Source organism: Procambarus clarkii, chromosome 44 (genome assembly GCF_040958095.1).
Source record: "Procambarus clarkii isolate CNS0578487 chromosome 44, FALCON_Pclarkii_2.0, whole genome shotgun sequence".
In the NCBI taxonomy this organism is placed as follows: domain Eukaryota; kingdom Metazoa; phylum Arthropoda; class Malacostraca; order Decapoda; family Cambaridae; genus Procambarus; species Procambarus clarkii.
The window spans coordinates 8,754,524-9,029,523 of NC_091193.1; the positions used below are offsets into that span (position 1 = coordinate 8,754,524).

Consider the following 275,000-nt stretch of genomic DNA (forward strand, 5'->3'; position numbering starts at 1 on the left):
CATGTAACAGTCTGGTTGACCAGACCACCAACCAGGTCTGGTCAAGAGACCAGGCCGTGGGGACATTAATCCTCAGAACCATCACAAGGTATACACAAGGTAATCCCATATGCTTCATGTGTGAAAGTTGGGTAAAACTAGCCCCAAGCATCTGGCCTCCAATTCTCAACACATTCTCTCTCTTAAAGATATAGAATATTTGGAACACTTAAAAGAGTGAGCTGGCTACTTTAAAATGTGTAGCCCCAATATACTCACTTCTAGTTCCTCATAGGCTTACATTCAATATAATCACAATCTTTAGGTAAGTTTTTTGGTTTACATATAATGTAGTTAAATTAGTTTAATCATAAACCCAATTGTACATATTATTAAAAAAAAGAAAAGTGGCGCTCAACATGGAAGTTCATTATACCAAAAAGGAGGCCTTGTTAGAATTAGAAATCTACTCTTTTAAAAAAAAAAAGTGCACTGTCTGTACTTAAGCTGTTTAATCTTAGAAAGGTGCATGCTGACCGGCAGAAATAAATCTGTGCAGATGCCCAAAGCAAGATAGTGGCTCAAGGACCTATTAGTCATAACACAAGAACTTTTTAAATATGACAAGGACATCGATGCTTACCATGGCCTTAAAGATGGGCTTGAGAGGATCTTCTGTAAACACAATCATTCTAAGAGGGGTGTGAGATAGTGATGCTGCAGATTTAAGCATAATGCGAGTCTCATTTAAACGGTCCCCACAACACACAACAGCAAGGACCATTCTGAAAACAATAAATTTAAGTAATACAATATTTGTTTCCTTCTATCCATTATCTAAATTCCCTTCCCACATGACCATCTATATAAAAAGCCATCCAAGACTTTTCAATACACTTTAATTAGCAGAGGAATTTCCAACAGAATACTACAAATTGCCCTCAAAAACTCTGTCTCCCCCTTCAAATCATCATTGATTAGCCAGGCTGTGGGGGTGGATTGCAAACTAAGTACCAAGAGTGAAGCTGACCAAATTATCAACCAGGAGGCCTTATCAGATTTAATCCCCTTTGTTTACCCAGCAGTGAATGGGTACCTGATTGTTCAAAGATTTGGAGGGTTGTATTCCAGGGAAAATTAGGATTAAGAACCTGCCCGAAACACTGTGCATGCACAGTGTTTACACGATTTTACAAAAATACAAGAACTCTTGTGTATATAAATAAATAACAAAAAAATATAATTATTGGAACCAATTAAAATGGTTAATCTGCATTCTCTTAAGAGTGCAGGCGGGAGAGACATAATATATAATTTACACATGGAAAATATTAGAGGGGCTGGTTCCAAATCTGCACAAAGAAATAACATCACACAAGGCCAGAAGGCATGACAGCATGTGCAGAATTCCCACGTTGAAAAGCAGAGGTGAAATAGGTACAGTACTCTGAAAGTACCTATTGTTATATACAGATACCCGAGTGTGTAATTACCTAAGTGAAGTTACAGGATGAGAGCTACGCTCGTGGTGTCCCGTCTTCCCTTGTCTTATACATGTGTATATAACAATAGGCAGTAACACTTATATACAGGTACATATATAACAATTTATGTAAGATACTTACATGAACTGCAGCCATATAATAAATATAAAGAGGGTCACATTAGTAGTTGGGTTCGTTCTCGGCTCATAATCGAGAATTCCGAGTTCGAATCCCAGGTGGGACAGAAATGGTTGGGTTCATTTCCTATCACCTAATGCCCCTGTCTACCTAACAGTGAAAAGGTACCAAGAAGTTCATCAGCTTGTTGTGGGGGTTCCATCCTGGGAAGGATCAGTAATTTGACCCTGGGGGAGGATCTACAGTGCCTAACATGCACTGTATGTATAAACTGGCTGCCTGTCCCCGACAATGAATTATACGAGCTTACCAAAAACTGACAGTGACACATGCTATGTGCATTGAGAGTGTGGGCTTTAGAATGAGTTGCGTTTACAACGGGGTACATAGTTTTTACAAAGCCCTAATTGTATTGACCAGACCATCAACAAGGAGGCCTGGTCAGAGACCGGACTGGCTTTGTAGCCCTTACCACGATTGTCACTAACCAGGGTCGACAATTTAAGTCACACTCATAGCGGGAACTCTTGCGGTTCCTTGGTATCCCAAACAACCAAACTACAGCCTACCATCCTTAGGCTAATGGTACGTTTGAACGGTTTCGCCGCCAACTAAAGGTGGCTCCAAGGACCCAACTTCATATATCGACAACTTTCCTTTGGTACTCCTCGGCACTCATTAGGCAACTAAAGAGGGCAGTGGGTTTTCAGTGGCTAACATTGTCTATGGTTCTGATCTCTGCCTTACTGGGATGATCACTCCAACACCATACGTTGAGCTGATGAACATGTTGGCTTCATGTAGCAGCTTCGGAGGGTGATGTTGCAGATTTGCCCTACGCTGCCCCATCACCCATCTACACATCCTACCTACATACCCCAGGATGTTCTCTTTGCTAGCCATGTGTTTCTGAGGGTTGATACAGTATGTTGGCCGCTACAGCAGTCATACAAGAGACCTTTCTGGCTGCTGTTGAGAACTCCGAAAACCATTACTATCGATTGCCGGAGTGCTGAAGTGGTGGTCTCGATCGATCAGGTGGAAGCAGCACATTACGACACCGTGCTAGCAATGGCGACCCCAACTGCTGCTGTGGAGGTGATCTGGTACCCACACCAATAAAATGAATCCCAACCATCTTATTTTGAGGTTATCTTGAGATGATTTCGGGGCTTAGCATCCCCGCGACCCGGTCCTCGACCAGGCCTCCTTTTTGTTACACATCCCTAGGAAGCAGCCGGTAGCAGCTGTCAAACTCCCAGGTACCTATTTACTGCTAGGTAACAGGGTGAAAGAAACTCTGCCCATTTGTTGACCAGACCACACACTAGAAAGTGAAGGGACGAAAACGTTTCGGTCCGTCCTGGACCATTCTCAAGTCGATTGTGTCAAGGACGGACCAAAACGTCGTCGTCCTTTCACTTTCTAGTGTTTGGTCTGGTCAACATACTTCAGCCACGTTATTGTGACTCATCGCTTGCATCTGCCCATTTGTTTCCGCCTCCACCAGGAATCAAACCCGAAACCTCAGGACCAAGAATCCAAAGCACTGTCCACTCAGCTGTCAGGTCCCTGACAGCTGAGCATCAGCGAATTCTCTTCCTGAAGATGTACCTACTGATTTCTTTCATCTACTGGTACCATCTCCAGATCCGAGCCTTCCAGTGCCTGATGATGGCATGAATGACAGCGACATCAATATGGAGGGTCACTACTAGCATGGGATGCACCATGCACCATCCTGTCCAATTCCTGGACTTTCTGGTACCTCATCATTTGGAGGGGGGGGGAGGGAGTACTACAGTGACTTCAGTACCCCCTACAGCACAGCAGTGTTCAGGGAAAATGGCAGAAGAGAGGCAACCGACCAGCAGTGGAACAACACGCAGACAAACACGAGATCAGATGCTCTCTCGCACCCTCCTTGGGTTTGTACAACTTTAGAATATACATGAGTGGATGAGAGACGTGCATTTGCTTAACCCTTGTCTGGTGGATATTAGGTCACTAAAACAACAATTCTCAAAATAAACAGGTAAATAGACAGTGCATTTAAATCAACACTTGATTGAATCAATCGCTTTAAAATATGCACTAAAATTTTACCCGTTTGAATCGTTATATTATGGTTTTTAATACTGACCAATATTCAATATATGAAACTAACAAATTGTGAAACAGAAAAACTGTGATCCATCCTGTGTTTTATTTATTTATTTATATATATACAAGAAGGTACATTGGGTTTGTGAGAATACATTGGATAGTACAGTATTTACATTCTTGTAAAGCCACTAGTACGCGCAGCGTTTCGGGCAGAAACGCTGTGTATGATGTATCCTGTATTCATGACTTGTTTTAATCACTTATACACCAGAGTTGTAAACTTACTTGGTTGTCCTGCTTCTTTTAGACGACTCTGAATGTTTCTTCACATTATAATGTTGAATCGTGGATGCAGGTGCAAGAGTTTTTATGTTTCTTATTTTATTTTTATCTTCGCGTATCGAGGTTATCTTGCTATTATAAACGTTGCTATAAACCTCAGGGCTCCTGAAGGAGTCTAGGCAAGAAGGAGTAACAGGCACTAACATACCGACATTAAATTCACTTGTCTTGACATCTGACCGAAGAGCTTCTCTCACAGAGTTTGAACTTCTGAAGTGGAGTATTCTTGTGACGTCCCCGGTCACCCCCAGCATTATTAAAAGGCAAGTCACTGCTCCAATTAAAACCAATAATCGGTATGTACATTTCATTTTGAGAGGCGTGAACCCCGGAGGCAATAGTTGACGACTTCACATGGCTGCACCTGACACTTTCTCCATCACCCTGGCGTCCTCCTCCTCTCCACCCACAACAAACTCATCGTACCGCCATCACCTCCTCTCATTATCATCTCATTGTACACACTTATAATATCAAAGTTTTGGCAATATTATGCAGTTATATTTAGTATTTTCGTATAAATAAAATAAAAACTAAAAAAATCACTGATTATTTCCTTCATAAAGTTATTTAATTTTACGTCAGGCAGCTCGTAAGTGGCTTCTGTTTGTTTACAAGTATTTTGAGGCTCCAAAACTAGCAGTTTGGATTGTTTATATAATATTTATTTACTTCCGATTTCACTAAACAAAGTGTTATGGTTAGCATATTGTAAAGCAGAGAAAAACTAATGTAAATTTATGGTTAGAATTTAAATAGATTTGCAAGAGTTTCAGGAAATAATTTAATTAGTTTGGAAAACGAGTTTCCACTATTTTCCGCGGTCCTCTCAATGTGCAGCTCCAGTAAGTTTGCGAAGACTGTGTTATTATTGTTCAAATTCAGTAGTTTGTTATTTATAAGGTAAGAATAGTTGAGATCGAGCTTTTTTATCATTTATTTCCCCATTTTTATTGAAAGTCTTTAGTCTGGTAGTGTAAAATTCCAGCATTATTGTTTGGATGGTAGTACAGTACAGTATATGTTACCGCTGTAGCAGGACAAGTCGCCCCACTGCCAGCTTGAAATAAGGGGTGAGGAGATTCATGGTTCAGCCTCTAAGCTGGGTAGAGGTCTGACTTCCGCTCTGCCTTGGGGTCACTATCTGACAACCGAACGTTTTGCTTAACAGGCACATTTTGCCAAAATGGTATCCCACCCTTTTGGACTAGAGCTGTAAGGCAGGGTAGTATACTTGGTCCACTCCTCTTACTCATATACATTAGTGATCTTCCAAATGTCACTCAGCACTTGAAGCCAATTCTATCTGCTAATGACATACCCTTCATTTTTCTCCCATGTTAACCCACTTACTCCAAACGACACGGTGAATACTGAACCAGATAATGTCCATTTGTGGTTGACTGCTAACAAACTTACCCTTAACATTGACACAGTGTTTGACATTTTGTTTGGTAACAAGTCTAACCTTGCTACAAAACTCCCAGAGATCCAGACACATGTTATTACATATCTCACTGGCAGCTATCCTAAATCTGTACTCCTTTTACCAGTCAGCTCGACAGATATAATATCCATAATTCACTCCCTTAAAACCAAAGCTGGGAACATTAGTGAAATACTGTACCAACTATGGTGTATAAGAGTGCTGCCCCTGCTCTTGCATAGCTCTGCAATTCAACAAATCTCTAATGTCATACTCTTCCTGATATCCTTAGAAAAGCAAGAGTAACTCCAGTTAATAAAGGAGGGGATATAGCTGGCATAAACAATTACAGACCAATATAAAATCTACCGATACTAAAAAATATTTGACAAAATTATTTACAAACAACTATACCACTACCTTGTAAAATCCAACATATTAAGTCCCTGCCAGTTTGGCTTCCATTCCCAAAAGTGTACCACTGATGCTATTATTAGTCTGCTTGATATAATCTATACAGCCCTTGACAAAAAAAAAAAAAAAAAAAAAAAAGAGTTCCATTTTGGCCTCGTCATTGACCTGAGAAAGGCCTTTGATATAGTTAACCATAATGACCTCTTAAAAATGAAGAAACGATGATGTTTTAATCTGTCATGAACCATTAACAAGTTGTGTAACAGTTACATGAAACTATGTGGACCATTCTATATATTTTGAAATAATGAACAATTAGATAGTAGAATTTGGTACCGTTTACTTTATAGTCCATAAAAAATCAAGCTAAAACCAAATTTAAATACTCCTAGGCCTAGTATAGAGCATGTGTAGTATTTTAGACTTCAGATAGCATGTATTATGCCTAGGATAGTTAGATTAGATTAGGTTTTATTAGCAACATAAATACAAAACCTTTTCTGGTTTTGTTACTATAAGTTACTATACTATAAGTCTACAAGTACATCGTTATTATAAATACTATCTAAAGAGGAGGATAGGCTGGCTTTTAGGCCCAGAGGTCATGGTCAAACATGATTTGAAAATGTATTTCCAGATTTCTGGATATACAGTATGTTGATTATCACAGAGAAACCAAATTTTGCATGGCTACCACTCCAGGATTTCACAGTGAAAGGTTGATTATACTGTATTTCTAGGTTGTAATTTTTTCAGATAACTAATTGTGAATGCATATTATTTTCCTATTTTGAAATTGATTTGTAGATTTTGACATTATAGATGATTAAAGTATATTATACTGTATTATAATCTGTATACTGGACTGCATTTTTGTTTATGGATTTCTTAACTGTTGTATATACTGTAATTCTTTATGTTAAATTAGTTTAAGGTAAAACATTTCAAATTAGAGCCCTTATGGTTTTAAAATATTGGTTTGAAAGCATGCATAATGCAGACTTCCTATTACAGAGAATCTTGGCCTGAAATAAGCAACCAGAATGCGAGCTGGGTGTGTTATCTGTGGGGACCTCTTCGTTTCTACAGATGATATCAGTGCTACTCCATGTGGTCACACATTCCACTCTCTCTGCCTCATCCAGTGGATTGAAAGGTGTGAATAAGCTTATATGATCTTTTCAGTCCAGTCTTGTATTTACATTTTAAAACTATCGTGTATTGTTTGTGTAGGAATACTGAAAAGATAAATCCTTCTAAATTCCAATACTGCACTGCAAATATAATTTACTGTAGAGTTGTATGTACTGTATTTTAGAAGCACAGTTGCATGTTTTCTTATATTACAACATATTTTTACATTTTATGTTAACATTTATATTATGCAGATTAAACTTTGCCTATTTGAATTTATGCAATTTAAGGCCTGACGGTACAGTGTGTCTGCATGATATAGCCCTCTCCTGGGCTGAAATGTTGGTAAAAATTAATTTTGTACTGTACAGTAATTATAATTGGACTGTGCTGTGTGTATTATTTAATGTAAAGTTTAAGTGTGTAGATTGCATAATGGTAATTTACATTTTATCTATGAGCATTTATATATTGTATCAGTCCTTCAAATACAGTAGCTGTGTTGTTAAATGTGTATTGTAATAAGCTACTGTATATGTAATATATAATATACACACAAGTGCTGTATAATGTAATGTCTGAACTGACTTTATTTTTTATACTCCACAAGGTCCAAATCTTGTCCTCAGTGTCGAAGTAAAGCTACAGAAAAGAGCCTGGTGAAACTTTATTTTGATACTGGTGGGACAGATACATCACAGGTGGACCCTGACACTTTGCAGAATCATATTGATGGCCTTAAGGTAAACTTAGATGTTTTTGACCTTCCTAGCTTTTAAAGAGACAAAGATAGAGATACCAGAGCATATATCAGATGAAAGTGTAATTTTGTAATAGTGAACTAAGCAGTCTCAAATTTCTGTATCATACACTAAGGTTAGTTTTAAATAATTTGGGGGTGGTTCATTTCAATGCTGTTTTTTATATTTGCTTTGGTTTCACTCAAGGTTACAACAAACTAATATACTGTATTATTATTTATAGTTTCAGGTTAGACTTAAAGACCAGGAAATAAAGAATTTGAAAGACAGCAATTCAACACTAACAAAGCAAACCAAAGGCCTCAGGTAAATCTTCCTATCAAAGAGCATAATTTTACCTGTCTTTAATTTACAGAACATTGGTAAAATCTTGTCACCTGTTGGACAATAATCCATAAATTTTTTTGCTATCCATTGACTATAGAATAAATTCTCTTAATACTATTATGGTGATATCTTCTCTTTTTCAGTTTGTAATAATAGACAAAATAAAAATTTTTATTTTTTAGAGAGGAATGTAAGAAAGTTGAAAGCCAGGTGCAGGTCAAAGAGACAACCATTATGGCTCTGAAGACCCAGCTACAGTTCATGGACCGAATCACTAAAGAGGCACAGAAAGCTAAGGATGAGACCAAGAGTTTACGAGAACATCTTAAAGTTCTTCAGAAGTAATTATGCATAGTTTGCTGATTATTATTACCCTTATTTTACTGGTGTTTTATGAACTTTCATTCTCTTGCTCCCCAAATTAAGTTTTACTAGTAATAGTACTTTACTAGTACAGTACCTTTATAACCTTGCATGGACAGCTTGTAAAGATCCTCATGGTGCCAATGCAGTATATTATCTTGACTGATTATGCATTTTTCTGTCCATTTAAATTAAAATGGCAGACGTTCTTTTAGGTAGCAACTGAAGTATCTGCTCAGAAAATGTTTTTCATATTACTCAAATCATGGTTGTTTACATTATATTGCAGTTTGTAACGTAACCTCTGTTATTCACATCATGACCCCACGTCTTTCATGTTTTGGCATTCAATACCTGATAGTCTAGGTCCTTGTATCCCAGTTCTTTATCTTCATATCTTTTCCAAGTGATGCATATTCATATTGGCCAAGTGCATTCTTCTGATAATTATTTGTCACTCGGGAGCTCTAATTTAGATTATTTCAGTAATCTAGATGCCACATTTTTAGTTGAATTAATTTGTATATCATTTTGTCATGCAGTGTGGAGAGTATAGTGTCAGGAACCAGCAAAGATGTGGAAGCCGCATTTTTAGTTGAATTAATTTGTATATCATTTTGTCATGCAGCGTGGAGAGTATAGTGTCAGGAACCAGCGAAGATGTGGAAGACATGCTAATGTCCTACACAGGCAACCCTGACAGCATGAGATCTTTGGCCACCTTTTGCTCCATACTCAAAAAGTGTGTATTTCTTGTCCCGTTCTTTACATGAAACATTCGTATGATATTGCTCTTATCTGAAGGCACACAAACAAGTCTTCCAGTACCTTTTCTGATTAATCTAAATTTTGTAACTAAAGGCTTAAGTATTTTCACATTCAAATTTAATTGGTATTTCATACCAGTTAGTCAGGGTAGCAAATATTGTACTTAACTAGTTTACTCCTTAAATGAAAAATATAATTTTCTTTAAGAGAGCTGAACAAGACTGTAGATGATAAGAAAAGACTAAGGGATGAGGCATCATCACTACGAAGTAAGGCAAAAGAAGCGAGACAAAATTACAATGCTGCTGTAACAGAACTCGTAAGTTATATATAGTTTTTTTATATTTTAGCATGCTCATAATTATTTGCAGATGTTAAATGTATATCACTGGCAGTACCTTTTATCATCTAAATGTTCTGATTCAGCCCTTCCTCCTGTTTAGGTAATACTTATAGTAACGATGAGGACCATCGTACATATGTTGACATAAAAGGTAATTAGAAAGTAGAAATCAGTACTATTGTATTTGGACAAACAGAAAAAGTTTGGTACAGATGCTGCAAAGAAAACTTGACTTAACCTAACCTAACCTTCCTAGGCCTAATACATGCTATCTGAGGCATAATATAGTACATATATGTGCTATACTAGACCTAGGAATATTAAAGTTTAGGTTTTGGCTTTTTTTTTGGGGGGGGACTATAAAGTGAATAATAAAGTAGCAAATTCTACTATCTAATTGTCAATTATATCTATGTATGTAACTGTGTCCACATACTGTAGTTACAAAAAGTATTATCTAAACACGAGGATGGGTTGTCTGATTGGTACTTGTTTAAAACTGTTGCATAACTGTAATCAGTGTATAGACTAATCAACAGAAACATGTATACAGTACTGTATATGCATGTACTGTATACTAAGCATCACTATCCATTAACCTTAGCTCTTAAAATGTGCCAGGTTATGTTGATACATTGTCCTGCACAACAAAAAATTATTGATTATTCATGACAACCAACATGAATTGGTTATTGATGCTTGGGTGCTTCGGCCGGGAGTGCATCAAGTATAGTGTCCTGTGGCAGCTCTTCCATCATGCCACTGCTTCTGTTTCTGAGGACTCGTTGTGGGTTGATCTAGTTTCCTTGGTTCCCTGTTCCATTGGTTGTGTTTCTCAGGTTGTCCATAGTGTGTTATTAAGTCTAGCCAGCCTGTGGTCTACCCTTGTGCTCATGATGTCCATAAGTATGCCGCTCTCTTGGCTGTTTTTGCCAATATGTTGTGGGCCGATATTCGGGCACGGGTGTTTTGGAGGTCGAACAGGTTCCTGACAGCCAGGTATCTTGTTAATGTTCCTGGTCCTCAGCGGCCTTGTGTTGCCTTGGGCCCTGTGTCACAGCCAATGGTCTCATCCTCAAATTTATTCCTTCTGTGCTGCCTCCTCCCTGGTAAGTCCCCTTTCTTGTTCTTCTCCGTGTGTAGTTAGCCAACGGGGTTTCCTCCAGAACCAGCGGTAAATGTAATGAAAGACTAATTTCTGTGCGAGCCCTGGTAGTTCTATGACACCCTTTCTTCCTCAGGGAGTTGGGGGTGTTTCTATTATCATAGAACTGAGGGTGGAGCAGCCAGCTGACCTGGGCTGTCTCCCTCCTCCTCCTCCTCCCCAAATGATGGGAGGCGAACTAGCTTGCACAAGTTTCAAGAGTTTTCTATCGTTTGTTTACATTGTTGGGGGGAGTTCTTTTGGGGGTTTAGAGGCTGCAGTTTGGTTTCTAGCCAGCCGTGTCTGTTTTTGTATTGCTGACTTTCTGGGTGCCTTCCCCAGTACGTGGCAGACATGAATAAATGCATATAAATTTTATCTCAAGTGTCACTGATCCCTGCACCTCTAGAGGGGGACCAGGTTCTGGCTTGTGGTCCCCGTTAGCCCTAAAATAACTCCAGAAATTGGCATTTCATTAAACTTGACACTGGTTTTTTTCACATGGCTTGATGTGAAACATACTGCAGCTTCATGGTAAAGGTGGCAGTAGAAACTAATTAATTCATATAATTTGTAATAACTTGTTTTTAAGGGAATTATGTGCATGTTTTTTACATATATATTATTTGTTATTTCCTCTTGTACAAGTTCTCTTGTTACAGAGTGTGTTGCAACTAGCAAACAAAAACCTTCAAGATGATGTTAAATCTTTAGAAAGAGAAAATGTCAGCTTGAAAAAGAAAATAAATGCTCTAGAACAAGCAATATCTTCACCATCAGGTAACAGTTAATTGAATCTAGTCATCATAATTATTTTTTATGTTTTCCCTTGTTCTGAAGTTCAATGACATACAGATTATTTCAACATATTAATATTGATTTAATTCTTTAATTAATCATCTTTAATACCAAATGTTTTTTGTATATTTTAGCTAATTTTCTTTTATTATTATTATTTAAGCAATTATATTGGCTGCTTTCTCTGGTAACATTTGATGTGTCCATAGTTCATGGTAATGCAAATTTAGGCAGGACAACAGTTCACACCAGCAGTACAGGGGATATTTTAAGCTATCCTTCTTGAGAGGTTATCTTGAGATGCTTTTTAAGGGTATCTATTATGTTTAGTATGTCACCTATGCACTTATTTAATAAGTCAATATTGACTTTACGAATTTGCGAGAACGGGTTGAATGGTAATGCGAGTGGCTGAGAATCCCTTGATCGAGGGTTCAAGTCACCCCAAAGCTCCAGTTGATTTTCTCATTGTTCTTATTCTTATGTCTTAATAAATTTAGTAGACCAGTTGGCTCAGGTACCCTTGGTAGCTCTATGGTGAGGGAAATGAGAGATGTGTAATTTCTTCATGTTATGGTTCACTTATTTTTGGTTACTCTCACATTAAATGAGTAGCAACACTTGATTCACTGCTATGTTTTCTCCACCCACACATTACCTGTTCACTAAATACACTGTTCCATTTGTCTTTTTCTTTGTCTCTGTGTGTTCTTCTGTCTGCTTCCATTTCTGTCTTTTTGCCTTCTTCACCTGAATATGGTTGCTAAGCCCCAAGTCTCATTTTTTCAGTCTTGTTTCTTGATGCAAGCAAGAAATTGCATCATTTGTGTTGTTGCCATACCAATATGTGAATTGCCTTTTAAGTGTTTCAGATGTTGACAATATCTGGGGAAGATTCTACTGTACCTTATCAAGAAAGGAAAATTGCCAGGACAGACAACTTAGCAAAGATATAGACAGATCTCTAATAAAATTATTCTCTTCTTTTAGGTGACGTGAAGAACAGTGCCATACATCGTCTGATAGCTGAAAGCCCTGCACCGGCAGAGTACAAGCGCCCTCATAGCTCTAGCTGCGATGGTGATGAGGATGATGTTCTTGTTACTCCTGAGGTAACTACAGTATTCATTATGTAGGCTTAATGTTCAAAGTTAGGGTTGACATTGCCAGATTAAACAAGTGAGCATGTCTTGCCTGTGTTATATAATAAAAGTTTGTACAGTTTATAGAAATGGTCACTAAATGAAAACCCTGTTATTACTAAAACACATTGAATAAATGCATGTTATATAAGGGTTGACTATACAATAACAAAATAGATGCATCCAGAAGTGTGCATGAACAAATGTAGATTGTCACCCTTCCTCAGCTATGATGCTTCTGTTAGATGTAGCCTTATGGAGCATCCAGATGTCTTCCACAGAAGGGAGATGTTCATATTCACTCAAAGCCTGAATTTGTTCTTTCAGTACAGTATTGTATTTTAGGTAAATGAACAAGCATTGTTGGAACTCTATGATTTTTTAAGTATATATAAAGCGAGCGTTTTGGCCTAGGTTCATATCCTGGCCAGGAAGGATTTACTGGGGGCCGATCCTTAACTGTAGCCTCTATTCACAAAGTAGTGAATGGGTACCTGGTTGCTAAACCATTTGGCGGGTTGTATTCTGGGGAAAATTAGGATTAAGGACCTGCTTGAAACCACTATGCGTGTTAGTGGCTTTACAAGAATGTAAGAACTCTTGTATATATAAATAAATAAAGGTAACGTGGAAATTTATACATGACATTTACAGATTGTACGTAAAGTGGCGCGTTCAGAAACTGCAGCCGAGTCAAATGATGAAGCAGCCATTCAATCTTCACAATCAAGTCTATCTGATTCATCACAGTTTAATTTAAAGGTAACAATGATTCATTTGTCGTATTTGTACATTTTTAACATAATTAAGTAGACGATAAAAAAATATATTCCCTATATAAACTACAATTAAGTACTGTAATTGGAATGCAATTTTGAACACAAGTTAAATGTTGCTGAAAATACATGCCCATGAGAGTTTTGCAGTAACTTTTTAGGGTGTGAATGAATTGTTGTATGCAGATGACATGCATTGCAGTAGTTATACAACAAAGGTGTGTACATTACCAGAAGCCTTAGTAGGCCTAAAAAAAACAGCGTTGAATGTAATGAAACACCATTTTCTGAGTGAGACTCGAAGGCTTTCCAGAGCTATCCAGGATATGTATAACTTTCTGCCATCAGTCAATGTGCATGGAGTTCTTGCCTACCAGGGACCACGAGCCAGAACCTGGCCACCCCCCCTCAGAGAGGCGCAAGGAACAATTGCCTATAGACACCCCCCATGTGGTTGGGAGCATTCTATGTCTGCCATCGACCGGATCTGACACTCAAAAAGGTAGGCGTCCCAAAACAAACCCCTATTCTGGTGAAACTATTGCTATCGAAAGCCGAAAGCTGGACAGAACTTCCCAAACGAAAATTAGCAAACAAGCATGACGTCATCACGTCACCGCGCCGCTATTTGCAACCCCCCCCCCCCTCCCTCTCCCCAGAAGGGGAAGTCCCAGACCCTCCGTGTCGGTGATCCAACTTGCAGCTCTTTGGCTGGATGTCAAAATACGTGAAAAACACCGCCGACCGGAGGGAGGGAAGGATGCCGAGGAGCCTCCAGGTCTCACCCAGAAAATGGTGTTTCATTACATTCAACGCTGGTTTTCTGGAGGGAGCCCCATCAGCTCCCTGGAGCTGATGGGGCTCCCTCACCAAAGATAAGGAAAAGAGGGAAAGACCCGAGAGATGAACTCCACGCGCCCTAACACAAAAACAAGACAACAGGCTACACCAAAGGACCCTGCAGATGACCTGGGAGACCTGAACCCAGGCATAGTAAGGAAGGAAGGGAACCCGGGCAAACCATAATGTGCCCACGGCCACAGAGGCCAAAATGCACAGAGAACAGTGAAGAGCCGCAACTGAACACAATACATGATGCACCCCCCGGCCTGACCAACCAAGCAACCGCACATGGACCCCTCCAGAAAACATCAGATCCAAACATCACCAGAAAGGAAGGAGACTGCAGCAAACAAACAAACCAACTACTAGGCCCAAACAAGCAGAAAAAACTCGTGCACCGGAGGAGAGCCGGAAACTCCCCGACCTGATCCCCAGAGGTCAACGCCAACAGGAAAATGAGACCTGAAAAAACAAACCAGAACCAAAGGGGCCATGAAAAACTGAGAAGAAAAAATATAGAGCACCCGGGCCAATGACCAGCATGTCACCGGAAGCGCATGAGCAGGCCGGAGGTGAAACAATGCACGAGACAGCTAGCGGAACTGAGCAGAAGGAACAGCAACACTGAACGCAAGCTGGAGCGGCCCCGCCAGCGCCGCCTGATACGAGGCGACAGTATTCAGCACTAGACAATGGTAATGGAACAACCCCGAAGGGAAGGACAAGACAACCCTATCAGAGACTACAGTACACCGACACAGTAATAGGAAAACTGGAAGGACCGCCAGAAACTACATACTGCCGCTGAGACGAAGCATGCAGGAGGGAGACCAAACAGGGGCCAGAGGCACATGACTTCTCCAGAATCACATCAACCAAGAACTGCCGGTTGGATCGCCGGCACGGAGGGTCTGGAGCTCCCCTCCCCCTCAGGAGGGGGGGGGTTGCACAGATGGCGGCGCAGCGACATAATTACGTCATGATTGTTTGCTAATTTTCGTTTGGGGAGTTCTGTCCACTCGTTGGGCTTTCAGTAGCAATAGTTTCACCAGAATAGGGGTTTGTTTTGGGATGCCTACCTTTCTGGGTCAGACCTGGTCGATGGTAGACATAGAATGCTCCCAACCACATGGGGGTTTCTATAGGCCATTGCTCCTCGCGCCTCTCTGAGGGGGCCAGGTTCTGGCTCGTGGTCCCCGGTAAGCAAGAACTCCATGCACATTGACTGATGTCAGAAAGTTATACATATTCATTCAGCCTGGATAGCTCTGGGAGCTCCCCCCAGAAAAGAGCAGTGGCTAGAGTTGTGGAACGAAAATGCAAATACAAGCAAATTTTAGGCTTCATAGAAATGGACAGTTTTACAGTTCCAGAATTTGTTAACTTATATAGAGAGTTTTTAAACTGTAAATGTGTTTAGATACCTGTAATTTAAGCTTGAAAAGAATGGGAGTGGTAAAGCAAATGTTTAATTTAGAAATGGCCAAATAAAAAGAATTAACAAAAAATATCAGAAAGTCCTACAAAATGAACATGTGGAGATTGCATGAAGGAGCACTTGAACCCAGTAATCTTATATAAACATGCAACGTCTTATCTCTGTGGGATTGTGTGTGTCAAATACAGCATTAAATCTTAATTATTTTGTTATTTGTAGAGCAGATGTAGCTCCTCCCAGAGGCCAGGCAATAGCATGCCATAATTGTGGGGAACTTGAGGTTCTCCAGTGCAGAGGAGGGCAGATGAGGTGACTTATGGAGCCTCTCTTCTGGCTGAAGGAGAAGAGACAGACAAAGGTCACTATAGCTTAAGGCTACTCATTTGTACACCTGAAGATGAGGAGAGGACGACTTGCTTGTGATTTATCACAATCGACTTGATAATGGTCCAGGACGGACCGAAACGTCGTAGTCTCCTCATCTTCTGGTGTGTGGTTCAGTTTTAATATCTTCATCCACGTTATTGTGACTCGTCGTCTGCATACTCATTTATTGTATGCCATATCTGCCCACCTTCCTCTAGGACTTGTCACTTCTCCTACCCTCGGATTCTCTCAAATACACCCTTTCCAAGTCTATCATTACCCGTTCTTCGAACGTGATCAAACTATCTCAACACACTCTTTTTAATCTTGTGGTTTGCCTTCTCTTGCATTTCATTTTCCATGATACCTTCACAGGTCAACATGGATTTAGAGCAGGAAGATCATGTCTTTTGCTGCTACTCGACCACTTTGACAAAATCACTGATGCCTTAGAAGAAACACAGAATGCAGATGTGGTATACACAGACTTTGGAAAGGCATTTGATAAATGTGACCATGGCATGATAGCCCACAAAATGAGGTCAGTAGGGTGGTGATATTAAATTTTCTGTCAAACTGAACACAAAGAGTAACAATCAGCCAAATTAAAGAGTCCAAGCACAGTTAAAAGATCTGTATCTCAGGGCACAGTCCTGGCACCACTGCTTTTCCTTATTCTCATATCAGATATAGACAAAAATACAAGTCACAGCTTCGTGTGACTCGTGCCCTTTTTCCTTTGTGCCTTCCAAGGCTTGTATTTCTTCGGTTGTCCAGTGTTCATCGAAGTTAGCCAACTTGCAATCTATCCTTGGGCCTATGATGTTCATAAATACTGTATGTTGCTTTAGCTGCTGTTTTTCCCCCAACATGTCATAGGCTGATCTTTGAGATCGGGTTTTGGCAGCTTGGTATTTGGTTAATATTCTTGGTTTCAGTTGGTCTTTTGTACTGGACCAGGTTTCCTGTCCCACTATCTTTTCGATCTAGTACTTGCTGTCTCCTCTCCTCTATGGTAAGTCCCTTGTTTGCCTTTTTCTATGTGGTTAGCTGCAGGAAGGCACCCAGGTGCTCCTCCCCAAAAAAATAGCATTGAATGTAATGAAATGTCTCTTTCTAGTAGAACTCCATCGGCTGCCCTGGCTAGAGCTCCATTGGCTCTCTATCAGGTTCATCGATTCCTTGTCCATTGCTCTGTAGTGAGCTAGGGCCTGGACTCCAGGCCCTCACTCGCTCTTGCCATTAGGTCTTAATAGGTTGATGCTCTTTAGTGATTCACTTGTTTTTGCCTGAATATTTTGCAGAGTCATTTGACCATTTTGGTGTTTCATTTTCTTTGAATCTTGTAGTTCCTGGTCAAATAAAGCTTCTCAAAATTTTCTGGTTGCTTTTTTTTTTGTGGGAGGTGACAATAATAGCCCCACCCCCCAACTCCCTTTGTTTCTGAAAGGGGCCAAGTTCTCCAGTAGATCAAACAGAACTCCCTGCAACTGATATGACCTAGTAATGGGGAGCCATCTCAGTGAGATAGCTTCAAGGGGCCACTGAGGCTCCACCAGAAAGAGGCATTTCATTACATTGTGCTTTTTTTTTTTTTTTGTCCTCGACAAAAGTAATAGTATAAAGTACAAACTTTTGGGGATTCAACAGTACCTTATTGTATGTTTGATCAAATAAGTAATACGAGTACAGTTATATTAGGAGAATTGGTTGATTTACTTAGTGGGGGTAATGTCGTTATAGTGCCAGAGATAATTTTATGAATCAGTCAGTCAGTCTGGGCAAAAATGTGTGTGTGTGGTTATTCCCTTGAGAGTTGCCACAGCAAGATTGACAACGGGAAGACTGTTCTGAAAGGAAATCTTATCTTATCTTTAAAAATATCAATTGATGTCACTTTCTCAAATATTTGTTGATATAGAGTCAAACAGTTAGACAAGTGCAAACAATTATTTCAGATCCATCTTTATACAATGTATGTACAGTATTGTATTCACTTTTATCTTCATATTTTCCAGGTGAATCTATTTCCTGGGCGACGTCCACTTGTTAAGATATGTCAACCAACAAATAGCCAGCACCACAATATCTTTGCAAAAAATAAACCTTCACTTAAAGATCTTGGTAAGTAAATTAGCAATTTTGTTAAGACGATACCTTTTTATTGTCTTTCTCGAATTGGATTCCACATCATGCAGTCATACTGGTTTAACGCTTTCTCCTCATAATTACCAGACCTCACCTCCACATCATATCTCGAAAAGGCCTACAGTATTTGCACTGACTTCAGTCTTACAACATCTGTGTATCCAGTATTCAAAAGGGAATACGTGTGCACGATGATGCAATATTTAATAAGCATATTTGCACCCTAAGCTTTTAGCTACAGCCTATTTTTAGTAATTTTAAGATTTTTCTACAACTTTTTGGCCTAGTATACTTTAAGAAAACTACAGCACTGCAAAATTGGTGTGTAGATACTCTATTGTAATTGGGTCATGTACTGAATAGATTTTTCATATTTTTAACCCTGATTGCAGCATTTATAGGAAACAATTATATAACCACTGATCCACCACTATGACCTCCAGGTTTTCAACTACAGGTTTTCAGTTATCAACCGACCTGCCTTTGCTATTTATGGTGAAAGTGATAATACAATGTAGCAGATTTATGTAGTTAAGTTGAAGTAAAACAAAATTGGCAGTACAGTACAGTAACAAGTGAGACAAACAATGCTAGGATTGATGCTTATGTAGAATGTAAATGATTTCCAGTAGAAAATGAACATTAGTGAGTCGTGTTCATATAGTTGGGGAAGGGGGGGGGGTTTAAGATTTTCCCAAGCTTTTTAGCACGTGAAGTCAGTTATAACTGAATATGCAGAGTACCACCATTCATTACCACATTTGAGTAGATCATGCAATACTATTATTGAATTAATTGATAAGGGAAGTATGATAATGCAATGAAATTTTTTTTTTACTTTCTAGGCATGAGTCCAAAGACAAGCAGTGGTCCACATGTAGGGCTGAATCAGATGGGCTACGATGGTCTGGGAGGTCACCACAAGGTGGACGAGTTTCCCAAGCCAAAGCAAGTTTTTCTTAAGAAGAAGACAGGAATTAAAGTAGTAAACAAAGGTGGCTCAGGCAGTATGGTTCAAAGCACTACCCTCAAAGACTTCTTTCAAAATACATTTGATGATTAAAGTTTAACATATACTGTATATATACATATGTGTTTCTGCATTTGAAATATGTAATAGCTTTTGCAGTTGTCTTGAATGCTAACATTAAATAGAGCTAATGTCATACAATGTATGTTATGCCCTTAGAAGGATGTCGACCTATATTCTGTAAAAAGATTGATGTAAGAAGTGATATATTACTCTGCTATTCCTGATGTGTGTTGTCCCAGTATGTGTTCTCATTACTTAATGTATGGTGATTAATGTGTGAAAATAAATAGTCTCCTTGTAAATAGTGACTCTAAGTTGCCTGTCGATTATTTCTTATTTGGTTTTGAATAAGTGAGATCTTCACTTCTGTACTGTTTGTTTGTTTCATACACTAATTACATGAACACAATTTTTGTTCCTGGGTAGTAAGTAATTACTTAAGTGTAGCTACAGGATGAGAGCTATACTTATGGTGTCCCGTCTTTTCAGTGTCTTGTTTCAAAGTGTCACGTGAGGCTTTGAAACTACTGACAATTTTTGTGTCCACTGCCTCCACACTGAACTTGTGAGAAAGATCCACCATTCTTTGTCTGCAAAAGAGAGGTTTCTTTTCTTGGCACCTTTGTTTCCTTATTGGAGTTCAATCAATGACCTCATGTTCTTGAAGTTGCAGATTTCAAGAATCCCTGTGTCAATTTTGTCAATTCCAATTACAATCTTGAACGTAGTGAGCATATCGCTTCATTACCTTCTATCTTCTAGCTTTGACATATTTAACACCTCAAGCCTCACCTCAGCTCTTGTTTTTCAGTTCCAAAAGCAATTTTGTAGCATGTCTTTGCACTTTTTCCAGTTTATTGATGTGCTTCTTGAGATATAGGTATCATACAACTTTTGTATATCCCAATTTTGGTCTCACAAGGGTTGTGAATAGTTTCTTTAATATACCACCATCATTTGTATTTTTTTTTGTATCATTTGTAGAATTTGTATTTAAAGGCAATTCTAAAGTTGTTAAAAAGCATAGCATATGTGCCTTGCACAATATTCCTTATGTGGTGCGCTGATGACAGATCTAGGGGGTGGTTTTAGATAGTAGATTCTCTGTCAGAGTTCTTTAACGCCTTTTCACAATTTGTAGGTTGTGTGTGGTCTATTTTCTCCTATTTCACATTCCATAACATGGCATTTATTTATGTTGAATTCCATTTGTTGAGTGTTGCTCCATATACAATATTTTTCTGGGGGGGGGGGGGGGGTTTGGAGCCACCTTTTGCCTCCCTGAAGTTAGTATCTGACAGTGTACCATACTACTAGGTGATATCAGTCACTTAGTTCTATTGGCTTACCAGGAAGCATGAGCCAGAACCTGGCCCCCCCCCCCTCACAGGTGTGCTGGGAGCGGTGACACATATGATAGACACTAGTAAATTACTAACATTTTTATCACCACTGAAGATGGCACCCAGAAAGTTAGTGAAATAAAACAAACTAGAGCTGGCTTCAAAGGAGACTGCATCCTCGATAACCACCCAACAAACTCCCAAAACTATGTAAACAAATGATAGAAAATTCATTAGCACCTTCTCACTCACCCCACCTTTCACACTGGTTTGGTGTCCAAGATTACTTAATGTTGGACTACCACTGTGTGAAGTTAGACTAGGACAAGTGTGCAAGCCGCTCGCAGAGGTTATCAACAATGTAAACTGCTTAGAGCAACAACACAAGATTTTGAGATCTTGTCAAATATAGGTGTGTCTTATCTCTACCTGCTGATGCAAGGACACCAGAGATCGGTAGCATAAAAATTTGTATCATGTGGTGCTAGTATAGTTAGAGGATACAGTACTTTTGTGGGATTGATTCTGCAGTTTGCAATGAGGGAGAAAGGATTTCCTAAACATCACGTGCTTAACATACAAATTTATTCACTAAATTAGTACACAAAATGAAAATGTATATACACATGGAAATGGGATAATTCTACTTTTAAGAGGTGTCATAGGCAAATCTATGCACAGTACCATCTTTTGGCGAGATACCCAGATGACATAACGCAACTTAGCCTTAACACTGGGAATTATGACCACCTCAAGCAATAACAGCTGCATAACACCACTGCTGTTTGCAAAAGAACAATTTGGAGTTCAAAGTGATGTTCTGACCAGACTAGAACTGATGCCCTAAACTATTCCATCTAAAAAGATGGAATAGTTTAGGGCACCAGGATGGGAGATGATACTTCAGGATGTTAAAAAAATGGATAATCTTACAACAGATGGGAAGGCGAGTAACTGTAAAGAGTATCAAGGAGCAGGGATGTCTGCGAGTATCTGAGAGATGGACAAGCTGTGGCTCAAATTCATGATTATTTTTGACTGAGACACTCTACCATAATCTACACAGTAATCTAAAAAAAATTATCACTACAAGTTGAAAATTCTGATCATGGGCATAATATTTTTGATTTAATTAAAAAAAATATTGTAAATGAGTGAAGTAAAATGTATAATATGTACACATATACAGCACATGAATTGGACAACTCATATAAATGTGGGTCATCAGGTTTGTCCACAGTATAAAGCTACAAACTTTGACGTCATTACTGTACAATATTGTCCAAAAAAATTAACGTTTGATATAATTTGCTCTCCCATGAGCAATTTGATAAAGGAAGGGAACTGACCAAGTTAACAAACCTGTCATAACAACAAGCAAAATAAATTATATTTTTATCATCTTCACTTCACAGCTATTTAACATGCCCCCAGGCCAGGCAGTTCAAATGTTAACACAGTGATAATGCCACAGTTGATCAAAAACATATCTTCTGTTTTTAAAATAAGTAACACTGTTGAAATGTCTCAACATGCATATTAGGGCAATTACCCTGTATAGCAGAGATTTATGACTATTTTTACAGAAAAGAGCCACATTAGCAGTCATACCTGGGAATGTATGCATGTGATAATACCTAAATACTATATATAAAAAAAGCATCACAATTGATCAAGTGTTTGTATGCCACTTGGTATGTAAGGCAGAAACAGAAGAACTATTGAACAATTCAAGTCACTCATATCCTCAATAAATTTGGTTCTGGGTATTAAGGCCAATCAACTTCTGAATGATTATTAAGGCACCACAATAGCTTACTAACCCACTAGTAATTATACTTTAGCCCTGAACTTAGTTCAGGACCAAAGTAAAATCAGTACATACACCAAAAACTGCCCAAGGTACATTTGTTTCACCAACACTGGAATACACACCGCTGGTATGGAATCTGCACCTAGTGAAGCATAAAGCCAAAATTGAAAAAGTATAAGGCTTACAACAAGTTTGGTACCAGAGCTAAGAGGGCTAAGCTATGAACATAGGCTAATAGAACTAGATCTCACAACCCTAAAGGATAGATGGAATCAGTGGAGATATGATCACAACTTACAAGATACTGGGGGGAATAGATAAGATAAGGATAGCTTCTTCAGATTGAGAGAAAGCAGGACAAGAGAACACAGGTGGAAACTGGAAGCGCAGATGAGCTGAGGAACGTAAGAAAGCACTCGTACCCTATACGGGTAGTTAACAAATGGAATACTCTAACAGAGGAAGTTGTGGAAGCCACCTCCATCCACAACTTTAAAGACCGATTCGACAAAAAATTTGAGAGTCACAGTAGTTAGGCTGAAACATGATAGGTACAACAAGGCTAGTAGGCAGAGCATAAAGAGCTAGACCTCACTCCCCCATAGACACTAATAGGTAAGTACCTCTCGGTGAACATACCCCCTTTATGCTCAATAGAGTAGACGAACAGCTAAGTAACTTACAAGAGAATCTAGAATGCTGTCAACCAAAAAAAAAAGTACTAATGAATGGAGATATTGACAGAAATAATTGCAGGTGGTAGAAGTCAAATTAATATGCATTTTGAGAAATTCAAACAGATTTAGAAAGACATATTTAAAGTATATATATAGATAGTGATATATCTTAATCTAAATAGATTTACATGTAATAAATAACATTTATTGCAGTGAAGCATACAATCAAGGTTGGAGTCACACACCCGCACCTAATACATAACATAATTGCATCCGATGTTAATTGAATTAACCAAAATAACATGGATATACTTATGGGTAGGCGTATAATGTCGTGCCTCATCCATAGACTGGGGCGCTGTGATCAGGGTAGTAGGCCTGGCCCTCATAAGACACCTGGCAATGTAGAACACCATATTATGAAGTAACAGAAACTGAGTAATCTGGTGGTGACTGTAGCTAAACACTGTACTTGAAGTGTCCTTGAGAATGGTCCTATAAAAGACCACAACTAAACACTACTCACACAGTTCCAGAGAATGGTCCTTTAGAGACCGTAACTGAACACCGTACTCACAGTGTTTCAGAGAATGGTCCTATATAATACAATTTTGCAAACTTTTGTAATTATATCAAGGTAATCATGACATTTTAGATAATGTTATTTACGTTTCCAGATTGGCTCATAGAGATGTAAGATAGGAATAATATTAGACCTACTCCTTTTATCAATTTTAAATACATGTGGCATCAGTAATATACATGGTGAGGCAGTGTATAACCTGGTAGACTCTGAAACATATACATTATGCAATGGGTACTTACCTGGGCCTGATGGCTGCTGAAGTAATCTTCTGGACCTTAGTCTGTTGTAAACTGTACCTGATTGTATGATCAATTACTGCTACAGTAACTGATCTATTATCCACCAGGCAATAAATTTACCATTCTGGCTGTACTACAGATAATGTAATAGATGAATTACTAAAACATGTCAGTTATCCATACAGTGTAGTTAACCGTACATTCTAGAGGCGGCACTCACCCCAGCCACTAATGAAAGCTGACCCAGTATTGCTTCAGTAGGACACAGATATTCAGGTACATTATTACTGGATAGATCAAAGAAAATAATTCTGCCATTGCTGAGCTAAAATTCTGCCTGGCATTCACCCAGAGCTAGGTAGATGACTATAAAAAAAAAGGTTGCCAACTCCTTAACAATGTATTAGAGAATATCAAGCCTCCAAAAGCAAACACCAAACTAAAAGCTCACTTGAAGAGACCAATAATCTTCTACTTGGTAACACAACACACGAGCTGACGGTATGGAAAAACTCCAGGGGAATATTTTGAGCAAACCCAGCTCAAGGTAGAGAAGTTTTTATGGAAAAATAAGTTACCAAAATCAACAATTGAAAAGGTTCACGGTGTTGGGTAGCCAGCAACCGGCACAATCTGGTCTACTTGAATGATGATCTTTGTCCTGGATCTTCTGAACGCCACCAAACTCTCCTCCCAAAATTGAAAGCTATGAATGTCGGCAAGATTGCACACTTCATCAACATATGTTTAGTCATCAAGGGACTGAACTTGAAGTCACTTTTGGTCATCTTTCTGTCAAAATATAACACATGCATGCAGTGCCCTACAAAAAATGAGGAAATCTTTCAAGTTGACCCTTGAAGTTAGTATGCTATACCCACTCAAGTTTGTGCTGTAATTCCAGGTGTGTTGAAATATCATCCAGCTATGTGGTGAAATACCATCCAGCTGTGTGCTGGAATACGAGAGTTTAGCAGGCAGTGCTAATTCTCTCTCTACCCTAAATACACTTAAAAGATTTTTTGTACTGTTCCTAATACAGTAATTAATATTAATTATAAAAAATACAAATATTCTCACTTTACCCACAATGTACATAAAGATTTACTGTTCCTGAGCCCACCTTAACCAAAAGAACATATAATTACAAAATCAAATATTGCATTGTGGGTTGGTAAGGGTCATGTTTGTCAATGATTTCTTTCAGGACTCTTTCCTGTGTTGTGAGCATTGAAAAAATAGTTCCTGTAGTGAAATAGTTACATAGGTGAAACAAGTTGTGTGATGTTGACGTGCTCATCAAAGGTAGCATGATGATACACCTTCTCTATGATGACCTCTTCCATATATTTATTAGTGTATCTGTTGTTAAGGTGGACCTTCTTCACTTTACCGAGTTCCTTGTTAACGAGCTTCTAACTCTAACTGTGTGGAAAGAGCGTGGGTGACGTAGGCATTAAGACACAATTCTATGTAAGTTTTCTTAGCGTAGAGTGAAGTGTAGAAGACCCCATTCATTTGCAAGACTGTTATATCTAAGAAAGGTACTTTGCCTTTATTGTCCAATCTCACAAGTAAATCTAAATTCAGCTATTTGCTGGAAAGCGTCCTTCTACAGTACCAAGTGTTCTCTGTCAGTTACCTACAAGAAGAGGTCATCGCTATAGCTACAATAGATGTCAGGTTAAAGGTCCATATCAACCAGGACTTTCTCCTTATCAATGCTCATATAAAAAATTGCAAATATGACACCTAGGATAATGATATTATCTAATTATCTAATTGGTTGTACTCAAGTCATCAGGGATCAGAAAAGGTTCTTCTTTAGCACATGCTTCTAACAACTGCTTGCAACACTAAACGGCTCTTCCATGGTAGATGCCTGTGAATCTCTCAACAGCTTAACTAACTACTGTATTTTGAAACATTAAAGCTGAATGCATAGTAGCAAGTCGCTGAATCAACCTATATGAGGGTGAAGGTATCTACGTTATGATAAGATGAAGCTTATTGATCGTAACATTTTCACAAGTATAACCAGGTCTTACTTTCCATTAATTTTTGGCAGGTGGAATCCATTCAGCATTATCAGTATAAACCAATTTGATTACCTTGGTTTTCAATTTGTAGTAGAATCCTTCATCTTTTGGAACTTGGCATGATTAGGGAGGATAATGTTCAGATTCTCAATACTGTATATTCACATATTTTAATTATTTACATTGGAGACTTATCAACTTCTGAAGATTATGTTCTTAGTGTCATGAAGGACCTTACCTTCAATTGTTGTAAAGTGTTTCCTCCCTATACCATAAACTTTGTCTGTAGTGCATTCTCAGTGGTGACTTTCCTCTGTCTCAAGGCTGAATATGTCATCCAGCAGGATCTCTTAACTCCACCTTTCAGACCATCTAACTTGGTCAGGACATAACTTGGCAGTTAATGCCAAAATTAAGGAGAGAGATTTGGCCCTCACTGATATCGATTCCTGCAAGACTCGCCAAATAATGTCAGTTTCTTTGTAATCTTCGTCTCTGTGTTTGACGACGTCTGTCTACAATTTGGTCGAAGCATAGGTCAGAGGTTGATCTGTAGGCTGGCGTCAAAGGTAAGACAGTGTTCATCTGTTGGCTTGTACAGTATCAAGCTGTAGCTGGATTTTGTAAATACTGATTTCATTTTCAGCTTTGTAGATCTGATATCATAAAAGATCTTGGCAACACTATGTAGAAGGCCTGGTTTTTGCTCCTGGGCTATATTCAGTATCATATATCTGCAAGCTGACTGCTTCCAAAATATGTGCAAAATTGCTTCATTTAAAAGCAGGGGTCCAATTAGTACACTAACATACAATTCCACAAATCTGATGAGCCAAAGGCTCTCAACAGTTTTCCACTAAACATAATGTGAATTACTAACAGATTTATAATTTTGTTAATCACTTACCAAACCATCAACCAGAAGACCTGGTAGGAGACCTGGCCCTGAGAGCATTGTCATATTGTCCCCCGGGAGCACCACAAGGTAAATACTGTATGACTCGGCGTATGCCCCTCAGGAATCCGGTATGGACCCATCTTGCCTACTCATGGATAATAGATCAGTAACTGTATATGATATAATGGTTTTTACCTTTCTAGGCACAGTAGGCACTGTAGGAGTGGCAGTGATGACCTGCAGTGACCTGGTCCAGGAAGCTGTGTGCACTGATCTAAGCTAGCCAGCTGTTGCTATCATGGAAGTCAAGAGTGTGTCATATCTATATTAGTGTAGAAAGATGGAACCAGCACTAACCTCAGCTTGATAGCCATTGTAGTGGTCTGCAGTGTAGGTCACTACCTGCTTGCGACCATCGGGGAGGCGCACATAGTACTTTCCCTTTACCACATTTCCGTCAGAATTCTCAGAGTGGCCGAAGTCGCTGCCCGTCGCATGATCAGCCACACCATAACCAAAGTCATAAGGTATGGGAGCCTGTTGGCATAACGTGGATCAAGTAAAGGTAAATGTGAAGGTGATGATGGAATATTTAATGATGGAGAAGACATGATTTGATTGGAGGCGAGGTGGAGTGAGAGAATGAAGGGGTTGAGAGATCCAAAAGAAAGAGGTACAGCTGTACCTCTGTGAGTACAACTGAAGGAAGCTGAGAAAGGGTAGAGGAAGCCCAATGTTGCTGGATGGGGATGAGCTGTGATATGGAAAATCACTGAGTGTGTAGAAGGACTGATGGTACAGCCCATCCTCGTAATGTTTCCCAACGTCAAGAAAATGGTAAATTTAAAGTCTTGTCTCCTAACCTACCAGAGGACCCAAAACATAAAATGGGAAAGTACTTCACTTTCGTGAGCCACTTCCATTTTCTAGTACAACAGTTTTTTACCTCATGTAATGCATGAGTGAAATGCGACGTTCTTTGCAGAAGGACAGGTTGCTGGCGAGCCATGATGGCCGACTATGATGGAGAGAAGGCAGAAAAGCTGCGACATGAAGTAAACATGAACAAAGAGAAGACGAGCACAACTAGGGACACTTCACACACAAGGGGAGAGAGCAGGTAGACAATTACTTTATGTAAATGAATAAATAAACAGGAAATACAAGATATACTGAATTTACATTAGACAAATAGTGAGTTGAAATAGAACTAGAATATTTTGGTAATTAATTTCAAAGAAAAAATGTATAAATTTAAGAGAAAAGTATACTAATAAAATAATGTTCCAGGTAATACATTACAGCAAAGAATAGTATCATGAAAGAAAGAAAGATGATACAAAATGGGAATAAAAAACTTAGAATTACAGTGTAGAGATAAAAAATAATGGAGAGCTGAGAAAAATTTTAAAATAAATATTTTATACTGAGGCTAGCTACACTGAGGAGCAATAAGACTGAGACTAGCTACACTGAGCAACAATAAGACTGAGGCTAGCTACACTGAGCACCAATAAGACTGAGGCTAACTACACTGAGCAGCAACTCACGTAATGTTCCTTGGAGTAAGCAGCACCGGCCCCGTAGCCCCCACCAACCTCGGCCACACCTGCCACCACCACCGCCAGCGTCGCCAACACCACCACCTGCAGGAGTACATCTTGTCACACTAACTTTGTGGCATCCTATTTATTTATGTTTTTATTTATTTATGCAAGAGTTCTTACATTCTTGTATAGCCACTAGCACGCATAGCGTTTCGGGCAAGTCCTTAATCCTAATTTTCACACTCACACACACATCCCCGGGAAGCAGCTCGTAGTAGCTGTATAACTTTCAGGTATCTATTTGCTGCTAGGTGAACAGGGATATCAGGGTGAAAAGAAACTCTGCCCATTTGTTTCCGCCTCCCCCGGGAATCGAACCCGGACCCTCAGGACTATGAACACCAACCGCTGTCCACTCACTGGTCCTCCAGCATTACTGTTACAACAATACCGCTAACTGCTCGTCCCTTCTCTTCCTTGTTCTAGTGCTATCACAACTGTGTAAGTCTCTGTTTAGATCGCATGTGTTATGTAATTAAGTTACGTCTTTCTGGAGTGGGCTTCTCAGCTAATGTTTTTTTTTCAGTCTAGCAGTCATAAGCCCAACCACTTGGGCTGGACGGTAGAGCGACGGTCTCGCTTCATGCAGGTCGGCGTTCAATCCCCGACCGTCCAAGTGGTTGAGCACCATTCCTTCCTCCCCGTCCCATCCTAAATCCTACTGATCCCTTCCCAGTGCTATATAGCCTTAATGGCTTGGTGCTTTAAGGGCGTTAGCTAAAAACTTTAATAACTATTTCCCTGAAATTGAGGATCCTAGTAGAGGTGATCTGAATTAATAATCCCTTCCTGGAATATATCAAATCATGCGCACTTGATCCTCAAAAGGCTATTTATATTGTCTTGAGTGGAATTTGAGTCGTCTGAATTGATTTCCCATACCATTTCTGTATCGTCTGCAAATTTGCAAATATTACTGCTCAATCCTGAATTTTAATCGTTAATATATATGATAAACAACAGAGTTCTGGGGCACTCCGCTTGCATCAGTTTACCACTCTGGTTTAAGTCCGATTATAATAACTCTTTGGTTCCTCTGATATAACCAAGCCCTAATCGAACTAAGATAGCAAGCCCAATACTGTGAGTATTTATCTGTAATCAGAATTTCTTGAGGTACAGTTTCAAATGCTTTGCTAAAGTGTGCACAGTTTCACAGTCCTTTTCAACTGTCTCAAATATGTTGGAATACAATGGAAAGCAAATTTATCCATTTGAGGGACTTTCGTAAAATCATTTTGTGAATGCTGCATTAATCTTTGTGTTTTCAAGATGTAAAGGAATCGGTTTTGCGATTATAGATAAAAGCAATTTTCTCACTTCATTAAGCTAATTGACCGATAATTCAATAAAAGTACCCATTCCCCCTTCTTAAAGTCTGGTACAATATTTGCAACTTCACGATTTCAGCACTTTGCTTGACTGTAAGTAATTAGTTTATGTAATTATCATAATTATCAGTTATGTAATTATCATAATTATTATGAAGGTCAAGGGGTCACTTAACTAATCCTTAGTCAAGGAGTTACGATGACTACATAAGCCTTTCTATATATTTGTTAGCTATAAATCAACGTAGGTACAAGTAGGGGCCGGCCGTGGTCTGCCGAGTACAGTGACGGGAAACTTGTACTCTCGGGCTGTGCAGCCAGATACGTGCGTCTCATAAAATGTCATCCACACTTCCGTGGATATAAACTTGGATATAGCTTCGGCCTCACACCCGTGGGGTCCACGGTTCGAGTCTCCCAGAGCCCAGGTGAACGGAACGTGCATCTCCTTACCTTGAGAGACATGACTTCAGCGGACGCGTGCTGACGACGCCACAGATGAAAGATGAGTGACACTCTCAGGCTTCTGAGTGTCTGTTTTATACCTGGTGGGACCTAGAGGTCATGCTCAGGGGGCTGTCCAGCCAGCCAGTCAGCTGGTCCAGGGTCGTTGCGGCCGTAGGGTGTTACGAAAATAATTATTTAAAAAGGTAGGGAGAGAATGAGAACAGCGGAGTGAATCCATATATAAACTAACTTGAAGGGGGTATTCTGGCTGTCTGTCTTCTACTCACACACACATTCTCATTCTCTCTCTCATTCTCTCTCTCTCTCTCTCTCTCTCTCTCTCTCTCTCTCTCTCTCTCTCTCTCTCTCTCTCTCTCTCTCTCTCTCTCTCTCTTTTCCGTCTGTATGTCTGTATTTCCAGATCACACATAAAATATCTTTAGATCACGTGCAAATGTCTTAAGATCAGGTGTAGATATCTGCTGGCTTGTAAGCAATCGCTCTAAGCATAATAATTGAGTGTATCACATTCAGTGACGCTCTAATCCATCTTCCCTTAAGCAGTCAGGCGAGCGTTGGTTCAGCCCTACACCAGACCACACTTCTGGTAAACAGCTGTACTGAGATAAGAATTGGTTCTCACCAACTGAGAACCAATGAAGAATACCGTTTCACCATTCTTCTTTCCGTGAGTGACAATATTTGGACTCCCAGAGTGACAATACTTGGACTCCCAGAGTGACAATATTTGGCCTCCCAGAGTGACGATACTTGGCCTCCCAGAGTGACGATACTTGGCCTCTCAGAGTGACGATACTTGGCCTCCCACAGTGACGATACTTGGCCTCTCAGAGTGACGATACTTGGACTCCCAGAGTGACGATACTTGGACTCCCAGAGTGACGATACTTGGCCTCCCAGAGTGACGATACTTGGACTCCCAGAGTGACGATACTTGGCCTCCCAGAGTGATGATACTTGGCCTCCCACAGTGACGATACTTGGCCTCCCAGTGACGATACTTGGCCTTCCACAGTGACGATACTTGGACTCCCAGAGTGATGATACTTAGCCTCCCAGAGTGACGATACTTGGCCTCCCAGAGTGACGATACTTAGCCTCCCAGAGTGACAATACTTGGCCTCCCAGAGTGACAATACTTGGCCTCCCAGAGTGACAATACTTGGCCTCCCACAGTGACGATATTTGGCCTCCCAGAGTGACGATACTTGGCCTCCCAGAGTGACAATACTTGGCCTCCCACAGTGACGATATTTGGCCTCCCAGAGTGACGATACTTGGCCTCCCACAGTGACGATATTTGGCCTCCCAGAGTGACGATACTTGGCCTCCCAGAGTGACGATACTTGGACTCTCAGAGTAACGGAGACCAAGTGAAACAAACAAAAAACAACGGTTTCCAGCTCAACAAGACACAGTGTAGGACTGAACACAGGAGATGCTTCTTCACCCACAGGGTTGTAAACCCATGGAACCGCCTACCCGCCGAAGACACAAATGCCCAAAACTTGTTAAAAATCCAACTGGAAAAAAATCCTCAGGGCAAATGTGAGGGACCTTTGACAAGCCTCCGGCTTCCTGTCCTCATCGAGGCCATAGAATGTTAGTGGCCCTCAGGTAACTCACCAATATCTGCACTGTTACCACCACTATCTCTACAGTTGTCATAAGTACGAATACCTTTACCATCATTATCTGCATTACCAAATCACCATCTGCACCATTACCATAACTACCGACACTATTATCATCACTCTCAACATCATTAATATCACACTCAAGACCATTATCGATGAGTGACCATTACTCTGTCATCACCACCGCTATCAATACCATTACCATCACTACCAAACTATTCCCATCTATATCAAAAAGAAGATAATTACCATCATCACTATCATCAAGACAGTCATCATCACCATCAATACCAGCACTATCACCACTACGGAGCGCTTAGGAGTTTTCTTGATAAAACACCACACTTACCACTATCATCGCACTATGAGCGTCAGCGTTATCAACACTATCAACACATCAATTTATATTCACAAAGAAGTCACACAAACGGTATATATATATAAATATATATATATATATATATATATATATATATATATATATATATATATATATATATATATATATATATATATATATACACACAAAATTGACTCGAACCAGCGACCAATAAGGGGAAGTACGCGGCCGAGACCATCCTGTACGAGTAGCCTCAGTCATCAGATTCACTGTTTTCAACAATTTACAGTCAACATTTTGATTACCCGTTAAAATTCGGTCTCTGAGATCACTGTAATAATACTGTCACTATTATGACTTTCACTATCAACACCTTCACCATAAAAGCTACTGTCACCACTGATACTTTCACTATCAACACCACCATCGCTCTCACCACCACCACCAGTAACACTAGTCATTTCCCCCCTTCCCCTCTTACCCCCTTCACGCATCATTCCCGTGTCGTCAGGGCCGCGGACACCAACAAGCAAGGTGATCACTCCACCACGTCGTTCATACGGCAGTTGCCCTCACAGATTGTTATTGGTGTGAGTGCGTGCGTGTACCTGCATATTTGTGTGTGTGCATGCGTATTTGTTCGTGTACATGTGTATTTGTGCGTGTACATGCGTATTTGTGTGTACATGTGTATGTCTGTGTACATGGATATATGTGCGTGTACAATGGGATCGAGGACGGGGGGAGGGGGGAAAGGATGGGGACGAGAGGAGAGGGGGGCTCCCGAGAACCTCCGGGTACCCCCAAATATTACATTTTGTGAAATGGAAGAGGGGCGGAGGGGAGGGGTGATAGGGAAGGTATGGGAGGACGAGAAGATGGGGTAAGGCTGGGGAGAGGGAATGGTCCGAAGGGAGGCAAGACTTACGGGCTATTCTTGCCCGTGCCACCTCTTGGGTGCCTTAATCTTCATCACTAAGTCAATAATCATCCACAGTCAGTTCCAACCCCCGTTCCTGTACCAGGTAAGTCCACTACGGGCTCACCATAGTGCTACTCGGAACTTTTGGTTCCCAGTAGCTGAATCTAGAACAACAACAACAACAACAACAAATAATCATCAGTCTAAACTGGACGAGTGGTTCAGTACAGACGCTTGAGAGATACAGCACATCTTCAACACCGACTGGCCGTCACACCATTGCTCGCCAAGCTTCACCTGCAAACTTCTGTAAACTACATTCGTCCAAATCTATATATATTTTATTAGTATCTGTGTTTATTGTCAAAACAATTGACGTAACAATAAAAACGTTACACGCCAAAGTCCTTTAATCATTCAAAATCCCTGAGTGATACATGCAGCTTTTTCTTTCCATAAAGCGAATGTCATTAGCTGTTTAAACACATGTGATGTGTTTCATGGTTCTGGCAACGGTAACTTTTCCGTAGTGAGTCTATTGCTACAATTACCTTCACGCCTCGCCGGGCAGGGTGACACATTTCACATAGTCTATCTCCAAATTTATTACACGTTCACGTTCCGTTTTCTAATTTTGATTACTGTCCTTTAAAAGAGGGAATGACCTAAGATAAAATATCCTGCAGGAGTTTTTGTTTCCATTTTGTGAAAGTATTTAGTATTATTCCATATTTTAACTGAACTGACGAGTAGAGAATGTGAGTCTACTGTCCACAGAATCTGAGCAACTTCGAGGTAATCTTAGTGACACAAACGGCTGACTGTGGAAGTGCGCTGGTGGAAGAACAACCTGGTGTGCATAAAAGTATTTATGTGTACGTCTGACACCATACTACTTGTGTAAAGGAGGAAATGTATATGTTTATCTCTCAGAATGTTTGGTAATATGTTTATTGTTTGTGATGTGTGTCTGTGTATGTATTAACACGATGTACTGAACGGGGTGAGAATAGCTTGAGCTACCTCATCCCTTTGTGTGTATTTTACCTCAATAAACTTATTTCAATTTCAACCTGGTGAGAGCTTATCAAGGATGCGACCATCAGTTAAGTTGTTGAGTTAGAAAAGCAAGCTCAATTTTCATATGAATTAGGAGACAATTAGAATCAAAGTTATTCCATTAAAATTTACATTATTTTCAATTGGGAATCTATGTCTATAAGAAAGAATATCTGTTTATCCAAGGTCAGACACTTCAGGTTAGCCTCACCAAACATTCACACGTGAGGCATGTGAGGTATGGGAGTGTCATAGGCCAGTCAGGGTCCGCTCTAATTCCCCACTTTAACAAATTATCGGCATTTAATCCAACACCCAAGTGCGATTTTAGTACCAAAGACTGACGAAGATCATCCTGGGTGAGGCCGGAGTCACCAGTCATTAGCGTCTCTAACATTTGATGTTCAACATTGTTTATTCACTTAAATTAATTAATATTCACTGCCGTAATATTTTGCTATGATAATTTGTAATTATCTTTTCATAAAATACCGAGGGAAAGACAATGCCATTGTGAACTCGCAAATATGTGATCAGATTGGTAAGCGTCAGCTCTTGGGACCCGCCTTTCAGCCACGTATTACAAGCCTTTTGCTAATCATATACACACATGGCTAGTGCTACTACTTCATTTGTGGATGAATTAACAGTGTTATCTCTGTTGCTACTGTTGAATTTGTTCCATCCATTGAATACCGAAAATATTTCATTCCCTTGATCACTCTGAGAGTCGAATCCCAGATCTGCATGCCAGCAGGTGGACGCTCTTCTGCCCTGGACCATCAAGTCCTCATTAGGAGATGGGACATGGCAGACCATTGCCACATAATCTGCTTTTCTACTTCCCCCGGTCATTATTAAGGTACACCTGCAGTGGTAAACACACGGAGCACCTTACCAGAGAATTGTTGACAGTAAAACCGAATGTGTTTAAAAATAGGCTGTACAACTATTTGTCTTCAATTTTACGACTCAAATTAATTGTTCCGTCAAAAACCTTCAGTTAAACAAATAAGCTCGTAATTTAGCCATAATAGTCTGTTACTGTTTGTTTTTAAATATACTCTTGTATGTGTCATCTTCTGACAAACTGCTTTTGCTGATGCCTGTTTGTGGCAACGTCCTGTGCGTTCAACATATGTATTCATGACTACCTCATCGAACTCTGGATGTATCGAGTGGCTCGGTGATGTAACGTCCTCCAGCCCCGGAGGCTGTGCTTGGTCCGGGAAGGTTTTACCTCAACACGAAGACATGAAGCAGCTTTACACAGCATAACGTGTCTGCGTCCTGTATTGTGCGTGACACTTACCTCCTGCGCAGCCTTCGTACGCTGTTACGCCAGCGTGTGCTGCTGGGAGCCCCCTGGACGCTCTTACAGAATTCACGCAGGTTTCCGTCTGACATGTTACTTAGTATGTTCTCTGACCTTAGGAACAAAAGGTAAGTCATGAACAAGGCCAGCTGCCATATGTCATAAGCTCAATAGTATGGTTGGAACATAGAGTTGCCTGCGTGTGGTCAAACAGCACACCATACGCTGTTCTCTCTGAGTCAGAGGACCAAAATGCAGCACCATTTATTTATACGGACTCTATTGACATCCTCGGGTGGTCTCTTGTATATTGGTGAGAGAAACAACGATGAACGTTGCATTAAACTCTTTTGATATTGCTGTTAAGAATCATTTGGTTAATGTTTCTCGCGTTCTCCATTTCTTCACGTACTTCATATGCCCTTGTTTTACCGATGTTTTTATCATATGTCCTTATTTTACTGACCTGTGCTTGTCATACGTTAAATATTAAAACAATGTATAAATATTTCATTCGAAATGATCTACTACTAGGAATTTTAACCAAATATTTCCAGGTTGCTAACTGTAAGTAGTAGATGTGAGTGTAACCGATCCACTGCTGCCCAGTGGATGGCGGTGCGGTGTACTGGGTAAACATATCCATTATGAAGCCAACTCACCACATATATAAGTTGTTTAGCTTAGACTATACTTTATGGTCGGTCTCGAACCCATTGTTGATATAGCAATATACATTAAATGTTGTAACTAGCTTAACAAGACTAATTTGCTTAGCTAAGCGCATTTTATGTTCCTGTAATCTTTTCCAATACCGCCCACAGGATAAATGTGGGACTACAAAATAAATTAATTGAATTAAACTTATGACATGTGCTTCTCATAAGACCTTGTTTTAGTAACATGTGCTTGTACTGACGACAGTCTGACATGTGGATGACGAAACGAAGAGCTTGCTTGTAGACCTTACAACCTTCCAATAGTTCCGTGTGTGAATATGAACAGGCAATTTCTGTGACGGAAGTTATCTTGTACTTCTGTTACATAAGATCCGTAACATTATATATTTGATAAAACCTCACACTTATGTACTTGTGACAGTGTCAGACCACGGAGGAAGAATTGAAACAGGAATTTCCTTAAGTACTTTCGTATATGTTCTTGTGTATTTTATATAAAGAAAATTCTTTCAAGTCCTTCGCACTCTCCCGATTGCTTTATCAAGGTCTGAGAGCATGTGGTGAGGACGAGACTTACATCTCAACGGCTGATCAAGCCGAAAGACATAATATCTGATTTTTGAGAATATACCAACAATTTTAGAGATTTTTTAGCTATGTGCTGAATATGAGTACTGAAATTAAATATCTTTTCTATGTATTTGCCAAAGAGCTTTCAATCACGTTTACCATCAATGTTTACATTTCCTATCTAACAGTGTATTTGGTTCAACAATATATTTCAAAATAAAATGCAGAAGTTTAAAATTGAGTGTGAGGTCCGTGAGCGGACTTATCTAACTCGTTATTTATAGCATTAGAATGTGTGGATTGAGGGTTAGAAAATTAAATTAAATCGTGTATATAGAATACAATTTGTGAATAGTCTTGGCATTAATATGTGGGCCACTTCCCCCGGAACAGTGAACAGGACTGAGTCACATCTTGTACCTAGGTTTTGACCTGTAGAGGAGCGCATGAGGCCTCTCTCATGCTCGTGACCTGTAGAGGGCCGCATGTGGCCTCTCTAATGTTCGTGACCTGTAGAGGGGCGTGTGTGGCCTCTCTCATGCTCGTGACCTGTAGAGGGGCGCATGTGGCCTCTCTCATGCTCGTGACCTGTAGAGGGGCGGGTGTGGCCTCTCTTAGCCGCGGGGACACTAAAAAAAGCCCCGAAATCATCTCAAGATAACCTCAAGATAAGAAGAAGATGCTCGTGACCTGTAGAGGGGCGCATGTGGCCCTTCTCATGCTCGTGACCTGTAGAGGGGCGGGTGTGGCCTTTCTCATGCTCGTGACCTGCAGAAGGGCGCATGTGGCCCTTCTCATGCTCGTGACCTGTAGAGGGGCGGGTGTGGCCTCTCTCATGCTCGTGACCTGCAGAGGGGCGCATGTGGCCCTTCTCATGCTCGTGACCTGTAGAGGGGCGGGTGTGGCCTCTCTCATGCTCGTGACCTGTAGAAGGGCGCGTGTGGCCCTTCTCATGCTCGTGACCTGTAGAGGGGCGGGTGTGGCCTCTCTCATGCTCGTGACCTGTAGAAGGGCGCGTGTGGCCTCTCTCATGCTCGTGACCTGTAGAGGGGCGGGTGTGGCCTCTCTCATGCTCGTGACCTGCAGAGGGGCGCATGTGGCCCTTCTCATGCTCGTGACCTGTAGAAGGGCGCGTGTGGCCTCTCTCATGCTCGTGACCTGCAGAGGGGCGCATGTGGCCCTTCTCATGCTCGTGACCTGTAGAGGGGCGGGTGTGGCCTCTCTCATGCTCGTGACCTGTAGAAGGGCGCGTGTGGCCTCTCTCATGCTCGTGACCTGTAGAGGAGCACATTTGCGTGATGATAATAAACGAATAAGAAGAGCCTTCCGAAATTCTCCGTCATGGGGAAATACGAAGTGATCCTTGACACCGGTCGTCTTAGTGGAGGCAACTCAGCAGTGTTCCACGGCTCCCGCGGGGTGCAAGACGCATTACTCAACGGCAGGCAAGTTCCCGCCAGCGATGTGGGTCATGATCGCTGGCGCCCTGCTGATGGGTCAACGTCACCGCCGGCGTCGTCTCCCTCATCACCGCTATCATCATCGCTTTGGCTTCCCCAGTCATCACCACTCTCGTCACCGCTCTGACTGGTGGAATATGTACCACTCTTGTGTTGCTGATTAGTGTGGAATACTGATTGGTAATTGCAAGTAATAATTATATTATTTATTATTCATGGCACTGTTGGCCAATTGTAATTAAAGTAACACAGTGTTTTGATGCATCATCTGTAGTGTTGGCAGCCGTGACCGCCTGAGGTGGACATAGACCTCTGGTTCAGAGGCTCCTGGAGGTTGATATAAGGCAGAGGTGATGCTCCCAGTTGAGTAATTTATCTTTGTAGGCTTCTACACTTATTTGGTAAATCTTGATATTATAATTGAAATGATTGTAAATGAAGTTTCAGTAGTGTGCTACAGTTCCTAGTGAATTTTTCCTGTACCAGTGATCATTACGTATTTTTGTACTGTTGGCTTATCCCTTGGGTACTCCTGGGTACTCCAGTGGGTTGGGAAGCCTCGTACTCAAGTACGAGGCTTAGGTAACTCAAGTATAAGGTTTAGGTAACTCAAGTACGAGGCTTAGGTAACTCAAGTATAAGGTTTAGGTAACTCAAGTTTAAGGTTTAGGTAACTCAAGTATGAGGTTTAGGTAACTCAAGTATAAGGTTTAGGTAACTCAAGTTTAAGGTTTAGGTAACTCAAGTATAAGGTTTAGGTAACTCAAGTATAAGGTTTAGGTAACTCAAGTTTAAGGTTTAGGTAACTCAAGTATAAGGTTTAGGTAACTCAAGTATAAGGTTTAGGTAACTCAAGTATAAGGTTTAGGTAACTCAAGTATAAGGTTTAGGTAACTCAAGTATAAGGTTTAGGTAACTCAAGTTTAAGGTTTAGGTAACTCAAGTATAAGGTTTAGGTAACTCAAGTTTAAGGTTTAGGTAACTCAAGTATAAGGTTTAGGTAACTCAAGTATGAGGCTTAGGTAACTCAAGTATAAGGTTTAGGTAACTCAAGTTTAAGGTTTAGGTAACTCAAGTATAAGGTTTAGGTAACTCAAGTATGAGGTTTAGGTAACTCAAGTATGAGGCTTAGGTAACTCAAGTATAAGGTTTAGGTAACTCAAGTATGAGGCTTAGGTAACTCAAGTATGAGGTTTAGGTAACTCAAGTATGAGGCTTAGGTAACTCAAGTATAAGGTTTAGGTAACTCAAGTATGAGGCTTAGGTAACTCAAGTATGAGGTTTAGGTAACTCAAGTATAAGGTTTAGGTAACTCAAGTATAAGGTTTAGGTAACTCAAGTTTAAGGTTTAGGTAACTCAAGTATAAGGTTTAGGTAACTCAAGTATGAGGCTTCATGCTAACTCAATATTTTTTCCGACAATAATACAAGATAAATGTTTCACTCCAGGCAATATTGTCCCGGTTCGGTGTTTTTCTCTCACACATCTCTGTATTTCTCGGGATTTTTCTTTTGTGTTAAAAGCGACAACACAAGACCTCGACAAGTGATGCTGGTTCAAGCTGCACCTGATCCCACACATATACAGTACACATATTGGGTGTTTTGTGTAGTAGTCAAATGTAGTCAAATGTTTTATGTGTAGTCAAACACATAATTTTCTCAAATATAAATAACTATATATTAGAGCTTTGGGTATAACGAGGCCTAAAGTAGGTTAGGTGGTTCGGGTTTGTTATTATTTTTATTATTTAGAGGTCGTGGTTGAGGAATTTAGAGATACACGTTGAAAATAGGAAGTAAGTGAAGCAATGTTTGAGGATAGTTCGAACGTAACAAGTTAAGTAAGGTTCTTTTCATTCATAAACAAGGGGCGGCTGTTAAGTTAAGGAGCTGTTGGGTCAATGCTTGAGGACTGTGTTGTAAAGACTGTCCGTCCTCAGAAACACTGGCCAAATGCTCGTTAATTCAGTCCAATCCGTGTTCAGGCTCGACTCCTCCACGCAACGGCCCATCCCAAAGAAGCATTCATAAAATTATTAACATTTTGTTTGCTTTTTTTGGCATGTAAGTTGGTATACCACGTTTGCTTTTTTGGAATGGCCTAATGAAGGATGTCACCTTCGATCTACTTGTATTGGTATGACCTCCATGAAGCTTTCCAGAAGACTGACCTGACATCTATAAGCTGGTGGCCCGAGAAACTATGTGCAAAGTATACATAACACTCACTAGGAACACGCTAGTAGATAATGCAACACTCCCAGCATCCACCACGGACCAGAGAAAACTGCAAATACCGGAAGCTACACTCATATAATCAAACAGACCCACCCTAATTATTCAGAGTAACGACTTCGAGACCTTGCTTACCCTCAGACCCAGACCTCAGCCCCATACAGCACCGGATAACATCACTACCGACTCCTCCCCGCCCACCGCCTTACCCAGTGTATGATGGACATCCATCCATATTATTCCCCTATTTCTTCACCTATGTGTGATTACTTCACCTTACCCTCCCACAACTTCACCTCTTTCACATGTGTACTTAAGACAACTTTGCACTTTGTATATCTCGCAGGCTCCAAGCAGTCATAGAACAACAAACGGAAACCATCTCAAGTTTCCGTTTGAGATGGAACTGATCTGTAAGTCAAGTCATCTGTGAGTCAACAACGACTCACATCTTCACAGTTGGCTCAGTTGATCAAAAAAGAGGTTCTGCTGGGGCAGCAGTTTACACCAACAACCATGAAGCTTACTGGAGCATGAATAGTGGGTGCTCAACATTGCAAACAGAATTATATGCCCTGAAGGAGGCCATAAACTATACAATTGAGAATAATTTACATGATGTCATCATTCATACCGACTCTAAATCTTCGCTCCAGGCATTGTTATCCAGCCAGCACAGAGATAATATACAACTCATCACAGAAATCCAACATATAGGAAAAGATGCCCATAATCTAAGGCTGTCAATCATCCTAAATTGGATACCAAGTCACATTAGCATAGATGGTAATGAAAAGGTAGACTCACCAGCAAAAACTGCCACTGTTCTACCTGTTTTACAGGTTCAAATACCTCAGAGTTTTTCACAGATTAAGGAGCAAATCAAGAAGAAAATACTCCCAACTATCAGAAGTCGCCACAGAGCCAAAGTAGCGGAAGGAAGATCCACTGCGATATGGTACGAACAAGCCACTGGTTACTCCTCTTTCAAGCCTGGCAAAAAGATATCCAGAGATATTGCAGTAGCCATACACAGACTCAGACTTGGTTAAAAGTGCTGCTGGGAGATAATAAACCCAATCGTTAATGAGTGTCACATCTGTGGAACAGAAGCAGAGGCGCCGCTGTTGCACTACTTACTGGAATGTGAAGCTACTGAAGCCCTGCGCATCAAACTCAACATTAATCCAACGACAGCAGCTGCATTAGATGCACATTCCACAGCCAATACAATTAGAAAAGCCGTTAAAGAATGGGACTCACTAGTGAACATTCTGGACCTGCATCCGCCACCAATGTTATTAAAACAAGACTAAAACCAGTGCACTAAAATAGAAGCAAAAAAGAAACAGGGAAAAAGGAGGAATCCCCACCTCCATTTAAAACTTTAACCCAAATATCAGAGTAACAAAGTTATCGCGAATAACCGAACTCAATTACGGGGTCACCATAGCCCGTGCTACATGGACATTTCGTTCTGAGTAGCTAAATCTAAAACAACAACAACTTTGTATATTCATTCATTACCTGAAGATGTTCCAGAGTGGATCAAAACGCTGTGTAAACGCTGTGAATATGTTTAGCATATTCGAAGATTTCAGTAAGGGTCCCCCCCCCCCCCACACCAGGTGCTGTCTGGAGGGACTGGAGTTTGTTACTGTTCTAATTGTTGATTTATGTTGAGTAATTAGGGGGTTAAAGATAATTTTGGCTACTAGAACCCCAGGCACTGATACCATAGGTTAGATATAGTTACATAAGAGAATTATAAAGCTGCCGTTAAGTGCTCAACACCTATATATATATAGTTGCCTGTAAGTGCTCAAGTGAATTTTGCTCCAATAATCGGGCATTGCAGATGACTTTTTGAATGCCAAATATAAAGTTATTATTAGTGCGTGTTGAGACGTGAAAGGTAAATGTATTAGTTATTCAGTTCCATAAGATAGAACAATATATATACACAAGCTGCCCGTCATTAAAATTATATTTTTATTTTCGATTTACAGAAAACTTTTATAACTGTTTCCCCAAAAAATTAGTTTTCTTTGAAGCACGTTATGGCGTGACTGTATATTCGAGGGCTGACTATTATAGAACTCAACGATATCTTTCTGTTTTATGGTACACAAGCACCACTCCATACTTCATCTTACTTTAATTTCTATCCCATTTTGTACTCCCACTTCATACTCCCTCACACTCCATATTCCCTCACACTCCATACTCCCTCACACTCCATACTCCCTCACACTCCATACTCCCTCATACTCCATACTCCCTCACACTCCATACTCCCTCACACTCCATACTCCCTCACACTCCATACTCCCTCATACTCCATACTCCCTCACACTCCATACTCCCTCACACTCCATACTCCCTCACACTCCATACTCCCTCACACTCCATACTCCCTCACACTCCATACTCCCCTCACACTCCATACTCCCCTCACACTCCATACTCCCCTCACACTCCATACTCCCTCACACTCCATACTCCCTCACACTCCATACTCCCTCACACTCCATACTCCCTCACACTCCATACTCCCTCACACTCCATACTCCCTCACACTCCATACTCCCTCACACTCCATACTCCCCTCACACTCCATACTCCCCTCACACTCCATACTCCCTCACACTCCATACTCCATCACACTCCATACTCCCCTCACACTCCATACTCCCCTCACACTCCATACTCCCCTCACACTCCATACTCCCTCACACTCCATACTCCCTCACACTCCATACTCCCTCACACTCCATACTCCCTCACACTCCATACTCCCTCACACTCCATACTCCCTCACACTCCATACTCCCTCACACTCCATACTCCCTCACACTCCATACTCCCTCACACTCCATACGACCTTCATATTCCAGACGTCCTCACTCACTTAAGGTTGCACACATTTCAAAAGAATGTGTGAATATGTACTCTCATACTCCAAACGTTCCTCATGCTTCATACGACCCTCACACTTCATACGACCCTCACACTTCAGACGACCCTCACACTTCAGACGATCCTCACACTTCAGACGACCCTCACACTTCAGACGATCCTCACACTTCAGACGACCCTCACACTTCAGACGATCCTCACACTTCAGACGACCCTCACTCTTCAGACGACCCTCACACTTCAGACGACCCTCACACTTCAGACGACCCTCACACTTCAGACGACCCTCACACTTCAGACGACCCTCACTCTTCAGACGACCCTCACACTTCAGACGATCCTCACACTTCAGACGACCCTCACACTTCAGACGACCCTCACTCTTCAGACGACCCTCACACTTCAGACGATCCTCACACTTCAGACGACCCTCACACTACCTTGGAGCCATACCTTGTCAAGCACAAGACGAAGATGGAAAAAGTTCAGATATGCCACTAGGATAGTCCCAGAACTAAGAGGCATGAGTTACGAGGAAAGGCTGCGGTAAATGCACCTCACATCGCTGGAGGACAGGAGAGCTCTTACAAAATTACTACTTACAAAATTCTCAGAGGAATTGACGGTAGATAAAGATAAACTGCTTAACACGGGTGGTACACGAACAACGGGACACGGGTGGAAGCTGAGTACCCAAATGAGCCACAGGGACATTAGAAACAACTTTTTTAGTGTCAGAGTTGTTAACAGATTGAATGCATTTGCATAAGGCAGTGATGTGGTGGAGGCTGACTCCATACACGGTTTCAAATGTAGATATGACAGAGCCCAATAGGCTAAAAAATCTGTACACCAATTATAAATAAATAAATAATAAATAAATAAATAAATGTTTATTCAGGTAAAGTACATACATATAAGAGGTTTTACAAAAATTGATGGATTTATAGATAGAGCTAGTACATACAATGCCTAAAGCCACTATTACGCAAAGCGTTTCGGGCAGGAAAAACTCTAAAGACTAAATCTTAATACTGATTAACTTAAAACTAATTGACAGTAGAGAGGCAGGACCAAAGAGCCAGAGCTCAACCCCCGCAAGCACAACTAGGTGAGTAGTTCACACGACCCTCAGAGTACATCCGCTAAACTCCTGACAACTGAACATCAGAGACAAGTGCGCATGCGCTAAGAGGAAGCTTCCCGGGGGTGCGTCTGGGAGCGGCGCACCTGTGAAGGCCAGGTCAGGGGGCGTCTCCCCCCCTGCTCCTACATTACCCAGCTGGCCTTGACGGCCGCCCCTTCACCCACCCTCACCGCCACACACAAATTAATCCCCGGGGATCGATTTGTCTGTGTTTGTCAACATGTGTCAGGTTGTGTGTGTCTGGCGGCCAGCTCGCGTGTCCGTCTCTGTCACAGGCCAGAGCGCATGTGCTACTGTGTTTTGTTTCGTCTTGCTACAGTGAGCACTTAACATTCTTTTCCTTTAGTTACAGTTTGTGCTGTATTGTTTTGTACCGTCCTGCCCAGGACGTGTCTGAACCAAACTGTCTGAACTCAGGGTTTGTTCCGTACATTGTGTTCCGTACATTGTGTTCCGTACATTGTGTTCCGTACATTGTGTTCCGTACATTGTGTTCCGTACATTGTGTTCCGTACATTGTGTTCCGTACATTGTGTTCCGTACATTGTGTTCCGTACATTGTGTTCCGTACATTGTGTTCCGTACATTGTGTTCCGTACATTGTGTTCCGTACATTGTGTTCCGTACATTGTGTTCCGTACATTGTGTTCCGTACATTGTGTTCCGTACATTGTGTTCCGTACATTGTGTTCCGTACATTGTGTTCCGTACATAGTGTTCCGTACATTGTGTTCCGTACATTGTTCCGTACATTGTGTTCCGTACATTGTGTTCCGTACATTGTGTTCCGTACATTGTGTTCCGTACATTGTGTTCCGTACATTGTGTTCCGTACATAGTGTTCCGTACATTGTGTTCCGTACATTGTGTTCCGTACATTGTGTTCCGTACATAGTGTTCCGTACATTGTGTTCCGTACATTGTTCCGTACATTGTGTTCCGTACATTGTGTTCCGTACATTGTGTTCCGTACATAGTGTTCCGTACATTGTGTTCCGTACATTGTGTTCCGTACATTGTGTTCCGTACATTGTGTTCCGTACATTGTGTTCCGTACATTGTGTTCCGTACATAGTGTTCCGTACATTGTGTTCCGTACATAGTGTTCCGTACATTGTGTTCCGTACATTGTGTTCCGTACATTGTGTTCCGTACATTGTTCCGTACATTGTGTTCCGTACATTGTGTTCCGTACATTGTGTTCCGTACATAGTGTTCCGTACATTGTGTTCCGTACATTGTGTTCCGTACATTGTGTTCCGTACATTGTTCCGTACATTGTTCCGTACATTGTTCCGTACATTGTGTACTGTACATTGTGTACCGTACATTGTGTTCCGTACATTGTGTTCCGTACATTGTGTTCCGTACATTGTGTTCCGTACATTGTGTTCCGTACATTGTGTACTGTATATTTTGTACCGTACATTGTATGACTGGTATTTTATTTGTTATTTATTTATTTATTTATTTTTTATTTATTTATATATAAATTTATATATAGACTGTTTTAGTCTAGCTTTTGTTGTTATTAATCTAAATGTTTCTCTTAGTTAAAATAACAATTTGTTTTATTTTTGTTAACTACTATGTTTCATTTCCAACCATTGCATTGCATTCAGCTCCAACCATTGTATTGTTCTTCAACAAGTCACATGAACGCTAAACCTTTCCGGATATTCTAAAAAAGCAAGAGTAACCCCTGTCCATAAATGTGGTGATGTTAACAATTTCACACCTATATCAATTCTGCCAACCTTGTCAAAAATATTTGAAAAGCTAATCTACTTGCAGGTTTACTCTCATCTAGCCAAACACAATATACTTAGCACTTGCCACTATGGCTTCTGACCCAAAAAAGCACTAACGATGCACTTATTAGTATGATTAACTTGATACATGCAGCTTTTGATAAAAATGGGTTCCCTGTTGGGTTATTTGTTGCCCTACGTAAGGCTTTTGACACTGTCATTTACCAAAACCTTCTTCTTAAATTACATCATTATGGAGTCAGAGGTCACTTCCTCCAATACCTTCAATCTTACCTTACTGACAGGCTCCAGTAGGTTTCTGTGAATAATTCCATTTCTCCCACCCTACCCATCAACATTGGTGTTCCACAGGACAGCATACTTGGCCCTCTCCTCTTTCTCATCTATATTAATGACCTTCCAAATGCCTCTCAACACCTCAAACCAATTTTATTTGCTGATGACATAACCTTCATTTTCTCCAGTCCTGACCCTCTTGCTCTGAATGTTACAGTGAATACTGAACTAAATAAAGTCCATCTGTGGCTAACTGCTAACAACCTCACCCTCAACATTGACAAAACCTTCTATATTTTGTTTGGTAATAAATCCTCAGATCAAATTAATCTAAGAATAAACAATATCCAAATTAGTAACAAAGTTGCTGTCAAATTCCTTGGTGTTCTCATCGATAACAAGCTGAATTTCCAGGGACACATTCTAAATATAGCAAAAAAGTTTCTAAAACTGTTGGCATTCTTTCTAAGATCAGATATTATGTACCTCGCCCTGCCCTGGTGACACTCTATTACTCTCTCATCTATCCTTATCTAAATTATGGCATTTGTGCTTGGGGGTTCATTACCCAAAATCATTTACGTCCTCTAATTACTCAACACAAAGCTGCTATTAGAACAATATCAAACTCTGACCCCAGACATCACTCGGTACCCATAAATCTTTGAATATGTTAGATATTAAGTCACTGCACATCCTCTCAAGTATATTCTATATATTTAAAACTGAACTGTAATGCCAATCGTGACCTTCAACGCTTCCTAGAAGGTTGTAACAGAACCCATGGGCATCACACTAGAAACAAATACCTATTTGATATTCCAAGGGTGCACCTTAATCAAACTAGAAATGCTCTACAAATCAAGGGACCCAGAATGTGGAATGACCTTCTGAATCTTGCCAAAGTCTGTACTTCTCTCAACTAGTTTAAGAGAAAAACCAAGTACTATCTAATAAACTCAATGTAACCTACCTTACCCCCTAAATGTCAACCCATGTCTTGCTATTTTCAAACAATACTGTTTGTTGACTAACTTGTTTAATTGCTAATTTCTACCATGTCCCCCGCCTCTTTCAATAGAATTTATACTTAAAGTTTTAAGTATTAAGGTTCAGTCTAAGTGGTTTTCCTCACACCTTGTCCGAAACGCTGTGCGTACTAGTGGCTTTAGGTATTGTATGTACTACCTCTATCTATAAGTCCACCATTATGTTTGTAACTCACCTTCTATGTGAGTTACATAGAAGGTTGTGGTTACTTTTACCTGAATAAACATTTGAATTTGAATTTGAGTGTGCTGTGTACTATGCATTGTGTACTGTGTAATGTGTACTGTGTGTAATGTATCGTGAACGGTTAACGTGTAGTTTACCACGTGCAGTGTACTATACACTTTACCACGTGCAGTGTACTATACACTTTACCACGTGCAGTGTACTATACACTTTACCACGTGCAGTGTACTATACACTTTACCACGTGCAGTGTACTATACACTTTACCACATGCAGTGTACTATACACTTTACCACGTGCAGTGTACTATACACTTTACCACGTGCAGTGTACTAGACACTTTACCACGTGCAGTGTGCTATACACTTTACCACGTGCAGTGTGCTATACACTTTACCACGTGCAGTGAATCGTTAGTTGTTTCGTGTGATTATTATTGACTATTATAATTAATGTACAAATAAATCACATTCACGTGATGTATCAATGAGAAAATCCGTCGGATTCGTGAGGAGGATTCGAACCTGTGTTCAGCTCCATGCGAACCCAGAGCATAAGTTTGAATCCTCTCCACGGCTCCCACTAATAATTTCTCATTATAATTAAATATTATTCGGTTCCGTTAATGCACTCTTGATTTAAATTAATTTATATGAATTTTTATCCCTAGTTCGTTGTCACATAATTTGTAACATAAACACAGGGAACAGTGATAGGTTAGGTTAGGTTAGGTTATGTTAAAAATTATAACCTAACCTAAACACAGGGAACACTGTTACGTTAGGTTAGGTTAGGGTAGGTTAGGTTAGGTTAGGGTAGGTTAGGTTAGGTTAGGGTAGGTTATGTTAAAAATTATAACCTAACCTAAACACAGGGAACACTGTTACGTTAGGTTTGGTTAGAGTAGGTTAGGTTAGGTTAGGGTAGGTTAGGTTAGGTTAGGGTAGGTTAGGTTAGGTTAGGTTAGGTTAGGGTAGGTTAGGTTAGGTTAGGTTAGGTTAGGTTATAATTTGTAACACAAACACAGGGAAGAGTGTTACTGTTTCAACAGTGATGTGTGGGTGAGGGGACGCAGGCGGCTCGTCTAGGGACATGTCACCAGGGAGGTGTCACAGGTATTACGCTTCCCTTCGTCCACAGTGTTCACCAGGGGCGAGGAACAGGTCGTGGGCCAACTGTTGTGTTAGGACAGTGATCATAAGTTGTTCTTAATGTTTAAGATTCGCCACTCGGAAAAAAGTTCCAAGTAGCACAGGCTATGGTGAGCCCGTAAACTGCCTAAGCTGCTCCGTGTCTCGCCAGCACAACTGTGACAACGCTTGCTAGTCTCATCGCATATAAGACGTTTTGCAAACGGTTCGTTAACGGTTCGCCTATATGACGTTACCTATCCTAGCCCAAACCAACCTAACTCATCCTAACATGATCTTATACATCCTAACAATATATATACGACTTTAACAAAGTGAACACGAGCTTTGCAGAACCATCTTATATACGATTTGACTATACCATAACTGGGTATAGTCAATATACCCAGTTATGTACCCAGTTATGGATGGGCATTTGACGGCGTGCCCGTGGGGAGAGACTCGTCTGGGCACTGGCAACTTACCCTCAAGTGTCCGGTCAGTAAGCTGTGGTAGAGGTGGACAATATTCACTACGGTGATGATTGACTAATAATCCATAAATATAAAGTACTCTAATCGGTTAAAATTGATAAATGCGTCGTGGGGGTTGGCGGTAGCATTAACGAGCCTGACCTGAGGACCAGTTGGGCAAGTGAGGCAGGGTAGTCCAGGTGAGGCAGGGGGGTCCAGGTGAAGCAGGGGGTCCAGGTAAGGCAGGGGGGGGGGTCCAGGTGAGGCAGGGGGGGTCCAGGTGAGGCAGGGTGGTAGGGCCAAGTTTAGCATAACACAGAAGAGGAAAGTATTAGGGAAGGTTGTTGGTGACGTTGAGGAGGAGTGTAGGTGAGGGGCGAGCAAGTGAGGGGGGAGGAACAGGTGGCCAGTTACCTAGGTAGGAGCGGTGTTGGGCGCCTACCGTTAGTGGAGAGCTTGCCAGGTCCAGCTGCTGGCAGGGTAGTCACGCCTCACCTCCCCCCCCCCCAGCTCCCCCTATCTCTTCCCCAGAGACACACACTCCACAGCTCTAATTAACAGGCGGTGGTGTGGAAGATATAGTGACGGTGAAACAGGCACCGTAACAATGGGAGTGTTCACCGGTAAACAACACAAGACCCAATCACAGTTGAGATAGAAACAACATAGCAGCTATTGCTATCAGAAAGAGCTGCCTCAACTAATAATTGGAATGGATCTGAACCCACTGCAAGATAGACTGGGAGAGCAGCGCACGTGGGCGCAGGTGCGCGTAAACCTGTGTCCCAGTAGACTGAGGGATGGTAGTGAACCTGACATATGTGCAGGAATTTTCACTCTGAATGATTTAAATCTGAAGAAAGTAATCTTGGACAATCCCTCGAGGATGGGCGGTCACTACGTTCTGGAAATGGAGCATCCGGTGGAAATATAATTAGCTGTTTTTAGAATTGTTGTAGAGGAAGATGGCTCGCGTACCAAATGAAAAAGTATGAGGAAATGAGATCATTTCAGTCAGGTATACCACGGAGAGAAGACTCCACTACATAGTGATGGACTTCGTCGCCCATAAATGCTGGGAAGATGAGGCAGGTTTGTCCTTGTCTGAAGAGAAGAGTGGAAGATAAGAGACTGAGCAACAGTTTAGCTGAGGGTGTGAGGAAGGCATTCTCAGACATGAAGGTGTAAAGAAACTACAGGGACAAATGAACCTCTAAGAACTGGTGAGGAACAGAGGACCAGGATATAGAAGAGGAGCGAAGAAATAACTTGAAAACGACATCAGATAAAACAAAGATACAAACGACGCTGCTCCACGGCCAATATCTGGAGAAAAACAGCAGTAAAGGAACAGGAGATGAAAGCGATGAAGAGGACGTTTTACTCGATATGATAAATGATGTGTAAGAGGAACTCGACAGGGTATACCAGGAGGTCTTCACAACAGAGCAAGGGGCGAGTACCCAAGTTAACAATGACGTCAAATCAAGCATTACTGGAGGCCATTCAGTTCAACAAAGATGAGATGAAGAACCCGCCGGCTGGAGCTGGATACCACAAGGCGGTGGGACCAGACAAGACCTCAACACGGATACTAAGGCAACTAAAGTCCGTACTGACCTTTTAATATATGACAAGCTACTGGAAACAGAAGACTTGCCAGAAAGTTAGAAGAAAGTCCATATAATATCAATACACAAAATGCATGTCTTGCAGGGGACGGAGAAGGCAAACCATAAGAAGAGGGTGTAAAGAGAAGCGAGGAGCAGGGCGCTTGTAAAGCAACACCACAATGGGTTCCCGGACGGCAAACTTTGCTGAAATATCGATAGAATTTTATGACCGGGCGGATTAATTCAAACAAGACATTGCAGTCCCCGTGGCGTAGTGGTTAAGCACTCGCCCGGCGCTTCGCGAGCGCCTGGGTTCGTATCCTGCCCGGGGAGGATTGACTGGGTGCCAAGCCTTAACTGTAACCTCTGTTCACCCAGCAGTGAATGTGTATCTGGTTGTTAAACAGTTAAGGCCTTAAACAGTTAAAGTTAAACAGTAAAGTTTAAAATATCTGTTTATGACCGTAGAGTTTATTTTCAATAAGCCTGGAGCGAGTACTTTTATTCTGAATTGTTTTCTATAACAATTTCTTAAACTTCTAGGATTATATGATTTCTGAAATAATTTTGGTCTTAAATGGGATGTGAAACAGCAGTAAGTGAATCTCTGATTTTTTCCCCCTGGAAGCCCTGACAGTGTACCGACGAATACAATTTTCAAAAAATTTTCCCTGGAGGCTTAGCGAGGAATGCCCCCCCCCCCCCAAAAAAATCAATTTCCTGCTATGGTGTCAACCCTATATATATATATATATATATATATATATATATATATATATATATATATATATATATATATATATCTTGTTGGGCTCACTACATATATTTGAGCTGTTACTAAGCATACAACGTAACATTACTCAAGTCCAACGCCAAACAGCTTCTCCGACAATCCCAACATTCAACAATCTCCCTGAAGTCCAATTTTTAACCTCTTCCATAAGTCCATCGTCCAACAACCTTTCCCACACCACCCGTTACTCTCCCACCACCAGCCAAGTGCCCGGCCGTACCCCGTCCACCCCAACATGCACCTGGCCCGCTGCCCATTTCAAGCCTCCTAAGGGGATGAGGCTGGTGTCGGGTGTGGAGGCGAGGGTGGAGTGTGGAGGCGAGGGTGGGGGTGTGGAGGCGAGGGTGGAGTGTAGAGGCGAGGGTGGGGGTGTGGAGGCGAGGGTGGGGTGTGGAGGCGAGGGTGGGGGTGTGGAGGCGAGGGTGGAGTGTGGAGGCGAGGGTGGAGTGTGGAGGCGAGGGTGTTCGTGGGGTGTGGCAGCGTAGATGGGAGCGTGGGTGAGGTGTGGAGGCGTTGGTGTTGGCGAGTGTGGAGTGTGAATACGTGGGTGTGGACGTGGATGGTGTGGGGTGTGGAGGCGTGAGTGGGGTGTAGAGGTGTGGATCTGCGTGTAGAGACGAGGGGGGGAGGGGTGTAGGGGGTTATGAGGGCCGAGAGTGTATGTGGTGTTACGGTATCGCCGACTACAGCACCAGCTTGGCTACTTGTCACCCACACAAGCTGTCTACAGCATATGCTTGTCTACTTCTGTAACACAAGCTGGTTACAGCACCAACTTTTATGTTTTTTCTCCCACTCAAGCTGATTGCATCATTATCTTGTCGTCTTCTCTTTCGGTCAAGTTGGCTATAGCATAAGCTTACCTCTCGCTCACGCTGGCCACAGCATAAGTCTGCCTGCTTCTCTCTCACTAAAGCTGGCTGCAATATATGCCTGTCTACTTCTATCACTTAACCTGACTTCATCATCAACATGCCTTCTTCTCTCACACTCAAGCTGGCAATAGCATCAGCTTGCCAACTTCTCTCTCGCTTAAACTGACTGGCCACGCAAAACACTTTCCTTGATATATTAAACTGTTTTTCCAATATATTTTTAGTTCATTAATTTATATTTTGTTAATTTGTTTACAGTTATGGCCACTCTTATTTCCTTTAATACTTGCACATTTCGTGAGACACATATATTAATTACTATTTTTTTACATATTATAGTGACGTCAGATATGTGAATAGTTCTGCTGACAGATCTTACCTTTGTTCAGGTCTATGGGTGGTTTTAAACTCACAGAAGTACTTGTAACCGAGGCTAAGAAATATTATGATATTTATTGGATAACCAATTAATATGTGGTTCATTCTCCATAGTACTTTGTAAAACACTTTCGAGATTTATGACAAGAGCTTCGTTTTTGTTAATGCTTTAGCCTGCAGTTCTGCTTGCTTAAGTGCCCTGAGTTCCGCTGGATTCCCAGCATGTCTGTGGACTCCTGTACCATGTAACCCTTAAATACGACTCTTTTTGTATGTTCAGAAGCTGCTGTTGGAAGCCGTCCCTTGCTGAGGCATGACTGATGCTTTGGTGGTTGTGTTGGCATCCTAACCTGCATGGTTTCTTCTTCCTCGGTATCTTGGGACGTTGTCCACATAGCCTCCCTGGTTTACTGCATCTCTGTGCTGACTGTCGGAGTCTCTCATATTAACTATGGTTTCTTGCAAGATAGTGAAGAAGCCGCGTGAAATAGCGCTGAGAGAGAGTATGTCACCAGAGGTGTCTCTGGATCTCCGGGATCAACGAGCCAGATATTTGTTGCGTAATGCTCTCTGACTTGCAACACTACTTGATGGAACGCTCTACATATGTCACCGGCGAGAGCATAACGATTCACGAGGAATTTTACCAGCATCTCTGCTATTGTTTGTGTAAGTGAGGGTCCAGTCACGAGACAGTCATCAAGGCTCAGACGTTGAGGACCTGCGTGTGTGCGTCGCAGTTAAACACTTATGTGGTCGTGTCCTTCACTACTGCGTTATGGGGTGAACAGTGACCGTGGCTTGACTTATGTTCACTCTCTACTCCTATAAACTTACTACTTAACTCTTGCTGAAGTATTCCGTGAAACAACTCTAGCTTGCCACAATGTAATTTGCACAATTTTAAATTTATTTCGTTGCGAGTCGTGTTATAGTTACTAGGAGTTTGTCGGTGATAAACATTCTATTCAATTTCTAATGTGAGGTTTAGTCAACATTCCAGGGAAGTTTGAGCCAGTAATAATAGTCACAATGATCCACCGTGGCCACACCCCGCTGCCACCGGACCGTCTCTGGCAATAAATTAAAATTCAGTTCTTTAGACACAATAAACTTCACCTCGGATTTAAGAGACTTATATACGTTATAACAGATTCTATATTTATTCAGATCTACTCAGCCAGATCTACGTCCAGCTTGGGCTGGACGGTAGAACGACGGTGTCGCTTCATGCAGGTCGGCGTTCAATCCCCGACCGTCCAAGTGGTTGGGCACCATTCATTCCCCCCGTCCCATCCCAAATCCTTATCCTGACCCCTTTCCAATGCAATAGTCGTAATGGCTTGGCGCTTTCTCCCTGATAATTCACTCCCCTTCCCCTCAGTTCGATCTGAGTTGTCCGTACAATAGTTGTAGACCCCCGTAGTCTACTGCACAGTGAGGGACTACGCCACTAACAACAATAACAACACTGCCAACACTGACGTCACTAACAACACTGATGTCACTAACAACAATAGCAATACTGACGTCACTAACAACACTGACGCCACTAACAACACTGACGTCACTAACAACAATAGCAACACTGACGTCACTAACAATACTGACGCCACTAACAACACTGACGTCACTAACAACAATAGCAACACTGACGTCACTAACAACACTGACGCCACTAACAACACTGACGCCACTAACAACAATAGCAACACTGACGTCACTAACAACACTGACGTCACTAACAACACTGACGTCACTAACAACACTGACGCCACTAACAACAATAACAACACTGACGCCTGGTTAATGGGGTTCTGGGAGTTCTTCTACTTCCCAAACTCCCCTACTCTACTGACTTGTGAGAGTTTGGTCCACTAGGCTGTTGCTTGCAGCTGCCCGCAGGCCCACATACCCACCACAGTCCGGTTGGTCCGGCACTCCTTGGAGGAAACAATCTAGTTTCCTCTTGAAGATGTCCACGGTCGTTCCGGCAATATTTCTTATACTCGCTAGGTGGACGTTGAACAACCGTGGACCTCTGATGTTTATACAGTGTTCTCTGATTGTGCCTATGGCACCTCTGCTCTTCATTGGTTCTATGCTGCATTTTCTTCCATGTCGTTCACTCCAGTACGTTGTTATTTTACTGTGTAGATTTGGTACTTGGCCCTCCAGTATTTTCCAGGTGTATATTATTTGGTATCTCTCTCGTCTCCTTTCTAGTGAGTACATTTGGAGAGCTTTGAGACGATCCCAATAATTTAGGTGTTTTATCTCGTCTATGCGTGCCGTATATGTTCTCTGTATTCCCTCTATTTCAGCAATCTTTCCTGCTCTGAAGGGGGAAGTGAGTACTGAGCAGTACTCAAGACGGGACAACACAAGTGACTTGAAGAGTACAACCATTGTGATGGGATTTCTGGATTTGAAAGTTCTCGTAATCCATCCTATCATTTTTCTGGCTGATGCAATATTTGCTTGGTTATGCTCCTTAAACGTTAGATCGTCGGACATCATTATTCCCAAATCCTTGACATGCTTTTTTCCTACTATGGGCAGATTCAATTGCATTTTGTATCCTATATTATGTTTCAGATCCTCATTTTTGCCATATCTGAGTACCTGGAATTTATCACTGCTAAAATCATGTTATTTTCTGCTGCCACGTCAAAAACTTTGTCAATATCTGTTTGAAAAACTACAATGTCTTCAGCAGAGGTAATTTTCATGCTGATTTTTGTATCATCTGCAAAGGATGACACGAAACTGTGACTTGTATTTTTGTTTATATCTGATATGAGAATAAGGAAAAGCAGTGGTGCAAGGACTGTATCTTGAGGTACAGAGCTTTTAACTGCTCGGACTCGATTTTATTTGATTGACTGTTACTCTTTGTGTTCTGTTCGACAGGAAATGGAGTATCCAGCGTCCCACTTCAGCAGTTATACCCATTGACCTCATTTTGTGTGCTACGCCACTAAGAACAATAACAACACTGAGGCCACTAACAACACTGAGGCCACTAACAACATTGAGGCCACTAACAACACTGAGGCCACTAACAACACTGAGGCCACTAACAACATTGAGGCCACTAACAACACTGAGGCCACTAACAACATTGAGGCCACTAACAACACTGAGGCCACTAACAACACTGAGGCCACTAACAACACTGAGGCCACTAACAACACTGAGGCCACTAACAACACTGAGGCCACTAACAACACTGAGGCCTCTAACAACACTGACGCCATTAACAACACTGAGGCCCCTAACAACAATAACAACACTGAGGCCACTAACAACACTGAGGCCACTAACAACAATAAAGGACACTTGAAATGTTCCACAAAACGACGCGTCACATGTATCACAGATGATACACATATGTTGACAGATGTGTTGAAGATACTGGAGGGTCAAGTGTCCAACACTTCTCACAGTTGTGTAGTGCCACGAGTGCCATTACCAGCCATCAGCCTCTGTCTGTCGAGTGCCAGATATAACTATAGGAATGATTACTCTATAAGGGCGGCAAGTTGGACCAGAGAAATAATATATTGTTTGGAGGAGTTAATATAGTATGTGAGATGGGGACCAGTAGCTTAACCCAGCGGCTTGTCACTTGGTGGCGGGTCTGGAGGCAGAGTTTAGCATGTCCGGGTTTGGTACAAGGGAGCGTTGGCCGCCATAATGACTGGATTATACTAGAAGATTATGATCAAGCTATTAAAATGCTTCTTCACAGACGTTCCACGACACAAATTAGTACTCATACACTTGCACGTATTTTTATCCAAATAATAAACAAGCCCCATTAAACACGCTCTACAACTAGAGTTATCATGTGATTTATCAACCAATTAATGTTCCAGTAATGAACTACATGATGTGCAGGACTCCCGCGCTCCCTTTGGCAGTGCCGCCGCTACCTGGCGGTCCGCTGGCTGGGCGGGGTCACTCAGGCAGAGTGCCGGCTGCCTCAGTCTTGTCTTGAGTGTGGTGGCGAACGGTCGTGCGACTCTTATTCTCTGGCCGGCAATGGCGTGTGTTTCCCGGGGTTTACTGAGGACCTGCCTCGCGGAGGTCAAGCTTCTGGCGCCTCTTATTGTGTTATTGTTACTTGTCGCGTGTGCTGCCACAGTCCTGGCCAGCAGCGGGAACAATGGCACCCTTCAGAAATGTAAGTAATGCTGTGTTCGCTATATTGCAGTGATGCTGCTCCTGTTTCTTGTGGTTCTTTGAGAAGTTTACGGTGAAAAAGGCGGTATTTTTTTGTCTTTTCTATTTGACAACTTTATTTTGTTATTATTTTATAACAGCAATTAAATATTGTCTTATTTATTTTTATAATTATCGATGTTTGTTTTGTGAAATAAACTCACTCACACATACACACCTGTACACCTGTTTGACAGATGAGAGGCGGGACCAAAGAGCCGAAGCTCAACCCCCGCAAGCACAACTAGGTGAGTACACAGCCAGTAAAGACTTGAATAACCTACTGTGTGTGGAGGCAGTGCTGGAGGACCACCGGTGTCTCCAGCACTCGTAACTACCTTGTTAGCCTGAGCCTCGTAACCACCTCTGCCTCCTTGTTAACAACAATTCACAAAAATAATATTACCCGGCAGCGAGGTAGTTACACATCTCATTAAGACTACAGGACCAATTTACCTCCTGATCACCATGATAATGAAACAATGTCAATCAGTAAATTAATTATAAATCAGCACAAACGAGCTATTACCTGTAAACAGGTGATCTACGCGGTAAACAAAACTATTCAACACTCGTCAAGTGAAAATATTGGCAACTGGAAGCTTTTTTCTCGTCGTATGTGATTACTGTGAGGGGGGGGGGGGACGAGGGATGCTCGTCCTGGTGGGCAGATGAGGAGATGAATGATCGCAGCCTCCTCCCCCAGGGTGTCAAGATGACGCCGGCACCCTCCTGGATGCTCGCTTCCTCTCCTGGGGTCGTAACCTGCCCAGTGCTGCCATTATCACTACTAGTTCTATCATCTACGTCGTCCATTATCATACCTTTTTATCAATTATTATCATTATTATTATTTATATAATTAAAATACTGATTATTGTTGTCATAAGTAAGGACTGCGCACACCGACAGCTCAACTTATGGATGTTTAGAATAATTCAACATTATTCAATATTTTTCTTTGTACATTACATAGGTCAGTTTCTTGGTTGATGGAAGCCAGAACTAAACTTTTGTGTAGAGTTACCTGTAGCAGTGTGGGTCTACCCTTCCCCTTGTAGTAGTGTGGGTCTACCCTTCCCTTGTAGCAGTGTGGGTCTTCCCTTCCCTTGTAGCAGTGTGGGTCTACCCTTCCCTTGTAGCAGTGTGGGTCTACCCTCCCCTTGTAGCAGTGTGGGTCTACCCTTCCCTTGTAGCAGTGTGGGTCTACCCTTCCCTTGTAGCAGTGTGGGTCTTCCCTTCCCTTGTAGCAGTGTGGGTCTACCCTTCCCTTGTAGCAGTGTGGGTCTTCCCTTCCCTTGTAGCAGTGTGGGTCTACCCTTCCCTTGTAGCAGTGTGGGTCTACCCTTCCCTTGTAGCAGTGTGGGTCTACCCTTCCCTTGTAGCAGTGTGGGTCTACCCTTCCCTTGTAGCAGTGTGGGTCTACCCTTCCCTTGTAGCAGTGTGGGTCTACCCTTCCCTTGTAGCAGTGTGGGTCTACCCTTCCCTTGTAGCAGTGTGGGTCTACCCTTCTCTTGTAGCAGTGTGGGTCTACCCTTCCCTTGTAGCAGTGTGGGTCTTCCCTTCCCTTGTAGCAGTGTGGGTCTTCCCTTCTCTTGCAGCAGTGTGAGAGCAGTTTGTGCAAGGGAAGCGCCTTCTTTATTAACCCTTGTTACAACGGCAGTGAACGCAAGTGATTGGGCAGAGTTGCCTGGACTACAATAAAGTGTAGTGTGAGCAGCTTCATCTCTGATGGAGTGTAAGTAATTATCACAAGTAACCCGTCAGGGTGCACGGGGGGCGCGGGCGCATGAATGTAATGTATTCCTGGCAAGATATCCGGTGGTGTCTTGCCTGGTACCTGGCTGGGTGAGCTATGGCTGGAGGCATCAGTAGTGAGCACTCCGTGAAGGATCTTCCCGGTCAGTTGTAACCTGCTATACAACACTGTAACGGGTTATACAACACATACACGGCCATATAGACTGACACACTGTATGAACTGTGTGTAGAAACTGACTGCCAGTCCTCCTTCACTGTGAATTATTATTAATTAAACACCCGGCCAGATACTGACGAAAAGACGACCTAGACTTCTGACAAACACACAGCCAGCTACACTGACAAACACTCAGCCAGCTACACTGACAAACACACAGCCAGCTACACTGACAAACACACAGCCAGCTACACTGACAAACACACAGCCAGATACACTGACAAACACACGGGCAGCTACACTGACAAAGGGACCCGGATACTCCCGCCGGCCGGTTCAAGACACTGAGGGCGGCCACAATGCAGTTCGCTCCCCATATCTGCCGTGTAAACCGGAGGGTAGTCACTTTTCTCTTATCACAACCGGCCATGTGCCACTGTCTGGCGGTCCATCACTATATATTGGTACTTTCTGGCGGTCCATCACTATATATTGGTACTTTCTGGCGGTCCATCACTATATATTGGTACTTTCTGGCGGTCCATCACTACATGTTGGTATTTTCTGGCGGTCCATCACTTCATATTGGTACTTTCTGGAGGTCCATCACTACATATTGGTACTTCTGGCGGTCCATCACTACATATTGGTACTCTCTGGAGGTCCATCACTACATATTGGTACTTCTGGCGGTCCATCACTACATATTGGTACTCTCTGATGGTCCATCACTACATATTGGTACTTTCCATCAAATAGTTACAATAGGTTTACCTCCATGTGTGGCGGATGGGCTGGCTGGGTCAAAGGACAGTTCCTAAGCCCAGCATTCTGAGCCATAAATAGTTTCAGGCAAAAGCTGTGTTATCACTTTTTGTTATTAATATTTGTACATAAAATTATGTATGAAGGGTTCTTTAATCACTTGTTATTGCTGTCGTTATTCTGCTAAAGTGGGCTTCGGGCGTCGTATTCGGGGTTATGTTCACTCCCAGGTATTTCTCTTTTTCTGACTGAAGAATCTGTCTTCCCTTCCGCTGTCCCTTCCCCTCCCAGCTGTCAGGGGGGCGCCTGACAGCTGGGTGGACAGCGCTTCGGATTCGTAGTCCCGAGGTTCCGGGTTCGATCCCCGGTGAAGGCGGAGACAAATGGGCAGAATGTTTCTTTCACCCTGATGCCCATGTTACCTAGCAGTAAATAGGTACCTGGGAGTAAGACAGGTGCTACGGGCTGCTTCCTGGGGGTGTGTAACAAAAAGGAGGTCTGGTCGAGGACCGGGCCGCGGGGACGCTAAGCCCCGAAATTATCTCAAGATAACCTCAAAATAACTTTCATCCTATACTGCTGTGCTGGTCTTCGCTCTCCGGTTACAGTCCTCATATCTTTGCAGTTGGCTGGGTTAAATTCTAGCAGCCATTTTTCAGACCACTTCTGGAGAGTGTCCAAATCCGCTTGCACTGCATCACAATCTAACCCTGAGCTGACGCTTCTCATTAGTTTTGCATCATCTGCAAACCTTGTTATGAAGGAACCAATTTCCTGTCATATATTAGTAACAGGATGGGCCCAAAAACCGACCCTTATGGTACTCCACTTGTAACCTCTCTCTCCACTCTCACTGTGACTTTTTGTTTCCTTCCTGACAGTTACTCTCTGACCCATCTTAGGATTCTTCCAGATACGCCAGTCTGCTTTATTATTTTGAGTAGGAGTCTTTCACGCTGGACCGTATTGAATACTTTCTGACAATTCAATTTCTTCAATTTCTTTCTTTATTATGCACCCCATACCCATCCCGTGGGCGGTGGTGAAAGGGTTACAGAGGCACATAATGGGTTCAGGAACTGAACACCAGAGTTCGTTTAGCTAAGCCAGTGGCAAGCTTTTGAAGCTAGTTACACAATTGTTAACAGTCAAGGAATATGCAGTCTGTCGACCTTTCTCTATCTTGTTACATTTCTGCCATCTTGTTATGGAACTTCAGCAAGTTTGTCAACCTGGATTTTCCTTTACAAATTCCGTGCCTCGAGTCTCCAAGGCACGGAACAGATAAACTTTGCCTCAAAGTCTCGAGGAAAAGTTTATATGTTCTAAATGCTCTACTAACCTGCTTCGGATCAGTCTCTGGTAACTTGCAGGTAATACTTGTGTGTGTGTGTGTGTGTGTGTGTGTGTGTGTGTGTGTGTGTGTGTGTGTGTGTGTGTGTGTGTGTGTGTGTGTGTGTACTCGCCTAGTTGTGCTTGCGGGGGTTGAACTCTGGCTCTTTGGTCCCGCCTCTCAACCGTCAATCAACTGATGTAAAGGTTTCTGAGCCTACTGAGCTCTATATCTACATTTGAAACTGTGTATGGAGTCAGCCTCCACCACATCACGGTACCCATGTGTGCGTGCGTGCGTGAGTGGTGAATTGAGCGTGAACACGCACTCCCACCTTTCCCTAATGATGGATTGTATGCGTCGCCTTCCTTTCATCTCGCTCACCTCCCAATCACTCCCTAATCCCGCCTCACGCCCACCCTTCACCCCTGCCCCTCTCCCCCACCCCTCTCCCCCACCCCCACCCCCACCCCCGCCTCACCCCCACCACACCCCTCACTCCTCACCCTTTATATTGTAGAATGTCCCATATTGACTGACTTTCGCCCTCCTGGGCTAAGGTATGCTGAACTGTGTAATTACTATATGAGTACTGGAACACTTGATGATATATTGGACTTGTATCCAAGATTAACCATGTAATGTATCAATTATGCAATGTATGTATGTGATGTAACTATATAACCTGAGCTTGTAAAAGCACCTTAATCACCTTCAGTGATTAAGTGCTTAATTGCACACTAGTTTCTCTATCAGCTATCTCACCCTGTCAGAGTAAAAGAGACAAATGTATGTGAATGCATGTGTGTGTGTATATATGTATGTATATATGTATATGTACGTATATGTGTGTCGGTGTATGTATATGTATGTGTATAAAGTATATATGGAAGCTGATCAGAATTACAATTCACCTTTGTAAATGCGCATTAATGACACTATGTAAAAGACACATCGAACACTTTATGTAGGGCAGACGTAAATCTGTGTATCTATGTATTTACGTATGTAAGTTAGCTTAGCATTTTAAAAGCACCGACTCACCTTCTGTGGTTGAGTGTTCAATAAACCCTTGAACTATATGTTTAACACATCTCTAACCCTGTCCATGGAGGACAGAAGAAAATGTATATATGCTGGTTAGCATTGTAAATGTGTGGCCACGTCTGTGGTAGAAAATAATAAATAAAAAAAAATCCTCACCCCTTCCTATCCCCCTTACCCCTCTCCCCTACCCCTCCCCCTCACCCCTTACCCCCTCTCTCACCCCCTCACCCCATTATCAACCCTCCCCCCCTCACCCCACCCCTCACGCCCGCCCTTCCCCTCCACCACCGCCCCAGACTAGTCCCTGCACAGAGAGGCATGAGTTGTGAAGAAATACTAAAGAAGCTAAACGTTACATCACTGGAAAAGAGAGAGAGTAAGCAGGAGAGAGGAGAGACATGATTACCACATACAGGATACTCAAACACTTGGGCGAGGGACAGATTGATTGAAACTTGCGGGACATGGTCAGGGTACCACAAGGGGGAAATTATAAGTACCAGAATGAGTAAAGTAGTGAAGGCAGCTATCATACACGACCTGTGGAAATATGACCGAACACAAAGGGCTCTGGAAACTGAGCGCCAGTCGGGGCCATGAGCCGAAGCTCAACCCCGGAAGCCGTGAATGCGTACAGTTAAGCGAGTGCATACACTGACGAAGCTCCACACGTGCACCCACACACAGGAGAGCTGGACCTCACGTCACTGCAGAGAGAGACGTGACCAGTGTGCCGGTAACTCACACGATGGACTCACATCACACAACAAGTACCAGGGGACGCACCGTACTCATGTGAGTCACGGGGACCCATGTGAGTCATGGGGACCCATGTGAGTCATGGGGACCCATGTGAGTCATGGGACCCATGTGAGCCACGGGACCCATGTGAGCCACGGGACCCATGTGAGCCACGGGACCCATGTGAGCCACGGGACCCATGTGAGTCATGGGACCCATGTGATTCATGGGGACCCATGCGAGTCTCAGGACCCATGTGAGTCACGGGACCCATGTGAGTGACACCTAACCCAACATAACCTAGGCCTGCCTATACACCAAGTTCTAATATAAAATATTAATTTATATTTGAGAAAAAGACTATTTGTAATCTACAGTTCGTAAAGTGGATGAACGAGCCTTTGGGATAGGCCACAGCTTGGACGAGTTGAGTCAGAGGCCAAGTTGCAATTGATAGTAATGTGTAGATCTCAGGGTAACCTGTCAGAGTGAAGCCAAAGTTTCACTCTGACAGGTTTACGAGGACAGGGTGAGGGCTGGACACAGCGAGGAGAGGAAGGCAGCGAGTCACGGGTCAGTGGTCCATCTGGGAATGTTCGGTGATGGTATTTGTGCGTATTGGAAGGTTACATTTGCCGCGTTTTAATTCTAGAGAACCTTTGGAAGCGAGTGAAGGTAAACTCAGTAAGAGTGCATTGCTCGCGCCTAGATTTTTATGTTTTGATTTTAAATTGCCTGGCTCAGTTCATGAGTGCTTGTTTCGTGTCCAGAGTACGTGCCCGAGACTGACATGAGTGCGTGCCCGAAGCTGACACGAGTGCGTGCCCGAGGCTGACACGAGTGCGTGCCCGAGGCTGACACGAGTGCGTGCCCGAGGCTGACACGAGTGCGTGCCCGAGGCTGACACGAGTGCGTGCCCGAGGCTGACACGAGTGCATGCCCGAGGCTGACACGAGTGCGTGCCCGAGGCTGACACGAGTGCGTGCCCGAGGCTGACACGAGTGCGTGCCCGAGGCTGACACGAGTGCATGCCCGAGGCTGACACGAGTGCGTGCCCGAGGCTGACACGAGTGCGTGCACCAACCCATCCAACACACCGAAGCTTGAGAACAACTACAAAATTACTAAGGAATTTGGGGCCCCATTATTCCACCTCCGTCGGAGTCTCTGTCTGAGCGCCGTGTCCCCTCTCAGTGTTCATCATGTTATATGACTGTTCAAGATGTTACGGTGACTGTTCAAGATGTTACGGTGACTGTTCAAGATGTTACGGTGACTGTTCAAGATGTTATTGGTGGTATACCTGTGCTCATCATGGTACAGGTGACATTTCCGTGTGCAGAACATTAGTATATCTCCACATCAGACCAGAAGGCATGGCAGGATGTGCAAAAGACCCCCCGATGAAAAGCAGAGGTGCAATAGGTACGCTGAGAGAGAACTATCAACACCAAGGGGCCTGAGACGTCTCAACCTCAACTGAAGTATGCAGTGGGCGGGTCAAGGGTCACGCCACTCTGACCTCACACATTCAACCAGTAGGTCACGCCGTCACATTATTTATTTGGCTGTATTTTTATTGGAATGGGACTTGTACCCAAGATTAACCATGTAATGTATCAATTATACAATGTATGTATGTGATGTAACTATATAACCTGAGCTTGTAAAAGCACCTTAATCACCTTCAGTGATTAAGTGCTTAATTACACACTAGTTTCTCTATCAGCTATCTCACCCTGTCAGAGTGAAAGAGACAAATGTATGTGAATGCATGTGTGTGTGTGTATATGTATGTATATATGTATATGTACGTATATGTGTGTGTGTGTATGTATATGTATGTGTATAAAGTATATATGGAAGCTGATCAGAATTACATTTCATCTTTGTAAATGCACATTAATGACACTATGTAAAAGACACATCGAACACTTTATGTAGGGCATACGTAAATCTGTGTATCTATGTATTTACGTATGTAGGTTAGCTTAGCATTTTAAAAGCACCGAATCACCTTCTGTGGTTGATCGTTCAATAAACCCTTGAACTATATGTTTAACACTTCTCTAACCCTGTCCATGGAGGACAGAAGAAAATGTATATATGCTGGTTAGCATTGTAAATGTGTGGCCACGTCTGTGGTAGAAAAATAATAATAAAAAAAAGTGTGAACACTCCCTCGGCACATACGGAACATAACTGGCCCAGCTCTTACTGTGTTCAACACAGGACTTGATATAAACACCTCCAATGGATACCTGATCAACCAGACTGTGATTCACTCATCTCCGTATATGCACTCAGAGTATACTAAAGAATAATTTCGGCTTACTTCGTCAGTTCTTGTGCTAACCTTAACCACCCATCCATGAGTTTGCTGGGATCATTTGGTACTAAGAATCGTCTCGTGTAGAGTCTGGCCAGACGGACCTTCACTCGCGGGTCTTGTCAACATGACGGAAGGGCTCAGATGTGTCTGCTTCTCCGTCATGTGTCACAGACACATGACACTTGGGTCTGGGAGCTGAGGGCTCACGGCGGCGGCGACACCAAGAACAGGGAGCTGAGGGCTCACGGCGGCGGCGACACCAAGAACAGGGAGCGCCAGGGCTCAGGGCGGCGGCGACACCAAGAACAGGGAGCTGAGGGCTCACGGCGGGGCCAAGGCGACAACCCAACCCGCAATAATTACTTCCTCCTCTTGAAGTTATTTTGGTTACTTGATGTTCTTGCTCTTAAGAACTCTTGGCAAGAGTGGCTACATAGGATCATGGTAGCGTTGTTGACAAAAGTAGTCTCGAGTAGTTTGTTGCATTCGAATCAAAATACAGCCAAAGAAATAATGTGACGGCGTGACCTACTGTTGAATGTGTGAGGTCAGAGTGGCGTGACCCTTGACCCCGCCCACTGCATACTCCAGTTGAGGTTACCCAGTCATTAGGAGCTCTATAGCTGGTGGTGGGCCAGCTGTAGCTGGTGGTGGGCCAGCTGTAGCTGGTGGTGGGCCAGCTATAGCTGGTGGTGGGCCAGCTGTAGCTGGTGGTGGGCCAGCTATAGCTGGTGGTGGGCCAGCTGTAGCTGGTGGTGGGCCAGCTATAGCTGGTGGTGGGCCAGCTGTAGCTGGTGGTGGGCCAGCTGTAGCTGGTGGTGGGCCAGCTATAGCTGGTGGTGGGCCAGCTGTAGCTGGTGGTGGGCCAGCTATAGCTGGTGGTGGGCCAGCTATAGCTGGTGGTGGGCCAGCTATAGCTGGTGGTGGGCCAGCTATAGCTGGTGGTGGGCCAGCTATAGCTGGTGGTGGGCCAGCTATAGCTGGTGGTGGGCCAGCTATAGCTGGTGGTGACAATAATAACCATTTTCTATATATCTTGGAGACACACGCAATAAGAAAAAGCTCTCACTACAAAGAGGCAACACTTGTATCGTAGTGTTATCCTTGTTATTGACGGCAGACTAGCACAAACAGCGTAGTTGATCTTATGCATAATATTCCCAAGAGGTCGCCATGAGCTGCTAATTTCCACCCCATGTCCTCTCCTCCTTCACCCGTTGATGCTAAACGTGTATTATTTTTGTCCAGCGGGTCTCCGAGAATAATATATGTTGTGATCATGTCTCCTCTCTCTCTCTTCCAGCGTGACGAGGTGTTATTTGGTGTGCCGTTCCTCATAGCTCAGTCCTCACAGTTCAGGGGCCAGATTCACGAAGCAGTTATGCAAGCACTTACGAACCTGTATATCTTTCCTCAATCTTTTGCGGCTTTGTTTACAATTATTAAACAGTTAATGAGCTTCAAAGCACCAGGAGGCTGTTTATAACAATAACAACAGTTGATTGGGAAGTTTTCATGCTTGTAAACTGTTTAATAAATGTAACCAAAGGCGCCAAAGGTTGAGTAAAGATGTACACGTTCGTAAGTACTTGCGTAACTGCTTCGTGAATCTGGCCCCAGTCTTGTATCAAACCGCAGGATTGTCTATGGTTTTAATACACTTACACGTACTCGTCATCTTGCATTTGCTTGGTTTGTAGTCAAGCATCCATTTCTTAGACCTCTCAAGATTACTTTGTACTTTATTCCGGTGGCAGGTGTGGGGACCCCGGTGACACATGTGTGGGTGGGAGGTGTGGGCGCCCCGGTGACACATGTGTGGGTGGGAGGTGTGGGTGGTGGGAAGTGTGGGAGCCCCGGTAACACAAGAGACAGGTAAGGTACCAGGGATCATGACCTCTGTGTTATGTAGGGCAACCCGCTACCTCGCTACACTCGGCACTCTGATCCCCGTAATGATGGGGTGACACGCACACACCTGTGTCGTGTGTGTGTGTGTGTGTGTGTGTATGCTCGCCTAGTTGTGCTTGCGGGGGTTGGGCTCTGGCTCTTTGGTCCCGCCTCTCAACCGTCAATCAACTGGTGTACAGATTCCTGAGCCTACTGGGCTCTATCATATCTACATTTGAAACTGTGTATGGAGTCAGCCTCCACCACATCACTGCCTAATGCATTCTATTTGTTAGCTACTCTGATACTGAAAAAAATATTTCTAATGTTTCTGTGGCTTATTCGGGTACTAAATTTCCACCTGTGTTCCCTTGTTCGTGTCCCACCCGTGCTAAAGGGTTTTCTCTTTTTCCTCCCTGTCAATTCTCCTGAGAATTTTTTAGGTGGTTAACATGGTTTTTCCCCTTACTCTTCTGTTTTCCAGGGATGTGAGGTTCAGCTCCCTTAGCCTTATCTCGTAGCTCATACTTCTCAGCTCTGGGACTAGTCTGGTGGCATACCTCTGAATCTTCTTTTTGTTTTGTATTCCCCTAGTTGTGCTTGTGGGGATTGAGCTCTGCTCTTTCGACCCGCCTCTCGACTGTCAATCAATCAACTGTTACTGCGACAGTTTAACTAGGTATGAACTCCAAGCTGAAGCTGCATACTCCAGGATTGGTCTTACATAAGTGGTATACAAGGTCCTGAACGTTTGTGAGGTACTGAATACCAGTTTCCATGGAGTGTTCACAACCGAGCCTGAGCAGCTATGTTGTAGGAGATAACTCATGATGAGAGACTGTCAGATATAGAGGTGACACCAGAGGAGGTAATGAAACAACTAGCATCACTGGTGAAAATAAAACTGTTGGACCAGGTAATGTATCACCGGAGATGTTAAAAGAGAGAGTGCAGGCCCTCAGTGTACCTCTAGCAAGGATCTTTAATGAGTTACTTACAAAGGGAGAGTTGCCCAGTTGCTGGAAGAAGGCAAATGTGGCACGTGTTTTCAAGAAAGGAGAGAGAGAGAAGCGGCACTTAACTACAGACCAATGTCACTGACAAGTCCCCTGCAAAGTGCCCGTAAGAATAATCAGGTTAAGAACTTACTGACGAACTTACTGGAGTTCTATGATAAAGTAACAAGAATAAGGCAGGACTGAGCAGGTTGGGCAGATTGCATCTTTCTAGACTTCCAAAAAGCCTTTGATACAGTACCTCACAAGAGTACTACACAAACTCGAGAGGGAGGCGGGAGTAAGTGTAAAAGCACTAACATGGGTAAAGAATTACATGAGAGACAACAGTCAGGAGAGTAACAGTGAGGGGCGAGAAGTGGGACTAGCGCAAGGTAACAAGGGAAGTACTTCAAGGCTCGGTGCTGGGACGTACTCTACTCCTCGCTCATGTAAATGGCCTTCTACAGGGGTTGAATCTTATATGTCGAGGTTTCAGACGGTGCGAAACTAAGAGAGGAGTTGTGACAGATATGGAATGTAACATTCTCCAAGATGACTTAAAGAAGCTGCAGAGTTGGTCCGAGAACTCCTTCAAGAACGTAAATAAGGAGGCATATAGTTCGCTGTAGACAGCCTACATGAGACTAGTTTTAGAGTATGCCGCCCCATCGTGGAGCCCCATCTAAAGAAACACATAAGGAAATTAGAAAAGGCTCAGAGGTTTGCAACGAGGCTTGTCCAAGAATTGTGAAGGATGGAATATGAAGAAAGACTAAAGGAACTAAACCTGACGACGCTAGAAAAGAGGAAATACAACAAAGACGTTTAAAATTCCCAGGAAAATTGACAGTGGAAAAAAGAGTAATTTTCACAATGAATACCAATAGAACAAGGGGGCACGAGTGGACGCTTGAGACTCAGATGAGTCTTACAGATGTTAGAAAGTTTTCATTTAGATTAAGAGTAGGGGGAAAAATGAATTAAAAAAGCAGGTTGGAGAAGCAAAGTCCATTCGCAATTTTAAAAGTAGATCTGGTAGGGAAATAGGTCACGAGTCATTGCTTTAGACAACTGGTTGCTAGAGAGGCGGGGTCCAAGAGCTAATGTTCGCTCCTGCAGGCACAAATAATATATATATATATATATATATATATATATATATATATATATATATATATATATATATATATATATATATATATATATATATATATATATATATATATATATATATATATAAACAACACAGGTGCCACAACAACACAGGTGTCACAACAACACAGGTGCCACAACAACACAGGTGTCACAACAACACAGGTGTCACAACAACACAGGTGTCACAACAACACAGGTGTCACAACAACACAGGTGTCACAACAACACAGGTGTCACAACAACACAGGTGTCACAACAACACAGGTGTCACAACAACACAGGTGTCACAACAACACAGGTGTCACAACAACACAGGTGCCACAACAACACAGGTGCCACAACAACACAGGTGCCACAAGACGCAACACCAGGCTACAGCAAGACAGTGGTGGACAGATGCAACAGCTTGCAAGAGTGAAGGTTGCCAGAACCTCCCAAACAGTGTATTATGAAGGTACAGTCCACCGACTTACCTCTCGTCCTGTAACTACCCTTAAGTATAATTACACTTAAGCAATTACACCTGAGTAATTACGCTTAGGTAGGCAATTACACTTAGACAATTACACACAGCCACACATTTTCGCCTGTGTAGAAGTACGAGTTTATGAGCAAATAGAGTTGTGTAACATGGATACCATATAGTATGTTATGAGGTTTACCTTAGGAAGGGGAAGGGTGATTTGTGGGTAATGGAGGGGAAGGGTGATTACTGACCGGAGAGAAGGGAAGGAGGACGTGCCAGGGTGTAACCTAGAGGCAGCAGAACCTTCCTGGACTTGCAGACGTCACCCTAGGCACGGCCACCCTCAAGTACCACCATGATAGTTCTCCCCCACGAGGGTGGAGCAGCCTAGGGTGTTCCTGCCCTCCTCCCCACGAGGGTGGAGCAGCCTAGGGTGTTCCTGCCCTCCTCCTCAAGAGGGTGGAGCAGCCTAGGGTGTTCCTGCCCTCCTCCCCACGAGGGTGGAGCAGCCTAGGGTGTTCCTGCCCTCCTCCCCAAGAGGGTGGAGCAGCCTAGGGTGTTCCTGCCCTCCTCCACAAGAGGGTGGAGCAGCCTAGGGTGTTCCTGCCCTCCTCCCCAAGAGGGTGGAGCAGCCTAGGGTGTTCCTGCCCTCCTCCTCAAGAGGGTGGAGCAGCCTAGGGTGTTCCTGCCCTCCTCCACAAGAGGGTGGAGCAGCCTAGGGTGTTCCTGCCCTCCTCCCCAAGAGGGTGGAGCAGCCTAGGGTGTTCCTGCCCTCCTCCTCAAGAGGGTGGAGCAGCCTAGGGTGTTCCTGCCCTCCTCCTCAAGAGGGTGGAGCAGCCTAGGGTGTTCCTGCCCTCCTCCCCAAGAGGGTGGAGCAGCCTAGGGTGTTCCTGCCCTCCTCCACAAGAGGGTGGAGCAGCCTAGGGTGTTCCTGCCCTCCTCCACAAGAGGGTGGAGCAGCCTAGGGTGTTCCTGCCCTCCTCCTCAAGAGGGTGGAGCAGCCTAGGGTGTTCCTGCCCTCCTCCTCAAGAGGGTGGAGCAGCCTAGGGTGTTCCTGTCCTCCTCCTCAAGAGGGTGGAGCAGCCTAGGGTGTTCCTGCCCTCCTCCACAAGAGGGTGGAGCAGCCTAGGGTGTTCCTGCCCTCCTCCTCAAGAGGGTGGAGCAGCCTAGGGTGTTCCTGCCCTCCTCCTCAAGAGGGTGGAGCAGCCTAGGGTGTTCCTGCCCTCCTCCCCAAGAGGGTGGAGCAGCCTAGGGTGTTCCTGCCCTCCTCCTCAAGAGGGTGGAGCAGCCTAGGGTGTTCCTGCCCTCCTCCACAAGAGGGTGGAGCAGCCTAGGGTGTTCCTGCCCTCCTCCTCAAGAGGGTGGAGCAGCCTAGGGTGTTCCTGCCCTCCGACAACCATGTCCCTACAGAGAGAAATTTCCCCTAGAGACTCGCAGTAAGCCAGATTCCACAGCTTTCCCCTGGATGATAGAAATTCCCCGCTGCAGCAGAAAATGTCCCCTGCAGGCCCGAGTTCCTCCCCGGGGCCCTCGCTCTGTGATGGCTGTTGACCCACTTACCTGTTCCCTCCCCCCTGGTACACTATCGCCCCCACCCCCTTTACTCCCTCCCTGGTACACTATCACCCCCCTCCCCTACACCTTTTGCTCCCTGGTACACTGACCCCCCTTTTTACTCTCTCCCGCCCGGTGTGGACCCCACACCGGGGGTCCACACCGGGGGTCCACACCGGGGGTCCACACCGGAGTCCACACCGGGGGTCCACACCCACACACATGATACGCACACAAGTGTATATAATGTGTGTGCGTGTGCGCGCGCTCGTCTAACTTCAAGGCTAACTACTGACCATCACTAGGATTCTCCCACCAGAAACTATTTAACTCAGAGTCTAATTTACTACTTGGTGAACAGAGGCATGAGGAGAAAGGAAAATGTTTTATTTGTTTCTGCTAAGGTAGGAATTTGAACCTAATAATTACGGCATGCGCTCACTTGCTGGCTGGCACACACACACACACACACACTCGCTGTTGTGAACTTTCAAACTAAAAGTTCTAAGTTTATTTCAATAAGCCGCTTCAACCTCAGTTAAATTCTTTTCCTCAAGGTCTATACAGGTTACTCAGGTTTTCTCAATGCTACACACCAAAAAATGAAAATCTTAAAGGTTCATACTAGTAAGCCGACGAACAAGGTTGTCCTGGTAATCCAAGGCGCTGCTATGGGACGTATCCGGACGACGGACGTCATGGGCTGTGTGCGCAGACACAGAGAGGTCATCCTCCAACACCTAACTATCCACTGGTGTGGCAGGGATAGATTCCTGTCCGCCACCTTCTGCTCGGAAAAAGTACTTTTAAATTTTTATAAAAGTGTGTTTGTCAAGCCCCCAAACTCACCTCATCCGTCTGGGTCATCCAGATAAAGTACCGTAAGGAGACGCACAGTCCGGTGGCAGTTTAGGAGAGCCATCCTTTTGGGAGAGTTTGGGAGAGTCCAGTTTGGGAGAGTCAGGCCATCCTGGGGCACGATAGCGAGTCAACCAGCAGACTAAACTCGTCTCATCAACTCTACTAAATCAATTTCCTCCGCCACGTTAGTGGTCTGGAGAATCACAATATGGCTGGAAACTGTAACCAAATTTTCAGAATATGTAAGAATAGTCCATAAGTTATGGTGAAGGCTTAAATTATTACTCAATCTAATCCCTAGATGGCGCTAAGAAGTTCTAAAGTAGTGTTAAGGAGGACGTAGCGAGCAACCAACGCCTAAATGTTACAAGTAGATAACGACTTTCGTGTAGTTTGCGAAGTCAAACCTTTCGTGACGCGAGAGTGCAGTAATTGAAGACTTCGTGTGAACTTGGTCACAATATTTCAACTTGGAACACTGTCAAGTACAACCGTTGAAGAGAATATATTCAGTTATTCTTGCTCTAAATATGTTCCTGATTAACATACTTAACGCGATATAACTCTGAGAGCGAGTATAACAAGACTATTCAACCTGGAGACAAAAGTGGAGATGGAGGGAAGGAGGGAGGGGTCGAAGAGGGTGGGGGGGGGGAGAAAGAGAGAACGCTTACACACCTAACTGGCAGTCTGTCTGTCTGTCTGTCTGTCTGTCTGTCTGTCTCTCTCTCTCTCTTTCTGTCTCTCTCTCTCTATTTCTCCCTCCTGGTGTACTAGCCTGGTTGGCCATCCTGAAATAATCCATAACCCTTCCAGAGGTTAAATATCCCCCAGCAGAGGCAGGTATGGACAAGGTAGGTGTCCTTACCTGTTGCTCTCATCTTATCTACGTCGCCCTCTACCCCCTTGTCCTTGTTAGTTTGACATGCCAAGTGCATCAAGTGAGTGAGTCACGGCCGTCAGTCACCACGGTGCCTGGGAGGTGGTGAACATGTCTCCTCCAGCGCCCGGGGGAAGGTCGCTACCAGCGTCGCGCGCCGCGCTGGCCGCAGCACGAGCGAGGTGACTGCTTAATAGGGAGTTCGATGTCGAGGTGTGTGTACAAGAAGCCTGTTGTGGGGGGCGGACTTCCGTGTCCGGGGCTGTTGTTGGTGTTGTAACATGCAGGCGGAAGCAAGGTGACGTGTTCAGGTTCATTTTAGATTTTGTCGTGTTTGTGTTCTGGCTCGCTTTCCTTGTCTGTTTGTTGTTTGTCTGTTTGTTTGTTTGTTCCCTCTTTCTTATCAAACGATGTCATACGAATGAAGGACTTCTCCCGTGTACAGTGACATCATCGGTGGCTTCACGCCTGACCAATAGTTGTGGGTATTGGTTCGAATCCTCAAACGTTCGAGGATTCGAATCTGTGTTCAGGTTTGAGTACAGAACCCCGCTGGCTGGTCAGTACTAATAGCAATTGAAAGTGGAGAAGTATTAGTACTGGATATTCTGAGGTGTCACGCTACACAATACTCAGGTGTCACACCTCCGTCACGCTACACAATACTCAGGTGTCACACCGTCACGCTACACAATACTCAGGTGTCACACCCCCGTCACGCTACACACAGCTGTTCACCCATCAGGCAAGGAAAGCTGGGCTCAACAAGCGTGAGCACTGATCAACTGCGCCACTTTTCCTCCCGGAAAGATAATAACGTGAACCAATGGTTTTCACTTCCTGGCGTGTGTCTCCCACTCTGCTCACGCCCCCACTCTGCTCACGCCACCACTCTGCGCAGTCTCCCACTCTGCTCACGCCCCCACTCTGCTCACGCCACCACTCTGCGCAGTCTCCCACTCTGCTCACGCCCCCACTCTGCTCACGCCACCACTCTGCGCAGTCTCCCACTCTGCTCACGCCCCCACTCTGCTCACGCCACCACTCTGCGCAGTCTCCCACTCTGCGCATTCCGCCACCAAGACCTGGCTACTGACCTCAATGGAAATCATTAATTAACCTACAGAAGACAGGTATGGAGTCTGGAGCATATGTTCACCTGGATTAGCCTTCCTTACCCTAAACCTCCCTTTACCTAAACCTTCCTTTACCTTTACTCTCAGTCTTACCTCACACCTTCCCTGAAACCTCTCCCTAATCACTACCTGCCGTTCGAATCCTTGTCGTCTAATGTTAACACTTGGTCTCGGGTTTTCTACTCCAGGAAACTGTATCACTCAGTTGTACATGACCTCTTATCAATTTTTATTATTACCATTATTACAATGCTTAATTATTTCTAGTCATTTTATTATTTAGTCGTTAAGTTTATTATCGGACTGGAATTGCGCTTTTATCATTGTTTAAGTCTCTGCTTTCTTAGTCACTGTGGTTCCCGTTTTTTGTTGTCAATTTCGGCTCTGTGTATATATATATATATATATATATATATATATATATATATATATATATATATATATATATATATATATGTCGTACCTAGTAGCCAGAACGCACTTCTCAGCCTACTATGCAAGGCCCGATTTGCCTAATAAGCCAAGTTTTCATGAATTAATTGTTTTTCAACTACCTAACCTAACTTTTTCGGCTACCTAACCTAACCTAACCTATAAAGATAGGTTAGGTTAGGTTAGGTTAGGTAGGGTTGGTTAGGTTCGGTCATATATCTACGTTAATTTTAACTCCAATAAAAAAAATTGACCTCATATATAATGAAATGGGTATCTTTATCATTTCATAAGAAAAAAATTAGAGAAAATATATTTATTCAGGAAAACTTGGCTTATTAGGCAAATCGGGCTTTGCATAGTAGGCTGAGAAGTGCGTTCTGGCTACTAGGTACGACATATATATATATATATATATATATATATATATATATATATATATATATATATATATATATATATATATATATATATATATATATATATATATATATATATATATATATATATATGTTCACCCATATATATATATATATATATATATATATATATATATATATATATATATGTTATTATGACTTTTATTTGAGTGTATTCGAAAATGTATAATTTTCAATTATACGGCTTGCAAGCCTGGGTTCACAGGGAGAGTTGGGGAGTGGTATTGACAAGTAGTTGTGAGTGGTGGTTCTGTTTAGGTCTCCCGAGGTTCTCTCGTCCTCTATCTGGTTCTCTGAACGGCTGCTTCACAGCGAGTGGTTCTCTCTGCTTGTCTGTCTCATTTACGATTATCTGATTTTGGGAGTGTCTGATTTCCTTGTCTGGCTCCCCACTTTCTTTGTTACTTGCTTAGTTCTTCCCATGTCTGGTTCTTCCCATGTCTGGTTCTTCCCATGTCTGGTTCTTCCTATCTCTGGTTCTTCCCATGTCTGGTTCTTCCCATGTCTGGTTCTTCCCATGTCTGGTTCTTCCCATATCTGGTTCTTCCCATGTCTGGTTCTTCCTATGTTTGGTTCTCCAATTTTCTGATTGTCTTATTGTCTGACTGTACGGCTGTCTGCTCCGTAATGTTCAAGGAGTTATTTCTAGTGTCTCGGATCATATCTGATACACTTGGAAGTTAATATATATTTTACACAGTAAATATTAATGTCAGCTATCACTACCTATGACCAGACAACAGCTGTAAGTGTAGGACACAATGTTAATATATTTGAAATAAAATATATAATATATTTCACTATAACAAAATAGTAATTAGTGAATATAAATTATGGAGAAATGCGGCCGCCAGCTGGGGTCAATAACACAGTATTGGAACCCGCACAGTCATCCGACGTAAACACTTGTGAACACAATCACACGCATGATTGTTGGCATCAACAAACATAATCATGGAAGCAATCATGCACAATCGCGCGCGCGCACACACACACACACACACACACACACACACACACACACACACACACACACACACACACACACACACACACACACACACACACACACACACACACACACAAGAAGGAGGAAAACGACATTGAACGACACGACTATAGAAAACGGGAGGGGCATATACAGAAAGTTATAAGGAAATTTCGAAACACTGAACGCCAATTTCCATGGAGTGTTGACAACCGAGCCTAAGCAGCTCCCATTGTTGGAAGAGATGACTCTAGATGAGAGACTGTCAGATATAATGATAGTAGAGGAGGTAAAGAAGCAACTAGCATCACTGGACGAAACTAAAGCAGTTGGACCAGACAACGTATCCCCGTGGATATTAAAAGAGGCAGCGGAGGCCCTCAGCGTGTCTCTAGCAGGATCTTTAATAAGTCCCTTACAAATGGAGAGTTTCCCAGCTGCCGGAGGAAGGCACATGTATCAATTTTCAAGACAGGAGAGAGAGAGGCGCCACTTAATTACAGACCAATGTCACTGATCTGCATACCCTGCAAAGTACTTGAAAGAATAATCAGGTTAAGACTACTTACACATTTAGAGAGAATTAGGTATGTAAGCAAAAACCAACATGAGAGTTTAATACGAGCAGGTGTAAAGTGATGGAAATGGGATCAGGTGACAGGAGACCAAAGGGACAGTATACAATGAAGGAAACTAGCGGGTTTTCTTCCTATTGGGGAGTGTTGTACATGCTGCTATGGCGGTATGTCCACTCACAAGATGAGTGGCGCTGCCTAATAAACTCGCCCCTCGGGGCAAAATTAAAAAAAAAAAAAATTACCTCCTTGTAACGATTCGAGAAAGAAAGGTGAGAGTGGACGTAACACCAGACCTACCTCCGGAGGCACATATGAATAGGTTAACCTCAGCAGCGTACTCTACGCTAGGAAACCTAAATTACCTCTCAGGAACCTAAATAATTTCCTAAATTTCAGGAACCTAAATAAAGAGGCATTTAGATCGCTGTATACCACCTACGTGAGACCAGTCATAGAGTGTGCCACCCCATCGTAGAGCCCCCAACTATAGATCGCTGTATACCACCTACGTGAGACCAGTCATAGAGTGTGCCACCCCATCGTAGAGCCCCCAACTATAGATCGCTGTATACCACCTACGTGAGACCAGTCATAGAGTGTGCCACCCCATCATAGAGCCCCAACTAAAGAAAACATCAGGAAACTATAAAAGATTCAAAAGTTTGCGACGAGGCTCGTTCCAGAATTGTGAGGGATGGGATATGAAAAGAGACTGAAAAAACTGAACCCGAAGACGCTTCAAAAAAAAATGGGAGAGCGAAGGGAGACATGATAGAGACGTTTAAAATACTTAGAGACATTCAAAGAGTGGAAATAGAAAAAATGTTCACACTGAATACCAATAGAACAAGGGGACATGAGTGGAAGCCTGAGACACAGATGAGTCATAGTGATGTTAGAAAGTTTTCATTTAACATTATAGTGGGAAAATGGAATGAACTTAAAGTAGCGACAAAGTATTCATAATTTGACAAAAGTATACGAGGGTGAGGGTACCCCCCCCCCCCCCCACCTCCCCGAGCAGGTCGGCGTTCAATCCCCGACCGTCCAAGTGGTTGGGTACCATTCCTTCACCCCGTCCCATCCCAAATCCTTATCCTTACCCCTTCCCAGTGCTATAGAGTTGTAATAGCTTGGCGCTTACCCCTGATAGTTCCCTTCCCTCCCCCCCCCCCCCCCGGGGACGCCAAGATGAGGGGAAACTATACCATATTACCGTGAGACCGTCGAGCTGCGCCTGCGTGTCGTGGCCCCGGGTCGTATCCTAACACACACACACACCAGCCGTTCAAAACTTTCTAAATGTCTTAATTTTTCTTCCCTAATAGTATAGTTAAAATTATAGATGCAGTCACACTGAGTCATGAGAGTTAATATCTCGATAATAACTGGCATGACATGTCATTACATCCCTCTCCACCAGAGGGAAAGTTTGGCATGCTTGGAGGGTCTTCTGGATTGTTTTGTGATTGTAAACTGTAACTATACAAGTTTTGATTGTAGCTGCTCAGGAGTGTGGCCCCGTCCTGTGCTGACACCCCCACAAGGCACACAATCTCAACATTAATATCAACATAAGTGTTTCCTTCAGGGCTGCACTCTTCTGTACACGTTTATCTACACGAATATGGTGTGAGACACGACCAGAGAGTGTGAGACATGACCAGGGAGTGAGAGACACGACCAGGGAGTGTGAGACACGACCAGGGAGTGTGAGACATGACCAGGGAGTGTGAGACACGACCAGAGAGTGTGAGACACGACCAGGGAGTGAGAGACATGACCAGGGAGTGTGAGACACGACCAGGGAGTGAGAGACACGACCAGGGAGTGTGAGACACGACCAGAGAGTGTGAGACATGACCAGGGAGTGTGAGACACGACCAGGGAGTGAGAGGCAGGACCAGGGAGTGTGAGACACGACCAGGGAGTGAGAGACACGACCAGGGAGTGTGAGACACGACCAGGGAGTGAGAGACACGACCAGGGAGTGTGAGACACGACCAGGGAGTGAGAGACACGACCAGGGAGTGTGAGACACGACCAGGGAGTGAGAGACACGACCAGGGAGTGAGAGACACGACCAGGGAGTGTGAGACACGACCAGGGAGTGAGAGACACGACCAGGGAGTGTGAGACACGACCAGGGAGTGAGAGACACGACCAGGGAGTGTGAGACACGACCAGGGAGTGAGAGACAGGACCAGGGAGTGAGAGACACGACCAGGGAGTGTGAGACAGGACCAGGGAGTGTGAGACACGACCAGGGAGTGAGAGACATGACCAGGGAGTGAGAGACACGACCAGGGAGTGAGAGACATGACCAGGGAGTGAGAGACAGGACCAGGGAGTGTGAGACACGACCAGGGAGTGTGAGACACGACCAGGGAGTGAGAGACACGACCAGGGAGTGTGAGACACGACCAGGGAGTGAGAGACATGACCAGGGAGTGAGAGACAGGACCAGGGAGTGAGAGACACGACCAGGGAGTGAGAGACATGACCAGGGAGTGAGAGACACGACCAGGGAGTGTGAGACACGACCAGGGAGTGAGAGACACGACCAGGGAGTGTGAGACACGACCAGGGAGTGAGAGGCAGGACCAGGGAGTGTGAGACACGACCAGGGAGTGTGAGACACGACCAGGGAGTGAGAGACACGACCAGGGAGTGTGAGACATGACCAGGGAGTGAGAGACACGACCAGGGAGTGTGAGACACGACCAGGGAGTGTGAGACACGACCAGGGAGTGAGAGACACGACCAGGGAGTGTGAGACATGACCAGGGAGTGAGAGACACGACCAGGGAGTGTGAGACACGACCAGGGAGTGTGAGACATGACCAGGGAGTGTGAGACACGACCAGGGAGTGTGAGACATGACCAGGGAGTGAGAGACACGACCAGGGAGTGAGAGACACGACCAGGGAGTGTGAGACATGACCAGGGAGTGTGAGACACGACCAGGGAGTGTGAGACATGACCAGGGAGTGAGAGACACGACCAGGGAGTGAGAGGCAGGACCAGGGAGTGAGAGGCAGGACCAGGGAGTGAGAGACAGGACCAGGGAGTGAGAGACACGACCAGGGAGTGAGAGACAGGACCAGGGAGTGAGAGACAGGACACGAACATCACCAGTGCCACAGACACGGACGTAGAGTAGTGACAGGTGTGGGTCCCAGCCCCTCCCCCAGGTCTTAGTCCTGAGGAAGACCACACTCATTGACCACCAAACATTGACCTCACCACTCACGAAACCTCTACATCTTCATCTTCCCTCGACCAGATCGGTTTAGTGTCAACTTACAAAACGGTTTATGAATTTCGGAGCTTCGCTACTCGAAGGTAATATTGTTGTGGAAAACTTCACGAGAGAGAGAGAGAGAGAGAGAGAGAGAGAGAGAGAGAGAGAGAGAGAGAGAGAGAGAGAGAGAGAGAGAGAGAGAGAGAGAGAGAGAGAGAGAGAGAGAGAGAGAGAGAGAGAGAGAGAGATCATTCTGTTCCTTATATGATTGTTATCTAATGTTGTTAATGCATAAAGGCTATCCCTACTGATGCATATAACATTCTCAGGAGATACATGAGTTTCTAGGAGCAAGCTTCAGATGAGCTGAGGTAGGATAACAACTCGTGCTTGCAGTTTCACCAGGCACGTCACTTGACAGCTCCTATGAACCCTAGTCTTAGTTTACAAAACAAAACAAGAGAAATAGAGTTAGTAGTTAATATTGCGTGAGACATTACCTGACTGAACAGGCTATCATTGTTGATTGGGCTTAGGAAAACAGTCACACGTGCGCAGCCTGGCGCTCAGGGTGCGCACTGCCTGTAATTTTTGTGATGAAATAACAATGAACATCGTATTTTTCATCAGATGCTTCCTTCCTAAATTATAGTTTTTATATAGTTAATGGGTGAGAGACGCTGGGGGGGGGGAGGGGGAGGAGGTAGTGGTGTGTGATGATCAAGGCTGCTTCATCTCTTCCTCATCTCTCACTACTCCACCTCCCCTTCACTGTCCACCTCTCCCTCACTACTCCACCTCTAAATCACTAAATATATAACTTGTCAAAACTTTAATAAATGACACGTTTCTATACGACTGATAGTAAATCGCACCTCCACTGTAGAACACGCAATAAGTCGCACCCTCCACTGTAGAACACGCAATAAATCGCACCCTCCACTGTAGAACACGCAATAAGTCGCACCCTCCACTGTAGAACACGCAATAAGTCGCACCCTCCACTGTAGAGCACGCAATAAGTCGCACCCTCCACTGTAGAACACGCAATAAATCGCACCCTCCACTGTACAACACGCAATAAGTCGCACCCTCCACTGTACAACACGCAATAAGTCGCACCCTCCACTGTACAACACGCAATAAATCGTACATCCCACTATACGACCCGCAACAATAAATCAGAGAGTGGATGCTATATAATACATATCACTATTACAGTAAATCACACATTAGCTCTCACCAGTCACTGGCTGGTACAGAATAAGAGTCACGTAGTACCTGCTTCTATCTTACAATACGGTACACGATAGATAACTTTATAGAACTGACTACCTGAATAGATCACAATGAGAGATGAGAGAGATCAGAGCAGCAATATGACCATTAAAACGCACTCAACCAATGTGACGAGACGTCATCATCACTTCAATACGTCTCAATGGCTGATAACACCTCTGAGAGGTGTACACAGTGAGTACACACGTTACTAAGAGCGAGAAGTGAGTACACGGCAAACTGCGGGTGTTGCTGCAAGGTGTAATATTACTCGCATGAGTGAGGGACTGTCCCTGGAGCCATTAAGGGGCCGCCCCTGGCTTGGCCAAGTTCAGCTGATTGTGGGAACTTGGCCGCCCTCGCGGCACGACCAGGAAGTAATTTGCGCAGGGGGAAATACCTCGTCCCGCCAAAATTCCTCAGTCTGATAATAATTTATAACATTTAACCAACGATGATTAGTAATAAAAAAATAGAACAGTAATAATACAAACAATAACGACAACAATTGTAATAACGACAATAACACGAGAGTAATAATGGTGGTGCTACTCTAGGTCGGTGGTGGACGACAATGGCGTCTGAGTCAGTGTGTTCTGGCCGCAAGTGTGTAGCCTCAGCTCTCCTGGTGTGGTGTCACGGCATGTTGGACCCTTCCCTGTGTGTAGCCTCAGCTCTCCTGGTGTGGTCGTCACGGCATGCTGGACCCTTCCCTGTGTGTAGCCTCAGCTCTCCTGGTGTGGTCGTCACGGCATGCTGGACCCTTCCTTGTGTGTAGCCTCAGCTCTCCTCTCCACTACACCACTTTATTGCTACAATATTCACCACTACACCCACTGCTACACCCTCCAGTACACCCACTGCTACACCCTCCAGTACACCCACTGCTACACCCTCCAGTACACCCACTGCTACACCCTCCAGTACACCCACTGCTACACCCTCCAGTACACCCACTGCTACACCCACCAGCACACAATGCTCCCGCCCTATTAACCAGGCCTTCACACTTGGGCAACTCCACCCTTAAGTTTGTAAAAAACTTGACTCACTCCAACGTTCACCTGATTATTAGTGTCTGACCAACCCCTTCACCTCCCCCTTCCCCTTCCCCCTTCACCTTCCCCCTTCACCTCCCCTTCCCTCTTCACCTCCCCCTTCCCCTTCACCTCCCCCCTTCCCCTTCACCTCCCGCTTCACCTCCCCTTCCCCCTTCACCTCCCCCCTTCCCCTTCACCTCCCTCTTCACCTCCCCTTCCCCTTCACCTCCCCCTTCCCCTTCACCTCTCCCTTCACCTCCCCCTTCCCCTTCCCCTTCACCTTCCCCACCTCACTGTAGTGAGTCCAGGAGTCCACCCCGAAGCGAGTCTTGGAGTCCCTGTGAATTTAGTTTTCGTGTCCCCTGCAGGGCTGAAGTTAATGACTCTCTCATGCATCTTTCCCTAAAATTATTTATAATTTATAAATGGAGTTACTAGACACTTACCCAAAAGCAGGCTTTGAAAAAAACTTTTAAAGATAGCTTAAAATTGTTAAACCTTCATTAGTTAATAATGGCGCTCTCTTAATGGGAACTATATTAATGTTAATGGATTTAATGACCATTGAAGACTTTTCTCAATAACATTCAGAGTACAAAGTACACTTATGGGCTCGCTGAATACCGGTAGCGAGGGCTGGAAATCTTAGTTACCCGAAAATAAAGTCAAATATAATGACTAGAAAGTTTAGTGTTATTTTATTGAGCGTTTATGAATAATTGCCGAGACAATTTTATGTGAGGGCGGAGAGAGGCAGTCAGGTGTGTGAGAGGGCGTCCCCGCTGTCCTGTGTTGGGTGAAAGTCAGCTGTGTAATGTGTGGCTGCCTTCCCCACTGGTGTCTGTGTGGCTGCCTTCCCCACTGATGTGTGTGTGTGTCTGCCTTCCCCACTGGTGTCTGTGTGGCTGCCTTCCCCACTGGTGTCTGTGTGGCTACCTTCCCCACTGATGTGTGTGTGTGTCTGCCTTCCCCACTGGTGTCTGTGTGGCTGTCTTCCCCACTGGTGTCTGTGTGCCTACCTTCCCCACTGGTGTCTGTGTGTCTGCCCTCCCCACTGGTGTCTGTGTGGCTGCCTTCCCCACTGGTGTCTGTGTGGCTGCCTTCCCCACTGGTGTCTGTGTGGCTGCCTTCCCCACTGGTGTCTGTGTGGCTGCCTTCCCCACTGGTGTTTGTGTGGCTGCCTTCCCCACTGATGTGTCTGTGTGGCTGTCTTCCCCACTGGTGTCTGTGTGGCTGTCTTCCCCACTGGTGTCTGTGTGGCTGCCTTCCCCACTGGTGTCTGTGTGGCTGCCTTCCCCACTGGTGTCTGTGTGGCTGCCTTCCCCACTGGTGTCTGTGTGGCTGCCTTCCCCACTGGTGTCTGTGTGGCTGCCTTCCCCACTGGTGTCTGTGTGTCTGCCTTCCCCACTGGTGTCTGTGTGGCTGCCTTCCCCACTGGTGTCTGTGTGGCTGCCTTCCCCACTGGTGTCTGTGTGGCTGCCTTACCCACTGGTGTCTGTGTGGCTGTCTTCCCCACTGGTGTCTGTGTGGCTGCCTTCCCCACTGGTGTCTGTGTGGCTGCCTTCCCCACTGGTGTCTGTGTGGCTGCCTTCCCCACTGGTGTCTGTGTGGCTGCCTTCCCCACTGGTGTCTGTGTGGCTGCCTTCCCCACTGGTGTCTGTGTGGCTGCCTTCCCCACTGGTGTCTGTGTGGCTGCCTTCCCCACTGGTGTCTGTGTGGCTGCCTTCCCCACTGGTGTCTGTGTGGGCGAGAGAGACGAATCGGGGAGATATGATAACAACATATAAAATTCTTAGCAGAATCAATAATGTTGATAAAGAGGAAATATTTCACTACAATGCAGAGCAGCATAAAATAATATGGGCGTAAATCCGAGGCGAAGATGAAGAACAGGGACGTGAGAAATAACTCACTTAGATAACTTAAATAAATTACTTAGCTTAGCATAAGGTAAGTAACCAAATGCACAATTGGGAGATACTTCAGTTGTAGTACAAGGGTTTAATTTTAATTTGTTTAAAAATTAGGTATGACAGGAAACAGTAGGATTGGGAATCATTGCACCATGGTACAGACTCATGGTAAGACAGGGCTCAGGGACTGAAGCCCGACCCCTGAACATACATTTAGGTGAGTACATACACAACCGTCATCCAAATAAACTGTCTAAACTACACTACCACTCTCATCCACACACACATATCTCTCATCCACACACACCACCGTCTCATCCACACACACACCACCGTCTCATCCACACACACCACCGTCTCATCCACACACACCACCCTCTCATCCACACATGACCAGCGTCACTGACAAGTATTCAGTGTAAAGCGCTGGAGAAAGTCACCAGGTGGAGGAGGGCAGAGCAGCTGGGGAGGACCACAAAAGTGACCAAAGGTCATCATGGCTTTAAAGAGAGAAAGTCGTGCCTGACTAACTTGATCGAGTTCAATGAAAGGGTTAGTAAAATAACACAGGAAAATAAAAAGGCTGAGTAGACTCTATTTTCCTGGATTGTCAAAAAGCATTTGACACTGTTCCTCATGGAAGTCCGTTGTACAAGCTGGAGAGCCAGGCTGGGATAACTGGGGAAACACTGAACTGGGTAAGGGAGTACCTGAAGGACAGAAAACAAAGAGTCACAGTCAGAGAAGAAGTTTTAAACTGCCGGAATGTAACAAGTGGGGGTCCCACAAGGCTCTGTCCTGGGACCACTGCTGTTCCTAATTTATGTGAACAACCTACTAGAGGGAGTGAGTTCATACTTGTCAATATTTGCAGATGATGCAAAGCTGGCAAGGAATGTAAAAACAGAGGAGGACTACAGGAAGCAACAAGAAGACCTTGACAAACTCAAGGTTTATTAACAACGGCACTGGTTAAAAAAAAAAGCTGCTGGAATTCAATTCCAACATGTGTAAGGCAATAAATATGAGGAAAGTGAAAAAGGTAGGCCAGAAGGGATCTACGCCATAAAGGGAAGGGAACTACGGGAATTGGACAGAAAGACTTGGGAGTGGATATAGTTCCAACCCCAAAATGCGAGTCACACACACAAACACGATACCATCAGCAGCATACGGGACGCTGGCAAACATATACAATCGTTTAGAAACCTAAATCATGACTCCTTCAAGGCAGTCTACACATTTGGTAGACAAATATTGAGATATGCAGCACCGGCAAGGAAACCGCACCTTGTGAAGCATGAAGCCTAACTTGAAACAGTACAAATGTTTAAGATACTTTTATGTACTCCGTACAGGAATACACCATCACACCACGCAGGCATACACTATCACACACGCACACACTGCCCAGGCATACACTATCACACACGCACACACTGCCCAGGCATACACTATCACACACACACACACCGCCCAGGCATACACTATCACACACAGACACACACACACACACACACACACACACACACACACACACACACACACACACACACACACACACACACACACACACACACACACACACACACACACACACACATCACGCAGGCATACACTATCACACACACACTCACACTCACACACACACACATACACACAACGCATCTATTCAATATGGGACGCCCTCTGTCTCCTCCAGGGCAACGAGACCACTCATGCATTACTCAAGCAACAACAGTTAAGTGACACAACAGAGGGCGTTGTCGTTGTGGCTGACCAACAGGAAAGTGGCAAGATGCCGTAACAACGTTGCCAGATACAAGATAAGGGTGTGGGAAGGCCATCTGTGCCATACACTCTGGCCAGTCTCCTCCCTGGATGAAATCTCATATAAAAATATTAATATTTGTTCAACTAATTCTGCTCTTGGGTGAAAATGTTAGTTAATGAGCTACAGTGATGAGCTCTGTCCACGTCTTCCGAGTTTGTTGATTATCCGGACCCGACGCTCAGTTCCGTTGTTTGAACTGGAATTAATTCGGTTAAGTGACCAGTTAAGTCGACACTCGTACTGTTCGCGAGGAAAGTTGACTTTATATTGGTGATTCCGGCAGTGATGATTATAAGCAATAATATTGGTAGTTAACGTTGTTTATTGATGAGGGTGATGGTGGCCATGGTGAGAATGATGGTGGTGATGGTGGTGGTGAACACAATACCCACCATACACTCTAGTATGGTCAAATCCACAAGGGCCGTGACGAGGATTCGAATCTACGTCCGGGAGCGTCCCAGACGCTGCCGTAATCGACTGAGCTACGACATGGTTAAAAGAGCCTGGTTTGTGCCTCGGAGAGGCTGTGGGATCCGGTAAGTTCAGTTGAACTTCGGTTTCAACTCTTTTGACCATGTCGTAGCTCAGTCGATTAAGGCAGTGTCTGGGATGCTCCCGGACGCAGGTTCGAATCCTCGTCACGGCCCTTGTGGATTTGTTCATTTGATGCATCACGTTATTGTGATTTCTGTGTGTAACTCTAGTATGGTATTGGGCTTCGAACCCACTATCAAATGCACAAAGAAATCACATCAGCATAATGTATGAATGAGAAAATCAGTAGGAGCCAGGAGGAGGGATTCGAACCTGCACACTGGAGACGCCTAAACACCCGCCTGACACCACTACACCAGGACATAGTAAAAAACAATGCAACGTGGGATTCCAATATATCCTCTGGGGGCTCCTGAGGGTTCCTGCTTTTCTCATTATTATTATTATTATTATTATTATTATTATTATTATTATTATTATACGAGAGTGTGTACTCACCTATTTGTGCTTGCGGGGGTTGAGCTTTGGCTCTCTGGTCCCGCCTCTCAACCGTCAATCAACTGGTATACAGATTCCTGAGCCTACTGGGCTCTATCATATCTACATTTGAAACTGTGTATGGAGTCAGCCTCCACCACATCTCTGTGTGTGTGACACACAAACAATGTGTGTGTTTGTCACTGTGTTTTTACAATACCTTGAGCCTGCAAATAAAGAATAAACAAAGATCTTTAATCATCACATCACAATAAACACAATTCCTCAGTGTTCTAACATTACTGATGACAGAAGGGCTGAGAGAGGGAGAGTCAGGATACGTAAAAAGTTGCAAGAGTTAGTTGGTGATGCAACACAGGTGGTCGAGCCGGGGGGGGGGAGGGGGTTGACCTGTGATGGGAGGGTAGAGGGGCCCGGGGGGGGGGGGGGGTAGGGAGGGCTCTAAAGGTCACACAAGTTGAGGTCAGGGAGAGGAAAGGTGAGGAAAACAGTGAGAGGCGAGTGTGTGTGTATTTTACTATTTACTATTAGTGTCTGCTGGATCGAGCTGTTAGCTCTTGGTCTCCGCCTTTCTAACCACCTGTTGTCTATATGTGCTGATTCCCGACTTATTTTTCTTTATCGTATCTTCTACATATATTTCTCTTACACACACACACACACACACACACACACACACACACACACACACACACACACACACACACACACACACACACACACACACACACACACACACACACACACTCCATTAGGTGAGTACACACACAGGCGGGACCAAAGAGCCAAAGCTCAACCCCCGCAAGCACAAATAGGTGAGTGCACACACACACACACACACACACACACACACACACACACACACACACACACACACACACACACACACACACACACACACACACACACACACACACACACACATCTCTCAGACAGCCCGCAGCAGTTGTTTAACTCCCAAGTACCTGCTTTCTTCTAGGTGAACAGAGGCATCAAGTGAAAGAAACTCTGCTCATTTGTTTCTTCCAAGGCTGGAAATCGAATCCGGACCCTTTGGACTTAGACTCCCAAGCACTGTCCAATCGGACGTGTGTGTACTCACCTAGTTGAGCTTGCAGGGGGTTGAGCTCTGCCTCTTTAGTCCCGCCTCTCGACTGTCAATCAGCTGGTGTACAGGTGGCTGCAACAGACGGTGTAGCAGCCGCCTGGACAGGTGTTGTGCAGTCATGTGTTTACTTACACATGTTCCGCCGCTTCTCCGCCTCCGAGACGGGACGGAGACGTCCAGGACATCACCAAGGTACGCAGTATGGTGACGTCACCCCGGGGTTGCCCTGGTGACGTCACCCTGGGGTTGCCCTGGTGACGTCACCCTGGGGTTGACTTGGTGACGTCACCCTGGGGTTGACCTGGTGACGTCACCCTGGGGTTGACCTGTGACGTCACCCTGTTCCGTTGCCCATCCACTGGGCACAATATCTATGAGTAACGCTAATTCAACGTTGAATTAACGTTAAGGGAAGGTGCATGGGCGTCACAGCAACAGCAATGATGAATACGAAGTGCGACGTCTGTGAGGGGCCCCCTGTGGCTTGGTGCCCCCCCACCCCACCTCAATCATCATCAAGGGGTTGATGATGTCACCGCGACATTCATCGTCTGAGGTTGACGTCGCCGAGGATCTATGGAACAACTACACTAGTCATTAGACCCCCAAATCTGTCCTTTCTCACTCCCCAGTAGGTCACCAGGACCCCGGGCAGGGTCAGCGTCCTCTTGCTCAGTGAAAGGTTGGTGTTGACCTCACCTTTCCTACCTACACGCCGGTGTGGGTGCTGACCCCAGGCTCATCAGCGCTGTGCCGAGAGTGTGTGGGCGTTCATGGGACGTGGGCGTGCGGGTGGTGGGCATTTCGGCGTGGTTGAGGGGATTTGGGTGTGGTGGGTGGTGTGGGAGCTTGTGGACGTCGGGTGTGGGGGTGGGGATGTGTGGGTGTGGACCAGGACGGTGTTGGAGTGGCGATTTGAGGACATGGAGGCGTGATTCATAAGTTGTGTGGATATGAGTGAGTGACTTCAGAGAGAGAGAGAGAGAGAGAGAGAGAGAGAGAGAGAGAGAGAGAGAGAGAGAGAGAGAGAGAGAGAGAGAGAGTGTACTTACCTAATTGTGCTTGCGGAGGTTGAGCTCTGGCTCTTTGGTCCAGCTTCTCAACCGTCGATCAAGAGGTGTACAGGTTCCTGAGCCTACTGGGCTCTATCATATCTACACTTGAAGCTGTGTATGGAGTCAGCCTCCACCACATCACTGCCTAATGCATTCCATTTGTCTACTACTCTGACACTGAAAAAATTCTTTCTAACTTCTCAATGGCTCATTTGGGCACTCAGCTTCCACCTGTGTCCCCTAGTGTGTGTGTGTGTGTGTGTGTGTGTGTGTGTGTGTGTGTGTATTTTATTTGTGCCTCTAGGACTTATTTTTGTGTATTATTTCAACTACAAACATTTTCTCTCCCCCCCCCCTAACCCCACACACACCTCTTCAGGAAGCAGCCCGTAGCAGCCGTCTAACACACTGGAACCATTTTACTGCTATGCAACAAAGGCATCAGTATTTTTTCTACCACAGACGTGGCCAGACACTTACAATGCTAACCAGCATATAAACATTTTCTTCTGTCCTACATGGACAGGGTTAGAGACCTGTTAAACATAATTCGGTGATTTATTGAACAATCAACCACAGAAGGTGATTGTAGTGCTTTTAAAATGCTAAGCTAACCTATAGACATAAGTACACAGATTTACGTCTGTCCAACATAAACAGTGTTCGAGGTGTCTTTTTACATAGTGTCATTAATGTGCGTTTACAAAGGTGAAATGCAATTCTGCCCAGCTTCCACATACCCTGTATACAAATACACACATATTACACATATCCACATATATATATATATATATATATATATATATATATATATATATATATATATATATATATATATATATATATATGTATATATATTATATATATATATATATATATATATATATATATATATATAATATATATATATATATATATATATATATATATATATATATATATATTATAAACCATTCAGGCTTGTTCGCATATATATATATATATATATATATATATATATATATATATATATATATATATATATATATACATATGTATATTTACATACACACACCTATGTCTCTCCTACTTTGACAGGGTAAGATAGCGTCAATAGAAACTAGTGCGATATTAAACAACTACTGAGGTGATTAAGATGCTTTTACAAGCTTAGGTTGTAGGTACATGCTTTGTATAACAGATGTATTACATATTGTAGTATAGGTACAATACATTGTGTAACAGATGTATACATTGTGTAACAGATGTATTACAGTCAATCTAGGGTACAAGTCCAATATATCATCAAGTGTTCCAGTACTCATATAGTAGTTACAGAGTTCAGCATACCTCAGCCCAGGAGGGCGAAAGTCAGTCAGTATTGGACATTCTACAATATAATGTTCAAGAGAGTGCATGTTTTCTCTTTCACAAAGTTGACACATTGTGTACTCGACATTTGGGTTTTGAGAAAGCTGCCAGATACGTCTATATCCCAGGCGTATTCTGGCCACTATAACATCACATTGCCGAGTTCTTGCTCTATTAGTTCCATATATAAATGTGGAAGAAACTCGAACCTGAAAATCGAACCGGGGTCCATGGCCTGTGACTCGTGAACGCTGTCCGCCCGGCCGCGAGGACCTTGGTGTGTTCACTCTTAGCAGTTATTCCTTACCAGATCTTCAACTTGTAAGTCCGCTTTTCAACTCTTGACTGTCTAACGCAGTGACTCACGCGTCCCGTCTGGTTCTTGTCATATCTATTTTTAGAAGTAATAACTTAGGTAAACTATTGGAATTTCCCCAAGTAATTATCTGCAGCTTACTGTCGGTACTTTTAAGAAGCGTTTCCTCACATCACAGTCGTTCATCTGCGGCGCTGCCTTCCCTGTAAGTCCTCAAGTTATCTCACTCACCAGCCTCAGTTCGTAGCCTTTGCAGCTCAGTCTCTTAATTTAGGGGCTTGGTCTTAAGCAGACCTCAGTGTTTTTTCACTCTGTGTCCAGTATGCGGTGGGTGTCCACACTGGTGCTGCATGCTCACGCACTGGTCTGACGTATGTGCAGTATGCGGTGGGTGTCCACACTGATGCTGCATGCACAGGCACTGGTCTGACGTATATGCAGTATGTAACATACTAAGAGTTTCCTTGTCCATAGCCGGGATTCAACTAGCAGTTACGCCTCTACTCACCAACCAGTTTGTCGTCTGTTAATCATCTTAGGCGGCTTTGTTTTTCATATATTACACAGTGTATGAGCTCCGACGCACCATAAGACTCTTTATAACAATAATAACAGTTGACTGGCCAGTTCTGATGCTCGTAAACTGTTCAATAAATGTACACAAAGCCGCCAAATTTTGACAAAGATATGGACCGGTTCGTAACCGGTAACCGGTTCAATGCTTGTTGAATCCTGGTACTGGTGGTCCCTGAAGGTTGCAGGGAGCGGTGTCATGACCTCTGCGAAGATCCTGTTAAGTTCCATCCTTTCGTTATGCAGTCTTTTGTCATGACCTTGCACTTATTAGGGTTGAAGTCCAACGACCACTTGTCTGGGAGCGCGCGCGTGTGTGTGTGTGTAACAGTTTATATACTGTGAGTTCAGCTGCGTGTGTGCGACAAGAATATTTACATACGTGTTTGAAAGGATGTGTGTGCGTGTGTGCGTGTACGTGAGAGAGCGTGTGTGTGTGCGTGTGTGTGTGTGTGTGTGCAGGGTTGGACTGCGTGGTCATGGAAGCGTAACGTATGTGTGAAAGGGAATATCTATGCGTGTGTAGATATTACGGTTGTGTGCGTATACGAATGTATCTGGCGAGTATGTGCGCACACTCGTGCTCTCTCGCATGTGTGTGTGTGTGTGTGTGTGCGCGCGCGCGTGTGTGCGAGCGCGTGCGGCAGAGAAGTACAAGGTGGACAAGTTTTTGTAAGAACCTCACCTGTAGGAACGCCAATATATACAGTCCTCTCGCCATACCACGTTTTTCTCCCTTCCAAGAGACGGGGTCGTGAGTAGTGTGATTTACCAGCAAACACAGTTTAGTGAGTCCTACCCCAGGGGGTCAGAGGGGGCGTCGGACACCTCACAGTGCAGCGGGCTGCTGGCCACTCACCCCTAGAAGAGCATTCAAGTGCTTTTACAATTGCAAATTGACTATTCCGTCCAGTATTTAAGATTTATGGTCTATCTTGCATTAATATGTGGTGTTGTGTAATGACCGTCTTGTGATACTCGTGTATGTAGAGTACAGTATATAGAGATTTTATTTTATTTGTAATTCAAGCAAGATATCTTTGCTGGGAGGCTGTACAATTTCTTCCCACGAGTCTTGAATGGTGAGACTCTTAGAGCTGAGGAACTTAAGATGATGTCAAGCATCACCTGTACCCGGGGGTGTACTGTACTACAGGCAGTACTTGCTGACTGTATCACTGTCAGGGTTACAGCAACAAATACAGACATGCCTGTATTGCCTAGGGAAGTGACGCTGACTTGAGGCGCTGGATAAGAGGTGAGGCGCTGGATTAGAGATAAGGCTAAGGATAAGAGGTGAGGCGCAGGATAAGAGGTGAGACGCTGGATAAGAGATAAGGCTCAGGATAAGAGGTGAAGCGCTGGATAAGAGGTGAGGCGTGGGATAAGAGATAAGGCTCAGGACAAGAGGTGAGGCGCTGGATAAGAGAAATTTGCAGAAGTATTCAGGAAAGCATTTGACAAAGCTGAGCTTTTGTCCATTGTTGTCATAAATAAGAGAGACCACGCTGGCAGTAAGGTGGATTCCAGGGCGGATATTACAGTATTGATCTATACTATACAGGAGTCAGTGTGCTGAACATATGATATAAGCGGAGCCTCACCCAGCGGCCGCTGTATGTAGCGCCTCACCCAGCGGCCGCTGTAAGCGGAGCCTCACAAGATAACAGGTGTCCAAGGTGCCGACTGGTCGTGAGTCGTCTTGAGTGTGTTCTCACGCTTAACTCTTTTTACTGTTTCTTCGTGTCACTTTTAAGCTTCCAGGAAGTGTTCGTCTTGACCATTACATACGCCGGAGTATGTAAAACACGCGCACACACAGCTTACACATCACACACACACACGCACACACACACACACACACACACACACACACACACACACACACACACACACACACACACACACACGCACACACACACACACACACACACACACACACACACACACACACACACACACACACACACACACACACACACACACACACACACACACACATGCATTAGGAAGTGATGTGGTGGAGGCTGACTCCATACACAGTTTCAAATGTAGATATGATAGAGCCCAATAGGCTCAGGAATCTGTACACCAGTTGATTGACGGTTGAGAGGCGGGACCAAAGAGCCAGAGCTCAACCCCCGCAAGCACAATTAGGTGAGTACAATTAGGTGAGTACACACGCGCACGCACACGCAGGCCTGATCTTAAATGATTCCCTGGCGAGGGGTGAGCTGCCCGTCAGCTGGAAGACTGCTAAAGGAATACCAAACAAAAGAGATTGCCAGGCTGGTCTCATCATTAGATGTTGTAATTAAATATCAGTATCAACACAGGCTCAGAGAAGGGAGGTCATACCTGAGAAACATATTGGAATGCCACGATGGCGATTGCTATACAGGAAAGGGAAGACTATCGGCTTGTCATGAAATATTCGGCACTGTCCCACACTAGAGTCTTCCAAGCACACTAAAGAACCAAGTTGGAGTGAGAGAGGCGGGACTTAACTCACGTGTAAGACCTCCTAGCATGCAAAGAGTGACAGTAAATGGATATAAATCCCACTGTAAAATGTCTTAAGTGGAGTCCCGCAAAGACCTTTGTAGGGACCAGTGCAGGAACCTGTGCAGGGACCTGTACAAGGACCTGTACAAGGACCTGTACAGGTCCGTGAGGTTAAATTAAAATTTAAATTGCCGTGAGGTCAGAAAAGTGGTCACTAGACTTCAACACCAGCAAACACAATGTCATGAGAATAAGGAAAGCTGAAATGAGGCCGATGCACTGCAAAGCGAAGTAAATGATTCTGCGTCAAAACTATTTGGTAATGGACGCTACACTCGCAAGATCATCAGAGCCACATATAAAAGTAATCGCATCAAAAGCATGTTACGCTGGAAACCATTATAACAAGGTTTCCTTCAAAATATTGTTTAAAACATATATTTGACCTTCAATACCAGCACGTAGCCCCACCTCAAAACCTCAAAGGTAAACTTGAGAGATCCAAAACTTCGCTATAATGCGAGTCTCAGAGACGAGAGAGCTAAGCTACAAAAATAGATTCAGGAGGGACATAATCCTGACCTACAAAATACTTAATATGTATCGCCATTATAGACAGAAGCTTGATGCTTTGGTTGAGCAATTTTTAAACGAGTGAACATGCTTGATCACTGGACATGCAGACGAGCAACATGTCAGAATGTACTTCTCCAGTTTAAGAGTCAGGGTCGTAGCTCTCCAGTTTTACCTGAAAGTATTGCACGAGTCAGAGGTCATTGCAGCTTACGAGGGTCATGTCATCTTACCGCACTCCAGGGTTTCAATATTCAAGTCAGTGTTGACAGTTGCAACAGTGTTGCATGTAGCGTCTGGTGAGGCGCCCCCTGGCTGGTGTAACATCCCCAGGCAACGAGGCTTTACCTTCAATATTGCAACTTATGCCCAGTGATGAGTGACGGGCACAGTGACGCTGCAACGGCCGCGGTGCAAAGTAACGTAAGCTCTCAACCACTGTGAAGGTTGGTGTGGGGGCGCAGTACCACGCTTCCAACCCCTGCTCCACCCCTCTACACCTGCCAGGAAGGTGTACCTGGCCTCCAGCTCCACCCGTCTACACCTGCCAGGAAGGTGTACCTGGCCTCCAGCTCCACCCGTCTACACCTGCCAGGAAGGTGTACCTGGCCTCCAGCTCCACCCGTCTACACCTGCCAGGAAGGTGTACCTGGCCTCCAGCTCCACCCGTCTACACCTGCCAGGAAGGTGTACCTGGCCTCCAGCTCCACCCGTCTACACCTGCCAGGAAGGTGTACCTGGCCTCCAGCTCCACCCGTCTACACCTGCCAGGAAGGTGTACCTGGCCTCCAGCTCCACCCGTCTACACCTGCCAGGAAGGTGTACCTGGCCTCCAGCTCCACCCGTCTACACTTGCCAGGAAGGTGTACCTGGCCTCCAGCTCCACCCATCTACACCTGCCAGGAAGGTGTACCTGGCCTCCAGCTCCACCCGTCTACACCTGCCAAGAAGGTGTACCTGGCCTCCAGCTCCACCCGTCTACACCTGCCAGGAAGGTGTACCTGGCCTCCAGCTCCACCCGTCTACACCTGCCAGGAAGGTGTACCTGGCCTCCAGCTCCACCCGTCTACACCTGCCAGGAAGGTGTACCTGGCCTCCAGCTCCACCCGTCTACACCTGCCAGGAAGGTGTACCTGGCCTCCAGCTCCACCCGTCTACACCTGCCAGGAAGGTGTACCTGGCCTCCAGCTCCACCCATCTACACCTGCCAGGAAGGTGTACCTGGCCTCCAGCTCCACCCGTCTACACCTGCCAGGAAGGGCAAGTAAACCTGAGGCAAACACCAACGCTGTCATTGTTTGTGTTTGTTTGTTGACCAAACTCGCGTGCCTTGAACTGACATGCGGTGTGTTGACTGTTGTGTGAGTGTTGCTTGACCCCCCTCCCTCCCTCTCCCTCTCCCTCTCCCTCTCCCTCTCCCTCTCCCTCTCCCTCTCCCTCTCCCTCTCTCTCTCTCTCTCTCTCTCTCTCTCTCTCTCTTTCTCTCTCTCTCTCTCTCTCTCTCTCTCTCTCTCTCTCTCTCTCTCTCTCTCTCTCTCTCTCCTTATATATGCACAATTGTATATTATCTGTCATAGTCAGATAAGACCTATGGTTGGTTGTCTGGTAGGCCAAGTGGAGAGACAGGTAGGGAAGCAGCCAAGTTGGGAGACAGGTATAATTACATATATTTGATTCACTAGCAATTTGTCATGAAGAAATTTGGTGTTTGGTTGGCAGGCTGAATGAGTAGCTGGGGGGGGAGAGGCTGGCACGGACCCCCTCCTCCTGTATTACCGAGCATGTCACATAAAGATGTCACTGGTGGGTAACTGCCCTCCGGCCTAGCACGGCTCCCCCGGTGTGCCCGGCCAGCGGGTCCTGGCGGCCAGTAACTCTGCCCCCAGCAGTAACATCCCTTCATCTGCAGGCAATTACCAACCTGAAGAGTTATTGGTTTTCCTCGTTGTGTGTAATTATTACTCTTTAGGATGATTTCTGATAAGAGCTTCTGGGTAAGATAGGAGGAGTCGTGGGGTCCCTGGATGTAAACATAACTTTGTCTGAGAGCATGAAGAAGATACGCACCCTGTAGTAGTGTCCACCAGCTTAGTTATCTTGAGTTGATTTCGGGGCTTTTTTAGTGTCCCCGCGGCCCGGTCCTCGACCAGGCCTCCACCCCCTAGGAAGCAGCCCGTGACAGCTGACTAACTCCCAGGTACCTATTTACTGCTAGGTAAAAGGGGACATAGGGTGAAAGAAACTCTGCCCATCGTTTCTCTTCGCGCCCGGGATCGAACCCGGGACCACAGAATCACGTGTCCAGCGTGCTGTCCGCTCGGCCGGCCGGTTATGATAAAGCTGCTCCTCCACTGTAACACATGATTTGAAGCGTCTTATCTGTTGAGAAATTTGACTGAGGGCCACCATAATTTGTGGCCTCGACGGGGACAAGAAGCCGGTGGATTGTCGAAGGTCCTCTTATTATTCATGATGTTTTTTCCATCTGAATTTTAAACTGATTTGGTACTTTCGGCTTTGGCAAGCGGGTGATTTCCTAGGCTTAATACCCTTTTGAGATCACAACACTGTTGTCTTACACTGTGACTTGGTGGAGTGTTGAGCTGGAAGCTGTTGATCCTTGTGTACGTAACGTTGTTTTTTTTTTAAGAATTAATATCTTCCATTTTGTTCGGTATTTAAAAAGTTTTGATGAGATCAGCCCTATTATGTACGATTTGCTATGTTGTTTGTACTGAAGTCCTTAACAATATACTGTTTTTATTATCACAAGGAAAATTAAATTTTCAGTTTCAATTTGACAAAACGGAAAGTAAAATAGAAATATTGTGTCATTCTCGAGCACCGTAAAACAACGCCGTCTTGACTCGGAAACTCGAGGGTGCCAATTATTGTTTTTGTGCCATATAAACACAGGCATGTCTGGCAGTGAGTATGTTGCTCGCTACTTGCATGTTGACGATACACTGTGCCTGTGTTGGGCTGCTTCACCGAGGTCTCCTTCAAGGCCACGTACAGCTCAGGCTTCGTGAGATGTAGCAAACCTGAATAGGTACCCCATCAACCAGGTAGAACTGAATAGAACTGAATAGTACACGGTACAACTGAATAGAACCCCATCAACCAGGTAGAGTTAACGGGGAGATACAGAGATACAAAGTTATAAACAGAGTACCTTACCTAGCGATGATTTCGGGGTTCATCGTCCCCGCGGCCCGGTCCCCGACCAGGCCTCCTGGTTGCTGGATTGGCTGTTGTCAACCTTTTCCAGTTTTTTTGTCAACAGCCTTTTCAACCAGGCTGTTGAACGCGGTTGCTCGCAGCCTGACGTATGAATCACAACCTGGTTGATCAGGTATATATTAGATAGGAGGTATCTTGAGGCTATCTTGAGATGATTTCGAGGCTTTAGTGTCCCCGCGGCCCGGTCCTCGACCAGGTCTCCACCCCCAGGAAGCAGCCTATGACAGCTGACTAACTCCCAGGTACCTATTTTACTGCTAGGTACGGTTAAAGTGTAAAATACCTATAGTAAGTTATGTGCAATATACGTCTAGTGAATCATGTCAAATAGTATTACGATACAAAAGAAAGGGAACAATCAGCTCGTGAACCAGAACCCACTAATTGTGACAAGCGACACATTCTATGGACACGGACGGGGTGGGTGGTGGGCCCTCGAGATGGGCAACAGATTATAGCCGACCATAACTTTGTATTCGCTGTGTTAAAGTTATATTCTCAACACTAGTGTTACACTCACCCTTATGATGACATTGTGGCACAAGGTGAGGGGTAGCCCTCGCCTCCCTTCACCGCTACACCCTCCGCAAACACTCAGTGGCAACAAGTGTATTGTGATGTTAAGGGAAGGCCAACTTCAGGAATCAGAGAGAGAAAGTGATGTTAGAGTGGCCACCACGTCAGCACAAACACCGGAGGTACACATAAACAAGGTAACATGTGCGCCATATAAGAAGCTGGCAAATATTTGAACCTTACTTAAAAACCTAAATAAGGACTTTTCAAGGCAATTTACGCAGCCTACATTAGACCAATATTGGAACATGCAGCGCCGACCACGTATCCATCTTGTAAAGCACGAAACACAATATATAAAAAAGGTTGTAAAAATGATTCGTACTAGAACTAAGAGGGGTTGCTACGAGGACGTATTAAGAGAGTTAATGATCACAAAATTACAGGAGAGAAGAAACTAAGTGCATATGATCACAACATAAAAAATACTACGGGGGAATAGGCGAAGCGAACAAGGACAGCATCTTTAAACTGTGAGATAATTTGTAGCTACCACAACTCCCTCACGGATCTATCACAACTACCACAACTCCCTCACGGATCTATCACAACTACCACAACTCCCTCACGGATCTATCACAACTACCACAACTCCCTCACGGATCTATCACAACTACCACAACTCCCTCACGGATCTATCACAACTACCACAGGTAGCTACCACAACTCCTTTTAATATCTACCGCAACTCCCTCACGTTGTAACAGCTTAATTGTTCATAGTTATGTATTCTTAATAAATTGGCTTGTATAGACGCGCGTGTGCGTGCTCGCACAACTAGAAAGATATTAAGTTTTTTACTAATTTTATAATTTCTTGATCGAAATACTTTCTTTGGGTGTTCCCCCCCCCCCCCCCCACTCCTTCCCCCAGCTTCACAATTGTGCACTTTCGGTCTGGTCTTGACATGACACTTCAGTACTAGGGGGGGGGAGATTAAAATGTGTTACGTATAACTTGTATGTAGAGTTCCATATTACGGTTACCCAGTTAAAGAATAAATTCTGTGTACAAAATCTTTGTATGTTGAAGGTAGTAGTGAAGATTTATAGGGTCAGCTATGTCATCAGCCGGGAAATTAGTACATAGAAAGAGTGGCTGACTTTAGGGAACTGGCACCACCGTCCTTAGGTCAGGTCGCCAGAGCAAGGCTCTATTTTAGTTAATATTGACTGTGAAAGGGTATTACTCACAAGTTACAGCCCCACTCCTGTGCCAGGTAAGTCCACTACGGGCTCACCATAACCCGTGCTACTTAGAACTTTTTGTTCCCAGTAGCTGAATCTAAAACAACAACGGGTATTACTCAGTTTTGAGAGTATTGTATATCGGGGACTTGCTCCGAGCTGTTCACAAAGAAAGGAGATAGTTCTCCTTTCTTTGAAAGAAAGGAGTAGTTCTTTCTACAGTAACGAGTGTCAGGAGAAAGGGCAGATGAGTTTCATTTTGAAGAGGAACTAGTTTGTGTGTGTTAGGTTGCATGACACACCCAGTCAATAACGGTCATGCGGCTGTAAGAATTACGACTGACCATCTTGGTTATAATTCTGTAACGTATAGAGGAAATTCAAGCATTACTCAGTATTGTAGTCAGTAATCAACCTTGCTCAAGTGTCTATGTAATTACCATCAGCGGGCCCTAAGCCTCTGGCTGGCCCACTAAGTGTTGCTTGTTTTTTTACTTGGGCGGAGTATGAGTACTTACGACTCGTATGGTCGCTTCAGTAAGATTTTGCCATATGTGTTTAACAACTTCTTCTGCTCTGTTCAATCTAAGTTGAAATCTTAATGGGTTTGTAACTGTGCACTGTGTTAGATAATGTTCCAGTGGTCTGTCTGGCATTTCTCCACAGGGCTAGTGACCGCTTGGATTACAACATCCTCCCTTGTTATTTAATTATTTAAGCTGCATTTCAAAGTAAGTTCATCCCTTCTATTGCAAAATTAGGGATACACACTCTGGGTATTCGGGAGGCAAATTGATTGTCCCTTCTATCAGTCAATTAGTGTACTGACGTCGGCGTCAGGACTAGAAGGTGGTGGTGGTGGTCAAGATCTCTTAGTGAGTTGCTTGTAGCTGATAGGCAGAGTTTCCCTGTTTTGTGGTACCTTGGGGATCGAACACCAAGGTTACAGGGCATCACTGGACTGAAGGTTACAGTAAGAATAAACGGTGAACAACAGAACCGTTAAATAACGTCCAGCTAAAACAGAGAAGTGAGGTTTTAGCGTGGTACCCATTGCAACGTATCTACCACAACTCCCTCACGTATCTACCACAGCTCTCTCACGTATCTAGCACAGCTCTCTCACGTATCTACCAGAGCTCTCTCACGTATCTACCACAGCTCTCTCACGTATCTACCGCAGCTTCCTCACGTATCTGCCACAACTACCACATTAGCTACCATAACACTATCTTTGTTACCAATAAAGACATTAACGTTATTTTACTCATTTTATAATGTCTTGCTCGAAATACTTTTTTGGGCTACTTCCGCCCCCCCCCCCCAGCTTCACTTCCTTTAACCCCGGTAATCCCCCCCCTCCCCGCGCCCCAGAGAGTTTCCCCTCATCCCAACTTGCACACCAGCCAACACACTATAAAATGTTAAAATGTTGCCACATTCTCCCCCAGCAACCACTTGGGCTGGACGGTAGAGCAACAGTCTCGCTTCATGCAGGTCGGCGTTCAATCCCCGACCGTCCATTGGTTGGGCACCATCCCCCCCCCCCCCTCCCAAATCCTTATCCTGATCTCTTCCAAGTGCTATATAGTGGTAATGGCTTGGCGCTTGCCCCCTGATAATTTCCTCCTCCTCCCCAGCATCTCTCCAAGGCTGGGAGCCGACGACTGGTCTCATCTCCCTCGCTGGGAACCTCAAAACTCTCGTATTTCTCACCGGCGGAGACATAATAACATCTACCGCCATGAACCACTGTTAACACAATTGCTTTCGAGAGTTTTCACACACGACGACTTAAATTACCGCGCTGTGTGATGGCGGTTCCCGACGCTGTCAACGGTCTGGCTACCCGCGCTCCGCCCGGCAGCCTCGTGCGCTCCGCCCGGCAGCCCCGTGCGCTCCGCCCGGCAGCCTCGTGCGCTCCTCCCGGCAGCCCCATGCGCTCCGCCCGGCAGCCTCGTGCGCTCCGCCCGGCAGCCTCGTGCGCTCCGCCCGGCAGCCTCGTGCGCTCCGCCCGGCAGCCTCGTGTTGTTGTCTCCTGACTGAGGACGTTTACAAGATGTTATGTTAACATTTTCGTTCTCTATGCCTTATCTCAAATAAGTAATAAGATTAAAAGTATAAAATATAATTGTATGTTAATGTTATCGCAAAATAATGCGTGATATGTGGCATAAAGCCTATAAAGCCTACCATTAAAGTGTGTCTGCGGGAACATACTTCGCAGGACCGCAGACCTGACCACCTGCCATGGAGCTCTGCAGGGAGAGAATTCATCAAGCATTTTTACATTCATTTATGACACCTGTGCATCTTTCCTCAATCATAACGGCTTTGTTTATATTTACTAAGCAGATTATGAGCTCTGAAGCATCACGAGGCTATTTATATTACCTGGATGTTAAACGATTTGGCGGGTCGTATTCCGGGGAACATACCTTGAGGTTACCTTGAGGTGCTTCCGGGGCTTAACGTCCCCGCGGCCCGGTCGTCGACCAGGCCTCCTGGTTGCCGGACTGATAAACCAGGCAGTTGGACGCGGCTGCTCGCAGCCTGACGTATGAGTCACAGCCTGGTTGATCAGGTATCCTTTGAAGGTGCTTATCCAGTTCTCTCTTGAAAACTGTGAGGGGTCGGCCAGTTATGCCCCTTACCCGCATAAACATAGGATTAAGGACCGGACTGAAACGCTACACGTGCTAGTGGCTGTACAAGAATGTAAATGTAGAATGTAAACTTGCTTATGAAAACTTTCCAGACACCAAGCAAAACGCCGTAAGAGAGGCTAACGTCGTCTATACCTTCACATGCCCACTTGGGGACTGTCAGCTCCAACGATCTCAGTATATAGGCAAGACAACAACGTCTCTCTCTCTCTCTCTCTCTCTCTCTCTCTCTCTCTAGGCGATTAACAATGAACAAACAACAGGGCTCCATCAAGGAGCATATATTATCCACACACAACCAGATCATCGCCAGAGACATCTTGACAAGCAACACTGAAATAATCGACAGATATAACGACAGCAGGAGACTGGACCTCAGTGAGGCACTTTCTACCCACTTCAAGACCTAGAGCCAACGCAGAGACAGCATCCAATGACCCTACCTAAGGAACATAAATTTAATTCCCAATTAATACCCATGATACATTTATACATTGATACATTTAATACCGAATTAAAAACCTATGTTATGCCATTCATTCACTTGAATGAATGGCATCCACCTCACCCAAAGAGAATATAATCCGATGTTAAACACGGTAACACCTCCAAGTTTTTCACAGATTAAGGAGCAAATCAAGAAGAAAATACTCCCAACTATCAAAAGTCGTCACAGAGCCAAAGTAGCGGAAGGAAGATCCACTGCGATATGGTACGAACAAGCCACTGGGTACTACTCTTTCAAGCCTGGCAAAAAGATATCCAGAGACATTGCAGTAGCCATACACAGACTCAGACTTGGTTACAAGTGCTGTTGGGAGGTAATAAACCCAATAGTTAAAGTTATATCTGTGGAACAGAGGCAGAGGCGCCACTATTGCACTACTTACTGGAATGTGAAGCTACTGAAGCCCTGCGCATCAAACTCAACATTAATCCAACGACAGCAGCTGCATTAGATGCACATTCCACCGCGACAACAATGATAAGAAAAGCCGTTGAGGAATGGGACTCACTAGTGAACATTCTACATCTACATCTGCCACCAAGATAATGTTATTAAAACAAGACTAAAACCAGTGCACTAAAACAGAAGCGAAAAAGAAACAGTTAAAAAGGAGAAAACCCCACCTCCATTTAAAACTTTGACCCAAATATCTCAGTAACAAGGTTATCGCGAATAACCGAACTCAATAACGGGCTCACCATAGCCCGTGCTACATGGACATTTCGTTCTGAGTAGCTAAATCTAAAACAACAACAACAACACAGTAACATTTTACGGGCTATGCATGCCCGCGCCACCTCTTGGGTGGCTTAATCTTCATCAATCAATCACGGTAACATTGTCTTTGAAAATGTATGGTGTACCTTGCAAAATGGATCCCTAGGCGGCAGACTGTAATAAAGTGTGTGAAAATGAACTTTGGAGAGTTAATTTTTCAACTTCCCTCGACAGTGAAGAAAAATATAAGAAATATTGAGAAGATTCGTGTTAGAATAATTAATCTTACCCTTTCGGTCATGAAAGAATGAAACTGGCAACAGTGTGCTTTAAAATCCTTTGCTGTTTACAGCCCGGGAGTTGCCTTTCCATTACGAAGAAGCCAGTTACCCTGTAACAGGCGGTTACAAGGTAACAGGCTGTAAGCCTGTTACCCTGTGACAGGTAAGCCTGTTACCCTGTGACAGCCTGGCCATCCAGGCTTACCCTGTAAGCCTGGATGGCCAGACTTACCCACTCCAGTACTAGTTACTCAAGGGTGAGAGAACTATGCTGTAGAAGACTAGGTACAGGGAAGTGGATCATACTCTTCCCATTAAGCAGGGACACGGGAGGGAAAAAAGGGATCTAAGGGGAGGTGTAGGGGGAAGCTGCCCCCCCCCCCCCCCCTTCCAGGGTGTATAGACTCCTGGGGGTGAGCAAATCCACAAGGGCCGTGACGAGGATTTGAACCTGGGGATGTCTGTCCAACCTATCCTCGACGTCATTGGTGTAAGAGTATTTACACCATTAGTGTACCTTGTGTTTACGTACCGGTGTTGCAGTTGGGACAGCTGGCACCGTCGTGACGTCACCAGCGAGTAGTACAGTGCCGCTGGTGACGTCACGACGGTGTTGCAAGCTCCCTGCACAGTATAACCAAAGATTGTGTTGCAAGCTTCCACCACAGGTCTCATGGTGCATTGTGTTGAGATCACACCACTGAACATGCTCGAGAATGTGACGACATCACCTACCCGGAATGCAAAGAAAAAAAACAATTGGTGGAGGGCTGTAAACAATCCCAGTGTTGCCAGATCTCGCCCCACAAGAATATCACCATGATCACTTGACCTATCATAACAGATCAGGTTAATTATACAGTTGACTTTTTTCTTACCGTGAGAAAGTATGCAGTAGTGTCATCCCACGTACCAGGGCACCCAGTGTGTGTGTGTGTGTGTGTGTGTGTGTGTGTGTGTGTGTGTGTGTGTGTGTGTGTGTGTGTGTGTGTGTGTGTGTGTGTGTGTGTGTGTGTGTGTGTGTGTGTGTGTGTGTGTGTGTGTGTGTATTCACCTAGTTGTGTTTGCGGGGGTTGAGCTTTGCTCTTTCGGCCCGCCTCTCAACTGTCAATCAACTGTTTACTGACTACTTTTTTTCTCCACACCACACACACACACACACCAGGAAGCAGCCCGTGACAGCTGTCTAACTCCCAAGTACCTATTTACTGCTAGGTGAACAGGTGCATCAAGGTGAAATAAACTCTTCCCATTTGTTTCCGCCTCTACTGGGAATCGAACCTGGGCTATTAGGACTACGACCCCTGAGCGCTGTCCACTCAGCCGTGAGGCCCCACGGCCGAGCGTGTGTGTGTGTGTGTGTGTGTGTGAAATATATGTTGTAAATTTCATAGAAGAAAATTATGTCGGGAGTTAGTACATAAGACAACCGACGGTTAGGAAAGGCGGGGTCCGAGAGCTAAGAGCTGGATCCTGGAGACACTACAAGTAGACACTACAAGACTAACCACACCCACTCATGTATATGGCCGACCCATCACAACCACAACAGTGACCCCCCACACCTCTTAACCAACAACTCTACACTCATCATTCCAAACCAATATTAACCCAGATCTTTCCTGAGTCGAAACTTTACCAACTTGAATTCTTTGTTTCGTGCTATATTTGTAAATATATTTGTATAGTATACGTCTCCTCCCACTAACTTAATGCGTCTCGAGAGTTTGTCAGTCAAGTTTTCTTGTTCGCTCTTATTTAAGGAAGGTTACCGTCTCTGAACACCTTCAAGTGAACTTAATACTAGTGAAGTGAGCCGCACGGCCTAGACATGACCGGCCTGGCCCAATATTACGCTACAACACTTAGTGAGGTGAGCTAGCCACTTGGGCTGGACGGTAGAGCGGCGGTCTCGCTTCATGCAGGTCAGTGTTCAATCCCCGACCGTCCAAGTGGTTGGGCACCATTCCTTCCCCTCGTCCCATCCCTAATCCTTATCCTGACCCCCTTCCAAGTGCTATAAAGTCGTAACGGCTTGGCGCTTTCCCCTGATAATTAAAAAATTAGTGGGGTGAGCCGCACGGCCTAGACATGACCGGCCTGACCCAACATTACGCTACAACACAACATGTCATTACTGAAGCTCTCAGATATGAATCCCGGAATGCTGCGTCGTAATTCCTCGTGTCGGCCCTTTCACTAATTCTTCAGATACTCATGTTTGATCCGCCACTTTTTTATCTGTTTACTGCACCTGTTTGTACTGCCTCTCAGGGGGCACTGATTACCTTCTCTGATACTCGCTCTGGCTCTGAGTGTGTGTTGTTATTGACCAGTAAGTGTACCTTCCATTCTCCTGGACTGTGAAGTAAGTGTAATTACACTTATTAAGTAAGTGTAATTTCGCTATGTGCTTGGACGCGGCCTCGTCTGGTTACGTTACCCGTGTTGACGGGTTCTTCAGGTTCTACAGTGTTCACGGGTTCTTCAGGTTCTACAGTGTTCACGGGTTCTTCAGGTTCTACAGTGTTCACGGGTTCTTCACCGACCGCTCAACGCTGGACACGTGACTCGGGGACTAGTAACTCACCATGTGTTGGGAGGCCGCATAGTTAACATTTATTTTCATTATTAAAAATTTCTTGGATTTGTTTGTCTCGCTCCCCGGATGCACCCGGGTACTGCCGGGTACTCCATACAATAATAATAATAATAATAATAATAATAATAATAATAATAATAATAATTAATACACAGACAGTAATTACATTAACGTGACTCCATCTGTGAGAAAATGCGTAGGAACAGTCATGAGGGTTCGAACCTAAGCGGTGGGTGTTCCCAGGCGACTAGACCACCACATGGATAAGGATCGCTACCTGGAGTTCTACTGAACCCACAAGGATTTTCCTGAAGTCGGATATTGAAGCCGGCTTCAGTAGAATTTCCTCCGGCTTCAGTAGAAGCCTCAGGAAATCCTTTTGGGTTCAGTAGAACTCCAGGTTGCAATCCTTATCCATGTGGTGGTCTAGTCGCAAGAATCGTGTGCCTGGAGACACCCACCGCTTAGGTTCGAACCCTCATCACTGCTCCTACGAATTTTCTTATTAATAATAATATTTATTTACAAGAGGTACAATGGGTATATGAGATTACATAAGATTGGTATTTTTACATTTCTGCAAAGCCACTAACACGCATAACGTTCCGGGCAGGTAATATATCTAGCAACAATATAAGTGTTTATTTGGCTTAGAAGCACCATAATATAGAATAACAGAAGAGCCTTGAGTGCTAAATTACCCATGGATATATTAACACTGTCAGTTACAACACAAAATATTAAAAAAGATAGAATTATGTTAGGGTGTGTAGGAGCAATGCAACACTCAGAGGAGCAACTTAACAGCCCCGGCAGTAACGCGCCCCGCCGCCAGGGGCGCAACACTGACTGGCAACTTCACGCTCATACATGTGATACTGGAGGTGCCATACAACGCAACCTATTTATTTATATTAATGTTTTTGTTTCGTCTGCAGGTGAGTGGCCGCTCCGTGGTGACACTGAGACTGTTGTCTGGGTGACTCTGAACGGTAATGTATCTCTTCAGGTTATCGTAGTTATTACTTTACTCTCGTCGTCTCCATCTAATCTGATTGTTTATTCTTTCTTCTCAAATTTTAATGAGTATTTCAGTTTAACTCTTTGTGTATTTCGCTTAGTCCTCAACACCGTAAGCGAACACTGGCTCACAAAATATGTGCATATATGTGTGTGTACTCACATATTTGTGCCTGAAGGATCGAGCTCTAGCTCTTGGACCCCGCATTTGTAGCCGTTGGTTGTCTAATGCAATGACTCCTGGCTTATTTTCCTATCATACCTGTTTTTTTTTAAATTTATTAATGGAGTTTGCCTCTACAACCTGCTCCTTTAGGTCATTCCATTTACTCACTACTTTACGGTAAAGGAAAACTTTCTATCATCTCTATTACACATCTGAGTCTCAAGCTTCCATCCGTGGCCCCTTGTTCTGTTTACATTCATTGTAAACAATTCCTCTGTTTCCACCCTGTGTGTTAGTGTGTGTGTTTGTGTGTGTGTGTGTGTGTGTGTGTTGTACTTGCGGGGGATGAGCTCTGGTTCTTTGATCCCGCCTCTCAACTCTCAATCAATTGGTATACAGGTTCCTGAGCCTATTGGGCTCTATCAAATCTACATTTTAAACTGTGTATGGAGTCTGACTCCACCATATCACTACTTAATGCACTTCATGTGTGTGTATTATATATATATATATATATATATATATATATATATATATATATATATATATGTCGTACCTAGTAGCCAGAACTCACTTCTCAGCCTACTATGCAAGGCCCGATTTGCCTAATAAGCCAAGTTTTCCTGAATTAATATATTTTCTATAATATTTTCCTTATGAAATTATAAAGCTGCCCTTTTCACTATGTATGAGGTCAATTTTTTTTTATTGGAGTTAAAATTAACGTAGATATATGACCGAACCTAAAAAAACCTACCTAACCTAACCTAATCTATCTTTATAGGTAAGGTTAGGTTAGGTAGCCAAAAAAAGCTAGGTTAGGTTAGGTTAGGTAGGTTAGGTAGACGAAAAAACATTAATTCATGAAAACTTGGCTTATTAGGCAAATCGGGCCTTGCATAGTAGGCTGAGAAGTGAGTTCTGGCTACTAGGTACGACATATATATATATATATATATATATATATATGTCGTACCTAGTAGCCAGAACGCACTTCTCAGCCTACTATGCATGACCAAATTTGCCTAATAAGCCAAGTTTTCCTTAATTAATATATTTTCTCTATTTTTTTTCTTATGAAATGATAAAGCTACCCATTTCATAATGTATGAGGTCAATTTTTTTTTATTGGAGTTAAAATTAACGTAGATATATGACCAAACCTAACCAACCCTACCTAACCTAACCTAACCTATCTTTATAAGTTAGGTTAGGTTAGGTAGCCGAAAAAGTTAGGTTAGGTTAGGTTAGGTAGGTTAGGTAGTCGAAAAACAATTAATTCATGAAAACTTGGCCTATTAGGCAAATTTGGCCATGCATAGTAGGCTGACAAGTGCGTTCTGGCTACTAGGTACGACATATATATATATATATATATATATATATATATATATATATGTCGTACCTAGTAGCCAGAACGCACTTCTCAGCCTACTATTCAAGGCCGGATTTGCCTAATAAGCCAAGTTTTCATGAATTAATTGTTTTTCGACAACCTAACCTACCTAACCTAACCTAACCTACCTTTTTCGGCTACCTAACCTAACCTAACCTATAAAGATAGGTTAGGTTAGGTTAGGTAGGGTTGGTTAGGTTCGGTCATATATCTACGTTAATTTTAACTCCAATAAAATAAAATTAACATCATACATAATGAAATGGGTAGCTTTATCATTTCATAAGAAAAAAATTAGAGAAAATATATTAATTCAGGAAAACTTGGCTTATTAGGCAAATCGGGCCTTGCATAGTAGGCTCAGAAGTGCGTTCTGGCTACTAGGTACGACATATATATATATATATATATATATATATATATATATATATATATATATATATATATATATATATATATATATATATATATATATATATATATATGTCGTACCTAGTAGCCAGAACTCACTTTTCAGCCTACAATGCAAGGCCCGATTTGCCTAATAAGCCAAGTTTTCATGAATTAATATATTTTCTCTAAATTTTTTCTTATGAAATGATAAAGCAACCCATTTCATTATGTAAGAGGTCAATTTTTTTTTATTGGAGTTAAAATTAACGTAGACATATGACCGAACCTAACCAACCCTACCTAACCTAACCTAACCTATCTTTATAGGTTAGGTTAGGTTAGGTAGCCGAAAAAGTTAGGTTAGGTTAGGTTAGGTAGGTTAGGTAGTCGAAAAGCAATTAATTCATGAAAACTTGGCTTATTAGGCAAATCGGGCCTTACATAGTAGGCTCAGAAGTGAGTTCTGGCTACTAGGTACGACATATATATATATATATATATATATATATATATATATATATATATATATATATATATATATATATATATATATATATGCCATATAAGTACCTTCAAAACCCACGAGTATCTTAATAATAATAATAATAATAATAATAATAATAACAACAGTGAAGGTGAAGGAAAGACTCATTACATGTATAATTGTAACATTAAATCATTGATTTTCTAATAATTAATTTACATATGGATTGGATCCTTCTTTGACCTCCATTAAAACACTACGGAAATGTAGTAAGTTTCTTCAGTAATAACGAGACATCAGCGAGCATGTTAGCGGAGTGATGGATGAGGCTCCGGGCGGTGGTGGGCTGCTCCGCCCACCACCCACCACAACACACCGGGATAGTACGACATGTGGTGTATGTCTGCCTGCTGCAGGCCGGTCTGCTGGCCGTTATCGCTGCGGGGTTATACTTACCTCGCCGTGATTATGAAGAAACAGATCTAGCTCTTAGGAATCGCTATTACTAGCAGAGTGGGTCAGGTAGTGGGCCTTCACCTAGTCGGCCTAGGGTGATGTACTAAGTATGTAGTGTTTACAGAGTGTAAGGATGACTCCACGACGAGCACGACGTATAGTCACCCTGAGTGACGACACATACTCACGAGCCTCGAGTCCATGTCCAGAGACAGCACTAGTCATCCATCAGCCCTGACAGTTACCTGGCCGTTCACACAGTTCTCAACCCTCCTGGGTCATTGAGGAGACCTCACTAACATCTCATATGGCCCCATTCAATTATGCTTCACTAGGCTTGGTACGTTCTTCCAGATGTTAAATTACCTCTCATTTGATTCGGTTCGTTCAAGTGTGGTGTTAAATTGCCAGTAACTTTACGTGCGCTCATTCAGGTGTTAATATTAAATTGGAGCTCATCTGATTCCAGCCGGTCCGTTCGCTGAGGCCAGGGGGTTCAGTTAAGGTACCTGTTTTGGTCAACTTGATAAGTGCGTTTGTTAACTGTTAAATACGTATCTCGCTCAGCAGCCGTCACCATTATCACACACCACTTGATAATGGTTCACGACGGACCGAAACGTCGTCGCTTCTCCATCTTGTGATGTGTTGTTTGGTCATCATATCTTCAGCCACTCCACCTTTAGTATTCTGGAAAGTTTTATTGGAAATTATTTAGGATTTTGTGTGGTATGTTTTTCATAACTGCAATTGTTGGTCTGTCGTTGGCTTCCTCAGCTTTGTTGACCTGGTACATTTTATAATTTAATAATCTTTGCCTTTTTCCCCCTGCCTCTTTCAATGGCTGTTAAGGAACATTACATCGGGGTCGATGTCTCTATATAAGTTGCTGAGTTGAGTTGCTCCGTGTGAAGTCCAACTTAGTACATTATGCTGCAGTGTTTTAGTGACTGGATGGTCCAGTTAAACTCTTGGGTTGGTTTCACCTTGTGGTTGTCTGTACCTGTGGCGTGTCCAGTGTTCAGGTCGTTAAGCTTGCTGCTGTTCATACGTCGGATGGTTTAGTGACTCGTGGTGAAATGTTCCGACATTATGACAGTGTAAACAACAATCTTGGTGGTCATGGGAAGATTGTGTGCACATCTAATTCTATTTCACTGTACACATTCTTGAAGGGTTTTTCGGTCAACTGTGAAAATCTTTTCTGTAGAAAACATTCGATCCTATCAAGGAATCTCCACGGAGTCCTGAGTTCCTGCGTCACTGGATGTGTGGTTAATTATGTTGCTTCAGTTACTAGGTCGATCTCACTTTCATTGCTATAATCCTCTACTTGTGGATGATGCTCTGGTGCTTGTACTATTTGGTCCTCTACAGGGGTATCATTACTGATGATTGCTTCATTTCTAATATCTCCAGTTGGTTCGTTGCCACCTTCTGCGTTGGTTGCTACTTGTTCCTGTTCGGAGTTGGTGGCACGAGGAGTGTTGATAATGTTGCTCACTGTTAAGGCTTTTATGATGTTAATGGAGGGAGAATTGTCTGGGAAATTCACGCCAGGAAGCCCATTTGCGTTATGTGTTTCTTTAATAGTGGCTCCTAATGATCGAGGGGTTGATACGTTGGTCAGGCGGGCGCACCGCGCACTCTACGACTCAAGAGTTCTGTTTGGTATAGTCCCATTTGTCCTGCACATTTATACTGGCTGGGATTGATGAAGTTTTTGTTTATCCATGTTTAGTCATTGTTTTTCCTGCACATTGGTTGTTGGTATCTGCTTTTATCAGATGAGCTCACGACGAAGGTGTGGTGGGTAGTGAACGCTGCTGGAGGCCAGGCCCTCTACCTCTCACCTGGAGGCCAGCCCCACTACCTCTCACCTGGAGGCCAGGCCCTCTACCTCTCACCTGGAGGCCAGCCCCACTACCTCTCACCTGGAGGCCAGCCCCACTACCTCTCACCTGGAGGCCAGCCCCACTACCTCTCACCTGGAGGCCAGTCCCACTACCTCTCACCCCTCGTCCTCCAACCTTCCGCAACACCCAATCATCCCTAACTTAGTCCCTCGTCCTACACCCATCCCTCACCCTGCTCTACACCCACACAAATCTTCCTCACAGCCACTAACCCCCCCTCCCCCTACATCCTTAAAATAGAGGTAAGATAGATGTGAGGACCGCTATCTTACCATAGCGGTAAGATAGCGGTCCTCAATAAACCGCTGAGGATTTATATTCATTCCAGCAGTCGGCTGATGAGATGTGGGATGTTTGTTTACTGTTTTGAATTTGTTTAGGTGTAATTAGTGTGCTTGGCGCACACACCTGTAGATCTGGAGTGAACGTGCAGCACCTCTACTGACACGCGGTGAACGTGCAGCAACTCTACTGACACACAGTGAACGTGCAGCAACTCTACTGACTCACAGTGAACGTGCAGCACCTCTACTGACACACAGTGAACGTGCAGCAACTCTACTGACACACAGTGAACGTGCAGCACCTCTACTGACACACAGTGAACGTGCAGCACCTCTACTGACACACAGTGAACGTGCAGCACCTCTACTGACACACAGTGAACGTGCAGCACCTCTACTGACACACAGTGAACGTGCAGCACCTCTACTGACGCACAGTGAACGTGTACCACCTCTACTGACGCACAGTGAACGTGCAGCACCTCTACTGACACACAGTGAACGTGCAGCACCTCTACTGACACACAGTGAACGTGCAGCACCTCTACTGACACACAGTGAACGTGCAGCACCTCTACTGACACACAGTGAACGTGCAGCACCTCTACTGACACACAGTGAACGTGCAGCACCTCTACTGACACACAGTGAACGTGCAGCACCTCTACTGACACACAGTGAACGTGCAGCACCTCTACTGACACACAGTGAACGTGCAGCACCTCTACTGACACACAGTGAACGTGCAGCACCTCTACTGACACACAGTGAACGTGCAGCACCTCTACTGACACACAGTGAACGTGCAGCACCTCTACTGACACACAGTGAACGTGCAGCACCTCTACTGACACACAGTGAACGTGCAGCACCTCTACTGACACACAGTGAACGTGCAGCACCTCTACTGACACACAGTGAACGTGCAGCACCTCTACTGACACACAGTGAACGTGCAGCACCTCTACTGACACACAGTGAACGTGCAGCACCTCTACTGACACACAGTGAACGTGCACCACCTCTACTGACACACAGTGAACGTGCACCACCTCTACTGACACACAGTGAACGTGCAGCACCCGCATGAACAATCTGTTTCGTTATTTCGTCTAATTCGTGGGATTTAGAGCTGAAGTTACACTGTGAAAGCGAGTAACTTTGAATGTCGCTGCAAGTCCCATTTTGTAGGTGTGTTGTTAGCGACTGTTTGGTTTTCCTTCCGTATATTTTGTTCGTTCTTGGAAACGTAAGAGAGGTCAACAGGCGCACGTGGATCTCTTATACGCGGAACTCAAGCTGCCGAGCACGTTCCGGGTTCTCTGGGAAGGTCAGAGAAGGTCGTGAGAAGGTCAGTGAAGGCCAGGAGGGGACAAGAAAAGTCGATAAAGCTCAGGAAGAGTGTTGAGAGGATAGAGAGGGGTGATGAGATGTCGGGAGAGGTCAGGGAAGGTCGGGAGAGGTCAGGGAAGGTCGGGAGAGGTCAGGGAAGGTCGGGAGAGGTCAGGGAAGGTCGGGAGAGGTCAGGGAAGGTCAGGGAAGGTCGGGAGAAGTCAGGGGATGTTCAGGGACTTCCCAGTCTTTGCCTAAACGTATGGATAAAAACTTTTTGTGCATCATCTACATGGCAAATGCTCCAACTTTTACTAATGATTCAATATCATATCACGAACAGGAAATAAAAATAATCAAAAAAATTAAAAAATTGAAAATTTCACAATTTCCAATTAACTAGACTAATTTAATATTTCACCAATTGTTATTTGATTCATCATGGGCTTAGAATTGCATATACCATTCATTTTCCATTTAATAAAATTGAGTTTTAGGGAATAGTTACTGTAAAAAAGAAATATTCCATGTGGCCTTCAAATAAACAAGAGAAAAAATCTAAAAAAAAAAAATAATTTGGCCTCCCCAAAGAAAATAATTGGACAAGAGTGAAACTAACAAATATTGGCATTGGGCAATGTAGTTATATGATAAATAACAAAATACAACATAATAACATACTCATTATTATTTGTGTTATTATGTATTACTCAATAATGTTAGAAAGGCACCAGCTGCATATCCACCTTGTGGACCCTCCTTACACTACTATTCCTCTTCGTGCGCCGGACAGGTGCTTGCGTCTTTATCACTGTGTTATCCCACAGTTCCAGGTAAAGTGAGCTGTTCTCCTTATCATCGAAATTTGTTTTGTTAAATATTAATATAAAATCCATTTCCTAACGTATTGAGATGAAATTTTCACGACGCTGATGCCAAATAATTGGAGATTTGTATAACGTGTTTAAGTAATTTTCATTAAATTCGAATATTTTTGTGTCTCCCGGCCCCCTTAAAGAGGAGTCTGGGTTCGATTCCAGTCATCCCACGCAGCCACAGTATCACAATATAATTCTACTTGTTGTTAGTTCCGGGAATCAATATCACCACGGCCCGGTCTTTGACCGTGGCGTAATTTGCTACCTTTGACCAGGTTGCAAATTACGCCGCTCCTCACATTATGATGTACGAATCACAGCCTGGTTGATCAGGTATCCTTTAGAGGCATGAAGTTCTCTTTTGAACACCGGGAGACCTCGGCTAGTTATGCCCCCTTATGTGTAGAGCGAGTGTTGAAAAATCTTGTCTCTCTCTTTACTTTAGAAAGATACTTTTGAAAAGTATCTCTCTAAAGTATCTCTCGCCTACGCTCTGGAGAACACAGGTTTACAAACTGTAAACACTCTCAATAATTTATGTGTTTTATTGAATGGATTCTGGCAGTAAAAGATCTTTGCACGTTCAACAATTTCTCCAGCTTTGGCTGAGGCTGTTAGTGAGCATTAACCCCCCCCCCACCACCACTATCATCGTACACAGTTTCACTATCATACACAGCCTCACTATCATCATACACAGCCTCACTATCATAGTACACAGCCTCACTATCATCATACACAGCCTCACTATTATCATACACAGCCTCACTATCATAGTACACAGCCTCACTATCATCATACACAGTCTCACTATCATCATACACAGCCTCACTATCATCATACACAACCTCACTATCATCAAACACAACCTCACTATCATCATACACAGCCACACTATAATAACAGACAGCTACACAATCACCATACAGAGCGACATCATTATAATTTACACTATCATCATTATCACCATGTTACACAGACACCATCATATACTGGCTTCACCATCAACACATGTTACCGCGTCTATCTTCCCTCCCCTCCCCTCTGCCCCCCTGTCGGAAAATCCGACACCATTTAATATACAGACAGATAATAAGTGCTGCTGTATTACCAACAAGTTACCCATAGAAAACGTAACTTGTAGTGGAATTACCGTCTATAGAAAACGGGATATCATCACCACATACTATTATATTCTCCACCTATTATGGTGGGAATTATTCTTAAATACATTAGTCTTTGGACTTTACCATCATAAAACATCTCATATAAATTAACTTAATTATCAATATTAAAGTAGAGTAAATGTGACCCTTCTATCACTTTCTGAAATGTGGACAATGTAGGCCAGGCGTCAGAGTGAGGAAGGAGGGCAGCCATTGTTTATACGAGACCAGAGGCTCACACGGGAGCAAATTCGGCTCCTGTTAATTTTACTTGGACGAAGTGTTATGGAAACCAAAGGTGCACCATTATCACACGCTGTCTACAAATTCAAGTTAAGTGTCTATCCGAAACCCGTTTATCATTCATTTATGGCCATTAATGTCAGGATATAGGGTGACCCGGTTAGATCACGAAATCGCCTCAAACTAAAGGTAATTAAGCCAGGTCTTCATGTTCCATGTACAGTTTTCTCTGAAATACTTGGCATATATAGGATTCTGGCTTCACAGCTAGCGCACTTTTGACAGGTCAAGACGAGGAAGCAAGATTTGTGCACCAGTTACTGGGTGATATGGAAGCTACCTCAAAGAGGATAATTTGGTGTCTACACCCTAGTTATACCTGGTGGACTAACCTGCTGTACTATAAGATAAGGAACCTCTTCAATGTATGTAGTTAATTCTATAGTTAGATTGGCTGCATATATATAAATATAAACCCCCCTAATGTGTAGAGGATCGATTTGTGAGATTGAGATTATTGCAGAAATACAGTCCACTTAACATTATACAAATTGCTATCGAAGTATATAAATTAACGTAAATATAAATTCATATAAATTAAATAAATATAAATCTCACAGGTCGGTTCCCACATTATTTGGTCATCTTCGAACCGGATGACGGATTATTTGATCCTTTGAACCCACATTTGGTCATCTTAGTACCGGATGAACCAGTTATCCAGTGGATTCATTAAATATACTAGTGCAGTGTTATTTAAACAAAGCCAGCAGTCAAGACGGCAGCGTAGCCTCGAGGGAGCTCAGGAGCCTCCCTCAGCTGAGTTCAGCTTCGTCAGCGGTTTCATGTACACCCACAGAGATTTGGTGGCGTGTTATTCTGTGAAATGACAGCGCTAATATAGAAGCCAGCCAAATTAGTGACTGTCGCGAGATTGTTCACGGATTTCGTGGTGTTACATTTCGCGAGAGATTATCCACGAATTTTGTGGAGTTTATTTCGCGAGGTCACTAATAATATTTAATACTTCTAGATAATATTAGAAGTTTTATAGAGGCTATTATCAATAATTGTGTATATTATTTCTCCAAAATAGAGAATTATTTAATATATATTGCACTAGTGATCACAGTATAATATTTACTAATTGCCAACCCACAACAGGGTAGGATAAAACCATTGACTAGTTGAACTATTATCGTTCATCCTAGTCCCATTATTACCATAGTCAGTTGTACTATATTGAACAACCTAACACCATTAATGAATGGTCCAGACCCTATTTTGGGTGTAATTTTTATCAACTCGAGTTGAGTTGTATATATAATAATTTACTTATGATCATTACACCTTTGAGTGATTAATTAGTGTCTCTACCATCCTAGGGTGATATAGAAGAGCTAACCTAAAGGTACTTCCAGTGACACTGGTTTATCACTCAAATCATTAGTGTGGATGATTGTATATATATAATGTGTATTAATTTTAAGTGCTAACCTCTAGTAGAGGTAGGATTATTGCCTAGTGAGTGCATTTTACCCTAGGCTACCATTAGAGCTTGTTCAGTATTATGAGCAGCCCAAGTACAAGCCCCACAAGGCTTCACCAACGAGCCAGTATGGATAATGCAGGGAGAATGAAAAGAACCCTTGCAGGTCTTAAAGGCCACTTAACAAGACAGATCAAGAAATGTGAAGATTTGTCACAACAATCTCAAGTTGATTATGCTGACCTGGAAAGCTATTATCAAGCAGCTGCAGGTAAATTTGAGCAAATCAAATGTCAAATAGCAACATATGTGGCTGAACTTGCCAACACTAATTTATCAGAAACAGAAATAGACGACATTATGGTTGATCTAGCGAATTATGAAGATCACACTCAGGCCACGTTACAGCCTTATGTCAAATTAATTGCCCAGAACAAGGCAACAACAACAACAACAGCAGTTGCATCTAATACGAGTCAAGCAGAAGCTCGACTCCCTCCAATTAATTTACCCACTTTCTCAGGAAAAGATGAGGAAGATTGGGATGAATTTTGGAACAAATTCGTTGACCTTGTAGACTCAAAACAATCTTTACCAAAGAGTAGTAAATTCTCTTATTTGCAAGGTCAATTATCAGGTGAGGCTAAAACAGTAGTATCCCATCTGAGATTAACTAATGACGGCTATGATCTGGCAGTAAAACTCCTTAAGGATAATTATGCTGATCCAGAAGTAAGAACATCACATTTAGTTCATGAGCTGTTGCATTTACCCCCACCGGAGGCTTCAGCTGATTCACTCCAAGTCTTCAAGCTGGAGGTAGAATCATTGATCAATGCCCTCAGCCTGACAGCAGATACAAACGGGGCTGAGTGGGTCTTGAAAATAATTGTCCAGGAGAAAATACCTAGGGACATATTGAGACAAATGAGTGCTCATTACAATAAAAGCATCTTATCCATGAATGAAATATCTGAAGGTTTAAAGTCAGTAGTTCATCAATTACGAACACATGACAAATTAAAACCACCAAGTAAACCCTCAGAAACCAATAATAGTAAACCACAGAGTACCAAAGGTACTCCAAATCAATCTAGACAATATAATTCAACACCAAAGTGGAACAGTGGCAGTGTGGGCGTATATGCAGTGGGACCCTCCAAGCCTATAGTTACTGTGTCACCCAAGAACGTGACACCAAAGGGTACTGGAAGCTATGGAACATGTTTGTTCTGCAATGAGAAACATTCAATGTACCACTGCTCTAATTATCCTGATAGTGACGCCCGTGTTGAGCGACTCAAAGATTTGCAACATTGCACGAGGTGCCTCAGGAAACATAACATCAAGGATTGTGATACCCAATTACACACCTGTAATAGGTGTAACAAAGGTCAGCACCATGCAGCATTGTGCAGAGACACCAAAACAACGTCTCCAAACCCCAAGGTGGAAGATAGCATTCCCACCACAGTACAGTACTGCAAGGTGCAACCAACAAAGAGTGTCCAATCGGCAAAGTCTAAAGGTAATACGACTTTGCCTACTGCCCAAATTACCATCCTGAATAAGAGGGCCAAGGTCCATACCCGTGGGTTGTTTGACCAAGGATCCCAGAGAACATATATTACTAAAAGGCTGGCAGATGAACTAAAATTAAGGCCTGTAGCCCAGATGTCATTCAACATCTCAGGGTTTGTAACAGATGCAGGACCTCAAGTCTACCAGGTGGTACAACCATCAGTACGCTTAGGCAGGTACGTCTGTCGAGTACAAGCCATTGTGGTGGACAAAATACCAGTAGACCTACAAGTTCAAGGTCTGAGAGCAACAGCCAAATTCCTGAGAAATAGAGGAATAAAATTGGCAGATAATATTAAGTCTGATCACCTCACTGACTTCGGTCTCCTTGTTGGGACAGACTATTGTCATCGATTCATCGGTAGCCCTACTAAATATCAGGGTATAACCATGTTAAACTCTGCAGGAGGTAAATTACTCTCAGGCCCAGTATCAAGCCTGAGGAGACCTATGCCTGCAGATAAACAATACCAATAGAAATCTAAATTTGTCAGCTGATTATATTTCTCCAGTAGCATTATACTAAGGAGATTACAGCTGACTATAGTAACAGAGGTTGATGTTAGTATCATCATTTAAAGCTGAAGATGAGTTCATGAGGCCTCAGTGGCAAATCAGTGAACAGTAGCCTAAAACAGCTACAAGTCACTGCGACCAATGTCACTGAACCCACTGCAGTCTCAGAACCATACTTTACTTTAATGATGAGCTATTCAATCTTCTGAATCAATTAACTAAATTAAACCCCAATAAATCTGATGACTGATTTGATACATTTATACTTGACTGTAGTACTTGATCACATCCAGTCTTCTGGGTTAAATAATATGTAATAAGGCTTGAATATTAGCCTTTCAAGAGTTGACAGGGAAATGAAATCGCATTAGACTTCTAACCCCTGCAACTCTAGTACGGGACATCCGTCCTGTACGAACAGACACACAAATGTGTGATTACTAACTACTAACATCAAATTAATCAAATAATTCGAAGGAGGAGTATCGGTGTTCGTCTGTTCTAAAGAGGACTTCGACCCGTGAGCAGCCCCCTGGGGAATTATGTCGGAAAATCCGACACCATTTAATATACAGACAGATAATAAGTGCTGCTGTATTACCAACAAGTTACCCATAGAAAACGTAACTTGTAGTGGAATTACCGTCTATAGAAAACGGGATATCATCACCACATACTATTATATTCTCCACCTATTATGGTGGGAATTATTCTTAAATACATTAGTCTTTGGACTTTACCATCATAAAACATCTCATATAAATTAACTTAATTATCAATATTAAAGTAGAGTAAATGTGACCCTTCTATCACTTTCTGAAATGTGGACAATGTAGGCCAGGCGTCAGAGTGAGGAAGGAGGGCAGCCATTGTTTATACGAGACCAGAGGCTCACACGGGAGCAAATTCGGCTCCTGTTAATTTTACTTGGACGAAGTGTTATGGAAACCAAAGGTGCACCATTATCACACGCTGTCTACAAATTCAAGTTAAGTGTCTATCCGAAACCCGTTTATCATTCATTTATGGCCATTAATGTCAGGATATAGGGTGACCCGGTTAGATCACGAAATCGCCTCAAACTAAAGGTAATTCAGCCAGGTCTTCATGTTCCATGTACAGTTTTCTCTGAAATACTTGGAATATATAGGATTCTGGCTTCACAGCTAGCGCACTTTTGACAGGTCAAGACGAGGAAGCAAGATTTGTGCACCAGTTACTGGGTGATATGGAAGCTACCTCAAAGAGGATAATTTGGTGTCTACACCCTAGTTATACCTGGTGGCCTAACCTGCTGTACTATAAGATAAGGAACCTCTTCAATGTATGTAGTTAATTCTATAGTTAGATTGGCTGCATATATATAAATATAAACCCCCCTAATGTGTAGAGGATCGATTTGTGAGATTGAGATTATTGCAGAAATACAGTCCACTTAACATTATACAAATTGCTATCGAAGTATATAAATTAACGTAAATATAAATTCATATAAATTAAATAAATATAAATCTCACAGGTCGGTTCCCACACCCCCCCCATCCTTCCCCTCTGGTACTTCCTGCCTCCCAATGTTCTTCAGGTTCTTGTGAGGCCGTCCTGAGGCGGGCCTTCCTGCCATTGTTGTGCTGTTTCCGTGTTGTGACACCCTTCCTCCCTCCCTCCCTCACACACACACACACACACACACACACACACACACACACACACACACACACTCACACACACACACACACACACACACACACACCTGTGACGACGCGTGAAAGAGACCTGGGTGTGGACGTAACACCTAATCTATCTCCTGAGGCACATATAAATAGGATAACGACAGCAGCGTACTCTACACTGGCAAAAGTTAGAACATCATTCAGAAACAGAAGTAAGTAGGCTTTTAGGGCGCTTTACACTGCCTACGTGAGGCCAGTCTTAGAGTATGCCGCCTCATCATGGAGTCCCCATCTGAAGAAGCATATAAGGAAACTGGAAAAGGTTCAGAGGTTTGCAACGAGACTCGTCCCAGAGCTACGAGGGATGGGGTATGAGGAGCGCCTGAAGGAACTGTGCCTTACGACACTAGAAAAAAGAAGGGAGAGGGGGACATGATAGAAACGTATAAAATACTCAGAGGGATTGACAGAGTGGACATTGACGAAATGTTCACACGGAATAGTAACAGAACGAGGGGACATGGGTGGAAGCTGGAAACTCAGATGAGTCACAGAGATATTAGGAAGTTTTCTTTTAGCGTGAGAGTAGTGGGAAAATGGAATGCACTTAAGGTTGTGGAAGCAAATACTATTCATAATTTTAAAATAATAGGGAAATAGGACCGGAGTCATTACTGTAAACATCCGATGCTCGAAAGGCGGGATCCAAGAGTCAATGCTCGATCCTGCAGACACAAATAGGTGAGTACACAGCCACATTGCCACACACTTACACACACTGAACTGTCTTCAGAAACCTGTGTAAGGATTTTTTCAGAACCTTGTATACTACGTATGTAAGACCAATCCTGGAATATGCGGCCTCAACATGGAGCCCGTACCTTGTCAAGCACAAAACGAAGCTTGAAAAATTCAGAGGTATGCCACTAGGTTAGTCCCAGAACTAAGAGGCATGAGTTACAAGGAAAGGCTGAGGGAACTGCACTTCACGTCGCTGGAAGACAGAAGGGATCGGGGAGACATGATCACCACATACAAGATTCTCAGGGGAATTTACAGGTTTATCTTGAGGTTATCGTCTTGAGATGATTTCAGCGCTTTAGTGTCTCCGCGGCCCGGTCCTCGACCAGGCCTCCCTCTCAACTGTCAATCAATCAACAGGTGTACAGGTTCCTGAGCCTATTGGGCTCTATCATATCTACACTTGAAACTGTGTATGGAGTCAGCCTCCACCACATCACTTCCTAATGCATTCCATTTGTCAACCACTCTGACACTAAAAAAGTTCTTTCTAATATCTCTGTGGCTCATTTGGGCACTCAGTTTCCACCTGTGTCCCCTAGTGCGTGTGCCCATTGTGTTAAACAGCCTGTTTTTATCAACCCTGTCGATTCCCTTGAGGATCTTGAATGTGGTGATCATGTCCCCCCTAACTCTTCTGTCTTCCAACGAAGTGAGGTTTAATTCCCGTAGTCTCTCCTCGTAGCTCATACCTCTCAGCTCGGGTACTAGTCTGGTGGCAAACCTTTGAACCTTTTCCATTTTAGTCTTATGCTTGACTAGATATGGACTCCATGCTGGAGCCGCATACTCCAGGATTGGTCTGACATATGTGGTATATAATGTTCTGAAAGATTCCTTACACAAGTTTCTAAAGGCCGTTCTTATGTTAGCCAACCTGGCATATGCTGCTGATGTTATCCTCTTGATATGAGCTTCAGGGGACAGGTCTGGCGGGATATCAAACCCCAGATCTTTCCTTTATTTTTCCCCAGGTGTGTGTGTGTGTGTGTGTGTGTGTGTGTGTGTGTGTGTGTGTGTGTGTGTGTGTGTGTGTGTGTGTGTGTGTGTGTGTGTGTGTGTGTGTGTGTGTGTGTGTGTGTGTGTGTGTGTGTGTGTGTGTGTGTGTGGAAAAAATTAGTAGTAGTAACAGTTGATTGATTGACAGTTGAGAGGCGGGCCGAAAGAGCAGAGCTCAACCCCCGCAAGCACAACACGGTGAGTACAACTCGGTGAGTACACACGCAGTCATACCAACAATAAGATAAACAATATAAGACAATATAATATCCCATTGTTGAAGAGTGATGTTGCACAATGACAGGTGCAACAGCACTGTTAGGAATTAATACATAAATATACAAAGATTGTCGGAAAGGAACTATGAAAATGATATTGTTACCAATGCAGAGAAGGAATCAACACTCCTACATAGCCATATAAGATGGAAAATGACAGTGAATGACCAAGTGACAAGGGTACTAACAAGGGGAGGCGGGTATACAGAAAATGAAACAGAAACTTGTGATAAACCTGTGATAAACACAAATCGACTTGAGAATGGTCCAGGACGGACCGAAACATCGTCGTCCCTTCAACTTCTAGTGTGTGGTCTGGTCAACATACTTCAGCCACGGTATTGTGATTCATCGCCTGCATTGTGATAAACTCAATGCCAGCTTCCATGGCATGCTCATAACTGAGCCTGAAGAGCTTCCGGTGCTAGAAGAGGAGGCAACCCCTGACGAAGACTAGCAACTATTGAGGTAACAACAGAGGAAGTAAGGAAACAGCCAGCATCACTAGACGCAACTAAAGCTATTGGGCCAGATAAAGTATCACCCTGCATGTTAAAACAAGCGGCACAGGTGCTCAGCGTCACTCTAGCAATGATCTTTAATGAGTCATTTATAAAGAGGAAATTACCTATTAAATAATGGAAAATAATGCCTGACGAACCTACTGGACTTTTATGAAAAGGCAGCGAAAATAAGGCAAGAGAGAGGTTTGGCAGATTGCATATTTCTGGTCTGGCTAAAAGCCTTTGATTCAATACAGCGCCGATTACTATGTAAAGTTTGCAACAAGGCTCGTCCCAAAGCTGCAAGGGATGGGATATAAAGAGAGAGACAGAAGGAACTATGCCTGACGATGCTAGAAAAAGAGTGAGAGACGAGAACATAAAAAGATACATAAAATACTAAGGATGATTGACAGAGTAGAAACAGAGCAAATGTTCACAATGGCTACTAATAGTATAAGATGACATAGACGGAAGCTTGAGAATCAGACGAGTCATAGAGACGTTAGAAAGTTTTCTTGTAGCGGAAGAGTTGTGGGAAATGGCCTTTCCCCTGCCAGCCCAGGCAAGAAATTCGGAACTTTGTATCCTGTTATCAGTGCCTACTGGTAATGTTCTTCAGTATGTTCTCCGCTGATCTTCACTGTTCTTACCGTATGAATAGAGACTTCCTAGATTCCGTTACACGGGCATCTGGCTCCTTCATATAAATATTTCCAAGCAATACAAAAATAATGAGAATAATCAGCAAGGCAATATCCTGCAAAATAATCACGACACACTTCTGAAAAATGGCTGCTAGAATTTAACCTAGGCTAATGCAAAGTTATGAGAATAGAAAGAGAAATGAAAAGAACTATATAATGGAATCAAGTGAAGACAGATTCTTACTTCAGAAAACATAAGAGACGTAGGAAGTATAGGAAGCCCAAAATCTAATGCGAGAGGCACTCGTTACCAGAGTAACGTCAACCTCACACGCCAACGTCAGTGTAGCTGTAAGACACTTGGACAAAGAAACCATCCGGGTCCTATGTACACTCTTCGTAAGACCACCTCTTGAGTATGCAGGTTCAGCATGTAACCTACACTGAGATAAAACTGGAAAACGTCGGAAGATATGCAACAATATTCGTTGCTGATCTGATGGGCTCGAGTTTTCTAGGACAGATTCAGGAAACATTCTCGTCACTCTGAAGGAGACGATGAATAGAAAAGACATGACTGCGGCATTCAAGATTTTTAAAGGGAAGTGACAGTAGACAAAGTGGCCCTATAAGCACAGCACAACGAATATGAAAAATGATTGAACAATAGATAGAAATTAGTGATAAAACTGAGTCAGAGAAAACTTCTTTAGTGTTAAAGCTGTCAATAAATGAAATGGATTAGAGGAAGAAGAGTTTAAAGCTAATTAACAATGCAATGCCCACATATCAGCTGGACAATGTTGAAATTCCTATAAATATGCATGTGAGAGTCTAGGAGTCATCACTAACAGGATCTTATAAAAGCCCCCCAAAAAATCAATGCATAAATGTAGGGAATAAAGCACACAAGGTACAGGATGATGTGCTGTAGTGTCTCAACTTCCCTTTGGGGGGGGGGGAGGGTAGAAAGGATGGAGAGGCACATGCTAAGGAAAAGTTTAGAAATGGGAAATACAGTGAGTTGTGAAAGCAGGCGGGCTGTCCGCCTTGCTGACACGATGTGTGTGTGTGTTGGCAGCTGCTGATGTGCTCACAGAGCCGGATAGGTAAGACTAGGTGAACAACTAGCTGCGTTCCGTCATGGACTATGCAGCACCAGTTTTATGCACGTACTCCCAAAGCGATATGAAAAGGCTCGAAAGCATTCAGAATGAAGCAATACCATCATTCTTGGAGTTCCAAGAACTGCCAAAACGTTTAATCTACGAGAGGAGTTGTCCCTCCCCAGTGTTAAAAGCAGAATTAAGGAGCTGAATGTTAAGCTTGCAATTAGAATAGCCAGAGATCCCTATTACAATGATATTGCCAAGAAAAATTTGAGTTCTGTGCTACTCTCAGGGGGAAAACAGGAGAAGCAAAAAATGGCATCACAGATCAGTCTGCTACCTCGAAGAACTTCACCTGCTTGAGCAAGCCCGTGAGCTCCTGCCTGTAGAGAGGTTACCTCCCTGGGAGGATGACTCATGCAAGATCATCATCAATGAAATGGCCACGAAAAAATCCAACATGAAACAGCAAGAAATGAGGCACAAGTATCTCAAGGAAATTTATAAAGAAGCCGGAGATGAACTAGATCAAATCTACACTGACGGGTCATCTAATCCTATCAATGGCAGGGCTGGTGCTGTATACACGGTAATTAAGGATAATGCTTTCTAACGCAGAAATGAAGAAAAAGCGCGTATTGAGAACTATGCCTCTTGGACACAAGCAGAGCTCACTGCTATTGTTATGGCGTTAAGGTTCCTTGAACAGGAACACTAATGGTGCAGTGATTTGCACCGATTCAAAAGCAGCACTGCAAAGCCTAAGTAAAAATCGGGCAGAAAATCTTGCAATAGTCGCTGAAATTAAGAGAGCTGTGAGAGTACTTACCAATCAGGGAAGAGTCATCAAGTTTCTGTGGATCCCCTCCCATGTTGGAATATATGGGAATGAACGAGCAGATGTGCTGGCTGCTGAAGGAGATCATATTGAATACTTCATACCCAAGACTCTACTACAAATTAGAGGTATTGTCAGGCAACTTCACCGTGACAAGGTAACTGAGGAAAGGAGGATAGAAGCACAAACCAGTGAATCTATACGATGGTACAACATGGTTGCAGCTGGCAATCCCAGTCATTATGGCCGAAGAGGAGGACGACGAGGGAGAGAATCAGTAATAGCGAGAATCCGTCTTGGACACAAATATCCATGGAGATATTGAATGGAAACAACAGTTGATCAGCGAAGTTGCAGAATCTGTGGTGAGAGTGATGGACACCGCCTTGACCACTATCTACGTGAATGTGAACACCTGAGAGACATCAGAATTATGTGTAGAATAATAAACCCCACATTGTTTGAGTTAGGAAAACACTATTTGTCAAATATTGATACTGTTCTTAAAAGATTCCCCCATTTTGCACCCGCAAGATAACGTAAGCTTTTAAGGGTTGATAGATGTTAATCTTCTTGTTTGTGAATCTGTTCACTTGAGACAGTTAAGCAAGTCCCAGCTGTGTCTGGGTACAAGTGACAGGATGAACAACCCAGTGGGTTTTCTTCCTATTGGGGAGTGTTGTACATGCTGCTATGGCGGTGTGTCCACTCGCAAGATGAGTGGCGCTGCCCAATAAACTCGCCCCTCGGGGCAAAATTTAAATTTAAAATTTAAACTGGCTCTTGTGAAGGGTTTTTGTTTATATAAGCAAGAGGTGGTATGAGGACCAGCAGGAGCGGCATGAGTATGGCTGCTCATGCCGTTCATTACCTCGTGTTAGCGATGGGGAGAAGGTACCGTAGGCACTTGAGGCTCTCTGGCCTCCGTCACAACCACCGTCTTAACAACTCTTAACAAAACGCTCTTACTAGCTCGTTATTACTGCTGTCTCACCGCGGACACCCAGATATTAATTGGTCAGTTTTCTCTGCACCTCAGGCTTGATGATGTGGTTTGTTGGGGTTGTTGCGGTGGTGGGCTGTGGGGAGGGCTGGGCTGTGAGAGGGCTGGGCTGTGAGAGGGCTGGGCTGTGGGAGGGCTGGGCTGTGGGAGGGCTGGGCTGTGGGAGGGCTGGGCTGTGGGGAGGGTTGGGCTGTGGGGAGGGCTGGGCTGTGAGAGGGCTGGGCTGTGGGAGGGCTGGGCTGTGGGAGGGCTGGGCTGTGGGAGGGCTGGGCTGTGGGAGGGCTGGGCTTGTTGAAGAGTACGAGAGGTGGGGCAGGGCTGGTGAGAAACGCTGGGCGGGAAGAGGGGGTTCGGGAAGGCCGGAAGAAAAGGCAGGAATGGCGGAACGATGGAGAGGGGGGTAGCGAAGGCGTGATTGGGGGGGGCTTTGATTGTACCTGGATGGGGTTTCTGGGAGTTCTGCTACACCCTAAGCCCGGCCAGGGAAGGCGGGAGGAGACGGGCAGGGAAGCCGGGAGGAGACGGGCAGGGAAGGCGGGAGGAGACGGGCAGGGAAGCCGGGAGGAGACGGGCAGGGAAGGCGGGAGGAGACGGTCAGGGAAGCCGGGAGGAGACGGGCAGGGAAGGCGGGAGGAGACGGGCAGGGAAGGCGGGAGGAGATGTTATAAGGATGAAGTGGTTTATGTTAGGGGAGAGGGTCGTGGGAAGGGGGTGTGTGGGGGGTCGTATAGTAATGGGGAGAAGGTTGTGGGAACAGTAATCTGTGGTTTCGTTTGGGAAATGGATAACGGAATTGTGTCGGAGGAATGCGGGCTTGTTGATGGGGTGAAGCATGGGAGGAATGGGTGCTTGTTGGTGTGGGGGGGGGTGGAAGTGGGGCTTGCTGATAGGGGGACAGAGAAAAGGAGTTGAGGCTTGAGGCTCCAGAGTGGAGTACTGCTGCACAATGACAGCCCCTTTCAAAGCTGAAGAAATTGCTGACCTGGAGAGCGTGCAGAGATCCTGTACTGCTAGAATCCACTCAGTAAAACACCTAAACTACTGGGACCGACTAAAGAGCCTAAATCTGTATTCTCTTGAGCGCGGGCGGGAGAGATACATAATAATTTTCACGTGCAAAATATTAAAGGGGCTGGTCCCAAACCTGCACACAGAAATAACATCACATGAGACCAGGAGGCATGGCAGGATGTGCAGAATACTCCCGTTGAAGAGCAGAGGTGCAACAGGTACTCTGAGAGAGAACTCTATCAACATCAGAGGCCCGAGACTGTTCAACACGCTTCTACTACACATAAGGGGCATAACGTGAGGGGCCGACCCCTCACAGTGTTCAAGAGAGAACTCGATTGCCACCTCCAAAGGATACCTAATCAACTAGGCTGTGATTCATACGTCAGGCTGCGAGCAGCCGCGTCCAACAGCCTGGTTGACCAGTCCAGCAACGAGGAAGCCTGGTCGAGAACCGGGCCGCGGGGACGCTAAGCCCCGAAACTACCTCAAGGTAACCACAAGGTTGACTGGAGGGACAGGACAAGAACATGGAGGTGTTGGCGGGGGACGGAGAGGAGGTGGTGCAGCAGGAGAGGTAGAGGGCCAGGGAGATGAGTAGTAACTATAGCTTATCTCCTGCTTATTAAACTAATGTCACCCCGGGTTCCACTCAAAGTACCAATACCATATGATAAAGAATAAGCCTAACTTGTGGGAACAACCTCGAAATATAATCGAAGTTTATAATAGAGTATGCGAACAAGCCTGAATGGTCCCCAGGACAATATGCAACTGAAAACTCACACCCCAGAAGTGACTCGAACCCATACTCCCAGGAGCAACGCAACTGGTATGTACAAGACGCCTTAATCCACTTGATTGTCCGGTCGTGATGGTCAAGTGGATTACGGCGTCTTGTACATACCAGTTGCGTTGCTCCTGGGAGTATGGGTTCGAGTCACTTCTGGGGTGTGAGTTTTCAGTTATAATAGAGTATGTGTATCTTTGTCTGCGGCTCGAGGTCAAACGCTTGGGGCTAGCCTTACCCAACTTCGTAGGGGGAATGGTCTCGGGTAGGAGAGAGACATAAGCTGGTCGGGGTCGCAAGAATGCCAAAGAGGACAGCATGTCATAGGTCATAATCTGGCCCCCACCATGACTTAGACGGGCTCACCATAGCCCGTGCTACTTGGAACTTTTTGTTCCAAGTAGCGAATCTTAAACAGCAACAAACCATGACTTTTTGGCAATTCCGGATGGCTATACTTAGCTAAATATTTTGAAACAAGAATACCAAAAGTTTTTTTTTTAATGTACAGCATTATTCACTGAACGCAAGACAATTAACTTAGATATTCTACTATGCATGTTTTGGCCATAGTAGCATAAACGGGCGATCCTTCCACAGCTTCAAAGACTTCTCACATACCACCTCTGTATCAGAGTAAATATTAACTAATCTATTGTTTAATATGTCACACCAGTGAGTGCCTGCCAGTGGCAGACCTCACATACACCTGGGTGGTGACCCACCAGGCGGCCACCCACACCACGGATGGTGAGTGAGATGAGTACTCAGGTATAGGTAAGGTTACCTGATGGTGATGATGATGGCATTGATGATGATGCTGATAATGATCATAATGATGCTTACAATTATAATAATAATAATACTGATAATGATCATAATGATACTGATAATGATCATTATACTTACAAAGCTGATAATGGTGATTATAATGACAATGGTGCACACGGGTGGCCGTGGTCACGGTAGCGTGCCTAACAAGCACTAACACCGCCCCGCTCACCCACTCACCGCTCCCGGGTAATACACCTCTCCACACTATTTTGGTTCTTGCTTGAGTGTGGTGGAGGTGTGGCAGACCGGTGTGTGGTGGAGGTGTGGCAGACCGGTGTGTGGCGGAGGCGGAGCAGAGGTGCCATAGGCACAATCAGAGAACACTGTATAAACATCAGAGGTCCGCGGTTCTTCAACGTCCTCCCAGCGAGTATAAGAAATATTGCCGGAACAACCGTGGACATCTTCAAGAGAAAACTAGACTGTTTTCTAAGAGAAGTTCCGGACCAACCGGGCTGTGGCGGGCAAGTGGGCCTGCGGGCCGCTCCAAGCAACAGCCTGGTGGACCAAACTCTCACAAGTCGAGCCTGGCCTCGGGCCGGGCTTGGGGAGTAGAAGAACTCCCAGAACCCCATCAACCAGGAGGTGTGACAGACCGGTGTGTGTGGAGGTGTGGTCGTAGGTTGCTGCATGGGCTCGAACCTCAGCCCAGAACCCGCTCTCTCTTTTTGTTTATTAGTACAGTGTAGCTATTAATATCATTGTCTCTACCGTGAGTGTTAAGATGGTATGATCTGGAAGGTATTGCACACACACACACACACACACACACACACACACACACACACACACACACACACACACACACACACACACACACACACACACACACACACACACACACACACACACACACACACACACACACACACACACACACACACACACACACACAACCCCCCCCCCCACACACACACACGTATCCCCAGAATGCAACCCACAACATCTTTTTAACCCCAAGGTACCTATTTTCTGCAAGCTGAGCAGAGGCATCAGATGAAAAATTGCCCAATTGTCAAATCTTTGCGGGAATCGAATCCGTGTTCCTGGATTGTAAATCGCATCAGTTTCTATCCACGTCCTCTTGGTGTCCATTGTGAACATTTCCTTGATCAGTATCTACCAATCAGAGACTACGGGGGCGTGAGGTCGTCATCCCCCGCCCACCAGACCTGTACCTGTTGCGTCTGTTTAACTGTTCTGACGTTCAACTACTTTGTCGACTCTGGCCCCAAAGTTGAGAATGGAAGCGCCTTCCACAACTTATTCTTGTAGATCATTCCACTTGTTAACTACTCGTACAGGGTACGAGTTTTTTCTTACGTCCCTTCGGCTCATTCGTTACCGGCCGCCTGGACTTGTTATCGGCCAGCTGGACGTGTTATCGGCCAGCTGGATGTGTTATCGGCCACCTGGACGTGTTAAACACAACTACAACTACAAGTAAACATCTACAACTCCCAATGTAGTAATATATTAAACGTTGTTATAACTTTCAATGACCGTCTAACTTTCTATAACTTCCATTTCTGGAAATTTCTGTAACTCCTCCTGTTCCGTGACAACGTTAACGACCCATTAAAGACGGTAACCACCCATTACTCTTAACAAGGCCGTTAAGCTCATTTTTAACACTTTCATCAGTTTTCTCTGTTATTTTGGAGCGAAGGAGAGGGGTGAGGTGTCTGTTGTGGGGAGGGGGGGAGGTGGGTGCTTTTATGTGGGGAGGGGAGGTGGGTGCTTTTATGTGGGGAGGGGCGGTGGGTGCTTTTATGTGGGGAGGTCCCGTGCCGAAACCTATACTAGATGAAATAGTTGACCACATAACTCGAGTGCACTCGGTCGCGGGGTTGAACGAGGTTATTCTCTCCCAAGCTTTTGTAGGGTGGTGGTGCAGTGGAGGTACAGTGGTAGTGCAGCACTCACTTTGCATCACGCGGGTGGAGGTTCTAGCCCCAGCAAGGGCATTTGGAATTTTCAAGTATGTGTATATATATATATATATATATATATATATATATATATATATATATATATATATATATATATATATATATATATATATATATATATACATACACTCAGCTTCTCCGTGATGCAGCATGGGCTGGAGGATCTTGTTCTTCCCCTTAGCAAAGTGGCACAGGTTGGAGGTCTGCCATTCAGGAGGTCTGGGAGGCAGCGGGTGATGGGGAGAGTCTGACATTATGAAGACTTATTACAGGTAAAGTATATAAGATTTCTTTATATGCAGACATCAGGTGCATATTATACTTTAAAAGCAGAATGAAAAAAATGATCCTGAGTCGAGTTAATATGATATTCCAAGAATCGTCGTGGGGTTCCTGTTGGCACCATATCAAGTGGTACTCTTTTTACTTATGCCAACCCTGACTCGAATATAATGGGCACGTACGCCAAAAGAACCAGATTGCAAATTTGGTAGCTCTTATGTCCTTATGCTTGAGGGGCTACACTTGCCTACATCCCTATACTGACCCTCCAAGGACCCACAGAAAGACCGTCAGGTAAGGTCAAAGATGTGGTCACCGTGATGCCACCTCCTCAACTCTCGCTCCTAACAGCAAGCTAAATATACCCGCCAAACACACACCGAAACTACGACGTTGGCACAACGTTCGAACAAGTTTTAACACCTCCTAACCAGTTTTAACAACCAATATAGCGTCAGGAGGCTATCAGCGCCAGTTAACTACTACAGCGATATTCTTATTCCGAGTGCCGCGTCCAAGCAAGGTCAGCTGTAGCGAAAGTGTTATGTAAATTAAATGCAAATGACCTTCCCACTATTGTTGTGTGTGTGTTTAGGATTTTAGCGTGTTGGCGAGGGCGCATTCGACCACAGGCCAGGCACAGTGTGCGTCATAAAGTTTGTTGCAGCTGAAGGTCTTGTCACAGGGTGAGGACAACAGGTGTGGTGTGGGCGTCGTGAGTGTGTACCCTCTGGTCACTGGGGAGCTTCTCGTCAACATCTTCAGTGATTGTAATTTATAGTATTTAAAGCTTGATGCAAGCATTAAAGATCTAACAAAGCACAGTGAGGACCTCTGGCATGTTAGATGGTAGTACTGAGCGATGAAACAACTTTGCACAGCAGTTCTCCTTGAATACGTCTGATTGTTTCTTTATCTACCACCCGGGTATTCGATTTTGTTATATTTCCGCCCTTATTTAATAAAGCACTTTTCCAAATATATATAAAAATGATCTTAAGAGCTAAAAGATATGAATCTCTGGTAGATGCTGGGAGGCCGGAGTGTTCCGGGACGCTGTAGCAAGGTTCTCTTCAACTCACCGGAGACCCATGTCTTGCAACTCGAACTCAACTCTAAGAAAACTTGTCATTTGTCTCAGGGACCGAGAGCCTCACTTGCTGGCACAACTTGGTACTGATGGTCCAGTTCACTGGTCTTTGAGAGATTCAGATTCGTATCCAGAAAGATTCTTTGGACTCTAGTTGTGTCAAAGAGGATGAGGTTTATTTTCTCACTATTATTATCCTCTTTGGGGAGGACATATATATTGGCGACTTATCACCACTTCTGACAGCTATTGCTTTATTCTCGTGAATGTTCTTAGCTGCCGCTTTGAGCTCAGGAGACAGTATAATGTGCAGTGCAGTTGCCTCAAATATTTCTTCCCTCTGTCAAAATCTCTGCTTGCAAAGATCTTTTGTGGTGATCTTGATCTGTCTCAAGGTCGAATATGTCATCTACAGAGCCTGTCACACCTGTTAAACTACAGGAACGTCTTTTCAACGGATCACAGAACGGGAAAAAACTCTTTAAAGACAATGAGAGAAGCGTGACCCTACCGACTCTAACAGGAATATATAGAATATAAAATATTTCTACATAATTGTAACCATCTTCATTACTGTAACCATCTTCAATACACACCGTCTGTACTACTGTAACCATCTTCACTACACACCGTCTGTATTACTGTAACCATCTTCACTACACACCGTCTGTACTACTGTAACCATCTTCACTACACAGTCTGTACTACTCTAATCATCTTCACTACACAGTCTGTATTACTGTAACCATCTTCACTACACACCGTCTGTATTACTGTAACCATCTTCACTACACACCGTCTGTATTACTGTAACCATCTGTACTACTGTAACCGTCTTCACTACACACCGTCTGTACTACTGTAACCGTCTTCACTACACACCGTCTGTACTACTGTAACCATCTTCACTACACAGTCTGTACTACTCTAATCATCTTCACTACACAGTCTGTATTACTGTAACCATCTTCACTACACACCGTCTGTACTACTGTAACCGTCTTCACTACACACCGTCTGTACTACTGTAACCGTCTTCACTACACACCGTCTGTACTACTGTAACCATCTTCACTACAGTCCTTATCTCAGTGTTTCTATATACATTAATCAACGGACAATCAAGAACATAATGGGCAAGGGTGTGAGACCTTAACATACCACATTACAATGCTATGTATGCAGTCCTCCAGGCTTGGCGCCTTCTTTTGATAATGAAATTATCATATATAATATATTTTTCTCTAAGAGAAAGAAGTTCTGTTCTTACATTCTTCAAAAAACTACAATTTTTTTATGAATTACGGTCACGGAGAGTAATAATGTTAGAGAAATATTCGTGAACTGAATTTACCCAGCTGGGCGCACCTCCTGCGATTGTGCAAGTATTGTACATTGGTTACCCTTTGACTCCACCGGCTTACATCCGTTTTCTCTTAACCGTCAAACATCCATTTTCTCATACACCCGTAGAGTAAATGGAGATGGAGCTGTCTAATCTCTGCCTGTCTGCCCCACAGCAGCTGTCTAAACTCTCCCTCTCTGCCCCACAGCAGCTGTCTAAACTCTGCCTGTCTGTCCCACAGCAGCTGTCTAAACTCTCCCTCTCTGTCCCACAGCAGCTGTCTAAACTCTCCCTCTCTGTCCCACAGCAGCTGTCTAAACTCTCCCTCTCTGTCCCACAGCCACGTGTAACCAGCCTGATTGCCTGCGGTGCGACCTGGAGACAGCAGAGTGCGTCAAGTGCCTGTACGTGATGATGGTGGCCACCCGTCTCTGTAGTTCTTCCTGTCCCCCTGGCCACTCCACCATCTGGCCGCCCCACCCACCTCTCATGGGCCGCATCTGTACAGGTGGGTGTTTGTATGATACCTGGTTGATGGGGTTCTGGGAGTTCTTCTACTCCCCAAGCCCGGCCCGAGGCCAGGCTTGACTTGTGAGTTTGGTCCACTAGGCTGTTGCTTGGAGCGGCCCGAATGGGTCCTAACAAGTGAGTGGTTCTGTGGGTGTGTCTGGGGGCCTGTACTTGTGGGCGTCTCTGCGTGTGTGTCTTTGTGAGCTTGTGACGGAAGATGTCTCTGAGCACCCGAATAGTTGGGTGTCTTTTCTTCTAAATGTACTTGAAAGGTCGAGCGGTTGTTCTCGAGCCCCGCCTTACCATTGGTCGCTTGCCAATAATGCAGTCATTCGCGACCCCTCCTGTTTCTCGTCTATTTTTTTCAATATTGTTTTGTAATATATATATTGTCACTATAGTGCTCGCAACTTTTGCGCTAAACGGTTCGCCCTAAGATGCCAGTGCAACGCTGCCATCCATCTCCCCGTGTGCAGCGCTGCCATCCATCTCCCCCGTGTACTGACCTGCCTTATACCCAACATTTCCTCGTGCTTAACCTAATGAGATACGCCCAAAATTGTATATGTTGTTGTTATTATGTGTCTTTGATTCAATTTATAGTGAAGTATGGTAAAGTTGAGTCTACTCAGACTCTTCATAGCGAAGGGTTGTGATTTCAGTACTGCACTGCGGGGCGCTAATACGAACAGCCTGACTGATTACGGTTTTCCGCGTGAACTCTACCCGCAGGCTCAGCTGCAGGAGGGACAAAGGCAGGAAGTATGCCACAGGAAAATATCACTTTAGCTCTCCCACTTCCCCCTCGGGTCAATCGCATTAATGGAACGAGCGGATTAGTATCACAACGATCATATAACCAAGTATTTAAAGTCGTCTGTATAATATACCGTAAAGTCGTCTGTATAATATACCGTAAAGTCGTCTGTATAATATACCGTAAAGTCGTCTGTATAATATAGCGTAGACACGTACTCGAGAAGTCAAGTTTAGTTATGTGCATAAATGCTCAGTTATTGTCCAGTCCTCAATACCGTACCTTCTTATTTCCTTGTCACTCAGTACATCACAAACGTAATCTTTACATCATTCAGGGAGCTCGCCCAGTCAATCCTGTCTCCCCCTCGCTTATCATTCTCCCCTCTCGTGTGCTCCCCACTAACTGCTCTCCCTCACCCCCTCCCCAGAGCGGAGTATGCTGGCGCTGGTGTCTGGTCGCGACCTGACCATCATTGCTGGTGCTGCAGTAGGCGGGGCAGTGTGTGTGGGCGTGGTCATAGGGGCCCTCCTCTACATGCGCAGGCGCGCCAAGCCCCCTCCGGACACACCCCCGCCAGACCACGCCCACCACCACCACCACCTCCCCATCCCCAGATTATGGAGGGATAAGAGACCAAAAACAACAGGTAAGACCCTAAGAACAATAATATTTTTTAATCTATTGTTTCCCATCATTATTTCTTCCTGTTTCTCACTATCATGTTGAGAGAAGACTTGAGCCCGGAAGAAATGTCAGTGCAATAATAATAATAATAATAATAATAATAATAATAATAATAATAATAATAATAATAATAATAATAATAATAATAATATTATGATTATTATTATTATTATTATTATTATTATTAAGAAGAATATCAAGAGACAACCGGGCCGTTCAACCATCCCTCGCACTACAGGCTTCCCCACGGTGTCCAACACTTACTGTTATCAATTGTTTATGTCTAGTTATATTTCCTAACACCCTCTCATGTGTGTAGTTCACACACTCCTAGTTCTCACATACTCGGTTCTTCCTCACACACTCACTCCCCTCTTTCTCGCACACTCACAGCTTCTCCACACACTCAAATGTTTTTTATACAAAAGTACAATAACAGTTCTTTCCCAATGTTGCCACAATAGTCCAGCTCGTCGTTCCCACACTATCTGGCAAGTGTTCACACCCATTTCATTATGTTTCCGTTGATGCGTAAATAATGTCTTCATGCCTTAACAATGCCAGAGTTCCCCATATTTAAACCTCACGCCACCGAGAGGACTCATGTTCATATTATTCATTACTTCTATCAATCAGGTTTATAAAATTTTCTCTCCGGTTACTTTAACTTTGTTCTTCACCAGGTAAAATTCTCTTATTTCATCTTAATATTTCATCAGGCCTTTACATCAACTTAACATGTTGTTCTCTAACTTTAAAAAAAAATGGTGTTCATTTGTATGATATTTTGTATAACGTGTTTGTTCGAGCTGCTTCTTCAGTTTTTAAATGATTCGTATATCATTAACTCTCATCATACTTTCTGTTTGTTGCTTATTGTCTACCTCAATTTGCATCCACCTGGTCCACTCCACTGTCCTGCACCCCTGCTCATGCCACTTCTCACCCACCTAGCACTTCCTGCCCCTCCTAGCACTGTGCACTCACCTCACCCATCTAGCACTTCTTGCCCCTCGCCCATCTAGCCCTTCCCGTCCTTCCTAGCACTGTGCACACCTCGCCCACCTAGCACTTCCTGCCCCTCCTAGCACTGCACACCTCGCCCACCTAGCACTTCCTGCCCCTCCTAGCACTGCACACCTCGCCCACCTAGCACTTCCTGCCCCTCCTAGCACTGTACAGCACCTCACACCGGCTTAGCAGTCGTAACTCAACGTTCTGTAAATAACTTCATATGACATCAGGATTCGTCATTAAAGCCTCTTATTCTAAGACTATTATTAATTCAGATAACGTATACATCAGACAACTCTTTGTCTCCTTAACATTTCAAACATATTCTGTCACCTTTCACAACTGTGTGCCACGCTACAACACTTTATTTGGCTTAATTATATTAACACAGCCTGACTATTGTATCTGGAAGTATCTAATGCAAGCCACAGCAAGGGGCTCTCACCCCTCCCTCCTGCAAGCCACAGCAAGGGGCTCTCACCCCTCCCTCCTGCAAGTCACAGCAAGGGGCTCTCACCCCTCCCTCCTGCAAGCCACAGCAAGGGGCTCTCACCCCTCCCGCCTGCAAGCCACAGCAAGGGGCTCTCACCCCTCCCTCCTGCTACAGAAACGAGTGCAGTTACCCCTACACTCGCCAGCCACTCGAGAAAGCTACTGATTTAAGAGAAAAATGTAACAATTAATTATTTCATTATTTTATTATTATTATTTATTTACATTATTTATCACTTTTCATTTACTTGCACACTAGGGGGCTAATCACGTGACAACACATTAAAAATGCCGAAACTCGCACGATGTTTTTCATATCACAGTAGCGAACCCATTTCCTGATTTTAGACTGATTTCCCTTCCCTTATCCATGGTTATGTTAGGTCAGTATTGGCTGGATAATGCATGCTGAGTCCACAGAGTTTGGTGCTCCTCACCCACTCTCTCGTCCTCTCCCACCCCTACAGAAGTGTCGGTGGCGGACGAGGAGAGGACAGAGTTCCTGACGCAGCTTCGGGAGCTCCGAGGAGAGGCCACCAACTTCCTGGAGATGCTCACCCACACCAGGAACCGCTTCAGGACCTTCCAGGGACCTGACTCGCCCACAGACACCAAGGCTAAGGCTTACAGGTGAGTAAGAGCGGCGCCTTGACTTATCCGGAGACGTTATGACCAAGACTCATAGACAAACAAGGTCAAAAATAACTGTAGGGTTAGAGGAACTTGACCCTCCATCCAAGGCTTGAAGGAGTTTTAATATCGTGTAATATCCACTATACAGTACAATACAAATTCATAACCATACAATACAATATAACACAATAAAGAACACTACAGAGCTGTCCAATACAAAGTGATTGAATGCAATACAACAACTTTGCTAGTACAATAATCTTTATATCGTTCTAGTCTTACAAGCCAGGATCTTTATATCGTTCTAGTCTTACAAGCCAGGATCTTTATATCGTTCTAGTCTTACAAGCCAGGATCTTTATATCGTTCTAGTCTTACAAGCCAGGAACTTAATCTAATCCGATATCTGATTATGTCGGATTTTATCAGCTGCTGTTCGTCATCATCGGCCGTTGTGTTTTCTATTCTCTGCTTCTAACCTTTGACCTTACTTCTAGGGCTGTGGTTCGTGACTTATCGCGGGTGCTGACGCTGCTCAACCGTCGGGAGGAGCACATCGTGACGGTGCCCGGGGACTGGAGGAGGCTGTTGTCCTGGGCCGCGAGAGTCCTCGCCAGGTACAAGAGGCAGAAGGCTGCGAGAGTAAGTGATTTGGCGTGATTTTTTCCCTGGGAGGCCATTTTTGCATGAAGGTGTTATTAGATGATTCACGTCCTAGTCATATGATGTCAGAGGTTGTTTATCTCTCTGATTGGTGGACACATAACCAACCACATTTTAATGGCTAACCTATATATTTTAAAGATTAAATTTTATATATATTTATTTATTAATGATTTATTACATTTCTATATACGAATGTCTGGAAAAGGTTTAATGAATGGTGGTGTTTCAGGAGAGCGGAGAGATGCCATCCCTGGAGACGGTGCCTGCTGGCGGGACGCTGTACCAGACCCGGCGCCAGGCCCAAGCTGAACGGTGTCGACTCGTCGCTCAGGGCACTCCCACCGTCTCTGCTTCCTCCTCGCATCCTTATCATGCCTCTAGGGACAGCCAGCAAGAACAAGAGTCTCTCTCTTTGTCGTACAGTGGTAAGAGACATTTGTAATGCACATGATGTGTCTATAGACGCGTTCTACTATTCTGGGTGGGGAGTTCATGTAAGTAATTATCAATGAAGGCACCAAGCCGGGGAGACTTATGTAGCACCATCAAGTTGCAAGATATTCAAAAGTAGGTTTAAAGGATTCTTCTTCTTGTAGGTTTCCGTTGTCTTGTCTTTCCCTGGGTTTTGCACTGGTGGATTTGTTGCGAGGTCGGGTCCTCCCTCGCCTTGTTAATAGGTCCTGCCTTTTTGGAGTTCGGGTCTAATTTTTTGGTAGGGGTTTAGTCTGGGTTTTAGTCTCCCATCCTCCTCCTTTCTTACATCCTTTCTCTGTTACCTTTGGGGGACTGGGCGCAGTATCTGCTGCACCCACTCACTTGAGTGGGCTGTTGGAGGAGTCGGTCTTCCATATTCTTCTGACAGGTCTTGCTTCATGGAGCTCAATTTCTGCTGGTTTGCTGTGGCTCTGGTCCAATTTGTGAAGTCTTGGCAGCTGTGTTCTTGTGCTTCTCTGTTCTACGGTTGGTGAGCTACACACTGCTGCAGACGCGAGCAATTTGTTCTTTTAGCCTTGGAGAAAGTTTTTTCCATTAATAGCCACCTCCTTCCTTTTAGCCATGAATGAGATGGCAAGGTTCCAGAGACTCTTTGGTGCCCATGTGATGCTTTTCTGTCAATCCGGTGTCCCTGATCCTTGTTCCAGGGTCCGGGTGTCCCAGATTATCCATAGAATGATTGTTTGGTCAGTCCGCACTGGGCTTGTGTGACAGTGGGCACAGTGACCCAGTGATTCTTCTTTTTTTTTGGGGGGGGGGCATTAAAGGTCTTTGGTGGTACCTCTTGTGTGGCTCCCTGTCTTTTCATTTCCTTTTCAGGGGCTTCGGGTTGTCTGTGGAAGGTGTATGTCTCAAGTGGCTGGCTGACTGGCTCCCTGGACTGCCATCTGGTGATGGAGAAGTGTCACTAACAAGCGGTAGTAACTGGTTAAAGAGTGTGTTCATATTTAACAGGTTTGGGAATGTTTCTCCACGCAGTTGCTTGTTTTCGGGAATTCTATCCTTCTGGTCGATTTTCCTCTTGGCTTGAATTGATTTTGTATTCCCAGACTCTCTTTGCTCTAATGACTGGACCAGATTCTGCGTTTAGTGTCCGGTAGGTGCTTGTGACTCCAGGAGCTGATGGAGCACTAGTGTTGCTGCTCACCAGGCCGCGAGCTCCGGGACGCTCCGAGGGGACCCATCAGATAGTCCATGTCTGATAGTCCAAAATGTCCATTCAATGCTGGACAATTTTTCTTACCATATATTATTATTATATATATATTACATAAATTTTAGAATTATTTTTATCACGTAATGATTAAATTATAACAATTAAATATACTTTTTTAATGCTCATGAATCACAAAAATTAATACCAGTTGCCCGATTTTCAGTTAAGGATTATAACTTAATTAATGGTACCTACAGTAAGCAATTAGGTATGTTTTTAGTACAAAAATATTCAACACACAAAATCCAGGCTGTAGCTGGATCTTTGAATAAACAATTCGTTTAATATAAACAAATATATAAACAATAAAGCTCGATGGAGTGTCACCAGCTCAGTCTTTTGAGGCGCAGCAACAGAGAAAATACGGGGTACTAAAACCAGCGAACAATCCAAAACACCCACCTAACCTAACGAGCCTACGCATAGAAAACATGGAGAACACCTAGATGGGTTCTCGTGTTTTCATACCCCGTATTGTGTCCGTTGCATTAACTCAAAACAATGGGCTGGTGAGACAGGCCACCTGTCCAGCCCTTTTTATTGGGCTGCCACGACGGGGAGACACCCATATACTGCACGCCTTGTTACTCTTCCCTAGTTCACCCATCTCTCACTACACCAAGCCTCTCACCCATCTTCCATTCACCCATCCAAGCCTCTCACCCATCTTCGTTTTCCAGATGACTTGCTGAGCCACATGGGGTCAAGGACGACCTCGCTCATGAGCCTTACTCCTATAATTCTGGAGGAGAACGAGGACGAGGACGATGGATTGTTCGAGGACGACGTTGAGACCCACTTCGAAGATTTTAATTTCAACACTAGCATGACGTCACAATACCACTCGGATGTTGACTTCCACGTCACCAACGAGGAGATGCTGAGGAGAGATGAAGTCAACAGGGAAAATAACAACAATACCACAACGCAGATGAATCACATGAATCACTTCAACAATATCCAGAAAGACAATTCCCAAACCTCGCCAACCATCGCGGAGAAAATAATGAATATAAAGAACATGGAGCGTTTATTAGAGGGCAGCGAGAACGGTAAACACATCATATCTGACGTCCCCCGCCACCACCAGCACGGGACTCAGAGACCTCCGGGGAAAGCGTATCACTCAGAAAATCCCAAAAATCTAGAGCAAGTGAAGAATGAGCAGCTTCAGCTGCTTGAGAGTGACACGATAAATGCTGTGTTGTCAGGTGAGGACATGTATATCAACATCGTCAGAAAGCCAGTCATGGTGGGCCTGGTGCTGGCTGGGGACCCATTGCGGGACGATACCTTGGATCATGTCGAAAATCGTAGACGTGGAACTCAACAGATTGGCAGCAAGAATAACACAGCTGTCAGCTGCAAGGCGCAGGCTAGACGCCACCTGCCAGCACCTAGATGTGAGCTGACCACAGAGCTTTAGGAGCGAGAATTATATATTATCGTGACAGAGTAGACCAAAAAATCCTTCAACGTAAGGATTAATCGACGCTTCAAACCAGGGATTTAGTGCTGGTTAATCAAGAGAGAGAGAGCGAGGGAGAGAGTCCAAGGTAGACTCAGATATAGTCTCAAATATAGAGCAAGCCATTATATTAATTAATGAGCATTAGTAACTAATGGAGACTAGATATCTTGTATTCCTCACTCGTCATAAAACGTTCTTCCAATACAATATGTAATGCAAATGCGAAAGGTTTAATATCATTATTTGTACAAGTGCAGCAAAGTGAACAATGGTGCAAGACCCAGGAGGAGCAAACACCCCACGCACTGGATAATCCAGCACACCTCACCGCCTCTGTCATCACAAGCAGATATACTCTGCTATATTTACATTACAGTCTGAAGTTAGTCTAAAACTCATAGGTTCAGCACGTACCTCACAGTACGCATGTAGGCACCTGTGTGACTGGCTGCACCAAGCTGAGAGGTGATGGTAACACACTGACAATGCACTAACACAACATGAACACAGAGTTGCTCTCTCAGGCATATCATTGAAAATTTCATTTTCTTTTTAAATAATACCTCTGGGTAATGCAATTGCATCACTGATAAAGTGACTGTGTATTTCTGCATATATTTTTGTTAAGCATGTAATCGTATTGTTTAATATCTCTGTTTATAGAATGTATATATAATATACAGTACATGTATTTTTATATTTTTAGATACGCCGTGTCCATAAACAGTGGATAGACAGATTTCAACAGTACAAACCTGTATAAATATAGACATATATATTAATTCTCATCATATATTGGTTCATCTGTAAGCTTGGTGTTGATTGGCCGACGACACACCTAGTGAAGCCACTCGTCTACCAGACCTGTACACACCATACCATAGTTCATTACCCCGCCACAACACGTCAATAACCGTTGTTGTTGTGGCCAGCCATTCTAACGTGCGCTAGTGTATATTATTATTTGTTTTAAGTGCAACACTTAACAACATTAAAAGTGATTTTTAATCCTTGTAAATATTTAAAAGAATTATAAATATAACTTGAAACCTACCTTGTTACTTGGCAAGATGGGTATGAATGATTAAATATTTCTAGCTACGTTATACTTTTTAAGTATACATAAATGACATTGAAATGAATATGAGAGGTTGAATTGTGTGCTGTAATCGCATTTATAATTATACAAGAATTGAATTTTAGCTTTCATCTTGAGGCATTTATGTGACACTTCCATAAGGCTTTAACCATAAAGATTTATGTACTATATTTAGCCTTGACTCTCACTGTAGCCATCATCATTCATCAGGCTCCTCTTCCAGCATTCTTCACCTCCTCTCATTTTGTTGTTCATTAGCACAAGTTTCCTATCTCAGCAATATTTACAACTCAAAATGTTGCATTTACCAGCATCATCCTCTTATATTTGTCTAATTTATTCTAACACAGTTTTGTGCTCTTATTTCCTGTCTCATCTACATCTCATTGTTCAAATGTCTTCCTTTCTCTCCCATTATTCCATATTCGTCTTCCCATCTACATTTTTATCATTTTTTTGTGTGTTTCTTTCTGACTGCTCCCTCATTCTTCTCCTCCTCGTTCCATAGACTTGCTCTCTTGGAGCTGTGTCCTCCCTCCATACCTGGTCACGTTACATCCTACCAACCTCTCAACGGTTATTACAACCACCACGACAACAGCTGACTACACAGCAAGTACACATTATTAAAAAAAGTATATATATATATATACCATAAAGGGGGGTACAATTCTCGGTGTATGTCCCCTGTCTACTCTGTCTACCCTGTCTACCTTGCTAGTAATCCTAAGGCTCTTAAGTCGCTCCAGTTCTCTTCATGTCTTCTCTACATTGTTTTCCTGACCAGACATTCCAACTCCCTAACCTGAACATCTTTATGTGTACCTTTTTCTCTCAGGTTTGTTCACGTATATATAATATTTGTATTTATATTATGGTACTATATCCAGCTCAGAGTATCTAACCTCATTCTAGTTTAACTTCAATAAAGATGATCTAACTAACACAGAATAGCTTACTCGAATTTATTGACTAAACATTATCTGCATTTATATACTGTATATATATAGTAGCAAAGGAAAAACTGAAAGTAGGATTTATTTGAGCGCTTTCGTGTTAATCAAGACGTTATCAAAAGTACAAACAATGAAGTACAACTCTTGCATCTAGAGGCAAGACGGTGACGTGAGAGGTACAAGACAATATTACTGTACTTCTGGCTCATGAACACAAACACAATATGTACATCAAAAAGTGTCAAGCAATGCTCAACGTACATAAAATTAGCATTGAGAAATTCACTCAAAAAATGTGTTACGGTTATCATATTTTTTCTGTTTGAAAATATTGTCAAGACCTTGAATCATTTTTATGTACATGTGGTGTTTAATTATGAAAACAATATTGGAAAATTATTAGAGAAACAGCCCTTGTAGTGATAACTGTGTCATTTACCAAATATCCTGTAAAGATTGTAATACATTCTATATAGGTCAAACATCTAGATTTGAAATTCAGAATTTTGCAGCATAAATATTCTGTAAGAAGTGGTCAATAATCTAATGCATTATTTGTTCATTAGTTAGAAAATTATCATCAAATTGATTGAGTATTCTTCCTAAGTAACAAATTGCAAAAGTTTCATTATTGGAATTTCAATAATTTTTCAATAGAAACATTATTGAATCTGCTTTATTACAAATTACAAAACCATACAGTATGAATATTAGTGATGGTTTGTACAATTTTGATACATTTTAATGGATCAATTAAAACACCATCTTTGTAAGATGATTGACACAGATATTCCATTAAGGCTTCTGGGAACTCACATTTATTCTTCATTAGATCTACAGTTTCATCTTGTTCTTATGCATTAGCCATTAGGCCTTCTGCGGCTTCTTCTTATTCTTATATTCATGAACCAATATTACAATGACGTTGTATTACACCTCATACATCTTCCTGTCTATATATTAAATTTTCAGTGTTTGTACTTTGTATGTGTTTATTAACGCGAAAGTACTCAAGTCAGCTCTGGTTTCATTTTTCTTTTGTGGTTAAATATTTTCACATTATTCACAGTGTTTATATCTTCGTGATTTACACACACACACACACACACACACACACACACACACACACACACACACACACACACACACACACACACACACACACACACACACACACACACACACACATTATATATATATATATAGGTAGAGTACAAGTGCAGATGCAATTACCTCAGTCCCAGAGTTCATTTTGACTTAATATTACGTTACCTCAGTGTGTGTAAGCCAAGGTTCTTACACGAGTTAGATTCCGCCTTTAAATAAGCTTCAGTTTAGATACGTAAGCCTCAACTGTAAGTGATCTAGCCCCAGACCTAGACGAACTAGCATCAACCAGATGAACTATCCTTAACTAGATGAACTAACCTCAACGAGATGAACTAGCCTCAACTAGATGAACTAGCTGACCTAGCCTCAACTAGATGAACAAGCTGACCTAGCCTCAACTAGCTGAACTAGCCTCAACCTAGTCACCATAAACATAACACCAGCAACCAAAGAATTAAATAACATATTTATATGGAGAATATTTTATCTTGTACATACTTGTAAATATTATACACTTGTCAGTACATTTGTTGTTTATATTGTACATCATTCACATATGATGATAAATAATAAAGTCTGTATAGCCATGTTGTTTGTTATGAGTTCCTACTACAGCCATGTTGCTTGTTATATGAGTCCCTACCACATCATACGGTACAATTCTAGTACTATTACATCTTGCCGACAAGACTGTGGTTCCGATCCATGTCTGTCTGCACAATCCATCAACAGGCTGCTGGTAGACACCGGATTGCCGCCTGTAATTGTACCAGCATGTTGTCGTTGTTGTCTAAGATTCGCTACCCGGAACAAAAAGTTCCAAGCAGCACGGGCCATGGTGAGCCCGTAGTTTTGTACCTGCAGATCTACTTGCTGCTCCGACACCTGTCACACAGATTACAGAACCCCCCCCCCCCCTCCTGCAACGACAATTACAGAGCCTACTAATTCTGCATTACCACCGGCAGCGCCTCCTGCCGCTACCACCTCTGCAGGTGCAGCACCTGAGTGCTCATAAACTCTCATAAGTAAACGAAAAAGACGTGATTCAAAGGCGAATTATAGGAATTTTCCCCTTTTGGCCCTTGCCAATACCGACCAAAATAGTTTTTTTTTCAATAACTGTTTTCTTGTGCAGATAAAATATTCCTTTGAGACATATAGAAACATGAGGATTCTCCTCATTTTGAGGGTTATGGAGAGTTATGGAGAGTTATGGCCAGCCTGGCACTTCTGACCCCCCCCCCCACCCCCGCGGACACGTTCCCAGCAGCTGCCGGTCCAAACATGACATAAATCATCCAAAATCTACTTTTTCTTCCTTTTGGCATATTCGTCAGAGAATAAAATATACACTTTTATCAATACAAATTTTCACTCCATCCTACTGCATTCTAAACACAAAGGAGGAATAGTAATTATAATAATTGTATCTGCGATTTGAAAACTTGAAAATTTTTCGTACAAGATAAAGAGCAAAACCATCACAACAGCCGTCGTGCATAACCTGCTCACTACACACAACACAAGCTTCACAACAAGACAGATATAAACCTCACTACAGCCAGCTCTTGTCAAAACTATTTGCTGCAAATATTCAGGGGCCAGATTCTCGAAGCAGTTACGCAAGCACTTACTACAAACCTGTACATCTTTTATCAATCTTTGGCGGCTTTGTTTAAAATTATTTAACAGTTCATGAGCTGCGAAGCACCAGGAGGCTGTTTATAATAATAACTACAGTTGATTGGCAAGTTTTCATGCTAGTAAACTGTTTAATATATATAACCAAAGCCGTCAAAGATTGAGGAAAGATGTACACGTTCGTAAGTACTTGCGTAACTACTTCGTGTATCTGGTCTGAGAGGTGACACATCAGAGACCCAACGGGAGGAAAGGTATGAAACATTCTCAAATGTTTACATCTGAGGTGTACATATGTACTTCTTCATATGTATCCATGATACATATGTGTGTGTATTTTTACTATTTGTGCCTGCAGGCTCCAGCTCTTAGCTCACTGACCCCGCCTTTCTAACCGTCAGTTGTCTAGTGTAGTTATTACCGATAATATGTGTGTTATAGAATGTGTCAATGTGTGCACAGTGGGTGGAAACTGGGCGCAGGTGTTGAAGCCAGTGTGTGCAAGTGACCACAAGTGTTCAATTCATCACAGAACGAACAGTTGTGTAATCATACTTTTATAAGCATTCTGAAAAGTAAAGTTTTGTTTTACTATATAGTTGTGTACGTGTGTGTGTGTGTGTGTGTGTGTGTGTGTGTGTGTGTGTGTGTGTGTGTGTGTGTGTGTATGTGTGTGTGTGTGTGTGTGTGTGTGTGTGTGTGTGTGTGTGTGTGTGTGTGTGTGTGTGTGTGTGTGTGTGTGTGTGTGTGTGTGTGTGTGTGTGTGTGTGTGTGTGTGTGTGTGTGTGTGTGTGTGTGTGTGTGTGTGTGTTACTATTTGTGTCTGCAAAATCGAGCTATTAGCTCTTAGACCCCACCTTTCTAACCAATTTATTTTTCCTCTATTATATCTACTACATATATGTATTTCTAACACGCTCGTGCACACACACACACACAGCCGGCGGGCCGAGCGGACAGCACGCTGGACACGTGATCCTGTGGTCCCGAGTTCGATCCCGGACGCCGGCGAGAAACGATGGGCAGAGTTTCTTTCACCCTATGCCCCTGTTACCTAGCAGTAAATAGGTACCTGGGAGTTAGTCAGCTGTCACGGGCTGCTTCCTGGGGTGTGTGTGGGGAGGGCTGCGAAAAAAATAGTAGTAGTAGAAACAGTTGATTGACAGTTGAGAGGCGGGCCGAAAGAGCAGAGCTCAACCCCCGCAAACACAACTAGGCGAAACACACACACACACACACACACACACACACACACACACACACACACACACACACACACACACACACACACACACATTATTAGGCTAAGACGTGTTGCACACCTGGAGAGCATTACGTTTGTAAACAAACATCAACATGGATTCTGGAAACAGAAATCATGCCTAACAAACCTTTTGGAATTTATAATAAAATAACGAGAATATGGCAGGACAGAGAAGGATGGGCAGACTGCATATTTCTGGACTGAAAAAAAAACTTTTAATACAGTACCGTCACATGAGACTGCTGTTCAAACTTAAGAGGCATGCGGGAGTAAGCGGAAAGGCCCTAGCATGGGTAAGGAACTACCTAACAGGAAGGAGCCAGAGAGTTACGATAAGGGGGGAGAAGTCGGACTGGCGAACAGTAACGAGTGGACGAAAGGACGAAATGAAATGTTCACACGGAATAGTAACAGAATGAGGTGGTAGTGGGTGGAAGCTGGAAACTCAGATGAGTCACAGAGATGTTAGGAAGTTTTCTTTTAGCGTGAGAGTAGTGGAAAAATGGAATGCACTTAAGGAGCAGGTTGTGGAAACAAACTCTATTCATAATATTAAAACTAGATAAATGATATGGAAATAGGACAGAAGTCATTCCTATAAACAACCGATGGCTGGAATGGTGGGATCCAAGAGTCGATACCCGATCCTACAGGCACAAATAGGTGGGTACACACACACACACACACACATTAGGCTATTAGGTGAGTACACATCCCCAGGATGCAGCTCGCAGCAGCTGTCTAACTTCCAGGTACCTATTTACTGCTAGGTGAACAGAGGCATTAGAGTGAAAGAAACTTTCCCCATTTGTTTTCCCCGTCGAGAATCGAACCCGAGCCATTAGGACTACGACACCCGAGCGCTATCCACTCAGCCGCGAGGCCCCGTAAGATGTGTGTTTGTGTGTGTATTATTTGTACTTACAGGATCACGCTGTTAGCTCTTGGATCCCGCCTTTCTAACCGTTGGTTGTCTAATGTTCTGACTCCAGATCTATTTTTCCTCTATTATATCTATTACATATTTCACACACACACACACATCCGCAAGATGCAGCCCCTAGCAGCTGTCTAACTCCCAGGTCCCTCTCTGTAGTTTAGTGCCTCCTATCTAATACCTTTTTTTTAATATTGGGATGAGAGAAGGTAGTGAGGGAGGGATTAGAGGGAGTGGTGAGGGAAGAATTAGAGGTAGTGGTGAGGGAGGGATGAGAGGTGTGCAGGTGTTGGTAGCCTCATTAGTTGACAGGCGAGGCAGGGTCCACCTGTGCCTCCACCAGTTACTAGCCTGGCACTCCAGTCACGCACCTTGGCACTCCAGTCGAGTAACTGCCTCTCTAGCGGGCATCTACCACTCCTGGATAGTACTGGGTACACAAGGTGAGCACTAGTGAGACGTGACCACACTGGCCAGTGACTCTGTGACAAGACAAACACGTCACGCTCACCCGGTGACTAATTTTAGCGGAATAAACTAGGTTATCAAAACGGCATACGGAACCATTCAATTTTCTATTAATTGCCAATTGCTTCCTTAAGCAACACATTAAGGAACCAACGCGGGAAAATAATATTTTGGACAGTGTTAAGTAACAGGGAGGCACAAATTAATGACATCGAAACAGTGAGCGAGCTGGGGAACAGTGAGCGAGCTGGGGAACAGTGAGCAAGCTGGGGGAACAGTGAGCGAGCTGGGGAACAGTGAGCGAGCTGGGGAACAGTGAGCGAGCTGGGGAACAGTGAGCGAGCTGGGGGGAACAGTGAGCGAGCTGGGGAACAGTGAGCGAGCTGGGGAACACTGAGCGAGCTGGGGGGAACAGTGAGCGAGCTGGGGAACAGTGAGCGAGCTGGGGAACAGTGAGCGAGCTGGGGAACAGTGAGCGAGCTAGTGGGATCAGTGATCACAAGGAAATCATATTTTACATAGAATGGGACAGATGTGTAAGAGAACTTGGTTAAGGTGCCAGATTTCCGAAAACCTGATTTTAATGGACTAAGAAATTTCTTAGATAAAATAGATTGGACAGACCTGACTATGAGGGAATGTGAACCTGGCGAGGGGTGACGTAACACAGGCTTGCGATGTAGATTCAAAATACACATTATTTGCAAACATTCTAAGTAAAGCCTAGGAACGCATTATTCGATCTAAACATACATATGGTTAAGATCAAATAATGAACAACCCAAATGGATAACTATAGGTCTGAAGAACCTTGTATGTAAAAGAAAGTATGGTACAAAAGGATTAAGAATGGGAAAGTCAGTCTAGAACAAGAATTTGTCAAACTGGTTAGAAATGTTAAAAAAAATCGGCAAAAAGAAATTATGAAGTTTGTTTAGGAAGGCAAGCAAAGACAAATCCTAAATGTTTGTTCAGTAATATCAAACAAAAATTAGGGAAAGGAAAAGTCCATTAAAAACTGACACAGGTCAGATAACCGATAATGACAAATAATTGTGTAAATGTTAATTTAAAATATTTTGTCTTATTTTGTCTGTAGTTAAAGATGAATTGAACATTATGCCTTCAGCCGAACAAGTCATTATTGGTAGAGAAGAGGACAAGTTGACTAGTTCAGTAGTTACCAGGGAAGATGTTATTAAACATGTTATTAAGCATCCTCCCTGTTTAATAACATCTTTACTATTTGGTCCTACAATGGCAGAGACGGTTAAGGTAGATGTTTGGAAAATGGGAGAGGGAGAGACAAATGGACAGTTGGTGATGGAGAAAATGGGAAGAGAGAGAGAGAGAGAGAGAGAGAGAGAGAGAGAGAGAGAGAGAGAGAGAGAGAGAGAGAGAGAGAGAGAGAGAGAGAGAGAGAGAGAGAGAGAGAGAGAGAGAGAGAGGGGGGGGGGGGAAGATAGTGAACGAGATAAGAGAAGGGGGAGAAAGAGACCTGGGCACAGCGAGGTACCCCTTAGTCTACCCCTTAGATCATTATGAGCAGTTATTGAATTTAATCAGTTCCGTCGTTAAATAAACTGCTTACAGCAGACGCTATAATTCCCTTACCTTCGGGTTCACATATAGTTGATGCCAGTGACGTGTGTGGCTCCAGGGGTCTTTTAACAGCCCGTCCTCATCAACAAGGGCCAAATGCTGGTTAATCCAGCGGCCAAACCTCGTCTACGAATTAAAAACGGTTTACAAACGACTTGATGACGTGTGAACTTTTCTCATCCCATCCTCGAAAGGCCCGAAAGTAATTCCATGCACCCGCCAAACCCCCTCTTTATGAATGAAAAAGGTTTACAACGCTGGAAATGCTTCACCCACGTACTTTAAATACAAATAATCGCCAACAGAATTTAAACAACTAACCTGACCTACGCATAACTATACTCAGAATTTGAATTTATAATAACTAATTTTATATGGGATCAAATCTATTTTTTATTATAAAGTATGTTAAAAGTTATGAATGAATCTTCGGGGACGGCCGCAGCCTTGCCTGAGGATAGGTTAGTGCCAAACAGCTGTTGTAGCACAATTTAGCCATTATTGATTCAAGCAGTTTTCTCACAATGGACGTTAAAATAATTGGCCGACAGTACGACAAGGGCGGTACTTCCCTTCTTAAAGTCTTAAAGGACTGACACAACATTTACTTTTCTTGGATTAAGGCCCTGGCAAAGGCTTCATCTGGTCCTGGGGATTTGTTTGTTTTTAATAGTTCGATGTTTAATCATTTCCTCCCTGGTAATGACTATACAATTTGCCTCACCATCTCCTCCACCAACAAGGATGTGTCCACGCGTTGGTAAAATGTAAAGTTCTTTATTAAATAGAGACAAAGTAGTTAATTAGAATGCCACCAAGAGGAAGACCTTCGACAGGTAATAAATCTTGCGCGTACGCATGATGGAAGACTGTGCACGACCACTGTCTGGTGTGTGTGCCGTGCACGTGTGTGCCGTGCAAGTGTTGGGCCTACTCAAATCTGGCACAATCTGGGTCTCGCCATACACCTGCTGCAATGTCCTGACGCTGACGGACACATCTGGGACACTCCACACACCTGCTGCACCCTCCTGACACTGAGGCACACATCTGGGACACTCCACACACCAGCTGTACCCTCCTGACACCGAGGCACACATCTGGGGCACCTTACACACCTGCTGCACTGCCCTGACTTCAGTTTTGAGCACTGTACTCTTGAAGGCATGTAGCGAAGGATGGTAATTAATCCCGTCTATTAGGACATTCTTGTATTTAATTTCTTGAACAATTCTAAGAATAAAGGGGTAACATGCTTGAAGTTTGGCAATAGATAAAAGGTTTTAACAAGCAGGAGATTAATATGGTTCTAAATACAGGTATGTACATTACAAAACAGAATGGGGAGCAATGGACACATATTGCATTAGATTCGACTAAGGAAACCCGGGTAAATTCTTGTTCGGAAACAGGGATTGTTGATTAATGGAACAAAGTTTCGGGTAACATTATAGACGTGTGTACAGGATGAACAACCCAGCGGGTTTTCTTCCTATTGGGGAGTGTTGTTCATGCTGCTATGGCGGTGTGTCCACTCACAGGATGAGTGGAGCTGCCCAATAAACTCGCCCCTCGGGGAAAATTTTTAAAAATTATAGGCGTGGGTTGGTTGGACTGGTTCAAGTGTAGGATAGACTAGTATGAGTAGATGTAAAGAGTGAGCCAGGAAGGCACTTCCTCTATTCTAATGTTAGTACTAGGAGTGGTATCCGGTGGCGCCCGGGACAGTCTCACCCCCCCCCCCACCTTCCGTTCCAGCCCTCTTTATTTTCCGCTCTCTCCACGTCCCCCGTCTTCCCTTCCCCTCCCCTTTTCCCCCCCCTCTTCCACCAATTCCCGTCCCCTCCCCTTTCCCCTTTCCCTCCTTTATCCCTCACCCCCATGTACCCTATCCTCCCTTCCCATTTTGAGCATACAGACCTTTATATATATATATATATATATATATATATATATATATATATATATATATATATATATATATATATATATATATATATATATATATATATATATATATATATATATATATATATATATATATATGAATGGTCCCTATATATATATATATATATATATATATATATATATATATATATATATATATATATATATATATATATATATATATATACATATATATATATATATATATATATATATATACATATATATATATATATATATATATATATATTTATTTATATATATATATATATATATATGCGAAGAAGCTTGAATGGTCCCTAAGCCAATATGCAACCGAAAACTTCTCACTCCCTGAAGGATTCGAACCCAGTCAGCGAGGGCTCCATGTACTTAAGCATCTCCAGTACTGTACTGCTAGACTACACTGACTACAAAAGGTTGGAAGTCGTCAGACCCTTAACCCAACCCTTGACAGTACTAGGTTGCCAATTTTAGGGTACAGATATTTCATGGAATCACCTCGCAGTTGTAGCCACGTGAGTAACAAATGCAAAGCTTGAATTTAAGGGTTAAATTTATTCTCTTAAATTAAATTTAAGGTAATTCAGGCAGAATTCCACCTGATAGAACTTGCTGAATCAACACCTTCCTGTCAGCCAAGTCACTTTTAGGTTGAATTTAGATCTATAATTGACTTCGCCTAATTTTCTCACAATTTTAATGATCGTATGATCTTATTGATATTATCATTCCTTGTAACGGTTTTCATTTCCCCCGCTTGTCCCTCACCAACATATCCACCTTGACAACAATATACATATAAATGAACACATCCACAAGGGCAATGATGAGGGACATGTAATGGCGCCAAATTCTCCCTCATCCCTCCACCTCCAGAGTCAAGGAGAAAACTCTCGTATATTGTTTGCTCAATGAGAGTTTATAGGGCTCTGTCTATCACAAACTCGAATTAATGATGTTAATTCAATATTTTTTTATTAATTAGTTAGTTTTTTATAGCTACATAATTTATAAGAAGTGACAGAAGACAAATTTACTTTTCTAATTGATTGTTATGGTGCGTGACGTAGTAGTCAAGCGGTGTCGGCCGGCCCGTGGGATGGCGTCGCTCTGTTAAAGTACACACATTAATTTTGGGTTAATTTGTCAGTTAAACCTGAACAGTGAGTAACTCTCACTAAGGTTTATTTTAATATTTTATAATTAAAGTATGTTGTGACCATGTCCTCTAAATATGTTATTTGTTGTGACCATGTCCTCTTAAATATGTTATATGTTTTGACATATGTTATATGTTGTGACCATGCATTGAGCCTCTCCCTACAGTTTAGTTTTCTACAATTTGTTACCAGAGTATTGCCGTCGACAGACTCACAGACGTACCTCACCTAACAGACGTGTGCATTATAATTATGCCTTTGCCCTGCAAATCAGAAAAAAAAGCATCCTCTACGTGAATAATTCCCAAATAAAGCACCTATTGAGTTACAATTCTGACAGCTAACATTTCTACCCACAGAGGGATGAGGGCGTGGATAGCCGTGGTGTGCATTTGGGCGGGAGCGGGTGTGGAGGCCGCCCACTTGCTTCCAAGAGACCTTACCCGCCCGGATCGCATAGTGGGCGGGGAGCCGGTGAAGCGTGGTGAGTATTCAGGTGTTGAGGGAGAGTTGGTCCGGTGTGGGGGGACATGTGTGTGATTTATGGATATGTGGGGAAAATGTCCATATGTTTAGCGGTCTGATGTGACAGATATACACACTTGTGTATGAGGAGTGTAGGCAAATGTCATTATCATGGAGAATAAGGCGTGTAAGGAGTATTAAAGTGTATTACGTACGGAGACGAACTGTACGTGAGCATGTGCTTTACTCCAGTAACAACACAAAGGGGGATGCGATATCAATAGCTGAAGGGATTCGTATACACATCATGGAGGCAAATGGTTAATATTCAACCCATCGTCCAAAAAATTATAGAACTTACAGAAACTCTTTGCTAGGACGTACAACAGTTGGCTGTTGGACCAAAAAAACTCGCCTTTTATATGACTGAATTACTCCACATGGCAAATTAAGAAAATTAAAAAGTAACTTATGAACCTAACCGAAGCTGTCCAAGCAACCCCAGGCCTATTATATGCTGTCTTAGCCTAATATAATACACATATATTATACTAAGCCTGAAATGTTTACATTTGATTTATTTTTTGATGTCCTCTACAGAATAGATAATACAAAACGTAGACATTGTTACTGCAACAGTTCATTTTTGCACGTTTGACCAAATAGTTGCTGTCATTTTAGGAGGACTGGCTGTAATATTGACCCTGGTCACAGTATGAGGCCAGGAGGGTTTTCACTAATAAACACGTACTTTCATCACATGCTGAACTCAAACATTGTGACTTTACTCTCGGGTGGCGAGGAATCAGGTCAGTTGCCGTGGCAGGTGTCGCTGCAGTACCATGGTCGACACTTCTGTGGAGGGACTCTCATCTCTGATACCTTGGTTGCTACGGCCGCCCACTGTACACAGACCTTCAAGTGAGTCCACCACCCATCAACCCACACTCTGCCCCCCCCCCATCCCCTGCCCCTTCCTCAACCCCATGACCCCCTCCCCATACACACACACATACAAACGAGGGTTTGTATTTCTGTGTGTGACCATGAAGGAAGGAAGGAATGAAACAGGAATATATATATATATATATATATATATATATATATTTTACTGGAAAAACTCATTAGGGCAAATGGAGGACCTTTTGACAAGCCGCCGGCTTCGTGTCCTCGTCGAGGCCACTAGTGCTAGTGGCCCTTAGGTAATATATATCCCTCAGTCTACAGCCACTGTCATTTTCTCCTAGGACACCATCAATACCCATCATGCCATTCTCAATTTGGTCACTCCTAGCTTTGAATATGTATTATTAATGTAGTAATACCATTGGTTTGATCAACGTGCCCCCGTCCTTCGCTCCTGCTGGCAGCTTCGACGAGGTGAAGGTGGTGACGGGGGCCTGGGACCTGAGCGAGACCAACAGGATGTACTCGGTGAAGACTGTGATGGCGGCGCCCTACAGCACCGTCTCCCTCACCCACGATATTGCTCTCCTTAGACTCACCCTCGAAGACTCCGACATCACCTCCAGAGGTACGAGAAAGTTGTTATAAATTTTTGTTTCATCGTAGATACAGATACAAATAATTTATATAGCCATATTATAAAATATATCGATATTATGCTATTGCCGACTTTTAATCAATGTCAACGAGTAAATTTTATATTATAATGGATGAGGTACATGGTACCCAGGTCGACCCAAAAAGTGTACGCCAAGTAAGTGTTATGAGCCTCCAGAATGGAAATCTATTATAACATTCATTTTACAGGTCAATATATGTAATTTTATAGTCAGCTAAAAAACTTTCTGGAAAAAAAACGCCATTTCAGACTTCATGGGGTCGTGGGGGTAGCAATAGCCTCGGAGAAAAGCACACACACAAAGCATTAGAGGGGGATTTTTGGATGCAATGTGTGCTCCAATGATCACAACACAAACACTGGACCAGGAAACTGAACACTCTGTGAGCCTAACTCTTCTTAACAGTCTCATATCTTTGCGAGGTTGTGTTAGGCCATGTTATTGATAAGTTTTTTGGACCTTAAAATCAAGCAGAGCGTCTCCGGCAGCTCCACTGTACCAGAGATTGGCGCTGTTCCTACAGTTACTGATTAAAATGAGAATGCCAAACAGGGGGATTTATATATAATCTTCCTGAACAAGTTCCAGAAGTGAAAATTTTGCATTTGATGGTTCTAAATACAATTTGGCTTCGAGTCACTTACCACTGGTTCTCACCCGCTAGTTGGCTCTGGAGGTGTGCCCATCGCCCTGGAAACGCGGAAGGAGGTAGAGGCTGGTCAGCGATGTACCATCTCTGGCTGGGGGAGGCTGGCGATGGGAGATTCTTTAACAAATGTCCTCATGGCTGCCGATGTACGTATAACACCTGTGTTCTCACTGCTCCGTTTTCCTTGTTTTACTACATTTGAATTAAACTGTATCCTGTTTCCTAATAAGGATAACATTGTAACTAGAGACTGTTGTAGCTACTATGTTGTTAGAAACTTCTATTGTAGCTTAACTTAGCATACTTCTTACCCCGTCAGGTTCGTTTCAGTTTTGACACAGCAACAGCTTTCACCCCCAACAACGCTATTCTCTCACTTGGTACATAAGTTCTTCCTCGACTGTGAGCTTAATACAGTAATTACGTATAATTAAAATCTTAAATAACAACTTCTTACTGGATCCTGATAGTCCTCCAGATATAGGTTATTTGTTAAATTCTGTCATTGACGGTAGTGCTATGGCATCCGAATTTTGGGGGAATCGGTTGACAAATAAAGTTTCAGGCGGTGAACTATGATAATCCCTCGTGGTCGTGAGTCATGGTTGGTGGTGACGGTACACAGGGGATATACACGACCTGGAGCCCGCTCCTCGGTGTATGCACACTGTGTACTGTACTTCAGGACTAAAGTATTCTTGCTGGTTGGTCACTAAGCTGCTGCTGCTGCTGTTGTTGTTGTTGCCTTAATAACCTTCCGTAGGTTGATTGGCGTTAAACCCAACACTAAATAATAATAATGATAATAATAATAATAATTTATTTAGGAAAAGTACATACATAGTTGCAGAGTTACAGTACAAACATTCTGTTTGATTTAATAATTAAAGATAGAGGTAGTACATACAATACCTAAAGCCACTAGTACGCATAGCGTTTCGGGCAATTAAAATTAAACCAGTTATTTTATTATTGATGTGAAGTTCTTCCTTATGTAATACAATATGCACCAAAGATTTGGGATAGGGTTTTATTTATATTGAATTAAACCTTCGCACAACCATTGTGATTATTTGTTTTAACTTAGCATGATTAACTTTTGTCATCATATCTGATTGTATAATTCAGTTGTTTCTTCCCGCTCTGATAATTCTGCCTTGTTATCCGTCATCCTTATGAGTTAATAATTATTAATTATTATCCTGTTCATTGTCTGCGCATTATTAATTGTCCGGCTTTTACATATATTCGCGTGAACATTCATGTAATCTATAAAATGGGAAAACATCGTTCTCAGGGTTGCTGTTGCTTGTTCCTTAAGAGCTTTGAGCTTTCCTTAAGAGCTTAGTATATCTTGTACTCTAACTAGTGATACAGCTTACAAATTGTGAGTACAACTATATAAGTTCCCATTAATCAGAAAACAAAAACTTTATCTCACCAAACACAATTTAATTCAACTCTGCAAAAAAATAAAATAGAAATAGAATGCTGATAAAATGTTACATAGAGATGATAATGATGGGACAAGAGCTGTGATTCTCAGGTGAAGGTGAAGAGTGACAGTGATTGTTTTGAGATCTTCCGGGGCTACTCCTTCTTCAAGGTCTACCCCAGTAACGTGTGTGCGGGAGGAGAGGACAAGGACGCTTGCCAGGTGAGTCTCTCTGGACGCCCGCACCTCACAGTGCTCCTACACCAAACCTCTCCCGAAAATATTGTGCCAATTGGTGACTGCGGATGGAATGTACACAATATACTGTTACAACAGAAAAAGTCCATCTTTTGTAATATATTTTTTTTTATTAGACACTGGCTCTAGGCTCCAAGTTCTTACTGTTTATGAATCCTCAAAAATTTAAGTCCCGCATTCCCCTCCTTTCCCTTCTACGCTATTGTGTGGGAAAATGTACCACGTGGTCGCCTCAGGCCGACTTATCACTTTTTTTATTATTTTTATTATTTTTTTTTTATTTATGCATATACAAGAATGTACATAAGGAATGTGAGGATACAAATATGGTAATTACAGTCTTGTAAAGCCACAAGCACGTGCAGCGTTTCGGGCAGGTCCTTAATCTAAGAAAATTTTAGGGAGGTAAATACTTGCAAAATTATAGACAAAAAATGATAACAGATTACATGAAATGAAAAAAAGATGAGAGAAAATTGTAGGTACAGTATATTAAAGCACATAGGTAGCTAAGATTGATTGCAAGTGAACCTGCTGTGTAGATTAACGGTATACCTGGAGAGGTGTACAGTTTGTCTGACCCTATGATACCAAGGTAATGATTCAGGCCCGAGAGACCTCTGCTGCTACAACCATAATATCTGTGGGTTTAGTTCAAAATAAACATATCAAATAAAAAGTTTGTGACAACAAGTACGGTGATATCCGGTTATATCTGTACCATCCCAGCCACACTACCCTCATGTCTTGTGTCTGTTACTTCAGGGTGACTCTGGGGGTCCTCTGGTATGCTGCAACAACTCCACCGAAGACCTCAACTCGTGCCGGCTGGTGGGCATCACCTCGTGGGGCATAGGGTGCGCCACTAGGGGTATTCCTGGCGTGTACACAGAGGTCGCGCACTATGTTAAGTGGATGAAGGACACGATCACCAAGGAGTACGGCACGGACGGACTCCGGGGACTCTCATTCTTCGGTCAGGAAGAATTAGTCACGGAGGACCAAGATACCACCGACTAGAAGCGGGAGACATGTACTAACACTGACCTGCTGATAACAACACTGTCGTCTAAAAATGCATAGAACGAAGAGATTAAAATATAATGAATGAAAATCACTTGAATTGGCTGATGAATAATGTTTTCAGCTGAAGGTCAGCAAATTTTGTCATGAGCATAGTCATCTGGAGAGGTCTGTGTTGGCCACAATATATATATATATATATATATATATATATATATATATATATATATATATATATATATATATATATATAGGTATATATATATATATATATATATATATATATATATATATATATATATATATATATATATATAATCAGCTAAAGAAAAAGCTCAGGAAAAAGTTATCATTTATTAAATCTGGTAATAAAGCTAAACAACTCAGAAAATAAATGAAGTTGCTAGCTGTAAACTACAGGAATTTCAATGTAAACAAAACAATATTGATGTTACAAGTAAACCAACTCAAATATATATAAATTTTAAGAGAGGTAAGCTACTAGAGACACTACACAGCAGCATCTATAAATTAAAATCACTTCACCTTCACAATTATAATTTCGCTAAATATAACAACAGTTCTTCTTATACGCATTAAATTATTAAATAAAAATGCAAGTAAAATTATAAAAAAAGCATTTGTTTAATTGGTAAATACACACACAGCCTCAAACTCACCCTCGGGTCCCCAAGTGCAGCGGGGAACCTCACAGTGTGCCACCGGCGTCAGTCTCGCCTCTCGCCCAGCTCTTGACAGGTCACTGCTGATACACATGGAAAGACGCCGACAACTTGTACTAAATAGGGTACTGGACTCTCCACCCCCAGTGACCATTCTATGCATGTAACAATTCATTCACTTGGGCACTGGGAGCCTCGAACACCCGACCTTCTGCACGGGAGACAGTCGCCGGATGTGCAGGACCGTCGACAGTCGCCGGTTGGAGTCGCCTCTAGTGCCCAAGTGAATGAAATGTTACATCCACGGTAGTGTCACATTTAGGTATATATATATATATATATATATATATATATATATATATATATATATATATATATATATATATATATATATATATATATATATATATATATGCAAACAAGCCTGAATGGTCCCCAGGACTATATACAACTGAAAACTCACACCCCAGAAGTGACTCGAACCCATACTGCCAGGAGCAACGCAACTGGTATGTACAGGGACGCCTTGGTCAAGCGGATTAAGGCGTCCCTGTACATACCAGTTGCGTTGCTCCTGGCAGTATGGGTTCGAGTCACTTCTGGGGTGTGAGTTTTCAGTTATATATATATATATATATATATATGTGTGTGTGTGTGTGTGCGTGTGTGTGTGTGTGTGTGTGTGTGTGTGTGTGTGTGTGTGTGTGTGTAAATCACGAAAATTAACACGTAATGAAAAATGTGACCGTGTCAGACCACGAAGGAAGAATTGAAATAGGGATTTTCCTTAAGTACTTTCGTATTTAATAACACATCTTCAGGAGGAAACACATCTTCCTTCTGAAGATGTGTTATTAAATATGAAAGTTCTTAAAGAAAATCCCTGTTTCAATTCTTCCTTCGTGGTCTGACACTGTCAGACCACGAATTAAGAATTTTTTTATGTCATTTTTCATCACGTGTTAATTTTCGTGATTTACACACACACACACACATATATATATATATATATATATATATATATATATATATATATATATATATATATATATATATATATATATACATATATATATATATATATATATATATATATATATATATATATATATATATATATATATGCGAACAAGCCTGAATGCGAACAAGCCTGAATGGTCCCCAGGACAATATGCAACTGAAAACTCACACCCCAGAAGTGACTCGAACCCATACTCCCAGGAGCAACGCAACTGGTATGTACAAGACGCCTTAATCCACTTGACCATCACGACCGGACAAGATGAGGTGATAGCCGAAGCTATTTGAACCACCCCACCGCCGGCACTCGGATGGTAATCTTGGGCATAGCATTTTACCAAATCACCTCATTCCTCACGTGTGCCCCAAAGAATGAGGTGATTTGGTAAAATGCTATGCCCAAGATTACCATCCGAGTGCCGGCGGTGGGGTGGTTCAAATAGGTTCACTCGGATGGTAATCTTGGGCATAGCATTTTACCAAATCACCTCATTCCTCACGTGTGCCCCAAAGAATGAGGTGATTTGGTAAAATGCTATGCCCAAGATTACCATCCGAGTGCCGGCGGTGGGGTGGTTCAAATAGCTTCGGCTATCACCTCATCTTGTCCGGTCGTGATGGTCAAGTGGATTAAGGCGTCTTGTACATACCAGTTGCGTTGCTCCTGGGAGTATGGGTTCGAGTCACTTCTGGGGTGTGAGTTTTCAGTTGCATATATATATATATATATATATATATATATATATATATATATATATATATATATATATATATATATATATATATATGCTAATAAGCAAATTAGAGGCTGCTATCTGGTGGTGTAGGCGACGAAACATGTTGAGCGGAAATTCCAGGAAGGTGCTGGCACTCCCACTCACCTGACTCACCTCCCACACCACTCTCACCCCTCCTCTTATAGTTTCCCTCTCTCTCCTTAACCTATACCTTCCTTTTTCAGTTTTCATTCTTCCTTCTTCCTCTGCCACTTTTATCTCATCGTTCATTCTCGTCTCGTTCCCTCATTCCACCTTTCCATCCTTCTCTGTTTCCCCCTCGTATCCAGCTCTCCCCCTCCCGAGTCTTCCCTCCCGGGACATTCAACACTCAAGGTGGTGCTTCAAACAGGTCGTGACATCACCCCCCGAGGTCCATAACATTCGCTGCTCACAAGAAGGTCCCTGCTTACCTAAATATGACTTTCCCACCGCCACTTATATTCTCTTCAATGAGGTTCTCCTTGTCCATCTTATCTGTTAACCACAGTATTTTGTATATGGAGACTATAATCCCTCTGCTTCTCTCCTTTAGGATTGTAAGATTAAGTACCTTTAATCTGTCCTCGCAGTTTAGTCCTTATAATTCAGGCACGAGTCTTGTTACAAACCTATGCGATTTCCAATTTAGTTTTTCTTCATGGTTTTTAGTTATTTTGTAGACTTCGTGGAACCTCTTGGTTAGTTCCTCGCATACCTCGTCGACTTCTGTGAGAATTTTCCCTTATCTCCTCAACCGCCCACAGGATGGTTATGGGGTGCCGTACCCCATGGGGTATGGGGTGCCAATGAACTAAACTTACTAAAACTCTTCTCAGTGTTATCAATTATCTCTTACAGCTTTCGTTAGTCCTTCACTTTCACCATTATGTCGTGTTCACATTACAGGTCTCGTGACTGCGTGTGCTCGATAGAGCCCAAGAATATCTTCCAATATTCGTGTGTATATATATGTAGTAGTTACAGAGCTCAAAATATCTCATATAGTAAGTAATTATCAAAAGAGAGCACCAAGCCGGGAAGGCTATGTGGCAAGTACCTCATATAATGTGGTCTGAAATGAAAATACATTAAATAATTTTCCGTATTTCGGGTGGTAAGAGTGTCGAAATTGCTGTCAATATATTTGCTCTACATAATTAATTGCTTTATATTATTATTATTATTATTATTGTCACACCTTCATTGAAGGAAGGTAGACTTGGATCGTTGTGGGGCGTAACTGAGAGGCTTGGATGGGTGGGGGTAAAGAGAGGGTGAGACATGTGTGGAGTGACATTGTCTGGCTTCATATATGACTTTAACGCTCACCTATTTGTGCCACGCGATGCTCTATTATAACTCGGGCTGGTGGCGAAACTCCCTGGATACAACAATCGTTGCCATATCCTGCCTGTAACCGCTAAATCTAGCAAGTTTTCCGGCAATGTAGCAGGGTGAGGATTTCAGTGAAGATTACCCTGTTGATGACGCCAACTCTTCTTCATATTAAACTTCAAGTTTTTCTCTCTCTTGTTACTGAATCATATGCGTGGTACACCATCCTTGACGGCTGCACAATGCACCCAGACCCAACCCGTATTCTGTCTTCACATCATGGATAAGCAACTCATGATTGAGTGAGTGTTAATGTACAGTACTCTGCTGGAATGCTAATGACTTTCGCAACATGTTTTCAGTTCTCAAGACTTTGGCGTATGACAAGGATATTTACTTACTGAGTAGCCAATAATCTATGGTTGATGAAATTCGAATTATCAGGGCCAAGAATTTTGCTCATTTTATCTAGTCCATTTCAATGTGGATTCCATCTACATTTAATGGAGAAATTGAAAATAACCTTGGATTGTCAAATATGCAGTACGAGAGCAATAGTACACCAATACCTTCAACAAAAAATCTTGTAGATCTGAGGCAAAGTTAAATCGACATTAGTAATTCCATCTATCATCATACTATCATGCATGAGGAGGCACACATCTATGGATCATCCAATAAAATCAGCAGACTCCTAGAGGTTACTACTGCTCGGTTTAGACTCTACTAAAAGTATCTCTGGGAATTTTCATTATCTGCTGATGTAGACCTGACCAAATGTAAACTGTCAAGAAAATTATTCGCACACCCTCCGTCATTATGTGATGGAGTGCGAAAAGATATACGCATCCAGGAGCAATTCTATAACAAATGTTGAAGCTAGTAGCTAAGTGATTGTAACCTATCCACCGCTGCCCACTGGATGGGGGGGGGGGGGCGGTGTGCAGGATAATAATACAAATTGTCACACTAGCTCTCCACATATGCCAATTGCTTAATTTAGAAACTGTACTTGTAGTCGGTCTCGAGGCCATTGTTGATGTGCTGATGTGCATTGCATTTTGTAACTAGCTCTTCAAGATTGTAATTTGCTTAGCTAAATGAATTGTGTGGTTCAGTCCCCTGAGCCCATTATGTGCCTCAGTAACCCTTTCCACTACCGCCCACAAGATGGGTATGGGGTTCATAATAAATGAACTAAACTAACTTTATTATGCAAGAATTTATATGTATAAAAGTTAAAAGTAAAATAAACAAATTTTTAAAAGACATCAATTAAGTACATGGAATCATACAGACAGTTTAGTTTAGTTCATTTATTATGCACCCCATAACCATCTTGTGGGCGGTAGTGGAAAGGGTTACTGAGGCACATAATGGGCTCAGGGGACTGAACCACACAATTCATTTAGCTAAGCAAATTACAGTCTTAATGAGCTAGTTGCAAAATTCAATACGTCGTCACATCATCAATGGGTTCCAGATCGACCAAAAGTACAGTTTCTAAATTAAGCAACTGACATATGTGGAAAGCTAGTGTCATAATTAATGTTTGTCCTGCACACCGCCCCCCCCCAATGGATAGGCCAGATTGATTGATGAAGATTAAGCCACCCAAGAGGTGGCACGGGCATGAATAGCCCGTAAGTGGTGGCCCTTTTGAGCCATTACCAGTATCAAAAGATGATACTGGAGATCTGTGGAGGCGCAACTGCACCCTGCGTGACGGGAGATGTCTCCCGGACCAAATGGTGACCAAATGGTGCTGATCCTCGGATAGGCCATGATGATAAAGATTAAGCCACCTAAAAGGTGGCACGGGCATGAATAGCCCGTAAGTGGCGGCCCTTTTGAGCCATTACCAGTATCAAGAGCTGATACTGGAGATCTATGGAGGTGCGACTGCACCCTGCGTGACGGGAGATGTCTCCCGTGAGATGAGGAAGATTGATTGATAAAGATTAAGCCACCCAAGAGGTGGCACGGGCATGAATAGCCCGTAAGTGGTGGCCCTTTTGAGCCATTACCAGTATCAAAAGCTGATACTGGAGACCTGTGGAGGTGCGACTGCACCCTGCGTGACGGGAGATGTCTCCTGGACCAAATGGACGGATAGGCCAGAGATTCAGCTACTCGGAACAAGTTCCAAGTAGCACGGGCTATGGTGAGCCCGTAACTTACCTGGCACAGGAGCGGGGCAAGAAGCACGGGCTATGGTTAGCCTCGTGGACGGGAGATGTCTCCCATGACATGGATAGGCCACCAATTCGCTTGGTTATATATTCGGTGACTACACCTCAGCTTCTGCTGAGCTAGGAGAGATAGATGGAAGAACACTAGGAGAGGTGAATGGAAGAATTGTTACCTGTAAAAAGGGATAGGATTGTAGCTTGTGTAGTTCGTGCTAATTAGTTATGCCATTAAGATAATGAGATAATGGAGCGAGTCTAAGGTTTACTCGCTACAGCCACTAGCACGCGTTGCTACTTGTCCTCAGCAGTCACTCCAACACTAATTTCCCGCATACGTTTCCAGTCACCATTCATGTCATTCGGATCTACCTCAACCTCCGGGTAAACTGCCGCAAACGAGCTATGACTGCGGAACCATGATCTGGAACATCATCCTCGTTTCCAACATGAAAGTCAACATCGCCTTGGTTTCCTCATCCCCTTCCATCACACCATTAGGAGGAAGTACAGCAAGCTGTGGAAAACAGCTGGGGTCGCAAGTGCCGCACACAGGTTACGATTATCATTCATAACCCAGAACCACAGGCAATCCGCTCCATTCCTCTGGATTCCGGTTAAATCTCCTCCAACCCCACAGCTGCATGACGACCACCTATCTTCCCCAAATCCGGACAATTCCTCATATACAATACAAACAATGAGAAACGGGTTTAAGCTCGACAATCCAGAATGTAGGACTCAAAACAGAAGATACTTTTACACTCATAGGATTATACACCCATGGAACCGCATACCTGGCAACCCGTAAATACCAAAATTCCAGGCCATATATGGGGGAGGGGGACCATTGACAAGCCGCCGGCTTCCTGTCCGTCGGAGTCACTGGAGTGTCAGTGACCCTCAGGTAAATTCAGGTATTGCTGCATTATTCAAAAAATGTGTATTAGGAATAGTTAGCAACAACTGACAGCAATTACTAGAAACTTAGCGAAATATGTCCAAAGTTAGCACACTGAGGAGAGAAGAGGCGAGGTTGGCCACACTGGTGCAGTGTGTTTACAGGGGAGGTGAGGGAAGGTGATACCTACTGACTCCAACTGTTTCATCTATATTAACTTGATTCGCGTACGTTACTCTTTTTATTATAATTCATTGTTTTAAGTAATGTTATTTTTGTTAAAACCGAAGAATTGCATAGCGTGGCAATGTGTTATAGGGTTGTATTTTGGGTTTCATGAACATTTTTACGTGGGCGTGGCAGCTTTCAAAACCAGATAACTTGCTTATTATTTAAATACATAATTTATATTACTTTCTCAGTTCAACATAATTTAATATTGAGGTTACCAGCTGGATAAGAATATGTTAATGGTAGCACAACCTTCATCTGCCCTTGTCCTGACCCATACTGGAAATGATACAGTAAACATCTAAGTCTCCGTGGTGTAGTGGTAAGACACTCGCCTGGCGTTCCGCGAGCGCTATGTCATGGGTTCGTATCCTGGCCGGGGAGGATTTACTGGGTGCAATTCCTTAACTGTAGCCTCTGTTTAACGCAACAGTAAAATGTGTACTTGGTTGTAACAACGATTCTTCGCGGCAGGGGATCGTATTCCAGGGACCATAGGATTAAGGACTTGCCCGAAACGCTACGCGTACTAGTGGCTGTACAAGAATGTAACAACTCTTGTATATATCTCAAAATCTAAAAAAAAAAAGTTTGTTAGTTTAATTCAAATAAAATTATGCAGCCCATACCCATACTGTGAGTGACAGTGGAAAATGTTACTCAGGTATACTATGGGCTCAGAAACTGAACCCCAAAATTCATTTACCTAGGCAAATAACTAATCTTTATAAACCACGTTTTGGCGCATTTCCTTTCACCAGGTGTTTAGTAATCGTTGGGGGTTCAGTACTGGTAGCAGCCAAGGGGACTAAAGTAAACCTAAGTTCAGTCTTAATGTCTCCAACAACAGTAATTATACATTAATTCACTGTTTTATCAGACTCTCGTAGCTGTGATCCCAAGAGAAGCATAACACAATGAACAAGAGTTTGTTAGGTTAATTAGATTATTATGGGCCCCATTCCCATCTTGTGGGTGAGTTGCAGAAAGGTTTTCAGTGTCACATAAGGGGTCTAAAAACTAGTACAACAATCTTGAACCTAAGTAGTTTACATTTACAATGAATTAATTATTTGCAGTTTATATATGAATTTGTGGTGAGCTAGTTACATATAACTAGCATGGAATGTTGTTACATATAACTACATACTTTCTAAATGACATATAATTAATTTAATTATCTTTGTCTGGGACAGGCAGTCTGCACAAGTATATATGTTAGGCCTATATACCAATTTAATAATAATAATAATAATTTTATTTATGCAAATGTACATACATAAGGTTCATGAACAGAGGAAGGTACATAGGTAAAACAAGCACATTACGTAAAGCCAAAAATATGCAGTTCGTGTTTCGGGATTATCTTAAATAAAAGAGTGAGGTTGATTAACTTAACTGTCCTTATCAAGGCCATTAGAGTGTTAGTGGCCCTCAGGTAAATTCTGGTAAATTAACAATTTGATGAGGTAGACCCTTGTCATAGACCTAATACTAAAAAGAAGCAGGCTAACATAAAAATTGTTCAAGATATTTTGCAAATGATATACAATCCTTAGGAAGGGCATAACATGAAAAGTCCTGTAGGAGAAAATAAGTAGGTGTTATTAGGGAATACTTGAAGAACAGGGGAATATGGGAGCATAATGGAATTATTAAAAGTTTTGAAAATAATTGACAATTAAACAATCAATAAGTTCAATAAAGAGTAAACAAAAAATTGTCCTAAAAGTAAATCAACTCTCATGCCAGAAACAGTTAAGGGCCTCATAATTAATACTACAAACCATTAACAACAGGGCTGATATTGGAAACCTTGAAAATACTGAACAGATTGGAGGATGTAATGTCTGGCAGTCCCCGTGGAGTAGTGGTTAAGACACTTGCCTGGCATTTTGCGAGCTCTTTGTCTAGGGTTCGTATCCTGGCGGGGAGGATTTACTGGGGGTCAATCCTTAACTGTAGCCTCTGTTTACTCAACAGTAAAATGGGTCTCTGGTTGTTAGATGATTTGGCTGGGTCGATATTCTGGGAACATAGGATTAAAGAGTTGGCCGAAATGCTACGTGTGCTAATGGCTGTACAAGAATGTAAGAACTCGTGTGTATATATATATAAATAAAAATAAAAAAGTGTGTTTAATTCAGAGAGAATATTAGATGGATTATTAAATTAAATCAATATTTATTGAAGTGTATAATTTGTGTCCTTATCTTCCAGCACCATGGTAATCAGTGTTTGTCACACCCTTATCAGGCACTTGTCTTATAGCTGATGTGATATGACTGCGTAATGGGATCCATCATAGATATTGTGATAGGAAGTTCTGTGATCTTAGTAGTGTGCTGAAGCTGTTCAAAAGCAGATGCACAACATTACATACAGTAAAGGCTAGGCTACATTGTGCTACAATAATGATGAGGTTAGTTTTCATTGTTGTGGATTACGCTTGGAGATGGCCTGCAAGGGGAGAATGAAAGATGGTGTCATTTGTGTTACTGTATCATAATTTTGAAATTGTGACGTTACATGTTTGTAAATCTGGGATTCATACAAGTCAAATACAATATGGAAATACTGTACAGTATAGGATAAAAACCCACACTTGTGTATTTGTGAAATTTAAGGAATTTACACCTAGTCTTTTGCCCTCTCCTGAGTGCTTCATCAAGGTCTGGGTGTGTGATTAGGACAAGACTTACATCTCAACGTCTAATGAGGCTGCTATCCTGGGTCCAGTCCCCTTATTCTTCTTGACTGCCTGACCATGTCACCTGTATTCCCGACTGGCAATGTACCTGTGGTATTGCCTTCTATGGAAATATGGTCATGGCCTTTCTGTAATCCTGCTATTCTGGTAGCAGTTGTTATTAATCAAGGTGTTCATCTGGATGCTAGCCATCATAACCTTTTCCATACCCCAAGGAGCATGACTAATGGGACTACTTTCATTCAACAATTTTTTGAGATCTAATTTTAATCCACTTCCTCATTTTCCTAGTAAAGCTATCCCCACCATAATGGGGTGAGCTTTTTTCCTACTTGAATTTGATCGATCATGCCCTCTTCTGATGTTAGCACAAGGTCCAGAATGCTATAATACTCATCTGAATGTCTGGCTTGTCCGGCAGGGAAGCCTTCCCATATCGTTCAGATAAGTGAGCTTAGACAGTACATTAATTTAAAATGTTTTGCTTTCAATGACTGTACTTCTGAATATTGAAAGTACAGTACAGTAAAAATATTTTTTATCTAGTATCAGGTGTTATATTTTAGTTTGTTTTCTTTAGTTTTCTGGAAGCTGTAGAATGATGCAAGAATACACACCTAAAAGATGCATTATGGACAAAAAACTATTTTATCAATGGCTGATGTCATTCCATCCTAAGCTCTTCCCCCCCCTCCACCCCCCCCGTCTCATTCCAAATCCTTGTCCTGATCCCTTCCAAGTGCATATAGTGCTATTTAGTTGTAATGGCTTGATGGTTTCTCCTGATACTTCCCTTCCCTTCCATCCTAAGCATTGGTAGTCATCCACCAAAATAGTGTATCCAGATCAATTGAAAACACTATTAATATATACTTGCACAATAAATTGGATCTTAATGCTCGCAATTCTCACGATTCAAGCCAATGCACATGGTGTATGGCCAATGCTTTTTGTTAGCTGGTGGCTCTGGTTCAAGTTCAAGTATGTTTATTGAGATAAGCAATAAATACATCTCAAAGGGATAGAGTAGCTTAGGCTATTTCTACCTCAAGGGGCGCACAAATTCAGTGAGTACAAATAGACATATAACAGTACAAGAATCCCATTTAACATTGCATACAGCAAGTACAGCATATAATTGTTACATTCTTGGGGCAAAATTCTTGTAGCTCCTAAGTATACTGTCTATTATACCATTATCACACATCCAAACAATTTGATGTGGTACACTATTTATTTCCTTATTTCTATATTTTTCAATAAGGTGACACTCTAATACATAATGTTCTAAGGTGTGGGCGTACGGCATACTACATAATTTACACTCCTTATCTTTTTCACTGACATCAACACCGTATTGCCAGATATATTTATATCCTAATCGTAATCTCATGTAAATTGAATCCTTCCAAGTAGACTTTCCTTTACCATAAGTGAAGGACGAATTTGTATTTATTATTGAATAATTCTTAAGTGTGTTACTACTATCCACTATTGCCATTCTTTTTATCATTTCTTCATCTTCATCTTCATTTCTTCTTATTAATGTTATATATACATGTACACATAATCATACATACATGTACATATATATACATATGCGGTAAATCCAGAGAAATGAAATATGGAATTTTCCGCATACAAATGATTATTGTTTCGTGATCGTCAATTGCATATATACATATACATACATATACATTCACATACATATTCAATCACCCACACACAAATACACACATCAATAATCTTTGTATCACAAGTGATTCAACAAGAGGCTCACAAGTCACTATACTAGGCACTTTACATCTATGGTGAGTCGTCCAATTACTAGTCTTGCTCTACACCCACCCAACTGGGCGGCAGCTTAACAGTCATGTGCTCTACACCCACCCAACTGGGCAGCAGCTTTACAGTCATGTGCTCCACACCCACCCAACTGGGCGGCAGCTTAACAGTCATGTGCTCCACGCCCACCCAACTGGGTGGCAGCTTAACAGTCATGTGCTCCACACCCACCCAACTGGGCAGCAGCTTAACAGTCATGTGCTCTACACCCACCCAACTGGGTGGCAGCTTTACAATCATTTGCATGAATTACTTACAGTAAGCAAATTTTAGATACTTCGAGATTTCGGGCAGCACATCATTATAAATGAAGTACTTACACTTTTCTTGGACACCAATGATGGTGTTATCTCTGGATGGTAGCTCTGGTGGTGGTTGGCTGTGCAGATTTTGGGCCTGTGGGTTTCCAGTTTGTTATAGGTATGTTGTGCAATAGCATTGAATAATTGGGTATAATATAGATAATACAATAAATGTTCACACTTAGGAAACTTCTTTACAGATTTACTATGTAGCTAGCCAAACATTAGCATTAGGGTGGCCAAGGTTTTGTCATGCTCTGTAACATTGGCCACGTGCAGTACACATTTTGTTTGGTATCTTGGTAAGTTTTGCATCTACATACATTTTGGTATTACTTTATAGGTAAATATCTCCTCCTTCAATACATATCATTGGCTTGTCCATGAAGATATTAATTATACTTTTATATCCAATTTGAACATAACTTTCTTTAGTGGTTGAAGTGCAGCAACCTTGTACTGTACTGCACTAAACCAAAAAGACTACAGGTTGCACATAGTGAGAAAGATGTAAATTAAAAATGGATTATGATTTGCAACACAGATATTTTGTTTATTTTGCAGGAGAAGAATGCAGGCAGGAAGTGCATCACCTGTGGGACTGCCACCTGGCCCACCTCAGATGGTGCCTATGTCAAAGGTGGAGCTGACTATTGAGGCCAAGTAGGTTGATAATAATTTTATGAATAAAATATACAAAAGAACATGTTACAGTGATTAGGTAGAGAAATTGCATATTAAATAAAGCCTCTAATATGTAAATGTTTTGGGTGTAACAATTTTTTTTTTTTAATGGGGTAAATGCTTAATATTAAACAAGTAGTAAGCAAGAAGTAAGCTAACATGGTTAAATTGTTCAAGAAAGTACAGTTTGTGAGATTACATAATACAGTACTGTATTGGCATTTTTACATTCTAGCAAAGCCACTAACATGCATAGTGTTTTGGGTAGATCCTTTAGAGAGTGAAGGCCTAGTTTAGATAAGTTCTAAAACTGTAAAAAGGAATACCAGGAGTCTAATTGGAGTCACTGATTAAACATTGATTAGGTTAATCAGGCCTACAGTTTTCTAAACTGTTTTGTTATAGCTTGTGTTTTATGTACTGTATTTGTGAATCCTTAGAGCTTGTATGTACAGTACATCAGTTTCAATGAATATTATATTCTGTAATACTGTATGTTTTACTTTTGTATTAATAAGAATTAGACTTTAAATTGACAATGGATTAGTTACTTTCAGTGTTTTGAAATTAATTTCTGAAATTCTTTGTTTTTAGAAATACTGTACTGTATACAAATTATATTGTCTAAGTAAAACACCTCTTGTATAACATTTCAGTATTTTCTCATGTAAGATAAATACTTCAACTATAAATATTTTCTCAGGAATTTAAAAAATCGTGATGTCCTGAGCAAGAGTGATCCCTTATGTATTCTCTATATGAAGGAAACTGGACAAGATAGTTTTTATGAGGTTGGGCGCACAGAGATGATTAAGGATTCCCTGAACCCACAATGGGTTCGTGCAATTGAAGTGGATTATCGATTTGAGGAACGACAGGTAACTCCTAAAGTTTCCTTCCAAAATTTGTAAGCTAATTTAGATATTGTTCACACAAATACATTATTATTTTTCAGTTTCAGTTTCTCTTTCACTTTTGATGAGTGGGAAAGCATCAGCCCGGAGAAAAATAGTACAAGTAATACTGAATAGTACGAGAAGTTTCTAGATACAGTATTAAATAATCAAAACATTAAAAAATCCTCATTTATACATTATATCATGCACAATATGGCATCATGGATAAACAATGACTACCATACTGCAACAGTCAGCCATTGTAGCACCCTACCGCTTAAGAGTAAGAATAGGGGTACAATGCTTCTATGCATTATATACAAATACTGTACAGTATATTTATTCACTTCTTACAAATTACTTCCACCCAGTCTTGTTCCTTTACCATACACCATTTGTTGTCCAAAACTTACTCCTTGCTTCTTCACACTCATTGTGTCTGCCCACCTACTTCCTGGTATTCCTTTTCACTTCCTACTCTTAAATTCACTTTAATACCCTCTTAACTAGTCTACCACCATTACTCAGCATGCCAAAACAATCTTGGTAAAATCTCCTCAATTTTGGATTTTACTGAGTTTATCATGCCATCTCTCTCCATGGCATTTGCTTTCCATTTCTGTTCTCCTGACACCTCACATGGTTCTTTGTCTATTTCTTGACAACCGTGCATAAGAGAAACTATACACATTTAAGATAAATTTCTGGGATGTTCCCCTTAGTAGCTCCCAGAGCTAAGTGCTGGTTCAGCCAAATTTTAAGGAGATGCTCTAGACCTCTGAGACCCACCTTTTCCTTCTGAGAGTCAGAACCAGAAATTGACTCTGAGGTCAAGGAGTTTGGGGATCTGAGAACAACCCAAAGTAAAGAAGAAAAATGCCAGAAAACATGAGTGTAACAAAATAAGCCACATCAAAGCAAAAAAAAAAAAAAAAATACTAATAAAGATGTTTCCCTATTATTGCCAAGATCCCAATTTGTATTATTCATGGGCTTTTTAGACACTCAAAAAAAGTTGAATAGTACTCATAACCTTAAGAAATTCAAAAGTAAGTGGCAAGCGATGAGTCACAATAACGTGGCTAAAGTATAGACAATCGACTTGAGAATGGTCCAGGACGGACCGAAACTGTCGTCGTCCCTTCACCTTCTAGTGTGTGGCCCACTCAATGTAAGTGGCAACCCTCCCACATTGTTTGTACTGGAAAATATCTGTTATGCTGTTTTCCAAAATATATACAGCAATTGTGTTGTATAATAAACTTGGACAGTTATTATATACTGTATATACTTATATACTGTATATAATTGGGGCTATTTCCTCTTTTAAGTATTTTTTCTTTATTTGTATTCACTATGGTTTCCTTTTATTCCATTATGGTACTGTATCCATTATAGTATCCTTTTTGGTGGATGTCAGACATCTGGCAAGATTTCTCTTGAGTTATGGCACATAATAATCCACCAGTTCCAAATATTTCCAATGTTATTACAGTAGTTTCATTTCATTCAGTTTTGCCAAATGACATATATTTAGCTTGTTTCACAATTGAATTAACATTGTTGAAGATTTTTCAACAAATGCTTTGCTAATAAAAGATTAGTGTACCAATATCATAGCTAACTGATTGTCATGAATAACAAGAGAAAACACTTCTTTATTATAAAGACTGATTATATGCTAAAATTATGTTTGCAGAATGTATTTGTGTAGATAGCAGCACGTGAGCTACATTGCTGGCATTGTAAGTGTTTCAGTGTATCTTCTTATGTACGTATTTTCAGATCCTTAAATTTTCTGTATATGACTGGGACAGCAAGAGCACGAATCCAGATGATCAAGACAGTCTGGGCTCTGTTGAATGCTCTCTGGGAGAGATCATGGGTTCCCAAGGATCACAGGTATGATAAATAACAGTATTTTTACCAGTACCTTGTTTTGCAAGTGCAGTTGTATCACTAAGCAATGTACAGTACAGTATTATTAATAGTGAGTGATATATTTACAATGTATTTTTTTCATGCTTTGTCCAAAAATAACCATTAATGATTTAAATGACTATATAAATTAGATTTTTTGGCTCAGATTTTCACATTGTGGGAAGGCATATAGAAAGATATTTAGAGAGATGTGTTTCTAGGACAGTTAAGACAAGCCTCACTATACAGAGGCCAAAGCCAACAAGAAAGTGCCTTGGAAAAACAATCCTGGACCGAAGGGGCCACAACGAAACGAGGAGACGAAAGGAAAGCGAGCACTCTGTCCAAAGACCAGGACGGCTCTCGCACCCACAAAACCAACACCACACGCAAAGCACAGTGCAGTAGCGACACCGGAGCCAGAGCACACGACCATCGCCTATAGCATCAGCCTCAAGAACTGAGGTGTGGGTAGCCGGCGTGGGGGTTCTGGGGCTCCCCCTTCCCCCTCCCTGGGTGGGGGGGGGGGAGCTGCACAGACAGCAGTGCGGTGGTGTGTGACGTCACACTAGTTTGCTTGTTTTCGGTTAGGGAGTTCTATCCACTAGTTCGGCTTTTGGTAGCAATTTTAACCAGAATAGGGGTTTGTTTTGAGGCGCTTACCTTTCTGGGTGCCTGTTCCGGTCGATGGCAGACATAGAATGCTTCCAACCACACGGGGGCTTCTATAGGCCATTGCTCCCCTTGCCTCTGTGAGGGGGCCCGGTTCTGGCCGTGGTCCCCGGTAGGCCTAAGAACTCCATACACATGACTGATGCCAAAGTCTGACATTAGCATATCAGCCTGGGATAGCTCCGGGGAGCCTCCGGGACTCACCCAGAAAATGGCGTTTCATTACATTCAATGCTGGTTTTTTCACTTGGCCTTCCAGCTTATGCATTGACGATTAGGCACCAGTTTGCCCTACCTACATGTTGATGATTTTGAGGATCAACATCCCCTCGGTCCAGTCTCTGACAAGGCATCCTCAAAACCTATTCATGGGTATGCCTGCTTCTGTGTTTGACACTGCTGTGTGCAGTTTTCCAATGTGACGTGGAACTTTCAGCTCTCGACAGTCACATGCTGTCTCCATCATTTCACCTGTTGGGTACAGAAGTCTTTTCACCCTCAGATTCTATCTTTGGCAACCCCTTCTGGACTAAGGCAGCAAAGCAGTTGATCCTCTGCTGTTCTGTGAAGAGGAAGTGAAGCAGTTGTTATGAACACTTGTGCCAAGTTTGCTCTCTTCCCTTCTTCAGTTGACTTTTCAGATCAGTTCAGCTTCTAATACATTGAGGGGCCAGGTCAGTTCAGCTTCTGTTTGCTCAGCTTCTTAACTTCCACCAGTGGTTCTCAGACACTCAGAGGGGGTCTTTACTTCATAGTAAGGCTTGTAGCATCTGGTGTGGGAGGTGGAACTGGGCTGATAGTGCTGTATCTTCGATCATATTATATCTGCGGTCATCTGACCTTGTGTTGAACCCAGTTAGCTTCCTTATTTGACAGGCTAATCATAATATGGTCTGATGGGAAGTTTACTGGTTACTTTAGCCAGTCGTAAATGATTCGTTGAAATCACTTGGGGATTTGTTACAGATGTTGTTAATGGTTAGTGAGTATGAGTGCAGGAATCACTTTGTAATTATGGGGATTATTAGGACCTTTTAAGTGATTGAAATATAATTTATTTTTAATGTGGAATAGCTTAGGGATAATTTAAGTGGCTGCCACATTTGCTTAAGAGAACAAACAAGTTGCTCAGATCATAAAGAAGCTCTTTGAGTGTAGATGAAAAGCTCTTTTCTGAATAGACTATTGTATTGCTCAAAATTTCCCCCTCATTTTGTTCTATCATTTTCTGTGCAGTCTAGAACTTTAATGAAATATAAGGCAAGGAAAGCTTAGCTACATTGCTGACATGTAGGATCCTGACATTTGGTGGCAGAGCACTCCTCAGTGGTCTCTAGTAATTACCTAAGTATAATTACTTCTTTTCTGAGGAAGAATGAGTCTGCTGCTTTCCAAAGGGGGTCCTTGGGTTGTTGATGCTTGATTGGTTCGGCCAGGCTGTGCATCATGGTTTGTGGCTCTTCACCGTTATTTGCGCACCACGACCTCTGTGGCAGAGGATACACTTTGGGTTGACCCAGTTTCCCTTCTTACAAGAGTTTACATTCTTGTAAAGCCACTAGTACGCGTAGCGTTTCGGGCAGGTCCTTAACCCTAATTCGAGGGTGCTTGTCTCGCAGGTTGTCCATAGGATTATTCGGTCCAGCCAGCCTGCGGTCTATCCCCGTGCCCATGCTGTTGTTAAGTTCGGAGTTCGGCTGCTGTTTTGGTAATATGTCCTGGCCTTTCTTCAGGCATGTGACTTTTGGAGGTCGAATAGGGTCCTGGCTGCATGTTACCTTGTTAATATTCCTAGTCCTTCTCAGGCGTGTATTGCCTTGGGTCGCAGATTGCTGCCAGTTGTTTCGACTTTGAGTTGAGGAGCGAGTGACGACCACCTCCCAGGTGAGACCCTTTTTCTTCTTATCTTTGGTTAGGTAGCTCCTGGGAGTTGAAGGGGCTCTCCATAGAAAACCAGTGTGACGGGTTGTGGTATCGCAGCTATACTGAACCAAGATGGTATGGCTCTCCCGCACATAATGAAAAAAAATGCTGCTATTGGCCCTGCAGTGTGTAAGTTGCAGGTGGAAACAAATAAAAATCGTCAAATAAATAATGAAACAATTTACTGAAATATTAATGAACATAAATGCCCCTGAAAATACTTGGCTATCATGTAATACAAAAGTGAACAAGTTAGTAGGATCTTAAATGTAAAAATAAACTACTGTACAGTATACGCAATGAAGAAAAGCATAAAGATATACTGGTGTACTGAAGACAGCTATAATACCACCATGGCATCAATCACACGACGTTAGCTGAAGGCGGACGACTGGTGAGAGACACGAAGGTGATTCTAGAGCACTAAGGGAGAGACTGGCTCTCCAGGGAGGCAGCGCCCTTTACGTAATCCTGCGGTGATGACTCATCCAGTGTCAACGCGAGGTGGACATCTGGTCAACTAGCAAACTGCTCGTTGTGGCTGGCGGTGCCTTTGTGTTGAGCTGCACCACTGTCAGTTGAAGGCGGCTAACTGCTTGTTTGTGGGGGCAAACTACCGGTTAGCAGAGGCACCCAGCTTGCCTCTGAGTTGTACCAGGCCGTGCCAGGCCCTGGGGGGTATGGAGAGGTGGCAGGACTAATGACTCATCTGGGCTGGTGTAGATGTATACTTCCAGTGCAGAGGCATTGAAGGTGAAGGGAAAAGGCAGTTCCACTGCTATGCAGGGGATTCACGAGACACCAGCATTGAATGTAATGAAACGCCATGTTCTGGGTGAGACCCGGAGGCTCCCCGGCATCCCTCCCTCCCTCCCTCCCTCCGATTGGCGGTTTTTCGTGTTTTTGATACTCGGCCTCTGAACTGGGGAGAGTTGCTGGCGTAGAGGTTTGGGACCCCCTCCCAGGGAGGGGGGGGGGGTTTGAGCAGACGGATGCGCGGCAGTTGTGGTGACGTAATTTGTTTCCTTGTTTTTGATTGGGGAGTTTTGCTTGCTACTTCGGCTTTTGGTTTGCAGTTTTTGACCAGCAGGAGTTTGTTTTGAAATTCCTACCTTTCTGGGTGCCTGACCTGGTATGGCAGACAAAGACTGCTTCCAATTACACGGGAGTGTCATAAGACCATTGCTCCTCGTGCCTCTCTTGAGGGGGCCAGGTTCTGGCTCTGGTCCCCCGGTAGGCTTAGAACTCCCTCGATTGACTGTTGCCATGGTCTAATATATACACATCAGCTCGGTATAGCTCCGGGGAGCCTCCGGGTCTCGCCCAGAAAATGGTGTTTCATTACATTCAACGCTAGTTTTTTATTACTTTAGATTTTTCATTTTTATCATTTCCCAAGAAATTCAGAATGTATTTTGGTATTTTGTAATTTAATGACACAGGATGAGAGTTAAGAAAAAAACAGACTTACCTTCTCATTAAAGAACTTCTCATAAATATTTAAAGCCTATTTTTTTTATTAAGCCTAGTAATCAAAATTTATCTAACAGTTTTATTAACAGACTTGTATAGGATGTTAATACTATTCATACTTGGATGATAGTCGTACAGATGCCTTAATACCAAAGTTTTTGCCTGCCAGATATCAGATTATCAGTACCCAAAGCATCCCTTTTTACCCCATGCTTAGTGCATGTTTGCCTATAAGTTAACCCACATTATGGGGTTTGCTATCTTCTCTAATTTCTAAATTATAGATAAGTATGTACTGTATACAAAGTAGGGTCATTCGTGAGTTTTGATGTCATACTTATATCAACAGATGAGCAAGGCTATCTCTGGTGGTGGACTCCTTCTGGTGCAGGGAAATGAAATGTCCACATCGAAGGAAATTGTCACTATGAATTTGTATGGCTCAGATCTAGACAAAAAGGACTTTTTGGGAAAAAGTGATCCTTTCTTAATCTTTTATCGCTGCAATGATAATAGTGCTTATCTTCCTGTACACAAGACAGAGGTCATAAAGAAAACTGTAAACCCAGCATGGAAGCCCATAGTCATTCCTGCTAGGATTCTCTGTTCAGGAGATCATAATCGTAGTATCAAGATTGAATGTTATGACTGGGATTCTGATGGAACTCATGATCTGATTGGGGAATGCTACACCAATCTTCAAAGGTATGAACCTTAACTATTAAAACATTAGACATTTCTCTACCATTAATACCTGTGAGAAAATCCACTAGAGCTATGAGATGGCATGAACCTACAACCTGAGGCATTGCCAGTTGCATACTCGTAAGTTTATGCCACCTCACAGCTCTAGTGGATTTTCTCACCTACAGTATATATATTACGTTAATGTGATTTCTGTGTATTAATACCTGTTAGTGATGCACACTTTTCCTATAGTCATTGTTCTGTGCAAAACAGAGAAAGGGAAAGGTCATACTGGTATTAGGTGGGCAACTGTAGTAAAAAGTATTTAGTAAACAATATTATGGATGATCACACATGTGTTTATCTATCAGTAACTTCAGGGAAGTGAGATCTAGATCTTTATGGTCTGCCTGTTGGCCATTTATACTTAGCATTCTAATTACCTCTCTCAACATTAACATTTTCATCATATTTCTTTATAAAACTGTGAATGGAATTGGTTTCAACAACCTCTTCTTCAATGCATTCCACTTGCCTACCACCCATATAGGGAACGAGAACCTCCTTACATCTCTTCGACTCGATTGCAAATCTAACTTCCATTGGTGTCCCCTTGTCCTACCTTTTTTTAATTAACCTGAATTTACCCAAGGGCCACACTAGTGGCCTCAATGAGGACATGAAGCTGGCAGCTTATCAAAAGTTTCCCCATTTGCCCTGATGATCTTTTCCAGTGATCCATTTAAATAGGCTTCCCTTATCCACCTTATCTATTCCCCTCAATCTTGTATGTAGTTCGAGTACAAATTTTTGTATCTCTTCTGTTTCTTCTCTCCTCTTAGGTTGTGAAGCAAAGTTCTCTTTGCTGCCTTCATAGCTGAGGTCTTTCAGTTCTGGTATAAATCCAGTTGCAAACCTCTAAACTCTCAAGTTTATGATTATGCTTCACAATGAAGTATCCACGTAAGGGAGAATTCCTAAGACCTGGAACTTCAAGAACAAGAGGTCTTAGATATAAGCTAACTAAACAAAACTGCCAGAGAAATATAAGAAAATGAACCTAAGAAAATTCACTTTTGCAAACAGTGGTAGATGGTTGGAACAAGAAAGGTAAGAAGGTGGTGGAGGCCAAAACCATCAGTAGTTTCAAAGTGTTATATGACAATGTGCTGGGAAGATGGGACACCACGAGCATAACTTCCATTCTATAACTACACTTAGGTAATTACTATACCTAACACATAAAGGGATGCCTGTACCATCCTTTTAAAGTTAAAATAAATTATGATCTTCATCTGCTTTCTTGACAATGTACACAGTAGTTCACAAGCTCCAAATACATTACATTTTTTGGTGTCTCCTGTATTATTGTTTTTTAAACTACTTTTCACAAGTAAATTAATAATAATGTTTAATTTCAGACTCCTAGAAGGTCCAGGGACAACTAATGTTTATCATCTTATCAATCCTAAGAAGAAAGCCAAGAAAGCAAGCTATAAAGACTCGGGAAAGATTACCCTACAATCTATCTCCTGTCACGTTCAGCCAACTTTCCTTGATTATATTCGTGGTGGGACACAGATTAATTTTACAGTTGCGGTGGACTTTACAGCCTCAAATGGTGATCCCCGTACCCCCAATTCACTCCATTATCGTCAGCCTGGAGTGGACAATCAGTATTCATTGGCAATTAAAGCAGTGGGACAGATTATCCAGGATTATGACACCGGTAAGAAAAAGATAAGTTTCTATTTGTTAATTTTAGAAAAAGTTAAATCAACTCCTGATTCTGCACCTGAATACATTCCCAGACTCTGTTTTAAGTAATAATTGCCCAAGTGCAGTTACAAGATGAGAGCTACGTTCATGATATCTTATCTTCCAGTACTCTTTGTCGTATAACGCTTTGAAACCACTGACGGTTTTGGTCTCCACCACCACCTCATTTAACCTTTTCCAACCGTCTCCCACTCTGCAAAATAAATTTTTTGTTTATCCACCATAGTAGTATTAAGAATAGTTTTGTACACTATAATATCTTGTTAATATACTATGTAAAATTAAACCAAAAATTAAAATTACATTACCACTACTGTAATTCATTATTATCTTCTCTTTTTTTCTTAGCTATGTTCCCAAAACATTTAGCATATTTAGGGGCTTTATCAATACTACCTAATCTACAGGTTTACATTATCACATGTACTATACATTATATAAATTTGATTATTGAATCAAACAAAGAATCATCAGGAGTCATAAACTATAGTTTCTCTGTTATTGTAGTACAGTACTCTATACAGAAATTAATAATGGATAATTTGAAATATTAAACAACAATATATGAATTTAAAATAAAATTTAAACTAAAACTAATTTTTATTAATTTTGTTTTATTATTATTTATATTTTTGTGTGTTTGTGTTAATAAAATAGTATTTCAACAAAGTAACTTGTGGGCCAGGAGGACCTGTTTAAAAATTAAAATTCCTAAGTATTTTAATGCATTTGAAATTACAATTAAAGTAAAGCAAATAGAATGAAAAATATTAGTTATTTATATGTTGCAGATAAGTTGTTCCCAGCACTTGGCTTTGGTGGTCGAGTGCCACCAGATTGGAAAGTGAGCCACGAGTTCTTCCTTAATGGTAGTCCAGACAACCCATACTGCCAGGGTGTAGAGGGCATTCTCAATGCTTACCACCATTCCATTCAAACTGGTATTAGTTTTTTCTTCTTTTATTATAATGTGGATATTAGAAAATCTCTTTAGTTATAAAAAAATTTAAAAGTTTATTCAACAAATAATTTGGTTACATATACAGTAGTAAATGCTATGATTTATGTATTTAAATTTAAAAAAAAAAAAAAAAGATAATTAAATATATCATTTGGATAATTCTAAGTCTCAGTTTATTGTATTAATATTTGCTTTTACAAGATGTACTTTGTATATTTTTGCAGTGGGTCTTTTTGGTCCAACTAACTTTGCCCCAGTGATCAACCATGTGGCTAAGTTTGCACATGCTCACCAAGATGGCAACAACTACTTTGTCCTCCTGATCATCACTGATGGAATCATCTCTGGTAAAAATTCATCATTTTCTTTATGCAAATGTGTTGTCATTTTCCACTGCACAGGGAGTCATTCATAATGTTTTTTCTAGGGGAGCCCCTTGGGATTCCCTGAAGTGATGATTTTTTACATCAAAGTGGATATAGGAGTAGACAACTTTTGGCTTCTGTTAGCAGTCTTAGAGCTTTTTCTTCCTACACCTCATCTTTGGCTTTGGCCTTACCCTCCTACATTTTCCTCGAGCACAACCCAACAATCGGTTAACCAGGTCTTCCAATTACTGCTAGGTGAACAGTTGAGGAACTATGTCCTGTCAATCCTTCCTGACCTGGGCTTGACCCAGACGAAATTACTTGTGAGACACTGGTAAAGTATGCTACCTCTTTGTCACAGGAACTGCAAGCTGCTTCTCCAAGTTCCTTGGTAATTAAGTAACTCCACACACAGACTGAGTATTCACATGTTATATGTCTTCTTTATATCCATTTTTAGATTCAGACATGAAGTACTGTGTATTCCGTGGGATTTGCGAAAATTATTGTTCATTAAATGCTTTTCCCAATACAGTAATTAATAAAGAACACTCTTTGTTAATAAAGAATTTAAATATCAGATGTGTGTATTGGCCTCCAGCTATCAAGATTTGCATTTTTTATTTTTAATTCTAGATTTGCCTGATACCCGGAAGGCTTTGGTTCATGCATCTAGTTTGCCAATGTCAGTGATCATCGTTGGAGTTGGCCAAGAAGATTTCTCTGCCATGGAGCAGTTAGATGGCGATGAAAACCGTCTCAGTGCTGAAGGAAAATATGCTGAGCGTGATATTGTGCAATTTGTTGGTAAGTTTGATTCAATTAAAGTTCTGGTAAAATTAACTCTGGCAATCTCTGTTTTAATATACAATATCTGCATATCTGATATAACCGGAATGGCTGATATGAAACTGGTCATTTTTTGGAGGGGTGGGGAGAGGAATGGGTTCTTCCCACTCCCAATTCTTCCACCACAGCTTTTCAATAATCGCAGCATGCGTGCTTAATTCCTGCCAATTGCCGAGGGATTTTTAGCAGCAAAAATCATTGTAATGATTAGCAGATGGCCTCTATTAATGATTCAGTAAATGTTTTGTTGGAGCATGTTGTACATAGTAATGGTCAGAAAATAATGGTTACTATGATTGCCAAATAATACACTCCCTGTTGGCATTAATGCAGGGAGCCTCCAATTACACATACACACACACAGTATATATATATATATATATATGTTGTACCTAATAGCCAGAATGCACTATACTTGGCCAAGTATGCAAGGCCCGATTTGCCTAACATGCCGGTTGATTTTCATTATTTTCAAATTGATTTATTTGAATTAATATTATTAGATAAACAACATGAATTATTTATTACAGTAGTTAGGTGTGTATATATGTATGTATGTGTATGTATATATATGTGTGTGTGTGTGTGTGTATATATATATATATATATATATATATATATATATATATATATATATGTCGTACCTAGTAGCCAGAACTCACTTCTGAGCCTACTATGCAAGGCCCGATTTGCCTAATAAGCCAAGTTTTCATGAATTAATTGCTTTTCGACTACCTAACCTACCTAACCTAACCTAACCTAACTTTTTCGGCTACCTAACCTAACCTAACCTATAGAGATAGGTTAGGTTAGGTTAGGTAGGGTTGGTTAGGTTCAGTCATATATCTACGTTAATTTTAACTCGAATAAAAAAAAATTGACCTCTTACATAATGAAATGGGTTGCTTTATCATTTCATAAGAAAAAAATTAGAGAAAATATATTAATTCATGAAAACTTGGCTTATTAGGCAAATCGGGCCTTGCATTGTAGGCGGAAAAGTGAATTCTGGCTACTAGGTACGACATATATATATATATATATATATATATATATATATATATATATATATATATATATATATATATATATATATATATATATATTATAATATATTATAATATATTATAATATATATATATATATATATATATATATATTATAATATATTATAATATATTATAATATAATCAGGCACATTATTGTTGATGATGTTTACATTGTGGAAATGATCAATTACCTTATTACCTTCAGTTACCCAATTTCCTTCAATCAGTTGCTTGTTTAGTTGCTTTTATGCTTTCTTGCAGAGTTGATCTGATTTCCGAGCCCCCTTCACCCTATAGAGAAAGCCAGATTCTGGTCATGGCTTCTAGTAGGCATGTGGGAGTTTCAAAGACCTGGTGCATATCCTTTAATTATTTGCTGGCCCTTTAGATTAGCTTTGGGAGCTACCAAGGGCCCCTCCAGAAAAGGCCATTACATTACATTCGGTGCTTGATTATTTTATCCCATTAAATTTACTGAATAGTTTAGGACTATCAGTTGGAAAAAAAAACTTTTTCTATTTTGGCATTTTGTAGCAGATTTTAAACTTTTTCTTACATTTTTTATTTATTTTATTTTCTCCATTACTTATTATTAATCCTACAAAACTCAGCAGCTGCTTGTTCTTCCTTTTTCTTTCTATGTCATTGAAGAGCTGAGGCGGCACTTTGGTAAGAATGGATCCAACCATCAGTACAGCCAGGCTAGACTAGCCAAAGATGTCCTGGCAGAAATTCCACAACAGCTGGTTTCTTGGATGACAATACATGGGTACCCTCCTCGCCCTTCCACCTTTCAAGGCCCAGTTAATATATTGGGCCTTGTCTAGTTTGGAGCAAGTGTTTCATTGACAGCATTAAATGCTGAGCTGTGAATGTTATTTTCTCATTGGAATTATATTTGTCCCTTAATGCATGCTAAGAGTGGCTAGAGAAACAGTAGGTGATGTCTTTAATTAGAATGTCTGATAAAATTTGTGTGCCAGTTTTAACTTTTGGTCACAACTGATACTTCTATGCATGACAATACTAATTTCTGTTTACCTGTAGCATTTGGCAGAATAATTTGTGATGCTTATTCATATGTTTATTATCTGGTGAAATAGAATTCAGAGCTTTGTAATATATTGTTAAGTGGTATAAATTTTATAATGGTTGAAGGTCTAATTATAATGCAGTACCCTTAATTTTGCTGAAATATCAGTGACACTATGCATTACATTGGTTTACAGATTTTCTTGCAAAATCATTTCTGTCTTTATTTACAGTAACAGCACTGCTTGGTTTAATCCTTTGGCTGCATGTTTACATTTGACAGCATGACCATGAGTTATTTTGGGTTCCACAAAGATTTTTACATGTTTCTTAATGAATTTCTAATTAAAGCAAGTGTTAATGCTCTTTCCATACTGTATATATCCCAGGCAACTGGCAATTTAAAAACGGATTGTCCTGATGGTGTAACTTTTGAATAATATATGCTTTTTTGTGCCAAATGGTGCTAACCACATTGGTTGGGAACATAAAGACAAATTTGGTAACAAACCGGATAGATGCCTTAACAATAGTATTTGATCAAAATTCTCACAAAGATAATGTTTTAAATCTGTCTGAAACTGTTGCTTAAACATGAAATTGAACTACGGTACTGTACTGTACTAGGATTGAACTTAAATTTTGCAATGAAGAATAAGAGGAAGAATATGTTGAATTACATAGTAGTTTTTTATCGATTCATGAGTAACATTAGTTATGATAAGGATTGCCTTTGTCTTAAAGGTATGATGTTACTTACAATAAATTAACGCTTTACTATAATGAGTGTCCCTAAATGATACAATTTAGCACTTATGAATCTCAAAAAGAATGATAAAATTATAATTACCAATTCTGATAAGGGGGTAAAATAGTACAGTACTGTACTGTAATTCTCAATACAACAGATTACTGTCAAAATACAGAGGTATTACTATCTGGCACAGGTGCCCATGAGAAACTGACTAGGAGATCCGCTTGTATCAGTAGCTTTAGATTTCAATGAAAAAGTCGGAAACATTTGTAAGAATATCAAAGTAATTCAGCTCCTAGAAAAGTTTAAGATTAGTAACCCAAGCTTAAGGTTAGTAACCAAGGGCAGCACTAGGGAACACACACAGAAGAAAACCCTGTGTACATCCAGCTCCAAGCATTCTAATCTGGCTCTTGCAGCACAAACATGCGTAAGCCAAAAAGGCACAATACTGTACCACCACTTGGCTGAAGGCAGGAAACAGGAGCCAAAGTGACAAATGACATCTATGCACTAGCTACCATCAGCAAGAACTGAAGATGGAGCAGCCGACTGACCCAGGCAGTTTAAAGATTTATGATTTCATTTCCGAAAAATTTAATTTCAGGAAAGATTTCAGAGGCAGCAATCCACTGACCCACCTGAAATTTTATACTTTTCCCGCCTCCTTCTTAAGCACGTAGGAATTAGTGATCCATGCCAATGTCGTATAAATTGTCAACCACACAATAATACACATTTTATTCACTTGAATGCTAGGAGACTAGAACAGCCGACCCCATAGTGTGTGGTGGAAACTCTTCCACTGAGCTACCAGAGGCGCCCCAGTAAGAAAGAATTCAGATGATTGCTGCCTCTGAACTCTTTCCTATTGGTTCTTTCTGGTAACTCGGTGGAAGAGCTTCTGCTTCACACCGTGGGGTCGGCAGCTCTAGTCTCTTTGCCCCTTAAGTGAATGAAATGGTTTATTTCCATGATAGCGTGGTTGACAATTTATATGTTATGTGTGTGTGTGTGTGTATGTATGTATGTATGTATGTGTATATATATATATATATATATATATATATATATATATATATATATATATATATATAATATATATATATATATATATATGTGTGTGTATATATAATATACATACATGCAGTACGCACACACACTGTATACATACTGTACTTATATATGTGTATGTATGTCATGCCTAATAGCCAGAACTGCATTCCTTGGTCTAGTATGCAAGATCCTATTTGCCTAACAAGCTGAATGATTTGTTATTTTCAGATTGGTTCTTTTCTGACGATAATAATCTAATATATTAGTAGAATGAATTACTGACTTAGTTATGTTACATTAGAATAGGTTAGGTTTGATCAAATTTCTATGTAAATTTTGAATGAAAGTAAAAAAAAAAATTAATCATATGTAATGGAAAGCTGTATCATTCCATAAGAAAAGTAATTGAAAAAATATTATTTTGGGAAAATTTCGTTTCTTGGGCAACTTGGCCTATTAGGTACTACATACATATAATATACATATATATACTTCCTTACCCATTTGTTATGTATTATATACTGTATGAAGTCTAATGTATTTACCAGCAGCTCCTGACACACCATCCAGAATACTACGTAAGAGAGTGAGTACAGCAGAATTACATACTAAGAAATTAGTTTTTCATGAGCTGAAAGTATATTTGTGTTATGTATATTAACTGCGACATATTTTTTCCAGAATTAAGAAAGCTCCTGTCGGACAAATCGCAGTTGACCCAAGTAGCTCTAGCACAGGAGGTATTGCGTGAAATTCCAGCACAACTGCTTGCTTTCATGCACAAGATCAATTCTGTCAAGTAACTCTTTGACCAAAGAGGTTCTTGAGCTTGTGTTTACTTGATGGCTTGGTATTTTTTATGGTTGATTGCTTTATTATTTGGAGTTTTGTACAACAAAAGTGGTGAATCTTAGATTTTATTAATACAGTATTTAGAAATTGTGATTGTTTATACATGTGCAGAGAATTGGTATTGAATGTTGTACAGGACAGGGTTAACTAATTTCTGCTTTATATAGAATCATTTAACTTTTTTACTTCTGTTTTGAATCTCGCATTACCTTGACTCGAGTTTGTAATGTATTCAAGTATTATTGATATATTATTATGAATTATATTTTGTTAAATGTATTTCAGTGATATAATATCTTTAACTGTAATAATAAATAATAATGCAGTTTTTCTGGATGTCTTCACACATCCATAAAACTAGCGTTGAATGTAATGAAATGCTAGTTTCTGGGTGAGCCTGGTAGCTCTCTAAAACAACTAATTACTAGGGAGCCACAAGGGGCTCCCCTCAGAAATATTGAGTTGCAATTGACTAATTTAGAGCAGAATATTCCTGTTAGAAATATTGAACTTTTGCTGTTTTCTTTCTTTAAGCCATATTTCTCAATTCAAAAGTAAGAATTCTGGGTTCGAATCCCAAGCGGGACAGAAATGGCTAGGCGCGTTTCCTGTTACCTAATGGCCTCACACGCTGGCTTCAACTTACGGTTGACACTGAGTTGTCCTAGGCCACCAATCATGGCTTCAAGTTCTCTACATTTAAGACTCGTGTTATGATGTTTACTCACAGGCAGGTTGTTCTTCATTCCCTATTGTTGTTCTATGGTAGTCCCCTTCTCTATAAGAATTCTGCTAAACTTCTGGAGTTGATTTGACACTTGTTTGTCTTGGTCCCTCGAATGCTCTGAGGCCCTTACTCTAGTTCGAGTCTTGTCCCGTACTTCCTGCAGTGCTGATAGACGCACCCTCCTCACTTTGCACTCCTCTTGGGCTGTCTAAACTGGATTATGGCTGCCCTGCCAACTCGTCTATTTCTCCTTCGATACTCTGCTGTCTTGATGCTCTGCACCATGCTGGGTTGCACCTCAGCTCTGATGCCTTTTGTTCATCCCCTATCCAGAGCTATTATGTTGAAACAGATGTCTTGTTATTCCAGGATCGTCGAAATCGTTACTGCCTTTGCTATCTTGTGAGGTCTCTGCAACATCCTCATTCTCGCTTTTGCCAGGCTTTGGCTGTTGCCCATCTGATGGGCCCCTGTTCCCTTTCCCCTTCCATTTTCTATTTGGATGTCTTGCTTACAAGCTTCCCTTTAGGTTTGTAACCAATGTCTTTCTTTGTATCATTCCATCCTTATTGCTTTGGCGAGTCCCACTTGTGAAGTTTGCAAATCTTTGACCCATGTAGAGGGCTTCTATCCCGCCTATTGTTCTGAAATGCCTTTTCCTATAACATTTTTCTTTGCACTCACATACTGTTGTCCTCTTCACAGATTGGTGTAAGTCTGCTGACGGTGTTGGATACTCTGTTGTCTTTTCAGACCAAACCAATGTGCTGCCTACCTCTGGAGGCTAGCATCTTCATGGCTGAACTGTATACAATCTAATATGCCCTTCATCGATTAATTTTCCATTGTCAGCACACCTTTGTCATTGTGGTTGACTCTAGTTGTGCTCTCATGGCTTTGAAGTCATTTAATCCTACATCCTGTGGTAGTTGAAATCCAATATTGGCTGTTTCTAATATCTAGTAGATTTAAGCAGGTTGAGTTTTGCTGGATTCCCAGCCATATTGATATTTCCTTAAATGAGCGTGTAGATACTGCCACTAAGGAGGCTATCTGCACTTATTCTATTTCCTGAAAAGGTGTTCTTTATTCCAATTTCTACCCAGTCATTCATTCATCAGTCCGTGCCCATTGGCAGGGTCATTGGTTTTGTGTTCCTGGTAACAAACTGTGTGCTCTTAAACGTAGCCTGTCCCATTAGCCTTCCTTCTACCACTGTAACCAGTGGTGGAAAATGGCTTTGGCAAGGTTATATAGTGGCTATACAAGTTTAACTCACGGGCACTTATGTAATTCTGCCATGCTCCTTATTGGCCTAACTGCATTGTCTCTCTTAGTCGTGCATCTCCTTGAATGTCATGATTTTCAGAACATTTGTGTCTTGCTTCCCTGCTGTCCCTTGTGGTCATTTGTCTCTATTTGATAACTTTGGTATTGCCTTATGTACTTTTGTTCTTGAATTGGCATCCTTAGTGATATTTAGCGCTGTTTGGATACTCTGCAACTTTGATGATGAAAATATTGTCTACCTGGATTGGTGCCTTTTTTGATAATTACTTACTCCACACGACCTTAACACTTTCGTCTGGTGATCACTCATAGCGAATCAAAAAAAATTCTCACAGATGTACACCATTCACTCTTATTGCGTCGTAAATTAAGATATTTGTTAAAATTCTAATTTGTATCCGATCATTCTGGGACTGTTTTTAAAATGAGTGCCTTTAGATTGCCCACAATTTGATACCATAATGAACGACGTAGCATGACAATTGAGGTCAGAACCCCTGGAAAGATTATGAATACTTTTGGGGTGATGAGCTCAAAAAATTAAAATATTTGTAAAAATTCCATTTATTGTTCGATTATTATGGGACTAGTTTTAAAATGTGCACCTTTAGATTGCGAACAACATGATACCAACATGAACGACGTAGATCGGAAATTGATGTCAGAACACTGGAAAGATTATAAATACTTGTAGTGATGAGCGTCCAAAATTAAAATATTTCATTTATTGTTTGATTATTATATGACTAGTTTTAACACTTTGGCGTACCCCGCGCGCCACCCCTCAACTGTGCGATTTGGGTCCCAGGGTGTCACGGGAGCGCGCGTAAATTCTGAAAAGTGTATACAGTACTCTCTTCAACATTTGTCACCTTAATTCTCGTCCTACGAGATTAAATTTTGTATCATTGTGTTCGCAATAGAATTCTCTACAGCACTAAATGCATATAAACTCCAAAAGCCTGGCTAATTACCCGCAGCAAACAGAGAAAGTGCGAACGAGTTACCCAGGAACGCGCAAACGCGATAAAATGTTTTCACTATTTTCACTCTAGTCACCTCAATTTTTGTCCTAGGTCTTTCATTTTGGTCTCAATGGGTTCGCAATAGAATTCTCTAGAGGAACATTAGCATATAAAATAAAAAACCTGGTCACGCTCCAACCGCCGACGAGTTGAATTCGGGCCACGCGTTGGCCGCGAGTGAGCGCTCGGATGCCTTCCAGCTACACTCCCAATTCCCTGCCCTTTTCAAGCCTTTCTTTCGCAATTTTCTTCCTGGAAGGGCCTTGTTCATGATCACTATTCATCGTGGAGTAAGCGTAGATAGTTTCTAAAGCCGCAGTAAGAAATATAGCCACGGAAAATAGCCGAAATGTTCACACGTTTGAGATGCGAGGGGAGGAGACATTGGTCACAACAGTGAAGCGAAAACAATGGACCCACGGCATGTGCCAAGCCGCCTGAGGGCCACGAGGCTCAACAAAGAAAATGGGAAGACATCGGCGCGCATTTTAAAAATAGTCCCCAAAAAATCGGATAAAAACCTGATTTTTGGCGATTATTTAAAGTGGATGACGCAAAGCTGCATCATCCCCGGCATTACCGACAGTAAACGGATGACGCAATGCTGCGTCATGCCCGGGCGAAAGTGTTAAATTAAAAGAAGTGGCTTTTTTCCAGCATACTGTACTGAGTCTCATACCTTTGGGCTTTTATCTTTTCTATCTTATTAACCTGAATATATACTAGGGAACATAACTTTCATTTTTATATATTTTTGTTAACTACATACAGTGAGTGGTGTCTCTATCTGACAGTCCGATTAGATACTGGTATATAATTTCTTACACATTTTAAGCACTGTTTTTGAAGTATTAGTTATTATACATGAAAAGGTGAAAATATTTAATAGGCAAAAAATTTCAGGAAGATTCCTGCCAAGCTATAATTTGGAGAAATTAATAAAAAATGCAAATGTAAATATCTATTGGATTATACAGAGCTGTAATGTTCGAGATAGTATCTTTTGCATCTTTAAAAAAAAAAAAGTTAGGATAATGTCACCATTATTTTATGTTTGTGTTTAGTGTTAGATATCCGTCCATATTTGCTGATAAACAAAGAATTTTTCAATTATGTGTTTATAGTCTGTGCAAAATCTATGATACAGGAAAGAGCTTCCAACTAATCATTTTTGGCTGAGAGCCATGAATTGCAAGACAGAACAGTCTGAGAAAGGTAGGGCATAGGTTACAAAATAGACATAACTAGTTTCTTGGAAAATACATACTGTACTTTGATAGGTAAGGTATGATTGCTGGTGCAGAAAACTAGTGCAAGAATTCTAGAATTCTAAGTCTTCATAAAGATTTATTTGACACAAATCTACAGTCTTTTTCAGCTCCCTAATGCTTGTTTTAGATTTTTATTGTTCCATAAAAAAATAAGTAGCCCTCTATGATAAAGGTTTAAAAGTGCATTGGCTTCATTTTTACATAGTTCCACATACTTACCTTGGTTACTTTATCATTTTAAATAAGTTAATAATGAAGTGTTAATCCTTTAAAGTACATGAATGCTATTTGTGGTGTTACATCGTATAAGATAAGATTTCCACTGTGGTGTTGTATCATATAGGAAAACAAAGTATAATTTGGTGTAGTATTTTAGTATGCCAGAACTGGATAGTTAGGAACATGCAAATGAAGATGATTTCCTGACAGGCCATGTGATTAAACTCAGGTGTTGTGGATATAGAATGGAGATCTTGACTTTGGTGCTCTTTGCCTTAAAATGTTGTACAGATTAAATCACTTCAGTGCAAAATCCTTATCTCCAAGCAGTTTCCTATAATAAATTTTCACATTTGTTATACAGAATTTATTAAATGCAGAAGTATATTTTATTAACTAGGTAATATTGTTACATATAAAAAAAAAACGATTTTCCATAATACAGCACGTACAGGTACTGTATACCGAAAACATTAGTTTCTCATTCTGTGCATATACAGTAACTGAATTGTTTTGGGCAGTGTTTATATACATGTATAATTTTCTTTATATGGATGGTGAGTATAGCAAAATGTAATGGATTTTGTAATTGCAGTAATTGTATATTTTTAAATATAAAGTTACAAGCAAATAATAATTTGAGTTAACATTATCAGTGTTTCTTGAAGATAATACAGAATATTGCCATATTTGCCTGAATTTCTTGGGTGTATAATGCATACTTCATGAAACTAGATGCTTCCAGTTTTTACCAGCACATTACACAATGTTGGGGGATTGGTTTTTAATGTACTTAACTGAGAATTCAGGTTGAATTTTGAAGGTTTGTTAGAAAGTAGAATCATATACTGTATAAGCCATAACAATTGCTCCCTAATGTCTTCTATAAATGATATAGAGAAACTTCAAGTAAAGATTAGACTTAATTGAATTTCTTTTTCCTGAAAGTCCTTTATCAAATCTAAGAATTCAATGCTGATTACATTGTCACATGTAAATGCTCCTGATATCTTCAGAGAAGTCAAGCATAAACTGAATTATCCTAGTTTTCTCTCCTATTGTCAGGGACAGGAAGCTTGTTTGACTTACCGAGGTCCCTTGATATCAAAGACTGACTTTCCCAAGGGGTGTCCCCTTCAGTTGGCATTGCTTTGCTGTGGTGGGGGGACTTGTACATTGCCCACAGGTGGGAGAGGGGAGACTTTTGCTCCCCTCTTCTGCCTGCTGTGTTGGTGCACAAGCAAAATACACCCCATACATTTACTGTGTATGGAGGCCCTTAAATTCCCTGGTGTTCCTCCATCTGGGAGTTGAGCTTACCCAGTGGCTGCAGCCTCTGGGGGACAATGTACTTCTTTGGTTGAGGTAATGGGGTAAACTGAAGAAATTCAGTGCAGGCCACCTGAATCAATTGTCTTGTCTGGTTAGCCTTGCTTAGACATTGGATCAAATAAGCATTGTGGAATTGGTATTCCCTGTCAGTCTCTAGGATGCCAGTTATGCCCATAAGGGGCATAACTGGCAAACCCCTCACAGTGTTCAAGAGAGAACTGGATAAGCACCTCCAAAGGATACCTGATCAACCAGGCTGTGACTCATACGTCAGGCTGCGAGCAGCCGCGTCTAACAGCCTGGTTGATCAGTCCAGCAACCAGGAGGCCTGGTCGACGACCGAGCCGCGGGGACACTAAGACCCGGAAGCACCTCAAGGTAGCCAAGGTAGCCATTCAGCCCTTTCAATGGTTACTTGCATCGCCAAGTAAAATTGAAAGCGAGAAAATGTGCAAATTAGTGAAAACGGCGACGAGTGATATTTTGCCCAAATTTACCTATAGTTTTCAAAATATTTGAAATATGACTCGTGGATGTTATGTATGATCGGAATTCATGGTGATTGCACATATTTGGTGTTTTAAGATATGACTTTTTATACCGAAACTATGCAAATTGGTGAAGACAGAGGATGGGTGATATTTTGCCCAAATTGACCTACAGTTTTCAAAATATTTGAAATATGACTTGTGGATGTTATGTATGATCGAAATTCATGTATTCCAAAATATTCCTAATTTCAAAATATCTGAAATATAACTCATGGGCATTATGTATGAGAGGAATTCATGGTGATTGCACATAATTGGAGTTTTAAATTACGACTTTATATACCAAAAATATGCAAGTTAGTGAAAACAGTGATGGGTGTCTTATGGAGTTGATTTAACTTTCAGACACTTTGTTTAAATAAATATTAAATGTTTTGTGGCTATTTATGCTAGATATTATAAATGCGCATTCTACTTGTTAATATCACAAATTAAATTTGCGACAACTTGAGCAGAGAAGTGCGACGACTGGATCACTGTGTACAGGAGGCTGATATGCCAGCAAACACACTCCAGGCGAGTGTTTTAGTTGAGGGCCAAGTTTTTGGTTTTGCTACCTGGTGTTCTCTCTGTGGAGCGGGGATGGTGCTTGTCACTCAGTGGGACCTCTGGGGCTCCCCAGTCATCTGCCTGTCTGTGCGTTTTTTTGACGAGAGGCATCTTAGTGTATGGTGATATGCGACTTCGTTTCGCCATTAGGATTTGCGATTAACCCTATACGGGCACGCTGGGGCGCACCTGATCCCTTGATCGTCGGCGCCCCTAAATCAACGACGATGATGGACTCCTGGTTCAACTTTGACGACGAGCGGACGTCTGCTACCTGATCACGTTCTCTTTTTGTGTTTTGGCTTTGCTACTGCCGTTTGGCATCCCTCTTCATCGGTCCGGTTGTACGACGCCTGGCGCACTTATCGCCTTGGGTCACGGGATTGATAGACTAATGTATACCTACATTATATATATAAGTTTTGTGATGTACATGTTTCCTTGAGAGTGTTATTTTCCTTGAATGTGAAAAAGTTATTGGCTTAAGTTAGTTGTAAATGATAATTTAATAATAGCCATTGAGGTCGGATTAAGACTTTATGATCATGTAATCTATGTTTTGCTCCACTACTCACTGGTTAAGTATAAAGTGCATAATAAATTAGCTTCTTTTGGCGGCGCCTTGTTTCTAAATGTGTTTCAAACTCGCACTGTATCTTGTGCTACCCAATCTGTCAACTCAAATTTTGCTGCAATGTACCTCTTAATGTATGTTATGTATTCTCACAACCCAATGTACTTTCTTTTATATAAATACCTGTAAATAGATTTCAACTGTAAGGGGCATGGTTTGCACCTTGTTATTCTAATAATGGATGTCTTCTCTGATAAGAGTTCAATCCCCAACCATCCAAATGGTTGGGCACCATTCCTTCCCTCCTGCCGTGCCATCCCAAATCTGATAATACCTTCCCAAGTATTCCCGTGACATGCTAAATAGGATTTTTTTTTTAAATTCCCGTTTTGCGTGTCGGGTTCCAGGTAAATTTGGCCAGTTCCCGTTTACCGTGTCGGGTTTCCTTAAAAAAATTAACATTCCCACTTAGCATGTCTGGTTTCCTTATAATTTTTTAATTCCCGTTTAGCATGTCGGGTTTCCTTATAAATTTTTAAATTCGCATGTGGCGTGTCGGTTTTCCAGTTAAATTTTCACATTCACGTTTACCGTGTTGGGGGTTCCATATAATTTTTTCAGAGTTAAAGACCGAAATTTTTCAAAGACCATTTTCGGATAAAGTGTTCATTAAAGTTTGTTAAGAGATCTTATGAGAAAAATAATTTCAGATATCTTAGAAGTTTGTTAAGAGTTCTTATGGGGAAAATTCAAAATATTTCAGAGTTCATATTATCATAGAAGCTTATTTACGAGTTTATAACCGAAATTTAGAAAAAAGACCATTTTCAGAGAATATGTTCACAGAAATTTTGTTAAGGAAAATAGGCATCTTAGCAATAAGTTTTTGTTTTTATACCCATTTACAGCTATTTCACCTGTAAAAAAGACCAAAAATTATTCAGAGACCATTTGAAGACCAATTTTCTTGAGACCATTTATGACCAAAAATATGACAAGAGTCCCATTTGAAGACCAAAATTTACCGAAATTTGACACATTATTTTAGACCCAAATATTGTCAGACCAGTTAAAAGACCAAAATTAGTCAAAGACCAGTTTATGCCCAAAATTCGTCAGAGTCCAGTAAAGATCAAAAAATATACAGTCCCATAAAGACCGAAAATTAGTCAGAGTCCAGTTTGAGACCAAAATATGAAGAGTCCAATAAAATACCCAAAATATACAGAGTAGTTTCAAACCAATTTTCATCAGAGTCCACTTTAGGACCAAAATTAATCCATTTTGCCTGAATCTTTTCCCACATTCTCGACACTCATGAGGTCGATCCTCCATATGAATTAACATGTGTGTTATTATAGTTTCACGTTCTTAAATCTCCTGCCACACACTGCACACTCGAAACGGCGTTCATCTGAATGCCTTAACATGTGTCTCTTCATATGGTCAAGACGACTGAATCTCTTACCACACTCTGGACACTCGTGATGTTTGTCATCTGAATGCACTAAAATATGAGTCATCATATGACGAAGCAGACTGAACCTCTTCCCACACTTCGGTACACTCGTGAGGTTTGTCATCTACACTTGTGGGGTTTGTCAGCCGAATGCAATAAAATATGAGTGGTCATACTTCGAAGATGCCTGAACCTCTACCCACACTCTAGGCACTTATAAGGTTTCTCCCCCGAATGCACTAACATGTGAGTCTTCATATTTCCACGCTGACTGAATCTCCTCCCACACTCAGGACACTCGTGAGGTTTGTCACCCGAATGCACCAACATGTGTCTTCATATTTCCAAGCTGACTGAAGCTCTTCCCACACTCTGGACACTTAGAGCTTTCACCGGGTCCGTCTAATTACCACAAGCTACCACAAGCTACACAAGCTTCCTGGCAATACGTTAGTAATGAATAAATATGATATGTTAGGTTAGGCTGACCTAACCTAACCTAACCTAACCTATCCTAACCTATCCTAACCTAACCTAACCTAACCTAACTTAACCAAACCAAACCTAACCGAAGCTTGGATCGTCGACTTGATTTGGCGTCACCAGCTTTTTATTTTCGTCTAATTTCTTTATAAAAAGATACTTTTTCAGATTAAAATTATGTTTTTTCGTGTTGTACATTCAGCACCAACATTATAATGAGTAAATATATCTTATTTATTCATTACTAACGTATTGCCAGGAAGCTTTCTGAAGCTTGTGTAGCTTGTGGTAATTAGACGGACCGCTTTCACCATCTTCGTGATAATTGCAGATTATGTGAAGAATTTCGTGAGCACTTGGTGCTCAATGGTGATGCCCCTTTATGATAGGCGCAGTTTGTGTGAAGGTTAACCTTAATGCTGATGTGTGGAAACACAACACCAGCGTTTTGTAGTGTAACAGAAAAAATAGATATTATTGCACTTACCGAAACGTGGATGAACGTAGAAAATAGAGAACTATTAGCTGAATATCAGATAAATGGATTTAAGCTATTTCACACAGATAGATATATTAGACGAGGAGGGGGAGTAGCCATATATGTTAGGGACAATTTGAAATGTAGTCTCAAAGAGGGAATCAAAACTGAGCCACACACAGAAACTATTTGGATAGAATTAAACGAAAAAGCAAATAATATTATAATAGGAGTTATATATAGGCCACCAAATTTAGACAGAATGGAAGCAAAGCATCTATGGAATGAAATATCTAGAGCATCTAGATCTAATAGTATTTATGTCATGGGTGACTTTAATTTTAGTGGAATAAACTGGGTGAACAAAACAGGGAATAGTGAAGCAGAAGATTTTCTACAATTAATTGACGATTGCTTTCTTACGCAACACATTAAGAAACCAACGCGGGAAAATAATATTCTAGATTTAGTGTTAACTAACAGGGAAACACAAATTAATGACATTGAAATAGGGAGTGAGCTAGGGAACAGTGATCACAGAGTAATCAGATTTAGCATAGAATGGGATAGACCTGTAGGAGAAAATTCTGTTAAAGTGCCAGATTTTCGAAAAGCTGATTTTAATAGCCTAAGAAATTTTTTGGGTCAAATAGATTGGAAACTCTTGGGTATGGGGTGTGGGCCGGTCTTAGAGCGAGACATGAACCCAGCGATAGGTGACGTAAAAGGGGATTTCGATGTGGATTTAATATATAACTTATTTAAGAATATTCTAAACAAAGCACAGGAACGTAGTATACCATACAAATTGAATAGGTCGAATACTAATGACCCAAAGTGGATAACAAATAATTTAAAGAACCTTATAGGTAAAAAGAGAGCTTGGTACAAAAGGATTAAGAATGGGGAAGTCAGGTTAGAACAGGAATTCATACAACTGGTTAGAAATGTTAAAAAAGAGATTAGGAAAGCAAAAAGAAACTATGAAGTTCGCATAGCAGAGCAAGCAAAGTCAAATCCTAAAGGGTTTTTTCAGTTATATCGAACTAAGACTAGGGAAAGGATATAGGTCCATTAAAATCTGAGACAGGTCAAATAACGGATAATGACAAGGAGATGAGTAGTATTTTTAACAAATATTTTATATCTGTATTTACTAAAGAAGAACTTAACAATATGCCTTCAGCCGAACAAGTCTATGTGGGTGGGGATGAGGACAGGTTGACTAGTTTAGCAGTTACCAGGGAGGATGTAATTAAACAATTAGAAAAACTAAAACCAAACAAATCCCCAGGGCCGGATGAAGTGTTTGCCAGGGTGCTTAAAGAATGCAAAGAGGAGCTTTCCGAGCCACTGTCTACCATATTTAATAAATCAATAGAGTCAGGCAGAGTGCCAGAGTCATGGAAGGTAGCTAATGTGGTACCAATTTTTAAGAAAGGAGATAGATCACTTGCGTCAAACTATCGGCCAATTAGCCTAACGTCTATTGTGGGAAAGTTACTTGAATCAATAATTGCAAATACAATTCGTCTCCATCTTGAAAAACATAAATTAATAAATGAGTCGCAACATGGTTTTACAAATGGCCGTTCATGTTTAACAAATTTGCCTACTTTTTATTCCAGCATAGTTGAGGCAGTTGATAGTGGTAAGGATTGTGATTTGTGTACCTTGACCTAGATTCAGGAAGCTCTGTGTATTTCTTCGTAAGTGGGTTTGCTACGAAGGTTCCTAAGAAGATGCTTAGGTGCGATTCAATAAGGTATAATTAGGAAGAAAATTGTTGGTTCACCTGCGTGCCGATAGAGGTCACTACTGTGTTTCGTTTGGCCAATCAGAGAGCAGCAACATTCTTCATATTAAAGATTTAGCGCTGGCTTATCGGAGCTCTACTGCCTCCTATTTACATCGAATTTTCTTATAAAATTAGTATATTTCGAAGTAAAACAATGTTTTTTCAACTTCTACAGCCAGCACCGACATTGTAGTAAACAAATATGTTACATTTGTTGTTTACCTACGTAATTCTAAGAGATACTGTGTAGCTGTCCTTGTTGCTCGGAAGATGCGCTGACAATTATTGTATATATTTACTGAATTTACCCAAGGGCCACTAACTATCTAGTGACCTCGAAGAGGACAGAAAGCCGGCGGCTTGTTAAAGGGCCCGCCAATTGTCTTAATGATATTTTTTAGCTGGAATTTGGCATTTACGGCTTCAGCGGGTAGGCGGTTCCATGGGTTTATAGTCCTCTTGGTGGAAAAAAAACATCTGTTTTCAGTCCTACTTGAGAGAACATACTCTCCAACACTATATCTGTGATTGTCCTGTTATCAGTGACTTCATACCAAATGGTATGAGGTATTTTGAGCTCTGTAATTACTTCATACACTCAGGAATATTGGAAGATATTCTTGTGCTGCACCCAGATTTTGCCAGTGGAGGCTAATAGATCAGCATTAAGTATTTTGTTCTCTCCTAATTCCATGTATGACTGGCCATCCTGTGAGGTGAGGATGTTGGGTGAGCTTGTAGCTGGTTTTTGATCTACACTGTGTGGTCCTTTATACAGAATAGGGAAGCAGCACATTGCTGTGTATACCTAAACATGTTTAAAAATACATTGTTTGAGAGGAGTTTTGTAGAAACTGGTAAGAGTAATTATAATATAATGTTTCCATGATTCAGTGCTTATCTCTTGTGAAAATTGCTTAGAGTTGTTTAGTCAGAGTTGATTTGTTTTTTGTATTAAGGCTGGTATTTTCTAAATTGATTCCATGTACAGTATGTCTAACCATCCTGTGAGATGGGAGTATTAGATAAATTTATAGCTAGTTTTTTATCTACACTGTGTAATATTCCATATAGACTAGGGTAGCAGCACATTGCTGTGTATACCTAATCTTCTTAATAAAAATAATCAGTAATAAAGATTTTAAATTATAGTTTGTATTACAAATACAGTACTGTATTATCCTTATTAAATCATGTTGACCATGGATCATTAAGATCTCATGTTGATATGTAATACAAGTCATATTTCTTTTGAACTGCTAATCATTCATTAAATTGTGCATTATGTCTCAATTTTTCACTTCCTTGGATATACTGTACAGTACAAAAAGATAGGATAAAAATAAACCAGTAATAATTTCTTTCATTATATTTTTCATTTAAATAACTGCATCAATATTTTTACAGCTGACAGGATTTGTTTTCCCATACAGGTGCATTATTTGTTAAAAAAAATTTGGTTTATTGTTACACACAATGGTGCTACATAGCCTTCCCAGCTTGGTGCCTTCTTTTAATACTTACTGATTAAAAAATAAATAATAAATACATTTTATTCAGGAAAAGTACATACAGTTGATTTACAAACAATGATGGATTTATAGGCAGAGCTAGTACATACAATACCTAAAGCCACTAATACTCATAGCATTTCGGGCAAGGTGTGGGGGGAAAAAAAAAAACAGACTAAAACTTAATAGTAATCGGGATTAGGTATAAATTGTGTTGAAAGAAGGAATAAAAAATACAAAAAGGGGGTTAACATAGCATAAATCAGCAATTGCACATGTTGGTGAACAGCGTTGTTTAAAAAATAGCAAGACATGGGTTGACATTTAGGAGGTAAGTTAGGTTACATGGAGTTAATTTGGCAGTACTTGGTTTAACTCTTAAACTGGTCGAGAGAGGTACAGCCTTTGACATGATTCGGGAGGTCATTCCACATTCTGGGTCCCTTGATTTGTAGAGCACTTCTAGTTTGGTTACACACAGCCAAATTGAGTAACAGGAAGAGGTCTTGGACACAAATTTGTTCCATGCTAAATGTAGAGGAATCAGCTGAGTATTCCTCAAATAAAATAAGTTGCCTCAGCTTATAAGGTAAATAAAATAAGCATTTCTGAAATAAGTAGCTGCCTCACCTCACTGCCTTACTGCTACATAGCCTTCCTGGCATGGTGCCTTCTTTTGATAATTACTTGTTCCACACCCAAATTGTATAACAGGAAGAGGTCTTGGACCCCTACTTCCCTCTCTTTTTTAATAATCTATATAGTCATAATTATAGCTTTAAGTATTCAATGAATAAAGTTTGACATTTTTACCCTTTTCCTTACCCAACATCATTTGTGCAGCATATTTTTATTTTATGTCTCACCCAGATTTAATTTCAAAATAAAACCAAACTAAATAAATTAGAAATGGGTATGTATAGCTAAGGTACACCCTTACTACTAGGTGAACAGGCACATTTGGTGATAGTAAATGATCCCATCAGGCAGGGCTCATCACCTTCTCTCATATTTCATGTTCACCAGTGTTTATTTACTTAATAACTACTGGTATAATATCTTGCTATTATAAAACTAATTCTACTATCATCAAACACATATTTACTTCAAGTTTCAAGCAGAGAATGCATATATAACTAACACGAAGGATTCCTCTTCACTAGATTCACCAGCTATAATATTTTGGTCATGTTCCAATATCATAAATCGATCCCAGTGTTATGTAGTAGAGAAAAAATTACTTATATCCAGTTTACGTAAAGCTACGAGTGGTCGAAACCACACTTAAATCCAGGAATGAACTTAAGAAGGTTTTTCCACTTAGGGTAGTTAATTGAATATGAACGTAGCCGCCACGAAGGCGCTAAGACGGAAAATGCTCTTAGCTAAGAGGAAATACCTTCATAAGTACCTTCCTGAATCCGGCCCCAGGTCGTGTAACTTTTTGCACATCCTAGTCCATGGGTTAAGGTGCACATCTGTGGTTATCCACAACATTGGTTCGATCGTGCTGTCCTGCTCTAAAGATTATATCATTGATTTATCACATTGTGTACAATATCTTTATACATTTAATATTTTTTATGTTCGACATACAATACTGTGGTGTAAATACTTTCTAATGAAAGGATTCTAAATGGGAAATTGTAAACAACGCCACACCTTAGGGATGGCATGTGACTGAAAGCTTTATTGTACAGATTTTAATGGACAACAAGATCCACAGCATTCACCCTTTATTTGTGCACATGATAGGACATACATTTGTGCATAATTTGATGCAGAAATCCCATGGAAAAAGCACTGTTTGAATTTTTTAGTAATATTAATTTAAAATTATCAGTCTTGGAGGAATTCTGCATTATCTAGATGCCAAATTCATTGTACAGGTCACTGGCTAGATTAAAATCCCTATCTTGGACCAGGTTCCCATGTAGCACAAAATCCACTGAATTTATATTCAATATAGTATTGTATAGTGAATATTCTTTGCTTGAGCCAGTGAGCCCAACCACCTTACTGATACATCTCAGCGTAATACTGTAATGGGAAGGAGAGATACTGTATACAGTATAGTAACGGGAGGAACACGCAGTCAACAAGGTAGTACCGATAAAATCCTGATATACCATATAATTCAACATGACAAATGCACTATTGAAAGGAGAAGAATTATATATTATGGTAAAAGGTTTACTATGAAATACAAAAGTACATATTTAACAATAATACATATGGCCTGCATTAATATATATTTTATACACTAAGTATAGTACTGTATAAACTGTTATACATACTGTACTTACAACCTGTAACTATATTTTAGAAATTCTAAATTCTGATACAGTCAAAATAAGAAATTAAGGAATGATATGTTTCCTTTGTATCCATAAAACAACAACTTTGCATAACTAAGCAAAATGGAAGAGGAGGCAGTCCTAAAAGAGGAATTAACAATTTACTGTAGAATCTGTCTTTATCCCCATGAACGCCCCTCTGATGGAGTAACCACAACTGAAACCTATTCAGGTAGCCCTATCTTAACATGCTCTTCTGATTTGTCCTCTTTCCTTTATGTCTAAGAATTATTAGCCAGCAGTAACTGGTTGGAGTTAATGTAATTTCATGATCAAAAAGATATTATGCAGTTGATGTCACCTCGAAGAAAACTATAAAATCAGTGCTAGTGACTGATAACTTTGCCTGTCATCCAATCAGGTGACAGCCTGGCTCTACTGAATGGACAGTACTGTACTGTACTCCAAAAGTCTCCCTTCCCCCATACTGACTGCCTACCATTCCACTCCCAATTCCCTTTCACTCTTCTATTTCTAACGTGGTGATCAAGTCTTCCTTTTATGTCTAATATGGAGGCTATCTACTGTACTAATGTGGTTGTCACTCGAGGATCAACTCGTATGGTACTTCATATTCCAGGATATTTCAAGCTTTGACCTTCATGCTATTGCCTTTTACACTGGCATGAATGACATGATAATGTTATGGGACAATACAAATTTGTCCATTTGTTAAAGAAAAAAAAAGACAAGCTGCTTACAAGAAACTTTTGGATGGGAAGTATAACACAAGAATTATATAGTGCAGGCTACACAAATTAAAAGATTAACAAACCATTATTAACAAACAGATTAACAAACAAACTTTCATTTAACGTTTTTCATAGCTTTTGAAACTTGAGGACAATTTCCTGCCCTCCTAACCTACGAGAGGACCCTTAACTTACTGTTTTGAAACAAAATCCAAAATTTATTTTAACTTTTTTATTTTTAAATTACGTCCATTTTCGGCCATATGGGCAAACGACCAAATTCAGACGTAATTTGTAAGAGGACAGGTTGCACAGTTAGGGTATTTACCCCGTCGCAATGTTTATTTGCCTTAGTACACCAGGTTTTGGCCTTGTGTAAATTAAAGTATATGTTAAAATGTGACATGCTATGAGGACAGGTTGTACCTTTATGGGTTTAGTAATATACAAATTTCAGAAGAAAACAAGATAAACCTTACATGAAGCTGCTGAGCATTTGTTTCGTATCGTCATTGACTCTCGAGTTGGCAAAGCTGATGCAGGAGCAGTATAGCGCAACCCAAGCACACCACTTCAACTGCAAGTAAGAAATAATGAGTTCACTATAGAGTATCATTTATAACAACAATGTCTAAAATTTCTATAATCATAGTTTTAATAATACAGTATTTGGAGGATTAAAATTCATAAAGTGAGTAGAAATCACATTCCTCAATATAAGTATTATAAGATTAAAACCCTAAATAAGAAAATGATCCAAGATAAAGTCTGATATTATTTACTTAAAACATGTACTGTACTATATATGTGAAAATTAAGCATTGAATACTGTATAATTAAACATCTTTTTCTGGTAGGCCCTTGATTTACCCATCTTCCACCAGATGACAGCCCTGAGGTTACCTGAGGTTTCAATCAACTTGCCTAAAAGGTCAACACTTCAAAAACGAAGGGTGAACAGGAGCACTGTCCAGAGCGAACGATGCACTAGAACCCCTACCCCAGCCAGGAACCAGGAGATATGGATCTACACATGGCCCAAAGCTGGATCCGAAGAACTCAACTGAAGCAGACTGAGGCTAAAATACTGCACTGCCAGCTATCAAAGATTGATCTACCTTCCCTTCCCGCCCAACCACTTGGGCTAGACAGTAGAGCGAAGGCCCATTTTTTTGCAAGCCGGTTTTCAATCCCCGACTGTCCAAGTGGTTGGGCACAATTTCGTCCCCATGTCCCATCAAAAATCCTTATATTGATCCCTTCCAAATGCTATATAGTTATAATGATTTAGTGATTTCTCCTAATAATTCCCTTCCTTTCCCTTTCCCTCCAGAAAGTAGAAAGGGTGTAAAAAGAGAGGCAAACCACAAGGAATACAACTAAGAAGATTCCTGATGATCTAGAACTGCACGCTGGAAAGCACGACAGGCCGCATATAGTGTAAATATGCAACCACATCCCACAGCAGCAGCTCAAACAACTAGAGCAATGCTATCAAGGCAATCTTTGAAGACAACACAAATGGTGAAACCAGCTGGGAAGAACCCTGCTCTAAACATAATTACACCTGATCAACCAGGCTGTGACTCATACGTCAGGCTGCGAGCAGCCGCATCCAACAGCCTGGTTGATCAGTCCGGCAACCAGGAGGCCTGGTCGACGACCGGGCCGCGGGGACGCTAAGCCCCGGAAGCACCTCAAGGTAACACTGAGAAGAGCTCCAGAGTTGCACAAAAATGGAGACCCTATGCCAAATGGATCTAAAATTTGTGGTCCAACATGATCTATTACAGTATGTACTTATCATTTTGACAATGGCATATGATAGAGCAATCATTGGCAAACAATTCCATTTAAAAATCATAATTACAGTATATGACAATTATTGGTGGTCCCAACATAACATAATGACCAGGATTTACACAAACTCAACCATTCTTGACATAAATCCCAGTAAATTGAGGGTACCGGTAGTATAGTCGAGTTCGTTCTTGACTCGCAATCTAGAATTCTGGGTTCAAATCCCAGGCAAGATAGAAATGGCGGGTGTGTATCCTATCACCTAATGTACCTGTTCACCTAGCAGGAAATGGGTACCCAAAAGTCAGTCAGCTTATTGTGGGGTTGCATACTGGGGAGGGTCAGTAATTAGACCCTAGGGATAGGGGGGAAAGGGGGGGGGGGGGGAACCTGGATACAAACCTAACATGTACTGTATGTATAACCTGGCTGCCAGTCCTCCAACACAATGAATTATTATTATTAATAAATTATTCGCAAAAAATTCTTTTATGATGCGTCTTGATTATGGCATATGATACTGATCACGGATAATTTGGTATTAAAATTATAGATGTACACACACACAACTTTATTGAAACCAAACATTCAAAAGGAGAGAACTTTTTCACCAAGCTTGAGAGAGGAAATGAGGAAGGGATAGTCTCACGCCCTCCCTCCCTCCCTCTTCCCCCATGCCCAGCATTCAGCCGACTGCTGTTGCTTTGTCATACTTTTGGCTCACTTCACGCTCATGCCATAAATTTTTCAGTAAAGTGAAAATGTATTTTGACTTAAACTGACAAGTGAAGCATGAATATAAACAATACAAAAAGCATGGCTCCCACAGAAAATGTTCCCATGAATGCCAACATCACTTACATACAATATACAGTAGTTCATAAAATATGAGTTGAAAACAAAAAAACTGAGCAAGCTAGTGCCAGGATGAATAGGGATGATAGTGGTAGACAATAGGGATGATACCGTGGGCTTCAGAACAGACCCTATAATGCCAGAAACCCAAAACTTACTCTCATCATTAGACCACACATGCTGAAGATCATGCCTAGTACATTCATGTAGTCAGTAGTTGGATCTTCACCAGGGGCCCCTGGAGTCCCTTGTGTTGATGGTTTGTACCTGTCAATGGTCAAATTACATTATATTGCAGTTGGTATGTATAAAAATGTAATATTAATGTATTATTATTATTACTGTATCAGTAAGGTGTTATTGATCAAATAAGTAACATTAAAGCATGAGTGAGAAGGCAAATAAAATGAATTTAATAAACACAGGTTTTATAATTCTCTTTGCAAGAAGTGATTAGTTATGGAAAATCAGGAGGGAAGATGAGAACATATTACAAATACAAACAACAATGAAGTTCAATAATTACTGTACACAAACCCTCACAAAAGTAACATTATTTGAAAAAAAAAAAAATACAGCACTGAATGTAATGAAACACCATTTTCTGGGTGAGCCCAGAGGCTCCCTGGAGCCTACAAGGCTCTCCACAGAAAAGATTTTGAAAAGTTTTTTACTTGTATCGTACTTAAGTATGATTTCCCATTGGGACAAAGCCAGTTAGGTTTATCAAGGTCCCCTCTAGGCCAACTACTAGTCTTTCCCAAGATGCAACCAACAATAGTTGCCCAACTCCTAGGTACTTATTTACCGCTAGGTGAACACAGGCATCGGGCAAAAGCAAACGTGCCAAACGTCCCTGTCCTGCGGCAGAAATCAATCCCGAACGTTTCAATTGCGAGCTGACTGTGTTGACCACTACACTACAGTATTTTGAGGTTATCTTGAGACGATTTCGGGGCTTAGCGTCCCCGTGGCCCAATCCTCGACCAGGCCTCCTTTTTGTTACACCCCCCCAGGAAGCAGCCAGTAGCAGCTGTCTAACTCTCAGGTACTTATTTACTGCTAGGTAACAGGGGCATCAGGGTGAAAGAAACTCTGCCCATTTGTTTCCATCTCCACTGGGGATCAAACCCGGAACCTTAGGAATACAAATCCAGAGCGCTGTCCACTCAGCCGTTAGGCCCCCCCTGACACTACAATATTATTCACTACAATGGGTTATTTGTACAAATGAATCGCCATTATCTGTACATTCTTGTAAAGCCACTAACATGCATAACATTTTAGGCAAATCTTAAAGCTAACGCAAAATTTGCAGTGAATTTTAAATTATTGTACAAGGGAAACAGTTAATCTTAAGAGAACAAATCTACAAGGGGCCGTGACGAGGATTCGAACTTGCGTCCAAGAGCATCCCAGACGCTGCCTTAATCGACTGAGCTACGACATGGTATAAGAATTGCAACCAGAAATTCTTCTGAATTTACTTGGATCCTGCAGCCTCTCCGAGAGACAAACCAGGATTTTACACAACTCCCCCCATGCATTCGAGCTATGTCAATAGGCCGTTCTACCTCTTCGCCCTTACTTCATTATACACAGAAATCACAATAGCGTGACATCTAAGCTAAGCTAATTGTTAAGCGAGAGGTAAGGTAGTAATAAGGGTGATGAGAAATTATGTTGATGGAGTGCATTTGTAGATAGTACAGCACTAGATGAGTAATTAGCACAATGTGGGATACTAAAGTGAAGACATTGGGTTAGGAAATTCCACACATTTGGTCTCTCTATATATATAGAGACCTGCATAGAGAATCTTAGAGATATTTCAGCAGTAATGTTCATGCAGAACATCACAAACATTCTTATTTCATACAATTCGGAAGTTTAAAATCTGAGTTAGTATTAAGGAACAGAGCTTTGCAAGTGTTTATAATGTGAAGAGAATGAAGAGTACGGATTAAATGTTTAGTATGAGAGTTTGAGCATTAGTATTAGGGTTTGAGCAAAGAGGCTGTATGTTGTCTGAAAACAGAATTTATTGTAGTTGAGGGTATCACAGTGTAATCAACTCTCATACCAGGAACAGTTGAGGACCACAGCACTAACAACACTTCAAACCAGACATGACTTAGCAGACCTCATTGAAATTTTAAAATACTGAACAATTTGGAGGATGTTGATCCAGATAATGTCTTATAAAAGCTCAACAAACCACAACATAGGACTGAAAACAAGAGATGCCTTTTACCCCCATACGGTTATAAACCCATGGAACTGCCTACCTGCCAAACATAATTGCCCAAACTCTTACATTTTAAAATCCAACTGGAAAAAAATAATCAAGGCAAATGAGGGGACTTTGGACAAGCTTTTCTGTTCTCGTCGAGGCCACTAATACGTTAGTGGCCCTCAGGTAAAGTCAGGTAAAAATCGGTTGCCTTCCCCCTTGACTCCCAATTGGGGATCCTGGGTTCAATTCCCAGTCAGGACAGATATGGCTGGGCACATTTCCTTTCATCTAATTCTTCTGTTCACCTAGCAGTAAACAGGTACTCGGAAATTAAACAACTGTTGTGGGTAGGATGATATAAATACTGTACTTTGTAAAGAAAACCAGATACAGTACTGTAATAAAATATATTTAAATTAAGATTATAGTGCATTTTAAAATCTGGTTATGTGGTCGCTGATGGAGAGTTTCCATAAATACGTAACTAACATGAAACTGGCCGCTAACAGTTTCATGTCAATGGCTGCTTCGGCCAGCTGCATTTAGTTCAATAAACATTTCTGTATATTACCTGTTGATGGTTTTAACAGTTCTTCACACACAGCCTGGCCTTTATACGGGTCATGAAAGGTCTACCAGAACCTAGTGAGTTACTTGAAACACCTAACATTTTTATGCAAACTTTGTACAAAATTATTAATTACTACTATACACTGATAACACAACTGTTGTTTTCCAATAGTTGTGTTAGTCCTACATTGCTTTTTTATCACTAGTAAAACGGTCTGTAATAATGTGTCACCCTGTACACATGACTGTTCACCAATGGATTGGAAAATTTACCTAACCTTACCCAGGCTAACTCAAACCAACCAAGCCTAACACAGCCTAATCTTGGCTAATACATCCTAACGTATCAAACTTTATGGATGGTACTTTTTGGACATGAAATAATTCGACGATGCTCGTTTTCCCGTTTGTTAAAACCGTATACACTATACTGTTATGGTAGGATGTATTAGCTTAGGTTAAGCTGTACTGGACTCCATTGGTTTGGGTTAGGTTGATTCTTGGTTTGGTTAGTTTAGGTTGGGTTGAGCTAGGTTATCTTGAGATGATTTCGGGGCTTAGCGTCCCCGCGGCCCGGTCCTCAATCAGGCCTCCTTTTTTGTTACACCCCCACCAGGAAGCAGCCCATAGCAACTGTAACTCCCAGGTACCTATTTACTGCTAGGTAACAGGGGCATCAGGATGAAAAACATTTTGCCCATTTGTCTCTGCCTTCACCGGGGATCGAACCCGGAAACCCTAGGTTAGATAGGTTTTAACATTTGTTTGCGAGTCATCGTGTATGTGGTATGACTTGTATCTGATTTAATATGGTCTTATCTGTCAAAACTAAAAATTAAGTAAAAATCTTATATACCTTCTTGTATATAAATAAATAAATGAGCTTTGTTTAACCCTCGCCATTTCTTTTCAAACTCCAAACAAAATGGGAGTAAAAAATCATTTCAACAAGGCTAGTTTTCTGATAAAAATGTACTACTAAGTTAGACTTGGTTATGTTATATGGATTAGGTTGTTTTATCATTAATCATTATCGTTTTAAGTCTGCTAACTAAGCATCTTGTATACGTAATGACCTATACCCCCTACAGCAAAAATACCGAACTATAATACCCTAAATCCCACCCATATAGGTGTACAGACAAGTAATTCTTTAAACATCACACCAAAGCATTGTACAGAGACAAGAAAACCCATGCCTATATAAGAACGAATTGTCCATATGATGACCTACTAACTTCCTCCCCCCCACACACACAGATCCTCATCATTACACAATAATAACATCTTGCACTACAATATCCCCCCTACATTCACTTACCTAACAATCTTATCCACTCTCCGTGGGTCAGAGCTGTTGTTTGACGTCTGCATTTTGAGTGGGAATGTTGCTGGCGAGCTGCTCCTGTATGTCGTCTGCTGGTCCACAACAGTGCTGGTGGAGGCCGAGGGTTCCGGGCCACGGGGACCTCGGTTGCCAGATCCAAACTGCGGTAAGTACCGAATTTGTAATAAGAGTAATATATATATATTATATATAATGTATATATTGTTAAATATGACTGAAAAGGTAAGATTAATAATTCTACCACGAATTTTCTCAATATTTCTTATGTTTCTTTTTTACTGTGGATGGTAATTGAAAAATCAATTCTCCAAAATTCATTTTTATTTCTAGTCTGACGCGAGGCTTGAACGCGTTTCGTAATAACTTGTTACATTTTCAGAGACTTTAGTTTATACACACACAACTGTAACCTGAGAACACTAAACAGAGTTTTACTTATGCTAACATTAAACAGCTTGTCTTATATACTCGCATTTGGGTGAGGTGATGTGTTGCAACAGTTTTGGAAGAGGTGAACAAACTTTTGACCAACACAGAACACGGAACAATGGGTATAAATTGGATAAATAAGAGGGAAGAATGGAAGTAACTGCAAAGGGCCTATTGACCCATACTTCCTCTTGATGCTTCTATATTGGTACGGAGTCTTGAAGTGGGTAGAATATAGTTGTGCATCAATTGGCTGTTGATTGCTGGTGTTGACTTCTTGATGTGTAGTGCCTCACAGATGTCAAGCTGCCTGCTATCGCTGTATCTATCGATGATTTCTGTGTTGTTTGTTAAGACTTCTCTGGTGATGGCCTAGTTGTGGGAAGAGATATGTTTCTTAATGGAGCCCTGTTGCTTATGCATTGTTAATCGCCTGGAAAGAGATGTTGTTGTCTTGCCTATATATTGAGTTCTTTGAGGCTTACAGTCCCCAAGTGGGCATTCGAAGGTATAGACGACGTTAGTCTCCTTTAAGGCGTTCTGCTTTGTGTCAGGAGAGTTTTTCATGAGTAGGTTGGCTGTTTTTTTGGTTTTATAGTAAATTGTCAATTGTATCTTCTGATTTTTGTCTGTAGGGATAACGTTCCTATTAACAATATCTTTCAGGACCCTTTCCTCCGTTTTATGAGCTGTGGAAAAGAAGTTCCTGTAAAATAGTCTAATAGGGTGTACAGGTGTTGTGTTAGTTGACTCTTCAGAGGTTGCATGGTGTTTCACCTTCCTTTTCGTGATGTCTTCAACGAAACCATTGGAGAAGCCGTTGTTGACTAGGACCTGCCTTACCCTACAGAGTTCTTCATCGACTTGCTTCCATCCTGAGCTGTGGCTTAGAGCACGGTCGACATAAGCGTAGACAACATTCCCCTTGTACTTGTCTGGGCAGCCAACCCTATGCCCTACCAAGAACCCACCCGAAGTTGGACAGACACCCACCTGGAGCCCGAACAGTCACCCACCCGGAGCCCGCCAGCTGAGTGAACCGGGGCCCGCCAGTTGAATGAACTGGAACCCATCAGTTGAGTACCTGGAGCCTGCCCCGAGCCCGACCAAGAACCCACCCAGAGCCCTACCGAGAACCCACCCCGATCCCTACAGAGAACCCACCCCAAGCCCTACAGAGAACCCACCCTGAGCCCGACCAAGAACCTACCCCGAGCCCTACAGAGGTACCCCAAGCCCGAGAGCCCACCCCGAGCTTGACAACCGAGAGCCAACCCTAAGCCCTACCAAGAACCCACCCCCAAGCCCTACCAAGAACCCACCCCCAAGCCCTACCAAGAACCCACCCCCAAGCCCTACCAAGAACCCAGCCACAAGACCTACCAAGAACCCACCCCCAAGCACTACCAAGAACCCACCCGAAGCCGGACAGACACCCACCTGGAGCCCGAACAGTCAAACAACCAGAGCCCGCCAGTTTAGTAAACCGGAGCCCGCCAGTTGAGTGAACCAGAACCCATCAGTTGAGTACCTGGAGCCCGCCCCGAGCCCTACCGAGAACCCATCCCGATCCCTACAGAGAACCCACCCCGAGCCCGACCAAGAACCTACCCCGAGCCCTACAAAGGTTCCCCAAGCCCGAGAGCCCACCCCGAGCCTGACCGGGAGTCAACCCCAAGCCCTACCAAGACCCCACCCCCAAGCCCTACCAAGACCCCACCCCAAGCCCTACCAAGACCCCACCCCAAGCCCTACCAAGACCCAACCCCCAAGCCCTACCAAGACCCAACCCCAAGCCCTACCAAGACCCCACCCCAAGCCCTACCAAGACCCCACCCCCAAGCCCTACCAAGACCCCACCCCCAAGCCCTACCAAGACCCCACCCCCAAGCCCTACCAAGACCCCACCCCCCAAGCCCTACCAAGACCCCACCCCCAAGCCCTACCAAGACCCCACCCCCAAGCCCTACCAAGACCCCACCCCCAAGCCCTACCAAGAACCCACCCCCAAGCCCTACCAAGAACCCACCCCCAAGCCCTACCAAGAACCCACCCCCAAGCCCTACCAAGAACCCACCCCCAAGCCCTACCAAGACCCCACCCCCAAGCCCTACCAAGACCCCACCCCCAAGCCCTACCAAGAACCCATCCCCAAGCCCTACCAAGAACCCACCCCAAGCCCTACCAAGAACCCACCCCCAAGCCCTACCAAGAACCCAGCCCCAAGCCCTACCAAGAACCCAGCCCTACCAAGAACCCACCCCCAATACCTACCAAGAACCAACCCCAAGCCCTACCAAGAACCCACCCGAAGCCGGACAGACACCCACCTGGAGCCCGAACAGTCACCCACCCGGAGCCCGACCAGTCAAACACCCGGAGCCCGCCAGTTTAGTAAACCGGAGCCCGCTAGTTGAGTGAACCGGAGCCCGCCAGTTGAGTGAACTGGAACCCGTCAGTTGAGTACCTGGAGCCCGCCCCGAGCCCTACCTGAGAACCCATCCCGATCCCTACAGAGAACCCTGCCCTGAGCCCTACCAAGAACCCACCCCGAGCCCTACAGAGAACCCACCCTGAGCCCGACCAAGAACCTACCCCGAGCCCTACAGAGGTACCCCAAGCCCGAGAGCCTATCCCGATCCCGAAAGAGCCCACCCCGAGCCTGACCGGGAGCCAACCCCAAACCCTACCAAGAACCCACCCCCAAGCCCTACCAAGAACCCAGCCCCAAGCCCTACCAAGAACCCAGCCCCAAGCCCTACCAAGAACCCACCCCCAAGCCCTACCAAGAACCTAGCCCTAATACCTAACAAGAACCCACCCCAAGCCCTACCAATAACCCACCCGAAGCTGGACAGACACCCACCTGGAGCCCGAACAGTCACCCACCCGGAGCCCGACCAGTCAAACACCCGGAGCCCGCCAGTTTAGTAAACCGGAGCCCGCCAGTTGAGTGAACCGGAGCCCGCCAGTTGTGTGAACTGGAACCCGTCAGTTGAGTACCTGGAGCCCGCCCCGAGCCCTACCGAGAACCCACCCTGAGCCCGACCAAGAACCTACCCCGAGCCCTACAGAGGTTCCTTAAGCCCGAGAGCCTATCCCGATCCCGAAAGAGCCCCCCGACCCTACGACCCCTACCGAGAACCCACCCCCCCAAGCCCTACCGAGAACCCACCCCCCCAAGCCCTACCGAGAACCCACCCCCCAAGCCCTACCGAGACCCACCCCAAGCCCTACGAACCACCCCTCAAGCCCTACCGAGAACCCACACCCCCCAAGCCCTACCGAGAACCCACCCCCCCAAGCCCTACCGAGAACCCACCAACCCCCCAAGCCCTACCGAGAACCCACCACCTCCAAGCCCTACCGAGAACCCACCCCCCCAAGCCCTCCCGAGAACCCAGCCCCAAGCCCTTACCGAGAACCCAGCCCCAAGCCCTACCGAGAACCCAGCCCAAAGCCCTACCGAGAACCCAGCCCCAATACCTACCAAGAACCCACCCCAAGCCCTACCAAGAACCCACCCGAAGCCGGACAGACACCCACCTGGAGCCCGAACAGTCACCCACCCGGAGCCCGACCAGTCAAACACCCGGAGCCCGCCAGTTTAGTAAACCGGAGCCCGCCAGTTGAGTGAACCGGAGCCCGCCAGTTGTGTGAACTGGAACCCGTCAGTTGAGTACCTGGAGCCCGCCCCGAGCCCTACCGAGAACCCATCCCGATCCCTACAGAGAACCCGCCCCGAGCCCTACCAAGAACCCACCCCGAGCCCTATAGAGAACCCACCCTGAGCCCGACCAAGAACCTACCCCGAGCCCTACAGAGGTTCCCCAAGCCCGAGAGCCTATCCCGATCCCGAAAGAGCCCACCCCGAGCCTGACCGGGAGCCAACCCCAAACCCTACCAAGAACCCACCCCCAAGCCCTACCAAGAACCCAGCCCTAATACCTACCAAGAACCCACCCCAAGCCCTACCAAGAACCCACCCGAAGCTGGACAGACACCCACCTGGAGCCCGAACAGTCACCCACCCGGAGCCCGACCAGTCAAACACCCGGAGCCCGCCAGTTTAGTAAACCGGAGCCCGCCAGTTGAGTGAACCGGAGCCCGCCAGTTGAGTGAACTGGAACCCATCAGTTGAGTACCTGGAGCCCGCCGCGAGCCCTACCGAGAACCCACCCTGAGCCCGACCAAGAACCTACCCCGAGCCCTACAGAGGTTTCCCAAGCCCGAGAGCCTATCCCGATCCCGAAAGAGCCCACCCCGAGCCCTACCGAGAACCCACCCCCCAAGCCCTACCGAGAACCCACCCCCCAAGCCCTACCAAAACCCACCCCCAAGCCCTACCAAGAACCCAGCCCTAATACCTACCAAGAACCCACCCCAAGCCCTACCAAGAACCCACCCGAAGCTGGACAGACACCCACCTGGAGCCCGAACAGTCACCCACCCGGAGCCCGACCAGTCAAACACCCGGAGCCCGCCAGTTTAGTAAACCGGAGCCCGCCAGTTGAGTGAACCGGAGCCCGCCAGTTGAGTGAACTGGAACCCGTCAGTTGAGTACCTGGAGCCCGCCCCGAGCCCTAGAACCCACCCTGAGCCCGACCAAGAACCTACCCCGAGCCCTACAGAGGTTCCCCAAGCCCGAGAGCCTATCCTGATCCCGAAAGAGCCCACCCCGACCCCTACCGAGAACCCACCCCCCAAGCCCTACCGAGAACCCACCCCCCCAAGCCCTACCGAGAACCCACCCCCCCAAGCCCTACCGAGAACCCACCCCCCCAAGGCCTACCGAGAACCCACCCCCCCAAGCCCTACCGAGAACCCACACCCCCAAGCCCTACCGAGAACCCACACCCCCAAGCCCTACCGAGAACCCACCCCCCCAAGCCCTACCGAGAACCCACCCCCCAAGCCCTACCGAGAACCCAGCCCCAAGCCCTTACCGAGAACCCAGCCCCAAGCCCTACCGAGAACCCAGCCCAAAGCCCTACCGAGAACCCAGCCCCAATACCTACCAAGAACCCACCCCAAGCCCTACCAAGAACCCACCCGAAGCCGGACAGACACCCACCTGGAGCCCGAACAGTCACCCACCCGGAGCCCGACCAGTCAAACACCCGGAGCCCGCCAGTTTAGTAAACCGGAGCCCGCCAGTTGAGTGAACCGGAGCCCGCCAGTTGTGTGAACTGGAACCCGTCAGTTGAGTACCTGGAGCCCGCCCCGAGCCCTACCGAGAACCCATCCCAATCCCTACAGAGAACCCGCCCCGAGCCCTACCAAGAACCCACCCCAAGCCCTAGAGAGAACCCACCCTGAGCCCGACCAAGAACCTACCCCGAGCCCTACAGAGGTTCCCCAAGCCCGAGAGCCTATCCCGATCCCGAAAGAGCCCACCCCGAGCCTGACCGGGAGCCAACCCCAAACCCTACCAAGAACCCACCCCCAAGCCCTACCAAGAACCCACCCCCAAGCCCTACCAAGAACCACCCCAGCCCTAATACCCTACCAAAAACCCACCCCAAGCCCTACCAAGAACCCACCCGAAGCTGGACAGACACCCACCTGGAGCCCGAACAGTCACCCACCCGGAGCCCGACCAGTCAAACACCCGGAGCCCGCCAGTTTAGTAAACCGGAGCCCGCCAGTTGAGTGAACCGGAGCCCGCCAGTTGAGTGAACTGGAACCCGTCAGTTGAGTACCTGGAGCCCGCCCCGAGCCCTAGAACCCACCCTGAGCCCGACCAAGAACCTACCCCGAGCCCTACAGAGGTTCCCCAAGCCCGAGAGCCTATCCTGATCCCGAAAGAGCCCACCCCGACCCCTACCGAGAACCCACCCCCCAAGCCCTACCGAGAACCCACCCCCCCAAGCCCTACCGAGAACCCACCCCCCCAAGCCCTACCGAGAACCCACCCCCCCAAGCCCTACCGAGAACCCACCCCCCCAAGCCCTACCGAGAACCCACCCCCCCAAGGCCTACCGAGAACCCACCCCCCCAAGCCCTACCGAGAACCCACACCCCCAAGCCCTACCGAGAACCCACACCCCCAAGCCCTACCGAGAACCCACCCCCCCAAGCCCTACCGAGAACCCAGCCCCAAGCCCTTACCGAGAACCCAGCCCCAAGCCCTACCGAGAACCCAGCCCAAAGCCCTACCGAGAACCCAGCCCCAATACCTACCAAGAACCCACCCCAAGCCCTACCAAGAACCCACCCGAAGCCGGACAGACACCCACCTGGAGCCCGAACAGTCACCCACCCGGAGCCCGACCAGTCAAACACCCGGAGCCCGCCAGTTTAGTAAACCGGAGCCCGCCAGTTGAGTGAACCGGAGCCCGCCAGTTGTGTGAACTGGAACCCGTCAGTTGAGTACCTGGAGCCCGCCCCGAGCCCTACCGAGAACCCATTCCGATCCCTACAGAGAACCCGCCCCGAGCCCTACCAAGAACCCACCCCAAGCCCTAGAGAGAACCCACCCTGAGCCCGACCAAGAACCTACCCCGAGCCCTACAGAGGTTCCCCAAGCCCGAGAGCCTATCCCGATCCCGAAAGAGCCCACCCCGAGCCTGACCGGGAGCCAACCCCAAACCCTACCAAGAACCCACCCCCAAGCCCTACCAAGAACCCACCCCCAAGCCCTACCAAGAACCCAGCCCTAATACCTACCAAAAACCCACCCCAAGCCCTACCAAGAACCCACCCGAAGCTGGACAGACACCCACCTGGAGCCCGAACAGTCACCCACCCGGAGCCCGACCAGTCAAACACCCGGAGCCCGCCAGTTTAGTAAACCGGAGCCCGCCAGTTGAGTGAACCGGAGCCCGCCAGTTGAGTGAACTGGAACCCATCAGTTGAGTACCTGGAGCCCGCCGCGAGCCCTACCGAGAACCCACCCTGAGCCCGACCAAGAACCTACCCCGAGCCCTACAGAGGTTTCCCAAGCCCGAGAGCCTATCCCGATCCCGAAAGAGCCCATCCCGAGCCCTACCGAGAACCCACCCCCCAAGCCCTACCGAGAACCCACCCCCCAAGCCCTACCAAAACCCACCCCCAAGCCCTACCAAGAACCCAGCCCTAATACCTACCAAGAACCCACCCCAAGCCCTACCAAGAACCCACCCGAAGCTGGACAGACACCCACCTGGAGCCCGAACAGTCACCCACCCGGAGCCCGACCAGTCAAACACCCGGAGCCCGCCAGTTTAGTAAACCGGAGCCCGCCAGTTGAGTGAACCGGAGCCCGCCAGTTGAGTGAACTGGAACCCGTCAGTTGAGTACCTGGAGCCCGCCCCGAGCCCTAGAACCCACCCTGAGCCCGACCAAGAACCTACCCCGAGCCCTACAGAGGTTCCCCAAGCCCGAGAGCCTATCCTGATCCCGAAAGAGCCCACCCCGACCCCTACCGAGAACCCACCCCCCAAGCCCTACCGAGAACCCACCCCCCCAAGCCCTACCGAGAACCCACCCCCCCAAGCCCTACCGAGAACCCACCCCCCCAAGCCCTACCGAGAACCCACCCCCCCAAGCCCTACCGAGAACCCACCCCCCCCAAACCCTACCGAGAACCCACCCCCAAGCCCTACCGAGAACCCACCCCCCAAGCCCTTCCAAGAACCCAGCCCAAAGCCCTACCAAGAACCCAGCCCAAAGCCCTACCGAGAACCCAGCCCCAATACCTAACAAGAACCCACCCCAAGCCCTACCAAGGACCCACCCGAAGCCGGACAGACACCCACCTGGAGCCCGAACAGTCACCCACCCGGAGCCCGACCAGTCAAACACCCGGAGCCCGCCAGTTTAGTAAACCGGAGCCCGCCAGTTGAGTGAACCGGAGCCCGCCAGTTGAGTGAACTGGAACCCGTCAGTTGAGTACCTGGAGCCTGCCCCGAGCCCTACCAAGAACCCACCCTGAGCCCGACCAAGAACCTACCCCGAGCCCTACAGAGGTTCCCCAAGCCCGAGAGCCTATCCCGATCCCGAAAGAGCCCACCCCGAGCCTGACCGGGAGCCAACCCCAAACCCTACCAAGAACCCACCCCCAAGCCCTACCAAGAACCCACCCCCAAGCCCTACCAAGAACCCACCCCCAAGCCCTACCAAGAACCCAGCCCTAATACCTACCAAGAACCCACCCCAAGCCCTACCAAGAACCCACCCGAAGCTGGACAGACACCCACCTGGAGCCCGAACAGTCACCCACCCGGAGCCCGACCAGTCAAACACCCGGAGCCCGCCAGTTTAGTAAACCGGAGCCCGCCAGTTGAGTGAACCGGAGCCCGCCAGTTGAGTGAACTGGAACCCGTCAGTTGAGTACCTGGAGCCCGCCCCGAGCCCTAGAACCCACCCTGAGCCCGACCAAGAACCTACCCCGAGCCCTACAGAGGTTCCCCAAGCCTGAGAGCCTATCCCGATCCCGAAAGAGCCCACCCCGACCCCTACCGAGAACCCACCCCCCAAGCCCTACCGAGAACCCACCCCCCAAGCCCTACCGAGAACCCACCCCCCCAAGCCCTACCGAGAACCCACCCCCCCCAAGCCCTACCGAGAACCCACCCCCCCAAGCCCTACCGAGAACCCACCCCCCCCAAACCCTACCGAGAACCCACCCCCCAAGCCCTACCGAGAACCCACCCCCCAAGCCCTACCAAGAACCCAGCCCAAAGCCCTACCGAGAACCCAGCCCAAAGCCCTACCGAGAACCCAGCCCCAATACCTAACAAGAACCCACCCCAAGCCCTACCAAGGACCCACCCGAAGCCGGACAGACACCCACCTGGAGCCCGAACAGTCACCCACCCGGAGCCCGACCAGTCAAACACCCGGAGCCCGCCAGTTTAGTAAACCGGAGCCCGCCAGTTGAGTGAACCGGAGCCCGCCAGTTGAGTGAACTGGAACCCGTCAGTTGAGTACCTGGAGCCCGCCCCGAGCCCTACCAAGAACCCACCCTGAGCCCGACCAAGAACCTACCCCGAGCCCTACAGAGGTTCCCCAAGCCCGAGAGCCTATCCCGATCCCGAAAGAGCCCACCCCGAGCCCTACCGAGAACCCACCCCCCAAGCCCTACCGAGAACCCACCCCCCAAGCCCTACCGAGAACCCACCCCCCAAGCCCTACCGAGAACCCACCCCCTAAGCCCTACCGAGAACCCACCCCCAAGCCCTACCAAAACCCACCCCCAAGCCCTACCAAGAACCCAGCCCTAATACCTACCAAGAACCCACCCCAAGCCCTACCAAGAACCCACCCGAAGCTGGACAGACACCCACCTGGAGCCCGAACAGTCACCCACCCGGAGCCCGACCAGTCAAACACCCGGAGCCCGCCAGTTTAGTAAACCGGAGCCCGCCAGTTGAGTGAACCGGAGCCCGCCAGTTGAGTGAACTGGAACCCGTCAGTTGAGTACCTGGAGCCCGCCCCGAGCCCTACCGAGAACCCACCCTGAGCCCGACAAAGAACCTACCCCGAGCCCTACAGAGGTTCCCCAAGCCCGAGAGCCTATCCCGATCCCGAAAGAGCCCACCCCGACCCCTACCGAGAACCCACCCCCAAGCCCTACCGAGAACCCACCCCCCCAAGCCCTACCGAGAACCCCCCCCCAAGCCCTACCGAGAACCCACCCCCCAAGCCCTACCGAGAACCCACCCCCCCAAGCCCTACCGAAACCCCCCCCCCCCCAAGCCCTACCGAGAACCCAGCCCCCCAAGCCCTACCGAGAACCCAGCCCCCCAAGCCCTACCGAGAACCCACTCCCCCAAGTCCCTACCGAGAACCCACTCCCCCAAGCCCTACCGAGAACCCACCCCCCCAAGCCCTACCGAGAACCCACCCCCCCAAACCCTACCGAGAACCCACCCCCCAAGCCCTACCGAGAACCCACCCCCCAAGCCCTACCAAGAACCCACCCCAAGCCCTACCAAGGACCCACCCGAAGCCGGACAGACACCCACCTGGAGCCCGAACAGTCACCCACCCGGAGCCCGACCAGTCAAACACCCGGAGCCCGCCAGTTTAGTAAACCGGAGCCCGCCAGTTGAGTGAACCGGAGCCCGCCAGTTGAGTGAACTGGAACCCGTCAGTTGAGTACCTGGAGCCTGCCCCGAGCCCTACCGAGAACCCACCCTGAGCCCGACCAAGAACCTACCCCGAGCCCTACAGAGGTTCCCCAAGCCCGAGAGCCTATCCCGATCCCGAAAGAGCCCACCCCGAGCCTGACCGGGAGCCAACCCCAAACCCTACCAAGAACCCACCCCCAAGCCCTACCAAGAACCCACCCCCAAGCCCTACCAAGAACCCACCCCCAAGCCCTACCAAGAACCCTGCCCTAATACCTACCAAGAACCCACCCCAAGCCCTACCAAGGACCCACCCGAAGCCGGACAGACACCCACCTGGAGCCCGAACAGTCACCCACCCGGAGCCCGACCAGTCAAACACCCGGAGCCCGCCAGTTTAGTAAACCGGAGCCCGCCAGTTGAGTGAACCGGAGCCCGCCAGTTGAGTGAACTGGAACCCATCAGTTGAGTACCTGGAGCCCGCCCCGAGCCCTACCGAGAACCCACCCTGAGCCCGACCAAGAACCTACCCCGAGCCCTACAGAGGTTCCCCAAGCCCGAGAGCCTATCCCGATCCCGAAAGAGCCCACCCCGAGCCCTACCGAGAACCCACCCCCCAAGCCCTACCGAGAACCCACCCCCCAAGCCCTACCGAGAACCCACCCCCCAAGCCCTACCAAAACCCACCCCCAAGCCCTACCGAGAACCCAGCCCCAAGCTCTACCGAGAACCCAGCCCCAAGCCCTACCGAGAACTCAGCCCCAAGCCCTACCGAGAACCCACCCCCAAGCCCTACCGAGAACCCACCCCAAGCCCTACCGAGAACCCACCCCCAAGCCCTACCGAGAACCCACCCGAAGCCGGACAGACACCCACCTGGAGCCCGAACAGTCACCCACCCGGAGCCCGACCAGTCAAACACCCGGAGCCCGCCAGTTTAGTAAACCGGAGCCCGCCAGTTGAGTGAACCGGAGCCCGCCAGTTGAGTGAACTGGAACCCGTCAGTTGAGTACCTGGAGCCCGCCCCGAGCCCGACCGAGAACCCACCCAGAGCCCTACCGAGAACCCACCCTGATCCCCTACAGAGAACCCACCCCTAGTCCTACCATGAAAACACCCTGAGCCCTACAGAGAACCCACCCTGGGCCCGACCAAGAACCTACCCCGAGCCCTACAGAGGTACCCCAAGCCCGAGAGCCCATCCCGAACCCGAAAGAGCCCACCCTGAGCCTGACCGGGAGCCAACCCTAAGTCCTACCAAGAACCCACCCCGAAGCCCTACCAAGAACATACCCGAAGCCGGACAGACACCCACCTGGAGCCCGAACAGTCACCCACCCGGAGCCCGACCAGTCAAACACCCGGAGCCCGCCAGTTTAATAAACCGGAGCCCGCCAGTTGAGTGAACCGGAGCCCGCCAGTTGAGTGAACTGGAACCCGTCAGTTGAGTACCTGGAGCCCGCCCCGAGCCCTACCGAGAACCCACCCCGAGCCCTATCAAGAACCCACCCCGAGCCCTACAGAGAACCCAACCCCCCCGAGCCCTACCAAGAACCCACACCCCCCCCCCCGTGCCCTACCAAGAACCCACACCCCCCCCCGAGCCCTACCAAGAACCCACACCCCCCGAGCCCTACCAAGAACCCACACCCCCCCCGAGCCCTACCAAGAACCCACACCCCCCCGAGCCCTACCAAGAACCCACACCCCCCCGAGCCCTACCAAGAACCCACACCCCCCCCGAGCCCTACCAAGTAACCCACACCCCCCCCGAGCCCTACCAAGAACCCACACCCCCCCAAGCCCTACCAAGAACCCACACCCCCCCAAGCCCTACCAAGAACCCACACCCCCCCCAAGCCCTACCAAGAACCCACACCCCCCCCCCCCAAGCCCTACCAAGAACCCACACCCCCCCCAAGCCCTACCAAGAACCCACACCCCCCCAAGCCCTACCAAGAACCCACACCCCCCCAAGTCCTACCAAGAACCCACACCCCCCCCCAAGTCCTACCAAGAACCCACGCCCCCCCAAGCCCTACCAAGAACCCACACCTCCCCAAGCCCTACCAAGTACCCACACCCCCCCAAGCCCTACCAAGAACCCACACCCCCCAAGCCCTACCAAGAACCCACACCCCCCCCAAGTCCTACCAAGAACCCACACCCCCCCAAGCCCTACCAAGAACCCACACCTCCCCAAGCCCTACCAAGTACCCACACCCCCCCCAAGCCCTACCAAGTACCCCCCCCCAAGCCCTACCAAGAACCCACACCCCCCAAGCCCTACCAAGAACCCACCCGAAGCCGGACAGACACCCACCTGGAGCCCGAACAGTCACCCACCCAGAGCCCGCCAGTTGAGTACCTAAAGCCTGCCCGGAGCCCCGACCGACAACCCACCCCGGAGCCCCGACCGACAACCCACCCCGGAGCCCCGACCGACAACCCACCCCGGAGCCCCGACCGACAACCCACCCCGGATCCCCGACCGACAACCCACCCCGGAGCCCCGACCGACAACCCACCCCGGAGCCCCGACCGACAACCCACCCCGGAGCCCCGACCGACAACCCACCCCGGAGCCCCGACCGACAACCCACCCCGGAGCCCCGACAGAGAACCCACTTGGGGCCCGGCAGAGAACCCACTTGGGGCCCGACAGAGAACCCACTTGGGGCCCGACAGAGAACCCACTTGGGGCCCGACAGAGAACCCACTTGGGGCCCGACAGAGAACCCACTTGGGGCCCGACAGAGAACCCACTTGGGGCCCGACAGAGAACCCACTTGGGGCCCGACAGAGAACCCACTTGGGGCCCGACAGAGAACCCACTTGGGGCCCGACAGTGAACCCACTTGGAGCCCGACAGAGAACCCACTTGGAGCCCGACAGAGAACCCACTTGGAGCCCGACAGAGAACCCACTTGGAGGCCGACAGAGAACCCACCCCGCGCCCAACCTTTCATGGAGAAAATTGAACACCAGGCGACAAAAATAATTGCAGAATGAGGTCTAGTTTCATACCATGAACGGTTGAGGGTCACAGGGCTAACAACACTGCAAACTAGGCATGCCAGGATGGATCTCACCGAAACTATTAAAATATCGACTTGAATCGACTAGTGTGTGGTCTGGTCAACATACTTCAGCCACGTTATTGTGACTCATCGCCTGCCTATTAAAATATTGAACAGTTTCGAAGATATGGATCCAGAGAACAACTTCAAAAGGTCAGATGGAACACAAACAAGGAACAACGGTTTCAAGTCCAACAAGCCGCAGTGTAGGACTGAAAACATAAGCTATATTTTCACCCACAGGGTTATAAACCCATGGAACCGCCTATCTGCTAAAGCAGTAAATAACATAACACTTGAATTGTAAAATCCAATTTGAAAAAAAATCGGAACAAATGGGGGACCTGATCTGCTACCAGAAATTTTAGCCAAATATCCCCAGTCTGCTAACTGTAGGTAGTAACCGAGTGATTGTAACCTATCCACCGCTGCCCACTGGATGGGGGGCGGTGTGCAGGACAAACATAAATTGTGACACTAGCTCTCCACATATGTCAGGTGCTTAATTTAGAACCTGTACTTCAGGTCGATCTCGAACCCATTGTTGATGTGACAACTTATATTGAATTTTGTAACTAGCTCATCAAGATTGTAACTTGCTTAGCTAAATGAATTGTGGGGTTCAGTCCCTGAGCCCATTATGTGCCTCTGTAACCCTTTCCACTACCGCCCAGCAGAGGTACAACAGGTACTCAGAGAGAACTATCAACATCAGAGGTCCGAGACTGTTCAACACGCTTCCACTACACATAAGAGGCATAACTGGCCGACCCCTCACAGTGTTCAAGAGAGAACTGGATAAGCACCTCCAAAGGATACCTGATCAACCAGGCTGTGACGCATACGTCAGGCTGCGAGCAGCCGCGTCCAACAGCCTGGTTGATCAGTCCACGACCGGGCCGCGGGGACACTACATAATAAACGAACTAAACTAACATGATTCGATTTACATTTAAACGATTCTTCGCGGTAGGGGATCGTATTCCAGGGACCTGCTCGAAAGGCTACGCTACTAGTGGCTGTACAAGAATGTAACAACTCTTGTATATATCTAAAAAAAAAAAAAAAAAAAAAAAAACATTGATAGGCATTGTTCGAAGCAAACTCCATACGCAAAACCCCATTATATTATATAATTCTATATACTGTGTATATGTAAGATATAAATATGTCAAAAAGAATTATCACTCTTACCTGGAGCAATGTTGCTGATGTCGAAAATCAGCAGTACATGTTGTCGCGTTGGCGGCAGCGACGCTACTGACCCTGAGCCTTCAACGACCAACCGCCGTTTGAACGCCATTTTGAAATTCCAGGCGTACTACCCGAAAAGTGCGTAAACTAGTATTTGCGTGCATTATAGGCCATTCCAAGAAACCTTATTGCTATGAATATCTTGTTATCTAACAAACGAATTATTTATGTTAATATTTTTAGCACATATGTTAAATTAGGCCATTTTTCATTTAGAGGGGGTATATATATATAGCTATTTACATTTTAAGTTTGAAAAATTACCGTACAAAATTGAATGCAAAGATAAGATAAGATTTATTTATACAACCCTGTTTGGAAATTAACTCCTTTTACAATGAAATAAGACGCAAATAAGAACCTCAATTAATTGTGTAGTGAATTTATGCATTTTGTTTTGATTAAAAGCTTAGGTAGTACAATGTACTACTTCTACTACTAATACCATATTATATATGAGGGGCTACTAAATAAAATTAAAGCACAAGCATGTTCACCTAATATCATTAGCTGACAGGTCCAAAAACTGACAGAAGTGTTGTGTTTTGTGCGTTGTATCTTGTTTGTGGGCATTCGGGTGTGTTGTGTTTACCCTGGCGGGCGGCGTCCTTACCAACTCCGGATTATGTCTATTACATCACTAAACTTCATTTAATAACTATATGCCTGTTAAATAAAAGATTTTAATTGTTAATAGCATTATATTGTCGTTTTAATATGGAACACGTACACATATGCGAAACGTCGAAAGCTGGTGTCCGAAGTGGTAAAAATATTAGTGTGCGATGTTGTCAATGTACGGAGTGTCTTGTATCTACCACCACCTCACTCACGTATGGTAGCTGCTCTCAACCATGCCTCTCACTTGGCTCGTCCTCTGCTTCGCTCTTTCACCCGAGTTGTGCTTGCTATCCTCGGAACAGTTGTTCTGCTTGGGAGCTATTACTTTGTTATTATTTCCATTATGCTACATGATGTCGGCCCCAGCTTTTATGTCTGATTTTAAATGTGGGTCTCGAGCATACTTGGACCGGTCCGTCTAATTACCACAAGCTACCACAAGCTACACAAGCTTCACTAAGCTTCCTGGCAATACGTAAGTAATGAATAAATATGATATACTTACTCATTATAATATTGGTGCTGAATGTACAACACTAAAAAACATAATTTTAATCTGAAAAAGTATCTTTTCATAAAGAAATTAGACGAAAATAAAGAGCTGGTGACGCCAAATCAAATCGATGATCCAAGCGTCGGTTAGATTAGGTTTGGTTAGGTTAAGTTAGGTTAGGTCAGGTTAGGTCAGCCTAACCTAACATATCATATTTATTCATTACTAACGTATTGCCAGGAAGCTTTGTGAAGCTTGTGTAGCTTGTGGTAATTAGACGGACCCACCTGGTTGGTTTATGCCTCTTGCAGGAAACTCTAATTTTTTCTTGAAGTCCACTTTTGTTCCAACAGGGTTAATTGTCCTAGTAATTGGCTTGCATTTCTTTTGCCCCACCAGAGATTGATACCTGCCACCTGCCGTGAGGGGCTCCTTCAGTACAGGTTGACTACACTTGGGTTGCCTCGCCCCTGGGCACTACATGGCACTTTTCCATTGTTAGGCCTGTTGATCGGGAGTACTGAATATATACGCTGTGTACACTTGTACTGCCATTGTGCTTTACCTCCTGCTTGTGTGGGTTGAGAATTAGCACTTTTGCTGAGGTTGTGCTTCGGTCATATATGTAAATGTTCTTATCCACAATTTTTCATGCCTTTCCTTTTAAGAGAATCATGGTTGGGGTTTGATGGTTGCTTGGTCAAGACATGTCATGTCCAGCGTGCATGACAGTACAGCATGGGTAGCTGGTGTCCCTCGTCTGTATTTTATATGTTTCATTTGTGTTCTCTATCAGGTTGTTATGCTTTCCTCTAATTCTGCATCTGACACTTCAGTTTTAGTGAATGTGATTTAATATTTTTGAATGCCATTGGCCATTCTTGTTGCCTCTTTTATTCATCCTGATGCAGTAGACCTTTCACCCTAGGGTATGTTAATGTCTATTGGTGCTGGACCTCTGTTACGTTCTAACCATAGTCGACCAATTTTGTTTGACTGTGCTTTACGGAATAGCTTATTGCAACTCCCCATCTGCAGCGGGTGATATTGCCGCCGATCCCAAGCTACTTTTACTAGGATGTTTATGCAGTCTTATCTTGGACACTTGTGCCTAATTTAACTCTAGATTCCTCTTCTGCTTCTGCTTTGGCCATCTAGTGGCCAGTTCATCCAGCCAAACTAAGCATCAAGTATATACCAAAGGATCTGTCTGATAGGCAACCGACTCGTTCATTTGCTATCACAAGTCAAGTGTGGCCCAGGCTGGGCTTGGGGAGTAGAACCCCTCCCCCCCTCCAAAAAAACAGCCCAGGTATGCTCCAGAAAAGGAGCCAGCTGCAAATGAAAAGAATGGTGTACAGATGGAAATAGAGAGATTGCTTTACAATCAAGTGCTTCATGTATTTTGTGGCTTCCCTGCCCTATTTTCTATGCTTTGTTTACCTTGTTATTGTATATTTTGTTTACTTTTACCATGCATATTCTGGTTTGCCCATTTTTTCTGGTGGACTTTTCATGGTTTTCTTCTTGATGGTACGGACCATATGTGATTGTTTTTCATTAGGGTGATTTATGCTCACCTGCTCCTTGTGCATCTTTAGAGGGGGTCAGGTTTTGTCCTTTGATCCTTAGTAAGCTTATATTACCTGCAAAGTCCTGGCATGGATTAAATTGGGTGGAGCCTGCCAGGCAGCAAGGACCCACCAGAAACAGACATTTCTGTACTGGTCTCTTAATGTCAAATGTGATATATTATTTCAACTTGTCCTCTTGAGTTGTCACGTCACAAAAACGATGTACTAAATTGCCTGAACCTAATGTAACCTAACCAATGGATCCATGAATAGAAAACGTAACAGCCCATCAATTTAGCGAGCCGCTGTCATTTATAATGCATCATATTTTGATGTTGAGGATTTTGACATAAAAATATGATGTATTATTTGAGAGGACTGAATAAATATTTGTATTTGTATAGGATGGGTTGATTATTTTATGTCATTGATTATTAAGGAATGGAATTTTTCAATTTCTTCTTTCTTAATTTCTTCTCTAAATTAATTAATATTTACCAGCTTATATTGCTTCTTTCAGAACCATTCTGGGTAAGCAGATGATGAGTCAAAATTATGTTTCTGAAGATATGATGACTAAACCACACATCATAAGATGAAGAAACGACGACATTTCTTCATCTTCTGGTGTGTGATTTGGTCATCATTCTGGGTAACAAGCTGTATTGTGTATTTTCAACATTGTTGGTAAGGTTTAACATGTTAAAAACATCTTGAGTGTTTTCTACATACAGTATGTGGGAATCAATTGCTGGATATTGTCAACTTTGTATTTTTCATTGTTTTATAGAGAATATTTCATGTACAATTTTAGTCTATAACAAGATTCCAAAGTGAATGATATACTGTACTATGTATATTTCAGGTATCCAGAAATCTTGGGTTTAGCAGTTCAGTGCCAGTTAGTTACCTGCAGACACAAACTACTACTTTCAGAATTGTTTCCTCATGTCAGAACAACAAAATAAATCTACTACAGCTTCTGAAGGTGTGTTGCTTATGAATATAGTTTAAGGTTTTGAATAAGTATTTTTTATGATGATTTTTTTTTAACTATAAAATTTACCAGTAGTTATAATTTATTTGAACTATAAAATTTACCAGTAGTTGCTGTCTTAGGTATAAATCTGCTGTGTTATAAGACCAGGATCACATACATTCAGGATTTCGGGCAGAATGACATTTTGGCATTTGTGCCACGCGAACCTTTCCAGCATTCTTGAAGGATCATTAAAGATGTATGGGAGGCTCTGCAGAAAAATTTAGTTCAGCATAAGATGATTAAAAGTAGATATGTTTATAATTACTCAAAGCCCATCTGAACCCTCTCTTGGTATCACTACTGTCTGCCAAACAATGGCTCTTTCTAACTATAGGAAGTACAGTACTTGTTTGCTTGCCTGGCCACCCTTGCTAACCATCATTACCTGGTTGCACCATGATCATTGCAGGGTTCCCAGATCCAGACTGTAAGTGGGAGATGTTTTCTTTCTTCAGTGCCTGTTCTGGGGAGTCTGTCCTTTTGTCCTTGTTGGGTTTTGATTTGGCATCTTCTGGTTAATACTGTCGCCTCTTATTCTTCACTATTGGTGGAGATGCTGTTGCTGCTGTAGCTTTCATTCGGCATCGATGCAGCTTCAGCACCATTCTGAAAGTTGTCTTGGGTGTTCTTTCACATTCGGCTTGCTCGTGCTTCTCCTGACCCATCTTTGACTCTTGACAGTATCTTGGTCTTTCTTTCCTCTACTTGGTTCCCAGTTGCTCCTTCAGTCAGGAATATTTTCCTCGCAGCGATACTTGGAGTTTTCTGCTCTTCTCTGGAGGAAGGAGTTCTGTTTCTTCGACCCCTGGTGGGTCACCTGCAGCCTTCTCCTCCTTTTCAGGTGAGGAATGAGTTGGCTGGCTTCCAAAGCGGTCCTTGGGTGGTTGATGTTTGGTTGGCCTGGCTAGGGGTGCATCATTGTTGTCTGGTGGCAGTACTTTGCTGCTACCTGTGTGTTAAGTTCTCTTAACACACAGGTAGTTCTCAAGTTCTCAAGTTGCCTCAAGTTCTCTCTCAGTGGATGCCTTGTTGGTTGGCCATTTTCCTTGGACCCCATTCCAATGCCTGTCTTTCTTAGTTTGTCCAGTGTCATCAGAGCTAGCCAGCTTGCAGTCTGTTCTCAGACCCATGATGATTCTAAAGTACACATCATTGGCTGCTGTTCTCTCCAACATATCATTAGCTGATTTTTGGGCATGGGGTTATAGTGGCCTGGTATTTGGTTAACCTTTGGCTGTGCATCCATTTTATGACAATCCCCTGGTGTGCAAGAAAAAAATCCTGATTTTTTTTCTTTCTAATACAGTACAGTGTGTCCTCGCTTGAACTACACCTATATAGTCTACTTGGCTTAGTTAGTGCTTTATCTTGATAATTAACTAACATGAACAAACTATAGCATATGGGGCAAGGCTGATTCATTCCATAAGGGATTTTGTCCTACCCGTCAGACCCCAGGCAACCCTTTTCTCCTCCCCAGGGAAATAAATTATTGGGCCTACATCCTATATACTGTAATCACTTATCTGAGAACAAATTTCATAAGCACATTTGTCCTGTTCTTTATTCATTATAGCATAAAACATTGTCCAGTATGTTTTTGCTTGAAACACAGCATTGTAGTACCAAATAATGTAGAAGAAAAATAATATAACTACCAGTATATAATATTTACAGTGTTACCTCAGTTTAAGAGTTTAATCCGTTCCTGAAGACAGCTTGTATTCCGAAAGCTTGTAATCCGAAGCTAATTTCCCTATAAGAAATAATGGGAAATTAATCCGTTCCTGCCTACCCAAAAACCTCACTTCAAACTAAATTTTATACCTAATTTATCTAAATAAACCTAGAAAACTATGTTCAAGTTATTACTTACCCTTGCTGATGAATGCTGTTGGGGTATGGAAGATGGTGCGGAGGGGAAAAGAGGAGAGGTTCGACGCAGGTTCGAATCCTCGTCACGGCCCTTGTGGATTTGTTCAGGAGAGGTGTTACTGTTTGGAAGGGGAGTCCCCTTCCATTATAACATCAGGCAGTGAGGACCTCTCTGGGGTGCACTCCCTGGCACATTTTGCCTGCATACCACTAGGACTTGCTTTTCTTATTAAGAATCTGTCTAAAGACACTTGTTTTTCCCTACTTTTTAACACTTGTCTGTACAGTAGTAAGACATCACATTGTCTTTTAAAAAGGGCAATGCAATGGCCTGCTACAGCTTTATCTGGGTGAGTTTTTTCAACAAAACTTTGCAGTTCTTCCCATACTTCACACATTTTCTTAATGAAGAAGGGACATCCTCTACTGCCTCTACTCTCAGCTATTTTCTTAGGTTGAACCTTACCACTGGCTTTCTTGAGACCTATGGCGAGATATATAACAACTACTTTTATGCTCAAATGGCCTAAAAATGATAAAAACTGTAAATCCTTGTAAAGAATTCAGGCGGGATAGTCACTGGGCACGAGGCACTGGTAAACTGAGGCGCGATCGCCGTGCTACCTCGCGCTAGTCGGCCTATACGCATATCAACACCCTCGTCTTCCGAGGCAACCCTCGCCTTCCGAGGCAAATTTTCCGAACAAATCCTGCTCGTATACAGGGACACTCGTATTCCAAGGTACCACTGTAGTACCTAAAATACTTTAGATTTTAGGTACTACAGTGATTTTATATTTACTACTATGTGTAAGTATTGCTTCACAACCTTATGATTTCACCAGTGTTTTGACCTGGGATGTGGCAGAATGACAAACATTTTATCATGGTGTTGTGAGTTCTGTTATATACTTGTAAGAACTCTGTTGAAAGAATGCAGGTGTCTTTGTTACTTGAAAAATCATTTTTATATTATTTTCCTGCATACTCTCATTTTTTTTCAGTGGACAGTGATGTACTTAATCCTGAGCCTCGTGGGAAAATTGAAGAATGCTTCCTCAAATTGTCTTTGGCAGAAAATGGTAAGATAGTGTTCATGTTCTATCTGTTTTTAGTAGCTTCCAAGTAGAAGTAGCTCCATTACATTAAGCTCAAGTGTCTTTAGACACTTGTAATGCTTCCAGTCCTCTAAACTTGTTCAGGTCCTCCCAACACCAAGAATAGTCTGGTGTTCTCATACAGGAAAAGGAAGCATGTGCATTAGATATTGACGTGAAACCAAGAAAAGCTGCTTAGAAAGTACAGGCGAGGCAAAGCAAACCACAGATCTTGGAAAATAATGGCAACAAAGCATTGGTACAGTGAATCCTTGCTTAAACCTTGGTCTAATGAATTCCTGGATGGTTTGATCATTGTGTTCATTGCAAATTATTCAGTGAAGCATACAAATGTTCGACCAAGTGATGATTGTTCATCCATGCTGTTGCCAAGGCTGAGCATCAAGATGCAGCTGCATTAGCCCTCTAATCCAATTCTAAACTATTGTACAGTATTTAAAATCTTTTAATTAACTTACATATGACATAATATAATTTGTAAAATATTATAACATACTAATGTATAAAAAATCTACACAGAAGAGCCAAAAGTGACTATTATTGTAAGAAAGACGACTTTCTATGTCCACTGTTGGTAAATGTGTAAAGATTACTTTCATAATTTACATACATGTACAAGCTCAGAAATGTCTTAATGGGGACAAGGGTTACAACTTGGATGGGAATCACAACTTCTCCACTGTGGTACTAGACTTTGCACGTATGCATACCAAAATCTGAGATTTTATAAAAATTTATATCAATGTATCCTCGCTTGAACAAACACTATATAGGGTGAGACCATTTCATTCCATAAGGGTGTTTGTTCAACCCAAAGGCCCTTAGGCAACCCCTTTTCCCTAGGAAAGAAAACAAATAATCAGAGGGCATATATCCACTGTAATGCATATGAAGGTTATGACTTACCTACCAGGAGAGTAGTGTAGTGAAATGTCTTCATAAATAACCTTGAAGCACATCTAGGTAAATACAAATACATCATAATCTACCTTTAATTTTATATTACAAAAATCACAATATATTTATTATTTTGACTGCCATATGATTGAGCAATCATTAGTGAATAATTCTATATCAAAGTCATGACTATGTGACGATTATTTGTGGGCGCAAACATGATGTAATGGTCTGGATTTACATAGACAAACTCAGTATAATGAAACTCCGATTTCTGAGTGAGCCCTGGTGGCTCCCTGTAGTTACCATCTCTGATGCATGTGTTATCTACTACCTTGAGGTGCTTCCGGGGCTTAGCGTTCCTGTGGCCCGGTCGTCAACCAGGCCTCCTAGGTGCCATCGGTCGCAGAGTTCTCAGGCTAGAGCCAGGACTTGGTTTCCTCACAGAGGTGCAGGGAGGGGTGGGATTTATATATTATTCGTTTATGCCACCACCAGGGAAGGCACTCAGAAAGTCAGCAAGGCAAAACATATTACAGTTGGCTACTTCCTATACCTACAGACTAAAACAGCCAAAGAATTCCCCCAAACTTTGTAAACAAATGACTGAAAATGTGAACTAGCGCTCGCTCGTTCACCCCACCCTTCCCCTCGTTTGGGGGAAGGAGGGGGGCAGCCCATGGCTCACAGGCTGCTCCACCTTCAGTTCTTCTCTGATGTGTGTTAAGCTGTCACTATTGCCTGGCCCCTGGGAAACTTTTTTGTGTTTTGCAAGTTGTCTCATGCTTCGTTTCACCTCCGACCTGCTCATGTGCTGCCGGAGCTGGTGTGGACAGGCTGCTCCATTTTCTCTTATCCATTAGGTTCTCTGTTTTCCCTTCGGAACGGGTATATTGATTTAGTGTATAGTTTCTTAGAAATGACTTGCTGGTCCATGGGCTGGATGAGTCGTGTTGGGGGTCAAGAACTTCTGTTATGCAGTTAAACATGAGCAGTAGCTCGGCCTCTATGCCTGGAAGATGAGCATTGTCCATCACAAGAGGGGCCCCTTCACTGGCAATTGTTTCTCCTTGAGATATTAATTGCCAATAGGACCAAACACTTCATTTAACCCACTCAACATAAAAATTCCTGGTTACTCAAGCTTTTCTGTTAGCCCTCCACATTACCTGTAAATTACTTTTCATCACATTGTTTTTCATAAACACCCTCGGGTTCTCAAAGTTTAAAAAAAAAAATCATTTATTATAAAGTCCTTATTTTGACTGTGACATGTGATAGAGTAATCAGTTACAAACAGTTTGGTATGAAAATTCTACAGAAACCTCAGTATTCAAATGACTTCCAATTTAAACATTTCAGCACTCGAGCATTGTGTTTGTGCTCTGTAGTTTACTGTTTGCCTGGAACTCAATCAATCACACATAACAGAGAAGTCAGTTTACCAATAACTGTTGTTCAGTGTGCAACACCACTATACTTCTCTATAAGCTTTCTTGGGTACTTTTTTATATTCTGGGCACGTCAGTGGGCTTGGAGGTAATGTAGTAGTGATGTAGTTAGTGAAGGAGCACAGAGCCGACCCTATGTACCCATAGGTTTCCAGATTGTGTGCCAGGTTTTTCCTGAGCTGTGTGCTAGGTTGTTCCTGGGCTGTGTGCCATCTATTCAGTGGCTCTCAGGCTGTGTGGTCAGTGGTTTTCAGGTTGTGTGTCTGGTTTTCAGGTTGTGTATTGTGGTTGTCAGATTATTTTCTCTGTGGTTTTCAGACTGTTTACATTGTGATTTTTTCAGGCTGTGTGCTATATTTCAGGTGTGCCAAAACGTGTCTGGGCTTTGTGCTTTGAATGCTCCTCGTTTCTGTGCCCAAATATTTCCAGGCTCTGTGCCCGGGGGTTCCCAGGATGTTGGTCCAATTGTTTCCCAGCTGTATGTCTGTATGGGCTGTGTCTGGACAGTCTCAAGCTAAAAAAAATGTATCAGGGGTCACACTGTCTTATTCTTAATGCTTCAGATTTGCTACAAATGTACTGGTGTCTTACTGTGTACTGTACTACTGCATAATTATTGTAGATCAATTTAGCCTCCTGATAGCAAATTTGAGAATTAATATGTTAAGCTTATATTTGAAAATAAATTTCTGAAAAATCCTGTCCTGTATTATAAAATACTGTAATGCTAGACTTTGTAACCTCTCTATTCGCTATTTTTTAATTAATTATTTTAACTTTTTATTAGGAAGGGATTAAGATCAATTTACCTAACATAAACTATGGTTGGTAATGAATCAATCTTTTGGTTACCTTAATGAGATCAAGCCACTAATCTTGTTCATACAATATTTGCCTTTTACTTGTTAATTTAATTTCATTTAGATGTTATTTATGATTTATCAGATTACCACCTGAGCAAACAAGTTCCTATCCTTGACGATGTTCCAACCCCATTGGACTTGTATCGAGATTGGGTAGCTCCTAATAGACCAGTTATATTTCGAGGAGCTGTCAGAGAATGGCCAGCCATCAAAAAGTGGTCTTTTAAGTACCTTAGGTAAGATTATTGATGCATTTGTAAACATTTTTTACAAACTTACCCTAAAACAAACAAACTTGAAAGATAATTGCCTCCCCGCATGCTCCACATTCCTGATTTCTATCCAATGCTGGCCCTCTCAGTAGCTTTCTGGAGCTTATGGACTGAATATTGCCGAGCTTCCCAATCATACCAGGCTCCACAGACTCGTGCAATCTTAGTGGAAACCCTGAATCAGAATCTTACTCTCTCATAAAGGGGAGAGGAATATTGGAATCGGAGATCAACCTAAAAGTTGACAAAACTGCCCAGTAAGAGAGTCAAAACAAAACAAAATGCTGCTCTTTATAAAGAAACTACTGTATTTCCCAGCAGCGAAGACACTGTTTTTTTACCCTAAAATAAGAACCAAAAATTTACCTGCAGTTTGGATGGTGGGGTTAGAACGCTTATAGGGCTATAGGAAACTTTTTTGGTACTATATGGCAATCAAAACACCTAAATTATTGGCACTGTCTCAAAACTCTAAAAATGTACTCCCTGGAAAGGAGACGAGAGAGGTTTCAAATATTATATACTGAACATGAAATATTTCAGGTTGTGAAATATACTGGAAGGCCAGGTCCCAAATTTGCACAATAGAATAAAAACATATTGGAGCAAAAGATAAGGAAGGAAATGCAGAATAGAACCAGTGAGGAGTAGAGGTGCCAAAGGCAAAATCAGAGAGCACTGCCTGAACATCAGGGGGTCAACGACTCTTCAATACCCTTTCAGTAATCATTAAAAATATTGCCAGAACAAATGTGGATGTCTTCAAGAAATAACTGGACAGTTTTCTGCAAGAAGTGCCAGACCAATCTGGCTGTAGTAGACATGTGGGCTTGCAGACTGTCCAAGCAACAACCTGTAGCTCAACCAAACTCGCGCAAGTCGAACTTGGTTTTGGGCCGGGCTTGGAGTTCTTCACACTCTTCTTCGGTGCCAGGGTTTTTTCTGTTCCTTCAGCCCTGGGTTCATTTTGTTTGTCTGCAGCTGGCTCCTTCTTTTCTGGCAAAGAATGTGTCGGATGGCTTCTGAAAGGGCCCTTAGGTGGTGGATGCTTGGTTGGTTCGGCTGGGGGTGCATCAGGTGCTGTCTCTGGTGGCAGCTCTGTGCCACGCTACCTTCATACCACCGCTTCTGCTTTGTTGGACTTGATGTTGGGTGACCTGATTCCCTGGTCCCCCATTCCATGCTTGTGTTTCTCAAGTCTAATGCTCATTACTGGAAGGCCGAGAAAGTCTGGGGAGCTTGATGTTTTAGAGGGTGGTGAAACCCTGTGGTGCAAGTGCTCTGTGCTCTAGGGAGCTACTTAGTTGCCACACAGTCATTTCATTATATACAGTGATCTACTTATCAATCTGAAACTAAAACTCTAAAATGTGTTTCTGCTACAGAAAGTATGGTTATTAACCGTTTCCTATCAACTTTTAACACTACAGTACTGTAGTAGGAAAATGTTGCATTTTGGGTAGCTAAAAGTATTACTTGCTACCATTAATTTAAAATACTGCATATGTATATATTTCATACTTTTTGCATGTTCATCCTGTTTAAGTGTTTTTCAAAATTGTATCTCTTCACAGAGAAAAAGTTGGCAACAAGGAGGTGAGTGTGGCTGTCACTCCAAACGGATATGCTGATGCACCATGCAGTGGTTATTTTGTCATGCCAGAAGAGCGCTCCATGAAGTTTGGCAATTTTCTGAATATAATGGAAAATCCCAGTATCCAACCAGGGGTATGAATGTTTAAGTTATAATTATTTGTTTTCTTGGTGAACTTCATAGACAAGTAACATTAAAGAATCTAAGTGACTTACTACCAACTGAGTACTGTAACAAGTGACAATTATTTAATTTATTTTATTTCAGATCTAATGCATTTTAAGATTATGTTTACTGTATAGTTAGGTAAGGCATCTCTATTTTCAGTAGTACTCGGAACTTAACAGCTATTTTTGAGTCATATTCATTACTTATGTTATCCTTTATCCAAATAATACTCCACATAATAATCACTAAATAGGCATGTATACAGATAGCATTGTGGTACACCTAACAAATGGCAGTGCTCTCACTAATTAGTTATGTCCTTTTGAACAACCATGATGAATAATTCATTGATATATAGTTTCACATACTTTATTAGATATCCCTGTTAGGAGTGAATACAGTATGCTTGTGTCCGTTTGTTAGGTGTCTCAGTCATAGGGTGATACCATGGTTTGTTTGCCTCTGTTTCTAAACAGTATCCTGAGAATACTTTTTTAGGATTAATTTCAAACATAAAGTATTAATGTATCATAATACAGAGTTTAATATTGAGATTGAGTAGTGTAGGCGTCTAGTACTCATTTATAAATGAGCAGAACTTTGTCAAACTTACAAATATTTTCTAGTATTAGATGCATTTCTGGATAGTTTTACGTGTAATTAAAGGCACTTGGAGTTTTCTGAGGCCAGACCACCATGGTGGGGACCTTCCCTTGGGTACTTTAAGGAACTTTTGGCCCCTCTTTATAGAGCCATGGTTGGGGGTGAACATTTCTGTTGGTTGTGGCACACTGGGGGGTGTTGACCAAGGGTGTTGGCTACTCATGATTTGTGCCAGCAGCCCTTTCACAGTTCACTACTTTTTGGAGTAGCAAAATAAATCCTCTTAGGAAGGTACTGTTCTTAAATTGAAAAATAGATTTTTGCAGTTTTAGCATTTTAACACTTCATTACAGGTATTTTATGTGCAGAAACAAAACTCCAACTTTACTATGGAGTTTCCAGAAATTATTTGTGATGCAGCCCCTGATATTCCATGGTTTACTGAAGCTCTTGGACGCAATTCCTGATGCAGTTAATTTTTGGATGGGTGACCAGCGGGCCGTTTCATCAAGTGAGGATTGATTATTACTTTATAGTTGCCAGTTATCTTTTCCATCCATATACTGTATTTGTATATACCGTACCTGCAAAACCTTTTGAATAGATGGTTGCAAAAGATGGTTGTTTACATCTTGAAAACATAGATTAATAAAGAATTCGCACCATCATTTTACTAACATTTCTTTGTGTTTAACAAATGAACTCAAATTCTTTTAAAGCATTTTCTGGGAGAGCCCTTTGGTGGCTTTCTGAAGCGCTCTCACTGAGATGGCTCTGACTACTGATCACGTCAGTTGCAGGAGCCTTGTTTGGCCTTCTGGAGACCAGAGCCAGAGCCTGGCCTTCTCACAGAGATGCAGGAAACGGAACAATTATCATCATCCTCGCCAGGAAAGCATGCAGAAAATCAGGAAAGCTTTACAGACATCCGCAAGGTTCATAGAAAACAAAGCATTGAAGCAGCCAAATGACTGCAAATGATTTATTACAAACAATTGGTTCACTCAAAACTTGCTTGAAGCTGTTAGTTCAATTGTTCAAACAACTGGTTTGCTCGAAACTAGCTTGAAGCTGTTAGTACCGATGGCCACCAGGCACCCTGGAAACCCCGGCCCACAGCCAACTTCAAGGTCAGTCATGTCACTGTTGTGGTTGATACCAGTACCATGCTCCTCAGGTCACTGTCTTTTGCAGCAGGTCCCACTACTTAGCTAAGTGCCAGCCATTCTTCAGAATTTGTCCAGTAGGGGTCATTTAATTGTTCTCATTCTCTTATTTTAGTATTTGCTTCACATGTGTGTGTTTACTTCCTGATAATCTTGCATTAACCTGGCAATTTCTTGGGGAGACCCCTGTGGCTTCTTAAAGCTATCATTGATAGTGTATCATCTATTAAGTCACATGAGCTATGAAGTTCTATTGGCTTATATGTCCCCCTCAATGGAGGCGGAGGGAGCAGGGACATTTATTTATTTATGCCAAAACAGAGGAAGGCACCCAAAAAGTCAGCAAGACTAAACCACTGATGGCTTGAGTCGAGACCACAGCCTCGAGAACTGCAGCAAGAACTCCCTAAGTAATGTAAACAAATGACTGAAATCTCTTGAAACTGGCACCAGCTTGTTTGCACCACCTCCCCAACTCATTTGGGGAAAGGAACCCTGCAAGCATGGGTAAGCAAGTACAAACACTCACATGCCCCTTGGGTTCTGAGAGAATGTGCACCTGTGCTCAAAATTCCACTTCAACTGATATTCCAGACATCTTTGTGTACAGGATTCTTACCAGATAGTATGGAAAAAGGTAATCATAATTCCAATCTTCAAAAATAGTAGTAGTGAAGACCCTCTAAATTATAAGCTCGTATCATTAACAATTGTGGTAGTAAAAACACTAGAAAAAATAATTAAAGCCAAATGGGTAGAATTCCTGGAGAGAAATTATATAATAACAGTAAGGTTTTTAAGAAAAAAGATTCTGCTTAACAAATCTACTTAAGTTTTTATGATTGAGCTGTAGAGATTGTAGAGAATAGAGATGGTTGGGTTGACTGTTTATCTGGATAAAAAAAAATCACTGAAAGAACTCTCAACAACGTAAACAAACGATTGAAAGGTCATGAAACTAGCGCAAGCTCGTCCACCCCACCTTCCCACCCCCTTTCCTCGGTTGAGGGAAAGAGGGAGGAACACTGGGTCAGCCAGCTGCTACACCCTCAGTTCTATGATAAAAAAACCACCCCTGACTCCCTGGAGTAGGGAGGGTGTCAAGGAGTTACTGGGACTCGCCCAAAAATAGCATTTCATTATATTCAATGCTGGTTTTCTGGGGAGAGCCCCCTTGTGGCGTCCCTGAAACTACCTACCCATGAAAAAGGAAAACAAGGGGACTTACCAGGGAGGGAGGAGCACCGCAGGTATTACACCGAAGAATCTACGGGTTGCGACACACAACCTAAGGCCACTCAAGACCGACGAATACCAGGAACATTCATGGCTGCCAGAACCCTGTTTGACCACCAAAATCCCCACACCCGAATATCGACTCAAGACATATTGCCACACATGGCCTAGACAGTGGCAAACTTACGAATGTCATGGCACGAGGGTAGACCGCAGGCTGGCTAGAATTATTAACTCTGTGGATGACCCGAGAAACATGAGTCCTGGAACAGGGAACCAAGGAAACCAGAATAACCCACAATGAGTCCACTGAAGCAGAAGCGGTGGCACGAAGGTAGTGGCGAAGAGCCACCACCAGACATAGAATTATAAATTATAGACCTGTATTTAGGAAATTGCCCCTTTTTTCCCAGAAACAACCTCCTCATCTGCCCCAACACACCCTTCCTATCTTTCCCTATACATCTTTCTAGTCTCCAACCATATACACCCTCCTAGTAATGTAAGTTGAGGGAAGCTACCAAGGTGCAACCCAGGAAGGGTCATTTCATTTCACTTGATACTCTATTTTTTTAAGTTCAGTAGTTATTTTGTCATTTAAGCTAGAGTATTTCAGTCTGCTTGAGAAGATGAATTTTGATTCATTGTCAAATAATGTTCACTTGAGGTGTTGATATACTGTATTGACATTATTTGTTTGTGATGTTTCAGTATTGTATTTAAAAGTAATTTTTCTCCACAGTGCACAAAGACCACTATGAAAATATTTACTGCGTGATATCAGGTTACAAGGACTTCATCCTCCTCCCACCTACGGACTTACCATGGATTCCCTACAAAAGCTATCCAGCAGCCAGTTATAAGGAAGTCACTGCTGGAAACTTTGATATCCAAGAGAACACAAACACGGGATCTGTGCCCTGGATTTGTATTGATCCTCTGAAACCAGACCTAAAAAAATATCCACAGTATAGACTTGCCAGTCCTGTACATTGTAGAGTACAAGCTGGAGATGCCCTTTATCTCCCCTCACTTTGGTATCATCATGTTCGACAGTCCCATGCTTGTATTGCTGTTAATTATTGGTATGATATGGAATTTGATATTAAATATAACTACTATAAATTAGTTCAGAATCTTTCATGGGTGACAGAGCCTGAATAAAAATGCATTTTTTCAAATTTACATTTATTTGAAAAACTTTAGATAATGCCAAAAACCTATCATTGAATGTAATGAAACGCTTCTTTCTGGACGAACCCCGGTGGCTGAAGCTATCTTGTTGAAATTGCTCCGTGCAATTGGGTTACATCATATGCAGGATTTCAGTTTGGCCTACCAGGGACCAGAGCCAAAACATGGCCTTCCCCCTCACAGAAGCACAGAGCAAGTGACAATTTGTCACCACACAGGGAAAGCATCCAGACAGTCAGTAAAGTTCTACAGATAACTGAAGGTTTAACAAACACCAGAGCCTTGAAAAGGCCAAACAACTCTGCAAATGATTCACACTAAGAAGTGAAACATTCAAGTAATAGTTATCAAAGAAGGCATCACGTCGGGAAGACTATGTAACACCACCTGTGTTGCAAGATATTCAGAAGGTGCTAAATATCACTAAATAAGCCAATATGAGAACAGGAGAACATAAAGCAAACAATATTAAAGGTATCGGACTCACTAAGGATGCTTTATAACAAGACACAACCGATCCCTAGAGACTTTAGGAAAGCAAGACACCCAAATGTCCCAAAAATCATGGCAATCTATATGGAAGTGTACAACTGTAAGTGGGGACAATGCAGTTTGGGCCTATTTGACTCATGGTTATTAAGTGATGACTCATGTAATTGAGTGGCCATGAGTCAAGTAGGCATGATCAATACGTAACCTATCCAAAACCGTTTCCCATCACTTATTACAGTGGCAGGAGGAAGGCCAAGGGGAAATGGCATATTTAAGAGCACATAGTTTATTATCTGTACAGTAATGCCAATCCAATGGTAGAAGACTGCATTATGAATGACTGGGTAGAAATCCAAAGAGGGTATCCCTTTCTATACTTCCAGAGGCTTTAGGGCACTGCGAGAGTCAACCACAATGACAAAGGAGCATTGATGTGGGGAAACAGCTGATGAACATACAAAATAGCATAAAATTCTGCCATGAAGATGCTAGTCTTCAAAGGTAGATAGCACATATAGGTCCAATCAGGGAAAAAACAACTTAGTAGCTGACACGGTGGGCAAACTTAGACCCATCACTGAACAGAGCAATGAAGTTAGAGCGAGAGGAAAAATGTTGTAGGAAAAGGTTTTCAATACAGTAGCAAAGCATAACCCGCCAAACAAATGTCGAAAAATTGCTAGAACGTTTAAACAGGTTGTAACAACTATCTAACACAAAACTTTATAACAAGATATAACATCTTAGTAACAAGTTGTAATCAGGTAATAATAGGGACCGTTACAGTGCATGTTTGCAGAGAAGCCTGCTCCATATAGACTAGGGACCTTCACTGTCAGGTCAAGGACTTTGCCCCCTCCATGAGGGCAAAACAGGAACATAAGAGGTATTGTTAATGCAAACTGAAAGAAAGGCCTGTAAATGAGCCACCCTAGCAGGAAGAGAAACGCAGTGTGAGGGAGCAGCGCCCTCCTAAAGAGCAGTGTTTCAGCCTACAAGCTCTGGGCAGGGGATGACCAAAAGGCAACAGAGCTAAGGTATAGCTTGGTATGATGCAGAACATCATATGTACTGTATATGATGGCAAAGGGTCGATGGAGAGACAAGGAATAGGCAGGGTTTATCTTGAGATGATTTGATGATTTTATCTTGAGATGATTTCGGGGCTTTAGTGTTCCCGCGGCCCAGTCCTCGACCAGGCCTCCACCCCCAGGAAGCAGCCCGTGACAGCTGACTAACTCCCAGGTACCTATTTACTGCTAGGTAACAGGGGCATTCAGGGTGAAAGAAACTTTGCCCATTTGTTTTGCCTCGTGCGGGAATCGAACCCGCGCCACAGAATTACGAGTCCTGCGCGCTATCCACCAGGCTACGAGGCCACCATAATCTTGTTTCAACAGGACAAGAGAGGAGCGCAAATAGAGGAGGGAGCACTATCAGCTTCCCAGAAAGTATGGACAAGACCTTAAGCAAGCTTAGGGCCTCAACTTGAGTACTCAACTTGAAGGTGAGCAGTATGGAGTGCCGAAGATAAACAGGTGTCAAAGATCAGCCCCTAAGAGTTTGGCAGTATCTTGGTACGCAAGGGAATCATCACAGGGTGACAACTGGGAACGAGGAATGACATGCCTCTAAAAATCATTGCACATGTGTTAGACATGGAGAAATTTAAGCCATGATTTGTGGCCTAGGATGACACATTATTAATTGTAAGTTGGAGCTGTCATTGAAGGTAAGAGGGTTTGTCACTATGGCAGCAAAGAGGTGACAGCATCAACATAAAGGGCTTCCTTTATTACCCCCCCCTTCCTCCTTTTTACCAGGGAGGAAGAGAGGAAGGGAGACCATTCAGGGCAACCAGAAATAGATTTTTTAATATTGAACAAAGACCATTCATGGCTGTCACCCAATTGTAACCCTCCAGTGTTCTGTAAAGGTTCATTGACTTTCTGAATGCTTTCTTGGTGTGGTGGTGAATTGTCACTTGCTCTCTGTGCTTCTGTGAAGAAGACCAGGTTTTGGCAGTGGTCCCCAGTAGGCCAAAGAAAATTGTCATGGCTAATGTGACCCAATTGCACGGAGCAATCTCGGTGAGCTTTTTAACGGGAGTCCCTTCAGATTTTTTTTTTTTTTTTTTTTTTGCTAACATAAAACCCAGTACATCCTCACCATGAACATCTGAGTTACCATACAATTTGTGGTTATCTTGAGAGGTTATCTTGAGAAGATTTCGGGGCTTAGTGTCCCCGCGGCCCGGTCCTCGACCAGGCCTCTACATCCAGGAAGCAGTCCGTAGCAGTTGTCTAACTCCCAGGTACCTATTTACTACTAGGTAACAGGGGCATCAGGGTGAAAGAAACATTTTGCCCATTTGTCTCCGCCTCTACCCGGGAGGCAGAGACAAACTGGGACAAACAAACTGTGGGCATTACTAAAATAATGGTGAGTTATTTGTAATGTTTTTGCAATTTTCCATTTAAAGTACAGTATCGAAAGAGTTTGGTATGTCCTCTTTCTACTAATTTACAGTAAAGATATACTGTATATCTACAGATATAATGTATATATCTATATACAGATATCCTTTGTATCTACAGATATACTGTGTATCTATATATTGTATCTGTAGATATACAGTATATCTATATCTACAGATATACAGTAGATTGTTTTTAAAGTCAAAATAAATATAGTTTGTGAAAAAAACATTATAAAATAAAAAATACTTGTCAACATACTGCATCTTTAAATTCTAATTATGAAATATTCTGTATGTAATTTATAGAAAAACCAAAGTACTGTAAGTTCATATTAAAACAATTATAAATATAAATTAAAAATTGATCATTAAGCGTGTGTTAATTTTCTCATCATAAAATATAGTCACACAGCCTATAATGGGTGACAAAATATAATTTTTATATTGATGTTTTCACCAAGCATTAGGTTTGGATTATTTGTGTTTTGTAAATGATATCATGTTTCCTTGAGTTAAAAATTGTGTTTACTTGTAATGCCACCAATAAGCATGATAACACAGTAATTACCTAAGTGTAATTACAGGATGAGAGCTATGCTCGTGGTGTCCCGTCTTCCCAGCACTCTTTGTCATATAACGCTTTGAAACTACTGATGGTCTTGGCCTTCACCACCTTCTCACTTAACTTGTTCCAACCGTCTACCACTCTGTTTGCGAAAGTGAATTTTCTTATATTTCTTCAGCATCTGTGTTTAGCTAGTTTAAATCTATGACCTCTTGTTCTTGAAGCTCCAGGTCTCAGGAAATCTTCCCTATCGATTTTATCAATTCCTGTTACTATTTTGTACGTGGTGATCATATCACCTCTTTTTCTTCCGTCTTCTAGTTTTGGCATATTTAATGCCTCTAACCTCTCCTTGTAGCTCTTGCCCTTCAGTTCTGGGAGCCACTTTAGTGTCACATTTTTACAAACACATTTTTACAAACAATGATGAATTGATTAGGGAACCGATTGATTACAAATAACCATTAGTCGAATACCAAATGTCAGTTGTTTAATTTAGAAACTACTTGTTGATCTCGAACCCATTGATGATGTGATGATGTGTACTGAATTTTGTAACTAACTCAAGATTGTAACTTGCTTAGTTAATGAATTGTGAAGTTCAGTCCTTGAGCCCATTATGTACTTCTGTAACCCTTTCCACCACTGCCCACAATATGGGTATGGGGTGCATAATAAATGAACTAAACTAAAAACCAATATAATTGAAGTTCAAACATGCATGGTGTCAAGATTCTAGGTAGTCTAGCCAGAAGAAATTAGGTGGGACAAGCATGGATATAATGAAGCTAAAGAGGTAAATATTTGAAGAAGTCTCAGATAAGCGAGTTTCCCCCCTTCCCCCCACAAAGATGGGCTCCTTCAGCTGGTAGGCAGACATGGAACTGCCCACCGAAGCTGTAAATGCCCAAAACTGCTAAACTTTAATTTAAAGTTCAGCTTGAAAAAATTTTTGAAGACAAATTGGGGGACTTCTTTTAAGCATGCTGGCTTACTGTCCTAGTCGAGGCCACTAGTGTGTTAGTGGCCTTCAGGCAAATCCCGCAAAATAGGACTGAAAACATGAGATGCTTTTTCATCCATAGTTATAAACACATGAAACTGCCAACCTGCTGAAGCCGTAAATGTCAAAATGCTATTAAATTTCAAAAAACAGATGGGCAGAATAATTAGAACAGAGGGACCATTGACAAGCCGCTTGCTTCCTGGCCAGTAGAGAGAGAGAGTGGTAGTACACGGGTTCGTTCCCGACGGTCCGTCTAATTACCGCAAGCTACCACAAGCTACACAAGCTTCACTAAGCTTCCTGGCAATACGTTAGTAATGAATAAATATGATATATTTACTCATTATAATGTTGGTGCTGAATGTACAACACGAAAAAACATAATTTTAATCTGAAAAAGTATCTTTTTATAAAGAAATTAGACGAAAATAAAGAGCTGGTGATGCCAAATCAAGTTGACGATCCAAGCATCAGGTTAGGTTAGCTTAGGTTAGGTCAACCTAACCTAACATACCATATTTATTCATTACTAACATATTGCCAGGAAGCTTTGGGTAGCTTGCGATAATTAGACGGACCCGTTCCCGACTCACAATCGGGAATTCCGGATTCGAATCTCTGGTGGGACAGAAATGGTGGGCGCGTTTCCTGTCACCTAATGCACCTGATCACCTAGAAGTAAGTAAATAAGCACCTAGGAGTTAGCTTGTTGAAGGGGCCAGCAATTCGACCCTTGGGGGGGCCTTGATATAACTGACCCTCTCATGTATATATGTTAGATGTTATATAATAACACCGGGAAGCAAAAATTCCAGAGCTAAGTCATCTCTCGTATCAGAAACGGTTGAAGGCCACTGGGCTAACAATACTGCAAACCAGGACGGACATCATTGAAATTATTAAAACACTAAACAATTTGGTGGATGTTGATCAAGAAAATTTCTTCAAAAGGTCAAATGTAACACAAACCAGGAGCAACGGTTTCAAGCTAGACAAGCCACAATGTAGAACCGAGAACAAGAGAGGCTTTTTTTACCTATAGGGTTGTAAACCCATGGAACCGCCTACCCGCCGAAGCCGTAAATGCCAAAACTGTTAAATTTTAAAGTACAACTGGAAACGATCAAGCCAAGCTTCGACAAGCCGCTGGCTTCCTGTCCTCGTCGAAGCCACTAGTATTAGTGGCCTCAGGTAAATATACATTAGGTGCTTATCTCCCGACACAATTATTTATTTTATTATTATTATTATTATTGAATTCAGTTCAATGTTTATTCCAAAGAATATGTGTACAAAGAACATACAGTACGAATAATGTACAATTGTAGGGACAGGCGTTACACAATTTATGAAGCCACTATTACGCAAAGCGCTTTGGGTAATTATTATAATATTTATTATGAGATTTGCATAATTTCTGATACATAAATATCATTGATATATATTAAGTATAAAATTTAAATTTAACTTTTTAAGAGAAAGTGCCAACTAAAGAATTCTATTTCTTTCTTTATTATGCACTCCACTAAAGAAGAGAGCAAAGAGTACACTCGGGGGTGCTGAGAATGTTACACACAAGGATTGCGGGGATATTATAATTATTAGGATACAAGGATATTATAAGGAGTATAAAATAATTTCTCAATTAGCCAAGAGGCTACTTGACGCGGTCCGTCTGAAGTGTTAAGGATCACTGTTCTAATGTTACACTCTTTCCTTTACTTCTAATCTAAAGTTTATGTATAAATATATATTATATCTATAATGATATAAATGTAAGCAAATTTTAATTTTAGTGTTTTGTAATTACTAGATATGTGGAAAGATACATAACATTCTTAGTATAAACGTTTACGAACAGTTAGTTTGTTTACGTGAGTGAGACGACCGACGCGCGCGAAGCCCCGAGCTTACATACTACGGATATTTCTGTGACAGCGATGTAAGTTATCACAGACACTGTCTCCCTCTTATTAACCTTGAACGTATTACATAATATCTGACTGTCATAATGATTGTGTACATACAAAAAATTGGTGGAGGGTAGTAGTGGTAGCCACTACTCCCAGTAGGGGCTGGTCATGCCTCCACCACCACGCCTTTAACTCACAACTGACCTAAATTAACCTTTTCTTAACTGTAACATAGCTGACGTTTTCCTTTACCCAACCACATAATTCATCCAGGATAGAGTGGCTAGCAAGGCGAAGCAAGTTGGAGTTGTGGTGACTTCCTACAGTTGGTCAGATTTTGAGTTTGAATAATTCATGTCGGGGACAAGCAGCCTGTGTATATATGTATATGTATATACACTTTAGGCTTGTATCGAAGGCCATTCAAAGGGGACACAACTGATCCTACCCAGGATTCAACCCCACAACAGTTGCCTAACTCCTGGCTACCTATTTAGTGCTAGGTAAACAGAGGAATTTGGTGAAAGGAAATGTGCCCAACCATTTCTGTCCTGCAGAGTATTAGACCCTGGGGTTCTCGATTGTGAGTCAGAAGATAACCAAGCAGTAATACTGAGACCCTGAATATTCATTTCAGTCATAGATAATGTAATGTACAATTATGTTACATTGTTGGGTAGATTAGATACAGTGTTTAGTGAGTTTCATCTATATTTAGTAGTCCTGGATACAGCAGTGTCATAGACATTGAGATGGAGCTTGGAGCAGAGCTGAGTGAGGCCGGAGTCGCGGAGCTCTTTGTGGGAAAGCGTTGTAGCTGGATGTGGTCCTAATCTGCTGTCTGTTCTGTGTTGAAGCTGTAGTGTCTTGGGGTCGATTAGAACTGCCTATGCTGAGTGCTACATTCTTGACTGGAAATTGTACTGTTGTCTATTCTCATATCACTTCCTTACATTTGGTTACTACCCCTCACCTTTCTCTACTAGGATAGGAGGATGTGAGAACTGTTACCTGTAATTAGGGATAGGATTATAGCTTGTGTAGATAGTGCTAATTAGTTTCAGATAATGAGATAATGGAGCGAGTATAAGGATTACTTGCTACAGTATAATACTATACTATATAACATTATACTTGTTGTGACATCCAGTGAATGATAAATACTTTTATCAGTTGAGTTCTGTATTCTGTATAAGCCCTTGGGCTTGGCACACACTCTTAATAATTACAATACTTGTATTAAGTCTATTTTACTTTGGTTAGGGCAGCTTAGTAGAGATTTTGTTGAGTTATTTCCAAACAAAGTTACAGTATAAACAAATTAAAGAAAGGATAAAACATTTATTTGCGACATTCTGTCACTGAAGTGTTCTTGCATGCTATGCAAAAATTACTCTTTAATTACTGTATTCTGTATTTAATGATTCACTCTAATAAGGTGTAACATGTAACTTGGTTTGCAGCTACTGTATATATATAAATTAATGCCAAGAATAAAAGTCTTTGGTATATGTATCAAGAAATTGGGAATCTGCAGAAATAGCACTAAATTTTAATTATAAATATCTTGTTGTATATATTAATATGGCTAATTTAAAATTGATGTATATTACTAATTTAATAAAGGGTAAAGTTACCAATTAGTAGAAATGTAGTTACAGGGTATTGACATTTAAGGCAGACAAAGTAATACATACATATGTATGTACAGTATGTATGTTTCAGTGTTATTACATTTGTCAACACTCACAATAATTTGCAAATTTCATGTGTGTTGGAATGCTGGCATCAAAGGATTCAGAACACCAGGGCCAGGTACCACAGTGTTTTGTGGCCGTTATTTCTAGAAACCATTGAGCATTAAAATCATATGTTATCCATGTTACTGGACATGGTTGCAGGGTGTTAAGTTCATCTATTATGCACCCCATACTCATCTTGTGGGCAGTAGTGGGAAGGGTTACAGAGCCACATAATGGGCTCAGGGACTGAACCCCACAATTCATCTAGATAAGCAAGTTACAATCTTTATGGTTTATTTACAAAATTCAATACATATTGTCACATCATCAATGGGCTCGAGACTGGCCACAAGTACAGTTTCTAAATTAAGCAACTGACATATGTGGGGAGCTAATAATTACCTAAGTGTGTAATTACCTATCTAATTACACTATTACCTAGTGTCACCATTGATATGTTTGTCCTGCACACCGCCCCCCCCCCCATCCAGTGGGCAGTGGTGGATAGGTTAAAATCACTTAGTTACTACCTACAGTTAGCAAACTGGGGATATTTAGCTAAGATTTCTGGTGGCAGATAATTTTGAATGAAACATTTACACATCTCTGGAACATTGCAGGGTGGGCCAATACTTTTAAGTGATGTTTTTATATTGTTTGGTTGAATTTATTTGTTGCTCGTTCTCCTGCATCAGGACACCCATTTTTGGCAGCACATTCTTTGGGAACTATTGGAGATAGTTTCCAAAGCACAAGCAAATGCATAAACAAATGGCCCCTTAGAAATGTTTAAGGATGGCCAGCACTTAGCTTAGAAAGTTAAAGGACCTGCTGCTACCAATGCAACCCAGGAGCACTAGAATGCTGTTGAAGGCATCGCATGAGTGGCAGAACTGACTTGGGAGAGTTGGTTGAGGACTGGGGTTCTGGGCACCCTGGTGGCAGTTTAATGGTACCTGTGCTAAGTGTTCAAGTTAGTTTTGAGTGATTTGATAGTTTTGTTTGAATTGTTTGGGGTGTGGGTTTGGTGGGGTTTGCATCAGTTCTAGTGAACTTTGCAGCTGTCTGTAATGCTTTGCAGTCTTTCCGGATGCTTTCATGGTGGGTGGCAAAATGTTGCCTGTTTTCTGTGCTACTGTGAGGCAGTGGACCAAGTTCTACTTCTGGTCCCTGGTAGGCCAAGCAGAACTCCAACGACTGGTGTGACCTAATAGATAGGAGCAATTCCAGCAAGATAGCTTCAGAAACATTCCAAGGGGCCCCTTGTAATCATGTAAACATTGGATTTGCTACACCACCAAGATACACAGATCATACTCTTCTCAACAGCCAGTTGTGTAGTCAACACAACTGTCACCTTTTTTGGGGGGGGAGTAAAGAGGAAGGAGAGGCATAAGTGAAGGGAAGTATAGAAGTGGGAAATACAGTGAGAGGTATGAAAGCAGGCAGGCTGTCCGCCTTGCTGTCACAATGTGTGGGTGTTGGCAGCTAAGCTAAGCTGGCTCCCTCTTGTCAGGGAGCTGTGAGTGTGTGAGGGGTTCTTCACATGTGTTTCACCATATGTGGATGTCTATAGATGAATACTGTATGGCATTCATATATACACACTCCTACAGGTCCAATCTCTGGCCCACAGTACATTAGTACATTATTGTACTAATAATGTAATGTGACTTAGTACATTATTACAAATTACTAGTTACCACCCTGCAATTTTGTGGGACTGTATTGTTGATTGTTACTTTGTTTCTTTTTTGCCATTATGTCTGGTTTTTGTGTGTTCAGACACTTAGTGCTTTGCAATACAGTATTTCTACAGGCATATTTTGGCTAATATTGGAATAAATATTACATCTTAAGACTTTATTGTGGTGTCATTTTATAGATAAAAGTTTCTGTGAAGGTATTATTTAAATTTTTAATCCAATTTGAACACCAATAAATTACTTTTAAGCATGTTGATACTGGTAACTTTTATCCCAGAAAAAATAAATTGCTGTACAGGTATTCAGAGGAGTGCATGTCATAATAATTGAAAGCCTTATTTTCTGTTGTTGTAAGCTTTAGTATTGCATAAATAATTTATTGCTATTAATAATTACTTAAATATTTCACAGATTTGAAATGGCTTGTAGTATATTTAATCAAAAGCATATTGATGATGAAGAAACCATCCGCTATTGGCTGTTTCCCCATGATAAGGATGGCACTCCTATTATGGAGGAGACAAAACTAGAAGAACTTGCTGCCAAAGTGCTTGCTCATGTTGCTCAATATACCCATCAATATATCTGGAATAACCAATCATTTACTCTCAAAGTACGAAAGCAAGCCCCATGTGATGGTACCTCAGGTAAGCTACAGGTTTTAATATTTGTCATATTTTGTAAGTGAAGTTGGTGATTTTTTCTTGATTCTATGTCACACAGAAACAACACTAAATGAATTTTAGGGATGCTAAACTCATCATCAAATAAAACATAACATTATACTATAATTAATTGTACAAAATGGTGCCATCAAAGACTTAAATATCAGTGGATTGAATTGGGGAAATTTCAGTGTGTACTGTATTGCAGTATAACCTACCAGCATTTTAATATATAAATATAAATTGTGAAACCCTTGAACTGTTCTATGTCTAGCATCACCCCCAACTTTATCAGTTCACCTTTGTGCGTGTAATTGTTTACTTCTTACATGTGATTGTTTACCTTTGTACGTGTAATATTAGTTACCTTCATTATTAGTTACCTTCTTGGATGTATGGTTCTTGCTGGATTGTAGAGAATACACGATTGATGACTTCAGCAGTTTATTGAGGAAGGTAACAAGTTGTTTATCTGGCCTGCCGAGGTCCTACCTACTCTGAGGTCTGTGTGAATACTGACTTTTACCTTGTCCTATTTTCTTGGGGGGAAAGGGGGAGTCCCTTGTGGCTCCCAGAAGCTATATGCTGAGATGGTTTCCATATACCGTACTAGGTTACATCAGCCATAGAGTTCTATAGGCCTACTGGGGACTGGAGCCAGAATCCAGCCTCCACATAGAGGTGCAGGGAATGGTGATATTTATTTTTGCCACCTCACCAGGTAAGGCAACCAGATGTAATTGAAACTGAAGCCTCAGAACTGGCTGAGAAAACTTCCCAAACTATGTAAACAAACTACTGAATTCTCTCGGAACTTACGTGAGCGCGTTCGCCCCCATCTCCCACTCATTTGGTGGGGCTGAATCTCACTTGCTACCACCTGCTGGGACTTGAAATCCCAGTTATAGTGCTGATGTAGCAGTTACCTTGGTCATCGCTCTCCCTTACCGGAGATAGACTTACATGCTCAATGTTTATAGTGTGTTGGGGTCAACCTTCACAGCCCCCTTGAACCAAGCCATGTTGGCTTACATTTAGGTCAGGAGTAGCGATCCCAGTGCCTGGGTGTCCTGCTTGGTTTACCCTTCAGCCCCTGGAAACTTCCTGGGGGTTCAATGGTGTTATGGCCTGCTTAAGCCAGTAACCAGGTTCTTTCTGCAGTAATGTGCCTTAGAGCCTCTTCTGCTATGATCCCACCCCAAGTTAATGAAGAAGTTCTCAAGAATTGGCATTAGCAAGTAATTGTGCAAGGACTAAAGAGGGGTAAACAAGATGCAATAGCACCTGTACCAATATATTATCTATCGAAGTACAGTATAACTACACTTATGTACACAGTCTCTTTCACACAGGGCCCTTAATATATCTGCAATGTTCTTCAAATCCCGGTGAGTCCACTATCTTCAAGTATACGTCGTCCACGCTCAATGGTAATCACCGGCAAGTTCACCTTCCTCAACATGGGCCAGTCCACACATCGTATTGTCATGATATCAAAATACCCCACATCTGCTCTCCAGAAACACATTGGCAGAGGGCTTCAGCAACACGCTGACAGGGTCACTAATAATATGGCAGAGGGCTTCAGCAACACGTTGACAGGGTCACTAATAATCACTTCCAGGGGTCTCTAACACCCTGGCAGAAGTCTCTAGCAACACACTAGCAGCACTTCTCAGCAGACAGCCACTACTGTTGTCTTGTAACTCCTCATGGCCGAATCCCAGGTACATCAGTCCACACAATATCACTGCTGAAGTACAACAGTTAACACACTGTCTACTACCGACGGCGGCCACTTGTTCTCCCAGGAACAAGTCGGGAGTTCTGGACTGCCCAAGGTGAACTCCTTTCCACAGCACAGTAGACTTTTCACATCACCTCAGTAGACATGAGTCATTAGCCAGACATAAAATATACAGGGAGAACACAGGATGGCAGCCCTTCACCAGGAACTATGAAATGTACAGTAATTGGATTCACAATCTAGATGGCATTGATATCATTACTTCACTCACCAAAGGTCATCGCCATCAACCTCACCTAACTGAGGTATGAAACAGGAGCCTTTCACAGATGCCACACATCAGCCAACAGATGGTGTTGTCTTCGTCTCACTTAATGCCTTGGAATTGGAGTGCAGGTCCATAGATGGCATCGATATCACCACACCTCACTCCATAGAAAGCATTCACATCGTAACACGTGATCTAATAGAGATCCCTTCCCCTCCTCTGAACCCTATCTCACTTCATGCGAGCTTGAGGGTTCATCATCCATGCCATGCTGCCTGTTGGGTCATTGACACCTTTGACCCTGTGTCCTGTGGGGATTGTTCTCTCCATGTGGCTCTTCTTTCTGACTCCCTTGATGAGGTTAGGGGTCTATCAGGTAGTAATTGCTTTGTGTGTTTGTTTTGTTAGGTTGCAGCAGTCTAGATTGTGTCTGATGCCCGGGAGCTGCCCCATTTAGTGTTTAGGGTCCTGGAATTGGAGGTGTTGGTGAACTTCCCTTGGCCCTACTGCACTACCTCTTCCATCCCCCTTTGGGCATGGTTTGTCCTTCCTCTGATCCTTCCCCTCCCTTATTCAGTCCTGAAGTGTGTGAGGGTTTCGGGGTTGGGGCAGGACTTTGTTTGGGATGTGGCTCTGTCAGCTCTGAGGGTTGCCTCTTCTGAATCAGGCACAGAGGCAATTGGGCAGGCAAGTCCTGCCGAAGCTTCTGGGTTTTCCTATCAGCCAGCCGCGCCTTCCTTTAATGCCTCTCTCTTGGACTCTGCTTTTCTATCCCGACTTGATAATGGTCCAAGATGGACCGAAACATCATTGTTTCTTCATTTTCTGACGTGTGGTTTGGTTATCATGACTTGACAGCTGCACAAGCGTTTGTGCGGGATCCTGATCTTTGCCTGTGTCATTTTTCCCCAGCTGGGTTTTGCTTTGGCAGCTGTTTTCATTTATGCAGGGCAGTCTATTTTGCCAGTCACTATTGTTGGGTGTGGGCCCCATTAGCCCTTTGCCAGCTGCTGCATTGCAGGCTTCCTCTTCAGGCTTTTTGGAGTTTGGTTCCTTAGTGCCTTCGTCCGCCTGCCGTCGCCCAGTGTCTTCACTGGCACCTCGGCCCTGGGTTGGGGGTTTTGTGACGAGCTCACCAGGCTGGCAGGGTCGTTGTCTCCTCTCCTTTGTCAGGTGCTCAAAATGGTGCCAGGAATTTGCTGCCGTGTAGCATGTGTTGTTGAGGATCGGGATTTTCCCAGGCTTCATGCTTCGGCTTCATTTGTGCTGGTCTGTCATGGTTCATTGTATCAACCATGGCGGTTCACGTTGGCCCTTGGCTGTTTGGTACTGGATGCTTCGAGTAGCTCATCTATTGAGCTTTTGAGGTTTGACTCTTCATGCATATCATGTGCAGAGAGTGTCCAATGTCCTCATGGACAGTCTGTCCTGGTTCTTTCCTATTTCCATGGAGTGTTCAGTTGGTGCCGTCCTTTTCCTGAGGCTTTGCAAGACATTGAGGCTCCCAGATGTGGACCTCTTTGTGTTGGTGTGGAATCAGCGCCTTCCTTTGTAAGCAGCTCCATTCCCTGATCGTGAGAACTTCGTGGTGGATGCCTTTCACGTGGACTGCTCAAGATAGGAAACCCTGTACCTGTCTCCCTCGGTCCAACTGTTGCTTCGGGTCCTGGCCAGATTGGAAGTCCTGCCACAGGAGAGTGATCCGTGTGACTCCTTAGTGGCTGGGTCGGCTCAGTACAGTACAGTATTTTGCTGGTTCAGCCTTCTCCTTATCTTCATCGGGTCATCTTGGAGTGGGAGTTTTTGGGGGGGGTTGTATCGACAACTTTCCCTCGATTGGTTCCCACCTTTTCCAATCTTGAATTGGGATTCTCAGGATCTTCAGTTCTTCCTTGCTCTGTCCAGGTTGAACTAATGTGTTCCTTGGCCCTCCTTTCAGATGACCCCGTTGTTCCATGTCCATCTTGTCCCTGAGTTGGGGGCTTGTTTGCATCCCTGGACCTCCTGGATGTGTCCTGGCATGCTCCAATACATTCACTGTTCAGTTAAGGTTACACGTTCATTCAAGGTTCACTATTGATTTTGGCCTCTGGCTCATCACATTTTACGTGTTTGACTTGGGTCGTGGTGGCCCATCTTTGTCTTCTTGGTGTTTGGGTCCTGACCCACCCTGACAACTGGCTGGTGTTGGCTCCCAGCCAGTCAGCGTGTCTGCTGGCCAAGGTTCTGGTTCTTGCCCTTTCACTGTGTGCCCTTTGCCAGCTGCTGTGTTTCGGCATCTTCCAGGATTCTTCTGATATTGATTGGGGCTTTGTAACAAGCACTCGCCATGCTGGTCTGGGGCCATAGTTCCCTCGCTTTCATTGAGCTCACAATCCGGTGTGGGAGTTTGCTCGTGCCATGTGGTTTGCCCTGCTGAGGGTTTGGATCCCTCTGGGCTTCGTGCTCTGGCTCTTTTTAGACTGTCTTCCCATGGTATGTTGGCTCAACCAGGTGGGGAAGGGTTCTCTTCAGCCCCGTCTCTTGGAGTTGGATTCTAGATGTACAGTACATCAGTTCGTCTCCTGGTTTCCTGGGATTGGCTCTCCGTGACATTCACGACATGGAAGTGTTCAACGTCTTGGTCGTCGGTCTTCATGGTTCTGTCTCATCTCCATAGAGTGGACTGTCACTGCCAACTTCTTTCTTGGGTTTGCCAGGTGTTCAGGCACTGACATGGACCTCTTCACATCGGCCTGGTTATGGTGCCTTTCTTCAGAGGCACCATTCCCCACTTGGAAGACTCATCGTAGATACCTTTGGCTGGACTGGTCAAGATGGGGACTATCGTATCTTTTGTCCTGGTTGATCCTTCTGACTCCCTGATGGCTGGCTCATTTTTTCAGGCACTGTTTGTTTGGTGGGTGGGTTTTCCCATCATAGAACTGAGGTTGGAACAGCCAGCTGCTCCACCTTCACCCTCCCTCATTCCCCAAAGCGAGGTGAGAAGGTGGGTCAAACGATTTGGTGCTAGTTTTATAACTTTTTGATCATTTGTTTACATTGATGGGGGAGTTCTTCTACTCCCCAAGACCGGCCCAAGGCCAGGCTTGACTTGTGAGAGTTTGGTCCACTAGGCTGTTGCTTGGAGCGGCCCGCAGGCCCACATACCCACCACAGCCCGGTTGGTCCGGCACTCCTTGGAGGAATAAATCTAGTTTCCTCTAGAAAATTTTGGTGATTTTGAAGCATCGATATTTCCGTATAACCAGTGGTGGTCTATTTTGTCTCGCTGACTTTGTGGGTGCTTTGCTGGTGGTGGCAGACATGGCTAAAATTCACTTGACAATTTTGATCATAGTGCCACTGCTCTCTGTGCCTCTTTAGAGAATGGGCCAGGTTCTGACTCGTCCCCCGGTAGGCCTAAAAGAACTCTGTGACTGATGGCACCTTGTAATTTGGCACTGTATTATCATTGTAGCTTCAGGGAGCCACTGGGGCTTGCCCAGAAATTGGCATTTCATTACATTCAATGCTGTTTTTTTCTAGGTGTGCTTGGTCCTCACCTGGGTGGTGTGACTGTAGTTGGGGACCTGTTAGAAGACGAGTGGTTTATTGTTTTCCTCCTGCTCAACCTTACCCGAGACTTCTCGGGGCTAGTGTGTCGGTAAGTATATAAGAGCATTTAGTATAAAAGATATTCCAAGGTTAGTGTGTTGTTAAATAGAGTAGTGCTGGCAGTGTGAATAGACTTTAGACCTAGTGTATTGGTAAATAGACTAGAGTTTCTAATATGAAAATTGTTCATCTAACGCTGGCATGGCTAGTTTGTCCTGTATGTGGTAGTGTATAATTTAAGCTACTAAATAGCACCTGACAAATGGGCATGTCTACACTTCACTGTTTCTGGGCTGACCCTCATAAATAGCCACCTGAAGTTTGCTCCTGTGGCACTTCAGGACCCCCTCCAGGAACTGTCAGGCTTCCGAGACTTACTTGGTCACTTGGGAGCATGTACCAATATCTTGCTCGTCTGTGTGATTCAGTCTGGCAGTACTGAGGCTATGAAAGCCTCAGTATTGTTAGAGCCACCAAGGCTGGCGGCTGCAGCTGGTTCTCACAGCACAGCTGTGCAGGTCAGGGCCACAGCAACACTTATTGGCGATGAATAAAATAAGTAACTGTAATTATTTTGCATTAATATTGTCATAGATGATCCTGACTGTGATAAACTCAATGTATAACATTCAGATTTCAATGAACACAATGCTAGTTATGATGCTCACAGCGTGAGGTAGAGATTCAATGTGTGTGTGTGTGTTAAAAGAGAAATACTGTATATGTAGTAGATATAATGGAGAAAAATAGATCGTTTAGAAAGGCGGGGTTAAAGAGCTGACAGTTGGATTCTGCAGACACAAATAGTAAATACACACAGACTCCAGGAATTGTTTGTGTATGAAAATGACAACGACCTCATCGTCATGAAACGACCTCATGCTCCTTTACAATATAACTTTGTGGAAATGGACTCATATTCAGAATTTCGTGACAAGAATGTGAAAATAACAGCAGTTCTGTGGCTAGTCATAGCGCTGTGTGTAGTACTGTACTGTATACTGGAGGCATTTTCTTGCATCAGGTGATTGATGGCGTAGTCTGCTCATATCGTGTGGCTCCATGCTATGTTTTGATTCACTCACCACACCCATCTGAACTGCTTATTGCTCCATTATGGTGCATAAATATGTTGATAGATATATATGATGTGTGTATATGGTGTAATAACAGCAAAAACATAGTTATATTGTTCAAGTAATATATGTCATTAAATATAGGCACCTTAATTTTGAACATAGCAATATCTCACACATTTAATGATATAAATTACTCAAATTACACACTATTAATTAATATTACTGCAAAAAACTGTATACAAAAATAGTCAGAGACTTTTAAATATTGATGTAAAAATATTTTTAAGGCCACTCCTGGAACCCGTCAGGGCTGGAATATACCAGCTGGCGACCACGCTCTCAGATCGGGCTATTCATGCCCGTGCCACCTCTTGGGTGGCTTAATCTTTATCAATCAATCAATCTCTCGGATCCTCGGCATTGCCAGACTTCCTCGCCCCATCATAGCCAAAGCTATGACACATCCAATATATTTTGATTAATTTTCCAATGATCAGGGAACAGATGTTAACAATACTGTACAGTATTAGAATGGGAAAAAGTTTTGGGAGGAATACTTGTTCTGGGTGGGGAACCCCCCTTGTTGCTCTGTGAGTGTGTGAGTGAGTGAAAGAGATAGTGAATTGTTCTTGGTAAATCTCCAAGCTAAAAGCTATCCTCCCTTATCTCACCTGAAGCCTGACTTTAGAAACAATTATATGACGGGTGTAATATTTGTATCTATTACGAATAAATTACATTTCATTCTAAGTAACTGTCATGTAAGGAAGAGGATAAACCAGGAGCCAACTGTGTGCCACAACTCTCATATGGTCAGTTGACTTGATTTCACTCATATGGACATGTTGAGTGAACAAGTTGCAGGTGCAGTTCAGCCTAGGAATGAGTGATTGAGTGATAAGAAGGGCATTGCTAGCACGAGGCTGTTGATTGCCGAGTGCCTTGTGTTACGGCTGCCAACTTTTGGCTGCCCATGAAGTTGGAGTTCCTTGAGAATATTGGCCTTGTACATAATGGTAAGTCTACCAATATCTCGCTGGTGTTGAAGTTTCTGAAGTTCTGACCAGTCCAGTCATAACGGGTCAAGACTAGCGATGCGCCTTCCTGCACAGTTCTCCTCTTTGTCCCTCCCTCCCCCTTCATAACCCTCCCCAACGCGCCCTCTCTCCAGCCCTTCCCCTCTCCTCCCCCTCCCCTCTCTCCAACCCTTCCCCTCTCCTCCCCCTCCCCTCTCTCCGACCTTCCCCCTCCCCTCTCTCCGACCTTCCCCCTCCCCTCTCTCCAACCCTTCCCCTCTCCTCCCCCTCCCCTCTCTCCAACCTTTCCCCTCCCCCTTTATCCAACCCTCCCCCTCCCTCCTCCTTTCACCCTCCCCTCCTACTTCACTTCCTCTCTCACAGGTCGTTCTTGTCGCACAGTCTTCACGGTCAGCGACACCTTACAGACCTTAGGTGCACTCTCTCTTTCATCACCTTCTCTCTCTTCCTCATCTCTCTTTCCTCCTTATCTCTCTCTCCTCCTTATCTCTCTCTCGCTTCCTCCTCCAAATCTCTCTCTCTCTTCCTCCTCCTCATCTCTCTCTCTCTCTCTTCCTCCTCCTCATTTCTCTTCCTCCTCCTCATCTCTCTCTCTCTCTTCCTCCTCATTCTCTCTCTCTCTCTCTCTCTCTCTCTCTTCCTCCTCCTCATCTCTCTCTCTCTCTCTCTCTCTCTCTCTCTCTCTCTCTCTCTCTCTCTCTCTCTCTCTCTCTCTCTCTCTCTCCCTCCTCTCTCTCTCTCTCTCTCTCTCTCTCTCTCTCTCTCTCTCTCTCTCTCTCTCTCTCTCTCTCTCTCTCTCTCTCTCTCTCTCTCTCTCTCTCTCTCTCTCTCTCTTTCCTCCTCCTCCTCATATCTCTCTCTCTCTCTCTCTCTCTCTCTCTCTCTCTCTCTCTCTCTCTCTCTCTCTCTCTCTCTCTCTCTCTCTCTCTCTCTCTCTCTCTCTCTCTCTCTCTCTCTCACTCTTCCGTCTCAATCTTTCCTGCTGCACTCTTTCCCCCACGCATTCTGTCTTCCTCTCCCTTTCAATCTCTCCGTTCTTCCTGCTTACCATTTCAATCTCTTCTCCTTTTCTCCTTCCAGTCTCTATTCCCTTACACCTTTTGCACCCCTCGTCATCTCTCCTTCATTATCGTCTTCATGCACTCTCACTATATTTCCAGTTTCTCCTCTGTACCCCCCCCAAGCTCATTCCTCACCCCTTCACTCCTCTCAGCTCTTCCACCTTTCTCCCCGATTCCGTTCTCTTTCTTTTCCTACACCCTCTTTTTCACCAACACTATCTCTTCTGTCACTTTCTCCCACACTTTCTCAATATTGTCACATTTTCTTCCAATTTATTCTGGAGCATTCTCTTCCACGTTCCCTCCACATTCTCTTCCCCCCCCCCCACCTGCTCTCCCCCCCCCCCACCTGCTCTCTCTCCCCCCCACCTGTTCTCTCTCTCCCCCCCCCACCTGTTCTCCCCCACATTCACTTTCCTTACGGTGTTTCTCTCCCCATCCTTTGATTACCCTTTCTCCTATAGAATCTCTTACCCATAGTCCCACATGATTCACCCCCCCCCCTTACGCTCACACACTTATTCTTACCCGCTCTTGCTTTCCCTCGTATTCTAACACTTTCGACCCATTTGTTCTTCCCCGCCTTACCTTCCCCCACACACCTCCCCCCCACACACCCACCTTACCCCCCCCCACACCCACACCTTACCTCCCCCCCCCACACCCACCTTACCTCCCCCCCCACACCCACCTTACCTCCCCCCCACACCCACCTTACCTCCCCCCCTACACCCACCTTACCTCCCCCCCACACCCACACCTTACCTCCCCCCCACACACACACACCTTACCTCCCCCCCCACACCCACCTTACCTCCCCCCCCCACACCCACCTTACCTCCCCCCCCACACCCACCTTACCTCCCCCCCCACACCCACCTTACCTCCCCCCCCACACCCACCTTACCTCCCCCCCCACACCCACCTTACCTCCCCCCCCCACACCCACCTTACCTCCCCCCCCACACCCACCTTACCTCCCCCCCCACACCCACCTTACCTCCCCCCCCACACCCACCTTACCTCCCCCCCCCCCACACCCACCTTACCTCCCCCCCCACACCCACCTTACCTCCCACACAGAATTTTGTAATTTTAATTTTGCCCCGAGGAGGGAGTTAGGCTGTTCATCCTGTCACTTGTACCCAGACACGGCTGGGACTTGCTTAACTGTCTCAAGTGTGAACAGCTCATCAAACAAGGAGATGAACATTTGCCAACCTTTACAATTTACGTTATCTTGTGGGTGCAAAATTGGGGGGGGGGATCTTTTCCGAAGAGTGTCTATATTTGACTAATGGTGTTTTCGTCAGTTCTGTTCTCTCACCTATATTCTCTTCCGTGTACACTCATTCTCATCTCACGCCTTCCTCACTTTCTCCTTACCTTTGTCTCCTTCCTCACTTTCTCCTTGCCTTTGTTTTCCTTGCTCACTTTCTCCTTGCCTTTGTTCTCCTTGCTCCCTTTCTCCTTGCCTTTGTTTTCCTTGCTCCCTTTCTCCTTGCCTTTGTTCTCCTTGCTCCCTTTCTCCTTGCCTTTGTTTTCCTTGCTCCCTTTCTCCTTTCCTTTGTTCTCCTTGCTCCCTTTCTCCTTGCCTTTGTTTTCCTTGCTCCCTTTCTCCTTGCCTATGTCCTTCTTGCTCACTTTCTCCTTGCTCACTTCTTGCCAGTGTTCTTCTTGCGCACTTTTCCCTCTCACATTCCTCTAACCCAGTTATCCCTCTTTCACAGTCTCCTCACCTTCAACTTTCCCCTTGCTCCCCATCCCCCCCCGTCTATACAGTTGTAATGGTTTGGCGCTTTCTCCTGTTTATCCGTCCCTCCCTTCCCCCCTCCTCGGCCTCGTCCCTCAGCTTCCCTGGTCTCTCACCTCCTCAGCCCGCTCTCGCACAAGACAGCACATATATGGCTTATTGCTTGTAGTCACTATATCGTTTATTAATAAGTACATATGTGACATTCTAAGACATATTTTTTTCAAGGCACTAACTTTTCCTCTCAGTTTTATTAAACAATAAAGATTTTATACAAAGTTCGACAATATCCTGAGTTACTTTAAAATTGATTCAAATATTTTAGTTTTGTTTTATTATTTTTATAAAACTGTAATATCAATATAGGTACTATTCATACTATAGGATTGTAATATCAATATAGGTTCAGTACTAATTGTAATATCTCGACATACTAAGAAGGTTAGGTTAGCTAAGAAGGTTAGGTTAGGTTGTGGTTTTCTATTCAGCATTTCAAGGTAAACGCAAATATTCCCAATAAATTAGTATGTGTCATATGCACTTATTCATAAGCAAGATATTGACTATAAGCAAGTGCGAGAACGGGTTGACCTCCTCCAACCTCTTCCACAATGTCTAAAAAAAATGTCTCCCCCCCTCCCCCCCATTCTTTTCCTCCACATACATACATATTCCATATTCATTCAGCTTATTCTCTCCGTGTTTTCCCTCGTAGTCTCTATGTCACTCTTTCATCAACGTCTTCTCCATGCTGTCTTTCCCTTCACTCTCTCTCCCGCTCCCTCACTCACTCACTTCCATCTTCCCCAAGCTCTTTTTTATCACTTCACTGTATGCAGATTTTACACTGCACTAAAATTCTAAAATTGTGGGAAGGATTAAGACAGGAGGACAACATGAGGCTACAAGATGTCTTGGATAAACTGAAGGAATGGTCCAACAAATGGCTATTAGAGTTTAATCCATGCAAATGTAAAGTAATACACGGTACCATTTGGGAGATGAAATCTTTCAAGAATCAGGGAGAGAGAAAGACCTGCGGGTTGATATCACGTCAAACCTGACCAATGAAGCCACATCAAGAGGATAACATCAGCGGCATATGCCAGGTTGGTTAACATAAAAAACTGCCTTTACAGACTTGTATAAGGAATAATTTAGATCTTTATATACCACATATCAGAACAGTCCTGTAGTATGCAGCTCAGCATCGAGTCCGTTTAGTCAAGCACAAAACTAAACTGGAGAAGGTTCAACGGTATGCCACCAGATTAATACCCGAGCTGAGAAGTAAAAGCTAAGAGGAGAGACTACGGGAACTAAACGTCATGTTGCTGGAAGAAAGCAGAGTTAGGGGAGACATTCATACAAGATTCTCAGAGGAATTGATAGGGTAGCTAAAGAAAATATATTTAACACGGGCGGTACACACACAAGGGGACACGGGTAGAAACTGAGTGCACCTTTGAACCACAGAGCTTCTCTAGTGTCAATAAAGATGTTAATAATAATTAACCTCTTATTATTATAAGAGTAGTTAGCAAATGGAATGTATTAGGCAGTGATGTGGTGGAGGCTGACTCCATACACAGTTTCACATTTAGATATGATAGAGCCCAGTAGGCTCAGGAATATATACATCTGCTGATTGACAGTTGAGAGGCGGGACCAAAGAGCCGAAGCTGAACCCCCCGCAAGCACAACTAGATGAATTTCATTAGGCGAGTACTGTCCCCTCCCTCCACAACATATAAATGGATGCTGGCATTGAAGGTAAAAGTTGAGGGGGGTATTGGGGAGGGGGTAATGGGGGAGTGGGTGAGTGGGTCAAGTTTACTGGGTTAGTGGGGGACTGGGCCATGGTGAATTGTGGGGGGGTAGTGGGATATGGGGGGATAGGGAGGGGGGGGGGAGGAGAGGACGCAGTCACTTTCATTATCCGTCATATCCCTCCCAGCTTCCCCCCCCCCACACCTCCATCACACACCACCCGCTGTACTTGATGCGTTTTGTTGTATATCATGTATTGTTGTATATCATAGTATATCATGTATTATTGAATATCATGTATTGTATATCATAGTATATCGTGTGTTATTGAATATCATGTATTGCCTATTGTGATCGTTGATGATTCTGGTTCATTGTTTGTTTTTTTATGTTATTTTCTTTGTTGTATTATTTGTTTAGATCTATGCGGTTGCGTTTTCGATAATCTATTTGTTGTTATTCTAATCTGGTTACTGAAATTACCGTAACGTTAGTTTAGATTGTAAGGTTTGTATGTGAATGGTGCAGGGGAGGGGGTACATCGGCTGCTGCAGCTTGTATAATTGTCCTGATACACATCTTTGCACGTGCGTGTTGGGTGCACGTGCGTGTTGGGTGCACGTGCGTGTAGGGTGCACGTGCGAGTAGGGTGCACGTGCGTGTAGGGTGCACGTGCGTGTAGGGTGCACGTGCGTGTAGGGTGCACGTGCGTGTAGGGTGCACGTGCGTGTAGGGTGCGCGTGCGTGTAAGGTGCGCGTGCGTGTTGGGTGCACGTGCGTGTAGGGTGCACGTGCGTGTAGGGTGCACGTGCGTGTAGGGTGCACGTGCGTGATGGTTGGGTTGTCCTGGTGATGGGCACCATCGCCTCCTCTGCTCCTCGTCAAAACTTTCCTAAACTATTATTTGACAACCTAAATTTTTCTGAATTAAAATAAAAAAAAAAGTCCGGGTGCAATTAATGTAAATAGACGGGTGAAATATTTTGATCTTTCTTTCTGGTCAACATCGAGACGTTGGTGGATTGAGATTATTTTTGTTTAGGCATATTTAGCGTGTTTGAACATGTTGATGTTTACAGCAGCGATCTCTGGCTGCTCGGCTCCCTTCTTCAATCCTTTTTTTTTTTTTTTTTTTTTTTTTGAGATATATACAAGAGTTGTCACATTCTTGTACAGCCACTAGTACGCGTAGCGTTTCGGGCAGGTCCTTAATCCTATGGTCCCTGGAATACGATCCCCTGCCGCGAAGAATCGTTTTTTCATCCAAGTACACATTTTACTGTTGCGTTAAACAGAGGCTACAGTTAAGGAATTGCGCCCAGTAAATCCTCCCCGGCCAGGATACCAACCCATGACATAGCGCTCGCGGAACGCCAGGCGAGTGTCTTACCACTACACCACGGAGACTGACAATCCTGACCGCTTGTTTACATTCTTCCCTTCTCCACCTATTTAACTGTTCTGTATTTAAATGATAATTCCGAACCGGATTCTTAGACAATAACAATGATAATTAAAATTGATGTTTGTAGTTCGCCTCCACTACGTTAGTCCACTCATAGCGAGTTTGGTCTAAATTTTTACCAAAGAAATACTATCTTATATCTCTGATTCTTGGGCCTTGGGTGGCTTAGTCCGTCCTCTTTCCTCGGAGCCAACGTGACAAGAGCCACGGGACTGTTGCTGCCAAGACACCGCATTCCTGATGCACCTTGCAGCACTCGTCAGGCTTGAAAACAACCACCAGTCATTTAGAACGGTCAAAGTACATTTCTCTCTTGACTACTCTTGTTCGGTAGCGCCAGCGACGAAATACTGGCTTCATGTGTATGCATACAGAGAGGTGGGGGAGGGGGAGAATATATCGAGGACACACAAGTGTGTGTGTGTGTGTGTGTGTGTGTGTGTGTGTGTGTGTGTGTGTGTGTGTGTGTGTGTGTGTGTGTGTGTGTGTGTGTCCCTGATATACATGAGCGCGTAGCTCTCCCGCTTTCCTGGTGCTCGCGTCCTAACACTTTTGTTTCACGGCGGTAAGCCCAGTGCACATCACCACTCCACGTGGTGGTGAAAGTGCGCCTCGGTTAACGTAGACCTTATTTATTAACTGGTTATTTCTCTCTATAAAATGCTAGATGTTTGTGAATACACAATGGAGTGGGGTGAGAAGACAGGTGTCTAGGGAGGTGTGGAGTGACAACACAGGTGTCTCGGGAGGTGTGTGGAGCGAGAAGACACGTTTGTGAGAGGGAACAGTGGAAAGGGACATCGGAAGAGATGAAGAGGCACGTACTCTGTGGGTGTTTCCACCGAGAAGCCAAAAAGGGTACATACGTTTACACGGCGGCGTGCAGAGGCAGGTACCTGACAGGAATCCCGAAGATTAGGGGATAAGTGTTCTGTTCAAGACGGTACGGTACTGGGGGAAAGCGTGAAAAGCAGGTGTGAAGAAGAGTGAAAGGGCAGACAGGTGGCAAGCTGCGAGAAAGAGAACAGGTTCGAGGGTCGACTAAAGATAGACGGAGCTTTCACTTTTGTCGGGCGACCAATACGGAAAAGGCAAGTGGTGAAATCCTTGAAGGTGAGAAGGGCCAGAGTCCGGAGTTGAAATGGAAACGGAAGTCACTCCAGTTTAAGGAAATGGATGATTAATAAGAAAATTTGGTTGAGGTTATTTGGGGGGTTGATGATCGTTGTGGGTTGCAGACGATGATCGTGTTGGTGGTTGTAATTAAATGGCTAAAGTAATTGGTGTTGGTGATAGTAGTTGTGGTTGGTTGTGGAAACGGTGTGTAGTGGAAGCAGTTATAAAGGTATATGAGAGTAGACCTATTTAGGAAAGGCGGATAACAGAAGTGAGATCTATTGGTCCAAGACGTGGCTATCTACTAGCACAGGGTAAATACTAAATTAAGGTCTGCATAGATATCCGAGATGAAGATAGCAGAGGCGGCGGCTTGTCTTTGCGTTGGAAGGGAAATGTTTTGTAAATTAAGGTTGCACCAGTCTTCGTGCTTGTGTGTGTGTACTCCCCTAGTTGTGCTTGCAGGGGTTGAGCTCTGGCTCTTTGGTCCCGCCTCTCAACCGTCAATCAACTGGTGTACAGACTCCTGAACCTACTGGGCTGAATATGTACTCGCCTAGTTGTGCTTGCAGGGGGTTGAGCTCTAGGCTCTCTGGTCCCGCCTCTCAACCGTCAATCAACTGGTGGACAGGTTCCTGAGCCTACTGGGCTCTATCATATCTACACTTGAAACTGTGTATGGAGTCAGCCTCCACCTACATCACTGCCTAATGCATTCCATTTGTCATTGTGTGCGTGTGTGTGCGTGTGTGTGCGTGTGGTGAAAGATGAGGAGAGTATAGTTGTGGTGCGGTGGTAATAGAAGGAGCAGGATGGTGAGTGTGGAGGCCTTGGGTGCGAGGTGACGGGTCAAGTGCAGTGTGTCAGTAGCATGAAGTGCAGTGGGTTAGTGGGTGAGGACGTCTGTCTTCCCCCTCCCTCCCTTCCCTTCTCTTCCCACCTCCCATCTTTCTTTCTTCCTCAACACATGGTGACCCAACTTCCCCCCCCCCCTCTCATATAACACAAATGTATGTAGTTGTATAAATAGATCAGAATGTTATGCATCCTTGTGAGAGACTGGTAATTGTGGGATTGAATGTTTGCGTGTGTGTCTGTGTGTACACGCGCGCGTGTGTGTGTGTGTGTGTGTGTGTGTGTGTGTGTGGGAGGGTGGGTATGGGTGTCAAAAAGTTGATATATTTGAATCGTTAATATCGGTCGAATTTTACTTAGGTTAGGCCTATTTATGTTGTGTGATGTTGCGTAGTTAGTTTGGTTCAGATTATACTTAGTGGTCCCCCCAGGGAAGGTTTACTTGGTGTTGTTGCTAGGCTCACTCTGGTGTTGTTGCTTGGCTCACTCTGGTGTTGTTGCTTGGCTCACTCTGGTGTTGCTGCTTGGCTCACTCTGGTGTTGTTGCTAGGCTCACTCTGGTGTTGCTGCTAGGCTCACTCTGGTGTTGTTGCTTGGCTCACTCTGGTGTTGCTGCTTGGCTCACTCTGGTGTTGTTGCTAGGCTCACTCTGGTGTTGCTGCTAGGCTCACTCTGGTGTTGTTGCTTGGCTCACTCTGGTGTTGCTGCTAGGCTCACTCTGGTGTTGTTGCTTGGCTCACTCTGGTGTTGCTGCTTGGCTCACTATCTGATGTTTCTGTTTGGATCACTATCTGATGTTGCTGCTTGGATCACTGGTGTTGCTGCTTGGATCATTCTGGTGTTGCTGCTTGGCTCACTCTGGTGTTGTTGCTTGGCTCACTCTGGTGTTGCTGCTTGGCTCACTATCTGATGTTTCTGTTTGGATCACTATCTGATGTTGCTGCTTGGATCACTGGTGTTGCTGCTTGGATCATTCTGGTGTTGCTGCTTGGCTCACTCTGGTGTTGCTGCTTGGCTCACTATCTGATGTTTCTGTTTGGATCACTATCTGATGTTGCTGCTTGGATCACTGGTGTTGCTGCTTGGATCCTTCTGGTGTTGCTGCTTGGCTCACTCTGGTGTTGCCGCCTGGCTCATATTGCTGCCGAGAAAAAATTAGAAAGTCCCCATTTGCAAACAGTGGTAGACGGTTGGACCAAGTTAAGTGAGAAAGTTGTGAAGGCCAAAACTGTCAGTAGTTTAAAAGCGTCATACGACACAGTGGTGGGAAGACGGGACACCACGAGCGTAGCTCTCGGCCTGTAACTACACTTAGGTAATTACACACACACACACACACACACACACACACACACACACACACACACACACACACACACACACACACACACACACACACACACACACTCTCTCTCTTGTATATCACGTATGTCAGACCAATCCTGTAGTATGCAGCTCCAGCATGGAGTCCATATCTCGTCAGGCATAAAACAAAGTTGCAGAAGGTTCAGAGGTTTACCACCAGCCTAGTGCCCGAACCGAGGGGCATGAGCTATGAGGAGAGACTACGGGAAATTAAACCTCACGTCACAGGGAAACAGGGGGAAACGGGAGAGTTAGGGGGGGACATGATCACCATATACAATATTCTCAAAGGAATTGATCGGATAGACAAAGACAGTTCATTTAACACAAGGGGCACTCGCACTAGGGGACACAGGTGGAAATTGAGTGCCCAAATGAGCCATAAAGACATTAGAAAGAATTTTTTCTGTGTCAGAGTGGTTGACAAACGGAATGCATTAGGCAGTGATGTGGTGGAGGCTGACTCCATACACAGTTTCAAGTGTAGATATGATAGAGCCCAATAGGCTCAGGGAATCCTGTACACTTGTTGATTGACAGTTGAGAGGCGGGACCAATGCATTCCATTTTTTAGCTACTGACACTAAACTCTTGACACTGTGTACTCACCTAGTTGAGTACACAGTGTCAGGATTTTAGTGTGAGAGTCCCCGGTGTGTGTGTGTGTGTGTGTGTGTGTGTGTGTGTGTGTGTGTGGTGTGTGGTGTGTGTGTGTGTGTGTGTGTGTGTGTGTGTGTGTGTGTGTGTGTGTGTGCGCGCGCGCGCGCGCGCGCACACGTGTGTACGCGTGCGCGCGTGCGAGCGAGCGTGCGTGTACTCATAGGTGTGTTGGTGGGGAGAGGAAGAGAGTGGTGGTGGAGGGAGGTGGTGGCGGGGAGTGATACATGACCCACTAACACAGTGATCCTGACCTACATAACTTATGCAACAAGCTAGAGGTTGGCTGTGTAGGGTTTGTGTGCGTCTGTGTGCGTCCCGGCGCGCGCGTCCTTGCCCGTCCTCCCAGAATTTAGGGGGGTGAGATTCGAGTATAGACCGACGGAACTAAATATAAACTCACTGGTCGAAAGATGAAGTGAGGGGACGTGATCCAGACATGAAATTCTGAGGTCTTGACTGGAATATTGGCAGCGTGTTCACGATGAGGAGGTCATGGAGGTCAGATACGCTGATGAGCCACGTGGGTGTGAGGAGTTTGAAGTGGTAACATGGCTAACATCAGTGTAAGAGATGTTAGCATGTGGGGGGTCAAGTTGATAGTGAAATAATAATTGCCTCCATGTGTGCACGCACGCACGCACGCGCACAAAATCAAACAAGAAAGTCTTCCTTTTATGTTGGCGTGTGGCGTGGCGTCCCTGGGATATTCCCTTGTGTGGGCGCCTTCTCCGTTCCCGCGTGGCACCCCTGTGATGTTGGCGCCATAATGAGGGCACCGAGGCCGCGTGGAGGACGAAGGAGAAGTTGGCACTGGCAGACACATGTGGCAGCAGCGGCTGCAGGGAGCCCAGTGGCTGGTGGTGGCGGCAACTGCGCTTCTAGCCAAACAGCTTTCACCCGCAGCGGAACGAGATGTCTGAACTGCCTTTTATTTGGCATTTTGCGTGAGCGTTTGTCGTTTATTATCACCTTTGACTGGTAGCTCGCTTGTCCCAACTGGCAGATGATAGGATTAGACTTGAGAGGCGTTGTTGTGCCCGGAGTGATGTAGAGGGGCGGTGCTGAGGGTACTCTGTGCGTCGGGGGTTGTGATGAGCGGGCGAGGAAGAGCAGCACTGTGACCTCGAACCAGTAATGCAGGAGAGATAAGGCAGGGACAACCTGTCCCTCCTCCACCCACCTTTACTAGGGGGGAGAGGGGGGGGGGGGTTCCCTTAGTGTGAGCCACTCTTATTACGGCCTTACATTATCGTGACCTTCCCATGATGTGGCTGTTGTGACCTTGCTTTAGCATGTATTCCTTAGTATTACCGTCCTCTAATATGGCATTCTATTAAGTATATTATTCCTTTTCGTATAGTGTGGTGTGTCCCCTCTCCCCTCCCAATCATTCTTGCAGTCCTTCTTTTTCTTTAATTTACTGACAGCGTTCGAGTACGTGCTGAATGCGGCAGTAAATGGGTGAGATGCTGAGCTTGCTTGAACGCTGAAGCTTCGGCGACTAATCTGAGTATCTAGTGGGCCATTTTTTGGTTATCAGAACTGGCGCTGTGGGATGAACCAAACGTCGAGTAAAGGGGCCTATATGAATGCTCATTCATTTAGGTCCCTCAGGCTCTCACTCTCCAGTGTGACCAGGGAACATTGCCCCACACTGGTCATCATGCTATCACCTTGACCATACAGGAACACAGCCTACCTGACTGTCACATGTGTCAAGTGTGGAGTGGGACACGTCGCGCCAGGAGACACCATTTGTCATGGAAATGATGAAAGGCATATATTTAATACAGTGACGGTCACAGTGGATCGGCACGTACTAGTGGGGTGACAGGTGCTAGACGGTACTGGGCTCGTGGGTGGTAGTGGGTGATCGGGGCCTCTTGGTTGACGGGGCCCTCTTGGTTGACGGGGGCCCGTGGTTGACGGGGGCCCGTGGTTGACGGGGGCCCGTGGTTGACGGGGGCCCGTGGTTGACGGGGGCCCGTGGTTGACGGGGGCCCGTGGTTGACGGGGGCCCGTGGTTGACAGGGGGCCCGTAGGTTGACAGGGGGGCCCGAGGTTGACAGGGGGGCCCGAGGTTGACAGGGGGGCCCGAGGTTGACAGGGGGGCCCGAGGTTGACAGGGGGCCCGTGGTTGACAGGGGGGCCCGAGGTTGACAGGGGGGCCCGTGGTTGACAAGGGCCCGTGGTTGACAGAGGCCAACCGGAGAATGCCTCACACAGTTGACTTGTCTGGAGACAGTGTTAACAGGACGTCAGTTACTTGGAGTGTTAAACTCCCCAACACAACACCGTCCATCAGGCGAGGAGTCAGTTAAGGAGTACATATTTTTATAAGAGTACGCTGAGTTGTGGGAACATTGAAGGCTATCTCAATTATATTTCGTGAAATTAATGCATTACCAGTCACACTTTATCTGAATAAATTGCTTTAATTTTTGTATGTTCTACTGTATCAACATTATATATATATATATATATATATATATATATATATATATATATATATGTATATATATATATATATATAAAATTGCACGAGACAAAATATGTCAAATATAATGCAACCAAATTGTTTAAAAAACATAAATGTACAGAATCACAAAATGAAATATCAAAATCAATCTGTTCAAGTGCATTACCAAAGTGTACTTACCACTTGCCTCGCGAGCGATTTCTTACAGGTTGGAGTCCTGGCCAGGGAGGATTGACTAGGTGCCAACCCTTAACTCGTCACGTCTGTTGACCCAGCAGGACTTGAGAACCCTGCTTGTTAACCGATTAGTGAGCGAGTCGTGTTCAAGGAAACACGAGTTGGGAGGCAAGGCTTACCATGAGCTGTCGCGTGGGCGAGGAAACACGATAAGTGATTTTTGGGGGGTACCTTGAGATGCTTCCGGGGCTTAGCGTTCTCGCGGCCCGGTCGTCGACCAGGCCTCCTGCCACAAACGGGGTAATGGTAGTACAAAAGTAGTACAGGTTAGTGTTTGTGGTACAGGTTAGTGTTTGTGGTACAGGTTAGTGTTTGTGGTACAGGTTAGTGTTTGTGGTACAGGTTAGTGTTTGTGGTACAGGTCAGTGTTTGTGGTACAGGTTAGTGTTTGTGGTACAGGTTAGTGTTTGTGGTACAGGTTAGTGTTTGTGGTACAGGTTAGTGTTTGTGGTACAGGTCAGTGTTTGTGGTA

At 43.4% G+C, this 275,000-nt stretch overlaps 12 protein-coding genes and 1 long non-coding RNA gene across 19 annotated transcripts in view; 8 read left to right on the plus strand and 5 right to left on the minus strand.

Annotated features, from left to right (window-relative positions):
* Positions 1-4,465, minus strand: part of LOC138349745 (glucoside xylosyltransferase 1-like) — a 27,040-nt gene extending 22,575 nt beyond the window's left edge. Inside the window, exons 1-2 of the mRNA XM_069300631.1 lie at positions 3,993-4,465; positions 623-764 (exon numbers count right to left, since the gene is read on the minus strand). Of these exons, the coding sequence (XP_069156732.1) occupies positions 623-764; positions 3,993-4,360 (510 nt within the window). The 5' untranslated portion in view covers positions 4,361-4,465. The remainder of the gene's footprint in view (positions 1-622; positions 765-3,992) is intronic.
* Positions 4,466-4,741: 276 nt separating this feature from the next.
* On the plus strand, positions 4,742-19,575 carry LOC138350247 (E3 ubiquitin-protein ligase TRAIP-like). Of its 3 annotated transcripts, none has more exons than XM_069300629.1 (12): positions 4,742-4,894; positions 6,904-7,045; positions 7,634-7,766; positions 8,008-8,090; positions 8,294-8,452; positions 9,103-9,216; positions 9,450-9,561; positions 11,392-11,509; positions 12,518-12,639; positions 13,324-13,431; positions 18,111-18,216; positions 19,086-19,575. In XM_069300629.1, exons 2-12 carry the CDS (start codon positions 6,933-6,935, stop codon positions 19,301-19,303), a joined length of 1,386 nt encoding a protein of 461 aa, XP_069156730.1. In that variant the 5' UTR covers positions 4,742-4,894; positions 6,904-6,932; the 3' UTR covers positions 19,304-19,575. The 3 variants fall into 3 exon arrangements, with proteins under 3 accessions (XP_069156730.1, XP_069156729.1, XP_069156731.1); XM_069300628.1 differs by having other exon boundaries at positions 4,828-4,952; XM_069300630.1 differs by lacking the exon at positions 4,742-4,894 and adding an exon at positions 4,998-5,122.
* Positions 19,576-21,184: 1,609 nt separating this feature from the next.
* On the minus strand, positions 21,185-27,974 carry LOC138350248 (adult-specific cuticular protein ACP-20-like). The gene is made up of 3 exons (XM_069300632.1): positions 27,815-27,974; positions 27,226-27,405; positions 21,185-23,502 (listed from the first exon to the last, which is right to left on the minus strand). The coding sequence occupies exons 1-3, from the start codon at positions 27,875-27,877 to the stop codon at positions 23,446-23,448; spliced, it is 300 nt and encodes a 99-aa protein (XP_069156733.1). The 5' UTR covers positions 27,878-27,974; the 3' UTR covers positions 21,185-23,445.
* Positions 27,975-37,449: 9,475 nt separating this feature from the next.
* Positions 37,450-38,088, minus strand: LOC138350114 (zinc finger protein 229-like). The gene has a single exon (XM_069300411.1). The coding sequence runs from the start codon at positions 38,086-38,088 to the stop codon at positions 37,450-37,452; it is 639 nt and encodes a 212-aa protein (XP_069156512.1).
* A 5,353-nt stretch (positions 38,089-43,441) lies between these two features.
* On the plus strand, positions 43,442-43,915 carry LOC138350115 (uncharacterized). The gene has a single exon (XM_069300412.1). The coding sequence runs from the start codon at positions 43,442-43,444 to the stop codon at positions 43,913-43,915; it is 474 nt and encodes a 157-aa protein (XP_069156513.1).
* A 1,059-nt stretch (positions 43,916-44,974) lies between these two features.
* Positions 44,975-45,934, minus strand: LOC138350116 (GATA zinc finger domain-containing protein 14-like). The gene has a single exon (XM_069300414.1). It carries the CDS (start codon positions 45,932-45,934, stop codon positions 44,975-44,977), a length of 960 nt encoding a protein of 319 aa, XP_069156515.1.
* Positions 45,935-57,116: 11,182 nt separating this feature from the next.
* On the plus strand, positions 57,117-146,087 carry T48 (FU domain-containing protein T48). Its single transcript, XM_045725593.2, has 7 exons — positions 57,117-57,296; positions 135,226-135,393; positions 136,583-136,801; positions 138,813-138,975; positions 139,476-139,620; positions 139,874-140,069; positions 142,036-146,087. Exons 1-7 carry the CDS (start codon positions 57,155-57,157, stop codon positions 142,779-142,781), a joined length of 1,779 nt encoding a protein of 592 aa, XP_045581549.1. The 5' UTR covers positions 57,117-57,154; the 3' UTR covers positions 142,782-146,087.
* Positions 146,088-150,149: 4,062 nt separating this feature from the next.
* On the plus strand, positions 150,150-161,069 carry LOC123745257 (trypsin I-P1). The gene is made up of 7 exons (XM_045725592.2): positions 150,150-150,279; positions 155,376-155,500; positions 156,291-156,402; positions 156,852-157,015; positions 157,732-157,862; positions 159,263-159,373; positions 160,175-161,069. The coding sequence occupies exons 2-7, from the start codon at positions 155,380-155,382 to the stop codon at positions 160,427-160,429; spliced, it is 894 nt and encodes a 297-aa protein (XP_045581548.1). The 5' UTR covers positions 150,150-150,279; positions 155,376-155,379; the 3' UTR covers positions 160,430-161,069.
* A 6,363-nt stretch (positions 161,070-167,432) lies between these two features.
* Positions 167,433-194,819, plus strand: LOC123745254 (copine-8). 5 transcript variants are annotated; one of them, XM_045725588.2, is made up of 11 exons: positions 167,433-167,545; positions 172,971-173,069; positions 173,794-173,968; positions 175,772-175,888; positions 180,324-180,679; positions 182,083-182,390; positions 183,232-183,381; positions 183,626-183,748; positions 184,406-184,576; positions 186,319-186,436; positions 189,191-194,819. In XM_045725588.2, the coding sequence occupies exons 2-11, from the start codon at positions 172,978-172,980 to the stop codon at positions 189,258-189,260; spliced, it is 1,680 nt and encodes a 559-aa protein (XP_045581544.1). In that variant the 5' UTR covers positions 167,433-167,545; positions 172,971-172,977; the 3' UTR covers positions 189,261-194,819. The 5 variants fall into 5 exon arrangements, with proteins under 5 accessions (XP_045581544.1, XP_069156734.1, XP_045581542.1 ...); XM_045725586.2 differs by lacking the exon at positions 167,433-167,545 and adding an exon at positions 169,820-169,971; XM_045725587.2 differs by lacking the exon at positions 167,433-167,545 and adding an exon at positions 169,820-169,971 and having other exon boundaries at positions 186,319-186,500; positions 189,191-189,330.
* Positions 194,820-204,287: 9,468 nt separating this feature from the next.
* On the minus strand, positions 204,288-227,632 carry LOC123745255 (protein Asterix-like). The gene is made up of 4 exons (XM_069300634.1): positions 227,245-227,632; positions 212,460-212,626; positions 208,491-208,599; positions 204,288-206,254 (listed from the first exon to the last, which is right to left on the minus strand). Exons 2-4 carry the CDS (start codon positions 212,510-212,512, stop codon positions 206,153-206,155), a joined length of 264 nt encoding a protein of 87 aa, XP_069156735.1. The 5' UTR covers positions 212,513-212,626; positions 227,245-227,632; the 3' UTR covers positions 204,288-206,152.
* On the plus strand, positions 206,135-207,735 carry LOC123745256 (uncharacterized). The gene is made up of 2 exons (XR_011222015.1): positions 206,135-206,260; positions 206,562-207,735. It is a non-coding gene; the product is annotated as an uncharacterized lncRNA (long non-coding RNA).
* A 480-nt stretch (positions 227,633-228,112) lies between the features above and the next one.
* LOC123745253 (bifunctional peptidase and (3S)-lysyl hydroxylase Jmjd7) lies at positions 228,113-246,814 on the plus strand. Its single transcript, XM_045725580.2, is given in 8 exon segments — positions 228,113-228,400; positions 230,858-230,980; positions 233,914-233,991; positions 237,321-237,474; positions 239,085-239,238; positions 240,229-240,333; positions 240,335-240,386; positions 243,020-246,814. Coding segments are annotated over 7 exon segments (1,005 nt in total). The 5' UTR covers positions 228,113-228,400; positions 230,858-230,940; the 3' UTR covers positions 243,442-246,814.
* Positions 246,815-249,831: 3,017 nt separating this feature from the next.
* Positions 249,832-275,000, plus strand: part of ecd (ecdysoneless cell cycle regulator) — a 209,723-nt gene continuing 184,554 nt past the window's right edge. Inside the window, exons 1-3 of the mRNA XM_069300635.1 lie at positions 249,832-249,955; positions 253,786-254,021; positions 259,583-259,700. Coding sequence (XP_069156736.1) covers positions 253,793-254,021; positions 259,583-259,700 — 347 coding nt within the window. The 5' untranslated portion in view covers positions 249,832-249,955; positions 253,786-253,792. The remainder of the gene's footprint in view (positions 249,956-253,785; positions 254,022-259,582; positions 259,701-275,000) is intronic.

Bases quoted from the DNA above. Each gene is read 5' to 3' on its own strand.
- LOC138350248 (XM_069300632.1), bottom strand. From the start codon at position 27,877: ATGGCTCGCCAGCAACCTGTCCTTCTGCAAAGAACGTCGCATTTCACT. The intron at 27,406-27,814 runs GTAAAAAACTGT...TTATGCCAACAG, and splicing joins TCACTCATGCATTACATGAG to GCTCCCATACCTTATGACTT. The intron at 23,503-27,225 runs GTTAGTGCTGGT...CTACATTGCCAG, and splicing joins ACAATGGCTATCAAGCTGAG to GTGTCTTATGAGGGCCAGGC.
- LOC138350116 (XM_069300414.1), bottom strand. From the start codon at position 45,934: ATGTACGGAACACAATGTACGGAACACAATGTACGGAACACAATGTAC.
- LOC138350114 (XM_069300411.1), bottom strand. From the start codon at position 38,088: ATGTGCTCCTCTACAGGTCACGAGCATGAGAGAGGCCACACGCGCCCT.
- T48 (XM_045725593.2), top strand. From the start codon at position 57,155: ATGGCGTGTGTTTCCCGGGGTTTACTGAGGACCTGCCTCGCGGAGGTC. The intron at 135,394-136,582 runs GTGGGTGTTTGT...CCCCCTCCCCAG, and splicing joins CATGGGCCGCATCTGTACAG to AGCGGAGTATGCTGGCGCTG. The intron at 139,621-139,873 runs GTAAGTGATTTG...GTGGTGTTTCAG, and splicing joins AGAGGCAGAAGGCTGCGAGA to GAGAGCGGAGAGATGCCATC.
- LOC138350247 (XM_069300629.1), top strand. From the start codon at position 6,933: ATGCGAGCTGGGTGTGTTATCTGTGGGGACCTCTTCGTTTCTACAGAT. The intron at 9,217-9,449 runs GTGTGTATTTCT...ATTTTCTTTAAG, and splicing joins TTTTGCTCCATACTCAAAAA to AGAGCTGAACAAGACTGTAG. The intron at 12,640-13,323 runs GTAACTACAGTA...TGACATTTACAG, and splicing joins ATGTTCTTGTTACTCCTGAG to ATTGTACGTAAAGTGGCGCG.
- LOC123745254 (XM_045725586.2), top strand. The intron at 180,680-182,082 runs GTATGAACCTTA...GTTTAATTTCAG, and splicing joins TGCTACACCAATCTTCAAAG to ACTCCTAGAAGGTCCAGGGA. The intron at 182,391-183,231 runs GTAAGAAAAAGA...TATATGTTGCAG, and splicing joins TATCCAGGATTATGACACCG to ATAAGTTGTTCCCAGCACTT.
- LOC123745257 (XM_045725592.2), top strand. From the start codon at position 155,380: ATGAGGGCGTGGATAGCCGTGGTGTGCATTTGGGCGGGAGCGGGTGTG. The intron at 155,501-156,290 runs GTGAGTATTCAG...GCGAGGAATCAG, and splicing joins CGGGGAGCCGGTGAAGCGTG to GTCAGTTGCCGTGGCAGGTG. The intron at 159,374-160,174 runs GTGAGTCTCTCT...CTGTTACTTCAG, and splicing joins AGGACAAGGACGCTTGCCAG to GGTGACTCTGGGGGTCCTCT.
- LOC138350115 (XM_069300412.1), top strand. From the start codon at position 43,442: ATGTACTCTCATACTCCAAACGTTCCTCATGCTTCATACGACCCTCAC.
- LOC123745255 (XM_069300634.1), bottom strand. From the start codon at position 212,512: ATGCAGACGTCAAACAACAGCTCTGACCCACGGAGAGTGGATAAGATT. The intron at 208,600-212,459 runs GTAAGTGAATGT...GACCATTGACAG, and splicing joins AGAGTGGATAAGATTGTTAG to GTACAAACCATCAACACAAG. The intron at 206,255-208,490 runs GTAAGTTTTGGG...TCTTACTTGCAG, and splicing joins TGTGTGGTCTAATGATGAGA to TTGAAGTGGTGTGCTTGGGT.